Here is a 288,358-nt window from a genome sequence, read left to right on the forward strand (position 1 = left end):
TGTATTGGTCATAGAGAAGGGTTCTGCCTCTGCCTCCGGCACACCCTGAAAGAAGATCTGAAAAAAAATAAAAAAAGAAAAAAGAAAAAAAAGGAAAAAAAGAGAAAAGAGAAAAGAGAAAAAAGAGAGAATAAAGATCCCTGGGTGAAAACCTCTCTGAGGCGCCCAAGGCAGGTAGTAGGGGTGAAAACCTCATTGCGGCGCTCCTATTGCTTTTTCAAAAAAAAAAAAAGAGAAAAGGTTGAAAAAGATCCTTGAGTGAAAACCTCTCTGAGGCGCTCAGGGCAGGTAGCAAGGGTGAAAACCTCTTTGGGGGCGCCCCTGTTATCTTTTCAAAAAAAAAAAAAAAAAAAAAAAAGAGAAAAAATAATAAGCACAATGTGAAATTTGCATGCAGATTGCAGGTGTTCTATGGAGGAGAGGAAGCCTCTCAACTCAAGGCCAAAAGTCCTTATCATGCAGCCAGGACACCTCACCAGCACCTCCTCCAAGAATGCTTATGTTCTTCAAGGTATATGCACTTTCATTATAGATTGAATCTCCTACAGGAAGGTGCGATTTTCTACAGGAAGGTGCCAGTTTCTACAGGAAGGTGCAAATTTCTACAGGAAGGTGCAAATTTCTACAGGAAGAGCTGCCTGTCTACAGGAAGCTCTGTATTTCTACAGGAAACTTCCTGTAGAAGCTCAGAACGGCCCAGAATGCGTTTCATGAGCAGATCTGATGACTACGGGTTGGTGTGGACGCATGCAAGCCTCTTTTGGGCCCATGCACGACGCTGTTACTTTGCTCCACCACCCGTGTCGACATGCGGCCAAGCACCTGCACCCACAAAGAAAATCGATGAGTTCTCGCGGGCAAGCCATTTCCAAAGGTAACAAAGGACGAGATCTCATACCATATGCATCAAGAGCGCTGGGATCGTGATCGAGAAGCCAGAACCGCCAGCATGCAGCATGCACCCAAGGAGAAAGGACTGTGACGAGACCCCTCGCGGGGATCCTGTAACAGTTCAACCTGCTCGAGTGAATACCGTCCACAGCACCGCCATCCGAGATGAAACGCGGGCGCATGAAAGCAAAACCATCCACTCCAGCGTCAGCAACCTGAAACCATGAGCCTCCGAGTCTGTGTAAGCCGCGTGCAGCAGGTAGATCCGTCGTCCAAAAACTGAGAATCGTGTGCAGACGCGCGCAGGTAAGTGTCTCAACCTTCTCTCCATCAAATCGCATGAATATTACTTTGATTTGTTTGCATGGCGTAAGAGTGAATGGTTGAGCAGTCGTATGGCCAGTTGACTAGCCACGTCGGCTAGTTATGGTATAGTCGGATGATTGGGTGGCAGCCACGACAAAAAAATCAGCAGCACGCACGTGAGGATCCGTGAGAATGAGTTCAGCAGAAAAAGGCGGTGGCAGATCTATGGGAATGAATGCGGCAGCAAGTGAATACGCCAGTGAGTGGTTAATGACGTCGCTCAACGGTCCGGTGGGGGATGAGCTGTCCCCCGCGCCACGGATCGCGCCGATTCAAAATCTAATCGGCTAGATTTTGACATGCATTCAATCAACCACCACTTCGAACTCGAGTGGCTATTCCGATCGGCTCTGCACCTTGATACGCCGAGCTGTTGGTTACCAGAACACCAGTGAAGCGCACCTCAAACGCAGTCCAATTGCAGTCCTCCCCGAAGTTTGCACACTGCTCCTACAGGAACGCAGTCCTACAGGACGCAGTCTTCTACAGGAACGCGGGTGTTCACGTAAAAAAGGTGGCCGAGTAACGAGGTAACCCTGGACTTCTCATGCAAATAGTCATTTAAGGTGGTAGGATTGTCAGTTACTGTCTGGGTAAATGAGAAAGTAGACAAATTGCTGTCTGTGTGCCCATACTGCAATTCTACAGGATTGTTGCGTGGTTAGACTGTGTTGTGAATTTTTGTGGGTTATACGCATTGTTCTGCACTCTGTCACCGAAACTAAACTCTCTTCCACCATCACCACCTCCGGTTAAGAAAATTGTGCCATCATGCCGGGTGGATTTATCAGGCGAGAACCCACAGATTCCACCAAATTAAGGAGAAATCCTGCAGTGGTAGAGCTCTTCACCAGAGCACAATGGATGCCTTTTTGTGATAAGCTACAGGGCTACGATGATGAAGTAGCCGAGGAATTCCTGCAGGCATTGAAGCCTAAATCCCAGACACTGGCCACAGTAAGCTTCAGAGGTCTCAGCCTCCAACTCACCCCAGAGCATATAAGTCGAATCACAGAACTGCCCATGGGTCTGCCGTGGGATAAAGAAGAGCGGAAGCAGAGCCAGCAAGCAAAGAAGGATTTCTTCCCACCTGAAGAATCATTCATAGAGGACAAAAATGGGGTGAAAAGGAGAAGCCTGTTGCCACCATGGAACGAAGTCAGTTTGCAAATTATGAAATATATCACCTGTGAGGGTCATTACAGCATCGTATATGCGTATCACTTCAGGCTGCTCAATGAACTAAGACACCGGATTGACCTTCCTGCAGCACAGAGGCTGAGCATTCCTTACTTTTTACTACTGTCCTTGATGGAGTGCTCTACAAAGCTCAAGGACGGCATTCCGTATCAGGTAGCCCACCATGGGTTAGTCAAGCTTCTTGTGGAGGATGCTCTCCACTCATATAAAATCCCCCTCGCATGGGAATCATTTAGGAATTTAACAAGAGAAGGGGACATAAAAATGTTGCTTGAAGAAACGGGATCCTCTAGCGGTGAAGAAGAAGAGCCAGTAGCCGAGAGTAAGAAAGGGAAAATCCAAAAGATCCCGACTCCAACACAGAAGAAAGAACGAAAGGAGAAGGAGGAGGGAAAGGATGACAGAGCAAAAGAGGACACCCCCATCCTGTCAGCAAGGGAAAAGAGGTTGAAAAGCAGGGCAGTCAAAACTGAGGTGGTCCCTGCCAGCCCAAGCACCTCGTCAGCTCCTGCAGTCAAAGCCAAAAGCAAAATCCATGCAGCCAAGCAAGAAAAGGTGGTGAGAGTTGCATCTGCAGGAACGCAACAAATGGCTTCTACAGGAAGCCTGAAAACGAAGACAAAGGCTTCTACAGGAAGCCCGAAGATCAGTAAGGAGCAGGCTTCTACAGGAAGCCCAAGAACAAAGACCAAGGCTTCTACAGGAAGCCCGAAAATCGTTGGAGAACAGGCTTCTACAGGAAGCCCAAAAACGGAGACAAAGGCTTCTACAGGAAGCCCGAAAGTGCAACCACAGGCTTCTACAGGAAGCCCGAAGACAGAGACAGGGGCTTCTACAAGAAGCCCGAGATTGGAAAGAGGGGCTTCTACTAGAGGCCCGAAAGTCATTGAGAAACAGCCTCCTACAGAGAGTCCGAAGACAAAGAAAGAATCTTCTACAGGAGGCCCGGAAGCGGGCAAAGCAGGGTCTTCCACAGGAAGCCCGAAATCTGAAAAGGAGGGGCCCTCTACAAGGAGCTCCGAGAGAGCAAAACGCAAGAAAGAGAAGGTTGGCATTCTCGAAAAGGAGGCAGTAGCGGCACTGGCTGCCCTCAGCACACCTCCAAAACCGAAAGAGAAAAGGGAGAGGGAGACCCCTCTACCATCGGAAGCCAGGAGAAGCAAGAGGATGACCACGGGCAAGCCACAGCCTCCACCCAGCAGCCAAACCACTCCAGGGGATGTCCCTACTTCACCCAGTGCAAGGACCCCCTCTAAAACATCATCCACCCCCGAGAAAGGAAGCCCAAAAATAACTTCCTGGACACGAAAAATAAGCCAGTCGCCTTCTGAAGCCCGGCTCAAGGAAATGAAAAAGGGAGAAGAAGCGCTACCCTCGTCACCACCAGGGAAAGAGAAGGCAGGGCCATCAAAAGCAGAAAAGAAAGAGCCTGTTCCGGTCCCGAGTCCTCGGCCAAGGACAAGGAGCAGGAGCAAGGTTGCTCAAGGATGAGCAAATGGTTCAGCTGAGGGGTGATGATGAGCCCCAATTTTGGTACAAATTGGGCTCAATTTGGCCTATTATACTTGCTCAAACCATTCATTTTTTATTGCTTATGCATGCATTTCTTAGTTTGTTCATGTTGTTTGTAGGAAGAAGGGTAGGCACTCTATCTACGTGACTAATGCATTATGATTCCAGGTTTTGGCATAAAAAGGGAGCAAAAGACAACGAAAAAGGAGACAAGAAGACAACGAGGTGGCACTGCTGGTTTTTAGGAGAGGATGTCCACGGTCTTGGGGACATTCCTCGTGATTCTCACCAAGAACTCCAAGCTCCAATCCATCTCCCCTCCGAGCTTAGAAGCAGCCAGCTGTTCTACAGGAACAGCAGTTACAACTGTTCTACAGGAACAACACTTATGACTGTCCTACAGGATCAGCAATTAAACTCTAGTTGGACAGCCGAGCTCCTAAAATCAAGGACACTTGTTGGATCACTGTTTTGCATAATTATAGAGGTCGTAGCCTTTGATAGGTTGTTGAAACTTTCGCATTACTATTGTAATTTTGGAGCACAGCTCAGTGTTAGTTCTTGTTGTAAGCCAATTTTGGCATAACATCAGATTATGAATAAAGAAGGCAGCTTTTGATCTAGCTCTGAGTTTTCTTAAGGAGACTATAGCTCTCAGGTTAGGGCCCAACCTGAGAGCCATAGATCCCCTCTGCTGTAGTGTTGTTTGCATTTCGTTTCAGCACTCTGAGTTTTCATTTTCACATGCAAATTGAATTACAGGTTGTTGAATTAGTCTTTTTCATGAGCATAGATAGGACTGGTTTATGGTTGAATTGCTTTCGGTTGTTTAGCTAGATTAGCAGGTTGATAATACATTAGAGCTCCAACAAAAAAGGTTGAGGAAGTCTCCACTGCCATCTCCGTTTGGAGATTGGAGTGCAGCATATACCAGCCACAAAAATACGCATTTCTTTATTTCATGATTGCTGCAAACACGGTCACGTTACGTTAGATGCTTCCACATGATTCACACCTGCACCACACTCCTTCATCACAGCTTCATGCACATTCTCCTTCGCGTTTTGGATTGCTGTTCATTGAATTTACAAGCACAGGTAGTTTAGGTTAATGCATTTTTGGTTTGGTGACAATCATAAGCATTTGTTTCACTTACACTGCTCTCTCTCATTCCATTACTTTCTCCTCCATCTTGATCACGCATGCAAACACATCTTTGACCCCTGCTCCGCTCTGTTATCTCCCAAAGTCTTTCACTCCTCACGTACTTCCATTCTCTAGCCCTTTCATTGACCTAGCCCTCTATCTTCCAACCTACTACCTATATTGACTCCCTCTCCCCATTCCTCCACCTCTACATCCATCACCAGCCTCATTCCTACCTTACACATCTCCCCCTACCATTTCATCACTCCTCCATCACGCCAACCACTCACGGTAGGTCATCCTGTAGCCATTTGTAGACATCCTGTAGAAACCAGAGTATCCTGTAGGATCCCCTGCAGACATCCTGTAGGAGGCCACTCACTCGGTTGCCGAGCTTCTAAACGTGAGGGACCTCTGTGGATGGATGCTAAGGATCCCTAGGGACCTCTCCTAGCCTCCCCAACCTGTCCCATGCTTTCCTTCCTTCTCCATCCCATCTGCACAACCAAACCCTAGTTAGCACAAAATCACAATCATTCCATTCACTTAAAGGAAAAATACAAAAACATGTCTTTTATGATGCAAGCCGCTTAGATCCATGCATTTTCACTTATTAGAGGTAACAACAGCATTGGTAGAGGTTTCATTCACATTCTTTGCATTATAGAGGTTAGACTAGTTAAATTAGGGTTTCCTAGGTTTACATGCTTTGATTTGCTTTCAGTCCATTTTGTCAAGTAGAGTAGTTTTCCTTCGAGAATAGCTTTCGTCCATCAATTAGCAAGCTTCTTCTGAGAGCCTATAGAAGTTGGCTTGAGCCCTAGCGGACTTGTGCCAGCTGACCAAGTGACAGCTGCGGCAAGAGCTAGTACTTGTGCATATAGCACCGTCGCTTCCAAGTTTGTACGAACTACCTGGTTGATAAAATGAGAGACAGGAAGCCCCAGGAGTTGTAGCATTATTGCTACAATACTGGAGCTCACCAACTGCGTTGGAGCCAAGACAGTGGATAAGAGGGGTAGATAAGGCAGGATTGTTGAACCTACTATGTGTTCCACATTACAAATGCACTCCCATCACATTGATAGTGATCAAACAACTATTATACTTGGTGCACGATGGGTGCATGTGGTTAGGAGAACCAATACCGGTCACTGACATGGTGATCCATAGGATCACTTTTCTCTTGCATTCATGCTTGAATTCGGCCATGGAATTTGGCAGAAAGACAAGTGAACGTGACCTCGCCGAATGAATGAAGGACAAGTTCAAGCTTGCCAAGAAGCCACATGACTACTCCATCTCCGGCATAACCGACCTAGTGGTTAAAGTAGCCACTTAGATCTTGGAGGGGAAAATAATGAGGAAGTGTTGCCCAAATGAAGTGTCAGCACTGGTTGTGTCTTTAGCGTCCCAGTGCCTGGAGGTCATACAATTTAATGGGGCTCGCTACCTCTGTAGCGAGTTCCTCATGAACTGTAGAGAAGTGCAAGACCAAAGAAAGATCTTTCATTATGCATGGTTGCTGCTATCGATTGTGTTGGTTGCGTGGGATTTACCAGAGGATAGTGAGTTTCCTCCAATTATAGCAGAGCTACCAAAAGGATCGAAATTTGCTTCACTCTGAGCCATGAAGGACCCTCAAAGGGTCAATGAAAGTAAGATATTTTGGATCCTCATGGAATCAAGCATCCGTGCCGCAATCAACCGGAAGTCGTGGCTCTCACCAACTGTCTTTGAGCAGTTGTCTGAATATGTGGAGTTCAAGGTGAACTTCCACTATGTTTCCATCAAAGCGCGGAAGGACCCCAAACAAAAATGGTATGATCTTCCATACCTGGCGATGGATGATGCAATCACTGCAGTCATGGAGAGTTGGCTAGCAGAGTGGTGCACATCCTTACAATTATCAACTGGGTCTAGTAAGTCTGTCGTGAATCTAAAGAAGGAAGAGGTCAGGTTAAAGATGGAGCAGTTGGCTGAAAGAAGGAGGAAGGAAGCCGAGGACAAATCCAAAGCAAAGCGCACTGCAGAAAAGCAGGTAGAAGGGGAGGAAGAAGGGGAAGAGTGCAACTCTGATAGGATTCATAAGTTGCCTTCTTCGCAATAGAGGAGGAGGAGCAGCACTCAGAATAGGGAGGAGTAGACCCAAAGACTACTCCATTCTAGGTTAAGTGCACAAGGGAGCAGGAGAAATTATGGTTGCGGAAGAAGTCCAAGGCCAACAAATCATCCCTTGACCCAAGCACCTTGACAGAGGGTGATTTGAGTGACATCAGTGATACAGTGAGGTACATGACCGCGGAATTGCTACAATAGTTCGAGCAGCAGCAGAAACAGACCTTGGTCGCCATTCAAATGGGACTGCATGAGCTACACCTCCAGGCCACTCAAGTGCGGACTAGTGTAGGGTGGAGTAGTGCAGTGTTGAGTAGTTTGGCATCTAAAACCTCAGATGCAGCAGAGATGGTCCACTCAATGGACCCCCGATCTGTCGTGTTGTCGAATGGAGCATTGACTGTAGAAATAGAGGTTGACAAGGCCACTATTAGCACTCTTAAGAAAGTTGGGTTAAAATTGCACATGCTTCCAAGTGAAGCCCTTCACACCCTGCAAGATGGTGTGATCATGGAACTACGGGCTCGAGAACAGTGCGAATTGAATGTTATTAGTGAGAAAAAGGTGAGCAATGCCCATATGTTCGTAGAAAATACGTCCGCAATTGATCTTCTCAAGAAGGTCACAGAAAAGAATGAGCGCACTACAGTTATGGTGGCTGAGGCACGTTGGACTGTTCTAGAGCTAAACATCCCAGAAGATGCACCAGTTAACGCAAGAATTCAGAGGCTCATTGTAGGTGTGTGTGACGTGCGAACAGAGCTAGCTAAGGATCTGTTTGAGCTGAACCTTAAGATCACAGAACTCAAGTTGAGAGCGCAATCTTGGACTCCAGCAGAAGTCAGAGAATAACGTGAGACCACTATCAAATATTTCTTAGTAGATGTCGATACCGCAGTGAAGGATTACACTACGCTCTTCAAATAGGCACTCAAAGTAGTTACCAGTCTGCAAGAAGATCCCAACTTGCAAAGGCTAGAAATGAGACACGGGAATTGCAACAGAGGTATGATGAGGTCAAAGTGATGACATGCATCGTCGCCATCACGTAGAGGTTGGCGAAGCTGCAGGAAGCAAAGGTACTCAAGGAACAGGTGGACATAGCATAGCGCAAGGAGGCAATGTTTGAGGTCGTGTTAGGGCCTTGGCTAGACGAAGCATATGTTTTCACGGCCACCATTCAAGGAAAAATGGCTAGTCTACCGAAAACACAGAAGAAAATATAGGTGGATAGCGCAGGACTAGCAACGGAGTAGCTGATAGAGCACATGAAGTAGGTGGCGACCCAGTGTACTGCTGAGATTGCAGTAGTCCAAGTAGAGCTATGAGGTCTTCACGATAAGATCTCCATACTGGCCAAGTGACTCTGGGCAAGTCACCAGATTTGTGTTGGGGGCCTCTTGGGAACGGGTCCCCTAGGGTCATTTTTGGGGTTAAAAACCCAAGTTTTGGGGCTAAAGGCCCAAGTTTTGTATAAAGATTGTAAAGTCTTCACATTTTGTGGCCACAAAGCGTGAAGATGTAAACAGTCAAAAAAGGATTTCCACCCTTAGTTTAGGTAACTTATGTCATCTTTATGAGATCCACCCTTGGTCCACGGACCATGGGATTGTATGAAAAGGGAGTCTCAGAAGAGTCTAAGGTAGTTCAGTTCTTAGTAAGTTTTTGGGCACTTGATTGATGTAATGGGTCTGTGAGAGCTAAGAGCGAAGAGTCTTAGCATAGGAAAGAGGCTCTACAGCTGTGTGCGTAGAGGCTTAGGATAGAAATTTGCAGCTGAGTGTGTAGACCCCTGCAGCTGTGTGTGCTAGTAAGTTAGATTATGTACTGAAGATCTAAACCATCAATAAAGAGAATTTTCTAAAGAATTATTGCATATTTCTGTTTAGCTTTGTTCATATTATATGCTGACGATGAATGATGTGTTTTATGGAATGTTAATTTAATGTTACGCGATTCTCTTGAATAAGTGTTAATGATGTCCGTAATGCATGTCTAAATATTTTCGTGAAGACTCTGATGAATTCTCTTATGTTTCCTAATAACTTAAGTAAATTTGTGCAAAGACTAGTGTAGAACTGCTCTTTGATGCATGTAACTAGGTTAATTGATTGTTAAAGGTCCACAAGGACTACTTGTAGAACTTCGCGAAGGTCTAAAGGTTGCTTCAACAGAGTCCAGTGGAGTTCCCTAAGAGCTTAGTGACTTGTGCGAAGGCATATCTGAGGTGCTGGAAGACATCACACCAGTCTCTGGATGCAGAAACATGGTTCTTGCATCCCCCCATACTACTTCGAGTGAGACTTCAGTCCACACTTCATGGATTGATGCTGAAAGGGCTAGTAGTGTAGGTATTTTCTTGGTTAATTAATGTTGGACCTGGGTTAGGGCCCATCAAGCCAACAGTTCACAAGGCTTATATCTTGATACATTGACCCATTAATGCGGGGTCGTAGTATATGTCACCTGGTGGATTATGGAAAGTACATAATCTAACTGGTAGCATATATTGCCCCTGAATTAATGGGTCAATGGTTGAGAATATATTGGTTTCTCACATGGCTAATGGTTTCCAGATAGTTTTGAATAATGGATGTTTTACACTATACCCTTATCTGGAGGTTTCTTCCTCTACATCTATCTATTATTCAGTAATACATCCATTGATTTGAAGGAAACATTTAGTGGAAGAGGGGGTTGGTTGACGAATAGAAGAAATTAGAAATTTTTGAGGTCTCCCCAATTAGTCTCAATTAACTACAATGTACCAATGATAGGAGTGGCGGTGGGGGTTGGTTGACGGCTAGAAGAAATCAGAAATGTTTGAGGTCTCCCCAATTAGTCTCAATTCACTACCGCATACCGATGATAAGGATACAAAAAGTTCTTGGTTGATCTACCAAGGTCAAATATTGAATCCATGAATCATTATATGAATCACATATTCCTAAACCTTTGGTGTTGTGTGATAATTGCAAATTATTATAAATTACATTTCTCTAAATTGTAATAGAGAATACGAATCACATATTCCTAAACCTTTGGTGGGGTGTGATAGTTTGAAATTATTATAAAGTTAATTTATTAATTATGATGTTATTTTGTTGTAAAGTATGTACAGTGTGAAAATATATTTACAATGCATAAGGGGATGATGTAAGATTAATAGGATTTTTATATAATTTTCTATTAAAAAAATTAAAATAACACATAGTTTTTTTTTTATTATTATTATTATTGTAAGTCGAGGTTCTATTCATTCATCAAAAGGAAAGTACATATTTCTAAAAATGCAAGTAATCTCACCCCAACCAGGTTTGTTGACTAAATCTATCATCATATGACAAAGAAGCAAGAGCAAAACTAAGGGAAAAAAACACCAAAAGACAAATAGAACCAGAAGAACTCCCGAGACCATGCTCAATCATCAAAAGTAATGGACGTTGGATTGTATGGCTCAGTCCCTAGAGGGGGAGGGGGGCGATATGAACACTAAACATGTCGTTCGAAGTGAGCCATCTATGTTTCCAACTTCTCAACCTTTTTAGATCACAGATTTTGTCCACGCCAAACCACCACAATCCTTTATCTGACATGGCATTGAAAGTAATGCAATTGATTTAGCGTGGCGATGATAGTCTCATGTTCCTGCTTCCTGGTCTTATCGAAAAATTCCAAGCGATACAAAATTGTTCGGAGAAAGTCATGATAGGCATTGGAGTGAAGCTACTAGCCTGCAACTCCTACACGTCCCCACCAACAATTCTGACCTTGCACACCTACTCGAACCCCATGCACCACACTACCTCTCTTAACACCACCAACTGCATGACAACCCCGCATTTCACTCACACCACCTCTACTGCCACAGCCTCTAGAAATTGATAGGATCACACCTCGAGTAGCATGTCCACCCTTCTTTGGACACTCATCATCTTGTCCCTCCTATGTCACCTTCATCTCGATGCAAGAAACACACTAAATGGTTAAAGCTCCCCTTTGTTGGGGCCGGCAGTGAAAATTACATGGAACAGGACGCATGGTGAGTGCTCACGGAGATTCCCCCAAAACAGGATAAGCAACAATCTGCAACACCTCCCAACAAATCTTGAGCCAAATCGAACTAAAAGCCAACTCCAAATTATCCAACAGAAACCTACTCCTCAAACACGACAACCACCACACAGCAGCCAAGAGTGTTGCAAGCAATCCTATAGATAATAAACAAGCCAACTAGACTGAAACCTCTTCTTCTTCTCTAACAAGGGAAGCACCTCATCACAAAGAAATTGACAGAAGGACTAGACACCAGAGCACAAAAACGCGGGAAATGAATCCAATCCAATTGGTTGTCACCACAATCACCTCCATAAAGCCCTTCTATGACCAAGTCCAATTGTTTCTCCCCTAGTGGAACGTCTTAGGATATCAAGGTAAGAAAACCGTGAGCGGAAGACCCAAATGATAGTTGACGAACAAAAGGAAATGACACCACCCAAAGCACTTATAAAACTCAGGGAGAAAGCTATACTAAATGACTAATTTTGTGGATTTTAATGCACAATAAATGACTAGTTTAAATTATAAATGCAATTATAATTTAGAATCTAGATAGCTTTTAATATGATATTTTGTAAAAGACAAAGAAACCACAAATCCTTGCAATCCTCTAACCTTCAAAAAAGCATATAATAGTCTCTACTTTCCTTCATATATCATATCAAGACTCAAATGCAATGAAAATATACACATAATTACCTGACACTAACTTAAGGCAAAATGAAATTACTATAACAATTCCTATGGAACAATAAACCTCTCAACACTTAAACCCTAAAAATGTTTAGCAAGTAAGTGGCAAAAGACACATATATGTGTGCGTATAAATCATTACAGTCCTAGTATTAGTCCAATTGATATATAAACAAAATACTCCAACGATCTAAATTTCTAGAATTAGTTCAAAGAAAATCAGGCTTAAGTAATTTACAGATCCAAATTATCCTTTAAGACACCAATATTGAAATATTAATTCAATCATAAATATGTGTAATCAGAACTAATACAACAAAGGAAAGATGTAGCTAAATTGTTGTTTATTCACATATCATAGCCATGCAAATAACGGTGTTCGGCTTCCCAAAACAAGTTTATAAGAAATCCAAAAAACTCTTTAAAAAGAAACTATGGACTTGAAACATCATATATAATTAAGTTTGAATCTATGAGAATCGTTCAAGCACAATCACACTTATAGTAAACAGAGTTAGTGTCATAAGTTCCATAGTAATCAAAATTTAATGAGCATCCTTCCCCCTTCTTGAATTCTCTAACCTTCTCGTACACACCCCCCCGCCCCCCATCCCCTTTCTAATTTTTTCTTTTTCCTTTTATAACCTTTCAATGGCTCTTTAATTTCCTAAAAAAATTCAGGACTAGGTAACAATATAATGTATCTAAATCTAGAATATTCCCTTTTATCCGATGTAAAACTTATCTTTGTTATGTTTATGGTAATCCTTCCTTCGTTGGATACATTTGAAAATGTAATTCTGGCCTCATCTTCTCCATTGCACTCTTATTTCCACATGGAATCCATTCGAACTATCATGATATCATTCTTGTCTCTTACAATGAATTTTATGCAACCATAAACATAGATAAAATTAATTTTCATTATCAATTTCATAACAAAATCTACTAGCAACAAATTTCACTCTTAATGTTGATTATGATTTGGAATGTCCAATTTTGGAGTCCTTCAATCAAATGTATTATGGGGTCACTCCTCATTGTATTCTAGAAGTTCCTTTCAGGAGCAACTAATAAACCTACAAGCAGTAGCTTGTGGGCGATTGATGTAATAAATTTGAATCGTGTAATAAAAAGAATATTTTTTCCTTATTATTGGAACAGGATGCATGGTGAGTGCCCACGGAGATTCCCCCAAAATAGGATAAGCAACAACCTGCAACACCTCTCAACAAATCTTGAGCCAAAGCAGACTAAAATCCAACTCCAAATTATCCAACAGAAGCCTACTCCTCAAAGACAACAACCACCACACAGCAGCCAATAGTGTTGCAAGCAATCCTACAGATAATAAACAAGCAAACTAGACTGGAGCCTCTTCTTCTCCTCTCACAGGGGAAGCACCTCGTCATAAAGAAACTAACAAAAGGACTAGACACCGGAGCACAAAGACGCGGGATATGAACCCAAGCCAATTAGTTGTCATGACAATCACCTCCATAATGCCCTTCTACCACCAAGTCCAATTGTTGCTCCCCTAGTGGAATGTCTTAGGATTTTATGGTAACAAAACCGTGAGTGGAAGACCCAAATGATAGTTAACGAACAAAAGACAATGACACCACCCCAAGCACTAATAATACCCAGGGAGAAGGCTATACTAAATGACTAATTTTTTGGATTTTAATGCACAATAAATGACTAATTTAAATTATAAATGCAATTATAATTTAGAATCTAGTTAGCTTTTAATATGATATTTTGTAAAAGACAGAGAAACCACAAATTCTTGCAATCCTCTAACCTTCAAACAAGCACATAATAGTCTCAACTTTCCTTCATATATCATATCAAGTCTCAAATGCAATGAAAATATACACATAATTACCTGACACTAAATTACTTAAGGAAAAAATGAAATTACTATAACAATTCCTATGGAACAGTAAACCTCTCAACACTTAAACCCTAAAATTGTTCAGCAAGTAAGTGGCAAATGAATTATATATGTGTGTGTATAAATCATTACAGTCCTAGTATTAGTCCAATTTATATATAAACAAAATACTCCAACGATCTAAATTTCTAGAATTCGTTCATAGAAAATCAAGCTTAAGTAATTTACAAATCCAAATTATCCTTTAAGACACCAATATTAAAAGGTTAATTGAATCATAAATATGTGTAATCAGAACTAATACAACAAAGGAAAGATGCAGTTAAATCGTTGTTTATTCACATATCATAGCCATGCAAATAACAGTGTTCGTTCATAAGAGCTTCCCAAAACAAGTTTATAAGAAATCCAAAAAACTCTTTACAAAGAAACTATGGACTTGAAACACCATATATAATTAAGTTTGAATATACTAAAATCGTTCAAGCACAATCACACTTATAGTAAACAGAGTTAGTGTCACAAGTTCCATAGTAATCAAAATTTAATGAGCATCCTTCCCCTTCTTGAATTCTCTAACCTTCTCACGCACCACGCCCGCCCCACCTCCCCCCCTTTCTATTTTTGTTTTCCTTTTATAACCTTTAAATGCCTCTTTAATTTCCTAAAAAGAATTCAGGTCTAGGTAACAATATAATCTATCTAAATCTAGAATATTCCCTTTTATCTGATGTGATACTTATCTTTGTTCTGTATATGGTAATCCTTCCTTCAATGGAGACATTTGAAAATGTAATTCCGACCTCATCTTCTCCATTGCACTCTTATTTCCACATGGAATCCATTCGAACTGTCATGATATCATTCTTGTCTCTTCCAATGAATTTTATACAACCATAAATATAGATAAAATTAATTTTCGTTATTAATTTCATAACAAGATCTACTAGTAACAAATTTCACTCCTAATGTTGATTATGATTTGGAAAGTCCAATTTTGGAGTCCTTATATCAAACATATTATGGGGTCACTCCTCATTGCATTCTAGAAGTTCCTTTAAGTAGCAGCTCATAAACCTACAAGTAGTAGCTTGTGGGCCATTGATGTAATAAAGTTGAATCTTGTAATAAAAATAATATTTTTTCCTTATGTATATGATTTTCATATGTTTGATGATGATTATGTTGTGTTTTATATGATTGAGATGTGTTGCTATTCCATGAATCATTTCTAAAGTGATTGAAAAGTATAATTTGTGAAGAATTGTATAATTTGGTAACACTATTAATTCACTCCCCTCTCAGTAGTTTTTCGGTTTCCATTGTTTCTAACAATTGGTACTAGATTTAGTGTCCTTCAGAATCAGTTTAATAGTTGGAAGGAAGATCAGGGATCATGAAGAACTAGGACTAGATTAACTCAGATGGAGTTCCATTTTTAAATCGATCAAATTATAAAACTTGGAAGGGAAGGATGAGAATCTACCTATGAGCTCTTGATTTGGATGTATCGATATTTGTGGAGAATGGAGTAATAGATGATAAGTTTGATAAACAAACTAGGAAGGAAATCATGAGAGGGTTCTCCAAGTGAGATGTTGAAAAAGTAATATGTTTTAAGACTACCAAGGAGATATGGGATAAATTTTCTTCCATCTATGATATATACATGCAAGCTACATGTGATGTCAAGAGGATTTCCCTACATGATGGAGTAGTCAAAGCTTTGAATAATGTTACATTAGGTTTTAATACTAGCAACAAATCTAGTGATCATACATGGAAATATTTTATTTATAACTGAGAGTGAGTGAAATGTTTTTACACATTAGGTTGTAATATCAACAAAAAAAGGAGTGGCCATATTGAGATTGGGATTGTTGATATTTTAATAAGATTTTTATTAAAACTAATAAAAAACATTTTTTTTCTATTTGTAATATTTTATTTTTATTTTAAGAGAAAAACCCATGTTGAGCACAACCGAAATCACAAATTGTACTTGTTCCTGCTCTGGATTTGTAACAACACTCAAGTGGGCTTTAAATTGTTAATGAGAATTCAAAAAGGAAATCACGTTGAGTTGTGAATATTGCAATGGTTGGTTGGCCAGACATTGGACGTCGTGCAAATAAACGTAAGAGCCTTGGGAATGACTATCCTAGCTAGCGATTGACGTTGTTTGTTGGGAAAGTTTTAGTGGAAAAACAGGTTCATGTGAGAGGGGATAAAACATGGAAAGATGGTGTATAGATTTCTCTCTAACAACTCTCCCCAGGTGGTTGGCAAGGCTTATATCTTGGTACATTGACCCATTAATGCGGGGTCATAGTATATGTCACCAGTTGGGTTATGGAAAGTACATAATCTAACAAGTAGCATATTTTCCCCCCGCATTAATGGGTCAATGGCTAAGAATATATTGGTTTCCCACATGGCTAATGATTTCTAGATAGTTTTGAATAATGGATGTTCTACGATATACCCTTATCTGGAGGTTTATTCCTCTACATCTATCTATTATGGAATAATACATCCATTGATTTGAAGGCAACATATAGTGGAGGAGGGGATTGGTTGGTGCCTAGAAGAAATTATAAATGTTTGAGGTCTCCCCAATTAGTCTCAATTAACTACCACGTACCAACGATAGGAGTGGAGGAGGGGGTTGGTTGACAACTAGAAGAAATCAGAAATGTTTGAGGTCTCCCCAATTAGTCTCAATTCACTACCACATATCGACGATTGGGATACAAAAATTTCTTGGTTGATCTACCAAGGTCAAATATTGAATCCATGAATCATTATATGAATCATATATTCCTAAACTTTTGGTGTGGTGTGATAATTGGAAATTACTATAAATTAAATTTCTCTAAATTATAATAAAGAATACGAATCACATATTCCTAAACCTTCGGTGGGGTGTGATAGTTGGAAATTATTATAAATTTAATTTATTAATTATGATGTTATTTGGTTCTAAAGTATTAATGGTGTGAAAATATATTTACATTGCATGAGGGAATGATGTCAACTTAATAGGAGTGTTAGATAATTTTCTATTAAAAAAATTAAGGGAGATATATTTTTATTTTATTTTATTTTTTGTAAATCGAGGTTCTATTGATTCATCAAAAAGGAAGTACATATTTCTCAAAATGCAAGTAGTCTCACCCCGATCAGGTTTGTTGGCTAAAGCTATCATCATATGACAAAGAAAAAATAGCAAAACTAAGGGATAAGTCCAAAGCCTAACACACAAAAAACACCAAAAGACAAATAGAACTAGAATAACACATGAGACCATGCTTAATCATCACAAGTAATGGAAACTGGATTGTATGGCCTAGTCCCTAGAGGGGGAGGGGGAAGATATGAACATTGAACATGTTGTTCAAAGTGAGCCATCTATGTTTCCAGCTTCTCAACCTTTTCATATAGCATATTTTGTCCATGCCAAACCACCACAATCCTTTCTCTCACATGGCATTGGAAGTCATGCAATTGATTTAGTGCGGCGATGACAGTCTCATGCTCATGCTTCTTGATCTTATCGCAAATTCCAAGCAATCCAGAATAGTTGGGAGAAAGTCACGACAGACATTGGAGTGAAGCTACTGGCCTGCACCTCCTACACGCCCCTGCCAACGATTCTTACCCTTCACACCTACTCGACCCCCATGCACCACGCTACCTCTCTTAACACCACCAGTTGCATGACCACCCCACACTTCACTCGCACCACCTCTACTGTCACAGGCTCCAAACACTAATAGGATCGCACCTCTAGTAGCATGTCCACCCTACTTTTGACACTCATTGCTCCATCCCTCCTGCGTTGTGTTCATCTCGATGCGAGGACCACACTGAATGGTTAAATCTCCCATTTGTTGGGGTTGGGAGTGAGAATTACGTGGAATAGGACGCATGGTGAGTACCTAGGGAGATTCCTATAAAACAAGATAAACAACAATCTGCAACACCTCCTGACAAATCTTGAGCCGAAGCAGACTAAAAGCCAACCCCAAATTATCCAACAAAAACCTACTCCTCAGAGGTGAAAACCACCACACACTGGCCAAGAGTGTTGCATGCAATCCTACAGATAATAAACAAGCCAACTAGACTTAAGCCTCTTCTTCTCCTCTCACAGGGGAAGCACCTCAGTGCAAAGAAACTAACATAAGGACTAAATACCGGAGCACAAAGATGTGGGAAATGACCCCAAGCCAATTGGTTGTCACTACAATCACCTCCATAATTCCCTTCTACCACCAAGTCCAATCGTTGCTCCCCTAGTGGAACATCTTAGGATTTTAGGGTAAGAACACCACGATTGGAAGACCCAAAATATAGTCAATGAATAGAAGACAAAGACACCACCCTAAGCATTGATAACACTCAAGGAGAAAGCTAGAACGTAGGGCATAAATAGACAATAAGGCCGACCAAATTACCATGCAAAATTCCCTCAATCCGCTGACAAAAGTGAGAAACAAGACAATGGGAGAAAGACTTAACACTTTTTCTAACCATTCACGGTGGAGGGGGCAACAACGGTGTTTTCTCCACCACTCCCAGACTACCCGAGGGCCGCAGAAACCAGACATACTACTCTTACTAAGACCACACACAACTAGCCACTATACCACTACAACAATATGAAAAGTCTGAACCACAACAGTCGCCATAAACCAACTTACCATACCAGCGCACATTCCTATAGAGACTGAATGAGATTTCACACACAACACTGTTAAACTCGCTTTACACATTATGTAATGGGAGGACACAATATTTATCTTCCTTCCCATCCATCGAATGTAGACATTCATTACACACGTATGTGGCATGCCTCGATGTTCATTACCCCCATCAGGAACAGATAGATTTCTAATATATAAGTTTTAAAAAAATATTCAAAAACAACAATAAATTTTTAATTAAATTTAGATTTTTGTTTTAGGCTAAAATTAAAAAATGGAAGAAGGTAGGGTATTCATTTTCTATATAATAACATATAAAAAATAATTTATAGTAAATCCGTTTTAAATACAAAAATGTTAAATGAAGTATTGTTAAAAAAATTTAAAGTGTAATTTTTTTTAAAAAATCAAAACATTATATAAAAGTATATAGAAAAAAATAGATTATACTTTCTTTGTTTTAATATTTGATAATTTACTATTTTATCTTTTATATATATATGAACAAATGAGCAAATTCAATCCATTATTTCAGGCTTCTCTTTTTATAAATTTATTAGGATGGCATAGAGTTATATTTTATTTAAGGTCTATTTTCTCCTATGTATTCTCTTACCATTGTTGTTTCATTTACTATACATCTTTGTTCTATTAAGACACTTCTTAATGTGGTGTTCTGTTAAGAAACTCTTTGATGTGAATTCAATTTAATTCCCCACTCTAATTGAAATAATATATTAGACATAAAAATATAATCATGCCAAACTTATAAAAAACAAAAAAATTATATAATTAAAATTTAATTTTTTAATAAAAATTATAATTTTAAATAAAATTGTATTAAATTTAAAAAAATTATTAGAAAAAAATTGAATAAGAAATTTAACTAGAGTAGTCAAACTACATTAAAAGACCATATTTATTTTCATATATAGACTTATAAGTACATGGTTTTATAGACGTAGTTCAGGCTCTGCTTAGAAAAGAGAGATTGGTTTTCCTATGATTATTGTTAGAGACATTGGTTTTCGTATGACTATTGTTGGAGTAAAATTCTTTGCGGATTCTAGAGTAAAATTTAGAATGGTTTCCATCGCTCTGTGATCCCTTCTTTGCGGATTCTAGAGTAAAATTTAGAATGGTTTCCATCCCTCTGCGATCTCTATTTTTATTATTTGAATAATAATTCATTTTTTTTAAATATAAAGAAATAGATTAACCTGATAACAACTCATTTTTCTTAAATATAAAGAAATAAATTAACCTTTTAAAATTCAGAAGAATGTTTAACTATACAATATATTTACTAAAAATCATTTTAAATGATATAAATAGAAATTATATAGCTAAGCAATATGTTTACCAAAAATCTAGAAATTATATAACAAATAAAAATAATAGCAAGGATAATAGATTTTAAGAAAATAATAAATATGCATCTTAAAACATAAACTTAGATCCATGTGAGAGTGTCGTAACATTTCTATAAAATAAAATCACTTATTGCATGACAACATGGACGAGATCTAGGTCTAAATTTCACCACAAACGAACACAAAGTTTCTTGGTGGCATGCTTTTCAGAATTCCAATTTGAAAAACGGTCAGAGGAAGTATTGATATTCAGTATATAAGTTTTAAAGGAACAAACTCAGAGGTTTCCCTAGAATATCTTGGAAATCTGGCGATTACCATTTATATTAGACATATGATTGATCTTCTAGATGTGATTATTATTGTAATAAGATCATCCCACCATTGGGATACTCATTATAAGAGCATCCAACCATTGGAAAACCTACAAAATTTAGAACTAATTAAAAAAACTTAAAATAGCACCCTATTATCTTCTATTCTACTCCCTTGGAAGCTTTTCAATCAATCACATTAATAAATATAACACACATTAATAATATGGGCAATGTGCATACCTTCGACATTTTGATAGCCGTTTGCAGAAATAAAAACGTTTACTATCTCAACGTCAGATTAGCATACGGGTCCTGGACGACGTTGTGATGGGCGCATAATTGGTTGCATGAAGAATATTAATAGTTGTAGGGCGACCAAAGTCAGCTTGTTGTACAAATCAGTCACATCAGGGAAGGTTCTGCGTTCATGTGGGAAGGCCGAGGGAGGGAGCAGTATTTGACTAGATCCTGGTTTTAATAAAGTCTGTGGAGCCAAGAAAGATACCGGTCGGATGGATGCGAGCCCTCGGCCGTAGGCATCTTCGTGGAGTCAATATAGACGCGATTGCGCATTGTAGAAAAACGACTTCGGTTAATTTAAAAATATAGAAAATATTTTTTCTATTGTTTTAAATTCGTAAACATTGAATCGTGAAACTCATTACCACTTTTATTTAAGGAAAGCTACACCACATGGAATAATTTGTTGGTGATGTTTAAGAGGGTATGGTTTCACTCTGGCAAGATACTTACAGACTTTGGGTCTTGGGCCATTAACCTATTTAGAAAAAGACTACATAAACAATTTTAAAGCATACTCTAGAACCGTGTAACATATACTATTACAAATAAAATAATTCATTTTTTTCTCTAAAACATATTATATATAAATAAACACATGTCATCAAACAATTCAGGAACAAATAAAATAATTCATTTTTTTCTTTAAAACATATTATATATAAATAAACACATGTAGTCAAACAATTCAGGAAGACTTTTTGGTTATAATTTTGCATTATTACAAATAACAAGTCGAACTTATTATTATTTCATAATTTAATGAAAAATGAAATAATGATACTCTTCCGAGTATTTCGAGCGCAATTAATACCAACACATGCCACAACGTATTGACTGCGTGGTCCCCACAAAGAAAAACGCGTAATGGTGTATAACTTTAATTAAAAAAGCGCATGTAACATACCTCAATAAAAAAATTCCTATCCAAGCTAATTCACCATGAGTTAAACACTTGATTTAATGAACTAGGAGAACAAAATGGTTTAATTTGAACTTTAGGATTTACCTTGTAACAAGGTATATGTTTCTTTTCTTTCACAGGGTTCTTGGTGTATTATGGTTTCATTGTTTCATGAGTCACAGTGAATTTGTACATTTTTTATGATTTTGGATTAATATTAGCAATTACACTAAATGTTGTAAAAGAAATGTTGTAAGGCATAATTTTGACAAGAATCCTACCATATCAAACATTATTGAAAATAAAAATTAGTAAACAAAATGCCATTTAGAACTAGAAGATAAAGAGAAATCACTTACCTTTCCAACATAGATTGCCTCTTAATCTTGAAAGATGGTGTTTCAAGTCCCAATAGCAAATCTTTGATAGATTTTGAAAAAATACAAATAGTAAATGAAATTAGATAAGCTAAATAAAATAACATTAATTCATGGAAAATATGATAGCTAACAATATGATGGCTATCTTTCCAAATCTAAATTTGCATCAAAAACTCACAAGTTTCAGACATCACCACATATTAGATGAAAATGGGCTAGTCATCAGCTCCCAATTATTCATAACTTTTGGTATAAAATCTGAAACTTTGATGGGAAACTGTAGTGCATTGCAGTTGATGATGTTTAATATCTCTAATGTTTCCTCTGAGAACATCATCTCTGAAATTGTAAAGAAACATTTTGAATTGCATTAACAATAGAAACAAACTATTTTAGTATTTTTCATAGCCCCCTCAACTATTCAGGGTATACATCTCATGACGGCCAAAATTCTAATTTGTATTATAACTTCTTATATATATCATTGACTTATATTGACAATTGGAAAAGGCCATTGCAAGGGTTTACATGGTTGAAGACATTGATTATTCATATAATCCAATAAACCAACATTAACGAAAATCATTCTTCATTAGAGGGAAACTCGTTATTTTGAAAGAAACGAAATAGGAGGAGGGCACCATAAGGGAAATTTGATCCCTCTTAGCTCATGTTAGATATGTGCTCAAGATAGATCTATAGTGGTTCTAACCAATCCTTTTTTAACTACTTAATATATAGGCTAAGATCCCTAAATACATTGATATCTAGTGAGAGTTTTTTCACTCGAGCTGTAAATATAATGAGATACCTAATTGCATTCAGATTCAAAGTTTCCAAGTTATATTTTATTAAGGTAATGCACTTTTTATATAAGGAAGATATAACACTTTTGTGCATATAAAACTTTATAAGGAAGATATAAGCTTGGTATCATGATTTTTTTAAAATTGGAATTGAATAATATTTAGATGAAATTGTGATTCTCCAATATTTATAAAATATAATTTTGAATATATAAATGGATTCAATACCTTCAAAAACTCACTTGGATTATCCACATTGCACAACTTAAATTTTTTATTCTAACCAATCCCCTTTTTTATCAACATTGACTAAAATAGATACAAAAAAAACCCAAAAATTAGAATGGTGTTTAATTATTTTTTTCTAAGTAGAATTGAATAATATTTAGATGAAATTGTAATTTTTCATTATTTATAAAAAATAATTTTAAATATATAAATAGATTCAACACTTTCAAAAACTCACTTGGATTATCCACATTACACATTGCACACCTTAAACTTATTATTCTAACCAATCCTATTTTTGATCAACATTGACTTTAAAAAATACCTAAAAAAACCCAAAACTTGGAAAAATTAAAGCACACCATATATAATACATACAATCATTACATTACTAATGAGAAATTTCTAAAACCATGTGCAACAAAAGTTGAAAGAGAGAAAGCATATTGGATTTTCCTACCATTGTGTGGGAGGAATTTGGAAAGAAAAATGACACCAAACTGATTTGTTTTTGTTTTTGTCAATTCACATGTTTGTTGCACGATAAATTCGAGTAAGGAAGAACAACATGATTGAAAATGAACCTGTGCAAACATAAATTATTGTACATTAATTCTGCTCGAAGTGACCTCCTCCTACTTATATAGATGTCATGTCAGATTTAGTCTCTCTGACCTTGCCATTCAAAGCTTTAAATAGAAATTCCAGAAAAATAGCCTAATAATGAAATTATATTGCCGCACAAACCATACCATAAATATAATATAATTTCTTAGATATTTCCACAGACTGAAAATGAGTGACTGAGAGATTCCACTGACATATATATACATAAATTGAATTTTTTAAATTTAATTATTAGACATTTATTTATTATTACAAATATATTAATTATTATAAACATATTTATTACAATTCAGTGGACATTACAAATTTTTACAAACTTATTACATTACATATTGGCTCAAGCGCTTAATTTGGTGAAAATGATTCCAACCATTCTTACCAATTACCGAAGATAACCCCAATGAGCTCATATTTATACATATTTTTATAATCATAAGTGTTATATTTTCTCCATTCAAATTTGACAAAGTTACCATTAAGTATACCAATACACCCTATATTTTTCTTTATGTATTTTGTGGTTCTCAATCCCTTTGTTCTTTTTTCTCATTTCTATTTACACTTTATTCTGTGCATATTCTTTTTTTTAACATAAAATGAACATATTATTTTGAGTGTTTCACAATGCTTCTATAATATCCTCTCCTTTTCAGCTAACTTCCCATGCATGGGTAAGATTACTCTTCCGTCAAGATTCAAAGGTTTATTTTTACCATCAAGTATTTCCTTTATTTACTCTTTTCAGTAAGGTTTTTAGTCAACATCCAATATATGTGCAAGAAGGTAGTTTATATCAATCAAGTAATTACTTTCCGAGGTATCTAGTGTAACAATTAAATATTACTTACTTTGGCACCAATGGTACCTTTTACCCCTTTTTCATACATGTCTCCTTCCTCGACATTCTGTACTAGAGGTTTAAAATTAATATATTTATGAATATCAATCTTAACAAAAGGGCCTCACAACTATTAACAGATGATCATCAAGCAGATAATCCTATGCTTTTCACCCTACCTTCTTTCTTAAAAACTCCTTTTTTATGTTTATATTTGTTTAACATTGTAGGAATTGTTTTCTTAATTCATTTACATTTGTCTACACATATACTTCCTCATTGTTACAAACCATATACTTCTCTCTCTACCCATTCTCCAATAGTCACGGGATATGATTTGTTGATTAACATGTGTTCATAACTAAATCTTCCAAATAACTATTTTCTCTCCTAGGTGCCCAGCATATCAGTTCTAGTGGGTAAGGGTACCCCAACGATAGTTCAATTCATATTTTCATAACTTAACTTACATAAAGAAATTTATTTCAATTACTCATGGCAGGGTTCTCTCACTTCTCTTTGCTTTGGTTCTATAGAAATTTTATTTGCTTCCTCATCTCGTAAGAAGCATTAATATATTATTTTTTGTTGTTTTAGTTAGGCTCAGATACCACAATATTGTAACATGTTGCTCTGATACCACTTGTAACATACCTCAGTTAAAAAAAAAATCTTATCTCAGTTAATTCACCACTAGATAAAGAATTGATTTAATGAACTTTGAGAAAATAATGGTTTAATTTAAAATTTTAAAGGATTAACTTGTAACAACGTATATGTTTTTTTTCTTTAACATGGTTCTTGTTGCATTATGTTTTCATCGTTTGATGATTCATGACAACTTTGTACACATATCTTATGACCTTGGATTAATATTAAATGGATTATGATAAATGTTGCACTACACGCTAAGTATGACCGCGTATAGGATTTTTCCATCACACGAATTATGGTGTTTACAATAAGGTCTGAATCCTTATCCCACTATAATATTCATATTAATATTTACTTGTAATCTTATGTTTCATCGAAAGTTGTATGGTTATGGAAATGTGTTGGAAATATGTTTCCATTAATGGCGAACAAAAAACATTAATTATGTTGTCATTGGTGGCAAAGGAAAAGGTGGTCAAGTATGGCAAAGGAAAAGGTAGTTAAGGTACAGATATTCTGAATCCATTTTCATGGAAGAAGATTAGGTCAAGTGTTCTTGGGACCTTCTCAGTTGGATAAAGCTCTGAAAAAACTTTCAAATGGTATATTGAAGTCTGAAAAAGGCTTCATGAATTAACAATTGTTGAAGATCAAAGTTTAGTAGTTGAAAGAGGAGAAGAGTCAAAGAAAGGCAAGGTTCTAGTCAGGAGACATACAATCAAGTGCTAAGTAGAAATCACCCCCAACACCATTCTACCCTAACCTTATAGCAACAAGGTTATAACTCCAGGTCACATGGTGAAAGCGCTAGCAACCGAGACTCTATGGAGTCAGCAGAAAACAAAGAAACAAATATTTGCAGAGCTCTGACCTTAGTTAAACCCTAGCCTTGTTTAGACATGGTCACAACTCTAGGTCATCTGGTGAAAGGTGTTATTGGTTAAGCGCTCTGAGGAGATTGGTGAAGTTTTTAGCAGAGAAGACAAACTAAGGACCAAGAAAAAATGACCAACAATACAGCAGCGGAAGAAAGGCTTTCTATTAGCCGAAGGCAGAGCACACATAATAGCTCAGCCCGGTGATTGTGCCCAGGAAGAAATTTGATTAGTCCAAAGAAGAAGGGTCGGGATGATGCAAGCCACAGTTTAAAAAGAATGCAATTATTGAGATAGATTTTCCGCCACGCATCCTCACTGACCCATTAGAATAGATGTGCGGGGTCAAATTGTTCAGGTATTAATGACAAGGGGGGTCACCCAATGGTTATTTTTCCCAGATCATCGATTTGAGTTCAACAAAAGAGGTTAACTATGCATCCCCCCTTTTAAAACCACAAAAAACCTAAGGGGGGTCATGCAAATCATAAGAAATTTTCCAAAGCATCGGGAAACATGGTGAAAGAAAGAGAGGTAGGATGGGACCTTTTGAAATTTATAAAGGAAAATTGTGCAAATCCAGGTCTCAGGAACCACTCTCTCTCTCCTCTCACAGCAGACACATGGCAACACATAATTAGCTAGATGGTGTAGCCCATGACAGCTCATCCCACTGGGTTAATCCTAGAGGTTCCGAGGCATGCAAAAATGTTAAGTGTCGGGATGAAATAAGAGGGTTACGTAGTAGTATTTGATTGGATGATAGATATAAATAAGGTGCATAGTTGGATGATGATGTCAGTAGTGACGTGGCCCAATGAGACGTGGACATGTGGTAGGTGTTTTTGGCCTTTTTGGGTGGCTAAGTCGGCTATTTTCAGGTGACACATGTCACCACTTAGATAGCGACATGTGGCATATGTGACACCATCATGATGTGATCCCACCAGCAGGACCCTATAAGGTTTGAACGAGGCACATTAAAAAACAGGCGGGATGATTGGGCGTCGTGCTCATAAGGCAGTTGTCAGAGGCCACTCACTTAGAACTGCAATGATTGACCCATGGCTACAACGAGCAGATTACATAGGATATCTAAGCCCACATGGTAAAGCCTGAAGGAAAATTTAAAGGCACACAGAGGAAAACAATAGGCAGATGAGGCACCGACTAATGGTGGTAGTACAATAGAGCAGAAACTAATGAGAAGCGGGTCAAGTGGTCCCCACGAGACACATCATATTGACGGCATGACCCTAAAAGGTTTAATAAGGCATCAAGGTCAAATACAAAGCACTTGCATAGGGTTTTATGTGACATAAAGACCAAGTGCATGAAGCTTAAAGAGTTTAAAAGTGCAGAGGTTAAACAAATTAAGCGCTTAGGCTTAATGCCAAGATCACAAGGTGTGGAGTGATGAGCCAAAAGGAGTTGTGGAGTTACAAATTTGGAAGAATTTTATGTCGATGCACTTGTAGCTAAAATAAAAAGAAAAATGCGTTGACTATATTTGGCAACATTTTTAATAGAAAGCCTGTGGGCTTTGGCATGATTGAATTGGTAGCTTCAAGTTTGGCAATTACGCTAAACATAAGAGCACATGCCAAAATTGTTAAAGTGAGCATGAATAAGGAAAGTGGAGGCATTTAGATGCATGAACAATATAAGATTCAATATTTGAAGTTTCACCAAAGTTATAGCTCGCTAAAATTAGAAGAACCTCTACTAAATCTTGTAACTCACCAAAATTGAGGAAAACGACAATTTAACTCAATTTTTTTCAAATAAACAACATAGTAGTGATTGAAGACTTTAATAGCACATCCATAAGAGCCAATTGAAGGAGGAAAAAGGCAAAATTAGTGGCTTCATGCAAGGATTCGAGAGTAAGCAAATTAAAGCTTCAAATTCCATAATAGAAAATTTGAACAATTAAGCTCATTTTTTCAAATAGAAATAGATGTGCAAGGAATGATAACTTGAAGAGAAGATTAAGAAAACTCAATTGAATAAGACAAAGGAAAAAAATAAGAAATCCATGCAAATTCAAAGAGCATAATAACTAAATATCAATTCCAAAAATATTAGTCCATAATTCTTCAAAAGAAAAATTCGAGCAACCAAGAAGGTTGTTGTTGGTGCAATGAGATGCATAAGATTGTTGGTATGAACAAAAGCTAAACCAATTATCATATTTGGTATATGAAAGGTGTTTTAGAGATGAAAAGAGTGCATTGGTGATTAGTGGAAGGATTAATGTTGTTGGTATATTTTGGTGTGTTCAGTAATGAGAAATTGTTGAAAGTGATTTTGATGGTGATTTTATCAGTAATAAGAGATTGTTTAAGGTGATTATAAGGTGGTTTTGGTGAGCAATTGCAGTGATAAAATTCGGTTGTTTATGAGGTAAATGGTCTATTGTTTCTAGTTTGAAAATGGATGAAAAATTAATCAAGAGGGTCAAGAAGTGGTGCCTTGCAAATCAGTGGATGTAGCTCCCTCGAGTAGGTGCTAGTAAATGTGTAAGGGAAAGATTCCATTTCAGCATAGTTTGATAAATGAGCAGGGGAAAGAATCACTTTTAGTAGAGGTTGATAAACAAGAAGGGGAAGCAACCCCTTTCAGTGAAGACTAATAAACGAGCATAGTGATCCAGGTGGATATTGGTGGCCACCCGCCAATTCCACTTGGACCCCCACCATTGCTTCTTTCAGTTTTTCGGTTTCCTTAATTGTAGCACAGTTTACTATTTTTAGCAGTTTTTCAGGTCCTAAACTTCTGAAGCCGTTTTTAGACCCTAAACGACATCTGCCATCGATTTTCTGTCTAAAATCGTCTTTTCCGTCGTATTCGTCGAAGATATCTTTCAAACGGGTTATCATGCGCGCCAAACAGAGATAATATGACAAAGTCACGACCCCGGGAAGTTGGCTGTCCAACTCACCCCAACGGGGCCCATAAACTCTTGGTGTTACATCTCCTCGAGTTAGGGTTTTGGTTGTTTAGGATTTGCTCTTATTGTTCAATAATAAAAAGGCCATTGAGCCTCATTGTAAGGTAGTTCAAAGGCATGTAGCCGCCACATCTCTTCTCAGAGATAAGCTACCATCGCCCTAGCTAGTTTTATTTCCATTTATGTTTGTAAGCATATTTCAATATTTTACATTAATGAAATGAAGTATTATTTCCACTGCATCTCTATGTTTATGGTTATCTCTATAATTTGTTGCATTCCTGTTTAAATATGGATCAATGGTATCATAGTGGTCTGCTTTCTTTCTCTGTTTTTCTTTGCATGTCCCCAATGAGGTCGGGATATAAGAAGTTAGGGCTTGAACTGGTCAAACCTTTGCAAGACCAACCTCACAAATCCCAACGGCCTCCCATGGCGGATGAAAAGAAAGATGAGGGGGTAGAAGATCCTATCAAAATCTTGCTCGAAGAAGCCCTCGAGTGACAAAGGAACGCGATGATGGACAACTTTGCCCAGATCCTTCAGTGGCTACCCAAGGGCGAAAAATCGGCTTCCAACAGCTACTCTAGAAATGCCACACCGTTTAAGGTACAAGTTAATTTTGAAATCCCCATATTCGAGGGTTAGATAGATGCAGATGCCGTTGATAAATGGTTAAATCTGCTAGAGATTTATTTTTCTATTCATGATTTTTCCAGTTGGGAAAAGATTATTTTCGCTTTTCTCAAAGTAGCCCCCCCTGTCAAGGACTGGTGGAAAACCTACTATGAGTAGAAGCATGAAAGTACAGGCTCACTATTTCCAGTGGCACCCACTTGGAATTCATTTCGGGGTGCCATCAAGGACCAGTACTACTCTATCGAAAGCTATGAGGATCAATACATAAAGTGGACCACGTTGCGGCAGGAAAGGGACCAAGACGTGCCAGAGTTTACCAATATTTTCCATACCCTTCGCACAAAGTTGGGTATCAAGGATTTGGAGCAACATTTGGTACTCAAATACCATGGCTGCCTGCACAAGTACATCTAGGAAGAAATAGAATTCCTAAACATCTCCTCACTCAGCGCAACATACCAATATGTCATCAATGTCGATCAAAAGTTTAAACAGAAGAAGCGAGACTTTGGATCTACGAATCCGAAGTAAGGGAAAGGTGACCCCAAACCACATAACAAAAGGACAAAGCCAAGGCGGGGTGGCCAAAGACAACCCACCAAATCTGCAAGCAAAGAACAACATCGTGAAGCCAAAAAAGGACATGGGAAAGTGGTGTGAGTTCCATAAGAGCTCTACTCACAACACAAGTGAGTGTCGGGCCAAGCAATCACTTATGGTCGAGCTAAAGGTTTCAGAATCATATGCATGTTCTAACTCTGAGTCAGAGCCTGAAAAGGGGAATGACAAAGGGAAGCAGATTATCAATGCAGAGCCCAACGCCACCATTGCCACCACGAAGATCTAGAAGGAGGAACCCGAAGATCCAGAGGAGGAGGAGCATCTCTTCCACTCCCAGATGTGGGTAAAGGGATCCCCGCTACAATTCATTATCAATAGCAGGAGCCAAAAAAACCTCATTTAGGCAGAGGTCGTGAAGTGGCTGGGCTTACCGACCATAGCACATCCAAAACCATGCACCATCAGGTGGCTTCACCAAGGACAGGATCTTCACGTGAGCCAGTAGTGTTGCCTTCCATACAACATCAAGCCCTTCACAGATGAGGTATTGTGTGACATTTCTCCCCTTGAAGTTTGTGATGTATTATTATACCATACTTGTGGAAGCGACATGTTGTGTATGAATCAAGGCCCCGTGCTATTATTATTACCTTAGGAAATAAGTTGTACAGGATACCGGAGGTAGCACTGCCTACCACCATCTCTTTGGTTACTACAAAACAATGCAGTAAGCTCATTTCCAAAACTGGGAAATTTGTTTTCCTAATGATACTCCCTCAAGGAAAGAAGAAGAAAATGACCACAACCTCCAGACAAGGCCCCTCTGCATGAAAAATACAGATGGACAAGGTCATGGAGGAGTATGAGGACATCTTCACCTCCCCCGCAGGGGTTCCTCTGCACTGTCAAGTTAAGCACACCATCGATTTGACCCCAGGTGCACCGATGCCCAATGGACCAGTCTATCATAGCTTTGTTCTGGAGAATGATTAAATCAAGAGGCAGATTCATGAACTACTTCAGAAAGGTCACATCCGTCCGAGTTCATCGCCCTATGGGAGCTCGATCATGTTGGTACAGAAGAAGGATGGTACTTGGAGACTCTGTATTGACTATTGGGCAATGAACAAGATCATTGTTCATAATAGGTACCCGATCCCATGGATTGATGACCTCCTAGACCAACTGAAGGGGGAAAAATATTTTAGCCATATCGATTTGAAGTCAGGATATCACCAAGTACCAATCAAACCCTCTGATGTGTGGAAGACTACCTTCAAAGCCAAGGAGGGACTTTTCGAATGGTTGGTTATGCCTTTCGGATTGACGGATGCTCCTACAACCTTCATGAGGCTAATGGAAAACATCTTGCAGCCATTCACCAACTCATTTGTATTGGTATACTTGGATGACATCCTAATCTTCAGCCAGAGTTGGGAAGAGCACCTCCACCGCATCTGACAGGTTCTCCAAACACTGCGGCAACACAAGTTATGTGCCAATTTGGAGAAATGCAGTGTTGGCATGACCCAGGTTCAGTATCTGAGACACATTATTGATGAATAGGGGGTGCATGTGGATCCAACCAAGATCCAAGTCATTTAGGATTGGCCATCTCCAACCACTCTGACAGAGCTTCGTAGATTTCTAGGTCTTGCCAACTTCTACCACAGGTTCGTGTTGGGATTTTCTCATATCACTTGGACCTTGAGTCAAGTCACCAAGGGAGGAGTGAAAGAAAAATTCTTTTGGTCTAAAACTCAATAGAAGGCATTCACAAAGTTGAAATATTGCCTCTACTTGGCACCAATGCTCGCATTACTAGACTTGCAACAAATATTTGAAGTCGAGACAGATGCCTCTGACTATGCTTTTGGGGAAGTCCTTACTCAACACAAGCATCCAATGGCATATCATAGTGAGACACTTTCAGACACAGTCCGGAAGTATCCCACTTATGACAAAGAGATGTATTCCATTGTGCAGGCCTGCCAACAATGGAAACATTACATTTTGGCAAAGGAAACGGTCATCCACACAGACCACCGACCCCTACAATCAATACAAACCTAAGGAAAATTGCAGAATGATCGCCATCAGAAGTGGCCCACATACCTGCAATAGTTCCATTTGAATATCAAGTATAGGAAGTGAAGCACCAATAATGTTGCAGATTGCCTCAGTCGACCACCAATCATGGCATTAACCACCGTGCTCAACTCTTGTGCGCACGAGACTTCTAATTGGCTACTTCTCTACAAAAGCGACCTAGAATTTGGCCACACATACCAGACACTCTTGGAGAGTCAGCATGTTCCAGATTTTCACCTCCAGGATGCCTTGTTATGCCACCTGGGTCACCTTTGTGTTCCCTCAAGCGAGCGTACCAAGATGATTTGGGAAGCACACTACAGTCGAGCTACTAGGAATTTCGAGGTTAAGAGAAGGGTTGCAGTACTGCAGAAGCATTTCTATTGGCCGAATCTTCGACAAGATGTTGGGAAGTACATCAGATCATGCATTGCCTATGTCATTTCCAAATCGACCATCAAGAAGAAAGGCCTGTATACCCCGCTACCTACCCCTATTCGACCTTGGGAATCCATCTCCATGGATTACATGTCAGGCCTTCCTTCCACTAAGCATGGAAATGATTATGTTTTTGTGGTCATCAACAGGTTCTCGAAGATGGCCATTATCGCGGCCTGCAAGAATAATATCACAGCAGAAGCCACTACTAAACTCTTCTTTGGAGGAGTGTGGGTACACTTTGGGATCCCACAGTCTATCATCTCAAATCAGGACAGCAAGTTCCTCAGTACATTTTGGTCCAGTCTCTGGTCGATTCTTGACACCAAACTCACCAAGTCCATAGCCTTCCATCCTCAAACTGATGGCCAGATAGAGGTTGTCAACAGGATGATCGTACACATTTTGCGCATGTACAAATCAAAGCATCCATGCACATGGGACGAGAGCCTCCCCTATGTTCAAAACAGCTACAACCGGGCTCTCGACAGCTTGACTGGCCACAACCCTTTTCAGGTGGGCTTGGGATTCCAGCCACTATCTCCCATTGATGTGGCCATACCATTTGCAACTACTCACATAGATTCAGCTCATGTCCAGTTTGAAACAGATAAGGCAAACAACTTCATTGAGCACATCCAACATATTTTCCCGCAAGTCCATGACATTCTGGAGAAATTAAATGCCAAGTACAAGCAGCGACATGATCAACATCGGGTGCCACACAAGTTTTAGGTGGGCAACAAAGTCTGGTTGCATTTGCAAAATGAGCGCCTTACCGGAGCTTACTGGAAACTCAGACCCCTCTGATATGGTCCTTACACCATTACCAAGGCTATGGGAGATAATGCATTTAAGCTCGGCATTCCTCCATTCCTTGGCCTGCACCCAGTGTTCAATGTGGACCGCTTTCGACCATACTTTCCACCATTACTAGACACATCTGACATTGCAGAACAACTCACACCCACAGAGTTAAATCCACATTGCATGGAACAAGCTGCAACTAATCGGATCATGGACACACAGATCAAGCACACTCGCCAGCAGAATATCCAACTATAACGAGTTGCCAAAGTAGGACAACTCCTTCACCAGCGCAAGTGGCTCACCAGGGATCAAGTTTAATAGAAGTTTTCTCATCTCATGGAGGAACTCAACGCAATGGGGACCATTGCTTCCTAAGGGGGGAGGAATGATCCAAGTGGATATTGGTGGCCACCCACCAATTCCACTTGGACCCCCACCATTGCTTCTTTCAGTTTTTCGGTTTCCTTAATTGTAGCACAATTTACTATTTTTAGCAGTTTTTCAGGTCCTAAACTTCCTGAGCCGTTTTGAGGCCATAAACAACGTTTTTTTGGAAATCTACTGCCAACGATTTCTTGTATAAAATCGTATTTTCCATCGTATTTCTCGAAGATATATTTCCAACGGGTTTTCATGCACATCAAACAGAGATAATATGACCAAGTCACGACCTCGGGAAGTTGGCTGCCCAACTCACCCCAATGGGGCCCATAAAATCTTGGTGTTACATCTCCTCGGGTTATTGTTTTGGTTATTTAGGGTTTGCTCTTATTGTGCAATAATAAAAAGTCCCTTGAGCCTCATTGTAAGGCAGTTCAGAGGCATGTAACTGCCACATCTCTTCTCAGAGATAAGCTACCATCACCCTAGCTGGTTTTATTTCCATTTCTGTTTGTAAGCATATTTCAGTATTTTACATTATTGAAATGAAGTATTATTTCCACTACATCTCTGTGCTTATGGTTATCTCTGTAATTTCTTGTGTTCTTGTTTAAATCTGGATCACATAGATAGAAATTTTTTTCAACAATAGCTAATAAACATACAAGTAGTAGCTTGTGGGAAATTGATGTAATCAAGTTGAAGCTTGGAATAAAAAGAATATAGATGTCTTATGTATATGTTTCTCATGTGCTTGATGATGATTATTTTATGTTTCATATGATTGATCTATGTTTCTAATCCATGAATAATTGCTAAAGTGATTGAAAAGTATAATTTGTGAATAATTGTATAATTTGGGCACACTATTGATTCACCCCCCTCTCAGTATTGTTCTGGTTTCCATTGTTTCTAAAAATTGGTACTAGAGTTAGTGTCCTTCAGAATTAATTTAATAGTTGGAAGGAAGATCAGGGATCATGGAGAACTAAGACACGATTACCTTAGATGGAGTTCCATTTTTAAATGGATCAAATTATAAAACTTGGAAGGAAATGATGAGAATATACCTACAAGCTCTTTATTTGGATGTATGGATATTTGTAGAGAATGGAGTATGAGATGATAACTTTGATACACAATCTAGGAAGGAAATCATGAGAGGGTTGTCCAAGTCAGATGTTGAAAAAGAAATATGTTTTAAGACTACCAAGGAGATATGGTATAAATTGTAGTCCATTTATGATATAGGCATGCAAGCTACATGATTTCAAGAGGATTTCCCTGGAGGATGGAGCAGTCGAATATTGTTGCAAATCATGAGCCATAAGATGATCCTCGTGTATCAAGAGGCTAATTTGTTGATCAACACTCAAGGAGATGGAATCTGCAAGTAAGTTATTGTCTTGTTGTTACTGTCACACAATAGGCCTTTTATCTTCATGTTTTTCAACCACAAGTACTAGTGAAGAAGGAGCTACTTTAATAGAAATAATAGATCTAGACATAGGTAAATAAGAAAATGGATCCACCTATAGTGAAGAAGAATAATCCCTAGAGTCATCAAGGGAACAAATTCTTGAACAAGATGTGAGTGAAATTGACACTTGTTGTGAATCTAGTTCCTCCTCTCTTGAGTTGGAATATCTTGAAGAAAAGATATATTTGAAGAGGAATCTCATATCATCTCTCAAGGAGATCAAGAAATTCAGAGCCAACAATATGGAGTTGGAAGAAGAGAATAGAAAATTAAATGACCAGTTCATAAATATTCAGAAGCGTGCAAAGAATTCTGAAGCATTTCAGAGATTCAAACCAAACATTGTTCCTCTAAGCCCTAGACAATTTTGGAAGATGAAATTTACCAAGAAACATCATTAAAGGGACCCCCCAACTTTGTTAAATAAATATCCAACAACAATAAAGTGGAAGAGAAAAGAATATGACATCAAGGAGATAAAAGGACTTCCAAGAATCAAAATAAAGGTATGCAATTGCTCATATGTTTTTATTGTAGTAATGTAAGGCACTTTCCCTTCAAGTGTCTAGAAAGGAAAAAGAAGGTGAAACAACAGAGGTTGAACACTCCATTTTAGCAAAAACCATGAATTCCTCGAAAGGGAAATTCAAATAAACATGCACAAAGAGCCTTTTCCCATCAAAGGAAATATTGTCAGTGACCCAAGAGAACGAGTATCAATCCAAGAAGTTGAATGAGAAGAATCTTTGGTAAGAAGAACCATTCCTTTTCCCCCTTCTTGAACAAAATTGAATGCCACATGTACGAATTATGGGCATAAAGCAATTGCTTGCAAATTTGGCAAGAAAACCAATTTTCTAATGATTCACCAATTTCTTTCCTTAGATAAATTAATTCTTCCTCTAATTCATCAAAATCAACATTGTTAAAATATGATAAAAACTCAAACACAAACTCAGACCAGGAATTAATGGAATTAACCAAAAAAAAATTGAACCAATACTTGACCCGACCTCGAAATGCTAGAGAAAATAATTTGTAAAGAACATTAAGATCAATAATATTATGTGTTAAACACTTAGAAAAAAAAATAAAGATGATCTTCTACATATGTGCTCCCTTCACCATCAAAGGTAAGTCTTGACAAGAGGGAAATTGTCTTGTTGGAAATCCTGGGTAAATGAAAATTAAAAGCGAGTTCCAAAACAATGATATGTGTAGGAACCATAATTTAGATCTAACAAAAAATAACTTGACTTCAAATAGGCCAACTTCTCCTTTAACCTGCTTTATAGCGTGTGGTGAGATGATACAAAGAAGAAGGATTGAATCTAGAAAAATTAGAGGCCGAGGGATAATGATCTAATTATTTATTTTACCTCACTCCCTCCTTCTAGCACCATTTCGTTGACATGGGCTTTTGGACCGTTTGTCAAAAAAGGGGATGTGGCCCAAACAAAATTTCTTCACAAAACCTAAGTTGTTTGAATAGCCACTCCCGACGGGTTTAAAGGATTTGTTAGCCTATAAATATCTTCCTCTTGCGAAGAAGAGGGAGTGGGGAATATCCTATCGTTATCCTAAAATTATATATACATGAAATAGAGTTTATGTTTTATCTTAATTATGTATAAAATAGGTTAAACTTAATTAGATATAATGTATTAAAGTATTTGTGTTAACAAATAAATATAGAATGAACAACATTATACACAAATATACAAAATCCAATTTACATATATATACAGAAGGAAACAACTAGAAACTAATGTAATTGGGACAAATATAAATCAATGTGTTGTATTTTGTTCATGTAATGTTGTGGATTTTAATGCAAACTAAATGACTAATTTAAATTATAAATGCAATTATAATTTAAAAGCTAGTTAACTTTTAATATGATATTTTGTAAAAGACAGAGAAACCACAAATCATTGCAGTCCTCTAACCTTCAAACAAACACATAATAGTCTCGAGTTGCCTTGATATTTCACATCAAGAATTAAATGCAATGAAAATATACACATAGTTACCTGATACTAACTCACTCTAGGAAAAATCAAATTACTATAACAATTCCTATGGAACAATAAACCTTTCAGCACTTAAACCCTAAAATTTTTCAGCAAGTAAGTGGAAAAAGACTTATATATGCGGGTGTATAAATCATTACAGTCCTATTATTAGCCCAATTGATATATAAAAAAATACTCCAACAATCTAAGTTTCTATAATTCATTCATAGAAAATCATACTTAAGTAATTTACAGATCATCCTTTAAGACACCAATATTGAAAGATTAATTAAATCATAAATATGTGTAATCAGATCCAATACAACAAAGGAAAAATGCAATGAAATCATTTTTTATTCACAGATCACAACCATGAAAATAATTGTGTTTGTTCTTCAAAGCTTCCCAAAACAAGTTTATAAGAAATCCAAAAAAACTCTTTCAAAATCAACTATGGACTTGAAACATCATATATAATTAAGTTTGAATACACTAAAATCGTTCAAGCACAATCACACTTATAGTAAACAAAGTTAATGTCATAAGTTCCATAGTAACCAGACTTTTATGATCATCCCTCCCCCTTCTTGCATGCTCTAGCCTTCTAGTGGCCCCTCCGCCGCCCGTCCCCCCACCCCTTTTACAAAATATTTTTTTCCCTTTTATAACCTTTATATGCCTCTTCAATTTCCTAAAACAATTACAGATCTAGGTAACAATATAATGTATCTATATCTAGAATTTTCCCTTTTATCAGATGTGAAACTTATCTTTGTTATGTATATGGTAATCCTTCCTTTGCTGGAGACATTTCAAAATGTAATTCCAACCTCATCTTCTCCATTGCGATCATATGTCCACATGGAATCCATTCGAACGTTTGTGATATCGTTCTTGTCTCTTCCAGTGAATTTTATGCAACCATAAACATAGGAAAAATTATTTTTCATTGTCAATTTCATAACAAAATCTACTAGCAAAAGATTTCACACTTAATGTTGATGATGATATGGAGAGTCCAATTTTGGAGTTCTGCAATCAAACGTATTATGGGGTCACTCCTCGTTTCATTCTTCATGATATTAACTCCCAAAACTGGTGGGATACATTGAGATAGAGAGGGTTAGATGTGGTAGTGTAGTGTTTTGTGAGCTAATAGTTGGTTTCCATTTCGATCTTCTTCTTTAATTTCTGGTGGTGCCACATCAAATCCCATTCCTAGAGATCATGATTTTTTTGATTCCCTGAGATGGAAGATCTAAGATGATGAATGGGTTTGTATATAGGCCACGTGTACAGAGGCATTCTTTAAGGGAGAGGTCTTTGGGCGGTTTTCATTGTCTGTCCGTAGCCAATGAGTAAGGAACATGTGTTAAGTTGTCTTAGAAAACCAACTGATAAAATTGCTTAATTGTTTACTTGCAAAAAAATATTACACTGTGACTGACAACAACGTCAACTAAGAGTTTAAGAAGGCACATTAATGGCATCATTCATGACACTGTCAATAGGGAATTTGGTAAATCAAATTAATGATAGGGATGCATACTACCACATAAGAAGGATCAAAATCTGCATGGTACAAGGTAGGCATGGTTCAAGGTGTGCTTTCTATGAAGAATTGAGGGTGTGTATTCGGGAAGAGATGGATACAAGGCAATTGGATTCTGGTGCTTCTTTGTCGCACTGCAAGAGTCTATTGGTGCTTCTTTTCCTCCCTGCAAGAAGCTACTGGAAGGGTCAAAGAAAAATGGATGTCTTTTTTCTAATTCCAAAAAGGATTCGAAAAATGGAACATTGGAGAAGGAAACCAAGGAAGTGAACTCTCTTGGCTATATCAGTTGTTGTTTCGGGGGGTTCCTTCACTAAAGAACGTGTGGTGCCAGGGGGTTTCGACATTAGAGAACGTGAATAACACTGATGGCCCAGCCCTCCAACGTTGCATAGTGTTGTTTCAATCGTGTGGAAATTAATGTGAACGTAGTTGGTAACCGTGCTAAGGTTACAGGCCCCTCTCGTCCCTTTGGTGATTAACCTATGGTTTATTAGCTGTCATGTTATGGTGTGTTGTTATTAATCCCTTCGTGGATTTGGATTCACTTGCAATCTGCTTGTATTGATCACTGTCCCTCCTCACCGGTCATGGGATGCCACCTGTCGGTTTCCTCGGTCTGGCCGCTCCCGCCTTTTGACAAACCCTACCCTCGTTTATTGTCAGTTTCGCTTGTTCATTGTGCTCGACTCTTAGCTCTGCTCTGTCAGGGTATGTTGGTGCCTCCGGGCCTCCTCTGTTCGGTGCGTTGAGCTCTGCTCTGCCAAGGTATGTTGGTGCCTCCGGCTTCCTCTGTTCTGTGCGTTGAGCTTCGCTGGTGCCTTCGGGCTTTCTCTGTTCTGTGCGTTGAGCTTCTATGAGGGCGAAAACACCGTCAGTTCCTACCCTGTGCTATGGTATGGTTGCTGTTTCTTTGGACAATTTCTGTCGCATGGGTTCGTTTCTTGGCTCTGTTAACTTGTTGGTTCGTAACTGTGACAGGGTACCCTCCAGTTCCGCACTTTTGGCTCGATTCGTTCGACCTTGCCTCTGAGGTATGCACTTGTTCTATGCCATACTCTGCTTTCGCGCCTGTTCCAGACTCTTACAGACTCGTTCCTTGTCTTCAGGCTTTGGTTGTCAGTTTCGGATTTGCAATGCCGCCTTATCAACTACAGGTAAGCACCAATGTATTTTATGGCTTTGTTTCGTTTGCTGGTTAGCTCATTCTCTCATTTCGGGTTTACACTAACCCTCGTCCTCCTCTGTTTGCAGGTTGTTTAAGGTGGCTGGCCGCCGAGGGTTTGCTCTCTCTACAATCTCCGGGGAGCAGTTCAAAACCCGCCCAGACTCACACAACGGGTAGGGTCTTTCCGACCATGATTCGGTTGTTAATTTATGAAGGGTTCTGATGTTCCTGGTTCTTGTTCCTTTATAGTTGCAGTCACCCAAGTTGTAGTTGGGTTGTGCTCCACTCTGTCCTTTGTGGCTCGAATAGCCCTGCTCTGTTGTATTTAGCTTAAGAGGTTTCATTTAAAAGAAATTTGTTTTTTTTTTTGGTGAGCGCTGTCTGCTCAGAAAATCTTTTTGTGCGCTCTTGCTTGTAATGGACAGTGGTTAACTGGTTAATTGAATTAAACTGTTCCACATTTGCTTTCAGTGCTTTGCATTATTTTTGTAAATGGTTTGAAAGCATCGTATTTCGTTACCTGATTGTTCGTCGGTGACTGTTGAATGGTTCCCCCTCCTTTGCTGGAAATGGTTTCCTGTAGCAACACTTTTCCCTTCTCGACTCCTGTTACAGCTTGCTGTCTTATTGTTTCAAATGAATTTTAATCACAGTAGAAAGAAGTATGAAGTAGACATAGGACTCAACGTATGAAAATAATTAGCAATGGATTCTTAGTTGGCAAAATAAATGATTTGTTTTCTTTATTACAGAAGACTGTTTTCCTATATGTTTCTCGTACTGGAGATTCTCCCCCTCTAACTATTTTTCACTTTGTTTTAATACTTGGAAAGTATAACTGCTTCTTGTTTTCGATTGAACTGTTCAACCAGAATTTGTCCAACTGTTAGCCAGTTCTTTTTTTAACAAAAATGATAACTAACTGCTAATTATTTCCTAAACTAAAACAATTCACAACTGTAATCCTACGGTCTTTAACGGCCTTCTGGAAAATGAAACAAATAACAAAAAAGGAACCAAAAACGACAAGTTTAATAACCTGTCCAGCAATACATGTAGTCCTCGGCTTGTTCTTGCTTTCTTTTCGAGACAGTCAACCACCTTCTGTCTCCTCGGAGCTGGATGCTCCTGTATCAGGCTCCCGAGGTGGGAAAAAGTCATGGCTTCGTTCCATGAGGTCGTCGACAGAATATCCTGCTTTCTGTATCTGCGTTGCGTCGAGCCACGAACTGTCCTCTATCGGACGGTCCTTCCACTTGACCAAGTACCGCAGATATTCTTTCCTGCGTGTGCGCCTGGCTACCTGTGTGTCAAGGATCCTCTTGATCTCAAGGGGTTGTGCCATTGACATCTGTCTCATCCATGAACTTTCTTCACAACTGGTGTCCCGCGGTGGCTTTGCTGCTGCACTGTCGTCCGGATCAGCGACATAGGGGAACAGATCTGCCACGTTAAAGATGGGAGAAATACCGATCCCTGGTGGCAACTGTAGCTCATAGGCATTTGCAGAAAAATTGCGAATGATTTTGCAGGGACCGATCTTTTTATACTTTAACTTGTTGTATTCCCGTTTTGGAAACCGTTCCTTACATAAATACGCAAGGACTTCATCTCCAACGTTGAACTGAACTTCCCGACGCTTTGAATCAGCTCGCTGCTTATACTTTTGACTATTGTCCTGCAATTTTAGCTTCACCTACTCATGTAAGTTGCTCATTGCTTGGGTGAAATCTTCCCCATCAGCACTTCGTTTTTCGAGCTTTCCCAAATCTCGTAATTCATGCACTCCGCGTGGATGCATGCCGTATAAAATCTGGAAGGGACTATAACCAGTGCTGCGATTAGGTGAATCGTTATATGCGAATTCCGCCTGAGCAAGTACACGATCCCTCATCCGTGAATTTTCGCCTATCAAGCTCCGTAGCAAATTCCCCAGACTCCTGTTTACCACTTCAGTTTGTCCACCGGTTTGCGGGTGGTAAGCGGAGCTGAACTGTAACTGGGTGTTCAACTTTTTCCACAGGGTTTGCCAAAAATGTCCGGTGAACTTTACGTCCCTGTCGGAGATGATGGACCTTGGGAGACCATGCAGTCGAACGATCTCGGTAAAAAACAAATGTGCTACATAAGTAGCATCACTGGTTTTCTTGCAAGGTATAAAGTGCGCCATCTTTGAAAATCGATCTACCACTACCATTACGGAATCGAAACCCCGTTGTGCCTTAGGCAAGCCCAGAACAAAATCCAAGCTGACAGAGTCCCACGGTCTGCTCGGAATGGGTAATGGTAAATAAAGACTTGTATTCTGACTGTGACCCTTTGCTAGTTGACAAATCTTGCACCTACTTACGTACCTCTGTACATCCCGTTGCAACTTCGGCCAAAAATAGAAATGCCCTACCTGTGAAAATGTCTTGTCTATACCAAAATGTCCAGCCAGACCCCCACTGTGTTTTTCCTGAATAATGTTCTCTCGCATAGAGCAGTTGGGAATACATAACTGTCCTCCCTTAAACAAAAACCCTTCCTGTAAATTGTAGTCCAACCACGGGCTACTATTTCTCAACAGAGGGTTTTGGCAGGCCTCATAGGCCTCCTTAAAATCTGCATCTGTTTGATGCAATTCCCTCAGGTGCTCAAAGCCTAAAACTTGCATTGTACTTTCCTGTAAGAGTAGGGCCCTCCTACTCAGCGCATCTGCCACCTTGTTCCCTTGCTCACTAATATGTTTCAGTACAAACGTGAAATTCTGAAGATACTCAACCCATGCTGCATGCTTATGGTTCAATTTATGTTGCTGCATGATGTACTGTAATGCAGAATTATCCGTAAATAAAACAAACTCATTACCCAATAGGTAATGTCTCCAATGCTTTAACGCCTGTATAATTGCGTAGAACTCCTTGTCATAGGTTGAGTACTTCTGTCTACTCTCGTTCAGCTTTTCACTGAAATACGCGACTGGTCTATCCTCCTGACTAAGTACTGCCCCAATGGCTGTACCACTGGCATCACAACGAACTTGAAAGTGTTTGTTGAAGTCAGGCAACCTCAATATCGGCCTTTCGGTAATCTTCCTTTTCAAAATCTGAAAACTATTTTCCGCTGCTTCGGTCCAGTGAAAAGGGTGATTTGCCTTGATCGTATCCAGCATAGGTGCGCAGATCTCACTGAAATTCCTGATGAATTTCCTGTAAAAACTTGCTAGTCCGTGAAAACTTCGGACTTCAAATAAACTTCTTGGAGAAGGCCAGCTAACTATAGCTGCCACCTTTTCTGGGTCCATCTTTAGTTCATTTTCCACAATTACAAAACCCAGGTACACTAACTCCCGCTGAAAAAAAGTATACTTTTTCATATTGATCAGCAACTTGTTTTGCTGCAGCTTCCTCAACACACTTCGAACATGCCTGAAATGTTCTTCCTTAGTTTTACTAAAAATCAGAATGTCATCCAAGTAAACTATTACGAACTTCCCAATGAATTCCTTCAGCACCTCATTCATCAGGCGCATGAAAGTACTGGGAGCGTTGCTCAACCAAAATGGCATCACCAGCCACTCATACAGCCCTTCATTTGTCTTGAAAGTTGTCTTCCACTCATCTCCTTCCCGTATTCGGATCTGGTGATATCCACTCTTCAAATCAATCTTTGAGAAATAAGCCGCCCCGCTCAAACAGTCCATCATATCGTCCATTCTCGGCAATGGAAATCTGGACCTAACAGTAATTTTGTTAATGGCTCTAGAATCCATGCACATTCGCCACTCTCCTCCTTTCTTTGGAGCCAAAACGGTCGGTACTGCACAGGGGCTCATGCTTTCTCTAATCAATCCTTTGTCTAACAACTCCCAGACCTGCTTCCTAATTTCTTCATGGTCCTTAGGGCTCATACGATAGGCTGCTTTATTTGGCAGACTAACCCCTGGTATAAAGTCAATACAGTGACTAATACCTCTCCTGGGGGGTAGTTCATCCGGAAGGTCATCCACCACGACGTCTCCAAATTCCTGCAACATATTTTGGATTTCCTCGGGCAAGTCTGAAATCTGTGTATGCAGTATCACTGCCTTTGGCCTTCTTATGACAACAAAATTTACATCACTGTCCTCAATCTGTTTTATAAATTCTTTTCCGCCCATCAATAATGCTATTACCCCACTGGTTTCAGCTGCACTCTCCTCTTTGATGGGTACAAGCGTGTGCTTGATCCCATCTTTGATAAACTTATAACAGTTTGTTTTCCCGTCATGAACTACGCTTCTGTCAAACTGCCAGGATCGTCCTAGCAGTATATGACAGACATCCATTGGCATAACATCGCAGATAATTTTATCCTTATACCTACCTATCTGAAACTCCACCTCACACTGTTCATCAACTAACAGTTGATGTCCTTTTTGCAGCCATGACACTTTGTAGGGAGTGGGGTGCTTCAGCTTTTTCAATCCCAGTTTCTCCACCATCTCTACAGCCACTAAATTGTCGGTACTTCCACTGTCGATGATCAACTTGCAGCACTTACCCTGTGACTTGAAAACTGTTCGGAACAAAGCCTTTCACTGGTCAGGTTCTGCAATTTCTTTTGCTGGTTTCAACAGCACCTTATTCAACACCAAAGCTTCACCTGTCTCTGGTGCGTTCTCCACTTCCTGAGGTGCTGCCTCAGCATCCTCTGGCTGGGCAACATAAGCTCCTCTTCCACCTACTGGTTCACCTTCAGGACAGTCATACGACTTGTGTCCCCACTTGTGGCAACGATAGCACTGGACAGTTCCCCTGCCCCGACCATTTCCTCGCCCTCGCTGGGCCGGTCGTCCTCCTCTAGTGCTATTGTCCTTCTCTGTTGTTCCTGCAGACTTAGAACTGCTGCCTTCTTCACTTGAACCTGCACCTCTGCCTCTGCCAAAAACCTTACCTTTCCCCCTGCCAGTTCCGCCTCCTCTCCTGGCATTCTGTTTCCTGTTAATTTTCTCCTCCGCCTTTACTGCAAACTGGTATGCTTCATCCAAAGTTCTGGGTGAGAGGATACCGATTTCTTCCAGTATTTCCCCCCTCAACCCATTCACGAATCTGGCTGTCTTTTCTGGGGTATCTTCCACATACCCTGCCCGTAGATTCAGCTTATAGAACTCTTCTGTATATTCCTTAACAGTCATCCCTCTTTGCTTCAAGTTCTGTACCTGCCTATACAACATGATCTGATAGTCTTTCGACAAAAACTTCTCCTTCAGTTTTGCTTCCATCCTGGTCCACTTCTTTATAGGATGTTTGTGTAGCCTTTTCCTTTCCGCCTGAACGCTATCCCACCACAAGGACGCATGTCCTTTCAGCTTTGTGGCGGCGAACTTCACCTGCTTGTCCTCGCTGGTTTCCTCAAACTCAAAATATTTATTTACTTCACTCAACCAATCCAGTAACACATCTGCAGAAAAACTTCCGTCATAAGTGGGTAGCTCATGCTTTGGCTTATGACTGGACAGCAAAACTGACTTTAATAACCAGAATTTCGGTGTCATCCCTTCAAACTCATCTTCTGGTTCTGCCACATCTTCATCACTATCATCTGCTGGGTCTCTCCTTCCCCCAGCTTCTACTACTGCCAATCTTTCATGAAAAATGCGAATCTCCTCACGGAGTCCCTCTTCTGCTATTCTCCGGACTGCTCTTCCTCTTCCTCTTCCTCTTCTGCCAACCTCCATTTGTTCCTATTCGGCAAACCTGCTCTGATACCACTTTTGATGGCCCAGCCCTCCAACGTTGCGTAGTGTTGTTTCAATCGTGTGGAAATTAATGTGAACGTAGTTGGTAACCGTGCTAAGGTTACAGGCCCCTCTCGTCCCTTCGGTGATTAACCTATGGTTTATTAGCTGTCATGTTATGGTGCGTTGTTATTAATCCCTCCGTGGATTTGGATTCACTTGCAATCTGCTTGTACTGATTACTGTCCCTCCTCACCGGTCATGGGACGCCACCTGTCGGTTTCCTCGGTCTGGCCGCTCTCGCCTTTTGACAAACCCTACCCTCGTTTATTGTCAGTTTCGTTTGTTCATTGTGCTCGACTCTTAGCTCTGCTCTGTCGGGGTATGTTGGTGCCTCCGGGCCTCCTCTGTTCGGTGCGTTGAGCTCTGCTCTGCCGAGGTATGTTGGTGCCTCTGGCTTCCTCTGTTCTGTGCGTTGAGCTTCACTGGTGCCTTCGGGCTTTCTCTGTTCTGTGCGTTGAGCTTCTATGAGGGTGACAACACCGTCAGTTCCTGCCCTGTGCTATGGTATGGTTGTTGTTTCTTTGGACAATTTCTGTCACATGGGTTTGTTTCTCGGCTCTGTTAACTTGTTGGTTCGTAACTGTGACAGGGTACCCTCCAGTTCCTCACTTCTGGCTCGATTCGTTCGACCTTGCCTCCGAGGTATGCACTTGTTCTATGCCATACTCTGCTTTCGCACCTGTTCTAGACTCTTACAGACTCGTTCCTTGTCTTCAGGCTTTGGTTGTCGGTTTCGGATTTGCAATGCCGCCTTATCAACTACAGGTAAGCACCAATGTATTTTATGGCTTTGTTTCATTTGCTGGTTAGCTCATTCTCTCATTCCGGGTTTACACTAATCCTCGTCCTCCTCTGTTTGCAGGTTGTTTAAGGTGGCTGGCCGCCGAGGGTTTGCTCTCTCTGCAATCTCCGAAGAGCAGTTCAAAACCCGCCCAGACTTACACAACGGGTAGGGTCTTTCTGACCATGATTCGGTTGTTAATTTATGAAGGGTTCTGATGTTCCTGGTTCTTGTTCCTTTATAGTTGCAGTCACCCGAGTTGTAGTTGGGTTGTGCTCCACTCTGTCCTTTGTGGCTCGAATAGCCCTGCTCTGTTGTATTTAGCTTAAGAGGTTTCGTTTAAAAGAAATTTGTTTTTTTTTTTGGTGAGCGTTGTCTTCTCAGAAAATCTTTCTGTGCGCTCTTGCTTGTAATGGACAGTGGTTAACTGGTTAATTGAATTAAACTGTTCCACATTTGCTTTCAGTACTTTGCATTATTTTTGTAAATGGTTTGAAAGCATCGTATTTCGTTACCTGATTGTTCGTCGGTGACTGTTGAATGGTTCCCCCTCCTTTGCTGGAAATGGTTTCCTGTAGCAACACTTTCCCCTTCTCGACTCCTGTTACAGCTTGTTGTCTTATTGTTTCAAATGCATTTTAATCACAGTAGAAAGAAGTATGAAGTAGACATAGGACTCAACATATGAAAATAATTAGCAATGGATTCTTAGTTGGCAAAATAAATGATTTGTTTTCTTTATTACAGAAGATTGTTTTCCTATCTGTTTCTCGTACTGGAGATTCTCCCCCTCTAACTATTTTTCACTTTGTTTTAATACTTGGAAAGTATAACTGCTTCTTGTTTTCGGTTGAACTGTTCAACCAGAATTTGTCCAACTGTTAGCCAGTTCTTTTTTTAACAAAAATGATAACTAACTGCTAATTATTTCCTAAACTAAAACAATTCACAACTGTAATCCTACGGTCTTTAACGGCCTTCTGGAAAATGAAACAAATAACAAAAAAGGAACCAAAAACGACAAGTTTAATAACCTGTCCAGCAATACATGTAGTCTTCGGCTTGTTCTTGCTTTCTTTTTGAGACAGTCAACCACCTTCTGTCTCCTCGGAGCTGGATGCTCCTGCATCAAACACCAAAAGGTTTGTGTTTGTTTGCAAGTTGTGTAATTATTTTCTCAATTTTGGTGGCATTCATTGTTGTATTTTTAGAAAAATATTGAATGATAATGGTTTCTCAGTTGTTTCCCTTTCTTGTTGCCAGGTCACATGCACTAGGATTGTTTTCCTAGGGAGATGTTTTTTCTGATGCAAAAAGATTTGTTTGGATGGATTCTTTGCTCTTTAAATGGGTTTGAGATAGAATCAATGTTGGAAAAGTTAATTTTTAGTCTAGGAGGGAGCTAGGGTTCAAAAACTATCATAAGAAAATTGGTTACATGAGACAAAGTGAGTTGAGGTTAGCAACTAGCTGGAATTCAAATGTCAAGCCTTGGACATTCTCAGATTCACAAATACTGTTGTAATTATTTATAGATAAAACCTCATGATGTTTAAAGGTATTTGATAATGACCATCATAGGTACTTGAATCCCTACTTACAAAGAATGATTTCTTTCCTGGTATCTATGACCCAAATTTCAAAGTGCAAACCAATATGAGAGGGAAAATAACCTTCTCAGAGCAAGTGCAAAAGTTTATCCAAAGATATTAGTTGATTGTTTAACTATGAAAGAATTTGAATATTTTTATCATATCTTCTTCTTTTGATGCTTATTTGTTCAAATTGACTATAATATACCTCTGCTACAAATATTTAAAATAAAAAACAAAGGTGCCCAAAGTGCTAATGTTGTGGATTGATAATACAAAATATAGTGACATTATCATTCCCTTCATAGAAAACACACCTTCGTTCCAGGTCAGTGGATCAAATCCAAGTAGAAGTGCATTGTGTTGTTTTTCTCTTAAAGCATTTTGGTTTGAGTCTCTTTTTAGGTACAAGATTTAAAGGAGCTCAATTTGTAAAAACATGCAAATACACACATTTTTCTCTTAATTTTTTTTGTTTAGGTTTCTTTTATTTTTCCTTCTTTTTTACCTAATTCACATAACCTCTTCTATCTCCTTCAACATTGTAATTAATCCTACACCCTTTCCATTCAGAACTTTTACATCTTGGTTAGGTTTCCTCCAGTGCCTTAATGCCCATCATTTTAGTGTGCACTGACACTACAAGTTATAACAATGCATGGCACTTATGGGTAAAGACTCATGTAAAAATGTGGTCTTGTTTCTTTGATGTTATTATTGGAAACCCATTAAATTTCTCAAATTAATTTGATGCTGAAAGATTGGGATGGTGCGACTTTATTTCCTTATTATTGCAAAACACCTTCATAAGGAAAGTACTAATGGAAAGACAGAAAGGAGAAACACAATTTGATAGAAACAAAACAATATGAGCTACGAATCTTCTTCAATTGATCAACCAAACTTGATGATTACAATGAACTTGGTGAGCAGTATTTAAACATTTTTCGGCTAGCGACTCGCCCAGAATAACTTAACATGTAACCACACACTAAATTTAAATTTACTCAAAATAAGACTTAACTTGAACTTGCTTGACTTAACTCGGTTAACTAACTATCAAAATTTGGCCACCTCTTGCATACGGGAATAATTACAATTTCCAACACCCACTTAATTATGATTGTATGACTCAACATAACTCATAGATGACTCAACATGACTCAACTATGCCTTGCCAGACTTACAATATAAATTGGTTCAATCATCAATCAAACATGCATGATGGTTTATGTCTTAGCTAGGCTTACAATGACTAAAAACTTTTACAATTTTGCATTTTCTTTTTCGTTTCTTCTAGATTCTATATCCTTGAAATTGTTTCATTCTTTGTTGCATGTTCTTGTTGTAGGCTCCATATTTCTTTACTTGTTGTTGTTGCAATGTTTCTTTGACTTGTCTTAAATTTGTGTTGAAAAATAATCTAATCTTGTCTTCTACAACTTCCTCTTCAAAGATCTTTTCACTGATGGATTGTTGTCGAAACTCTTCATCTTTACACTATGTTCTTTGCACTGCTTCTTGTGCTTCATATCCATAATTTTATTTTTGCCATATTTCTTTATAGCATAATCTTATCTATTCTTGACTCCATTGCTACAAAATCATTTTAATGCGTTCTTCCTTGTTTTGAGAAACTTCCTTATCCTTCTCTTCGCTCTCATCATCAGTTACTGCTATTTTTTTCCTATACTCTGCACATTCAGGATCAATGTTAGAAATGTATTTATTATGCTCTACAATGAGAGCTTCCTTCTCTTCTTCTTCCTTCCCTGCCCTATCTTCCACTCCTTTACAAACCTTTGCTATTGCAAACAAGTTGTCTTCCTCTTAGCTTCCATATACAAGCGGGATTATCTCACCAAATAACAACATATCAATAAGAGCTTTATGTTGCATCATGTGCAACCACTCATCACCAATTAAATTATCTTCATCAAAGTTAACATCAACAGAATTTTCATCCACCCTATGGTGGGTTATCTGAGCATGCACGTTCTCATTAATAATTTCAACTTCACTGAATTCATTAGCTATGGTTGGATTCACCAATTCATATCTCACTTTGCAATCATCATCCACATTTGTTTTGTCACAACAGGATTCACCATCATTTACACCATCAACGTTACAGTGGATTCCTTGAGCATTTATATGTTCTTGCTTTGCTTCACACATGGAGGCTTCAACTTCTCTTTCTACAATCTTTGTTGCATCTTCTCCATCCATATCCATGTCTACATAATGGGTTTCACTTTTATAGTCTTCATGACCATCATCCACTTATGAGTGGGATTCTCCAAACTATATTTTCCTCTTAGAGTCTTGTTCATATACTTTCAGATCTGCGACTGAATTCTCTGTCTGTGACATAACCTATCGTTGCTTGTCACTCCCCCTTACACTAAATTCTTCTTCCAAGATCTTCCACACTTCCTTGGAAGTTATAGTTTTTGCTACCTTGCACATAATTGTTTCATCCATTGCTTGTTGAATGAAACTCAAAGACAAGGTATCATTAAACATCATAGGTGGTAGCAAATCCACACTACACTTCTCAGTTCCTGGGTTGCGGCCTAAACCTCTCTAAACATGACACAATATTTGCCTCTTCTTTTCGATTCATTTTCTTATTCTTCTTTATTCGCACTTTGTGACCCATGACTGTTGTCTTTCCTCTATCTTATAGTTGCTTTCCTGATTGCATGAGATTGTCTTCCATATCGCCCTTGAAAACGAAAAATACGATTTTCAATATGTGCCCCATAAAATACAATCTTTACCCAAAACAACATTATACTTAACAAAACACCAAAAAATTATAAATAAATTCACCTTTACAAGACCCTAAACTCTCATCCTCAATAAAAGACTTTCAACAAAACCCTCTTTTCCTAAAATATCTTTTTATAATTTTTGAAAAAAAAAAAAATCGAAAACCACTTTGATAAAAGGCCTTTTATAAAACTCAAATTTTTAATAAACATTTAATAAAATCTCCTTTCGAATAAAAAGTCCTTTAACCTTTTATAAAATCGCTCTTTCATAAAATCCTTCAACCTTTTATAAAATCCCTTTTTCATAAAACCTCGTTCCAACTCTTATGAGCTACCTTTTTAATAAACCCTTTAAACTTGCCCTCGTATGGTCTTGGCCTTTAAATTTTCCCACGCGCTTCTGTCGTTGACTCCTCGTGCACTTCAATTTTTTAAACAAACCAACTTTTAAACCTTTGGCGGCGTCATGGCTACGTCCCTTTAAAAAAAAGTTTTGAATTTTTGTTTAACCTTTAATCTTGCAGGCTAGTTGTCGAGACGGCTTTTAATATTTCACGGGGCACCTCTGATATAGAAGGTGATTCCTATTTTGTAGACCATAGTAATATTAATGCGGTCTGATATGGAGTCGATATAAAACGATATAATATGTCGCGCGGTGATAAGAGAGAAAAAAATAATGGCTTGTTGTATCGTTTCATATTAACTCTATGTCAAACCGCATTAATATTGCTATGGTCTACAAAATAAGAATTGCCAAGCTACTCAAATTTTCCGATTTACGTAAACAATAAATTCACGATTAATTGTTGCAGTTTTTACGCTAAGAAAGTGCAAATTTTGCACCTCACCTGTGCACTTTTATCGCTTTAGCGGTGCCACAATTTTGCACCGCAATTTAAAGATAAAAATGAAAGGGACCTTTTTTCTTGGCCTTCTTCTTACTGGCTTTGCTGGTTCCACCAATCTGTACTTTTTCTTTGGTCAAATAAAGTCTATATATATATATATAGCAAGGAGGTTACTGGTTTCAATAATCAAGAGGTTACTGATTTCAATATTCAATGCAAAAAACTAATTCATTGTTGTATATTTCATTTAAATTCTAATATAAATGCTTTCTTTCGGGTAAAATCTGTGCCTTTCCATTTGGACAGGCCATCTGTGTAATTATGATTTTTATTATAGAATCTATTGTGAAGATGTAACTTGAATATTCTACTTGTAATAAACAATAAAGATTGGGATACCTTTTAATTTTGTGTAAAAGTCATTATACATTAAGATATAAAATATATATAAAAGAGCATATTATAAAAAGAAGTGAATTTGTATATCTAATTTTTTTTTAATATAAAATAATTTTATATATTTTACTTTTTATTCCGTGTTATTTTTTCCATTTTAGGTATATTAGTTATAATAGATTGTTTTTTTAGAAATTTTGATAAAATCCGGTAAGGATATTTTTGTATATCTAGGTTATATTTGTCAAACTTCAAGATTTTGGATGCTCCAGAGATTTTTGTTGGTGTTGAGTCTATTTTCACCATCGAAAACATGATTCAAACATGACTACTGCAAAAAATTTTAAAATTCTTTTACCCAAATTCCTACCATTTTTGACAGTCCAAATAATTCTTCCATTTCAATATCCTTCTTCGTTATAATAATAGATTGAAAACAATCGTGAAAACTAACTATACCGAAAACTATAATTTTAACTGAAATCTGCCCCACATTTGTTGTGGTTTGTAGGTGAAGAGGAAAGGCGACAATTCGATATTTTCAATTCATACGGTGAATATGTTGACCCGTCCGTCAACCATTGACAGATTTAATTTAGCAGTAGACGTAGACGTTTAGGCGGGTTCAATAATTGTTGAACCGTGGCATATTTGTCAAACAAAACTCCAAAAGATGTGTGGGACGAGGGGATTTAATTTAGCAGTAGACGTAGATGTTTAGGTGGATTAAATAATTCTCGATCTATGATATATTGGTTAAATAAAATTTTAAAAAATTTAGTTGTTAAGTTTGTAAAGATATATATATTCTATTTTTTTTGTTTTGAACTTGTGATTTTTTAAAAGGAAACACATATTCTTAATCATTAAATCTATTCAAATTATATGAAAAATTAAACCATCCATTCTTAAATTATAAAATTTGAAATCATCTTATCACTTTTATTTTGTTTTAATTAATATATTTATCTTCTCCTTTTTTTTTGTTATCCTTGCACTTACCATTCATAAGAATTGATTTCCTCTCTCCATCATCACATTCAAGACATCAAACTCCTAATAAATGTTAGAAACGTTGAAGTTTGAATCCTCTCGTGAAAGGCATCCATCCTAGAACCCAAATAAACCATGTTGTTAGCAGATTCAGGGCTCCCTCGAGTAGTGATATTGAACACCGTGAGATAAGGCCAAGGGGAAATTGAGAATTACTCATTAATATAATTGGAAATGATCCAACAACTTCAAGGAAGAATGAAGAGCAACTTCAATTCAAATATCTCATCTTCTATGGAATATTAATGGCCATTTCACCATTACCAACATAATTTGAGTGTGGAACAACTCTTCTCAACCACGGTTTAGTTCGAATGAGTCATTAGATTTTTTTGCATTTCCAACAATTCCTTCATGATAACATAAACTAAACTGTTAAATGAGAGAAAAATTACTACACACAAAATTACTTGGAACACTCTCCTTTTCCTTTGCTTAATGTATTCCAATAAATCTGCACGGGAATCCTCGACCCTAATTTTCTTGGCAATAGCACTGGTCCAAGTTTAAGATATGATGCGATCTTTCAGTGATCTCCTTTGATATGGAAACAATATAACAGTCAACTCAACTAGAACACCACCTACTCTGGCAATGCTTCCCATTAAAGTTTTGTTGGAGATCAGATGCACAGTAGACTATAAAATATATAAACAGCAAAACATTCAAGCACATAAAGACACAGGAATTAACGTGGTTCACCCAACCAATCTGGGCTACGTCCACACAACTAAGGCATCGGCAATATTTTATTATTCAAACAGGAGATTACATAAACTCTCACATTACCCCCAGCTATCCATATGACTGCCTATTTTATAGCAAGGAGAATCTAACTGCTTCTCACATCAAATTTAGAATGCATTAAATCTCTCCCAACAACCTGGAGATAATCCAGCAACAGATTTTCTATTGTTGTCACACACTGGGATTTTGCCTATTTTGACTAAAACAGAAAAATCTCAACAATCTCCACCTTGACAACAATTAGCCTGATGCCCAGTTTGTTTATTATTTTCATCTTTTCTGCAAGCCAAGAGAAGCCAAACACCAACATAGCTTCTCTAACAAAACTGGTTTCGTGAACATGTCTGCACAGTTTTCCTTTGTATGCACCTTTTTAAGAGAAACTCCCCTTTCAGTGATAATCTGTCTTACAAAATGATACTTGATTGGAATATGCTTTGATTTACTATGATAGGCCGGATTCTTAGCCAAATGTATTGCACTTTGACTGTCACAAAGTAACCTGATGTTGTCCTGTAACCTACCAAACTCATCAAGCAATCCTTTCAACCAAACCGCCTCTTTGCAAGCATGCGAAGTAGCAATATATTCTGCTTTAGTAGTGGATAAAGCAACAATGTTTTGTAGCTTTGACATCCAGCTAATAGCTCCACCTGCAAGAGTAAAGACATACCCTGAAGTTGACCTTCTCTTATCCAAATCACCTGCAAAATCAGAATCAACATATCCGCAAACAGATTCACTACTTTTATTGTAAGTAATACAATAACTACTTGTGCCTCTCAAATACCGAAGCACCCATTTTACTGCTGACCAGTGCTCTTTACCCGGATTTGCCATGTACCTGCTGACAACCCCAACTGCATGTGAGATATCTGGTCGCGTACACACCATCGCATACATCAAACATCCTACTACATTGGCATACGGAATTCAAGACATATAATCCTTTTCTTCATCTGTATTAGGACATAAACTGGAAGAAAGCTTAAAATGGGAAGCTAAAGGGATTGATACAGGCTTCACACTGTTCATACCAAACCTCACAAGTATTTTCTCAACATACTTCTGTTGTGAAAGCCACAGCTTACCATTGCTCCTGTCTCTGAAAATCTCCATGCCCAAAATCTGTCTTGCCGCTCCTAGATCTTTCATATCAAACGTCCTTGCCATCTGAGTCTTCAACCTGTTGATTTCTTCAATGCTTTTGCTTGCTAAAAGCATATCATCAACATACAACACTAAGATAATGAACATGCCATTATTTAACTGCTTAAAGTAAACACAATGATCATATTCACTTCTTACATATTTCTGACTCAACATGAAAGAATCAAACTTCTTATACCACTGCCGAGGCGACTGCTTCAGGCCATATAATGACTTCTTGAGCCTGCAGACAAATTTCTCATTGCGATGCTGAACAAACCCTTCCGGTTGTTCCATATATATTTCCTCATCTAAATCACCATGTAGAAATGCAGTCTTAACATCTAATTGTTGCAACTCTAAATCAAACAAAGCCACTAATGCTAACACAATTCGAATTGAAACAATTTTAACCACTGGTGAAAATATCTCATGAAAGTCTATGACAGCTTTCTGAGAAAACCCTTTTGCAAGCAGTCTCGCTTTGTACCTATCTTCTGTATCATTCACACCCCGTTTCACTTTGAACACCCACTTGCATCCCACAGTTTTCCTGCCTTTGGGAAGTTCAACCAGATCCCATGTACCATTCTTACTTAAAGCCATCATTTCGTCCTTCATGGCTGCTTTCCACTTGTCACTATTTGAACTTTCTACAACTTCCTGATAACTCAAAGGTTCATCATCATTAGCGATCAAAGCAACTGAAGTAACATGATCATCATACCTTCTCGGAGGGCGTTTGATCCTTGTAGACCTCCTTAAGAATGTTTCTGGTGCTTCCACAATTGGCTGTCTATCAACTGTAGGAACTTCTTCATGATCGCCATCTGAGACCTGTTCATGACCTCCATCTGAACCCTGTTCATAATCTGACTCTGAAACCTGTTCATGACTAGAATCTGAACTATGGTCGTTATGACTGTCATTAGAAATGCTGTCAAACTGAATATGCTGGAAATCAGATACATCATCCTGTTTCAATCTACTATTTACATCTAACTGTACAAGAGAGGATTCATTAAACTTTACATCTCTGTTGATGATGATTTTGCGGGTAATAGGATCCCACAATCTAAATCCCTTTGTTCCATCACCATACCCAACAAAGACATACCTTTTCGATTTCGGATCTAATTTAGTTCGCTGATGTTTAGGCACTAGAGCATATGCATCACAACCAAACACTCTGAGTTTAGAATAGTCACAAGGGTGTCCTTTCCATACCTCTTGCGGAATCTTGCAGCCTATCGCCGTCGATGGAGATCGGTTTATCACATAACAAGTTGTTGCCACTGCTTCCGTCCACAACTCCTTCTGCAACCCTGCGTTACTCAGCATACACCTTGCTCTCTCTAGAAGAGTCCTGTTCATGCGTTCAGCAACTCCATTCTGCTGAGGAGTATAAACCGTGGTGTTATGTCTCTCGATCCCTGCATCCTTGCAATAGCTGTCAAACTCCTTGGAGGAAAACTCACCACCATTGTCAGTTCTTAAACATTTTATAGTTCTACCAGTGCTGTTTTCTACCAATGCTCTAAATTGCTTGAAAACTGTAAAAACATCAGACTTCTTTTTCAACATGTAGACCCATACTTTCCGAGAAAAGTCATCAATAAACGACACAAAATATGACGAGCCACCATACGACGCTGTAGGGGCTGGACCCCAAACATCTGAATGAATATAATCAAGTATCCCTTTACTAGTATGTTTGCCTGTTTTAAACTTTTGTTTACTTTGTTTTCCAAACAAGCAATGTTTACAGAAATCTAACTTTCCAGATCTTAGATTAGGAAGTAACTTGCAGTCAGCCAAAATTTTCAACCCTCGTTCGCTCATATGGCCCAACCTTTGATGCCATAGGCGAATGGAACTACTGTCCTGTTCAGACACCGACACATGATCTGACCCAGTTCTACCTTCTAATTGAAAAAGATTTCCTACCTTCTTAGCCTTCATCACTAGTAAGATACCTTTATAAATTTTCATAACTCCACCTTGAATTACAGTTTTATATCCATTCGTATCCAGTGCTCCTAATGAAATTAGATTTTTTCTTAGATCTGGTACATGTCTCACATCAGTTAACATTTTGGTTGTGCCATCAAACATTTGTAGTTGTACACTTCCTATTCCAACAATACTGCAAGTGACATCATTACCCATGTACACGACTCCATCATCAACTGATCTATATGTTTTAAACCAATCTTTATGAATACACATGTGGTTAGATGCCCCGGAATCTAACAACCAATGTTGATCATGTTTTGACATATTAACTGACAATACCTCATCACTCATACCTGAACCAGATACTGAACCTGTATCTGTGGTGTTGGCTTCCTTCTTTTCTGTCGAAGAGCCTTCTTTAGCAGCCTGCTTTCGCTTCCAGCAATCCTTTTTCAGATTTCCAGCCTTGCCACAATGCCAGCACTTCACCTTTGGCTTCTTTCCTTTGGACTTCGAACGAGAGTCGCTATGCTTGCCCCCGAAGTGTCTCTCTCTTGAGCGACCTCTGGCCATCATTACCTCTGATGTAGAGGTATCTGCATTCGACTTCTTCCTCGTCTCCTCAGCCAACAAGGCTCCAACAACATCATCAAACTCAAGGATGTCTGATATACTAAAGCTTATGGAAGTAACAAAGTGATCCCAGGATTCGGGCAATGAACACAATAGAGTTATTGCCTTATCCTCTGAATCAAATTTCACATCTAGACTGTCTAATTGCACCAGTAAGGTATTAAAAACATTCAGGTGATCAGTAATTGAGGTACCTTATTTCATCCGCAAACCATAAAGCTGTCGTTTCAGGAGAATCCGATTTGTCAAATATTTCGTCATATAGAGCATCTCAAGCTTCGACCACAGGCCTGCGGCGGTTTTCTCTGACACAATGTTGAACAGAACATCGTCCGCCAGACATAACCGAATTGCGCTCAGAGCTCTATCGTCCATCTCATCCCATTCATCCTCCGTCATGGAAGGAGGCCTTTTGTTTTTCCCCAACAGTGCTTTCGCCACACCTTGTTGAACCAGCAGATCGTGCATCTTTACCTTCCAGATCTCGAAATTATTTTTCCCATTAAATTTCTCTATTTCGAAACGGGCACTCTGAGTTTTGGCCATCTCGTCTAAAAACAAAGAATCTCCAATTTCAATTTAATAAAAACAAAATTGAATGACAATAAATGCCTATGCCTTTTTAAAAAAAAAAAACAAAATCAACAACCCCCGGTGCAGCCCCCTGTGTTTTTGTTGTTTAAACCTCAGATTATCATGTAAAATACAAATGGCGCTTGTCAATAATTACAATTACCGCGCCAAATGAAAAACGCTGTAAGGAATGACAAATTGGCGCGAGAATTCTACTGATATACGTGCCTATTGGCACATTGGCGCATTGGCGCACTTAATAATATAATATTCGCGCTAATTCAGGAGGTTGGCGCTACTGTTTCCTTAAATCCCGTGCCAATCCCAAAACATAAAAAAAAATAAGACTGTCGGTACACCAAAAAACAAAACTGCAATTCGCCGTTTTAAACAACATATATCCACGCCGTTGGTAAAACATATATCCACGCTGGTTTAACACACATATCCACGCTGGTTTAAAAAACAGAATATCCACGCCGTTTTTCAATGGATATTCACGCTGTTTTTCAAATATATATCACCGCTGTTTAAATGTACATCCACACTGTTTTAACTATGAATCAATGTTTTTGAATGCGCATACCTTTGAATGCATTAAATACCTTTACTTTTTGAATGCGCATACCTTTACTGACAGACTTGGGTTCAACGTATAGGCATTACGATATATAAATTGGAATATATGCATTATAAGAATCCACGCACAGAATTCAATTATGCGCTCAATTCCTACGCAGCAACAGCACCCAAACGCCTCCAGCATGCAATCCTCCAGTGCTCCACGCAGCAACAGCAATGAACTCCACGCACGCTATACACAGCTCCCTCCAGCGCCTTTGTGCTCCACCGTTCGGGATGGCTATCTACGCACGCAGAGACACCACGCAGCGCCTCCAGGCAGCACCTCCAGGCAGCACCTCCAAGCAGCAAATCCAATCTTGCCTCCAACATGCTCTGATACCAATTGTTGGAGATCAGATGCACAACAGACTATAAAATATATACACAACAAAACATTCAAGCACATAAAGACACAGGAATTAACGTGGTTCACCCAACCAATCTGGGCTACGTCCACACAACTAAGGCATCGGCAATATTTTATTATTCAAACAAGAGATTACATAAACTCTCACATTACCCACAACTATCCGTATGACTGCCTATTTTATAGCAAGGAGAATCTAACTGCTTCTCACATCAAATTTAGGATGCATTAAATCTCTCCCAACAACCAGGAGATAATCCAGCAACAGATTTTCTATTGTTGTCACACACTGGGATTTTGCCTATTTTGACTAAAACAGAAAAATCTCAACAAGTTTTACGCTGATAATGCTTGTCATTATAGTTTTCCATTATTACAAATAAAATAGTTTATATTATTAATAATATTTAATAGTGGGAAAATTTATCATGTTAAATCAAGGAAAATCACGCTAATCCGCTGGTAGTCCCTAGGGGGAAGAATTTCACTCCTGCCAGATCCCTCAAGGTCTTTGACCTTTAACCCGTTTCCTTACGTCCAAGGAAGACAAGCTCCAAACAAATGCAGTTTTAAGACATACTCCAAAATCTAAAATAATTCATCTTTTTTTTCAGAGAAAAAAAACAGAAATGCATTATATTAAGACAATATAAAAACCATCATAAGATACATAATGGTGGCATTTAAAGCCACTTCTAGGATGTTTGAGAAAGCATCTGTGGGCAGATGATCAAAACAGTCTCAAGAAGCAGGCAGCATGTGGACATATTCCATCACATTTGAAGCAGTATTAAAACAGGTCTCAAAAAGCAGGCAGCATGTGGACATATTCCATCACATTTGAAGTAGTATTAAAACAGGTCTCAAAAAGCAAGCAGCATGGGACATATTCCATCATATTTAAAGCAGCATTAGGGGTATACATATTCGGAGTGCCTTATTGAAAGACAACATCATCGATTTTCAAAAAGTAGAAACCATTGAGATGAGACAATCCCAAAGCTATATGGCCTGCTGATTTGAGATTGAATCATAAATAGCAATGATGCGATGGAGGATGTAAGTATAGGGAAATTTGGAATCACGGAAAATTTTGTGGTTCCTCCATTTCCAGGCGCACCATATCATGATGACGATGAGAAAACACTTTGGCTTCCGTTGGTTGCGCCACCAGTCGAAAGCTGCATGGATAGAGACAAAAACAATATGAGGAAAACCAAAAATAATGGCCAGATCATACCAGATTTGTTGAGAGGAATTGCATTGGAAGAACATGTGGAGATTTGATTCTTCGTCGGATTCGCACATCGAACACCTGCTTGGGCCGTGCCAACTTCTTTTCCTCAGGTTGTCCCACGACAGGTTCTTGTTGTAATATACCAGCCACGCAAAGAAGATCATCCTAGGGGGGCATCCCGATTTCCAAAGAGACGAAGGAAAGATAGAGTTGATTTGCGGAGCCCTTGAAGAGATAAGGTCAAGATAGATGTCTTTCACTCGAGCTGTTACCTGAGCATTTGACCATATCAGGTGATCAGACGTGCCATATCGTTGAATCCCGCTGTCCTTAAGAGCAGATTGGACGGCATTCCATGAGGAGCGTAGCTCGACAGGAAGGAAGAGATCAACGGCATCCTTCCATAAAAGGAAGGGAAAATAAATTTTGTTAATTAAAAATATAAAAAATAATATAAATTATTTGTTTTTAATTTGGAAACACTTATTCATTAAACAATTTAGAATTTTATTTTGTTTTTTAATATATTTATAATCTAGTTATAGTTTTGCATTTGTAACACCTATATTGTAATTGCTTTTTAGTAAAAAAGTATTAACTTTTTTTCATCATTTCTTTTAGAATTTTATAAAGTTTTAAAAATTACGATATTAAAATGATTTTTTTCAATATTAAAATTATTTTTAACATTTTTAACATTGAAGAATTTTATTTTTTAATTCGTCTAAATTATTAATTATACAATTTTTATAGGTTTTAAATTACAATTATTAGATATACAAAATATATTAAGGTATAAAAATAATAAAAAATGGTCTTTGCCAAGTCTACTCATCTTGCTAGCTATAGCCATTATTACACTTACGATGAGTTAATGCACAAGCTATTATTAAACTGTACCATACCCAGCTCCATCCTTTAACTCATTAATGTTTTATTATTGATAGCTATAATTTCTGAAATGTCTTGGCAGCGTCTTCAGATGTAAAAAATTTCTTGTTTGTACCTGTTCCGCTTACTCTTCCCTTCAACTACAACAAACCATTTCATTTCCATATAGAAATGGGAAGTGAAACTTTGATGTTTTGTATGGTTTCTAAAAAAAAATGGAACTCTTTCATGACTCGTGCTACTCGAAAGATATAACTAAAGTAGCTTCTCATCTAACTATTTTAGGTTTGTTATATACCCCCATTTTATGCACATGCATCTTATATATAAAATTTCTTTCCATCATATCTTATCATTTAACTATGGCGATATTTTTCTTATATATAAAATTTCTTTCCATCATATCTTATCATTTAACTATGGCAATATTTTTCTAAATCATCGAAACAATAACTGCCATCCTAACTTGGAGATGACAAATTTCCATACGTTAAGGGTGGGTTTCAAATTCGAGTGATTGGCATTAAAAGAATCCATATTACGATTTTAAGTGTTTTTCTTCAACCGTGAAAAAATTTGTCATAACTTAATTGTCAAACTAGTAGTGAGGATAACTATTTATGGCACCTAACAATGAATGTAGGATTACTCATCACCGTTATTCAAGGAAAACCACGCTCCCTGTTGGTGGTTCGTAAGGGGGTAGGGTTCCATTAACCAATTTCCTTACGTTCGAGGAAGACGAGCTCTTAGCCAAACAGAAACAGTTTTAGGGCATACTCGAGGCCCACCATTTTAGACACTAGATAAAATAATTATATTTTCAAAAAACAATTATTTGTATAATAAACGATAGAGCTCACTAAAGTAAATAAAAAAATGGAATAATTTATCTGTGGTTAGGAAGAGAAAAGATAAAGGAAAATAAACAATGACAAATCAATGAAGATAGTAAAGACTATAATCTAGGTTTCGTAAAAGCATAACATAATAACATATATTTTAAACACTAAACACCATTTTAGGCACTAGATAAAGCAGTTATATTTTTGAAAAACAATTATTTGCATAATAAACAGTACGCCTCACTAGAGTGAATAAAAAAATGGAATAATTTATCTGTGGTTAGGAAGAGAAAGGATGAAGGGAAATAAACAATGACAAATCAGTGAAGACTATAATCTAGTGTTCGTAAAAGCATAACATAATGACATCTATTTCCTTTTCTTTAATTGAGGACATGAGTCGCAAAAATTTTGAGAAAATATTTCCTCGTCTTTAAAGAAAGGCCACATCAAAGCCTAGAAAGGGATATTACAAATATATCCCAAAAACTCATTATTATAAACCGTTTGATATCCATCTCCATAGCTCTAAACAAGAGAAATGGAATAAGCTAACCTGTTGGTTATGCGAAAAGACTCGCAATACTTCAAATAAATGACCAGTTGGTGAAGAATCTAAAAGAAACAGAGGTAAGAAATCTCAACCTCTGAATATACAAAAGAAAATTATCAAAACAGAGACTCCATTGTTATGTATGAGATGTGGATCTAGGAGTCACAGAACGGATCAATGTCCCAATGTTGTGATCTGAGAACAAATGCAACAACAACAGCTTGAGGATTCGTCTGATGATTCTTTCAGCTCCTCTTCTTATAACTCATCAGTTGAAGAACTCAATACTCATATTCAGCCATGTTTATGTTCAGATTTAAATGATTGTTAATGTCATTGTTCTACTGACTCTGTCTCTGATTATTCTAGTGATTCTTCAATTGATGAAGAGCTGGCAAATCAGCAGAAACGACCCAAAGAAAAAGTTATAATGGATCAAACAACTGAAGAAGATGAACTAAACATTCTTGCACAAATTCGCGCTATGGAAGAAGGAGACATGAAAACAGACTTCTTGAAGCCTTTCTCAACCAACTCCAATTTCTAGGTCATACAATCCATAATGGTCAGATATCTCTACAGAAGCATGCCCTTGAGTTTGCTGACAAATTTCCTGATGAAATTTCAAACAAGACCCAACTTCAGAGATTTCTTGGTTGTTTAAACTACGTTAGCAACTTTTATCAGGATTGTGCTAAGGATCGAAATCTATTAAATCAGAGATTGAAGAAAGATCCTTCACCTTGGACTGATGCCCATACTAAAGCTGTAAGAAATATCAAAAGCAAGGTAAAATCACTTCCCATTTTATATGTTGCTGATGAAAATGCTTTTAAAATTGTTGAATCAAATGCAAGTGACATTGGATGGGGAGGTATACTTAAACAAAAGAAAGATGGAGAGGAGCAGATAATCCAGTTTGCCTCTGGAACCTGGAACTCTGTTGAAAGAAACTATTCTACAATTGAAAAAGAAGTGAAAGTTGCATGGAATTCTATTGACAAATTTGAAATTCATTTGGTCAATAAGAATTTTTTGTTAAGAACAGATGCTTCTGCCTTAAAGAAAGTATTGACAAAAGACATCAAAAAGCCTGGTGAAGCAAAATTTGCCAGATGGCAGGCTCTGTTTGCAAATTTTGATTTTGAAGTAGAACATATCAAAGGAACAACAAATTGTTTGCCTGATTTCCTTAGCAGAGAATTTATCCAGCAGCAGGAGTATGCTATGATAATTGTTATAGAATGGGATCCAAACCAACAACAAGAAGTTTTAAGATCTATTCCAGAAGATCAGATTTGGTCGAAATATTGAGACAATTGGAAACCCACTTGGCAACTAAGAAACACCTAAGTTCTAGATGCAAATCTTCAAGCCCACACAGACATCTTACATCTAGTTCCTGAACGAAAATTTTATCAAAAAGGAAGCCGATGGATCCATGATATGGTTTATTCAAGAAGCATGGTAGCAACATACTAAGCAGAAAAATCCTTAAGAAGTGATTTTCATGATATCACTATGATCTAGTCAGAAGGAGGAGATATACATAGAGTCTATCACAAATATTCCTGTATAAATCGAACCAGAAATACTCACTAGACTATCATGACTAATAATGCAGCCCTATGGCCTAGGAATGATCCAAATCTTATATTTCTAGACACTGTTTACAATTTCGCAGGTTATAAGAAACTGTGGTGGGATATCTTAAATGTTGATGGAAAGAATGAAACCCATTACACAAAATTAAAATTTGGATCAATAGGAGCTATGCAGGGAAATCGACAGTTTGATTGGCTACGAGCTTGGTGGATCGAATATGGTGTTAATAAAACAACCATTGATCCTATCTATTTTGAATCCTACTCTAGAATGTAGTGAAATCTCTGTTTTGAAAACAACAATTTTGATTGTTTTCATACTCCATGCAAAACTGTCAAGGATCTTCATCATCTTTCTGAATGTGAAATTCTAAATCAATACATGACTAGACATTACGAATGGCTAGTTATGACTAAAATAAAACATCAGATTGTATTAAACAAACCCATGATAGTCAGAAGAATATATACAAAAGCATGGGATGAACATTTGTATAAAAAATTCCGTTTTCCAGGAATTACAGTTTTAGATGACCCCACTTAAAGAATGGTTTTCGTGGACTTGTCCTTAAAGTCTCCACAGTGTAATAATGATGTCTAGTCACAGGACAAATTGTGACTAGTTTTCTCGTGGGTTTTTCTGTTCAAAAGCATCCACTCTGTAAAGTTGTTTTCCGTAAGATTTATTAAATCTCCTACAGTGTAACTTAGTATGAAGATTCTTCAGTCACGAGACTCAAAACACTTCTTCAACTTTTGGTGTGCTTTGAGCCACATCTCATCCACTGACAAAATAAAGTATTAATCTATCAGTCTAACAGTCAGATGCTTGTCCCCTCCTTTTTCTATATAAGAAAGGGATAAGGCTCATTCGAGGGGGGGGGGTAAGTGTGAGGTGTTGTGATTATAGAATTTTTATAGGGTATCACATTACATTTTTAAAAAATGATTTTTATATGTGACATGCCTTTTAATGGGTATAGAAATTCACTTTATCTCATTTTTAATGGTGTTGCAGAGTTACTCTTTAAACAAGAAAAGAAAATGATGATGATGATGATGATGATGATGATGATGATGATGATGATGATGATTATTATTATTATTATTATTATTATTATTATTATTATTATTATTATTTTATGATCAGTGTTATTATTGAATGTGTAAACAGTATTTGGATTTGTTTGGACTATGTCATTAGTAAGTGTGTTAATTTTTAGTTATTTGTTATAATGGTTTTACAAGGAATTTATTTTGTGGAAGGATAACATCTTAATCAATATAAAAGAGATATTTATTTTTTTATATTTTATAATTAGTTTTTCAAGTTGGTGATTGACTTTTAATTAATTTTCAATTTTCTAAATATGATCTATTAGTTTTTAAAACCATAAATATGATATTTATCATGATTTTTTCTTTTCTTTTCACATTCGAGTGTTCTTGAATTCTACAGCTTGTATGGATTCTCGTATTTTAAAGCTTATACAAATACTTTTGTCACCAAATTCTTTAAAATTTTAAAATCACAAGTTATGACTTTGGATTTTACAACTTTAATTTAAAAATCACAACTTTAAAGTGTATAAATTATTGGTTATTAAAAAATTAATTTAAATAAAATTACAATATCATATCAAATATTAATAATTTAAACTCAAGATTTGCAATCATATATTGTATTATCAATTAAGAATTGAATTATTATTAATTCAAATTTTAATGAAAAATTTAGGAATGATTGCATTTCTCATATATATAGCGATAATAACTAGGGTTTAACCTTAGACACTTGCAAAATTCTTAGAGGCTCAATCTTAATGAATTTGCTTGTTTACATAGTAGTAGTATTATTTTCATCATAATGAGTTTGCTTGTTTGCTTATTTACATAGTAGTAGTATTATTTTCATCATAATGAATTTGCTTGTTTACATAGTAGCAGTATTATTTTCATCATAGTTACAAAAACTTATGTTATCAAATACTTTTTGCATAAGAAACTAAGAATTAAGAAAAAATGTTGCATATTACACTTGTTAATCTGATTATAGTTTTACATTATTACAACATCTACTTGCTATTCTTTCTAATTATTTTAATATATTTTTAATCTAATCATAATTTTATATTATCACAATATCTAATCTCCTATTTCAAAAAATCAAGATAAATAATAAAAATATGTAATAGTCAAACTCTGAACGAAAACAATAAACCATCCCCACCGCACAACTTATACTCACTCGACAAACTAAACAAACTAATTATATTCTTACATTATTACAAATAAATAATTCTATGAGTCAAGATTTCGAGTAAAATTCAAACGCACGTCACAACCCTTTGGGTGAGTAGTCCCACAAACAAAAATGTCTTAAAGTGTATAGTAAAAAAATTGAAGCTACATGAATCACATGTTCGGGTATGGTTCTTGTCACGCCCCTACACCTGCGGTAGTCTTTCAACTGCTTATAGCGAGGTGCGGCACCACCAAACACTTTCTTTTCACCAATACTAATGTTCATGGACTACGCCTTAACATTCGATACTTAGTTTATTTTCCTTTACCAAGTATTATTATTAGCCTTTATACTAATGAACACCCATACACATTCATTATCCACAACAATTATACATAAACATCACAATTGCAACAGTATAAAGGGAGGGGCAACTCCCTGAACATGAGTTTGCCCGATTTCAATATATTTTCAACTTTTCATAATACAAGTATACCTTGGCAACCCCAAGTTTTATACTTAGACAAAATTCTGACTTCGTGTCTTGCCAACGAGCTGCCCACCTCATGCATGCCTTGCACGGTGGTCACGCTTACATTCCACACTCAGCCAAATTTTTACTTCGACAACACCTTTTTGCAACCTCACACGAACTCCAACTGCGGGCAGGTGCCTTTGTTTCACCTCTCACCTGAGTTTGTTTCACTGTTGGGCGGGTGCCTTCGTGCAACCCTCCACCCGAGTTCACCGTAGGGTAGACGCCTTCGTGCACCCTCCACCCGAGTTCACCAACCGATGGGCGGGCGCCTCGTGCAACCCTACACCCGAGTTACCAACCAGCGGGTGGGCGCCTTCATTTCACCTTTCACCTGAGTTCGTTTCACCGTTGGGCGAGTGCCTTCATGCAGCCCTCCACCCGAGTTCGTCGTTGGGCGGACGCCTTCGTGCACCCTCCACCCGAGTTCACTAACTGATGGGCGGGCGCCTCGTTCAACCCTCCACCCAAGTTACCAACCGGCAAGCGGGCGCCTTCATGCCACCCTCCACCCGCTCGTTCAACTGGTGGGCGGGCACGCCTTCGTGCGGCCCTCCACCTGTGTTACAACCGACGGGCGGGCGCGCCTTCATGCGGCCCTCCACCCGTATTGCCAATGGTGGGCAGGCGCACCTTCGTGTGTCCCTCCACCCGTGTCACCAACCAAACCCATTCACCAAGACTTCATGCAGCTCGTGCAAGTCTACCTGGCGGGCGGGCACATCGACCTGCGGTTCGACCTGTGCCTTTACACCTGCTCCTCCACACTAAACCTGCACCTTGCACTCCTTAAATTTTGTCCTTTGGTCGAATGACTTTGATCATCCGTTGTTTGACATGTTCAACCTCCCAACTGCACCATCTATTCATACGGTAGGTGGGCGAGTCGTGTCACCCGGCCGACTCGTTCAACTCACCCAGCTGACACCCTTCGTTCATGAAAACTCATCCAAGGTGCGGGTCGTCCCGCCCATCACACGGGACCACCCTACCATAGTTCGCCCATTTCACAACTCACTTGGTCGACCCATGGGTAGCTCGCCTAGCTTGCCCACGCATATAAACTCGCCAACAAACCATCCTTCACGCGCATTTCACATCACACGCTCGCTTGTTTGGCCACAGCTCGCCTATCTTCGTATCGGATGTGCATCTTGCCCGTTGCACGGACCGCAAGTCCTTACATCCTCCTCCACCTGAATTCATTATCATCCTCGACAATACATCCCATCCCGGTAATCATCCTATCACCAAGATTTTCATATCCAAACAGTCTTATCCTGATCCATGATATCATCTGGTCCATATACTACAAACATCCCTGCAACATATGTAGAACAACCATCTTCACCATGTGTTGTCCTCATCTTGTAGTCTGCCTGTCAAGATACTCCACCCAATACTAACACACATCTGCACATTGGTACCCCTCATGACTCAAACTAATCCAACCATACGCCCAAACCACAAGAATGCACATCCTTATGTCACCATCAGTCTTTCTCTGACTTCTGCTACATCTCGGACTCATCAAGAATCTGCTCCAAAACCCATGCTTAGGTCCATGGAATTTCCATCCCATCTGCAACATGTCCAAACCATGGCCTTGTTGTACATGAGTACACAACCTTTCCACTGGCTGATATATACATCTCCATGTCACAACCACATCTGCACAACATCTATGCCTCAGCGTTCTCCATGGGATGCCCATGAATGACACCTCTACACATGCTCCTGCATAATGTCCCTGCATACACTGCCATGCTCCCATGTCTCCAACCTGATGTCCATGACTCTAGCTGCCCATAAGGTCCAACCCAAGTAGACTCCATCCCAACATCTGGTCATCCGCATCCAAGTCTACAAATCTGTCATAAAGAAGCCTCCTCCAAGGCCCCTTGTTAAGGTGGTGCAGCTCCTTCCAATCAAAGTCCCTGCACCAACCCATCTCCAAGGTTGTCTATCAAGAAAGGAGGGCCAGGAAGTTTCCTCCCTTACTCTCATCCACCCATGTATCAGATTGATGCTGTGTCTTCAAGTATCTGTGCACAGCCTCAAGCTCCTCACATGTACACCCAAGCTTTCTAAGCTTGTCTTTCGTTAACTGAAATTCATATATGCCCATAGCATATCTGCAAAACTCCACTATGCTATCCGGATCTCTACCTGCATAATCTTCTCCAACCACTGCTTCTGAAGTAGTACTCGGACTCCCTTCATTTGTAACTCCATTGTGAAGATCATCAGTAGAAGATGTCTCTGCCAAGTGCTTCAAGATTCGTGAGACTAATTTCTCACTTACTTCTTCCTTGCTCTTGCAACGAAGTCAATCAACTTCCCTTCCTTCGTTGTTTGAGTCATACTGCCAAGTCCTCTTTGCTCCACATCCTCATGCTTTACATTCGGATCTTTGGGATATAAAGTCATAGAATTCATCCTCAGTCTATACCCCAAGCAACTCCTTCTATTCATCAGAACCATCGTAGTTCTCCCCTTAGCTATGATCAAGAGAATGTCCCGGTCCACCATCGATATGGCTTGTGCAAGCCTCATGAAATCTTGCCCCAGCACCATAGAATGATCATCCATGTCCATAATCCTCATGTCCAACTTTCCAAACCACGATCCCACTCTCACCTGAGTGTTCTCCATCACACTAGTAACAGCCTTCATGGTAGAGTTGACTACTTTGAAAGCACTCCACTCTTTCCCCATCTCAGCTTTCTTCCAAAAAGCCTTTGTTGCCTTCTTGCTTAAGAAGCTATGAGTAGCCCCCGTATCCACCAAAGCTACAAATCTCTTTCCTTTCATGGTTACCTGCAAAAAACTCAGCTTCAAGGCATCACCTCCTTCTGTCGGCTTTATCTTGTGTCTCACATCAGCAACCTTCTTCAAGAATTCGGCCTCAGAAGTGTCCATTGGCTTATGCTCCAATTTGACATTCCTCCTAAGGTACTTCACTTCCTTGCTTGGCTCTTCTAAGCAATTCGATCCTGGCTCAGCTTGACTTCCTTCAAGCTTGTCCTCCATCGCATTCTGCTCAAGTGCACCAACCAAGTGCCCATTGACTACTTCCATAGAACTAAGCTTTCGAACATCCTCTGGATTGTCACGGTAGTAAGTCCCCAGCCTCTCAATGTAGTCAAGCTCATCTTGCTCAATTACAACAACCTTCTTACCAAGGAGTTTCTTCTTTATCTCTTCCTCAATCTTCTTGACTTCGGCTTCCACCATGGCACTTTTCTTCCTTAGCCGAGCTCTCTCATCCAAGAGCTCTTGAAGACCAAGACCATTCTATCAGATCTCCTCATCAAGTTTCCTAAGTTCCCCATCCATTGTACTTCCGCATTGGTCCTTGAGTTCTTCAAGTTCTTTCCTTAGTTTCGAATAGCTTTCCCAAATCTTCATATTCTTAGCCTTCATGGAAGCCTAGTAAGAACTTCATCTACTCATCTGTTCCAGCACTTTGTACCGGAAGACTTCTCCTGCATTATGGTTAGATTCACCTACCATAGGTTCCTCTACCATCTTTGCCGTTTAGCCTTCTTCGCCAACTTCACCAAGTTCCCTGCAAAACCGAACCAGCTCTTGTCTCACTTGTATGTGAAACCAGCTTCCTTCACTTGCAAGTACTCTTGTTCCACTATCACTTCGTCACGTACCAGCTCCAACCGTGAACTTGATACCAACTGCACTTCATACACTGGCTTCACCAACTGTGAACCTGCTCTAATACCACCTGTCACGCCCCTACACCTACAGTAGTCTTTCAACTGCTTATAGCGAGGTGTGGCACCATTGAACACTTTCTTTTCACCAATACTAATGTTCATGGACTACGCCTTAATATTCGATACTTATTTTATTTTCCTTTACCAAGTATTATTATTAGCCTTTATACTAATGAACACCCATACACATTCATTATCCACAGGAATTATACATAAACAACACAATTGTAATAGTATAAAGGGAGGGGCAACTCCCATGAACATGAGTATGCCCGATTTCAATATATTTTCAACTTTTCATAAAAATATAAGTATACCTTGGCAACCCCAAGTTTTATACTTTGACAAAATTCTGACTTTATGTCTTGCCAACGAGCTGTTCACCTCATGCACGCCTTGCACGGTGGTCACTCTTACATTCCACACTTAGCCAAATTTTTACTTCGACAACACCTTCGTGCAACCTCACACGAACTCCAACCATGGGCGGGCGCCTTTGTTTCACCTCTCACCCGAGTTCGTTTCACCGTCAGGCGGGCGCCTTCGTGCAACCCTCCACCCGAGTTTGCAGTCGGGCAGGCGTCTTCGTGTACCCTCCACCTGAGTTCACCAACTGAGGGGCGGGCACCTCGTGCAACCCTCCACCCAAGTTACCAACCGGCAGGTGGGTGCCTTCATGCCGCCCTCCACCCGCATGTTCAACCGACGAGTGGGCGCACCTTCGTGTGGCCCTCCACTCGTGTTACAACTGATGGGAGGGCACACCTTCGTGCGGTCCTACACTCGTATTTCCAACCGCGGGCAGGTGCGCCTTCGTGCGGCCCTCCACCCGTATTTTCAACCACGGGCGGGAGCACCTTTGTGTGGCCCTCCGCCCATGTCACCAACCAAACCCGTTCACCAAGACTTTGTGCAGCTCGTGCGAGTCTACCCAGCGGGCGGGCGCATCGACCTGTGGTTCGACCTTCACCTTTACACCTACTCCTCCATGCTAAAGCTACACCTTGCACTCCTTAGAGCTCGTCCTTTGGTCGAATGACTTTGAAGATCCGTTGTTTGATGAGTTCAACCTCCCAACCGCACCATCTATTCATACGGTGGGTGGGCGAGTCGTGCCACCTGACCGACTCATTCAATTCGCCCAGCCGACGCCCCTTGTTCATGAAAACTCGTCCAAGGTGCGGGTCGGCCCGCCCATCACACAGGACCGCCCCACCATAGTTCGCCCGTTTCACAACTCGCTTGGTCGGCCCGTGGGTAGCTCGCCTAACTTGCCCACGCATATAAACTCGCCAACAAACCATCCTTCACGCTTATTTCACATCACACGCTCGGTCGTTTGGCCGCAGCTTTCCTATCTTCGTATTGGATGTGAGTCCTACCCGTCGCACTGACCGCAGGTCCTTACAATTCTAGTTTGGTGAATGTTCACATTTATGTATGGTTCCTGTTTCATGAATGTTTTCAAAAATGTCGAGATTATTTTGATGCCACGTTATATTGGGTGATTGAGTTATTTTATTGTCCAAAGATAATTTATTTATAAAATTCACATTGTTTTATTGTCCAAAGGAAATTTATTAATAAAATTCACATTAAAGTGTTTAAATATTATTTATTATTCATGTCATCTGTTATGGAATATTGTATTTAATTTGTCGTCAAATTTATAATAATTTAGGGTTGACAAAAAAAATTGTAAATTTTGGATAGTTTTGTTCTGCATATTGAAATTAAAATTTTTTGACATTATTTTAATTTAATTTTCTGTAATTTGATTGGCCATCAGATTCAATATGTTATTGCTCAATTCATAAATTAATGAGCCAGGTACAAAGGTCTCATCATAAATTTGTATTGCTATAGAATAATAAGTAGAAGAGTAAAAGTGGATTGTAAAACATAGCACTCACTGTAAAAAAACGTGGCAAATCACATTTAATAATATTTTTCCTAGTAAAAAAGGCCACCTGCAATTATAATGATATCATGGAATGCCCCTTATTTCTAGCTAACATGAAGATCCCCATCCTGAATCAAAATCGTATTAAGATAAACAACAACTTAGACTTATTGTCTTTTTTTCAATTGAAACTTTTGACATTGGAGACGTGGCTAGCGCAAGAAAATTATAATGTGTTAAGTATGGGTTATTTTGGGAAATTAGGCTCCACATGCATGAATAAAATTATAATGTGTTAAGTATGGGTTATTTTGGAAAATTAGGCTCCACATGCATGAATTAAATGGCATTTTGAGATAATTTCATTAAAAACGAAATCAATGTCATGCAAGGAACATCCTAGCAAATCAATGCTTTATATTTCACTATTTTCTATTATATTATTTTAGAAATTAATCTAAAACTAAATTTTTGTCCAATATATTTCACACTTAACACATGGCATTAATGTTAAAATCAATTGAAGACATCATCATTACTTTAATGTGTGAACAATTTCGTCTTTTACAATTAAAAATATAAATTACTAAATCACTATTTGTTGTGTATCAATTTATAATTTTGTCTAAATATAAATACTAATATAAAAATATATTTTATTATTATTTGCACACTCAAATAAGAAATTATGTCTTCTTTTTTTTTTATCTGTTTTAATTACATCTCTCACTCCACAACAAGATAACTCATCTAAATTTTCAATACTTTCAATTTCATAATTACAAATTTCGAATAAATAATCACATTTCCTAAAAATTTATATTTCAAATTTATAATTACTAGTTAACCAATTTCACAATATATAACCTATATGGCTTACACTTTTTCTTGGTTAACTTTTCATTTAAAAATGATCAAATATTATTATATCTAATAATTATAATTTTAGATAAATATAATTTTTCAACTCTTTAGTTCAAACTTATTTTAAAGTTTATGAATGTCTAGATAACTTCATGATGAGTGGGTAAATATATAATATAAATTAATAAAAAAATAACATATTTAATAATAACATATATTTTAATTTAACGATATTTAAACTAAACCATAGAAACTAGTTACTATGTAATATTTGTTCTATATTAATATATAAATAATATTATATAAATTAATTAATAAACAATAAATATTAATAGAATGTCTTATTAGTCCCTGCCCGCAGGACCGCAGGGACTATAGCAATCGGTTTCACCGATAAGCATTAGTCCTGCACTCAAACCAATGCAGGTTTTGCCATTTTAAGCAAAGTCATGAAATACTTTTTATTTTTTAAAACGGAAGGAAATCAAATATTTATTTTTAACCAATCAAAGCATTCAAAATATTCATCGTCTTATTTGGCCTCATATCCCGGCCAAATTCAAAATAACTTACGGCATATTTCTTAGATTGCCCAACAATTCTATAACATAACGTTTCTGTGTTTTAATGTTATAGCATTAATTTTCTGGTTTAATGTTAGAGATTAATACCACTGCTATAATACAATAGCATATGTACCCTGCTACAGCGTGTATGCCTGCCACCTCATGTACCATCGTTACATGTATCCTTGCTACAGCATGTACACCTGCAACCTCATGCGCCACCGTTACATGTACGCCTGCCCCCACATCTATGCTTTTTGTGGGCATGTAACAAGTATTTTGCTTAAAGCGCTGCAATAAAATTCAAATTGCTCAGGTGTCTGGTTTGCTTGCTGCAGTGTTTGGTTTCTGTAGTGGTTTACTTGCAGAGGCAGCGATAGCGATATGAAAGTGCAAATCCGAAAGCCCATCTATCCAATGTGATTCCCAGATATGGGCAGTGCTCAGGAAGCTATATGAAACTGCAAATCTGAAAGCCCGTCTATCCAACGCGATTCCCAGATATGGGCAGTGCTCAGAAAGCTATATGAAACTGAAAGGCAGCGATATGAAAGTGAAAATCTCAATATGAATGTGCAAGTGCAAATCTTAGGCAGTGATATGAAAATGCAAATTCCAAAGCCCATCTACCCAACGCGATTCCCAGGTATGGCCGGTTCTATGAGCAGAAGGTCGGTAGATGGAATGGTAAATTACAACTTTATTGATATTATATAAATCGTGTTGACAGGGAAACATTTGACCATCACTACAAACAAATTTTTTTTTCTGCTTATATTTCATGATAAATTTCAACCTCTTACCAATTTAAGTTTTGTTTTTGGTCATTGCTGGAATCAGATCCCCGACCTGGAATCAGATCCCGACATGTTTGAGGTTGAAAATGGCAATATGAGCATTGCAGAGTACCAGTACCAGTCACACTTCAGCATACGGGCTTTGATCAAGGTAACAAATGGTAGAAAATAGTAGTGCATAAAACTGAAAACAATTGATCATTAGAACAAAACAAAATATGAACAATAATAGAATGAAACAGAATAGGAACAATAACAGAACAAAACGGAGTATGCATAGCAGAATTCATGGAGTCAACAAATTACTCTTTTTATATAGACACACTGTAGAATGCAACAGGGAAGTCATTAGTGTTAACCAAGGTCATATTTATAAAATCGTTTAAAACAAGTATTTTTTAGTATGAATTTCAAAATATATTTTGAGTTGATTGATATCTTCTTACTCTTATGGATTTGTACAGACCCATTAGGAGTTCAAGGGAAGAAAGTCAGCCAGCAAGGGCATCTTGAGGCATATGATTCTATCTCAAGATTATGTCGAAATGTATGCACAGTTTCCATATTTGTATGCACTGCCTTTCTTATCCTTTTTATGCATTCTCTCTTATCCTTTTTATGCATTTTCTCTTTTTGGCCTTTAATGTTAAAATATATACTGTAATTTTGACATATTTTCTCTTAATGTCTTTTTGAACATATAAATAACTGCAGGTCTGGGCTGGGGCAATGTCCAATAACAGAGTTGTTCTAATCCTGTGGAATAGAGGCGGTTCACAAGCAGCTATAACTGCCAGTTGGGGAGACATTGGCCTTCCGTCCAATGCCATGGTTCAAGCTAGATATTTGTGGGTTGTATGGCTATTTTTTCTTCCTCTTTATTATATTTCTCATTACATTATTTTCATCAAAACCATTACCGGTAGCAGATTTCACTTTCACATTTAGGAAAATTATGGAATGATTATGACACCTTATCTCTTTTTAGCATTGCGGCATTCATACCTTCCATGAAATTTGCAAGGCAATCTCACATCAACTGTTTATTCACATGTCTCACATCAACTGTTGATTCACATGTTGTCAAAATGTACACATTCTAACACCAACCTCGGGCTAAACTCACAGGAAAGCGGACAATTCTACAGATGAGGACTAGCTAATAGATAAAGGACAGAAAACAAGGCACAGAAAGAACTCATACCGCTTAGACCAAGACTAAGATTCAGAATGGAAGCTGCAAACTCGACCGAGACCAAGATTCGGAATGGAAGCTGCGAACTCTATGATTTTCGCATGGAGAATCTTCGATCTTTGAGTTTTGGTCAATTCAGGTTCTCAGGAATGCTAGCCAGTGATGACCGCCACGTTCTCAGGAAAGCTAACCAGTGGTGACCTCCACCTTCGATTAGCTTTAACAGGAAAAATGGCAGGCTATCGTCTCTGAGCATAAATCCATGTGGCATACTTGTGAAAGTATGCAGGCATGGATACCATCTGTCGAAAATATCTAATATCATTGTGTTAAATGTGGCACTTTGATTTATATTTATTAATAACAATTTTTTATTTTTATTTTTAAATTAAATACTTTACTGAGTTTACGATGGCTAGCTTTGGAGTTATGTCTTTCAAGGTATTGGGTTAATCATAATGGATGTTGGGGCTTGGGGCTTTTTATCTGCTTCTTCGAGGGGGTCAGTATCAATTCACAGTTTTTCTTGTGTTCCATTTTCCAGCAAATTGTTCATATCATTTAGAAGCCAGTGTCTACTCTACTTTATAGCTTGCAGTAATGTGAGTACTGGAAAAAAATTAGCTCGAAGCAGTTAGCAGATTCTACAAGGTGTATATTTGAGTCACTTGACGACATCCATGATTAAGAAAAGCTGAAATGACAACAATGAAGACTGCTTTAAAGACTTGCCATATGAATATAAGAACAGTGTTTACAGTAACCTCCATTTGCAATCAGTAATCATATCACTATGTACTGTGGACTTGCAGTCTACGCTGTTCTTTCTTCGTCCGTTGCCTTTCTTGCATGCAACTCACTGATAGCAGAAAACTGTAGTTTGGTGTTGATGTTAAACCCCTAATTAAGTGTTAAGCTTTCTTAATGTTTTTCATGATTACCATTATGAAAAGGTTTGCAGTCAACTTAAATTACTTCACCGATTTGAAGGTGAGACTTTCGATGATTTTCTTATTAGATTCTTGCAAATCATATCTTGATGCCAAAAATGTTCAAATTACTAATGTGGGTGTAAGAAAAACAAAATTGAAAAAAAACACACTTTTTAATCTTAAGATTAAAAGCTAATTTCCCGCAAATAATTATCCAAAACAAAGCAACAGATATATGGTTTAAATCATCAAAAACTCGTTCATCCAATAGTATTTTATGTTATCACTATCCATGAAATATTATAAGTTCATAATTTTAAACCATTGTTCTAACGATTACAAGTGCAATATTTGTAAATCAAACTGGAATCAATAATATGCAATCTCGATAAACCAAATAGTCACAATAATAGATTACGCACACTCTATTCTCACAATAACACAAAATTAATCAAATATTATCGCATTTAACTAGGGTTATTGCTTTTCAATCAAGTTTGAGTCCAATAGATGCAAATAAACTCACTGCTCTTCCCAATACTTATTAAGTTTTTCAATGCTAAATACATATCTTGTTAAATGCTTGGACACCGTATATTGCTTTTCAATCAAGTTTGAGTCCAATAGAGGCAAATAAACTCACTGCTCTTCCTAATACTTATTAAGTTTTTCAATGCTAAATACATATCTTGTTAAATGCTTGGACACCGTAGCCACAATGTTTAACAAAAATATTTTGAATGTGAAAATTATATTGTTGTTATATTATGATAGAAGACTTCTAATATATAATGGATATTGATCTGTTTTGTCAATAGTGACACAAGAGCTATGGATCAAAATCTCTTATCCGGCTGCAGAGAGCTATGGATCAAAGTCTCTTATCCGGCTGCAGGAGCCAACTTATGCTCCCACTGTTGTTGCTCTAGATAATGCCTTTCCCATTCTCTGTCATCCCTGCTACATTCAATTTCTATGATCAAGGAATTTCCCTTGCAAATGACGGTGGGCTAACTCGTATCTTTCAACAATGGTTATCTCTCCAACGACTGACCCATATTCCAGAAGATGCATTGATTGATCGAATTGATTGTTTCACTCGATAATAGATTCCGAGAAAATTCTATCGACCTATATTTGGCCTTCATCGAACGTGACAGAGAAGCCTCCCAATCTGGACATTTGGTATGCATGCACCCCAGATCCGGAAGAAGGCATTTGATATGCAGCCTGAAAAGTCACATGCATCACTATTCTTATGCTCCCACTGTTGTTGCTCTAGATAATGCCTTTCCCATTCTCTGTCATCCCTGCTACATTCAATTTCTATGATCAAGGAATTTCCCTTGCAAATGACGGTGGGCTAACTCGTATCTTTCAACAATGGTTATCTCTCCAACGACTGACCCATATTCCAGAAGATGCATTGATTGATCGAATTGATTGTTTCACTCGATAATAGATTCCGAGAAAATTCTATCCACCTGTTTCAACGACCTATATTTGGCCTTCATCGAACGTGACAGAGAAGCCTCCCAATCTGGACATTTGGTATGCATGCACCCCAGATCCGGAAGAAGGCATTTGATATGCAGCCTGAAAAGTCACATGCATCACTATTCCTTACAATGTAAATCATGGAAACAATAAGAATTTACAACCTGGAATCAATAGCTGACGACTCGCATAAAACATAAACAATACCATGTTAATATTCTGATGGTTGATGGCGTCTGCGAGGGCAACATTTCTTCTTGAGGATCTCTTTGCGGGACTGGGATTGCATTCTTGGCAAGCATGCAGACTCTAAGGGCATTAAATTGCACTGTACTATTCTTCTACATTAACTTGTAAATCCTTCCAGGTTAAGACATTGTAAAGCCTTCCAGGGACTTGCTGCGATGCAGCATTACTTATATTATTTATGATATTATAAATTCTATATGAATCGTAGGTGTGAGGGGTCATTTTGGACTCAAACATACTTGTGGAATCTGGGCAAAGTTACAAAGAACCATACAGAAGCGTATGAAATGCTCAGAGGCATCAAATTGGCAAAGGTCTTAAATCGACAATAGTTAATTATTTTACGTGACTCCTCCTTGATCATCAGAAATCTCCATTTTCAACCACTTCTAAGAGATGATAAGGTAAACAATATTTAGGAGAAGCCATAAGAAACTTGAATATTTCCAAGAAATCAAGTTGCTTCACATCCTACGCCAAAATAATAAAGGGGTTATTTTTTTATGCAAACTGGGCCATTTAAAATCCTAATGAAACAATGGTTATCGTTGGAAAAGGTTCGAAGGTCTCTATCCCATGACTGTGATTCCAATAATTCACAACCTAAATCTAATGACGGTGATTATCCTGGGAACATTCATGTGCCATTATTGCAATTTAATGAATTTAGTGTACAGTCATTTCTACGTAGTTCCCACTCATTTCTTCGTAGTTCCCACTCATTTTAATAGCATTACTCATTTCTTAACCCAAACAAGTTATACTAATTAGCAAGGGGTTATTCAATATATTTAAGGGATAATTTTATGTTGCATGAATTTCTGGAAAGTGGAAATGTTGGGAACTTAGGTACGGGTGTCTTGAACGGCAAGAACTTTCTCCAAAATTTACAGGAAACCACTAATCCGAAGCGATAATATTATATAATAAAAAAATTAAAAATATAAAAATATAAAATATATTTTTTAACTATATAATTTATATAATAATCAAAACTAATATTGAATCAAAATATTCAAATATTAAAATCAGTTTATATATATAAATAATAAATATATAATTTACATATGTTTTTCTAGTTATTCTTAAGAGAAAAAGTAAAGCAACTCTAATGTTTAAGCATTGATGGCCACATACAATATGCGCACACATTCTTCTCCTATATATATACATAAACAACAAAATAAATACTCATCAACATGACATCCGTGCCACACCCTTCCTTAAACCATCAAGAGATTGCTCCAGTTTCTTAATTAAGGATATCGGCATTAAGGATGGCTTTGGCCTTTCTTCCTGGGGAGGTTTCAACTTAGGCATATTTCTCTACAGACTTTGTATTCCCCAACCCCGGGAACCTCGGAACTCCCAAAAAAAAATAGTCTTCAAAGCTCCTGAAACTTTTCCAAGCTCCTATTGTGAAAAAGGAATGTTCCCATACAGTTCCAAAGCTCCCGGGAAAGTGGGAAACATTGGAACGAGTTTCCCAACTCTCGGGAATGGTCATTGTGTAACAAAGGATAATTTCAACTCCATGTTACTCACCATGCTTCACTTTATTGGAAGTAATGCTTCTATGACTTCCAAATTGTAGTGAGATGTAATTGTGTGAGTTTCTAAGTTAAGAATTGTACTAGCTCTTTTCAGTAATCTAGATTCACCATTTTCGATCTAGAAATATCATGTATTTCTATATATGCAATGTCTAAAAAATCAATTGTATTTCTCTATATGCAAGGTCTAAAAGATCAATAAAAATAGAGTGTGTTTTTGTGTAATTGCTCTCCCTCATTTTTCTAACATGATATCGAGCCTGTTTTACCCTGACTCCTTCACGAAAGGGCCAGAAAGATGCGAGAATTGTAAAAATAATTTAGATTAGAGTAGTTTAGATGTATGTTTGTTATTTCCTGTGAAGATTTCTTTGTGTAGATTTGTTCATGTCTGCTGATCTGAGTTGAACGTGTGGAACAATGTTGATTCAGTGGGTAAACATAGAGAAAGTAGCCAAATCAGGCATTCTCTGCTCATCGACAAAAACCTTAATCATTTTTGGCGAGCGAGAGAGGGCTAAAAAAAATCATCACCTTGACGCAGAAATTGGGGTCACCGTGACCGTGAAGGAGGATCGAAACCAGGCCATCCACAATGCTAGCATGGAACAGGACATGCAAAGGAAAGTTTGAGCCGTCTGGAAAGTCAAATGAAAGACCAACCTCATCGAACCATGAATTCTACAACAGATCCGTCACTGGTCATAACGTCAAGGGGTCAAATTACATGGATCAAATCGGCCAAAGGAAAGCTTCCCTGCGTCGTCTGTCAAGTCAGACGCTGTGTATTTATCACTGTTTTTGTTTCAGAATATATATGTTTGGTGATGCTAAGTACATTGAGGTTGCTCAGAATGCAAACGCTCTCATCACAGCCGGTTGCTGCAACGTCGTCCACAAGTTCTCCACCGATCCTGTTTGCCTCTGCTCCGTCGTGCTCTCCAAAACAACGAGCACCGGTCACCGTAAGTACGATCTGTCGGTGTCCTCAGCCGACAAGATGGTGACTTAACACCGGGGTAAACCAAGCCACGATCACCAACACCCTTCTTGATGACGTGCCGAGCTGGCCGATGAAATGCACAAAACCGATCGATTGTTGCTCAACACCAAAGTAGTTAAAATTGAATCATAAGTATATATTGGCGTGGTGAGCGCATTGTAGGTTGTTTGGTATATTATAAAGAAGCAGACTTTTTGGTATATTAGGAGTAGTTTGGCATATTATAAAGAGGCAGAGCAGGAGTTTTCGGGTTTGGGTATTTTGATTTATAATTTATAAAATAAAATAAAAATAAAACAATAACGGCTGCAGTGTGTGAAATCTTGTTAATGTTTGTGGCAGTTTTATTGGTGTTTTAATTTTTTCAATGGCAGATTATGTGATGTGCATGTGATGTGCATTGTAAAATTATTTTGGTGTCAAAAAAATGTGAAAGCGTAAAGAATACGCCAATTATTTAATAGGCTAATGTGACTTGTTTTGGAGCATTAGTTATAGGTAGTCTTTAATAGGTTAATGTGACTCGTCTTGTTCTGAGAGCATTAGTCATAGGTAGTATTTAATAAGATTAAGCTGGTGTGACTTGTAGTGCTCTGGGAGAGTCAGTACATGTTATTTTATTCAAGGTCAAGTTATAATATTGTCTACTGAAGACATTATATACCCAGAATGATATCCTAGATAACTTATAAATATAGTGGAAGGCCATATATTCAACAGATGGTGACAGTTCCATAGGATTCTTTAGTATTGAGACTGATACTTGACCCATTGCGCTCTGCGAGGTTGAGAAGCATTAATTCTGCAAAGTACATTAATGATGTTCTAAAGCGGTTATGCCTTAAATGGATCAAGTGGGAAGCTCAAAAGTGTGGTGAAGAAAAGAGCGAAAATTGTGAGATTTCAGAGTGGACATGAGTGCTAGTGATGACCATATTAGACAAATTTGATAGAGATTTATTCATTGTTGTAATGTCTATTTTCTTTATTATTCATGTAAGAAATAAGGGAAGGTATTGGAAGTAATGCTTCCATGACTTCCATGTTGTCATTAGTTATAATTGTGTGAGTTCCTAAGTCAATAGTTGTATTAGTTATTTTTAGTAATCTAGATCTACCATTCTTGGATCTAGAAGTATCATGTATTATATGTAATGTCCATAGAGTGTGTTTTGTGTTGTGTGTAATCACTCTCCCTCATTTTTCTAATACACTTACATATACACAATGCTTCAAGCAAGGAGTCCAACATTTATCATTCAATTTGAGTCTTTAGAATCACTACTTCTTTTGCTTATCTTTGCATCCATGGCATTTTCTTTAGCAATAGGGGTCTTTCCCCTAGATTTTCTTATGCTTGAATCTCACAAAGACTTCACTGGATGGACAATATATTAACACGTCAGAGAAAAGGTGAAAACAATTCTATTGCATAGTATTTAGGGGTAGAGATATATATTTTTTAATTATATATAGAATTTTTATTTTTTTTTTGGGGGGGGGGGGGGGTGGCAGAGGGGAATTTTTTTGGCAAACATGAATATTAATCGGTCTTCCAATTGTAATTTTGTACCCTAGCTCTCCTCACAATGTCTCATAGCATAAATATTGGAGAGAGATTTGAATTGTTGTAATAAATGGCGGAGAGATTTTAAAATGAATAATTAATTCTTGTTAGTTTTTACCCTATTAGCTAATTCTATCCATAAATAAAAATTATCTTACCCTAATAATATTGACCTCCAAATTTAAAATTGGAAATACTATAACGTTATAATGTCATAAACAATCTTTGATATAACGTTATAATCTTATAAACAATCTTTGATATCTTATTTCATGGATGCCAATTTTACATTTAGGGATTAATTAGTCATTATATTACTAAATAGATTATTTTATATAAACATATTAGATGGTGTGCTAATGGCCCTATCGTATGACTATGATTGCAATACTTCAGCAACTTAAATCCAGTGATGGCAAGAATCCTGGGCACATTCGTGTGGCATTATGGAAATTTAAGGAATTTGATTTACAAACATTCCTTTGTAGTTCCCACTCATTGCAATCACTCTATTCATTCCTTAGCAAAAATAAGTGACACAAATTAGGAAGGATTTTTTCAACATATCTAGGAGATGATTTCATCTCGATGGTCCTCACCATGCCTCAATTGACATATACACAATGCATCAAGCAAGGAGCTCAACACTCATCATTCAATTGGAGTCTTTATAATCATTGCTTCCTTTCCTTCTCTTTACGTCTATGAAATTTTCTTTACTAATAGGGGTCACCCTCCTGGATTTTCTTGTAATTGAATCTCACCGAGACTTTTCTAGATGGACAATATATTGAATCTCACCGAGACTTTTCTAGATGGACAATATATTAAAACGTTAGAGACAAAACGAAAAACAATATATCACATAGTAATTAGGATAGAAATGTATTTTATTATGCGTAGCATTATATATATATATATATATAAATAAAAGGGGTGGATTTTTGGCAAGCAAGAAAGTTCGTTGGTATTCCAACTGTAATTTCGCACCCTCGCTCTCCTCAAGGTGTTTCGTAGAATACAAATTACGGTGGGATTTGAATTGTTGTATTAATTGGTTCATAGATTTAAAAAATAATAATAAGCTATGTTTAGTTGCTACTATATTATCTAATTCCATTCGTAAGTAAAAATTATCTTAGTCGAATAATATTGACCTATATGTTGAAATATTATAACATTGTAATGTCACAGAAAATCCCTAATATCTTGTTTCATGGATGTTAATTTTATGTCTAAAGATTAATTAGTCATTAGATTACTAAATATATTTTTGAATAATAACCACTGATTCCCAACTTCTATTAAATTTTAATGTCATTGGTGATCAAACCATAATGGAATTGGATGTGAGAGTTATAAACGTGAAATAGATTTACTTTGGTTGTCCGGTGTCCTTTGATCTGATGACTTTCATAGATTTCGCTCATTCAAGGTGGGTTTCAAATTCAAGTGATTGGCATAAAAAAAATCCATATTACGATTTTAAGTGTTTTTTTTCTTCAACGATGAAAAGATTTGTCATAACTTAATTGTCAAACTAGTAGTGAGGATAACTATCTATGGCACCTAACAACGAATGCAAGATTACTCATCACCGTTATTCAAGGAAAACCATGCTACCTGTTGGTGGTTCGTAAGGGGGCAGGGTTTCACTCCTCCAAGATACCTCTGGGTCTTGTGTCGTTAACCAGTTTACTTACGTTCGAGGAAGACGAGCTCTTATCCAAACAGAAACAGTTTTAGGGCATACTCGAGGCCCACCATTTTAGACACTAGATAAAATAATTATATTTTCGAAAAACAATTATTTGTATAATAAACGATAGAGCTCACTCAAGTAAATAAAAAAATGGAATAATTTATCTGTGGTTAGGAAGAGAAAAGATAAAGGAAAATAAACAATGACAAATCAGTGAAGATAGTAAAGACTATAATCTAGGTTTCGTAAAAGCATAACATAATGACATCTATTTTAAACACTAAACACCATTTTAGACACTAGATAAAGCAGTTATATTTTCGAAAAAAAATTATTTGCATAATAGACGGTACGCCTCACTAGAGTGAATAAAAAAATGGAATAATTTATCTGTGGTTAGGAAGAGAAAGGATGAAGGGAAATAAACAGTGACAAATCAGTGAAGACTATAATCTAGTGTTCGTAAAAGCATAACATTATGACATCTATTTCCTTTTCTTTAATTGAGGACATGAGTTGCAACAATTTTGAGAAAATATTTCCTCGTCTTTAAAGAAAGGCCACATCAAAGCCTAGAAAGGGATATTACAGATATATCCCAAAAACTCATTATTATAAATTGTCTGCTATCCATCTCCATAGCTCTAAACAAGAGAAATGGAATAAGCTAACCTGTTTGTTATGCGGAAAGACTGGCCATACTTCAAATAAATGCTAGTCGGTGAAGAATCTAAAAGAAATAGAGGTAAGAAATCTCAACCTCTGAATATGCAAAAGAAAATTATCAAAAAAGAGACTCCACTGTTATGTATGAGATGTGGATCTAGGAGTCACAGAACGGATCAATGTCCCAATGTTGTGATGCGAGAACAAATGCAACAAAAATAACTCAAGAATTCTTCTGATGAATCTTTCAGCTCCTCTTCTTATAACTCATCAGTTGAAGAACTCAATACTCATATTCAGCCATGTTTATGTTCAGATTCAAATGATTGTCAATGTCATTGTTCTACTGACTCTGACTCTGATTATTCTAGTGATTCTTCAATTGATGAACAGCCGACAAATCAGCAGAAACAGCCCAAAGAAAAAGTTCTAATGGCTCAAACAACTAAAGAAGATGAACTAAATATTATTGCACAAATTTGCGCTATGGAAGGAGACATGAAAAACAGACTTCTTGAAGCCTTTCTCGACCAGCTCCATGCTTCCAACTCTTCCAAAGGCACTTCTAAAAAGCCACTCTTTGTGGACGCCTCCTATGAACGAAATACTAAATCCTTTCAAAGACATCAACCACAAGACAAAGTTCGTTCACTCACTTTGGGGGAGGTAAGTAGAGAAATCCATTATCTCAAAGCAGAAATCTCTACTCTAAAGTCCCAAATAGAACAGCTAGAAAAAGGAAAACAACCTCTAGAACAAAATATTTCTGCAAATACAAATGCATATACTTGGCATACTGCACCAGTCTCCAGTGAGCCAAAGGTGGAAATTATTGAAGGCAAGAGAGACCTTGCAATAGGATTCAGAGAAATGAGAATCCCGACCATTGAATATCAACAACACCATGTCCATGTAGATATTTGCATACAAAATGAGATATTTTCTCTGACTGCATTAATTGACTCAGGTGCAGATGTAAATATTCTTAATACTAAAGTCATTCCAGCCAAATATTGGGTTGCAACAAATAGGAAAGTCATTGGGCTGGGAAATAAAACCCTCAAGTTTGAAGTCCCTAAGGCTTCCATATGCTTTGATCAACACTGCATAAAGTTGAAATTTGCAGTAGCAGACATCCCTGTTGATTGTATTTTGGGAAATATTTTCCTGGCAGCAGTAGAACCTCATGGGTCAGTCAGGTTAAAGGGAAATAAGGCAGGATACTTCATCACTGTTCCCACCTCAAAAGGTGATCATAAAAGGATTGAAATGCCATATGTTTCCAATCCTAGAGTGTCCACTATGGTCCAAGCCATGAAAGAGCTCAATAGAGCAGAGTCCAAACTAATAGATCTTAAAGATCTAAAAACTACAATACAGGTGGAAGAACAAATAAAAAATCCTTCAAATCAAAGAATAATTTCTAATCTCAGAGAAAGGATTGAGGCAGAATGTTGTTCAGAAGAACCAAACGCTTTCTGGCATAGAAAACAACATTTTGTTGAACTGTCGTATAAAGCAGAATATACAGGAAGGCCCTGCAAAAGCCGATCTATTCCTATGAGCAAAGAATATAGATATCTTTGTGAAAAAGAAATAAAATAGTGGTTGGATAGAAAGTTGATTAGGGAATCTGATAGCCCCTGGAATTGTTATGGTTTCTATGTCAACAAAAGGTCTGAACAAATTAGAGGAATTCCCAGGCTTGTCATAAATTACAAACCTCTAAATTTTATTCTTGCAGACAATACTTATCCAATACCTCACAAGGGAGATCTTCTAGGAAGAATTGCAGGAGCAAAGGTTTTTTCAAAGTTTGATCTCAAGTCAGGATTTTGGCAGGTAGCCATTGCAGAAAAAGATAAATTCAAAACAACTTTCAGTATACCAACTGGACACTACGAATGGAATGTCATGCCATTTGGTTTGAAACATGCCCCATCAAAGTTTCAGAAGGTTATGGATTCCATTTTCAAACCTTATTTTGATTGGCTTCTAGTTTACATAGATGACATTCTCATCTTCTCAAAAAATGTCCATGATCATTACAAGCATATACAGATCTTTCTCCAGGTGGTCAAAAGAAATGGCCTAGTCTTAAGCAAAAAGAAGATTGATTTATTTCAAAATTCAATCGCGTTTCTAGGTCATAAAATCCAGAATGGTCAGATATCTCTACAGAAGCGTGCCCTTGAGTTTGCTGACAAATTTCCTGATGAAATTTCAAACAAGACCCAACTTCAGAGATTTCTTGGTTGTCTAAAATACATCAGCAACTTTTATCAGGATTGTGCTAAGGATAGAAATCTATTAAATCATAGATTGAAGAAAGATCATTCACGTTGGACTGATGCCCATACAAAAGTTGTAAGAAATATAAAAACCAAGGTAAAATCACTTCCCATCTTATATGTTGCTGATGACAATGCGTTTAAAATTGTTATGCAAGTGACATTAGATGGGGAGGTATACTTAAACAAAAGAAAGATGGAGAGGAGCAGATAATCCAGTTTGCCTCTGGAACCTGGAACTCTGTTGAAAGAAACTATTCTACAATTGAAAAAGAAGTGAAAACTGCATGGAATTCTATTGACAAATTTGAAATTCATTTGGTTAATAAGATTTTTTTGTTGAGAACAGATGCTTCTGCCTTAAAAAATGTATTGACAAAAGACATCAAAAAGCCCGGTGAAGCAAAATTTCCTAGATGGTAAGCTCTGTTCGCAAATTTTGATTTTGAAGTTGAGCATATCAAAGGAACAACAAATTGCTTGCCTGATTTTCTCAGCAGAGAATATATCTAGTAGCAAGAGCACACTATGATAATTGTTACAGAATGGGATCCAAATCAACAACAAGAAGTTTTAAGATCTATTCCAGAAGATCAGAGTTGGTCGAAATATCGAGACAATTGGAAACCCACTTGGCAGCTAAGAAACACCAAAGTTTTAGATGAAAATCTTCAAGCCCACACAAATATTTTACATCTAGTTCCTGAATGAAAAGTTTATCCAAAAGGAAGTTGATGGATCCATGATATGGTTTATTCAAGAAGCATGGCAACAGCATAACAAGCAGAAGAATCCTTAAGAAGTGATTTTCATGATATCATTATGATCTGGTCAGAAAGAGGAGATAGATACAGAGTCTATCACAAATATTTATGTATAAATCGAACCAGAAATACTCACTAGACTATCATGACTAATAATGCAGCCCTATGGCCTAGGTATGATCCAAATATTATATTTGCAGACATTGTTTACAATTTCGCAGGTTATAAGAAACTATGGTGGGATATCTTAAATGTTGATGGAAAGAATGAAACCCATTACACAAAATTAAAATTTGGATCAACGGGAGCTATGCAGGGAAATCAACAGTGTGATTGGCTACAATCTTGGTGGATTGACTATGGTGTTAATAAAATATCCATTGATCCTGTCTATTTTGAATCCTACTCCAGAATGCAGTGCAATCTCTATTTTGAAAACAACAATTTTGATTGTTTTCATACTCCATGCAAAACTATCATGGATCTTCATCATCTTTCTGAATGTGAAATTCTAAACCAATACATGACTAGACATTACGAATGGCTAGTTATGACTAAAATAAAACATCAAATTGTATTAAACAAACCTATGATAGTCAGAAGGATATACACAAAAGCATGGGATGAACATTTGTATAAAAAATTCTGATTCCCAGGAATCATAATTTTATATGACCCCACTTAAAGAATGGTTCTCGTGGACTTGTCCTTAAAGTCTCCACAGTGTAATAATGATGTCTAGTCACAGGGCAAATTGTGACCAGTTTTCTCGTGGGTTTTTCTGTTCAAAAGCATCCACTCTGTAAAGTTGTTTTCCGAACGATTGATTAAATCTCCTACAGTGTAACTTAGTATGAAGCTTCTTCAGTCATGAGACTCGGAGCATTTCTACGACTTTTGGTGCGCTCTGAGCCACATATCATCGACTAACAAAATAATAGTACTAATCTATCAGTATGACTGTTGGATGTTTGTCCCCTCCTTTTTCTATATAAGAAAGGGGTAAGGCTCATTCGAGGGGGGAGTAAGTGTGAGAGTTTTAAGGAGATATTTCTTTCCTTCCTACTTTGCAACTACGGACATCTTTCTGATCTGCTTGCATCACGAGGAAGATTGATATCTTTAGAGAGCCTTAGGAGATATGAGAAGCCTATGTATCTGTGTGCTCAGCACAGATAAGAACCTAAAGAGGCCAGATCTATAGAAAGCTTATGTATGTAGTCATGGTTTTATGTATTCGCTCTTCCTGGCAAACACAATCCATCTTGTAAAAGACTTTTCTAAAATAAATAAAAAGAGTGTTGTTTTGTTCCGCATATGAGTACTTATTTTTTAAAATATCTGTTGAGGTAGTCTCTGTCTCAATTATTCTTACTTGAGGTTCGCCAGAGGTTCGCCAAAAGGTAGAAGGGACGCCAAGACTGTAAAAAGGCGAGGGAAGTTGTGAAGAAAGGTCGCTAGAGCATGAAATACCTAAGTAGGTTTGTGTATGGGTTCGTGTAAAGAAGGATAAGTGATTAAGATTGAGAAGAGACTCGACAAGGCGAGTCAGTGTTACAAGCTTCAGTGAAGCCCTTGCGAGAAATTGGTATCAAAGCCAAGTTGTTGGTTCAGGTTAGTACTAATCAAACAATCAACATAAATATGGACTCTTTTACAAGATCTGTGTCTTTTTGGTAATTAGCAGAAAAATAATCAGCACAAGAAAATCCCCTTTGGGATATGTTTGCATCTGCTTCCAGTCGTGTGTTAAATTCCGCTGAATTAGAATATGAAGAAACTCAGCCATCTGCTAGATGGCAACTCCCTAGCATAAATGCATCTGAAGTCTATGCTGATCTTTCTGTTTTCCATCTAAAGGCTACCACTAGAATTTCCATAAAAGAATCCATAAGTCAAATTGAAGAAAATTTTGAGTGTGTATAGTCCATCCCGCTTCTAAATCCTAAACAACTTCAAGCTAAAGAAAAGAGGCTAAAAACCCAATATCTACATCTGGGTTGCATTAGAATCAGAATCCATTCTTTGACTCATCAAGGGCTAAATACTTTTGTCCTTGCTACAGTTAGAGATCTCACTCATAATAAGTATATCGATTCCCTAATAGGAGGTATTGTGGCTCCTCTGTCAAATGGCCCTGTCTATTTCGATTGTTATCCAAATTTTTCAGTTTATGTCTTTGACAAAACAATCGAAAACATTCTCCAGCTGCAGATCCAAACCACTGGATTTGATATGTCTAAAAAGAGACATAACATCGCTATTCAGACACGAGAATGTTTCAGATATACAAATACTCTGTATCCTGCTGTCCTCCATGCTCCTAGTAAGGATTCAAAGTTAAGTGTGGTAGTTCTAACTGATGCAAAAACCAAAAACTAGAACACCAAACAATTAGATGGGAAGATCTTACTTTCCCTGAGCATTGGGTTGTTTCAAGTCCCAAGCCTCTTGCTATGAAAAATATAACCTCTGCAAATATCAAAGAAGACCAATCCTCTGCCACCCTCTCTTTTCCCAGAAGATCCACTATTGACCGCAGAAGGATTAATCAAGCGTGCAGAAGTTCACCATTGTACAGAGATCCCCTTTACATTGATACTGCTTGTTCAAGTTTAGCCTCAAATTCCTGCAAACATATTTCTATGTTTGAGTTTGCCCAATTAGTAAATTTCTCCTCTTTAGAAGTCATTCATCCCGAATGTAAATCATCTGTAAATCTCAGTAGCCTTGCTGAAATGATTATCCATGCAAATCATCATCATGGGATAGGAGAAGCCCTGCCTTCTACAATAGTCAATCCATGTCCAAATCCTAAATGCTCAGATATTCCTTTTCCACATGAAACTGATCATGTGATGATGATGCATGAACTTCCTTCATTAGAAAAAGGAGGCCCTTGGCTTACAGAAATTTTTAGCAAAATGAGACCAACAAACATGCCAAGGTATGGTCTAGGCTATCTTGAACATACGGATGATTTAATCCCTGAATCAAGGTTCAGTACTGTTCTAGATGACTGCAAGAAGCTGTCAGTCCCAGAAATGCATAAGTTTTTCACTCTGATGGATGGTTGTAAAAAGCATAAAATAGATTCTCAATGGATGAAAGAAATGCTAAACTGGGATATCTATACCCATCCACAGGCGGAAAGTTTTGGCCTCACTTATACAATTGAAGAAAAACTTAAGATGTCCCAAGAATGGAAAAATTTCATGCAGAAAACAAGAACCTGGATATCTTTCTATGTCTGGAAAGACATGAATCAGTCAGAAAATGTTCTGATGACTGACACTGCATCTTCCTCCACGGTACAACATTTATGGTCTACCTTAGACGGTAGTAAGATTGAAACTCCTTCCACATTTCCACCATATAAGGGAATAATCCTTGGAGAAGCTCAGAACTCAGCAAAGGCTATTCCTCTAGTACTTAAGGATGATAATGCTTTAGGCATTGATGGTAGAATTCAAAAATCTAGTGAACAATTAAACTGGACTAACATTGCCATAAAAGGATTGGAAATGAATTCTGCAAAATCCTCTGTTGTAAAAAAAAACAGTTTGATAATCTTCAAGTTTCAATCAACAATGCAAATAATTGTTTGAATGATGTATAGTTCTCCTCTTCTGTCATAAAAATCTATGTTAGAGAATCTCTAAATAAGCTAGAAGAGGTAGAAAATAAAATTGAAAATCAAATGGGTTCTACAAAAGGACTCATAACAGATTTGGCTGAAAAGGTCGATAAGATATGCATATCCAAATCAGACAAGCCGATTCCTGCCTCCTTTTTGCATAAAGGAACATTCAGATTCAAAATCTTGTCAAACCAATTGACAGATTTCCTCATCTTTTTCCTAAAGAGGTCTCCCAGTCTTCTCAAGAGTCATCCAGAGAAAAAGTTGAATCTTCATAACAAATCTCTATAGCTTCCTTATTCAAAGAACCTGAAAAAGAGCAAGATTCACAGATACTTCCAATATATGAACCACTAGAACATCAATTTAGCAAATATTCGGCTCCTGATCTTAGTGGCAAAGGAAAATTACCAGAAACGCACACCTTCTTTCCAGACTCTCATAGAGAATGGAATATTGATAATCTCAGTGTGGGGAAAATTAGACAAATGATAGATATGATGTTTACTGAATACAAGCTTATGTGTCTTAGAGGGAAAAAAGAAGTTGAAGCTTGTAAAACTATCATTCAGTGTTTTACTGGAACTCTTCTACGCTGGTGGGAAACTGAGTCATCCCCAGCCTTAGTACAAAAAATGGAAGCAGAACTACTCAAAGACGAAGCAGGAGATATAATCCACAATACTGATGGTACACCCCAGAATAACATGATTGGAGCCCTCACCTCTATGATCTTGGAACACTGGTGTGGATCAGAATCAAAAATTGCAGACAAACATGAAGTAATTTTGATGAATCTTAAGTGCAACAAGATGTCTCAATATGAATATTTTCATAGGGACTGGATGCAGCGTATCTATGAAGTAAAGGACTCCAAAAACCTTCTCTAGAAACAAGTCTATCTTGCAACCCTTCCATCTAGATTTGTAGATTTTATTAGATTCCAAGAAGTTTTCCAGCTGCCATTTGAGTCATTTAATTATGATTTCGTACCTCCTGACACTTAATTATGATAAGAGTGTGACATTAGATGATTAGATGATTTCATCAAGAGGTGTTGTGATTATAGCATTTTTATAGGGTATCACATTAGATTAAAAAAAAATGATTTTTATATGTGACATGCCTTTTAATGGGTATGGAAATTCACTTTATCTCATGTTTAATGCTGTAATGGTGTTGTAGAGTTACTCTTTAAACAAGAAAACAAATTAGCGTGATGATGATGATGATGATAATAATAATAACAATAACAATAATTATTAGTATTATTTTGTGATCAATGTTATTATTGAATGTGTAAACATTATTTGGATTTGTTTGGACTATGTCATTAATAAGTGTGTTAATTTTTAATTATTTGTTAGAATGGTTTTACAAGAAATTTATTTTGTGCAAGGATAACATCTTAATCAATATAAAAGAGATATTTATTTTTTTATATTTTATAATTAGTTTTTCAAATTGGTCGTTAACTTTTAATTAATTTTTAATTTTCTAAATATCATCTATTAGTTTTTAAAACCATAAATATGATATTTATCATGATATTTTTTTTCTTTTCAGATGCGAGTGTTCTTGAATTCTACAACTTGTATGGAGATTTTTGTCACAAATTCTCCTCAATTTTAGTCACAACTTATGTTCTCGTATTTTAAAGCTTATAGAAATTCTCCTCAATTTTAGTCACAACTTATGTTCTGGGATTTTAAAGCTTATACAAATACTTTTGTCACCAAATTCTTTATAATTTTAAAATCACAAGTTATGACTTTAGAATTTACAACTTTAATTTAGAAATCACAACTTTAAAGTGTATAAATTATTGGTTATTAAAAAATTCATTTAAATAAAATTACAATATCATATCAAATATTAATAATTTGAACTCAAGATTTGCAATCATGTATTGTATTATCATTTAAGAATTGAATTATTATTAATTCAAATTTTAATGAAAAATTTAAGAATGATTGCATTTCCCATATATATAACGATAATAAATAAGGTTTAACATTAGACACTTTGCAAAGTTCTTAGAGGCTCAATCTTAATGAATTTGCTTGTTTACATAAGCATAAGAAACTAAATATTAAGAAAAATGCTGCATATTACACTTGTTAATTTAATTATAGTTTTACATTATTACAACATCTCTTTACTATTTTTTCTAATTATTTTAATATTTTTAATCTAATCATAATTTTATATTATCAGAATATCTAATCTCCTAAAAAAATCAAGATAAAAGATGTAATAGCCAAACTCCGAACGAAAACAATAAACCATCCCCACCGCACAACTTATACTCACTCAACAAGCTAAACAAACTAATTATAGTTTTACATTATTACAAATAAATAATTCTATGAGTCGAGATTTCGTGTAAAATTCAAACGCACGTCGCAACCCTTTGGGTGAGTAATCCCACAAACAAAAATGTGTTAAAGTGTATAATAAAAAACCGAAGCTACACGAATCACATGTTGGGGTATGGTTCTGGTTAGGTGAATGTTCACGTTTGTGTATGGTTCCTGTTTCGTGAATGTTTTCAAAAATGTCGAGATTATTTCGATGCCACGTTATATTGGGTGATTGAGTTATTTTATTGTCCAAAGGTAATTTATTAATAAAATTCACATTGTTTTATTATCGCAAGGAAATTTATTAATAAAATTCACATTAAATATTATTTTTTTGTTTAGAGAGAAAATCAAGATGTATATTATATTCAGGAAATATAATGAGTTGATAATGAGTTGATACAATTGAAAAGCCAGATTCAAGCCTGCAGTTCCCAAAGATAAAAGATGGGCTGTTCAAAGCCGCAAAAAAGGAAAAGCTGTTTCAGAAAAGTTCCGGACGACCATAACCAAAAATCCAAAATATGTTCAAGAATGTTCACCATAGCTGTCCAAAAAAAAGGAGAGATAAAGTAGAAATGCATCCATGAGAAGAAGACCATATAGGTCGAATACAAAACCAAAGAGAAGAAAAAGATATTAATCCGAAGCAGCCAGAGCAGATATGTGCATTAACACCGAATCGATAGGAGCCTTTGACTCCTGGAAGATGCGGGAATTTCTCCACTTCCAAAGAAACCAGCAGGTGAGGATGAAGAGCGATCTCCAAGCTGGACATTGATCGTTCCACCACCTGTATGCATCCTGTACAGAGGAGAAGACTTGATGAGGAAAACCATAATTTAAAGAGAGTTCATACCAGATATGAGCCGATGCCGGACATTGAAAAAAGATATGGAAATTTGATTCTGGCGCATTACAGCACATAACACATCGACCAGGACCCGTCCAGCCTTTTCTTTGCAGGACCTCCCATGTGAGGTTCTTATTGGAGAAAACCAACCAGGAAAAAAGAACAGTCTTGAGCGGGCATGAAGCTTTCCATAGCTTTGTAGGAAAGATGGGCATAGGAGGCGGCGGAGAAGATGACGAAGCGGCTGTGTACAGGTCTTTAACAGAGACAGGCCGAGAGGAGTGCGCCTTCGCCCATACCAATACATCGCTATTCCCTGACTGTTTTATACCTTTGTCCTCAAAACTCTTGACCGCGAATTCCCATAGATGACACAGAGAGGGAGGCAGGTTGAGATCCGCTGCATTCTTCCAGGTGGGCGTCGATGATGTCCATGACTGAATCAGTTTGTTCCAAGTGAATAGGCCCCGAGAGTGAAGGAAAGAAACAAAATCAGGTGAGAGAGAATCTTCCAACCCATGGACGGTGGGGTCCAGACCGATAAGAATGCTGGAGCCAGAATTGATACGCCATCTTAGGAACTCGAAGAAAAGCCCCTGTATCTTTCTGAAGCCAAGCCATATTGCGGATCCCCTTGATGAGCCCAGTGACTTTCTCCTGTACCAATAAACGACAGGCCTACCTTTCAAATATTTTTGATTTATGATAGAACTCCATTTGCCCACACCGAAAATACCTCTTTTAAGAGAATTACAGAGAAGTGCCGTGCCAAAAGTTCTCATGTGTAACAGTCCCCATCCGCCAGACCTCTTTGGTCTTGCTATATAGTCCATCTTTACCAGGTGAATCTTTGAGAGATGAGATCTGCCGCTCCATAAAAAATTTGCAGATATAGAAACCATTTTGTTGATAATGGAGGAAGGTAGATAATAAAGATGTGCCCAGAACACCGCAAGTTGAGACAAGACGGACTGAACTAAGATAAATTTGCCACCTAAAGAAAGAAATCGCATCTCCCACCTTGAAACTTTTTTATAAAATCGGTCGATCAACCATGCCCAATCCTGTTTGCGATTCCCCTTCGGCTTGAGGTAAAAACCCAAATACTTAAAGCCGTCTTTGAGTGGAGCCAGATTAATACCAAATAGAACCGCTATCCATTGAACTAGATCCTCATTTGTGTCGTTATGATATAGCATTGATTTTGCTCTGTTAATGGTAAGACCTGTTGCCGATTGAAACTTCTGAAAGATTTCATTGAGGCACAACCAGCTTGATTTGCAAAGCATAGCGAATATAAGGATATCATCGACAAACAAGTTATGAGACAGAAAAATATTCTTGCATATCTTGACAGGAGCGCAGCGTTTGTCATGAACGGCTTTGTTTATCTGAGTGCTGAGGGCGTTCATGACCAAAATAAAGAGAATTGGAGAGAGCGGGCAGCCCTGACGAAGCCCTCTCTCCGCCTGAAAGAAAGAGGTTGGGGATCCATTAATGATGACAGAATAATTGACATTCTCAACACATGCCATCACCCAGTTGATTCCCTGAGTTCTCAAACCAATTTTTGCGAGGAGGATGCGAAGGAACCCCCAATCTACACAGTCAAAAGCTTTTTCCAAATCTATCTTTAGAATAGCAGCGTCTGTGTTTTTCATTAAGACTGAGAACAAGCATTCCTGAGTGGATGCGACTGCATCGAGGATATTCCTATCCTTTAAAAACGCATGCTGATCTCTGGTTATGAAAGAGTTGAGGACCATTTTCATTCTTTCTGCGATAATTTTAGATATAATTTTGAAGAGAATGTTGCACAGGGCAATGGGCCTGAAATCCGTAAAAGATTCAGGCAAATCCTTTTTAGGAATGAGCGCTATAAAAGTGGCTGTAAGAGCACTATTGATATTCCCCGACATTCGAGAAGCATCTACCATCCCTAGCAGTTCATCTTTGAATAAATCATAGAAGTGAGAAAAAAATTCAATGGGCCAGCCATCCGGCCCAGGACTTTTGTCCTTTTTGAATTTCTTGATGGCATCATGAAGTTCTATTTCCGTGATGGGTTTAAAGAAATCTGTGTTAGCAGCATCATCAAACATAACAGGGACATGTTCAATCATCCAGAAGACATCATCAATCTCAGAAGCCCACCTTTTGTATTGCTCATGAAAAAATCTAGTGGCCGCCGACGAGATATCCTGTTTAGTATGAAAGAAGCCCCCATTTCCGTCCTGAATCTTCCAGATTGAATTTTTATGTCTTCTTGCATTTGCAAATGAATGGAAAAACTTTGTGTTCCGGTCGCCCTCCTTAAGCCAGAGCGCCCTACTTTTAAGTCTCCATGATAATTCTTCCTTTTCCAGCAGCGCTTGTTTCTTTCTCTCCAGGGAGCTAAGATAATTTTTTGTGCAAAAGACATGCTGTCAAAATTGGCTGTAGCAGACAAGAAACTTAATTCCTTTTTTATATCATGGAGCCTCTGTTTATCCAGCTTCCTTTTTTTTATTATCCAGTCCTTTGCCACCACCCTCAAAGACTGAATTTTTTCGCGGAAGGTCATAAAGGGAGCAGACTCCGATTGCTTTAATTCATTCCATTTTTTCGATATGAGTTCATTGAAAGATTGGTCAGATAGATAGATTCTGTTAAATTTGAAAGAGTATCCAAGTCTAGATTCCGCTTGCCTCCAGCAAAGATGGATGGGACGATGATCAGAAGTGCGTTCATTTCCTGTGCTAGCGACTGGCATTCCCCATTCCTCTATCACACTGGCATTAATGATAAACCGGTCGAGTCTTTTTGCGATATATGCCCTGCCAAATCTGCTATTGTCCCATGTTGGAATCATCTTTTGAGGGATTACATCAACCAGATTTCTATTTAGAAATGCCAGTCGAATTCTGTCAGCGATGGAATCATGTTTCCTGCAAATACCCCAACATTCATTAGAATTTAGAGTGACATTTAAATCCCCGGCAATCAATAACGATTCAATGTCCAGGATTTTTGATGCAAACAATAAATCCCAGAAGGCAGATTTGTTCCTGTATGGCGCATAGATGTTCAGAATGTGCAAAATCTTTGGCCGACCTCTGACCGACGCTGATATAAGGATGCCTGCGCAGCATTTATAGGCTTTTGCTCTGACCCATGACGGATCCCATAAAACTGCCAGACCCCCGGACAAACCATCAGCGTCCAATGCAACCATATGCCAGGATGGGAGCATTCTTCTGAAGAATGCAATTGTGGCCTTACTAGAATGCATTGTTTCCTGTATAAAGATGATATGAGACTGCGCTGTTACAAAAATCTCTTTTAGCGCCAGAAATTTTGGGGAGGCGCCCAACCCCCTGATATTCATAGAAGTCAAGAAGGTCATGTCGAAGGCTGGCCAGCCGAACATGCTCTAAGAGGCTGGGGCTCAGAAGAGTCAACGATTGGAACTTCGACCAAAGAGAGGTTCGTGATGCCATAGTCAGACACGATTGTTCTGCCTCTAAAATGCCGCGATCCTCCCCTCTGTTTTTTCCGGACAGTGATGTTCTTGGCAGAATTGGGGCTAATGGATGGGAAAGAGGGTTTATGAATGGTCAATGGTTCAAGGACAGGGGGGTTTCTCTGGAGAAGATTTTCAATATCACTATCAGATTTATTCACCGGGGATTCTGTCGGTGAGTTGAACGGAGTAGGGGATGGCATAGGTTCCTTGCCTCTAGAAAGACCTGCAGGGGGGGTAACTGATGAAGGAGGTGAAGAGCTTAGCAGAATAGGATGACTTCCCACCACAAAATCGGCTTTTTTCATGGGAGATGGAGAGGGCACCGGATGTCATCTATCGGCTGAGGAACGACAGGACAATTCAAGACCGGTGAGAGAGGCTCATCCGGTTGATCATTAGAGAAAAACTGGGAGTGATGAGTATCCTTAACCTGCGAATGTGCTTGTTTATGCATAAAACCAGAGTCTTCCGACAAAGAATCCACAGCAGAGGTTCGTCCCCTATGTAGAGGGCGGCGATTTGTTTTCCGGTTGAAGCGCATCCTGCAGTTATTAATAAGATGGCCTGTTCGATGACAGAGAGAGCATCGAAAAGGGATGCCCCAGAAATCAAGTCTTTGACAGATCGAGGACCCTTCCCATGATATCTCAATGTGTTCCGGGTAACCACCTTTGTAAGGTTTTTCAATCAATATCCATGCTATCCTTTTGTCTTTCTCCCCTTTGACCCATGGATCAACATAAATGGATTTACCAATGGAATTGCCAATATCCATAAGGGTTTCGACGGACCATAGTTCCAGCGGAAGATTGGGTAACTTGACCCAAATCATACAGTTCGATGGAGTGTTTTTTAGTGGGTCGAAACCCATATACCATCGAGATAAAGATAAAAAGCTCCTGCCAAAAACCCATGGTTTATTGAGAATCAATTCAAGGTTAGATGGTTTCATGAAATGGAAAGAAAACCATTCTTTCATCAGACGGGAGATGACTGGAGTGTATCCAATCAGAGGGATCCACTTTGATGATAGCCAGGTTCTCATTTCATCCTCTGTCATCTCTGGGAAATGCCACTTCCCGATGAGAGCTAGCTTTTGAAGGCTGTCTATACGTTCAGATAGAGTCGCACCTGAGACAGTGATCGCCTTAGGTGGAGGAGTGGTTTTGACTGGGTTCCAAGATTTCTTTGGGCGGTGTCTGTTACCATGATCGATAGTATGATTGGGAGAAAGAGACTCTTTTTTGTCCGATGCCAGAGTCGATTCAGCATGAAGGGGATAAGGCTGACATGTAGGATGAATCATTTCTTCCATGGACGCAAGCTAGCTCGGATCAAGGGAGGCGGATTCACGTGCCTGTTCCGCCTCAATGGCAGCCGTGAAAAGAGCCAACGTGGCCGGGGAATCACAGTCGGCCGACATAAGGAATGCTCAGATGATACTGACTAAGGGAATCTATACGGATGATGATAAGATGGACAATTAAGGAATTCTGCAATGTAAGCCTGGATGATAAGATGCCCAATGAGGAAAACTGATAGAGGAAAGTACATCCAGAGGGATCTCAATGGATTTTGTCAGGAGAGCTAGATATGGACTTTATGAGTATCGGGAGAAAAGTACCATAGACTCAATAAAGAAACAATTCTAGGGCCGGGTAGAATTAAGAAGGATGGCAGAAGAACCACCGCCAAGATGTCAAATTATCCTGGGATCGAGAGTCTTCTGAGCAGAAAAGATATGAAGACTGTCATTTAGCATCTACTAGAATTTATGAACATGTACAGTCGCCGGAGAAGCTAATTTGAAAATAGAATCCTATAGGAATCCGGCAGAAAATCCGGCAAGACTACCCTCCCGTAGCAGTGCGCCTAACAGGGTTCGAAACATGCAGAGCCTTGATACCTATTCAGTAGTCTCGTTTTGACAGTAGATGCAGCAGCAATAAACGTGGATGATGCACCACCACCTCCCTAATCGAAATCTTATATCTCAACAAGGACTGTAGATAAAAATGGACTCCTTTATCCTATTAATAATAGCTTTTAGCATCTTTCAGGAGAATACAATCAGAAACACAATTAGCAGAGAAATAGTCAGGAGTTATTAACTAGCTCTCTGTATATTCATGCCATAAAAATAGATAAAACCATACAAAATCCCGAGCTAGGGGAGAAATACTAACCCGGAAGAGAGAACCGGAAGCACGTCGAGGAGCCGCGGAGCCATGATAGAAAATGCATAGAAAGAAGATTTAAAAACCATCATATAAACAGCAGATAACAGAAGGGAGAGCAGAAAAGAAAACCCGAGATTGGCTCTCCCCCTTCTGGCCGGAGAGGCCCGGAAGGAAAAAACGCTAATCGTTCCTCTGAGACCTATTTAAAGAGCTAGCAGATAGATGGAAGAGAGGTGAGGACTAAACATATGGCTCTCTGCATGTCGGAACATCTATGAGCGTGTCCAGCATAGATAGAAGGTGGCCATGCATTTTCCAGAGTAGGTAACCCGGGTCTCCTGTAGGGTCAAAGCATGACAGAAGCTGATAGGTGAGCTAGCAGAGGATGTCGATCTCTGGTTGGTTGTGCGCATGGCGTGCTCATCCCGACGCGCTCCGGCTCCCGCTCTTAGCTTAACCAAACATTAAATATTATTTATTAGTATGTCATTTGGTTTTTTTCAGAATGAAAAAGCATTAATAAAATTCACATTGTTTTATTCTCCAAAGGAAATTTATTAATAAAATTCACATTAAATATTATTTATTATTCATGTCATTTGTTATGGAATATTGTATTTTGTTGTCAAATTTATATTAATTTAGGGTTGACAAAAAAAATTGTAAATTTTGCATAAGTTTGTTTTTCATATTGAAATTAAAAAATTTTGACATTATTTTAATTTAATTTTCTGTAATTTGATTGGCCATCAGATTCAATATGTTATTGCTAAATTCTTAAATTAATGAGCTAGGTACAAAGGTCTCATCATAAATTTGTATTCCTGTAGAATAATAAGTAGAAAAGTAAAAGTGGATTGTAAAACATAGCACTCACTATAAAAAAAAATGTGACAAATCACATTTAATAATATTTTTCCTAGTGAAAAAAGCCACCTGCAATTATAATGATATCAGGGAATGCCCCTTCTTTCTAGCTAACATGAAGATCCCCGTCTTGAATCAAAATCATATTAAGATAAATAACAACTTAGACTTATTGTCTTTTTTTCAATTGAAACTTTTGACATTGGAGACGTGGTTAGCGCGAGAAAATTATAATGTGTTAAGTATGGGTTATTTTGGGAAATTAGGCTCCACATGCATGAATTAAATGGCATTTTCAGATAATTTCATTAAAAACGAAATCAACGTCATGCAAAGAACATCCTAGCAAATCAATGCTTTATATTTCATTATTTTCTATTATATTATTTTAGAAATTAATCTAAAACTATTTTTTTTCCAATATATTTCACACTTAACACATGGAATTAATGTTAAAATCAATTGAAGACATCATCATTACTTTAATGTGTGAACAATTTCGTCTTTTATCATTAAAAATATATTACTAAATCACTATTGTTTTGTATCAATTATAATTTTGTGTAAATATAAATACTAATATAAAAATGTTTTTTATTATTATTTGCACACTCAAATAAGAAATGATGTCTTATTTTAATTTTTTTATCTGTTTTAATTACATTTCTCACTCCAAAACAAGATAACTCATCCAAATTTTCAATACTTTCAATTTCATAATTACAAATTTCCAATAAATAATCACATTTCCTAAAATTTATATTTCAAATTTATAATTACTAGTTAACCATTTCATAATATATAACCTATATATCTTACACTTTTTTCTTGGTTAACTTTTCATTTAAAAATTATCAAATATATTATCATATCTAATCATCATAATTTGAGATAAATATAAATTTTCAACTCTTTAGTTCACACTTATTCTAAAGTTAATAAATAGTGAGCCAATAGGTATATAATACAAATTAATAATAAAAATGATATATTTCAAATTAACATATATTTTAATTTAGTTATATTTAAACTAAACGGTAAAGACTAGCTACTATTTATTCTATATTAATATAAATAATGCTATATATAATTAATTAATAAACCATAAATATTAATAAAATATTTTATTAAATTTATTAACAAATAAATTATTACTTATATTATTTAGGATATTATACAATAAATTGTATAGGAGTGGTAGGTGTGAGGGGTCATTTTGTACTCAAACATACTTGTGGAATCTAGGCAAAGTTACAAAGAACCATACAGAAGCTTATGTAATGCTCAGAGGCATCAAATTCGCAAAGGTCTTAAATTTACAATAGTTAATTATTTGACGTGACTCCTCCTTAATCATCAGAAATCTCCATTTTCAACCACTTCTAAGAGATGATAAGGTAAACAATAATTTGAAAGACGCTATAAGAAACTTGAATATTTTCACGAAATCAATTTGTTTCACATTTTATGTTATAATAATTTTTTATGACCTTGGTCTAAAGTTAAAAGTAATCGTTTGTCAAGATAGCTATTGGAGACTCTGCTCAAACTATTTAACATGTTAAGCTAAATTTGTTTCTTCAATTTATCGTGATGCTAAACCATACCTGTTGATTCGAAACACGTGAACAGATATTTTCTGCGTGTGATTTACGCTGAAATATTTCTTATAATTTTATTTTTTTTTAAATGGAAATTGGGCCATTTAAAATCCCAATGAAACAATGGTTCTCGCCGGAAAAGGTTCGAAGGTGTCTATCCCATGACTGTGATTCCAATAATTCACAACTTAAATCTAATGACGGTGATTATCCTGGGAACATTCATGTGGCATTATTGCAATTTAATGAATTTAGTGTAACAGCCATTTCTTTGTAGTTCGCACTCATTTTAATAGCATTACTCAGTTTTTAACACAAACAAGTTATACTAATTAGCAAGGGGTTATTTAATATATTTAAGGGATAATTAGCAAGGGGTTATTTAATATATTTAAGTCATTTAATATATTTAAGGGATAATTTTTATGTTGCATGAATTTTTGGAAAGTGGAAATGTTGGGAATTTGGGTATGAGTGTTATGAACAGCTAGAGGTTTCTCCAAAATTTACAGGGACCGGCTAATCACAAGCTATAATATTATATAATAAAAAAATTAAAAATATTTTTTTAATTATATAATTTATTACAATAATCAAAACTAATATTGAATCAAAATATTCAAATATTAAAATCAATTTATATATATATATATATATATATATATAATAAATACATAATTTACATATGTTTTTCTACTTATTCTTAAGAGAAAAAGTAAAGCAACTCTAATGTTTAACCATTGACCGCCACATACAATATGCACACACATTCTTCTCCCATATATATACATAAACAACAAAATTAATACTCATCACCATGACATCCCAGATATCGCCCTTACATCAAGGTGCCACACCCTTCCTTAACCCATCAAGAGATTGCTCAAGTTTCTTAATTAAGGATATCCACATTAAGGATGGCTTTGGCCTTTCTTCCTGTGGAGGTTTCAACTTAGGCTCATGTTTTGTGGGTAGTTCAGCATATTTCTCTATAGACTTTGTATTCCCCAACCCCGATGGGTAGTTCAGTGTATTTCTCTACCGACTTTGTATTCCCCAACCCCGGGGAACCTTGCAACTCCCAAAAAAAATAGTCTTCAAAGCTCCCAAAACTTTCCCAAGCTTCCATTGTGGAAAAGGAATGTTCCCATACAGTTCCAAAGCTCCCGTGGGAACCATTGAAATGGGTTTCCCAACTCTCGGGAACGGTCCCTATGTAACAAAGGATAATTTCAACTCAATGTTACTCACCATGCTTTACTTTATTGGAAGTAATGCTTCTATGACTTCCACATTATAGTGAGATGTAATTGTGTGAGTTTCTAAGTTAAAAATTGTACCATCTATTTTTAGTAATCTAGATCCACCATTCTCGATCTAGAAGTATCACATATTTCTATATATAATGTTTAAGAGATCAATAAAAATAAAGTGTATTTTGTGTAATTGCTCTCCCTCATTTTTCTAACATGATATCGAGCCTGTTTTACCCTGACTCCTTCACGAAAGGGCCAGAAAGATGCGAGAATTGTAAAAATAATTTAGATTAGAGTAGTTTAGATGTATGTTTGTTTTTATTTCGTTCCTGTGAAGATTTCTTTGTGTAGATTTGTTCATGTCTGCTGATCTAAGTTGAACGTGTGGAACAATGTTGATTCAGTGGGTAAACATAGAGAAAGCAGCCAAATCAGGCATCCTCTGCTCATCGATAAAACCTTCATCATTTTTGGCGAGCGAGAGAGGGCTAAAAAAAGATCATCACCTTGACGCAGAAATTGGGGTCACCGTGACCGTCAAGCACGATCGAAACCAGGTCATCCACAATGCTAGCATGGAGGAAAGTTTGAGCCGTCTGGAAAGTCAAATGAAAGACCAACCTCATCGAACCATGAATTATACAACAGATCCGTCACTGGTCATAACGTCAAGGGGTCAAATTACATGGATCAAATCGGCCAAAGGAAAGCTTCCCTGCGTCGTCTGTCAAATCAGACGTTGTGTATTTATCACTGTTTTTGTTTCAGAATAGATCTGTTTGGTGATGCTAAGTACATTGAGGTTGCTTAGAATGAAAACTGTCACGCCTCTACACTTGCGGTAGTCTTCCAACTGCTTATAGCAAGGTGCGGCACCACCGAACACTTTCTTTTCACCAATACTTATGTTCGTGGACTACACCTACTTTCACTTTAACATTACTTAGCTTGTGTTTCGCAACCAAGTAAACATTCATTTATCTTTATACCAATGAAGCCCATACTCATTCATTATCCTTAGCAATTATAACAAGAACAAAAACAATTGCAACAGTATAAAGGGGAGGGGCAACTCCCCGTAATGTGAGTCTGCCCGAATCAATATATTATATAATCATCATTTTTACAATGTACAGACTAAGTCCTTGGGAAACCCCAAATTTACACTTAGCCAAATTTTCACAACTTCGGCAAACTCGGTTGCCCAGCTCGTCGGCACCTCCGCACGGTCGCCGCACGACTCACCAACCCGTCGTTCACCTCGTCGCATGTCTTCGCCGGTTCGCTCTTCGTTTGGTCGCAAACGCCCAAACCGTGTATCCCTGCCCACACGCAGTCCCGCTTGCCAACTCTTGACAAATGCCCAAATCGTGTGCACAACACGTAGTACCGCCTGCCCAACTCAACGACCTCCGTTTCACCTTCGTGCGCACTTGCACGGTGGGCGGGCACTCACCCAAGTCGCCAAGACACCCACGCTAAGTCGCCGCACAAACGCCTCCGCACAATGCACCCGGGCACGCCTTGCCCAACGCATCCACCTCTCACCAAGAGCACTCTCACCAATTGCGATTCACCAAGAGGAGCGCATGAGGTATGCGCTCATCCTCCTCTTAAATCTACGCACTAGAGATCTTCTTCCAAGAGCGTAGAGAAGTGCGAAGCTTGTTGTTTAAAATGACTCAACGCATGTCATATTTATATGCGTTCCATCCTTGGTTTACATGTCTGTGGCAGCCCCTTGGCCGACCCCCAAAATACTCATAATGTGCACATAAACCACTTCTTCTACCATCGGCCATGCCTCAACGCAGCCTCCTCCAAGTCGTAGTATAAAGGCCTCATTTCTTCCACGCACATTTCAAAGTGTCGTAATTCTGCTCACGGTATCGTCACATCGAACTCGTCAAAACGTCACATTTCTGCCCGCACACTGTCGCACGCCCGTTCAGCACGCGCCTGTCGTGCGCCCGCGCGCCCACCCGCGCCCTTGTGCACGGCGACTTCGCCCGGCGCCCGTCGCACAATCGCCCGGAGGCCTTACATCCTCCTCCACCTGAAATCGTTGTCGTCCTCGACAACATACCATCTCGGTAGCCATCCACCAAGATCATCAATATCCATGATGTCGACTCCTCCACATACTGCAAACATCACTGCAACATATGTAGAACCACCGTCTCCACCATGTCTCGCCTCGGCAACCATCTGTCACCAAGATCACCATACCAAGGTATACACCTTATCAGTATGTCATCCATCAAAGATCATGTCAATCCATGATCATTGATCACCCTGTCACAATCTCCACGGCAACATCTCGTGTCGACCTCATCATGTGTCATCATGTGAACTGCTGCCATGGTACTCCAACATAATGCTAGCACATCTCTGTACACTACTAGTCCCCATGTCTGAACTAGTCGGATGGCCAGTCCAACCGTCACGCTCAAACCATGAGAGTGAACATCCTCATACCACCATCAGTTGTTTCTCAAAACATCCTGCCACATCCTCAACTCGATCAAGAATCCATCTCCATATAAGTGTGAGCCATGCTCAGGTCCATGAAGTAGTCCTCATCCCATCTGCAACATGCTGCCCAAAGTAGTTGAGTCTCGGCTCAACCCATGCCCAAGTGTTGCCACCAAGGCATCATCATCGTCGTAACTCCATCACTCCAAAGTGTCTCATATCAATCATCCACATCAAGTCACTCTTCCAATCCATGCCCATACATGTACTTTGGAAGTATGCATCCCATACTGCATCAAAGTCTCTTGACCTCAGTTCCTCAATGCATCAAATCCTCTAAGTCCACCATATATGAAGTCCCTAAAAGTCACAACCTCATGTCATCATGAGCTCCATAATCTGCTCACAACTCCATCCAAGTCCATGGTCTTGTTGTACATAAGTGCACAACCTCTCCATCGGCTCATAAGTAAAACATCTCCATGTCATATCAGCAAATCCATCTGCACAACATCCCTACCTTGGCACTCCTCATTGGATGCCCATAAGTGACACCTCTACAAGTGCTCCTGCATAATGTCCCTGCATAAGACTGCCATGCTCCATGTCTCCAACCTGATGTCCATGACTATGTTGTCCATGTAGTCCAACCAAGTAGGCCCATCACAACAATCGGTCATCCTCATCCAAGTCTTCAATCTTCGGTCTAGTGAACTCGGTCACCCAACCATATCATCATGTCATGAGTCCCTCCATCATAGCTCCTCCACCAAAGTGTCCACCAAGACTATCTCTTGGTCTCGGCCATGAGAAGTCCACCCAAGCATCATCATCATACCTCAAGTGTGTGCCCTCCTCAATATGTCCATGAGTCATGCTGGGCACTTAGCCAATCTTCCATATGGCTAAAGCATGACCCATTCCTCCACAATGATCATCATGTTCCTCCCTTGTCAAGGGCCTTTGTACCTTCTACCATAAGGTCACAAACAACCCCAACAAGTCCTGCAACAATCAACAATCCTTGCTCTTCATCATCATCATCATGAGGCTCTTCCTCATTCATCCATGTCTGCAAACTGCACGATCCTGGTCCAACTTGATCAATCTCAAGTTCATCCTCCATCGTTGTCATGTCTGCAACATCTTCAAACATCACGGCTTCCTCTTCCTTGATAGCACAATCTGCAATTTCACCTTGCTCCATTGTCCATCCAAGTTGAATAAGTTCGTCTTCAACATTCTTTTCCAAGACTGCAAGCTCCTCTCGAATCTGGGGATTCTCCTCTTTCAACCTTTTCAACCTGTATAAGGTAAGCAAGAGCTTCCCTTCGCATTCTTCCAAACCTGCCATGCCTTGTCATTCAGCTTGGCCCAAGCCCTAAGCTTCACCCCTGCTAAACCTTTCACCAGCTTCACCAAGTTCCCTGCAACCATGAACCGGCCCTTGTTCCACTCGTATGTGAAACTAGCTTCCTTCACCTGCAAGTACCTGCTTCCACTGTCACTTCGTCACGAGAAACTCTGCTCAAGAGCTTCAAACCGAAACTCTGATAAGCTCTTCACCGAGCTCTGATACCAACTATCATCAACTTCCAAGTGTATGCACACTTTCTTCACCCGGCTTCCTGCAAGACTTCTCCAAGTCTTCAGCTCTGATACCAACTGTCACGCCCCTACACCTGCGGTAGTCTTCCAACCGCTTATAGCGAGGTGCGGCACCACCGAACAATTTCTTTTCACTAATACTTATGGTCGTGGACTACGCCTACTTTCACTTTAACATTACTTAGCTTGTGTTTCGCAACCAAGTAAATATTCATTTATCTTTATACCAATGAAGCCCATACTCATTCATTATCCATAGCAATTATAACAAGAAAAAAAACAATTGCAACAGTATAAAGGGGAGGGGCAACTCCCTGTAATGTGAGTCTGCCCGAATCAATATATTATATAATCATCATTTTTACAATCTACAGACTAAGTCCTTGGGAAACCCCAAATTTACACTTAGCCAAATTTTCACAACTTCGGCAAACTCGGTTGCCCAGCTCGTCAGCACCTCCGCACGGTCGCCGCACGACTCACCAACCTGTCGTTCACCTTGTCGCATGTCTTCGCCGGTTCGCTCTTCGTTTGGTCGCAAATGCCCAAACCGTGTATCCCTGCCCACACGTAGTCCCGCTTGCCAACTCTTGACAAACGCCCAAATCGTGTGCACAACAGGTAGTACCGCCTGCCCAACTCAACGACCTCCTGTTCCAACCTCCGTTTCACCTTCGTGCACACTTGCACGGTGGGCGGGCACTCACCCGAGTCGCCAAGACACCCACGCTAAGTCGCCGCACAAACGCCTCCGCACAATGCACCCGGGCACGCCTTGCCCAACGCATCCACCTCTCACCAAGAGCGCTCTCACCAAGTGCGACTCACCAAGAGGAGCACATGAGGTATGCGCTCATCCTCCTCTTAAATCTACGCACTAGAGATCTTCTTCCAAGAGCGTAGAGAAGTGTGAAGCTTGTTGTTTAAAATGACTCAACGCATGTCATATTTATATGCGTTCCATCCTTGGTTTACATGTGGGTGGGAGCCCCTTGGCCGACCCCCAAAATACTCATAATGCGCACATAAACCACTTCTTCTACCATCGGCCATGCCTCAACGCAGCCTCCTCCAAGTCGTAGTATAAAGGCCTCAGTTGTTCCACACACATTTCAAAGTGTCGTAATTCTGCTCACGGTATCGTTGCACCGAACTCGTACAAACGTCGCATTTATGCCCACACATCATCGCACGCCCGTTCAGCACGCACCCGTCGTGCACCCGCGCGCCCACCCGCACCCTCGTGCACAGTGACTTTGCCCAGCGCCCGTCGCACAATCGCCCGGAGGCCTTACACAAATGCTCTCATCACAACCGGTTGCTGCAACGTCGTCCACAAGTTCTCCACCGATCCTGTTTGCCTCTGCTCCGTCGTGGTCTCCAAGACAACGAGCATCGGTCACCGTAAGTACGATCAGTCGGTGTCCTCAGTCGACATGATGGTGACTCTTAACGCCGGGGTAAACCAAGCCACGATCACCAACACCCTTCTTGATGACGTGTCGGGCTGGCCGATGAAATGCAGAAAACTGATCGATTGTTGCTCAACACCCAAGTAGTTGTTAAAATTGAATCATAAGTAAAATATATTGGCGTGGTGAGCGTATTGTGGGTTGTTTGGTATATTATAAAGAGGCAGACTTTTTGGTATATTAGGAGTTTTGTATATTGTAAAGAGGCGGTGCAGAAGTTTTCGGGTTTGGGTATTTCGATTTATAATTTATAAAATAAAAAAATAAAACAATAACTGCTACAGTGTGAAATCTTGTTAATGTTTGTAGTAGTTTTATTGGTGTTATAATTTTATCAATGGTAAATGTGATGTGGATGTAAAATTATTTTGGTGTAAAAAAAAAGAAATTGTGAAACCATAAAGAATGGGCCAATTATTTAATAGGCTAAGGAGCATTAGTCATAGGTAGTCCTTAATAAGATCACGTTGGTGTGACTCGTAGTGCTTTGGGAGAGTCAGTACAGGTTATTTTACTCAAGGTCAAGCTATAGTGTTGCCTACTGAAGACATTATGTACATAATGATATCCTAGATAACTTATAAACATAGTGGAAGGCCATATATTCAACATATGGTGATAGTTGAGACTGACCCATTGCCCTCCCCGAGGTTGAGAAGCGTTAATTCTACAAAGTACATTAATGATCTGAAGCGATTATGCCTTAAATGGATCAAGTGGGAAGCTAAAGTGTGGTGAAGGAAAAAGCGAAAACTGTGAGATTTTTGAGTGGATATGAGTGCTAGTGATGACCATATTAGAAAAATTTGACAGAGATTTATTCATTGTTGTAATGTTTATTTTCTTTATTTTTCATGTAAGCATTAAGGGAAGGTATTGGAAGTAATGCTTCCATGACTTCCATGTTGTCGTGAGTTATAATTGTGTGAGTTCCTAAGTCAATAGTTATACTAGTTATTTTTAATAATCTAGATCCACCATTCTCGGATCTAGAAGTATCATGTATTCCTATATATTTAATGTCCATGAGATTAATAAAAATAGAGTGTGTTTTGTGCTCTCCCTCATTTTTCTAATACACTTACATAGACACAATGCATCAAGCAAGGAGTCCAACATTCATCATTCAATTTAAGTCTTTAGAATCACTACTTTTGCCTCTCTTTGCATCCATGGCATTTTCTTTAGCAATAGGGGTCTCTGCCCCTGGATTTTCTTATGCTTGAATCTCAAAAGACTTCATTGGATGGACAATATATTAACATGTTAGTGAAAAGGTGAAAAAATCACATTGCATAGTATTTAGGAGTATATATATATATATATATATATATATATATATCATTATATGTATTTTCTTTGGGGGGTGCGGGAGGGTGTGGAGAGGAAATTTTTTTGGTGGAAATGAATGTTAATTGGTCCTCCAATTGTAATTATGTAGCCTAGCTCTCCACGCAGTGTCTCGTAGAATAAATATTAGGGAGATATTTGAATTGCTATAATAATTGGTGAAGAGATTTAAAAAAGAATAATTAATTCTTATAGTTTCTACCATATTAGCTAATTCTATCCACAGATAAAAATTATCTTACCCCAATAACATTGACTTGCAAATTTAAAATTGGAAATACTATAACATTATAATGCCATAAACAATCTTGAATATCTCGTTTCATGGATACCAATTTTACATCTAGGGATCAATTAGTCATAAAACGAATAATTAATTCTTGTTAGTTTCTACCATATTAGCTAATTCTATCCACGAGTAAAAATATCTTACCCCAATAATATTGACTTGCAAATTTAAAATTAGAGATACTATAACTTATAATGTCATAAACAATCTTGAATATCTTGTTTCATGGATGCCAAATTTACATCTAGGGATCAATTAATCATTATATTACTAAATATATTATTGTATATAAACATTATGATTGAAATATTTCACAACTTAAATCCAATAATGGCAAGTATCCTAGGCACATTCTTGTCGCATTATGGAAATTTAAGGAAGTTGATTTACAAACATTCCTCTATAGTTCCCACTCGTTGCAAATACTCTACTCATTCCTTAGCAAAAACAAGGGACACAATTAAGGAGTTTTTCAACATATATAGGAGATGTTTTCAACTTGATGGTGCTCACCATGCCTTAGTGCACATATACACAATGCATCAAGCAAGGAGTTCAAAACTCATCATTCAATTGGAGTCTTTATAGTCATTGATTCCTTTGCTTCTCTTTACTTCTGTAGAATTTTCTTTACTAATAGGGATCACCCCTGGATCCCCCGGATTTTCTTGTAATTGAATCTCACCGAGACTTTTCTAGATGGACAATATATTAACACGTTAGATACAAAATGAAAAACAATGTATCATATAGTAACTATGATAGAAATGTATTTTATTATACGTAACATATTATATATATATATATAAATAAATAAGGGGGGATTTTGGCGAGCAAGAAAGATCATGGGTATTCCAAACTCTAATTTCGCACTGCTCTCCTCATGGTGTTTCGTAGGATACAAATTATGGTGGGAGATTTAAATTGTTGTATTAATTGGGATAGATTTAAAAAATAATAATAATTTATGTTTAGTTGCTACCATATTATTTAATTCTATTTGTAAGTAAAAATTATCTTAGTTCAATAGTATTGACTTATATTTTGAAATATTATAACATTGTAATGTTCCAGACAATCCTAATATCTTGTTTCATGAATGTTAATTTTATGTCTAGGGATTAATTAGTCATTAGATTACTAAATAGATTATTGAATAATAACGCTTGATTCCCAACTTCTATTAAATTTTAATGTCATTGGTGATCAAACCATAATGAAATTGGATGTGAGAATTATCAACGTGAAATAGATTTACTTTGGTTGTCCGATGTCCTTTGATCGGATGACTTTCATAGATTTTGCCCAATTAACTTGCAGATGGTTTAACACAAACTTCACAGGAGAAAAGGTGATACAACTATCCATGTGCACAGAGCAATCAAAGTGATTTCACGCGAGTTGGAAGGATTTCAATCTTGGTTTAAGTATGAAGCAAAGTGTTGTCTTCATAAATTACTTTACACTTGGATAGAAATGAGGGTATATAATGTAGTTAGGAATATATATAATATTTTTCATTAAAATAACATCATTACCATAACTTTAACTCCTCAACGTGATTTATGGGAGGTCAAACCACTTTGAGTGTGGGACGAAACCACTTTAATTGGCTTCATGCTTTGTATTTATTTATTGTTTTAGGGTCTATTATGCATTATTTTGAATTAATAATTAATAGTGTATTAATGTGTTTTATTTTGTTTAAATTATAAGTCATGTTCAATATATTTTTAATTAAGTTTGAAATAAGTAATTTGTTAAAATAAGTACAAAGTAGTAACTCATAGATAAGAACTTGTAACTAAAGATTTGTTTAATTATTATTTAAAATGTAATTATAAGTTTAGTTGTGAGTTTATAGTTTTGTATAATTTTTAGAGACTACCTTAATTTATAATCAAACATCTCATAACCTTCTTAAACATAATCTTGGATTTTCTTTTTAATATCATTAATATATAAGTCTTTTAAAGTATAAACACATTATTCATATTATTAATTATAATTTAATGCAATTTAATAAAATATATGTTTGTTTCATTTATATTATAAGGTAAGGAGCGGTATCACATTTTAGAATAATATTGAAGTTATTGTTGCTTTGAGGCTTCCGCGATTAGTGCTTTGTGTGTTGTTTTCTTTCGGAGTTCTCGCATCCATGATTTGTTTGTATCGATGTTTCGAGCCCTCCACTGTGGCTCATCATCAGCATAGATCAGTAATAACATATGCACTTTAAATAATAGTTTTTGGATCATTTTTGTGATTTGTAGGAATATAAGAGTTCCATCATGTTTCTATAATAGGGGTAGAAATAAAAAGGGGTATTAAAAATTCCATGGAAAAAATGGATTGTAAAATTAGGGATTTTAAAAATTGTAAGCATATATTGGAAGGAGGCATCAACAAAAGGAATTTTAGAAATATTTTTACTATGTACTAAAATCAGGGAGTATGATTTAATGTCCTACAAATGAATGTGTTATGATACAAATTCATTGAATCCCTCATATTGAATCTGCTACTCTCCTTTCATTCCATCAACTCATTTCTCGTGTCTTATTTATCCAAAAAATGGCCCAATCTCACAGTTATAAGGCTCGATATAAATTTCAAGCTCTAAAAGAAAAGTATGAAGTGATGCAACTAGAATTTCATTAACTTTGAATTCAACATGCTCTAATATCCATCAACTAGTCTACCATAGTGGGAATTGTTATCTCCCTTAGACAACAAATGTGTGAAATCGAAGATAAAATTAAAGTAATTAGATAAAAAATTGAAGACATGTAATTCTTAAGGTACCATGTGGAGTCCCAAAATTCTTCTGCAGATCTAGCTTCTCCTTCCCCACTAGTGTTGGAATTGAATGTCTCTCTACAACAAGAATTTTCTCCATGTTGGGACAATAACTCCCTCAATTAGAATGCATGCAGATTAAGGTCTGCAAAATTTTGGATTGTTACTATATTTATAATGCTAAGCATAAGGAAGATGAAATATCTAGGGTTATCTTATATATAAAATATGGAATTATAGTCCACATAGTCAAACAAAGCCTTCTAGCATTTTTGGATGTAATTTCAGAATATTTCCATACGCCAAAAGCATATTTATATTAATATAAATTTTAAGGTTATTGTTACACACACACTCACACACACATATAATGTTCACCAATTATTATATTTTCTAGAAATGATTACCCCAAATTAAATAGTATAGAATTACTTTGCCTAAAAAATCACCAACTTTTTATAGAAATGATATCAAATCCTTAGAAATTTGAATATTTTTACAAAATAATCGTCAAACATTTATAGTTTACATATTAAAGATTACTAAGATTCAGTAATGTTTCTACATTTTAAAATAAATTTTCATCCTTAAAATTTTCCATATAGTTAATTCTTGACTCTCATTATGACTTTTATTTGCACCATGTATGTGTGTATGAATTTGATAGTTGGGTTTGTTGTGCACTATATCTAAGCATTCCTAACTATTTTATTTTATAGTCACTATTGTGATTACATTAAATCTTGTTGCACTAGGAAAACTACGAGTAGCGTTTGCGATTTAATGTATCCAACATTTCACTTTAATTTATCCAATCATATGAACAAATACCATTAGTTGCATCATATCAATATCATATAAAGTTTTAAATGAGTGTGTTCAATAATGATCATTTAAAACTCAGATTAATAACATGATAAAAATTGAAAATATAGTGATATAATACAAACACATGAAAATCATCATGCATACAATCTGATGATAGCAATGCAACACAATAAGAAACCAATATATTTCCTTGTAAAATTTTGAAATGTTATAATATTCCCTCACACCCCCTTGTGTTATTGTCAATTGTGGAAAGTGTTATTAATACATTCCCAGATTTTCAAACTCTATCATGAAAATGAGGTCATAAAAGTGCCCCTTTCTACAAATTTGTCAAATTCGAAATTGATTTCGTCATCACATCCAGCTCAGTGAGAGATTTCCAATGATCTAAATTTCTCCACATTCCTCCCAAATGTTGAAATACATTTTTTTTAGTTCCCCAAAGCTCTAACTACTTCCTTCTATGGAAAACAACTCAGTATTTTCTTCATAGCTTACACTTCCTTAACCCAAGCAACGTCCTGCTAATTCTAGGTTCAAGTATAGTCTTTCTCTCCCACTATCACCTTTATTTTTTTCAGACTTTCTTTATCTCCTGCAGCTCTTTTACACATGGTTTCCACCCATGACATTAATCCATATGTTCAACCAATAGTACCCTTGTGGCAGAATGGAGGATATTTTTCCTTTTGTTGTATTTCATTCTTGTCACTTCGTGGGAATAACTAATTCTTGTATCTCATTACTTTTTAGCATAGAAATAAAATTTCAAAGAATTATAATTAATCTCCTGCATTCTTAACTTTTTGTAGACCATAGTATCTTAGTATATGTTAATCATTATCATCATCACAATATATATTATTTGAATATTTTGATTTAAATAAACAATAATATCTAGTTTGACATCTAATCAAGAATCTACCCGATGGGGGTGGTAAGAGATGGTAATGAGGTACAGACTGGGGCATTTAACCCTCTCCCCATGCGACAATTATCATGAGGAAGTGTGTCAATGAAGTTTCTGGGTATGAGTGAGACATAAAGGTTATCAATAAAATTATGGTTATATTTGTTATTTGGACAACGGTTGTATTTGTTAGTTGGCTTTAGGGAATGGGCTACAGGAGAATGGTGGGTGACATTTTTCTAGGAGTGATTGGTGGCTATTTGTCTCTATCATTCCCTACACTTCATTATGGGATAACAAGCTCAAACAATATTTTGAACACTTATGGTTCAGGGAATAATTGTTTGGGGCCCTGGGTAGTTGTGGCTTGCTCAGGAATAGGATAAGCTCCCGGAGTTCGTAATGGTTGGCGATCAAGGTGGAAGGGTTTCCACAAAGTTTTCTCTCAAGGTCTCATTTATCTCCTTTTCGCTGGTAAATTCTCCATGTCTGGGTTTATTCTCAATTCATGCTTGGTATTTAGGCTAGTATGGCATTTTCAAAGTAGAACTGTTGGTTTAGATTATGGAATTTGACGTTGACAGTGCTAGTGGTGGTGGAATCCTTCCTATAGATTTCGTTTGTTCCCCTTGTTGTAATTCATATATGGTGGCCCATTGGGAAGTGGGGCTATCGCCTATGAGATGCTTTCTCTTTTTGAAGGGCCAGAGAGCTTTCTTCAACTTAGGGGGTCTAGAGGAGGCCAGGTCTCTGGCTGTGGCTTGTGCTTAGTGTGCATGGACATGGGCATTGAAAGCAGAAGGTGGTCAACCCACCTTCATAGGTAATCATTGGTACTTCCCTTGTAGACTCAGCTTGGTGTGTTTGTTTTACGAGGAAACCTAGGCTTGTCATAAGAATTGGTTTGTCAAAAGTAAGGCTCTTAGGGGGCAGTGTGATGTAGTCATTCGAGGACTCTTGCATCACCAATGAGAATGCGCTCATAAGGGCGTAGGGGCATTAGACCTTAGGATCAAGGAATTTCTGACCACGCAGAACATCAGGATTTTGGAGAATAGGTGGACCAATAGGCAGCCAATTCGCCAAGGAGAGTAGACTTACCCCCTCCCTTTGATTCTTGGAAGCATAAATTCATCAAGTTACCTCACTCTTAGAGTAGCTAGCTCAAGATTGACATGAGGATCGTAATGAAGTTATTTCTTTTATGAATGATCTCCAACACAATCAATGACACATGATGGATAAGATAGTCTCACTATGTCGTGGGAAAAAAAGGATCCATGAGAGGATGGATTGGCTCAAAGGTAGAATGGAACACATGCAAGCTCACATTCATGAAGCCTTTCGTCTTCCTCCACCACTAGGAAATGAATTGAATGCTCCAGCTACCAGTAACTTGGTTGACCGAGGATGATTGTTGGTTGTATTTTGGTTCTTGGGCTCTTTTGGTTAGTGTGAGATATTTGCATGTGGTCTCCCAATTTTACTTTATTGTTATCAATGCTATTTTTCCACTACCTTCTAGCCAATAAGTCTAGTAAGAATAAGACTAGAAATTTTTTAAAACCAATCTTATCACAATATATCTTTAAAATAAATTAATAAAAAATCTTAATTGGCAAAAAAAACATCAAATAAAAAATCTAATTGTAAACGAGAATTAAAATATGTTCTCATCCATTTATCTTTTATTTGAAGAAAAAATTCCAAACACAGATTATAGTATTTTCTTCTCAATTTATCTTTTGCTTCCAAAAATGCAAAAGATGGATGATGAAATATATGTATTACGAATTGATTTTAAACCTATTGATAATTTATTATTAGTTTTTTCTTTCGCATATAGGGTTTATTACAAATTGCTTTTAAACATATTGATAGTTTGTTGTAAGTTTTTTTTGGTATAGGGTTTATTGTATTCTTTGATTTGATATTTATATTTCTATTAATATATTATAATAAAATAATTATAATTATTAGCTTATTATTAATTTGTAATAATAGTTAAAAAAATATTAATTGATATTTTATTTAAAATATAGAAATGAAAAAAAATATTAAAAAAATATATTATATATTAAAAATTTTAATGAAGTGATTATATATATATATAATATTTTAATAATAAATTTAATATTTATTCAAACATTTTTAAAATATTTTATTATTATGATCTGATGTTTATTTAAAATATTTTATTAGAATCAACTTCACTCCACTATTTATAACCATGAGACACGCTAACCTAAACAAGGTAAATTAACCATTATAACAACGATTCCTTTAAAAAAGTAATCATAATAATAAATAGATAAATAATAAATTGAAAAAAAAATAAAAATTATTTTCTCAAAATATAATTACTAACATTAAAATTATTATAAAATTTTAGAATTATTATTAAAATTTATAAAAAATCTAAATATCATAGCTAAAAAAATTACAACCATCCAATGAAGTACAAAATGAAATTTAGTACAAGTTATAAATGCAAACAATTTTATATTTTTGTTTCATAGATGTGTATATAACAAATAGTAATTATAAAATATAGTTTTTTTCGAATAAAATATGTATAAGAAATTATTCACATTTAAAATAAATAAATAAAATTTAAAAATATTAAAAAGAATTACTGATAATTTATAACTTTAAAACGATGAATAATCATAATTTTAATTAATCTGAAAGATATATATAATATTTATTTATAATTTTATATTAAATAATAATGATAATGATGATGACCGTAATTGAAATTTTATATAGTTTATAGGACCTTAAAAAGTAATAAATTAGTTGAATTTATTTAGACTTTTATTTAAATATTAAGAAAAGTATTTCAAGTTCACCATAGTTTTGCTCATTTAAAAGGTCAAAAAAGTTGGTAATGTGATGAATATTTTGAAATTTAAATTTAATGTGAGTATAAATTAGACAATTTAAAAGAAAATGTTTTTCATTTTGAACCCTCTTCATGTCACAAAGATGATACATTTTTTCATCCATGGTGTTTTGTGAATTAAGGAACCATGATATTCACTACGGAACTAGAAATTGTTCTTATTTTAACAATGATTATTTTCTTATTTATAGTAGTAATGACAAAGAGACACTTTTGATTTCCAAGATTTGGGTTGATCACCTCCTTATAATATCATAATTTCATTTTCCCCTCTAACTCTTTATTGCACCACAATTTCTCCTTAAATTTTAATGTAATAATATTTTTAATATTATTATTATTTTGAAAAATAATCTCTACTAGATCAAAGAGTGGTTCTCACTAGAGTTTGAAGCAATTATAAGAAGTTTCTTCTCTTCCATGTTTTTAATCCTCTTCTTATACATTAAATACCTAGTCATAGCCATGTTGTTAATTGGGGATTTTTTTTTTATTAGGAGGATAGGATAGGCTGTATTTCCTTTCATTTTCAGAGTATAGGTTATAAATTCCTTTGAATTTATTGTATCTCTCTTCACCACTCTTTGGAGAAATTGAGTCCCTAGACCTTACTTCCATATAAAATAATAGGGGTAACAAGAATCTCAAAAAGCACTTTTATCTTACCTAATATCTCTTTATTTACAATTATTTTCAACTCTATGATAGACTTTCCACCCTACATTTATCATTTTCTCAATGTTATAATTCAAGTTGAGCTTGTGATGTATATTTGTATGAAAGCACTTCCTCCAAGATATAATTTTGCTAAGTGCACTTTATATTCAAAATAATAACGCTACATATATTAATACAAGAAACATAGTCTCAAGATAGGAGAACTATCTTGAACCCCATCACTCAATTGAGAAAATATCTCAACCAAACACCAAACTAGGAGATTATTTAGTTGGAGAGAATCTCTTAACCATTTAGGCCTCAACAAACTCCTAAACAATAGGAATAGACACATTCTTTCATAGAGCCTAGAACTCTACTAATATTGATCACACCTACATATAGACAAGTAGTAGTTAAATATTCTAACATGCCCCCTTCATGACTTCATGTCTAAATATTCATCCGTTGAGGCCTTCATCTATATCTTCTTTGTAGCACACACCACAATGAAGATCCTCCTACTCAGGAAGATCTACCTCTTTTCCAACTTAGAAATTAAAACTTGTACCTCGATCATGCAAATATCACCAAAATATCAACGTCCATAAAAAGGAAAAACCGTCCATGAGAATGCATGAGTATGTAACTACTGCAACCGCTGCTCTAGAATGTCTCGGTACCTAACTTCTTGATGAAATTCCCTTAGATATAAAATTTCACCTCACGGAGTCTAAAACCGATATGGTCTACCCAAGTGTATCCATTCAATGCATGGCACACTCATTAAGAGTGTTAAAGAGATTTGTAATAGAACCTACTAAGCTAAACTAGACAATATACACCATGTTACTGGGAAACGCATGAGAAAGGAATATGTGTGCAACCTCTTAAGGTCTTACAACGATATGCCATTTTCATGCTACATAGATATTGTAACAGCCCTAGTCAAAAATCCATGTAAAAGTTAACAAAGGCAAAATATTTACCAAGGTCATGGGACACGTATTCCAAGCTAAACGTTGGGAAAAAGCATAGTGATGGGGATCATTGGTGATTGATTAATGACTAAGGAAATTGGGAAAGGAAATGGATAAGGCTTTGGAAAGGAAAAGTGGATTTTTGACACATTTATTTATGAAAATAATCGAAATTTGGAGAAAAGGGAGGAGAAAGTTCATAGGTTGAATGTGAGGAGGAAAATGAAGGAAAATAATGGAAAATGAAGAAAACAGAGGCCTCATTAATAAAAAGGCTTCTGAGGATCACTTCATGGACTTTTGTCAGTTCAATTTAGAGCGCTCTCTTTATTCTATCTCTCTCATACTCTTGGACACTTAGAGTTTTCTTGGAGCACCCTTGGAGGAGTGTGGCATACTTGGAGTTTTAGAGGAAGAAGGCAAAGGAAGAGAAGGAAATCACAAGAGGGCTATTAGCTCAATTTATTGGGTAAATTAAAACATGTATTTTACTTATCAATCCGGTTTGGTAGACTTAGAAGTAAACCAAAGTTTATGGAATCTTAGATTAACTAGTGTAGGAAACAATTGTTTGGATGAAAATAATGGAAATGCATATTACAAATATGAGTTACTTGAAAAGAAATCATTAAAATTCAATCTAGAAGCAAGAGTGCAATAAGTCTTTGTGGAGCATAGCCAATGAGGGAGATACTCTAACTTAGAGGTTGTGGTTGTCCTCCCTCATTATCCTTATTCCAACAAGACCAGTTCCACCATAAGCATATCATAACGAAAGCAGTAAAGATCAAATGCATAAACACAATTTCCAGCTCAGTTCTTAATCTAGAAGGAAGAGGATCTAACTTAGATGCCTTGGTTGTCCCTCCCTACTTAAACCAATTACTAAAAAGAAATAATTCAAAAACATAAATGAACATGGAATATAAAGAATCCACTCATAAAATATTCACAAGAATCTGTAAAGGAAACAACAATCTAAAATATTCACAATTATACACAAAATTACACTACAGTGTACTTAGCTTAGAATGGGGGCCCTACACCTTTGCTTGGTACACTTGAAACTATGAGCTACAGTATATCAGAAGTCACATCCCACAACAAGAACGGTAAGAAAATAGAAGACAAGTTCTTCAAATTATATTCAGAAGTAAAGAAGTCTGAATAGTCATAATACATGTTTATAGTTGTTGAATAGTTGTGCTTAAATAAGCCAAAAGTATAAGAAACTGAACTAAAATATTTGTAAGAACCTATAAGATTCCTAATGCATCTAATCAGGCCGAACTCATCCCTTTTGTTGCACAAAATATGGGAGGATCCAACTAAATCACAAAACTGCCACTTTATTTAGGGATTTCTGAGTGATTGGTCAAGTTTGACCAATGTTGACCATGCTTGTTCCGACTCATTTGGACTATGCCAATAGGAGTTTGTCCATACTTAGTTCCCATACTTCTCGAATATATATTCAGTTTCCACCAAGGTTTCCTGAACATATGACTTTAATGGATCCATTAAGGGAAATTTTGTCCTAGTCAAAAATAATTTTTAATACCCAATATTTACTAAAAATTCTAAAATTTAAAAGAAATAATTATTTTACCTTAATGTGCAATAAGAAGAAAAAAATATGGAAAATATGACCATGGTATGATGGTAAGGGATGATAGATATATGGATTATTCATGGTGAAAAATGGTCAAAACTAAGGGCCAACATCTCCCCCTTGTTGAGTCTCAAGCATGTCCTCATGCTTGTCTCTGTCTCTTTGATCTTTTGCCTCTGTATGCTGAATTTCATTCTGGTGTACCTGTGGATCTGCTCCTTCATGTTGAAGCTTCCTTCTGAGCTTCCTACAAAAGGATATCAATTCCCTCCTGACCTTTTTCCTCTTCCTTGTAGATGACATTCTTCACTTTCTGTTTCTCATATTTATACTACCAAAGTTTCTTCTCTCTTAACCACATGTATGCTTGTTTTGAAATTAGGATATTTTATCTTTCTAGCTTCTTCATCCTCTTCTTCAATATTTTGTTTTCTTTCACCACCTTGTTATTTTTCTCTTTACTTAAGATGTTTTTCCATAATTTCATTGACTTGAAGCTGAGTGGTTAAGTCTTCTACCTTCTTGGCATATTCTTCATTATGATCCTCTTTGGAAACTTCTTTGATCTCTTTTGCATATGAATGGGATGATGATCCTCCAATCCATGTGTCTTCATAGCAATAATGCTCTAGATCTCTAAGCTTTTCTTCTACCTCCCTTTCTAGTTTTTCAATGACTTCATGACATGATTGTTGATGTGTACTAAGATCCATTTCATCTAGGATATCCACTTCAATATCTTGGCTTTTTTCACATGGTTGTTTTATTTTTTTCCTTCTTCACTTCTCTAGAATAGATATGAAGGATCTTTCCTTCTCAATGGTTATGTCTTGTTTCTTCCTAGATCTTGTTCTTGGATACAATGGTGATTGCATAAGATTTCTTGAAAGATGCAATCGTCTAAGTGTTTCCTCATTTCCGGTTGATTGTTCTTCCTTTTGGACTTCTACAAAGTGGTTTTTTTCCAAGAAATTATCCCATGTTTCTCCCCTATTTTTCAATTGAAACTCAATCAAGATCTTGATTAACCCTTGGTGATAGTAGCTAGCTTCTTTGTTTTATGTTTTTCCTTTCAACCCTTCAATCATCTTCATCAAACTCTTGGAAAAGAAATAGGGAAGGTTTACTTTACAATCACCTTTAATGTGTTGGAGAAATTTGATGTGATATAAGTGTACAATACTATACCTCCCATCACATATAAAGTATTTTTGAGTAATAAGAGCCAATTTTGCCCAAGGTTCTCTTATTCAGTCCCTAGGAAATCCTTTAGTTTTATCAAATGTTCCCTTCCTTTGTTTTTCTAAGAATTAATTCCACCCCTTCTCTTTAAATTGTTTCCCCTTGTGGTATTCTTCTCCTGTCATTGACAAATTTGTGGCTTGAGCAATATATTCTAGAGTAATGGGAACAAGAATGTCTCCTACTCTGTTTTTTTCATTATCAAAATTAGCTACAAAATCCTATGTGACTTTTCCATTATGCCCATTAAACTTCCTTAAAAACCCTAATAGGTCTGCCTAGTAGAGTTTTTCTATGGTTTACTTATTCCAATTTTCCAATTGAAGTCCAGTGGGTTCAATCCTACTCCCCATACTAAGGTCTGGATGCTTTTGTTCATTTTGGTCTTTGTACCAATTTAAATAACCCTCGACTATAAATATTCTCATGAGATAATAATAACTTAGTGTTTTAATAAAATAGATTTCTTTGCAGTTTAATAAAATAGAGAAATTATATTTGTGACTAGTGGAGAAATATATTTCTTGGTGGATGTATTGAAAAACAAATTTTCATTTTAAATAACACAAAAGTGTTACTTATCAATGCCTGATTTGGATGTTTTTGATTGTTGGACACATTCTGTGATGAGAAAAAAAACTCTGAGATTTCACCTCTGTCTTTGCTTCTTGTGGAAAGAAGGCTCTGTTTTGATGCTTTGAAAACACCTTTCTGGAAAATACCATGTGTCAAAATACCTCTGAAAACAATCTTCTGGTCACTACCCTTCCTCAGAAATCGAGCTCTGGAAATGTAAATCAACCTACAGGTCTAGCAATTAGAAATTTGAACAACTGCATGTACTCATCTATGCTTTCAACTTTAATTAACATTACCATTCATTGTCTGTTTAGAAATCGAATCCTGGAAAGAAATCGATTTTTTGGGTGTTTTCCAACAACCACCATACACTTCGAACTTGTTTCTGAGGTTAACTAATGTGACTGGAGTTTTGTGTTTGGAAATGACACACTTGGAGCTTGAACACAAACCTACAATGCCACGACGCAATTGAAAGCTTGGATTGCCACCAACGTTTGCTAGCTCAGAGTTATATCATGTTTTCAACTAGATTTTGTGGTTACCTACACTACCAGTAATTAAATGCCAATCTTAGACTTTGGATGTCACCAAAAAAATGAATTACCTGCATTTCACTCCTACTCAAAATCAACTTTTTATCTTTTGCGAATTTCACGGGATTTGAATGGATATTTCAACATTTAATTGGTGGGATTATAATTAATGAAGCACAATGTTCTCTTCTAGATATTTTTGGAGATTCGTGGTATTAAAAATCTATGCATACCCTAAACAAATCATTCCTCAATCTTCATTTCAAAATCTATTTCTAGTTCTTCTCTGGCTACATTTCCTACCTGAGCCAAGGTGCAAATTCCTTCTTCTCCATGTGTCAAGGAACTCTCCATGGTTGTTGAATGTTACTCTTCTCTGCGTAGCTGATGAATTCCTTCCTTCTCCATGCATGAAGGTGTTGGATACCCGCAGTTGAAAACTCACATTGCCACCAACATTTGCTAGCTTGGAGTTATATTGTGCTGTCAAATGGAGTTTGTTGTTACCTACACTGCCAATAATTAAATGTTAATATTACACTTTGGATATCACCAAAAAAATGAATTTCCTGCATTTCACTCCTACTCAAACTCAACTTGTTATCTTCTGCAAATTTCATGGGATTTGAATGGAGATTTCATTTTTTAATTGGCGGGATTATAATTAATGAAACACAACGTACTCTTCTAGCTCTTTGTGGAGATTTTTGGTACTAAAAATCTACGCATACCCTAAACAAATCATTCTTCTGTCTTCATTTCAAAATCTGTTTCTAGTTTTTCTTTGGTTTGTGTTTCCTACCTGAGATGAGGTGCAATACTATGTTGAATTCCTTCTTCTCCCTACGTGATGGCACTCTCTATGTTCGTTGAACATTACTCTGCTATGTGTAGGTGATGAATTCCTTCCTTCTCCCTGCGTGAACGTTTTGGATATTTAACCTTCGTTTCGTTGAATGTTGCTCTCTACTTTGTGTAGGTGTTTGACCGGGTTTTGTGTTGCATTTTGAATTTTGTTTCCACCGTGGCCTACATACCTGTCCCTTCTCCCTTTCTTTTGGCATTTTGTATGACCACCCTTTGCACCAAAACCATCATAGATTTCAAAAAAACAAATTTTCCTATGTGCCATCTTTGCTATGGTTTGTTTGCGCCCTTTATACATATGTTTTTTCCAAAGGTGTTTTTCGTATGTTTGATTTATATGCACCCACCATTTATATGTTGCATACATTTTAATTTCATGTATATTACTCTTTATGGTAGCTTTTTGAAATGACCATTTCAAGGTCATTTCAAGTCCTAGAATAGAGTAAAAAAAATTCACTTTAGATCATGTAAATATATCATTGAACCATAGATGAATGCATCATTCCACCTTTATTCTTCTTTTTATGACACTAACCCATGCTTGTTTGTTTTGCAGAGAAGATTTGAAGGTAAAGAGACATGACTTGAATAGGTAGTAGGGTGGAAGGTTTTTATGAAAGAGGGATATAGGATTTTATGAATAGAGAAGTTTTGGTATGTACATGGGATGAAGGGTTTGCACTCTTATACATTAAGGTTTAATTAGTCTCCTAAGTTAAGAATTCTTTTCAAAATCAAAAGGTATTAAAAATAAATTTATAACTTACAGTACTTTCCTTGATTAAGTAGCTCCCTCAGTTGATGATGATCTTGAATAGTGAATCTTGATTGAGTACAGGTCCCTTCTAATGATGAACTTGAATAGTAAACTTGATTGAGTATAAGTCCCTTCTAATGATGAACTTGAACTAATTGATTGATGAACTTGATTGGTTGTTCTTCATATACAGGTCCATTATGACAGAATTTTTATGTTGATCCTCAGGTCCCTTTAAGAAATAATATTTGACTCATATATGTTCAGTTCCCTCTTCAATGTTGTTCATGTGATGTTGCCCATGTTCAGGTCCCTTTTGACAGATTTTGATGTTGAATTTTTAGGTCCCTACTGAAGTAAAATTTGCAATTTTAACAAGTCCTTTACATTCTAAGTTGCTTTCATATCAAGTTGAGAAGTTTGTTGAATTGTTCTTCCAAGTTGAGTTGCTATGCTCTAAAAACACACTTTGTTTTTTCTATCTTCCCCCTTTCTTATTTGGAGACTTGTCCTCAAGTCTGGACTTTGGAGAAGATATTCTGCAAAAAAATTGTAAAATTACTTTGAAAACATAAAAAGAAAATGTAATTCATATTATCCAAGAAAGTTGGTTTTCTATTATGAATTATGGTTTGTATTGTGCCATGAACCTGGATTTTCATAGCCAAACTATGGAAGGCTTATGTGTATGCTCTTCCAAAACTTCCATGTCCTTTTTTGCTGAGATTTTCTTCAAAAAGTCTTCCTTATTTATTGGTTTATTGTACGCTTTCAATCTATGCCCATTGATTAAAAATGATGTTGTTGCTTTGTCTATGGTCTTAATTCCATTGATACATTATCAAAGATTTCTTCAATTTCATATTGGCCTAGCCAATGAGTGGTAAATTTTTCTTTGAAATCTATGTCATGCCGTTTCATTCTTTGTTGCTACACTAGTGATGTATGTTCTACACCTTCCTTTCTGATCTCATCTAGTTCATTTAGATGCATAATTCTTTGTTGTTGTGCTTATAATAGATCCAGTCCCAGTTTGGATACAAGTCTGTATGTATGGATCTAGAATTCAATTGGTACCAAAACTTATTTCCATAAACGAGTTGACAGGGGCTAAATCATGTGGTATTCTTCCATCTTATTCTATAAGCTCATAAAGCTTCATTCAGCTTCTCTGACCAATCCTTCATGTGCATCTTCATTGTCTTTGTCATGATGTTCTCAAGGACTTTGTTTGTTGATTCCACTTGTCCATTCGCCTGAGGGTGATATGGAGTTGAATTCATGTGCTTGATTTTATATTTCTTTGTAAGGTCTTTGACAAGCTTGGAAGTGAAGTGTTCTCCTTGGTCTATGACAATCTGCCTTGGAACTCCAAATCTTACAAATATCTCTTCAAAAAGAAAAGATACCACTGCACTTTTTGTTGCCTTTGACATTGCTTTTTCCTCCACCCATTTTGTTACATAGTTAGTACATACTAGGATGTACTTCTTACCATTAGAGGGTGGATTGATAGGACCCACAAAGTCAAGAGCCCATTGCTCAAATGGCTCTATAAGTACTTGTGGTTTCAATGGAATTTCATCAGAAACTACATACTTGCCTATCCTTTGGCAGTTGTCACACTTTTTAACATAAGTCTTTGAGTCTTTGAATATGGATGGCCAATAATAGCCTAGATTCAACACCTTGTATGTTGTTCTTTTCTCTGCAAAATGACCACCACATGGTTCATCATGACATGCCTTTAAAATATCTAAAATTTCATCTTCTCTTATACATTTTCTAATTAAAAGATCAGGTCCAGTATAGAAAAGGTCTCCATTAACCCAACTATATCTAGCACTATCTTTAATTATTTTCTTTTTTTGTTTGTTTGTAAAATGAGAAGGTAATTTTCCAGATGATAAATAATTAGCTATATCAACAAACCATGGAGTTTTGACAGTTGTAGAAAATAAGTGTTTTTATAGAAAATTATCAGAAACTAGAACAATCTCACCAGGAAGATGAAGTCTTGATAGGAAGTCTGCAATTTAATTGTCTTTTCCTGGTCGATCCAAAATAGTAATGTTACACTCATGCATTAATAACAACCATCTAGTGATTCTGCCATTAGTGATTGGTTTAGTCATTAGATATTTGATGGTTGAATGATTAGTATGAATGAACACTTGATATCATATTATGTAATTTCTGAATTTATTTACTGCATGCACAACAACTAGCATTTCTTTTTTAGTTACTGTATAATTTAACTCAGCTAGAGTTAGATTTTTCTGATGAAATAGATAACATAGTTAAATTGATTTTATTTTTGTCCTAGAGATTCTCCTATTGCTATATCTAATGCAACAATTGATATATGAAATGGTAATGACCAATTTGGTCCTCTGATAATTGGTGCTATGGAAAATTTTTCTTTGAGTTTATCAAATGCATGTTGACAATCAGTATTCCATTGAAACTCTGTGTCTTTTGTAAGTAGTTTAAATAATGGAAAATCTATTTTACTGAAATTTTCAATGAATCTACGATAATAGCATGCATAACCAAAAAAAAATCTTACTTCTTTTTGAGTTGTTGGTGGTAATAAGTTTACAATGATTTGTATTTTTTTGGATCCACCTTTATTCGAGAAGATGAAATATGGTCTCTGAACATTATCCCTTCTGTTATGTTGGCTTGAGGGGGCCTAACCCAGGTTCGAAGTTATTTAGCCAAACAAATCCCTATACTACTGGCCCTTTCGGCATCAACCTACAGAGCGCGGACTGAAGTCTCACCCGAGGGAGTATGGGGGGGTGCTGGAACCAAGTTTCCACACCCTTGACATCTCTGTGATGTCAATTTATTCCAACTATGCTTGCCTTCATGTAGGTCGCTTCGTGCACTATTACAACCTTCAGTACCCTCGCAAAGTATCACAATCGTCCTTCGTGCAGCCCTAACCAGGGGTTGGGACGCTTTCGCACTGCTATAGCATTGAACTGTGCTATCTCCCAAACTACGCCAAGTATCTTACTTATCTTATTAACAGGTCTTTATTATCTTGACGTAAACAAATATTCTAATTTGCATTCACTTAACAATAACAGTTATATATATTCGCACATCATATAAGCAATAGAAGTGCAATTCATACCCAATATATCTGATGCATAAAACAGGAAATAGATACACAGAATGATATGAAACTTCTATTTATTAATACTTCCAACTGTTACAAACTCAACTCGCCCTGTGCACTCAGCTGGAGAGCCTTCTCCTACTCTACGACCCAAAACTAGACTTTACACTTCAGATCTATCTCGCCTACATCATCCTTAGATATTTTGTGTTATCTTAACTACTTAGAGCCTCGCTCTATTTATACAATCCCATCGTCCGTGAACCATGGGTAGATCTCTACAGCCGACATTACAATAACAGAATTTAGGGCGGACAACACTATGACTCTTTTACAAACTACGCGCTCTGCACCCACAAAATGCGGAGTCTTTACATTGAAATTACAATATTTGACCAAAATCTAGGCTCTAAGCCCCAAAACTTCCCTTGGGGGATCCCGCGCCCAACAGGCCCCCAACACAGACATCGTGACTCACCCTCGAGTCACTCTATCGGTGTGGAGATCTTTAGGTGAAGACCTCCCAACTCTGACTGGATTGTTGCAAGTTTGGCAACGCACTGAGCGACTGCTTGTTGGACTTCCTCTATGCGTTGTTCAGTGACCGTTGTAGTTGAACTGATGCCCTCGATCCTTTCCTGCATTGCTAGCAGCTGCGTGAGCTTTGCTTCAATGGATGTTGTAATGGTATGCGCCTCATCAATCCACGGATATAGGTGCGCCTTCAAAACTGCTTCCTTATGCCAAGCAACATCCACCTGCTCCTTGAGCGACTTTGTGTGTTGCATTCTTGCGAGCCTCTACATAAGAGAAATCTTCTGTGTAGTCCCTTTGACCTCGTCATACTTCTGCTATAGCATGCGCACCTCTGTCTCCAAGTACTCTATGTTCGGATCCTCCTGTTGGGTGGTAAGGACCTCAAACGACTACTCGAACAACTTTGTGTAGTCTATCACTACACTATTAACTGTTGCCATTGTTGTTGTGATCACAGTGGCGTGTTGTTCCTTAACCTCTGGCAGAGTTGAAGGTTGTGCCTTCAACTGTAATTCTGCTATCTAAAGATTTAGCTCTAACTGAACCCTGGCCATTTCTTCCTTTACCTTGTGCACCCCTTCTGCTAATTTTTAGACGCGTGCCTCCACCGGTGCCTCTACTTGGATGGCCAACTCCGGGACAATATGGAAGTGTTAGCCTCTCTCATAAAACAATAATAAATCCAAAAATAAATAAATAAATTAAATATTCCAAGTTAGGAATTTGTGCCTAACTCTTGGGTTGTTCCTCTAAGATAGGAGTTATTTTAGGTAACTCCTATATTGGTGTGTGTCTGGTGAAAAATTATCTCAACCAAAGGTGTCTAAGATAGCACGCACTATCTTGAGAACACTGTCTCTCATCTATTTATTTGTAACACTATATTCAATTATTTTGGGAATGAAAAAGAGAGAGAATACCTGAGGAAGCCATAAGGCTTCTGCCTTTTCCGCCTATATTTTGTGTCTGGTTTTTATGTGTGTTTTTCTGTAATCTATTTGAGTTAATTTCATTTTCAATATGTCGTATCAGAGCAAAGTTCATGATTGTTGGAATCATGTGACAACGCTTGAGTGTTAAAAATTCTGCGTGCAACAGAGGAGAACCTGGCGAGGAATTGATGGCTTGATTGGAGCAAGGTTCATCCATGGTTTTTGATAGTGGATGTTGTGCGAATCACATAAGGATTTTGTGAACATAACCGTTGTGCATTTTGTAGTAGATCGGGATCGCAGTGTGGCGAATCAATTCACTTGCAAGTTAGAGACATTCAATGGTGCTACGTTCGTGCTGTTGGAAATTGTCAGCGTGATATTTGGCAAAGAGAAAGGACCTACTGTCAATACAACCCTTGCCCCTACACTTTTCAGGTTTGAAACTTCTTTCTTTCCCAAGAATGATATCTTGAATAATTAATTCCTCTGAAAATTGCAATCCTTATTGGCTTTTGGGGACGGATGTCTGCTCTAAATGTATGATTTGAGGTGGTTGTTCTGACGGTGACCAATCAGAGCTCTTCAAAGAATGAAATAGAACAATCTATCAGCGGAAAATTTTGAGTGAGTGCTGGAAATTATGTTTGAAATTCCCCAGAGAGGAGCGTGGAATTTTTTATATTGTGTTCATTGATGTCTTTCGGAAATGTGGTTGATTGGACGAGCATATGATTCTGTTGAATCATAAGCTCCAAATGATTCAACAATAAACTGCATTCACATACAAATTTACCAGCCATTGAGAGCAAAGCGAATCCGCCATTCCTGGAGGTTTGAGTCGATTTGTTGAATTGAGACCATTTCTGATCTTCAAAACTGCCTTCTTTTACTGTCTTCAGGAACGTCGAATTTGTCGTTTCAGTCGAATTGATCATTTCATAAGGTATTTAAAGTAGCGTCCACTCCTTCCTTTCCTGCTCCAATCACGTCCTGTTGTTCATCATCCTCCACAATGACATTAGTTTGTGCTTGCTCAGTGCGCACCTTCAAACTATGTTTTCTAGGGTTCACGTAGTGTGTAGAGTGAGTGTGGCCGTTGACATATCCTGACAGAACAGAGCATTGAAAGGTCTAATGGCTGTTGTCCAGAGAGAGAATTGGCAACCTCGAAAGCATAGGGACATCATTTCGTATTAATTATTATTAAATGGCGCTGGACATTGGATCAGATCCATATGCTGCCGTAGGTAACTTCTCAAAATACATTTTTAAAGAAAAGTGTGCTTTGACTTTTCTAAAAGAGATACACTCACTTTTAAAGTGGCTCCATTCCTTTCTCATTGGCATGTGGTGAAAAGCATCCACGCAAACAAGTGAATGTAATTCCTTCCCTTTTTTTTTAAAGGTGTGTTTTTGAATTTTCGGTTGACCTTTTAGAAAAAGAGATTAGTTCACTTTTAAAGTATATCCATTCACTTTTTGATTCACCTTATAAGGAATTTCATAAAATTATATTCAATGGGAGTTTAAAAGAAATTATTGGAGTGATAAGGTGTGTTTTTATTTTGAGTGATAGGTGAGTGGAATAATAAAGGTATATTTTTTCAATGAGTGATTTTCTGGAGAGATAAGGAGTGGATAAAATCATTTATTTGTAATGGAGAAATAAGGTGTATATTTTGTAATTTTGGAGTTATAAGTATTTTTTATTTGGAGAGATAAGTGAATATTTTTATTTCTATAAGGTTGAGTCAGTTTTTTAAATGCATTTTCTTCCAAAATTGCGAGCGTCAGATTCTCACTATTTGAGAAAGCTTTAGTGGCAATGTTGTAAAAGATGGAAGATTGATGACCTTAATACTTAATAAAGACATATTATTTGTGGTGTTGATGTGTCCTAGATCCGCCCGAAATTGAATAAGGGGATCTTAGGTACACCATTTGTATGTTTGTGATGTCAGGTATTTCTATTGCCTCATGTTGTTGCTCTTTTATTTGTGTCTAGTTTTGACACATAAATGATCTCATTTAACACACATAAAGTTCAATGCAAGCAAGCACAACACCTGTAACGAAATAGCTACAAGGAAGGATAATTAAGCTCAACACATGCATTTGTGTCACTACAACAAATAATCAAAGTTTTCAACATCGGAATTCTACCTCAACAAACAAATTCACTCAATACAATCAAGTTCATGAATCTGCAGACTTCGGCGTTTCAAAGCAATGTCTACATCACTACAATCAAGTAAATGAATCTGTAAACTTCAACGTTTCAGAGCACAGTCTACATCAACATTGTTGAACTTGTAATCAAACTCAAATCACATTGAATTGTAAGGGTGCATTCTCGGTTGAAACCGACACCCAAGTCTTGAATTGAGTCAAATTGAATTCATTGTAGTGAGTCATTAAAATCATTGTAAGTTTTTTTGGGTGCATTTTCGACAGTGTTTGACACCCTTCCTTTAAGCAGAATCAAGTGAATGCACGATTTTTAACTCTAAAGCAAACAAGAAACAAGTTCACATCTCCTACAAGCGAGCGTGAGTATTCATTCAAGCAATTTGCGTCAAAACAGTACAAAGTTCAAACCTTCAAGCGAGCCAGAGTGAAGTTCATTGCAGCAACCATCAAAGCAACCAAACAAGTTCAACTCTAACATCAATCAAGTAAGTTGAGATCGACATCAAGTGAGCGTGAAGTCATTTATGCAAATATGATCATCATCAAGCGAGCGTGAATTCCAGAGTTTAAGCAAGAAAGTTCTACAACTCTAGCAAGTGTTCCTAGCAAGTGCAATAAGAAACAAATCAATCAAGTGTACCATTCAAGTCCCATAGCAAGAGAGCCTGTCATTCAAGTAACAAAATCAAGTGAAACAATTCAAAGCACGACATCTACGACAAGAGAGCCTGACTTCAAGTGAGCAAGTTCAGATGGCGCAACATATTCAGTGGTTAAACATTCTTCACAGTTTGATCATCTCCAGTGATGAAGACATGGTTCACATCAGCAAAGAAACTCTTGCTGATCTTTCACGACATCTACGACAAACATATGAAACCATTGAGTTTCTTCAACTCGAATCGCAACTTCAAAAGAATGACTTTCAAGAAAAGAGTGATACTTTCCAGTGTTTGAACGATCCAGATGATAAGTCATTCATTCAAACAACTTCAAGTGTCGAAGTTGTTCATGACCAAATTCAAATTTCTTCCAAACTTATCATCAAGCCCTGGGAAGAGATTCAAAATAACAAGAATCGACGAGGCTTAGGATATGTCACTGATGACACCGACTTACATATCCTAGATTATTCTAAGCCAATTAAGTTCATCAGTGCAGGATTTCTTACGCAACACACCTCAGTAGGTTCTGAGAAAGTTGCAGACAAACAGAATTTCACGCAACCTGAAGTTAATGTTCAACCGAAATGTTCTCACTGTCAAAGAACCGGTCATATGGAAGATCAGTGTTTTGATCTCCATCCTTGTCGCCATTGTGGCAAGCCCAATCATACCTCAGAAAAATGTCGCAACCAACAAAAATTAGCCAGATTGAAGATACATTATGAATGGATCGATCCTTGGGAATGGTCATCCACAGTCAAAAAATTGTCTCAGTTCTACAACCGACTACAATCACACATAGTGCAGCCAGCAGTGATGATGGTACTCTCATGCAGTTGAACGAGGGAGTACAACAGTGAAACTCTCCTACACCTAAAGGGGGGGAGTTCGAATATATTTTGGAGAAGATTGTCTCTCCTTTCAGCTGACAAAGGGGGGAAATGTCAATGAAATTGACAAGTGGTTGTCAGACTGAAAGTCTCAATAACATCAGTGAAGCAACCAGTGGGCATCTTCATCAACCAATGGGCATTTATCATTAGCAGTGAGCATCAGCAAATTCGCCAATGGGCTATCGACAGCCAAATCAGTAGTGAGCAGCTTTCATCATAGCAAAATCAATATTGAGTTGTTTTTCGACATCTTCAGCCAGTGGGCGATTATCATCAGCAAATACGCCAGTGGGCGTTCATCAAATTGTGTTAATGGACACCGGATGTTGTTTTTAAGCAAAGGATAGTTGGATCCTTTTGTAGCTTGGCACGTGATGGAGTTGTCAAGCGACATTCAGAGATGAATCAGTTATGCAGCTGGCTCAGTCTCTTCATATTGCAGTTTCTTCAACATCCAGATTTGGCGGTTTTTTTAGGCAATGTTTTTGAGGATCAACATGAGAACTTGGAAGATGGTTCCTCATTCTTATTTTGGATTTATCATTGAAGGGGGGAATGTTAGCCTCTCTCATAAAACAATAATAAATCCAAAAATAAATAAATAAATTAAATATTCCAAGTTAGGAATTTGTGCCTAACTCTTGGGTTGTTCCTCTAAGATAGGAGTTATTTTAGGTAACTCCTATATTGGTGTGTGTCTGGTGAGAAATTATCTCAACCAAAGGTGTCTAAGATAGCACGCACTATCTTAAGAACACTGTCTCTCATCTATTTATTTATAACACTATATTCAATTATTTTGGGAATGAAAAAGAGAGAGAATACCTGAGGAAGCCATGAGGCTTCTGCCTTTTCCGCCTATATTTTGTGTCTGGTTTTTATGTGTGTTTTTCTGTAATCTGTTTGAGTTAATTTCATTTTCAATATGTGGAAGGCTTCCTCCACCACCTGCACTATCTGTCTACTCTGCACCAAAACCTAGTCATGCTGTAGGCTCATCTACTCAATGTTGATGCGCTGCTTGCTCATTACTCGTAGCACGCAACCCTCCTTGGATCGTAGTTCTACAGTGACTTCATCCTACAAAATATAGAGCGTCTCTCAAGGGAGCACAGCCATGTTTAACCCGACCCCTTTCAACCCGCTGACCATAGGCCTGTTGGCGTCATTTCCTGTAACGAGTGCTCCATCTGGTAGTACTATTGTGTTGGTCATCATGGCATGTAGAATTTCCTCAGCCGTGGAAGTGCCTTTTGCGAGGCTGGTTAACACTGTGTCAGCCTGCGGAGTGTGCACCTACAACTCCTGTATTTGTGTTCGGAGAGCCCCCAACACCATCTGGTGTTTATCCTCAAACTACTGGAGGGCCTCCGCAGTGACGTCCCTCACCGTTTCACCAATATTGTGTAGAAACCCCTCAGTGAGGGTGACTGGGTTGAAGGAAGTCTTTGAGGCCTTCGTCTTTTTTCACGGCCCTACCTGCCCTCTTGGGTTTGGACATTTCAGCTGGGTGGATGCTGTCTGCGGGTCCGCGCCACCTTGTTCTGTGTCTGTCTCCAGCTTAGGTGAAGGAAACTTCTGTCCTTCGAGCTCTTCTTCTGCTGTCTTATGCTGCTCCTCAGTCAACTTCGTAGCGTCACGTGCTGCCTGGTCCTTAACCGCTGCATCTTCCTTCTTTCTTTTTTCCACCAATTGCACCGTCTGCAGTTTCACCTCTTCCTTCTTCCGCTATGCGGCGGACTTCTCTGCTTCCATCGCAGAGCCAGCGGGAGCATGCCACTCCAGTGGCCAAGACTCAAGGACCGCAAAGATGACATTGTCAGTTGCCAAATAGGGTAACTTGTGCCACGTCTTTGTGGGATCCTTTCGCGCCCTTATGAAGACATGGTGGAACTTTGCTTTGAATTCCGCGAAGCTCTAGAGATTGTTGTAGACTATGGACAATAACTATGGCTTGCGATTAATCCAAATTCTTATATTCATCTCCATGAGCACCCAAAAGATCTTGCTCTCCCTTATCCTCCATGCATCCCGGGCTGCCCACAGTGAAGTGTACTTCGCTGCCGTTGGAACGTCCTGCGCGATCGTCAGGAATTGGCTGTCTTTGGGAAATTCCCATGCCACCAGTACTATTGACAACAGAAGCCATTCATAATGAAAGGTTTTTCCCTACTCATGCGCCTTGTGGCAGTTCTCAAGGAACTCTCCTCATAGATAGTTTTCCTATTTAAAGTAGACCCCTTTTGTGCATTGCGCTGCTAGTGTAACCACCAACACAGGGACCTCACCCGCGCGGCACTTCTGCAACACCTTCCCTGCTAATATTTGCATCGCAACTTTGACTGTAGGGTTTTTGATGCTAGAAATGGTGTACCCTCGCTTCTTCTTTTCCAGCTTAAACTTCTTTTTCATGACCTTCGCATGGCCAAGTCATCACTCTTTCCTTCAGAAATGTTTGTCGGGTCCTCCCCTGCATAAGGGAGTCATGTAATCCTGTGAATCAAATGGTCTGTGATGCGGATGGGCTCCTCCAGCCACAAGCACCCATCATGCACCAAGCAAATCAGCTGCTTGATGACAAAAATGGTCACTGGAGCGCTATGGAAATGCGGCACCTAGAGAAGGTTTAGCAACCCTGCTTTCTCAACACCTCTCAGCCATTTGCGCAACTCCAACTCTATTATTCTAGCCAATGCATCTTTCCTCTGGAGCATTAGTTGCGTGGTCACAAGATGAAGGAACTTCTCATGGTCCGCAAGGTTCCAATCTTCAAATTTCAACATGGGCACCTGTCCCAAGTGCACTCCTTCAAAAATAATGTCATTAGGGAGCAGCGGAGTTTGCAGAGATCTCTTTCTCTCATATATATCTTTGTGCACCTTTGTTTTGCCCTTACGCAGCGGAAAATATGTAGATAGCCGAGTGACAGGGTCTGCACCTTGGGTTTCAACCTCCATCTCTACATCCTCCTCCTCAATGAGGATTTCTTCAAACTCTTCTTCCTCGTCGGCCTCCAAATTGATAACCTTCCCCTTTTCTTCCATGGTGAGCTTAGTGCTTAGCGAATTTCTAGGTGATACGCGCATCGGTACCATGGCCTACTTGTCTTTCTTGGGTCTCGGCATGCGCAGTGATTTAGGGATTTCAGCGACTATCCCGACGCCCTCTGGGGCTTCCACTTCTGTAATTGCTAGCGCGACTTCCTCAATGGTCATTGCTCTAGTATCCATGGCTTCTTTGGGTGCTGCCATAGTGTGATTCCATAGTTTTCTCAGTGTCTCTGGCAATTTATCAAGCAAATAATTCACTTTTAGAAGATCGAACAAATCTTGGTTCATGAATATCTGAGCATGCAACAAATCAGTCCTCAAATTTCTAAGTGTTGTTTGCTAGACAACCCTTTTTAATTTATAGCACCTTTTGAATTTTAATTCGACCGTTCCCCCCACATTCGGTCCATTAATGCTCGATTAGTGGCAAATTTTCAAGAATATAGCCCATAATGTTCACCTTAAATGCTTGCCGCCCACTCCATTTGGTCTCAACCCAAGCATCACATCATGATTAGTGACTGTAATGGTCACTTTCTAGCAGATCCATGTGGCAGCGCAGCTACCCTCGCCCTGTCGTGGACCCTGTGACACCTCGCTACTGCGCGCAGTCTTGACATCGTGCAGTTCCCAAGCAGATTATTTTATAGTCCCACGCCTCCTTTCAGCTTCCTGGAGTGCTAAGACTGTGCTTCTATCGGCTAGATAGATGGTCAAGCCACCTTTGTAGGCTTCAAACGACTACCATTCACTTTTCGTGGGAAAGGTTCTCCATTTAACTTTACCAATTGCACCATGCCTCCATCTGTGATCTCCTTAATAACATACGGTCCCAGCCAATGTATTCTGAGCTTTTGAGGGAATTTATCAAACTTACTATCATACAACAACACCAAATCATTTGCCTTGAATGTACGCAACTTAATATGTTGATCGTGCGATGCCTTTTCACGCTGCTTTTGGACTTGCTGGTGAAATCTAGCCAAAAATCATTCTTCTTCGAGCTCCTCCAACTGCGCGAGCCTTTCCTCCAGGGCTCTGTGATTAGTCATACTTGTAAGCGCTGCTATGCGTAGACTAGGCACGATGTATTCCATAGGCATTACAGCTTCCACTCCATAGACAAGCCTAAAAGGTGTTTGTCCCGTCAATTTCTTACATGTCGTCTGATAAGCCCATAATGCTGCAAGTATGCATAGGTCCCAATCACTTCATTGCTCATTGCATACCTTGTTCAGTGCTTCTGCGTGTAGAATCTTCTGTGCGATTACTCTTTTGCATAATGTCTTTCCAATGTTAAGAGCCATCTGTGAGCTCCCCCCCCCCCCAACACATGCTTATTGACCATGTATTTTAGTGCGGAGTACATGTGCATCCACGTAGGTTGGGACTGTTGCCTATAGGCCAGTGTCCACTTGGCCAGATGCACGCACGAATCATCCTGCCCATTGTGCTTGTCTATCAGTCACATCTTAGGCTTCCCAAATCGTGTGCACATCATTCTCCTACATTCGCGCCAATCATCAAAGCTTCCTTTGCGTGTACCCCACCATCTTGCGGGCATAGCACACAATACCCAGTCCAAGGTCTAGAAGCGTTGCTTTTCTGGCACCTCCCTTTTACATGCATCCAAGAAATTATCTACCTCATTTATTCCATCATAAGTAGGTAGATCCCTTCCTTCTGTTGACACTTAGCGCAGGAACCTGGTCATCATATTGCAATTCAGTGTAGTTACCTCATGTAACCTATTCTACCATCACTTTATTTCTTCATCAGAATCTGAAGTACAGGAGCTCTCATGCTCCCATGCAATCTGCCCATCCACGGTGGGATTCACTCAATCCTGGTCTCGCATTGTTATCTAATAGATGAAGTCCAAATCATCATCACTTTCATAATCGCACAGCGGCTCTGTATAGTTCGATCCTTTAGTTGGGTCCATGGGTACAATTATGTGTAGGGACTTCTTCTAAAAAATCATCTTATGCTTCTTCAGATTGATTACCCGATTCATATCAGTGGCCTAGTCAATTCCTAAGAGCGTGAGGTAGGGATTACTATCATCAACAATCTCTATCACTTCGAAATCCACCAGCGCGCTTGCTCCCTTAATATCCACAGTTATTCCCTGCAATCACCCCATGGGCATTATTTTATGTTGGTTCACCATCCTAAGCTAAATTGGAGACCATTGCAGCGTAGGTTTTCCCATTCGCTCCCATGTTTATTTCGGCAGAACATTCGCATTTGATCCCAAATCTAGGATGACTTGACCCATCTCATATTCTCTGATCTACACTGTAAGATTCATTTCTCGTTGCATCCTTGCTTTAAGTTTTCGAATCTTTCGAATTACGCGTAGTTCTCTTGGCACAGTCCCAACGCATCTTTTGATGAGTTCCTGTAACCCTTTCATAGCCTTACTGTTGCACAGTAACTTCATATAGGTTTCCAGGAATGTTGTGAGCATAGATGGGTCCATTTTTGGCTTCGGTTTATCTTTTCTTCTTGAAGTGGAGGCATTAACGAAGCTCTTCTTAGCTTCCATGAAGGTTTCCCGAGTGCTCTCCAAATCAAACTATGCTTCTTTTGCCGGAGCTTTGCGAATCCAAGTACTATCTTTTGGTTGTTTTCCTTTTTCATCTCCCATCGCGATTCCACTTGGAGCACAATGCTCACGTTTGGATCTTCCTTGCGCGGCTTAGACCTCATCATTTGCATGTTTTTAGTTGGGGAAGGCATTTGCACTCCTTTGTCGCATATTCTAGCTATCAGCATAGGACAATATTTTGTCTCATGATCAAACAATGTGCAATACAAACACGATGGGCGTGTTCGATTCATGCGATCGTGGGCATAATGTCCTGGCCCTCCGCAATTGTAGCAAATCAACTGTCTATGACCTCTTCCAGGTCCTCCTCATCCTCGGCCTTGTACATGCCCCTGAAATCATGTTTGCGCCATTCCTACATTTTGGACAAGGAGCCACGTTTTGGCCTGAACTCTATAGGTGGGCATTCTATCCATCATCAACTCATAACTTTTACAAGTGCACTCATCATGTCCCATCGACCTACAAAAGTTGCAAAACAACTGTTGCGAATTTTACGTATACTTTTGTAACAAGTGGCAGTTGTCCATGGCATGTTTTCCATCTATTTGATAGATTGCACACCACAAAGCAGGCGTTGTTCTAGGTCTTGTTTGATCTTATAGACTTAAAGGCATCAGTCCTCCTCCTACAAGGTAATTTGTAAAAATCGGGCAGTGGTCCTTATCATGACCCTGACCCTTTCACTTCACGCACCATACCTCTTTGCGCACTTTTGGTCGAACTATCCTGTCTTATTTCAGGCTCTGCATCTCAAGGCATAAATTCTTCAGCTCCGCATGGATCTGTTGAACTTCTAGGTTAGGATCCTGCATCGAGGTCTCATGTAACCTCATAGCAATCTCTAGGGCCTCTTCTTGAGTTGTTATATTTTGTTGTGATATTGCACTCCTTAAATGTGGCAGTATTAAAGCTACAAACCACTTTCAACGTTGTCCATCTGTTAGATTCATATTGGCTTCATGAATCATACATTTCAGCCTCTAATCTAGGTCCCAAGGTGTCTTGCCTGGTAGCATCATGATCTCTTTAAATCCCACGATTGACTGTGCTTCAAATTTCGGCCTGCGAAATTCTTTGTTTAGCGTGGTTTGGATATCCTTAACTCCCACATTTGGATTATCATTGGAGTACTTAATATACTAGGTCAGCGTGTGATCCGGCAGGGTGCTAACCAATGTCACTTTCTTTATATGGTCATCTATAACTCCCTGTGCTTCCCATATAGCCCTTACAACGAACCAGAATTGGTCTGGATCCTCATTTACCAAACCTTTGAACAAATGCAACTTCACTGTGCTTGCCATATTGAATCATGGTGGTGGTGTAGTGGGTACAAGTGAAGATGGAGGTGTTGGTGATGAAGCTGGTGGTGGTGTGGGTGGAGGTGGTATTCGCATAATTCTTTGCCTTATCAGATGGATCACACTTCGTGGAGAGACCTTGGAGAGCTCTTCCTCGTTTCCTCATGGAGGTGAAATCAAGGGGCTATCCTCTGGACCCTTATTACCTTCGTTCATGTAAACATTTCCACTTCGCGTAGACCTGAACATCAAGGTAACTGCATAACCCTATTTTTGCACAATAGCATTTTAATCCAAGTATTCAAAGACTTTACGTACTTACCTCGCGGTCCTTTGAGAAAACCTCTCTCTGCATTGTTGTCGCTGACTGAGGTGTCAATCGCGAACTTAGTAATAAATCCTCCTATAATACAATCAAGCTAATGATTAATGGCATGCGTGATCTTATCCTCCGATGCTTCCAATCTTCGCACTAGCTCTGGGGTCTACACAATAGGACTGTCAAGTTTCCACCTTCCTTGGCTATCTGCTAGCTTCGCGATCCACTCATATAGCTCAGTAGGGAAGGACATGAAAAAGATTTCATGGATCTCTATGTACAGGTAGTTGTCTAACCACACTTCTTTTGACAATAGTGGGTTTCTGTTCTCCTCCGTCGCGAACTCGTGAATTCTCCTGTCCAACTAGACCTCAATTTCTTTCATAGTTGGATTCCAATGATACAACATTAGACATCTCTATGCATATTTCGGTCCCAACAATGGAACTGTTTGTTGTCTTATGGGGGCCTAACCTAGGTTCAGAGTTATTTAGCCAAACAAATCCCTACACTACTCACCCTTTTGGCATCAACCCACAGAGTGTGGACTGAACTCTCACCCGAAACAGTATGGGGGGATGCTGAAACCAAGTTTCCACACTATTGAGATGTCTGTGATGTCTATTTAGTCCAAATATTCCTGCATTCGCATAGGTTGCTTCACACACTATTCCAACCTGCAGTACCCTCGCAAAGTATCACAATCATCCTTCGTGCAGTCCTAACTAGGGGCTGAGATGCTTTCGCACTGCTATAGTAGCGAATTGTGTCGTTTCCCAAACTATGCCAAGTATCTTACTTATGTTATTAACATGTCTTGATTATCTTCGCGTAAACAGATATTCTAACTTACATTCACTTAACAATAACAGTTATATATATTCGCACATCATATAAGCAATAGAAGTGCAATTACACTTCAGATCTATCTCGTCTACATCATCCTTCCATAGATATTATGTGATGTCTTAACTACTTAGATCCTCTCTCTATTTATACAATCCCATGGTATGCGAACCATGGCTAGATCTCTACAGTTGACATTACAATAACGAAATTGAGGGCGGACATGCCTATGACTCTTTTACAAACTACATGCTCTGCGCCCACAAAATGTGGAACCTTTACATCGGAATTACAATCTTTGACCAAAATCTAGGCTCTAAGCCCCAAAAATTCCCTTGGGGGATCACGTGCCCAACATGTTAGCATCATAAATAATTTTTCATTTCTAAGAGATAGATTTGTCTCAATTCATCTCTGTAGAACTCTTTCCAAATTGTTTAAACAATCATCAAATGTATTTCCATAAACAGTAAAATAATCCATGTAAACTTCTACACATTCATTTATAATATCAACAAAGATGGCTAGGACTGCTCTTTGAAAAGTAGCTGGTGCATTACATAATCCAAAAGGTAGCACATTGTAAGAATATGTACCCCAAGGACAAATAAATGTAGTTTTGTCTTGATCCTCTAATGCTATCTTGATTTGATTATAACCACTAAATCCATCAAGAAAAGAAAATAACTTTTTCCCTACTAATGAATCTAGGACTTGATCGATGAATGGTAGTGGGAAATGATCCTTAAGTGTTGCTTTATTTAATTCCCTATAGTCTACACAGATTCTCCATTTTCCATTTTTCTTGGGAACCACAACTAAGGGGGAACCCATTTACTATCCGAGATAGGGTATAAATCCTACTTGTAATAGTTTTTGCAATTCTTCTTTTACTATCTCTTTCATCATTAGATTCATTCTTCTTTGTGGTTGCCTTACAAGTTTGATATTTTCATCTGTGTAAACATGGTAGATACATGTTTTTGGATGAATTCCCTGCATATATGTATAATCCCAAGAAAAATCTTTTGAATATTTTTTTAATAGTGTAATTACTTATTCTTCCTATGATGATCGTAAATTATTACCAATATTAAGATTCTTTCTGGGGCTGATTTGAATTACTTTACCATGAGAATTTGTAATTGAGTTAACAGGAATGATAGTTTCAAATGATATTTGCAATGAATTAATAGTGTAATTTTCCTAGAAAACTTTGATCTAAAATTCGACTTGCAGCTTCATATTGGATGGCTCTTACTTGCTTTAAATGAAGAGATATATTCAATCCTCATTATCTTCTTCTCTAAAATCAAAAGCTTGATTAATGCTTAGAATAGGATTAATTTCTTCCTTTTGTTCATCAAGCCACAATAATAAAGAAGGAGATTGAGCAGGAGGATAGAGTGTTATGTGATTTCTTTCATTTCCATGTGATATTATCATACTTCCTTATCTATATCTAATAAAGGCATCAACTGTGGCTAACCATGGTATGCCAAGAATTAAGGGATGACCTCTGAAGTTTGAATTTGGTTGTAGGACTAGGAAGTCTACAGGATATTCCCAAGAATCCAAAGAAACAATGATATCTTCAAGTACTCCTTCCGGCACTACTTTGGATCTATCAGCTAGTTCCAAAATTGTAGTGGTAGGTTGGATATTTGGCAAGTTCAAACATTTCATGGTTTCTGTTGTCATGACATTGATAGCAGCTCCTAAGTCAATTAGAGTTTTAGAAACTAAAAAATTGTTTATTGAAATTGTTACCATAGGTATTCCAGGATCAACATATTTTTCAATTGTAGTATTTGTTGACATAAGACTAGCTAATTTCCCAATGACATGAATCATAGGTGGATCTTTCTTTCTTTTTCCAATTTTCTTGGTGCATAATTCCTTAATTTCCTTTGTATAGATAGGAATATCTTTAATAACATGCAATAAAGGAATTTTAACATAGGAATTTTTCAATTCATCTAAAATATCAAATCCAGGAAGAGAGACTAAAAATTCTTGCTTTACTAACCTTTCCGGAAAAGGAGGTGTTTGGGTTGTTATGATTATATTCTTCTGAATTTAATGTTTTGCATTAAGCTTTTCAAGATTTCTCTCCTTCTCAACTTGTTCTTCGATAATCACAGGAGAGTCTTTTTGTAATATTTTTCCAAACCTTAAGTGGATGTTTTGAATAGGAAGTATTGAATATGAAGTCCCTTCCTCAGTATTGTAAATTGGTCTTTCCACTTTGTTACTCGAATTTTCTATTAGTTGAGTTGGTCTCGGTGATGTTTGGTTAGATGGCAGCTGAAGCTACTGAGGTTGGGTTAATTATGGTGTAGGTAATGATGGATTTGATTGTTGAGGTTGTTGAAATAGTTGGTAAGGAAAATATTGTTGGGGAAATGGTTGATATGGTTGTCTAGGATAAGATTGATGTGGTTGAGAATAATATTTCTTAGGAGGTTGAGCTCCATAAGCATACTCTCGCCAACCATGAGAAGGTTGATTTTGAGTTTTCTGAGGAGGCCAAGGCTGCCAAGGCATAGGAGCATTCCATAAATTTTGAATAGGATATTGATAGTTTTGAGGAAATTGATGAGTAAATTGTTGAGAAGTATTTTGAGACATACTTGTAAATCGAGGTTGCTAAGGCCTTCTTGGTGCTAAATAATAAAGACATTTCATCCCTTGGATTTCTTCTATTTAATTTTCTTGCAATTGCTTCAACTTCGGACAATCATCTGTTGCATGATTTTCAGTGCAAAGTCCACAAACATGAATATTGTCTAAAGGACATTCTCTTAAGGGATGTTTCTTTCTACATTTAGGATAGAAAATTGATAATACTTGATTTTGTTCTTCTTGTTTCTTTTTGGTTTTTAGTATATCAACTTGTGTTCCTAATGTACTTAAGAGATCAGTTTTGAAGTCTTCAAACAAGTTTCCTAATTCAGCTCTCGTTATACTTCTTGTTGTTGATTTGGTAGCTTTGGAATTTGTATCTCTTTTTCCAGTTTTATCTCTTCCTCTTGAATATTTTTGACATTACTCTATGTTGAATCTCAGAATTACCCTCTCCTTGACATCTTTTCTAACCATTTTCCCTTGCTTTTCCATAAGATTACAAATCCCAAACAATGATAAATGATAGGTTTTGTCTTAAGGAAAGCATTAAATGATTTACATGTTATATTTTTATGTTTTTGCTATTTGAATAAATTTTTGCAAATTAGCTACAGAACGCAACATATTCTGCAGCTAACTATGTATTCCATAGCTACTTCCATGGTCTAGCAGGTTCCAGGTGTCAAATGAAGAATCTGACTACATGGGCATCTCTAGAACTGTCTCCACATGGATTCTATCCTATTCACTCAGCCCAGATTGACAAGAAAGTAAGCTCAAGATCGTAGTCAAAGGTGGAGTCAAACATATTATACCCGGAAACAATATGACTCTTTATCTGCTCTTTCATGGTTAATCAATAAATCTAATAGTTCTGTTGCAAGCATTAACTCATATCAGCCACCTGTGTTAACGGTTCTATTGCAAACATCTCGCTCGAATTTAAACCACATGTATCTGATCAGATGGTTACGCAGTTTTGTTGTAATATATATGGGCCACCTGTAGCTAGTTTTCCTCATAGACGATTATGATTATTTCCTTTTAAATACTGGTTGTACAGAACTGAGGGAGGTTGGGAGAATTTTATGTATTAAGTTCAGATTTTCAGCTCTGTATTTTGGACTTCGTTCTTTTCTATAATATAAGTAGTGTGATGACCAATGATCATTTAAGAGAGAATTTTTAATTAGTTAGCAACTCAAGCAAGTCAGTTGCAGAGGGCCCCTACACTGAAGGAGGTTTTCTTTCCATTTGTTTTCTGTTTAGTTTTAATTTCATTACTTTGCTTTTAGTAGTTTTTCTAACTTAGGTTTATTTATTTTTGTTTTGATCAATGGCATAATGTTAAAACTCAATTGTGTAGTCTTGTTCTTTCAACACATTTCATGAAAGGAAACGATTTTGTTTCTAAACAGAGTAAGGTTGAAGTAATAAGAATGCACTGTTGTCTAGCTTACTCACTGTTTTGTTATTTATTTCCAAGGACAAATTTGTCAATCATTTGTGTTAATGAATGTTTTTGAACATCATGTCAAGTTGATACTCATCCTAAACTAAATGGTTAAACATTCACTTCATGCAATGGTTGAAATCAATGAGTTGCCTTCTGCATGTTTTGTGGAGTTCTCTATATCATAAAGTACAAAAAGTTATTTGTATCCCATCTCAAGAATGTTATCTTTCAAAATTGAAGGCTAGAGTAACTAGAAGTACTTCAGTTGATTTCATTCTTTGTATTTATTTCAACATGCATTACAAATTCACCCTTAATTTTAAGAAATAGATTCATGACTTAGGATCAATGATGAGATAGGATAGATGCTCTGTTTTTTCCTTTCTTTAAATTAGATTTTGACTAGATTCAGCTCTTGGTTCACCTTTAGGAAGTTAGATTAACTTAGGAACATTTTTCCCTTATAAAAATCCATTAGATTCATTTAAGTTTCTCATAATTTAGATTTTACATCATTAGGAATCAAAGAAAAGAAACCCCCAAAACAATATAAAATACAAAACAACGAAGTAAGAAAGGTTAATTAAGCACATATAGTGCACTACAATTCATCAGCTTACAAACCTCGGTTGATAATTTATGCAAGCAATTTAGGACACTAAATTGAATAAACATTTTGGTTCCATTACCAGGGAAGTGTAAATTAGGTAACCACATCTCTTACATCAAAAGAAAAAAAATGATATGTGTAGAGAAAGAGACTCTAGGGGTAGATTTATAGCTAGAGGCAAGAGTTCAATTCCTACAACACCACCTACTCCACCACCTACTCCACCAATACTAAGAATAGATACACCTCCATCTCAAGCTCGTCCTCCTAGCCATAGACCTCCTGAAGTTCTAAGGTCAGAAATTCAATCAAGAGGGTCTCCTACTTCATCTACTGAGGCAGTGCTAGAAGAGAAAAATCTTGATCTCCAAAAGAAGGAGTAGCCTTTTTCACCTCCACAGGGGAACATATTTAAGTTGAAGAATTAAAAATACTTAGTGAGGAAGAAGAAGTAGAACCTCTCTCTCACATACTGTTAATAGAGGAACCAGAGGAAGAACAATTAACCTTGTAGGTTGAATCTTATATTGACTCTGAAGAAACTATAATGGCAGAAGAAGGAGAGGATGGATAATTCACACTATTTGGAGGAGGAGGAGGTAGAGGGAATAACGGAGAAGGAAGAGGAAATAATGGAGAAGGTAGAGGAAATAGGGAAATTGATAATTCTTTTGGATTCCCTATTGTTGATGAAGAAACAAATGCCACAATGAAAAATATCTCACCTTCTATCCTCCCAAATTTCAATGGGTTAAAAAATGAAGATCTTGAAACATTTTTATTTGAATTTGAAGTCTTGTGTAGAACTTATGATTATTTAGAAGACTCTCAAAAACTTAAGTTGTTTCCTTCAACATTGAAAGGAGTTGCTTTAAAGTGGTTCATGGGGTTGGCCACTCAGTCCATTAGAACATGGAATGACATGAAGAAAGTGTTTTTGGACAGGTATTTGGATTATTTCATGCCCATAAATCACAAGGATGAAGTGTTCAAAACGATGCAAAGATAGGATGAAAATTTAGAGGATTTAATTGAGAGATTCAACTATAACTTGAAAAGAGAAAAGATGGATAACTTAGATGAAGATACCTTAAAAGTTATTCTATTAAAAGCCATCAGAGATGAGTGGATAGATATCCTTAACATGACGGGGAAGGGAGATATCTATAAACTCTCATTAAGTGACATAGGAGAATTATGCTTTCATCTCTCAAGAGGAAAATCCAAAACTGGGAAATGTCCAAGAGATCCTTCTCTTGTTAGAGTGAATAAATCTGCAACTGGATCAGTGAGTAGGGAAGAAATTGGGAATATGCTCGATGAATTCAAAACAAAGATTCTAGGGAGCCTTAGTGAACAAATAGACACCCTTAAGCTACAAAACAAGCAGAAAACTAAGGCTGATGCTTTAGCTATTTTCTGTCCTAAATGCAGAAAAAAAAAACATGCTTTAAGAGAATGCCCTTTGGATGCAAAAATCATAGGGACTTGTGTGATTTGTTCAAAAAACCATGAGACCAAGGGTTGTCCTTCAATTCTAGGTCTTAAGGTTGTTTTTCAAGAAGAAATAATTCCAAATCCAGCAGAATCTCTTTGCTTTGTCTCTAGAAGGCCTTGGCAAGGGCCACAAAATCATGGATTTAACAATCAAATGTATATTTAGCCCCCACCAAATTGGAATTCTTGGTAGCAACCTTGGCCTCAACCTTAATCTCAATCTCAACCTTAGTCTCAAGGAATACAAAATCCTTATGGAAGATTCTCTCAATACTATCAAAATCCTCCATCATATCAGAATTATCCTCCCCCACAAATTCTACAACAAAATCAGCAGCCACAACTTCAAAATCAAAATCCTCAACTTTCACTACCATTCCCACAACAAAACCAACAATCTCAACTTCAAAACCAAAATCCTCAACTCTTACTACCATTTCAGCAGAGACCAAATCAGCTACCTTCCCAACCATTACCAAACCCCAACAATAAAAATCCTCAGAATACTTACATGGTGGAAGGACAACAATTTCCAACTTATATGATCACTCCTCTAGATATCAATGATGTTCAACTAAGATCTGGTAGGATATTAGAGAAAGAAAAGCCTTCTGTAGTTATTCAGGAACAAGACAATTCTAAGGAAGATTCTCTACAACCCAATAAAAGTTTTGAAGGAACATCTCTCCAAAACCAAAATACTGAAAATGAAAAATAGAAAGAACCAATGAACTCAACTCCCATCATTGAGCAACCAGTATCTACTTCTACACCTCCTTTTCCTGAAAGATTACAAGTTGATAGAGGGGTACAAAAGTAGATTTCTAGACAAATTGAAAAATGTTTGTATCAAAATCCCTTTTTTATAAGTCATTAATGAGATTCCAATTCTAGCTAAAACAATAAAGGAGTTGAGCATAAAGAAACCAAGAAGAAAAATAAAAGAAACAAAAAGAATTCACCTAGTAGGAAAAATAGTAGACACAATAATGAGAAAATTTTCCATACAAAAATATGTAGATCCAAGAAGTCCAATTGTAAAAACACATATCAATGGAGTTGAAATTCCTAACACATTGATTGGTTTAGGAGCAACAGTAAACATCATGAGCAAACAAACCATGGAACAACTCAAGCTTCCTAATCTTCTTTACACACCTACATTACTGGAATTAGCAGATAGATCTGTAATCAAACCAGATGGTGTGCTAGAAGATATTTCAGTGTCCTGGGATTCTTGGGAATACCCTGTTGATTTTATGATATTAACCCCCAAGAACAATCTAGGAGGACACCCACTTATATTAGGAAGACCTTGGCTGGCCACAACTGATGCTTTCATTAGTTGTAGATCTGGTGACATGTATATTTCTAATGGTAATTCAACTAAGAAATTCAATTTATATCCTCCAGCAAGAAAAATCACAAAAATAGATGACAAAGAATGGATTGATGATGAAAATGACATTCAACCTATCTTTACTATTTCAGACATTAGTGAAGATAGTCAAATATTGAATACAATGGAAAATTTTGAATCATCTCCAAAATATGAACATGATAAATTTAAAAAAAAATCCACTATTGAATATTTGTCATCTAAGCAGATGTCTCTTTATTCTATGGAAGAATTTGGTAGCTCTATAATTGAAATCTTTCAAGGGAGAACATTGAACATAAACAATAACTTGGAGAAATTACAACAGGAAAAGCTAATCAAAAAATTACGACAACATTTTTCTGCATATGCATGGGAATATACTGACATGAAAGGAATTAGTCCTAAGACTTGTATACATCACATCTACATTGACAAAAATTTTAAACCTATTAGACAACCTCAAAGAAGGATGAATCCAAATCTTAGGGAAATCGTGAAAGAAGAGCTGCAATGGGTTTCCCCTCTAGTGATTGTGCCTAAAAAGAATGGTAAATGGAGGGTATGCATTGATTATCAAGAATTGAATACAGCTACCCTTAAAGATAATTTTCCTTTGCCCTTTATAGATCAAGTTTTAGATACATTAGCAGGTAAGAATTATTTCTCATTCTTGGATGGTTTTAGTGGTTATAATCAAATTCAGGTGGCACCTAAAGATCAAGATAAAACCACATTTACTTGTCCATGGGGAACCTGTGCCTACCGAGTACTTCCTTTTTGATTATGTAATGCACCCACAACATTCCAAAGAGCAGTACTAGGAATTTTTTCTGATCTAATACATGATTGTGTAGAGGTATATATGGATGACTTTACAGTCTATGGGAATAGATTTGAAGAAGCTTTAGAAAATTTCGAAAAGTTTCTTAAAACATGTAACGAAGCAAACCTTTCACTAAGTCATGAAAAATGTTTTATGATGTTTACAAAAGGGATTGTTTTAGGACATCACATTTCAAGAGATGGAATTAAAGTTGATAAATCTAAAGTTGAAGTCATCTCTAAATTATCAATTCCAAATTGTCAAAAGGATGTTAGAAGTTTTCTAGGATTTACAGGATATTATAGAAGATTTATAGAAAATTTCACTAAAATAGCATCCCCACTCTTCAAATTACTCAACAAGGATTGTGAATTCAATTGGAATCCTAATTTCCAGTTAGCATTTGAGACTTTAAAAGAAATTTTTTTTGAAGCACCCATCTTGAGAGGTCCAAATTGGAAACTACCTTTTCACATTTCAACAGATGCTTCAGATACAACTCTGGGAGCTATATTAGGACAAAAATATTTGATTCCCTATGCCATCTACTATACAAGTAAGAATTTGACTCCCACTGAGCTAAATTATACTGTAAATGAAAAGGAATTTTTAGCTATTGTTCATGTTATCAATAAGTTCAGACATTATATAAGAGGCTATGAAACCTTTGTTCATACAGACTACTCTGTAATTAGATACGTAATGAATAAACCTATTACTAATGGTAGAGTTACAAGATGGCTATTACTCTTGCAAGAATTCAACATTATTGTGCTAGATAGACCTGGAAAAAAAAACACAGTTGTTGATTCTTGTCTAGAATTCAAAATATCAAAGATGACACTCCGGTTGAAGATAAGTTTCCTGATGAATATATTTTTTCAGTGACTACTCAGACCCCTTGGTTTGCAGATATTGCCAATTACTTAGTCACAGGAAAATTGCCTTCACATTTGTTTCCTAGAGAGAAAAAAAAAAATCATTCAAATAAGTGCAAGATACTCATGGATCACTAATGAATTGTATAAAATAGGTCCAGATCTCATGGTCAGAAGATGTGTTAGGGAAGATGAAATGCTTGAGTTTCTTAAGGCATGTCATGATGAATCGTGTGGTGGACACTTTTCTAACAAGAGGACAACCTATAAAATCCTTTCTTTAGGATATTATTGGCCATCCATCTTCAGAGATGACAAAGAATATGTCAAGAGGTGTGACAGTTGGCAAATGTTAGGAAAAATTGCTTCTTCAAATGAAATTCCACTACAAATTCAGGTACTCATTGAACCTTTTGAAAAATGGGCCTTGGATTTTGTTGGACTAATTAATCCCCCATCTAAACAAAACAAGTATATATTGGTATGCACTGATTATGTCACTAAATAGGTAGAGGATAAAGCATTACCTTTTGATAATGAAATATTTGTAGTTAATTTTCTTTTTGAGGACATCTTCACTCGTTTTAGTGTTCCAATAGAAATTGTGACAAATCAGGGATCTCAATTTACATCTAAAATGGTGAAAAGTCTTATGGAAGATTACAAGATCAAACATAGGAAATCTACCCCCTATCACCCACAAGCAAATGGTCAAGTTGAATCTACCAATAAGGTGATTGAAGGAATTCTCACTAAGACTACGCATCTACATAGAAGAGATTAGGTAGGAAGGCTTCCTGAAGCCTTATGGGCCCATAGAACTACATGGAGGAACACGACGGGACATACACCCTATGATCTTCTTTATGGGAAACAAGTCTCGTTCCCTATAGAGTTTCAAATCAAAACCTTCAAGATGGCAGTCCAATTGGGACTGGATTTATCATAGGCATAGAAACATAAATTGGAGCAACTCAATGAGCTTGATGAAATCAGGCAAGATGCATTTCAAAGAACTAGTATAGTCCAAGAACAAAGGGCTAAATGGCATGATAAATATATCAAGGTGAAGAAGTTTCAAGCAGGAGATTGGGGATTCAAAATTCAAATATTTTCAAAGGAAGTTTCAGACTCATTGGCTTAGGCCATATGAGATTGAAGAAGTCTCTAATAATGGAGCAGTAAAGATAAGGACAATAGATGAAAGAAAAATACCTCTTCTTGTGAATGGTCATCGGTTTAAGATATATCACAAGCCAATTTTAAGAGAGGAGTTTATTAATATTTTCCATAATAACTCTGAAATGAAGCTAGTTAGGAAGAATTCTTCTTCTCCACTAACTTACCCTTTGTTTTTCCTGAAATAAAAAATAAAAATAAATAAAATAAAATAAATAAAATTAAAAAAATTAAAAAATTGTAAGTTTGAAAACCAACCATTGATTGGCATACTTATACGGAAAATACAGGGTGAAAATCAGAGATTTCCACCATCCTATATTTTCCATTTCCTTTTTGTAATAAGTAGTGACAAAAAGCTACATTCATTTGTAGTTCAGAGTCTATAAATTCATAGTCTCATTGCATATCATTCTGTTTTCATTTTATTTTACAGTTCGATTTCATCTCACTATCATATTTCATTTACATTTTATTTTTAGAGTTTTTCTCCATTTCACCCTATTTTCCATTTTTATTTTTACATTTCATTCCATTTCACTGTCATAACCCATTTCCATTTCATTTTTACACTCATATTCCATAGCCATACTTCACTTTTCCTTCTTTTCATATTCTGCAGCTGATTCCATTCCGCAACTAATTTGATTCTACAGCTACAACTTATTTATCAGCTCTGGCACAATTGTATAGCTCACAAATAAATCATGAATGCAGGAAATTGAAGAATCCAGTTTTGGAGACCAAACATGCTAAAAGGTACCTACGAATCAACACCAAACAGAAAGGTTAAGTTATAAAGGTAAAATGCAAAATTTATTTCAAACAGCAAGTTAAAAACATAAGGCATATATAATATGGATAATCGTATGTCTCCTTAATGAGTCATCATTTGATTTGACTATCACTTCATCATACCACATCTCCACCACATCCTCCATACTCTGTACCTAATGGTCCATAATAAATTCATCATACCACATCCTCCATACTCTGTACCTAAGGTCCCTAATAACTTCGTCTGTTAATGTTCATAGCTACGATGTGACCAACTTTTCCACATCTCTCCAAACCCTCACCATCTACTTATTCCACACAAACCCATAGTTCTTTTTCACCATACTCATAGTCAATCCATTTCATAGACCAGAAGAGTAATTCTGAAGGTTAAGAAATTGTGTGAAACAGAAGCCATGGGACTCATTATTAGGACAGAGCCAGTAGGAGTAAAATATATGGAAGGATATCCATAACTCAAGGAAATGCTGCAAAAGGCTGGATGGCTCAACTTCATTGAAAAAATTGATGGTTTTCATAAAGAGATCACAAAATATTTTGCTAGATCTTTTGATGGTAGAAAAGTAGAAATTGGAGTGTCATGCGGAAAGAGTCGATAGTGCGGACACAACCAACCTCCCTAGAAGCTTAAGGCTTTCTAGTGACAAACAAGACAATTAAGAGCAATCCTTCCCTAAATATGCATTTATCATACAAGAAATCAAGTGTTTAGATCCTACCTGTAACCCAACGCTGTTGTAGTAGTCCAGCCTCGTCGATTCGGATGAGCTCCTCCTTCTCTTCGAAACCTGCATTCACTAACAATCAAACGATTAAATAGCACCTGAATATCTCATAAAACAAAACATATTTAACATATAGACCAAGGAGTATATGAAACAACTCATAAATAACAAATTGTTGAGAAGAATGGACTTATTTGTATTAATAGGAAACAAAAGAAACCATTACAACCTGAGCCTTGGTGTTGTGAAAGTTCCTCCCAGGGTCCAGCAAGAGTTTTCCTTTACTTTGACCAGCTCACCCACTTCCAAATGAAACAAGAAAGGATGACAATCTCTCCTCAAAAGCTTCTACAAGGAAGTCCTAATCTCAGCAGCATCTACCCTTAGGAATGTTCAGCTTTCAACCTCCCCTCCCTCTGGCCCAATGCATGTATTTATAGTGCTGTAAAGGAAGTTAATCAGGTCCACCATCAATGGGATAAGCCCCTCTTTGGGTGGGTTAGCTCCCCTCTTGATGGGATAAGTTCCTCTTCCATAGGGATACATGAACCATCTGGAGGTGCTCCATACACGTCAAACAAGCTTCTAGAATGCTCTAGAAATGACCACAAGTAACTTTTTGGAGTGAAACTTGCGCCTTTTGACCTTTACAGGAGTATGCACCCATTGCTTTACATACAGAGCGTAGAAGTACGCAGGTAATGTGAACTTGGGTTGCGTACACGCAGGTAAGGCTGAGAGAAACTGCGTACCAGAGATAACTTGACTTTAAATGACTTTTCTCTTTTTCTTGGAGTTTGACATGGAAAGCAGAGGCACGAGACTTGCCAAGGAGGATAGTATGACAGTTGATGGAGCCATACTAACTGCAAATAGTCATGGTGACATTTTTTAGTGTAACAGATTGCCCCCTAAAGTGCGAAGCCTGAAGTAGATTTAGGGTTTCAAATCATCTAGGAAGGGTGAAGTACTTTATCATTTCAAGGATTATCTTGTGGAGAGCCTGGTCAGAACCTGCAAATATTCAACACAAAATACATATATAAGATGATATCATCGCTGAGGTAGGCATTCCCATACTCAGATTGAAAACTTTAACTAACAATCTAACTACTGCTCTGATACAGGAATGATTTCGCAGTACATCATAATCATAGACTCATGTAGACACAGTATGGACGCAGCCATCTGTTTATAGTTAGTCTACTTATACAATGAATACAAAACTCCTCGCAGCTTGGATGGTGGAAACTAGATCCAGGGTCTTCATTTCTACTTCCCGAATTGGTACGATTCTATCCATGCGAATAAATGAGTTGATGTCGAACATGGTAGAAACCACTTGATTACCAGTCAATGATGTAAACTGTTAACAAGTGTGAGAGAGACCACCAGTAATGTCAATGGTTCTCAAAGTACCCAGTACAATCCATGAGATGTGAATGAATGAGTTGATGTTGAACATGTCACGGAATCCCTTGATCGAAAGTCAATGATGTAAACTGTCGTCAAAGGCGAGAAACCTGCCATTGATGCATGCAGACTTCAAGGTACTGACGATTTCTAAGTCATCTCTCTAAATAATGCGTTGATGTCGATAGAAAGCGACCCGTTGCAGGCAAGCCCACAACACGAAATCATAGTTCAAGTTGAAGAAATGTTGCTGTAAGGACTGACTCAGGGATGGTCAAAATGGATGACAAGTATTTTGCATATGAATGGTTTATTTGCAGAGGCCTCTTGAACACATAACGACACGACATATGGCTTGGCGACGATTGAGCCAAAGTTAATACCCAGAAACGGTTGAAGACTTTCAATAGTGGTTTAATCAACTTTAAGACAACGGATTTCCCAACCCAGGTGAATGAAAAGTGTCGTGTTCAAGAGTGGTAATAAGGTTCTTCTGTGACAAAGGATAACAAATAGGTTCATTCTTCTCTCTTTTCCCCCACTATTTCTGGCAAGTACCTCTTTATTTTTTACAAGCTTGAGGAGGATAACATATGCTTGATTATAAGCTCATCCTTCGGATGAGTCCAACTTAGTTTAGATTCGAACCCTAAGAAGGAGTGGTTCGTTCCTGTTTGTAATCGAACAGGTCCTTTACTATGAAATTTTAAAGAGTCCAGTATAGGAGAAACTCGGCGTTTTTCAATTTTAGAGAGTCTGAAAAAACTAAAGAAGACTCCAGGGTTGAACTTTTTCGTAAGTTTGTGTCTCCCAGGCCCGAAAAAGTATAAAATAATACTTGAGAGAACCGCTTGATCTTGCGACCAAGGAGTAATTTCATGATTAGTGCCTCTGACCTGAAAAGTAAAAAGCGATCAAGGACACGTCGTTTTATTTCCAGTATCGAGTTTGAAACGACAAAAACCCGGCAATCTTTTCTTGTTTTTACGGTCAGAAAAGGGCTATAAGGGGACCGTCTTTTAATTTCGTTTTAATGAGTGTAAAAGAAACGCTCGGCAATATTTTCATGTTTTAGGAGTCAGAAAAGGGCTTAAAAGATGACTCTGATGTTTTGGTTTGTGAAAAATGATAATTTTCTCTGAAAGACCTTTTGTCCTGCACAAAAACAACACATTACTCATACCTGTTTAAGATAGGCAAAAATACATTGAAAAATATCCTTCCATGGTGAAAAATAAACAAACTTAGCATTCATTTATCCAAAAAACCTATAAAAAGACTTTTTACCATGTCATTTTTACCATTTTACTATTGAGGGAGAGAAAAGGGCTTTTGGCAAGAAACTTCTCGTGGACTTTGCGGAGAATCCGACCATCGGAATCGAGCGCCGTCTCTTTCAGGTATTCCACAACATCCTCCTCTTTGTTTTCATCCGTTTAGAATTGCATTTTAAGCCTTAGTTTGATTTTTTAGGGGCTTTGGGGTTTTAGGATACGCCTTTCAGGGTACGCAGGTGCCCCATGGGCGACCTGCGTACCCCGACATTTTCGTTAATGGGAAAATGGTCGGGGTACGCAGCCCACCTTCAGAAAAGCTGCGTACCGCCGCTCTGTTTCTGAACGCGGGGTGCGTACTCCGCGCAAAGCAATTTCAAAACCCCAATACTTAAAATTAAACCATTATTTTTTGATTCAATGAATTCTAATGGGTGTTTTCTGGTGTGTAGATTGCCCACCATGCTTGATTGGCGCGAAAGAGAACACGAAGATGTCGATTTGGCCGCAATAGATCATCAACCTTCCATTGATGCTTTGAAAGCATGCGGTCTCTACAAGTACTGGGCCATACCTGGCATGAGGGCCCAGGTGCCATTCTTAGAGTGGCTGGTGGAAAGGTGGAACGTCCAGGAACAATGCTTTTACATCGGAGGGCACCAGCTCGAGATAGAGCCCTCAGACATATATTTTCTCACTGGTTTGCCTAATAGGGGCGAGCAACTGTCTCTGTTCGGGACTAGGCCGGGTGGCCAATCCCTTGCTAGTCTCCGGCTAGAGTGGTGCAACAATCAAAACCAGGAGAAGGGGATAGAAATCAAATACATATCCCGACCTGAACTTATGGTAATTGCCTTTACAGTTACCAGACTCTGCGGCGCAGCCGCTTTGCACAATGCCACCGAATCCCAAATGCGGATGGCAATTGATTGCTTCCGAGGCACCATTTTCAACTGGTGCGATGCTGTGTTGGCCAACATGAAGGGCCAACTGACTAGGGCGAAGAACGGGCAATTAAAGACCTTTGGGTATGGGCCTTTAGTTGTGAGCTTTGCCCTAGAGAGAGTTCCGATGCTTATCCCTCAGCATCTCACTGTTGCAGTAGGGCCACCTCGGGAGCCAAAGTTGATGCGATGGTTGCAGTGATGGCCCGGCATCCTGATGAGGGAGCGGGAGTTGTTCGATTTCCTGCGGGTTACTTTCACTGGTTGGAGGACCAGGTCTTTGCGATTCAGGATTTTCCTTATGCCGGAGTAGATTTTCGTGGTGATCCGGACATGGTTCTTCCACAGGGAGAACAATGGGACGACAGAGGTACTTCATTTTCACAAGTTTTTAAATTATCTATTTTTTTTTTTTTATATATCGTCTCAAAACTGACAGTAAAAATTTTCAAAATGCAGATGTGGGTCCACGGCGTCCAGCCAATCTCCGGCCATTCGAGAGAAGAGTACCAGTTGCACCAGCACCAGCCCCACAGGATGCGGCTGCAGAGACCTTAGCCGAGTTGGAACAAGACCTAGAGCGTCTTACGGCGGACATACCAGAGACGACTATAGACGATATTCCTATCTGACTTCAGCGCTATGTGGTCGCAGTCCCAGGACCTTTCAGGAGGTTCCTGTGTAGAGTAGCGCGGGCAGTGGTGTCGTATAGAGAGCACCACCAGTGATTGACTAGTCACTTTTTGTAGACACATGTGACATTTTGGTTTTTTGTACTTATCATTTTTGCCTATCATAAGGTGTTTTTCAACCTATTATTGAAGACGATGTATTTTTGACACACTCCTATCTATATATATATCATTATTACCGGCTTATCTTGTTAAACATGTGTGATTAAATGTTAATGTTTTTAAATTTACATGTATGATTATTGCAAATGTATGTCTAACATTCGAGAAGCAATTGCATCTGCTAATGTATTAAAAGACCTTGGAATATGTTGATATTCGATGTAATCAAATTCACGTTCCAAAAGACGCACTCTCAAAAATAACCTTAATAACACTGGATTCCTAATGGCATAAACTCTATTAAGCTGTAATACAACGAGTTTAGAATCTAACCTCACTATCAAACTCCGAATCCCAAATGAAATGGATTCAGATAATAATTCAATCACTGCACTGTATTCTGCAATGTTGTTTGTTGTTTGACCGAGGCTCACCCCATGCATAGAAACTAACTCGTCAGTGGGCGAATAGATAACCCAAGCTGCGGAAGAGATATTCCGTGTACTACGACAAGCACCATCAGCAAATCCAATGTACGTTTGGAGAGGCATCGACATCTGCAACATCAAAGGTAAAACCAAGATAAGCAGGATAACGACGAAAAACACACTTTCTAAACTAAGCACACTGTCTATTCTAATAAACACACTAGCTAGAAAGAGAAAATTAACCTAACTATCCTAACGAAAATCTTCACACCCACCATTTAAGCATAGTACCTCTTTAGGTAAAGTCCATTTCTGGGTTTACCCAAAGAGTCCCCATCAAAGTCAACCAGCTCATAGGCCCCTTTTGCTAGCTTTCGCTTAACAATGTAGGGTCCATGCCACATAGGAACGAACTTTCCAGCACCTAATTTATCGTTAGCTTGATCATACAATAGCACTAGGTCTCCTTCCGAAAAATTTCGAGGGGTCACATTTCGATCATACTGAGCTTTCATTCGTTTTGCATGAGTCTCGATTGCCAGTGCAGCATCACGTCGAGTCTCATCTAATTGAGCTAAATACAATAAACGCTTCTCCTCTTCGGAAGTAGCTGGAAGTAATTCGACAGCCATTTGAAGTGATGGGATTTCGCATTCAATGGGTAGCACGGCTTCCAAACCATAAACTAGTTGGAAAGGAGTGAACCCTGTTGATGTTTTCACCGAAGTTCGATATGCCCAAAGCGCGGAAAATAACATGTTGTGCCAATTCGACCGATGAATGCCAATGATTCGTCGGATCATGATGACCAAAAATTTGTTGATGGACTCAACCAGACCGTTGGCTTGTGGATAATAAGGAGTTGAGCTATCGTGGCGCAAACCAAGCTGGCCTGTAAGTTCTGTCATCATAATGTTTCGAAAATGGCGCCCATGGTCAGTGATTATCGCTTGTGGGACACCAAACCTAGCAATAATGTGATTGAATACGAAAACTGCAGCGGTCTTGCCGTCTGCCTCGAATGTAGGCATCGCCTCAGCCCACTTAGTAAAATAATCAACCGCAAGGATGATATACGCATTCCCCCCGGCCGAGTGAGGGTTACATGTAATAAAGTCGATACCCCATTTAGCAAAAGGACCAACGACAATTATAGGGTGGAGAGGAGCTGGTGGTACACGCATCTTGCGATCAAACACTTGACAGTTGTGGCATTTTCGGACCGCAATGATACAATCTTTAAACATGGATGGCCAGAAATAGCCAGCACGCAACACCTTCTAAGCTGTGGCATACCCAGACATATGACCGCCACACGCCCCAGAGTGACAGTCATTCAAAACCCTTTCTGCCTCTTCGTGAGTTAAGCAACGTTGGAAAACCAAGTCCGCCCCATGGCGATAAAGAGTATCTCCAATAATTTTGTACTGTTGGGACTGGAATCAAATTTTCCGACGTTCCGTCTTAGAAGCTTCGGGCCGAAAGGATTGGGTTTGGAGATAGATGATTATATCCCCATACCACGGATCTAAAGTGCTGATGAGAAACAAAGATTCGTCCGCAATGGGTTCCTCTGCCACAGTTTCCGTGTCAGCACGCGGGAAGTCACACATCAACTCTGCAAAGACTAAAGATTTCTTAGACTTAGATTTTTCAAACTCTAAGTCGAACTCTTGCAGGATAACGATCCATTTAGAGTACTTGCCCCCTAGCAATTGTTTAGTCAAAATGTAGATCATAGGGTTGCAATCCGAAATGACTGTAGTTTTACGGAGAAGAATGTAATGACGAAAACGTTGGACAGCCTGAACGGCTGCCAGGGCCAATTTCTCCACATGCGAATATTTTAGCTCAGTGGGATTTAACGTCCTACTAAGATAATATATCACATGTTCCGTTGCGAATTCGTCTTCCTGAACTAATACCATCCCAATTGTGGAATGAGAGGCGGCGAGGTACAAAAAGTAGTCTTGGTTGTAGTTGGGAGGATGCAACAACGGTGCATGGGTCAACGCGTGTTTAAGTGCATCAAAAGATTGCTGAGCTATCTCATCCCAAGAGAATTGAGCGTTCTGTTTCAACAACCGTGTAAAACCTTTTGTAACCTCGGCGTAGTTAGGAATGAATCGGCGTAGAAAGTTTGCTTTCCCTTGCAAACTTTGGAGTTGGCGAAGACTCGAAGGGGGAGGCAATTTGATGATAGCTTCGACCTTCGAGGGATCGACGCGAATGCCGGCTTTTGAAACTACAAATCCCAGCAATCGTCCCACTTCTATACAGAAGACACATTTGTGTGGGTTCAAATGTATACGATAATGCCTACACCTCATAAAAATTGCTCGTAAATGGACAAGGTGATCAGCTCGATGTAATGAATGAGCAGGCAAATCATCGAGGTACGGTTGCACAATGTGTTTGATGTCATGAAACGCATAAGACATTGCCCTTTGAAAAGTGGCTCCGGCATTCTTAAGTCCAAAAGGTAATTTGCAATAAGCAAATGTCCCCCAAGGACAAATGAAAGCCGTCTTTGGTTGATCGGCAGGTAGAATATTGATTTGATTGTAACCGGAAAAACCGTCCATAAAGGAAAATATTTCACTGTCGGCACAATCATCAATTATTTGATCGATATAGGGTGTGGGATAGTTGTCTTTTGGACAAGCACGATTAATATCCCTATAGTCGATGCATATTCTTATTGTTCCCTGCTTCTTGTTAACCGGAACAATATTCGATACCCAATCCGTTAATGGGATCGGATAAATGAAACCTGCTTTCAACAGCTTCTCAACTTCTGCTTTAATTGCAGCCGCTTTCCGAGGGTGTATCTGACGCAGACGTTGCCGAACGGGTTTAGCGTCCGGGTAGGTCTTAATCTCATGGACAACAATGGAGGGATCAATTCCTGGCATTTCCTCATAGGACCAGGCAAACACGTCACGGAATTCTTGAAATAGGGCCTTGTATGTTTGAATTTCGTCATCTGTACACGAGGCACCTATATGAATGTTCTCAACAATTCCAGCTTTGACTGAAATGTCAATGGCAATAGTTTGGGAAATGTTTCCCAAATTCAACTCTGAATCAGGATGTTTCATGGGATTCTGAGCGTCCTTGACATATTCAGCCGTAAAGATTGATGAAAAATCATTTTCAAAGTCATCAGCCTCAGGTAAAAACGAAGATCTATGATGGAGATCTTCCCATGGTAGATCGTCTACACTTAGGATTTCGCGAAGTTGCTCGTCAGATGACATGACTTCGGGAAACGTTATCCGTTCTGAGGTTGATGTGAAAAGTGATTCCTCACGGACCACATTCATTTGGTCGATTTGGGTTGAACGCAAGTCGGTAAAAGACTGCACGGCCTCATAAGAAATTTCATATGGACTCAAAGGCATAGCATCACCGAATGAGTCTATCTCAGATTCAGATGGGACAATCCATGGATCATCGTAAATAATAGTATCTGATGTAATCATATGAATGAATGCGAATGAAGGGTCTGCGTTGATTGGAGGAAAAGGAAAAGTTCCCAGTAAACCGGAATCTTTAACTAATCCTACGCCAACATCCTTATAAGGGATAGTCGTTTTACCGACATGCTGGATACTCTCTGAAGAGGCTGGGTCGGATGAAAAGAAAGCCAGCTGGTCTATTGTCACGATCTTGCCATTATGTGGAAATTTTATTACTCTAAAGACCGATGAGACGACCGTTGTCATAGCGTAAGACCAACTTCGACCCAAGAGAAGGTTGTAGTCTAGAGGGGCATCAACCACCTCCACATCCAGACTAACGGTTTTTCCTTCAACCCCTATAGGCAAATCCTGTAGAATGCCAAACGGATGGAACCCACGGCCATCAAAGGCCTTAAGAATTGTCGGGGATTGGTTAAGTGAAGGAGAACCAAGTGATCTCCAACACTGAATCGACATAATACACGTGGAAGCTCCCTCATCAATTACAGTCCGATGAATAGGCCTGTTTTTTACTATCACTGGAATCTGGAAAGCCATCTGATGAGGTAAACGCGGTGTACTATTTTCTAGATCAAAGATTATCAGGTTTGGGTCCTGAACATCAACAACTCCTATAGCCGACAAAAGTAATTTTCGTTGTGCTGGACATGATTGTAGCACTTCCAACGCCGACATTGCTGAGGGTGAAACAGCTAAATCCTCAACAATGTTGTAATTCTGGGCCGCTCTCGCATGTGGATTGAAAGCAGACCTTCGAAGTACACCCTTGGTGGGCGGTTTGATTACTAAGTCAGGGTTAGGTTTCTCGATCTGTAGTGGATCGGAACCGGGAGCTGAGGTTGATGGATTTGACTGAGAAGATTCTGCTTCTTTCGATCCATCAACAGGACTTTTACTACCATAATCGTGTGATCGAGTCGCAATCCGTACATGAGACATCATCAATATGGGTTCTTCACTGGCACTCGAGGAAGAACCTATCATCTTACTCTCCTGCTTTGGAAATGGATCTTTCAAAACAGCAGGAGTTGGGGAACCCTTGACGATTTTCACAACCTCGGCCCGATGAGGGCAATCTCTTGTAAAATGATCCTCTTCACAAATAAGACAAGGATATCGAGGTTTGCGCTTTTCGTCATTGGTTTCCGACTTTTCTTTTTTCTCCTTTGGAGCCTTGTCTGCTTTATCCTTCTTCTTACCCTTCTTTTTCCCACCGTTTTTTGATTTGGCCGTAGATGTCTCTACAGCGTGTATATCAGCGGAAATTTCAGGAGAAGACTCTCCTGTCGGGGAGTCTGGTAAGGTGATAATGGGCGAAGAATTCTTTGAAGACTTCTTCTTGCTTTTAGTATTCACCGTACCAATCATGCCATCAGCAGCATGAGATCCCGAAGGAGCAGCAGTGATTTGATTCGACTTTGGAAGATCTGGGATCTTTTCGTGTAACGTACCCGACTGAGTATAAACTAAGTCAAGGTACTGCGCTTGAGCAATGACTTGCTCTTCAGTAACTACTCTGGCCTTAGCTACGTCTTCAGTAATCTTCGGTAATAATGATTTAACAAACCATTCAGCTAAGATTTGGTCCGGGATAAAAACTTTCACTAAACGCCTTCGACGTCTCCATTCATGAATATGGTCAGAAATATAAGTGGACGTCGACTGTTTTAATGAAGTTAATAACTCGGTGCCATTATCATATCTGACCGGCAACTGAAAATGTGTTAAGAACGAGGTAGCTAACTGACTAAAGTTATAAAAAGAGGCCCGTGGTAACTCAATGTACCACTTGGCCGCGAGACCAATGAGCGTACGCTGAAAAAGACGTAAACGGATCGAATCATCCGAGATAGAATTTGAAGCACACCAGAGGTGGTAAGTCATCACGTGATTTGATGGATCCTCTCCAGACTTACCTTCGAACTTGGGTATATCACTGGGCAACTTATTTTGCATTGGCGGCCAGAACGGAAGATAATTTATTGGATCGTTCGTTAGGCGCGTCAAGTCTGGTAAATCCAAAGTTGCGATAAACGGCAATTGCCGATTAGGATCCCTAAAACTCTGAGTCACAAGACCAGTCCCAGGAGGAGGATATCCAGGATAACTTGGAACAGGAATCGCATTCGGGATATTGTATCCTCCCGGAAAACCAGGATTAACCGGACCGTACTGGGGTTGCTGTGGTTGTTGATAAGTGTACCCAGGATACGGTTGATACTGGTAAACCGGTTGTTGGACAGCAGGCCCGTATTGGTACTGTCCCTGGTACGGTTGATAAACAAATTGTGGTTGAGAAGTAACAACCGTACTTAAACCTGGCTGCCCCACAGGCATCTGAACCGTAGTTTGAATCGTGGATCCAGACAATGGTAAAGATGTTTGCGCAGTAGTGGCAGAGACAGTAGAAACTGGGCTGTCGATACTCCAGAAGTAGGTGTGGTGGAAGGAACAGATGTTGCGGTAGTTGCGGCAGTCGTTTGAGATGGAGTACTAGGTGCAATTGGCGGCTGAGTAACTACCGAAGGTACAGAAGTTTGAACATTGGACTGGACTGGTTGCTGGGGTGGACCAGAAACCACAGGTTGTCCAGTTTGAGATGACAACTGTACGCTTGGCTGCAACGCTTGTTGAACTTGCGATGGATCCCACACTACGTTCATTCCGGGGTATTGACCCATAACAGGTTGAGGATATTGAGATCCATAACCGGATTGAGGGTAGGATTGATAATTGATAGGTACATTTCCCATACCTTGAACATAAGATTGACCTTGAGGTGGTTGATAACCTTGACTCGAGTACTGACCTTGGGGTAGATACCCTTGAGGTAAGTATTGATACTGGGGTTGACCTTGAGGCATATATTCGTACTGAGGTTGACCCTGGGGTACATATTGAGGTTGGGGTTGACCTTGAGGAATATACTGTACCATAGGTACATATTATCCTTGAGGCTGCCCCCCAGACGCAAGTTGTGTACCTTGAGGTTGCCCCCCAGGCGTTAATTGAGGCTTCCCCCCAGGCAGTAATTGACCACCTTGAGGTTGAGAACCGGGAATTGAACCTGACATCATATAAATGTCTCCTACACCCAACGGTTTATTACCATTGTTTCCAGCTAATGACCCATGTCCAATGGGTTGAGGAGATGCTCCTGCAAAAGTACTAGAAAGTGACTGATACCCAGCAGGAACAGAAGGACCACCATACAAGAAAGATTCAGGAGGTTGAGTAAACACAGACGACTGACTAGACATATTTACAGGAGTATAAATACCTCCGGGTGGATAAGGAGTACGAGGTGGAGAAAAACTTATCCCTGAGTTGTCTAAGTAATTAGTTAACGAAAGGTACCAAGTAGTACTTCTAGGTGGACTGTAAAAGATAGATTCACGCTCTCTTAGATCAATAGTAGGTTGATCTTCAAGAATAGGGCCTACTTCTTCTTCTGGAGCAAGTTCTTCAATAGCTATCAAACCAGAAGGAAGATTTTCAGTTATGACTCTTTCTACCCTAGGTGAATCAGGAACACTAGAAGTTGGAGTAACAGGTTCAGATATTTCAGGTTCTTCGCCTATATCACTAGTAGATGAAAAACTACCAGCAAACTCAGAAACTGCAACAGCTTCAGGATTATAACCTGTTTCTAGACTTTGGTAATCTAGATGGACTACCAACGAAGATTCTCCTTCTTCAGGTGAACCTACTTTACTGCCACTAGGAGGAGTTACAAGGACTTTCAAACCTTCGTAATGACTCGGGACGTCTTGAGGAGGTTCAACCCGAAGTCTACGAGATTTCCTCAACAATTCGGCCACGGAAACAACCTCAGGAGATTGGCCCCGAAGTCTACGGGACTGCCTCGGTAATTCCGCCACAGTTAAAAACTTTTAACTACCGCACACGCAAACAAAGTAAAAATCTCAAAGAAAACCACCTAAAGTCGCTAAAGAACCAAACAAATTTGAATCATACGCCTAAAGAATCTAGGGCGTCAAACCATGCACAAACAGTAGCCTTCCGGACCGAAAACACTAGCTGGTGATGAAGCCCAACATCGCCGAATTCAGTACAGAAGTGGTGGGTGGAATAGTTACCCCGGAAACCTTCTTAATGAATAGACCGGCACAAGTTCCTCCACTTTAACCGTCTCGAGTGAAGTGAACCCCCTGGAAAATCCAAGTGAGTCTAGCCGACGTCTGCTCCAGGTACAGTGGGATCTTCCCTCCACCGTCACCTCGAGTAGAATCCTAAAGATAATGGTCACTAAGGTTACCAACAACAATAAATATAGCTGGGGGAACAGTCTACGACCCGATAGCACGCAAGGGCAGAGTAACAAGCTCAATCCCCTTGTCGGCTCCTTGACAATAATCCAAGGTTTACCGACAAGTGACCCCAGGCTCCTCGACAATAATCCGAGGTTTACCATTTGTAATACGTGCGTATCTAGCGTCTTTCCCAATGAAGGAGGATTGATCCCCTCACTGGTTCGGACACGATCTCGTGCTTCTCCTTTAAGAGGAGCTTTCCCAGAGTACAAATGAAACAGTTGGATTTATCCTACCACAAGATAAGCTACTTGTTTGGTTTTGCTGTCTTGGAGAGTTAATTACTCTCCTACTCCAAGACACTAGCCTGATCTATATTGGTGTTTCAGAGCCCTAGTAAATAAAAAGTCACTAAGTTGATTTTACTTTAAGCGTTAATTTTTATGGCTTTTCTTTAATACAAAAGGTAGCGGAGATGAAACTGATGGTGTGTAGACTCGACTCAAACCACTACAAAGATGCACTTAGGATGATTTATACTAATTTTCTTTTTCAATGAATTCCTTAGCTAAGAGAGTTGGAGAATGCACAATTTTTATAAAAACAACTTTCTTGGCAATGAAAATCAAAGAAACGATCTCTTTATCTTTTCCAAAACATGCAACTCATGACCACTAATTATTTTGCGAAAATGCCCTTTTCATTCAAAGACTCAAATGCCACTAAGCAAACTTTTCTTTCAAAGGAGATTTTTGGATTTTTTTCCTACTTAACAAAGCATTTAAAACTTACTTTAACAAAAAATCAAAGTTAAAAGAGCTATAGCAATCAAATCAACTCAATTTCACTCAAAAGAAAATCTAGAGAAATGCACCTAAAAACTAAATCAAACGAGGCACAAGCCTACTAAAGATGATTCCTGGATGTTTTACTTAGTCAAAATGCAACTAAGGACTAGTTAATGCAGAACCAAAAACTAGTAAAAAACAAACATAAAATCTTTTGTTCTTTTTATAAAATGAAATTCACAGTTCAATCAACAAACTCTTCCGAGATCCGGCAAAGAGACAAAACAACGGTAGATGTCTCACAAGGGTGAATTCTATGACAGGCCCGACTCCTAAGAGGGTTGAACAAAACCAGGGAGATCCAAAGTTTGACAACCTCTAACGCCAAAGTCACTACAGGACCAGTTAGAAATCAAACCCTAAGGCAAAATCTCTATGAATTCCACTAAAACACTTGACACTGACGAAACAAGTTCAGATGAAGATCTCTGGTAGGTGACCAGTGGATCTGGGTGGAAAAAACAAACTAAAAGCAAAATCTAAGAGGCAAAAAGGAGAAAATTGAAATTTTCTCAATTTTGACAGGGTACGCAGGCAACCTGTTTACACAGGTGTGGGTACGCTCTGTGCACACAGTCGCAGTGCGTACAAGTACGCACTGTGCTGAACTCAGAGCCTACGTACTTCTAGCAAAACTAAGAAAAACTAAAATCTAATTTAACCCTAAGCTAGCCCACCCAAACACACAGTTAGACAACCAAAAACCAGAAAGAAAAAGACTTTTCTCAGATCAAAGTTTCAAACAAAGGAAAAAACATTCACATCAATGGAATCCCCAGTGGAGTCGCCATTTTGTCATGCGGAAAGAGTCGATAGTGCGGACACAACCAACCTCCCTAGAAGCTTAAGGCTTTCTAGTGACAAACAAGACAATTAAGAGCAATCCTTCCCTAAATATGCATTTATCATACAAGAAATCAAGTGTTTAGATCCTACTTGTAACCCAACGCTATTGTAGTAGTCCAGCCTCGTCGATCCGGATGAGCTCCTCCTTCTCTTCGAAACCTGCATTCACTAACAATCAAACGATTAAATAGCACCTGAATATCTCATAAAACAAAACATATTTAACATACAGACCAAGGAGTATATGAAACAACTCATAAATAACAAATTGTTGAGAAGAATGGACTTATTTGTATTAATAGGAAACAAAAGAAACCATTACAACCTGAGCCTTGGTGTTGTGCAAGTTCCTCCCAGGGTCCAGCAAGAGTTTTCCTTTACTTTGACTAGCTCACCCACTTCCAAATGAAACAAGAAAGGATGACAATCTCTCCTCACAAGCTTCTACAAGGAAGTCCTAATCTCAGCATCATCTACCCTTAGGAATGTTCAGTTTTCAACCTCCCCTCCCTCTGGCCCAATGCATGTATTTATAGTGCTGTAGAGGAAGTTAATCAGGTCCACCATCAATGGGATAAGCCCCTCTTTGGGTGGGTTAGCTCCCCTCTTGATGGGATAAGTTCCTCTTCCATAGGGATACATGAACCATCTGGAGGCACTCCATACACGTCAAACAAGCTTCTAGAATGCTCTAGAAATGACCACAAGTAACTTTTTGGAGTGAAACTTGCACCTTTTGACCTTTACAGGAGTACGCACCCATTGCTTTACAGACAGAGCGTACAAGTATGCAGGTAATGTGAACTTGGGTTGCGTACACGCAGGTAAGGCTGAGAGAAACTGCGTACCAGAGATAACTTGACTTTAAATGACTTTTCTCTTTTTCTTGGAGTTTGACATGGAAAGCAGAGGCATGAGACTTGCCAAGGAGGATAGTATGACAGTTGATGGAGCCATACTAACTGCAAATAGTCATGGTGACATTTTTTAGTGTAACATGGAGACATTAAGTTTGCAGTAACAGAATCCTTCATAACAGAGGTTATAGAACTCCCAAGACATGGTAAAAGATGGTTCAAAAACAAGGAATTCCACAGTGAATCATGGAAAGTTATCCTCAAGAACCCAGGTATGGATGTCTTTGTGTTTAGAAAAGGAATTCCTATTTCAGCTCTTAAAAGTAAATGGAGAAGCATGCTTTTGATATTACATAAATTTATCACCTGTGAGGGGAGATTCGGGTGCATGTATGTCTACCATATACATTTATTGATAAACTTTCTAGGAAATGGAGAAATCAATCTTCCTTTCTTCCTACTAAACAGTTTAAGAAGGATGACTTCAAATGTACAAAAGAAAATAGAATTCATAGACACAACCATGTACCATCATGGGTTGGTAAAGATACTGATTGAGTTTCATTTGAAAAGCACAGGAGATACCTGGGAAAATTTCTTGATAAGAAACTATTTCCAAGAGGCACCAGATTCACCTGAAGAAGGTAATGTCAGAAGGAGTAGGAGAAAGAAGACCAATATACCATTCAAATCAAACTTGAGTCCTCAACATAGAAAAATGATGAAGAGCTAATCTCTGAAAAACTGATAGAGACTAGGAAGAAAAATAAAGAAAAAGGGAAGATGAAAAAGAAAGCTAGTGAAACTACTAAAAACAAACATGAATCTTCATTACAGAAAGGTGATGAAAAATTAATAAGAAAGGAGAAAAATGGTACAAAGAAGGAGAATGTAAGTCCTCTACGGCTTAGAAGGAGCTCTACACTCCGAGCTGTGGTAAAGAAGATATCATCAAAGGGCACAAAGTTCATAAACTTAGAAGAAGAAACCCCAGTACCATCTCCTGATAACATTCCCTCTACACACAGTCCTCAAAATTCTCTTGAACATTATTTTGAAGGCAGCCCCAGCAGAAGATCTCCAGGCATAGACCTAGTGTAGCAACAAATATATGACTATATAGAATCACTGGAGAAGAAAAGTGCCTCAATGGATCTAGAATCCTCTGTCAATCCAGAACCCTCTATCAATCCACAAGAACCTCTAATTGACTTTGTTAAACGGGAAATCTATGAATTAGAGATATTGAACAGATATATCAAGAAATAAAATGAAACATTGAGGGAACAAAGTAAATTGGATAAGGCTATACATGATAATATCATTCTGCATCTAGGACTGTGGTATAAGAAAAATAGGAACTTGAAGAGGAAGAATAGAATTCTGAACAAAACAGTCATCAAACTTAAATATAGGCTTCTCATGAAGAAACCCAGAATGGCAGTCACTTCAAAGAAGAGCAAAAAAAAAAAATTGGATGTACTAGCAGAAGTGTTTGAGCAAATGCAATAGGAAATAATAATTCACAATTTTGGAAAATTGCATGAGGACATGCAATGATTTTGTAGTGGGGGTATGTTGAACCTTAGAATTACCCTCTCCTTAACAACTTTTCTCACCTTTTTCCCTCGCTTTTCCATAAGATTACAGATCCCAATCAATGATAAATGATAGGTTTTGTCTTAAAGAATGCATTAAATGATTGACATGTTATATTTTTATGTTTTTGCTATTTGAATAATTTTTTTCAAATTAGCTACAAAACGCAGCCTATTATGCAGCTAACTATGTATTCTGTAGCTACTTCCATGGTCTGGCAACTTCCAGGTGTCAAATGAAGAATCCGGCCACATGCGCATCTCTAGAATCGTCTCCACATGTATTCTATCCTATTCACTCAGCCCAGATCAACAAGAAAGCAAGCTCAAGATCGTAGTCAAAGGTGGAGTCAAACATATGATACCCAAAAGCAATAGGACTCTTCATCTTCTCTTTCGTGGTTAATCAATAAATCTAACAATTCTATTGCAAGCATTAACTCAGATTAGCCACCTATGTTAATGGTTCTGTTGCAAACATCTCGCTCGAATTTAAACCACCTGTAGTTGATTAGATGTTTACACAGTTCTGTTGTAATACATATGAGCCACCTATAGCTAGTTTTCCTCAAAGTCAGTTATGATTATTTCCTTTTAAACACTGGTTGTATAGAACCAAGGGTGGTTGGGAGAATTTTATGTATTAAGTTCAAACTTTCAGCTCTGTATTTTGGACTTCGTTCTTTTCTATAATATAAGTCATGTGTTGACCAATGATTGTTTAAGAGAGCAGTTTTTATTATTTAGCAGCTCAACCAAGACAGTTGTAGAGGTCCCCTGCACTGAAGGAGGCTTTCTTTCCATTCGTTTTCTATTTAGTTTTAATTTCATTACTTTTATTTTAGCAGTTTTTCTAACTTAGGCTGATTTTTTTTTAATTTTGATCAATAGCATAATGTCAAAACTCAATTGTGCAGTCTTGTTCTTCCAACACATTTCATGAAAGGAAACGATTTTGTTTCTAAACAGAGCAAGATTGAAGTAATAAGAATGCACTGTTGTCTAGCTTACTCACTGTTTTGTTATTTATTTCCTAGGACAAATTTGTCAATCCTATGTGTTAATGAATGTTTTTGAACACCATTTCAAGTTGATACTCATCCTAAACTAAATGGTTAAACATTCACTTCACACAATGGTTGAAATCAATCAATTACCTTCTACATTTTTCATGGAGTTCTCTAGATCATAAAGTATAGAAAGTTGTTTGTATCCCATCTCAAGAAGGTTATCTTTCAAAATTGAAGGCTAGAGTAACTATAAGTACTTCAGTTGATTTCATTCTCTATATTTATTTCAACATGCATTACAACTTCACCCTTAATTTTAAGAAATAGATTCATGACTTAGGATAAATGATGAGATAGGATAGATGCTCTATTTTTCCTTTCTTTAAATTAGGTTTTGACTAGCTTTAGCTCTTGCTTCACCTTTAGGAAGTTAGATTAACTTAGGAACATTTTTCCCTTAAAAAAATCCATTAGATTCATTTAAGATTCTCATAATTTAGATTGCACATCATTAGGAATCAAAGAACAGAAAGCCCCAAAACAATATAAAATACAAAACAACGAAGTAAGAATGGTTAATTAATCACATATAGTGCACTACACTTCATGAGCTTACAAACCTTAGTTGATAATTTATGCAAGCAATTTAGGACACTAAATTGACTAAACACTCTACAATTTCATCAAATGGTAAATATGAAATATCTCTTTTTTCCATCACATTAAGAATATCGAGATACTCATCTTGTATGCCTTTTAAAAAGATTGTTTGAATAGTATCAGGATTTAAAGAATGATGTTTAGATTTTTGTAAGTTATAAAGAAATCTTTCTAAGTATTTCTCTAAAATTTCATCTTCTTGTTTAGTCATTTTAAAAATGTCATATTTTGAATCTCTAGGCCTATAGTATGCTTGATATTTATTAAGAAAAATCTTCCTCGTGTCTTCCCAACTGCTAATAGTATGTTCACCTAATCCCATGAACCACTTTAATGCATATGATTTCAGAGTAGCAAGAAAAATGCAAAGCTTATGTGTATCATCAATATAACTATAGGTACAACATAGAATATCAAGTTCAAACAAAAATGAGTCACGATCTTCAGAAGACATACCATAGAAATTTGGTAAAACAAAAGATGGGATATTTATCATTTGTACCTCTTCTCCCAAGATTCCTCTAGTGTCTAAGATTGGAAATCGAAAAGTAGCTTCTTGGTAATTTTCTACTCCTCTTCATCTCGTCTTTTATTTTCATTTTCTCTTTTATTATCTTCTTCTCTTTTTCTATCTTCGTCTCTTTTCCTTGCCCATTCTCTTCATTGTCTCTCATATTCTAGCCATTGTTCTGGAGTTAGTCCAGGAATATTAGATCTCGTCCTTCTTTTGCCATTTATTTTTCCGTTGTTTTAGATGTTTTAGTAACAATTTGAGATTATGTGTCTTTTATTTGTTCAAGGATAGGTTGATCAATTGGTTTCTCTAGTTTCTCAAGGATAGGTTGAACAATTGGTTTTCTTGTTTCTCTTTGTTTTCCTATAGAAGATGTTTCTGCTTGTGTTTATTTTCTCTTTGCTTCATAAACCAACAAAATTTATCTTTAAACAAGAGTTAACCTTTGCCCTGAACGTTGTTTTTCCTCTAACTCTTCCAAAGTTGGTTTTCTAGAAATTGGTGCAGTTAGTTCAATGTAGGTGGTCCTGCTCCCACCAATGGTTTAGTAGTCAGGGGGTCTTGTTTGTATATCTACCATTTTAATCTCTTTGTCTAGGCATAAATAACCATAATGAAAAAGCCTAAAAAAAATTATCTTTCTGATGTTTTTATGTTGTTGTTGTTGTTTTTTTTTTATGTTTTCTAAACAATCTTCCTAATGAGTTATATCTAAGTATGCTTCCCCGAAAATGGTGCCAAAAATGTCAGCTCAATTTACTGGGTAAATTAAAACATGTATTTTACTTATCAATTTGGGTTAGTAGACTTAGAATAAAACCAAATTTTATGGAATATTAGATTAACTAGTGTAGGAAGTAGTTGTTTAGATGAAAATAATGGAAATGTGTATTATAAATATGAGTTACTTGAAAAAAAAACATTAAAATTTAATTTAGAAGCAAGAGTGCAATGAGTCTTTGTGGAATATAACCAACGAGGGAGAGGCTCTAACTTATAGGTGCTGGTTGTCTTCCCTCATTATCCTTATTCCAACAAGATCAGTTCCACCATAAGCATATCATAACCAAAGAAGTAAAGATCAAATGCATAAACACAATTTCCAGTTCAGTTCTTAATCTAGAAGGAAGAGGATCTAACTTAGATGCCTTGGTTGACCTTCCCTACTTAAACCAATTACTGAAAGGAAATCATTCAAAAACATAAATGAACATGGAATATAATGAATCTATTCAGAAAATATTCACAAGAAACTATAAAGGAAACAACAATCTAAAATATTCACAATTATACACAAAATTACACTATAGTGTACTTAGCTCAGAATGGGGGCCCTCCACCCTTGCTTGGTACACTTGAAACTATCAGCTATAGTAGATCAGAAATCACATCCCACAACAAGAACAACAATAAAATAGAAGACAAGTTCTTCAAATTATATTCAGAAGTAAAGAAGTCTCAATAGTCATAATACATGTTTATAGTTGTTGAATAGTTGTTCTTAAATAAGCCAAATGTATAAAAAAATGAACTAAAATATCTGTAAAAACCTATAAGATTCCTAATCCATATAATCAGGTTGAACTCGTCCCTTTTTCTGCACAAAATATGGGAGGACCCCACTAAATCACAAAATTGCCCCTTTATTTAGGGATTTCTAGGTGTCCGATCAAGTTTGACCAACAGTGACGAGGCCTGTTCTGACTCATTTGGACTATGCCAATTGGATCTATCCATCCTTGGATCCCATACTTCTCGAATATATCTTCTTTTTCTACCCAGGTGTCCTTCACATACGACTTCAATGGAGCCATTACGAGAAATTTTGTTCTTGTCAAAAATAATTTTTAATGCCCAATTTTTACTAAAAATTATAAAATTTAAAAGACATAATTATTTTACCTTAATGTGAAATAAGAGGAAAAACATGGAAAATATGACCATGGTATGATGGTAAGGGATGATATATAGATGGATTATGCATGGTGAAAAATGGTCAAAACTAAGTGCCAACAATGACATCAGGATCATCAACTACAATGAGTTTTGCATGTAGGTATTGAGTTGCATGTATGTTTTCCTCACTATTTTTGGCATGCATGGCATATGCATGTGGTTTCTTGGTGACATTCTTTACTAGGATGGAGGATTGTTCTAGATTGACAGTGGATTACCCTAGCCTTTCCATTTCCTGGATAGCCATGGTGTTGTGGGTTCATTTGTTTCTTTTCTAGTTGGTTCTCATGTTTCCTCTAGCTTGTGTTGAGTTACTAGTGCTTATAGCCTTGGTTGGACAAACGCTCTAGAGCCCTGTAATGGCTTGGGTTGAGTTACTAGTCCTGGAGCCTTGGTCAGAGAAACATTATGGAGCCCTTGGTGGGTTGAGTTACTAGTCTTGGAACCTTGGTTGGACAAATTCTCTGGAGCCCAGTGGAAGTTGTGGGTTGAGTTACTAGTTTTGGAGCCTTGGTTGGAACAAACAATCTAGAGCCCTGGACATCTTGGGTAGAGAACAATCTGGTGATGGTTAGTGATGTCTGACCATGAGGTGGAATCACTAGTTAAGGTTTGAGGTAGTTTGGCCTCTCGAAGCTCTGGATGGTTTGGATTGACGTGTTTAATGAGATCCCACATTCATGCTTGGAAAATGGATTAGGGGTGACTGGCTAAAGAGATATTTGGCTCAACCATGTCTATGGTCGAGTGGTTTATCGAAGTCCCAAAACCAGTTGGTTGTTGCATCATTAATATGAGGTTATTTCTCCTTGTTAATTCATGGGTATTATATTGGTTTACCTGTGGATTACATGGCTATTGTTTCCTTGGTATTTCTGTTGTTATTATGTTGGCTATGAACTTGTATTATGACAATGGATTTATATGGCTCTCATCATGTTTATACTTGTAAATTAATGAAAAATGTATCTATGGCCTAGTAGATGAAATTACAGTTCATGTGTTGAGGCATCAATGCTTCTTACCAATTCTCAGATAAGTATGAGACCAATATGCTTAGTTACGCTGTTAAGACCTGTAGCTTTCATGTTTATGACATGTTTGATGAAATTCTTGTCATGGATAGTAGGGGTCAAATCTAGTCCATGTTGATGTTTTTGCTAATGTACCTTTGTTTCACTTTGAAATTTCATTTCTGAACCTGTCATTTAGTTCTGGACAGTGACCTGGGCTCTGGGCTTGGAAAAGTGGCACAAATCCTAGAGTCTCAAAAAAATGAGTGAGGAGAAAAGTCTCGAGACACACCCATGTCTTGTTGTGGGAGTGATTGGAGCCTCCCAGATGCACCCTTGTCTATATCAAGGGAGCGTCTAGGGGTTTGATGCATTAAAACTTCACTTGGACTAGGGGTTAGTTACTTGAGTGGTTTGGATGGCTCCTCGGAGTTATGTTGTTGATGTAGAAGGTCTATGTAATGTGTTTCACCAGTTCCACTTCCTTAACTAACACATAGGGAGTCAAATCATATCATAGTAACTTCCCATCATATGTTTACCCCGGTTGGTTGGTTACTTAGGTAGATGTGGGAGGAGGGTGTTACAAAGTGGTATCAGAGCATGGTTCACCCCTTGGAATGGATGGGTTGTGTGTTGGTAATGCATTCATGTTAGTTTCATATGTGTTTATTGTGTTGTGAGACCATGTGCTTGTTGTGTTTGTATGGTATGGGTTATGGTTGCAATGAGGTCACCATGGGAAGTTGATGGTGTTGTTGTGGAGTGTATCATCATGAGTCTATGGTTTATTATACATTTTTTATGCACGTTAGTATTCACATGTGGTCAAATGTACAATGACGTGATGACTGTTGTCATGCATGAGGTCATGGTATGTGTAGTTGATATGGTCATGCATTGATGACTGGACTCTAGCTAGAATGATGGTTATATACTTATATGCTTATGTGTTATATTTCTATATATTGTCATGATTATGTTATACATGTATTACACTAATTTTTTGATCGAGATGAGGTATCCTCCTCGAATTATGCTAATGTACATTGGTTTATTGTGATTTGTTTTAGCTGACATGATATACCGTGCAAGAAGAATATCAAATATGACTAGCAATGTGGTAGATTATAGTTCCCGAGACTCTCCCTATGGATAAGATGAGCAACGCGGTGTTGGGCACTCTTCTGATTTGGCAGACACACTGAGAAGCTTAAAGGCAGAAGTAACAAGTTGTAAGGCAAACAATGATAGAATCATACAGGCACATGAGAAACAAGCAGAGGTAAATGTAGTGATACTTCAAAGTTTGTCAGAATTGTAGTGATAGGGAACACTTCATATCAATCATGGGAAGGAGGATAAAAATAATGGGGCATATGGCATCAGGTCTCATGGTGAGTACATAATGGATAGAGATGACATGATCCAATACATTAAATAATAAAAATTCATTTCTTTATTCTTTTGATAATGACATTACATAATGACTCAAGTACATTATTCAAGACTAAACATAGTTACATTTTCTAACACTCCCTCTTAACTAGGGAGGTATTCATAATGTACATATACAATGGAAGATCTCAAACTATATGAAAAACACGAAGACATTTTAGACACTGCAATGCCATGGACTAGATTCCTGACCAAGGGAATCTATCCAACCATTAACACAACAATTTAGGCTCCACAATGCCATGGACTAGATTCCTGACCAAGGAAATCTATCCAGGTGGGATTAAGGTGGACTCAAGATTTCATCCGCTCTAGGCATGATCGGGCTTACTTTATAACCACCAACCTAAACATACATGTGTGTATCCAAAACATAGCTTAATAACCAATAAAAACTTTTCAATTCTAGGATCCAGACATCAACATAGAGTGTCGGCCTGATGTCTCCCCAGGAAATGCTTCACTCACAAAGACTCAACAAATAGCTTCCATTTCCTTATCATTAATACAATCACCAATATCTACCAAACCCAATAGGTTCCTTAGATATTCGAATTTCTTATTAGGAAGAGCCTTTGTCAGTATGTCTGCTACATGTTCATATTTCAGAACATACTCTAACTTCACGATACCATCCTGCACTGAGTTTCTAATAAAGTGGAACTATTATTGATATGTTTCATCTTTGAATGAAACATGAGACCTCTAGACATCTTGATACAACTTTGACTATCACAATTAATCATAGTAGGACATAGAGACTTCTTGAACAAATATGTCAGAAGCTTCCTTAACCAAACAACCTCTTTTCCTATTTCACATGTAGCCACATATTCTTCCTCAACACTACTCAATGAAATAGGTTCTTTCTTCCTACTCATCCATGACATCATAACAACTCCCATACTAAAGCATCCTCCATTAGTTCTCCTTCCATTGGTCTCACTGCCACCCCAATTAGAGTATGTGAATCCAATTAGCTTGGCTTCCTTATTATCATTCTTTAGGTAGTGGTGTATAGTGCCAAGAAGATACCTAAATATATGTTTGGAAGCTATCTAGTGATCATGACGAGGCTCCAAATGAAACTAACTAAGAATGTTCACTGCAAAACATATATCTGGCCTAGTATTTCTTAGATACATCAGGGAACCCACCAACTGTCGATATGAAGTAGGATCCATGAGACTAGATTTGGAACTCATCAACTTCTTGTGGTTGGTGATCATAGGAGTAGTCATCGGCTTGGAATCCATCATCCCAAATTTCTGAAATAACTTTATGACGCACTTTCCTTTCCCCAAATATATCTCCCCAGGTCTATACCATACTTCTAAACCTAGGTAGTAATGCATCAATCCTACATCCTTCATTTCAAATTCGATTGCGAATATCTTCTTGTATTCTTGAATTATTCATTCTACAACAGTGATGAATAGATCATCCACATATAGTAGAATAATGGAGGGCTCATTATTCACGACCTTTATATATAGATTCAGATCAACAGTACTCTTAACCAACCCAATTCTAAGAAGATATGCATCCATTCTTGCATACCATGCCCTCGGTGCTTGCTTCAAGCCATATAGGGCCTTCTTGAGTATGCAAACATGAGAGTCCCTGATATTCACTTCAAATCCTTCGGGTTGTTTGATATACACTTCTTCATCAATGGTCCCATTTAGAAATGCAGTCTTAACATCCATTTGATGGATATTCTAACCCATTGTAGTAGCCAATAAAACCACTGATCTAATGGTAGTGTACCTTGTAGTAGGTGCAAAGGTTTCTTCATAGTCAATACCTTTGTTTTGAGAGAAACCCCTTGCAATGAATCTCGCTTTGTACTTGAATATACTTCCATCAACAACATGTTTGATCTTATAGATCCACTTTGATGTGACAACCGTTTTGTCACTAGGTCTAGGAATGATTTCCCAAACCCCATTATTCATGATGGATTGATATTCTTCCTACATAGCTTTCTTCCAAACCTCTGTGTGCTCATCTTCGTTGAATGTAGATGGTTCAACTTCAATCAACTTTGTCATATATGCAACATAACCGAAATATATTTTCAGTTTCTTACTTTCCCTTGAGGACCCCTTCGCAACTTTATGTCCTTCAACATCTTCTAATGTATTTTTCAACCAATTTGGCCTCTTCCTTGTGGTTGGGATAACCACCCATTCAATAAGCTCACTTGGTCCTTCTTCTTCAAGATTAGCAGTAGAGTTATCATGATGAACTTCTTCTTCTTCAAATACGGGAATTTATTCATCATCAGAATCAATATGAATATCCTTTGATTTATTGTAAGCTTGATTTTGATCGAATATGACATCTCTTCTTACTTCAACATGTCTTCCTTCCTTTATCTAAATTCTATATGCTTTTGAGGATATACTATAACTAATGAATATTCCCTTGATACTTGTCGGGTCCAACTTCTTTTGCTTGTGCTTTGGAACATGGATATATGTTGGACTTCCAAAGATATGGAAATGATCCACACTCGGCTTCTTCCCTGTGAATACTTCTTCGGGAGTAGTATTATCAAGTCTCCTATGAGGAGTTTTATTTTGAATGTACATGACAATCATCGCTTCTTCACCCCATAAGAACTTCGGTAGATCTTGATCAAGGACCATAGTTCATATGCCTTCTTAAATTGACCTATTCTTCCTTTCAGCCAATCCATTTTGTTTGGGAAAGTAGGGAACAATGAGATCCCCCTTAATAGCTGCATCCTTATAATATGCAAATAAATCTTTAGAAGTGTATTCCCCACCATTCTCAAACCTCAGAGTCTTTATCTTTCTTTCAGTTAGGGTTTCCACTTTAGCCGTGAACTCCTTGAACTTATCAAATACTTCAGCTTTAGTTTTGAGTAGGTAGACCCATGTCTTGAATGATCATCAATGAATGTTACATAGTAAATATGACCTCCAAGTTATTTTTCAAACATGGGTCCACACATATCGGAATGGATGAGTTCTAATATTTCCTTAGACCTAGTTTCACTATTATGAAATGGATTGCTAGTATGCTTCCCAAAAGAGAATTGCATGCACACATCTTCATGATCTAACTTCATATCAGGAATACCATGAACCATTTGACTAAGAGTATGGATGGACCTATAATGAATATTTCCATACCTTCGATGTCATATTTCAATGGGAATTATTTCCATATCAACCAAAGCTTGAGGATATGGAGTGATAACCCAGTAAAGAATTCCTTCACGAACTCCAATAACCCTAGATTTGTCAATACTATAGTGTTTTCCCCAAATCAATACCTTTCCGTCAACAAAATAAATCCTTTCCCCTTTATCTTCTAAATAATAAATAGAAAGGAAATTCTTTTTCAAACCTAGAACATAGAGAATGTTGTTGAGATGTAGCTTCGATCCATTATCCAGCTTCAATGATGTTGATCCCAGGCCTCTAATAGCATAGATTTTGTTGTCATCCAAATCCACTACATGAGAGGATGGCTCCTTTGATAGTGTGTGAATTTTCTTGCTTTCACCTGTCATGTGTCTCGATGCTCCACAATCAATGATCCATGCATTGTCATCAGTAAGAGAACCTGTAAGGGAAGCCAAGAATCCTTGACTTTTGACCTTGTTGAATAAGTATTAGATGACCTTCTTGATCCATATTCCAACAATGTTGTAACCCAATCTTATGTAGTTCACCATAAAGGGATAATCCATGCCAACAAATTCATCTTCAACTTTTCTTGACTTTAGCTCTGATACCATGTTGGAAAATAAAAGACGTTATATTAGGGTTTTATTATCCTTTCTTGATAATTACTTGTGAGTGTGTTGGCTTATTTTAATTCTTTACTATCTTATCTTTCATCAAACAATTACCATATTATATGTGTATGAATATCACAAAACAAGAGACACGAGATATAGGCACATGCTAGGGAAAAACCACCCTCTAGGGGAAAAGTCAATCAAGCTAATTCTTCCTTTCAAGAGTATTCTTTGAGACTCTTTGCACTAGACCAAGACCAGACTTTCCCTCCACACCATGTCAGCCTCTCAGATCTTCGACCCATTACAACAACTTTGACTAGGCAGTAGCTTTTGACAACATGAAACTTTCAGAAACAACGAAATTGTAGGAGACTTCGATCTCCCAACCCAGACCACGAAACGGAGAGAGAGAGGCACCAAAAGTTTTATTTTCTTCTTCTCTAAATACTTCCCCAAACTTACATTTCTTTCCTCCTCTTGGAAATAGACTTTGCACTTCTCCAACTCTTCTTGAGATATCGAACTTGCTTGAGAGTGAATTGTTCAAATGACTTCGACCTCCTTGAATATATAGGTGTCTTGTGGGTCAAATGGGGGTCCTTAGGCCAACTTGATCTCCCTTTGGCTAAAATGATGTGGAGGGTACATAATTCATATTTGACTTGATACAAAATCTTTTTACATGATTCGAAAGCCCAAGAAGGGTCTCTTCGAATGTATAGTGACTCTATAAACTCAATATTAATCCTAAGAGTCCACAATGGGGACATTGACTAATATAATGATGACCCAAGCATGAATCACATGCTTTAATAAGTCATCATTACAATAATAAAATTTCTTTTCTTTATTCTTCTGAAAAGTACATTACATAATGACTCAAGTACATTATTGAAGACCGAACATAGTTCCATTTTCTAACACATCATTGGGTAAGAGCTTGTGCATTTTGATCTGAATGGTATGCCTACCTCAACACATTTGAATGTATTACCATTGGGATCATACAGTATGTTGTTAGGCATGGATTGGTTGTACCTTCATAGAACCAAGGTGGATTTTTATGACAAAGCAATTGAGTTCTTGGATGAAAATGGGGAAAAAAGATTTTTGCGGTGTAAGAAGAAAGCAACATCAGTTAGAATGGTGACAACTATGCAAGCCAAGCGTAGTCATAGGAAAGAGTGTGTCTTATTTGTAGTGCACATTTCTAGTGAAAAAGGTAAGGGGATGCAGATGTTTTGAGAAGGTACCCCATTCTATAAAAGTTTCAGGATGTATTTCTTATACATATTTCAGAGTTTCCACCTCACAGAGAAGTAGAATTTTCTATTGAACTGATGCAAGGGGAAACTCTGGCATCAAAGGAATTTTATAGGATGATCACTCCATAGTTAGTAGAGTTGAAGGAAATGTTGGACAAGGGATACATTAGACTAATTGTATTTCCATGGGGCGCACTGGTATTATTTTTGAAGAAGAAGGATGGTACTCTCAGCCTATGCATTGATTACAGGCAGTTAAATAAAGTGACCATCAAGAACAGGTATCCATTATTGAGGATTTATGACTTGTTTGATCACTTGAAGGGAGAAGTTGTGTTCTTGAAGATTGATCTCAGATTCGGATATCATCAGTTACACATTAAAAAAGAGGGCATCTACAAGACAAATTTTCGAACTAGGTAAGGCCATTATGAGTTTATTGTAGTTCCATTTGGTTTCAACTAATGCTCCAACTACCTTTACGTGCTTGCTGAATAGTGTGTTGTGTCTGTATTTGGAAAATTTTTCTATTGTGTTCATCGATGATATATTGGTATATTCAAAAAATGAAGAAGGGCATGCTAAGCATTTAGCAATAGTGTTGAGATTGTTGAGAAAGCATCAGTTGTATGCTAAGCTTAGTAAGTGCAGTTTCTTTCACTGAGGTACACTACTTAGGACATGTGGTTTCCAAGGATGGCATAAAAGTGGACCTAGAATAGGTGAGAGCTATCAAGGAGTGGGCAACTCCCATGAATGTGGATGAGGTAAGATATTTCATGGGGTTAGCAGGTTATTGCAGGAGGTTAACTTCTCATATATTTCTTATATTATCATATCATTGCAGAGGAAAGGTCAGAAGTTTGAATGGATAGAGGAGTGTGCGGCCAGTTTTGAGTAGCTCAAGAAATTGTTGACACATGCACTAGTGTTAAATATTGCAGATCTGGACAAAGAGTTTGTAGTATGTACAAATGCTTTCAAGAGAGTACTTGGAGTTGTCATTATGCAAAATGGACAGGTGGTATGTTATGAGTCACAAAATTTGAATGAGCATGAGCAAAACTACCCGATACATGATCTTGAGTTGGCAACAATCATACATGCATTGAAGATGTGAAGGCACTATCTTCTTGGTAGGAGGTTTGTATTGATGAGTGATCATAGTGGTTTGTGATATCTATTTGACCAACCAAATTTGAATGGAATGCAAGCTCGGTGGTTGGCCACGATCAGTGAGTTCAAATTTGAGTTTAGGTATATCAAATTTAAAGAGAACAAGTTGCTAGATTCTCTTAGCAGGCAAATATAGGTAAATCACATAGCAACTATGAGCTCCTACGGGACAAATTTACAAGATAGGATCTTACAGGAAGGTTAGTAGGATGACAGGTATATGGAGAGTGTGCACAAGTTGTAGCAGAGTACAGGTACATGTACAGGTAGTGGTATAAGTACAAGTATAGGTAGTGGTACAGGCATAGGTAGTGGTATAGGTATAGGTACAGATGCATGAGCATGGGATGTGGACTATCGTCTCATGACAGATGGATTGGTTAGATTTAGGGACAGGATATATGTTCTAGATAGCATTTGATATCAATAAGGTGACCATGAGGGAGTTTCATTTCAAACCATATTCAGGTCACCTAGGGTATCAGAATATGCAAACAATAGTGAAGAAATTATATTATTGGGCAAATTTGAAGAAAGGCGTAGCATATTTTGTGGCTAGGTGATTGGATTGTTAGTAGGTAAATGAAGAGTGTAAGCATCCAGGTGGACTGCTACAGCCAATTATAATTCCAGAGAGGAAATGGGAGGTCATTTCCATGGACTTTATTACAAGCTTGTAGAGGACAGTGAGACAACATGATTCCATCATGGTAGTGGTGGACAGGTTGAAAATGATAGCGCACTTCATTCGAGTGAAATCGAAATTCTTAGTGAGTGATGTAGCACAGGTATTCATTAGGGACGTGGTCAGATTGCATGGGGTTCCAAAGATAATTGTGTCAAATATGGATGTGAAGTTCAATTCCATGTTTGCAAGGAGTTATTTGTAGGTTTGGGCATAGGGTTGGCCTTTAGTACAACTTATCATCCGCAAAAAGATAGACAGACAGAGAGGGTCAGCAGGATATTGGAGGAGATGTTGTGGATGTATATGATGCATCAACAATGAAAGTGGTAAGAGTACCTTCCACTAGTAGAGTTCACTTACAAAAATGGTTACTAGGAGTCACTCAGGATGAGTCTGTTTGAGGCATTGTATAGGTGGAGTTGTAATAATCCCATCAGTTGGAGTGATCCAATTAATAGGGTGTTGATTGGACCAGACATGTTGGCAGACATGGAGCGAGAAATGCAAGTAATCAAGAAGAATTTGAAAGCAATACAAGATAGAAAGAATATCTATGAAGATCCGAATAGGTTGTTTAAGGAGTTACAAGTTGGTGAACAGGTGTACTTGTGCATCAAACTGAAGAAGAGATCCTTGCAAATTGGATCATGTTCCAAGATGGAACCCTACTTTCGTGGACCTTTCAGGATTATTGAGAGGGTTGAGCCAATAGCTTATCGACTTGCACTACCTATGACAGTGAAATTCCATGATGTTTTGCTTGAGAATTATGTTAAATCTGTTGATCATGTGATTGACTAGTCTGTATTGCAAGTGGAGACAGAAGGGAAATTCTAGCTGGAACCGTAGTGCATTTTGCAGAGAAGTATTCTCATGCTTTGGAGCCAAGAAATCGAGCAAGTTAAAGTGTAATGGAAGCACTTTGGGCCCGTTGAAGCAACATGGGAGATGGTGGATTGTTTGGTTATGTTATATTCTTTCCATGACTAGCCGATGTAGTTAACTAGGGGGGTTAGAGGCGGGGTGGAGCCCCCCTTTTGTTGCATTGATTACATAGTGAGGGGGTCACAGGGGGTTTCAGGGGTGCAGGTAACCTCACTCTATGGGGTCCGGGGTAGCGCCCCAGAAAATTTTGGTTTTGGAACCTATGTTAGGTTGGCCGGACCCACCTATGGTTTTGTGCATGATTTTTGCACATGATTTTGGACGTTATGGTTTTTGGCCCATGGTTTTAGACGCGATGGTTTTAGGTCCATGGTATTGGATGCTTCTGCATTTATAAATATGTATTATAACATTGAAAGGAACATAATGAAAAATCAAGCTGGTAGTCCCAGTTTTGGGATCCAGGGGAAAATCTCTGTGTATATGTGTTATGCTCTTGCATTGTTTATTTTCTGTGTTTTAGAAATTGTATGCAGGTAATTTCTGTACGGGGTTAAAACCTACATTTCATATCAAAGCTATTTTGGCTTCAAGGGGATGCCTTTATTGCTGAGGGGTTTCGCTCGGGCCTATGGTAAACACTATTCAGTGGGAGATCTGCGAGATCGATTCTGGTGGTGAAAGAAGATGGCGATCAGTAAAAATATAGAGATCGAGAAATTTAATGGTCAGAGTTTTGAGGGTTGGAAACTCAAGATGGAGGATCTATTGGTGGATAAAGATCAATGGATCGTGGTAGATCTGGGTACTAAACCAACTAGAGTGTTTGATGGAGAATGCAAGAAGTTGGATCAGAAGGAAAAGAGAACAGTACGATTATGTGTCTTAGATTTAGTATTGTCGAATGTATCAGGGGAAGCTACAACAAAGGTTTTGTGGGACAAGTCAGGGACTTTGTAATAATCTAAGTCTCTGGTGAATAAATTATTCCTGCGGAAAAAGATGTATAACCTGAGGATGAAAGATGGAGACTCGGTGACAGAGCATCTAAACACATTTAATACTATGGTAAGTTAGTTAGCATCTGTTGATATTGAAATTTCAAATGAAGATAAGTGCATCAGTTTGTTGTGTTCTCTACCTGATTCGTGGGATAGTTTGGTTATTGCAATAGGTAGCAATGCAACTGCCTTGCAGTTTGATGAAATAGTCTCATCCTTGCTGATGGAGGAGATGAGACAGAAAAATATGGAGAGCCAGAATGGTAATGCCTTGTCTGTACGAGGAAGGTCCCAGAACAGAAACAAAAATAAGTCATCGAGTGGGAGATCTAAATCTAGAGGAAGATCTAAATCTCCAGGAAAACCTGTAAAGGTGGTGTGTTGGAAATGCAAAAAGGAAGGGCACTACAAAAGGGACTATAAATCTAAAGCTCTCGATAAAGGAAAGGGATCTGATGATGCTCCTTCTGCAGAGGCAAAAACCACCTTAGATGAAGGTGGAGATGTATACTCGGATTTTTCAAGTACACATGTAGATCATGGGGCATGGTTGATTGACTCAGGTGCATCCTTTCACTTCACTCCCCATAGAGAGTGGTTCTGCGAGTATGAGAAATATGATGGTGGTGATGTTCTCTTGGCGAATGATAGGAAGGCTAGAATTGTTGGTCGCAGAAAAGTAAATTTGAAGTTGCAAGGTGGAAGGGTTAAAACACTTTTGGGTGTTCTGCATATTCCTGCATTAGTCAGAAATCTGATTTCTGTAAGCAAGTTGGATGATGTAGGTGTTGAAACAGTGTTCGAGAAGGATACCTACAAGATGGTTTGGGGGGCACTGGTATTGATGTGGATAGTTCGAATTGGAACTTTGTACAAGCTACAAGGTAGCACTATTGTTGATGGGTGCAACAGTGCCGTGGTTCCTAAAAGTGGAGTAGAAAAGCTAATGGTATCTTAGAGAGAAGTCCATGTTGTGTCATCAAGGGCTTGGACATATTGGAGAGAAGGGCCTTCGAATACTTCATGGTAAAGGTATGGTAGAAGGTATGCGTAATAGCTCTTTGGATTTTGATTTCTGTGAAAATTGTGTATATGGTAAGCAGAATCGGTTGAGTTTCCCATTTGGTGGTAAGAGGGCAAAACAGATATTAGAGCTTGTGCACAGTGATGTGTTTGGACCTCTAAAGGTTCCATCACTAGGTAAGTCTATGTACTATGTATCATTTATAGATGACTTCTCAAGGAATACATGGATACATTTGCTGAAGAAGAAATCTGAAGTCTTTGACAGGTTTAAAGAATTTAAGGCTCTGGTGGAAAACTAGACAGAGAAGAAGATAAAGGTTTTGAGGACAAATAATGGTGGAGAGTTTTGCAGTAAGGAATTTGAAGAATTTTGTAAGAAGTGTGGTATAGCACAGCAGAAGACTACTCCATATACACCTCAGCAAAATGGAGTTACAGAAAGAATGAACAAGACATTGATGGAAAGGGCAAGAAGCATGCTTAGTGGTGTTGTGTTAGGACAGGAATTCTGGGCAAAGGCGATGGAGACAGCATGTTACCTAGTCAATAGATCACCTTCATCAGTGTTGGAGGATAAAACTCCACAAGAGGTATGGATTGGTAAGAAACCCTCTCTTTCACATCTGAGGGTATTTGGATGTGATGCATATGTACATGTTCCAAAGGAGAAATGAACCAAGTTGGATAGTAAATCTGAAAAGTGCATCTTTATTGGGTATAAGGATGGTTTAAAGGGTTATAAGCTTTGGAACCCAGTAACAAGGAAGGTTGTGTGCAGCCGAGATGTGGTGTTCAGAGAGGTGAAAGATGTTATTAAACATGAAGTCCAACCAAAGGAACCTGAGAAGATAGAGTTTGAGCTAAAGGAGGAAGAATCAGACTCTACAGTACAGGAGGAATTAGAAGATGAAGAGCCACAAACTCCAGGTGTGAGAAGATTAGTTTGAGAAAGAAGGTAGCCAGAAAGGTATAGTCCATCTACTTTCTGTTCAAATTTTTCTTTATCTATTACTGATGATGATCCCAGAACTATGAAGGAAGCAGTAGATTCAGAGGATGGAAAACTTTGGAAAGAGGCCATGGTTGATGAAATGCCATCTTTGAACAAAAATGAGGCTTGGGATTTGGTGTAGGTGCCGGCTGGAAGGAAACCCATTGGTAGCAAATGGGTGTTCAAGAAGAAGAAAAATGAAGAATGAAAGGTGGTGAAATACAAAGCTCAGTTGGTAGCAAAAGGTTATTCCCAGATGCTGGGAATCGATTTTGGTGATACTTTTTCTCCTGTTGCCAAGGTAACTTCTATTAGATTACTTTTATTTGTATCTACTATTTTTTATTTTGAGGTACAACAGATGGATGTGAAGACAACATTTCTTCACGGGGATTTGGAAGAGGAAATCTACATGAATCAACCTGAAGGCTTTACGGTGAAGGGTAAGAAAGAACCGGTATGCAAGTTAAAGAAGTCTTTGTATGGGTTAAAAGAGTCACTAAGGATGTGGTATCATAAATTTGATACATTTATACGGGGACTTGGCTTCACCAGAAGCAAAGCAGATCATTGTGTGTATTTTAAATTAATTGGTGACCATGTTATTTATTTGGTCTTGTATGTGGATGATATGTTGCTGATTAGAAATGACAAAGAAATTATCCAGGATTTGAAGACCCAATTGTCCTCCAAATTTGACATAAAAGATATTGGTGCTGCAAACTATATTTTGGGCATGGAAATTAAAAGAGATTGGGTAAAGAGGAAGCTCTGGTTAAACCAGAGGAAGTATGTCGAGACAATATTGCAGAAATTTAATATGCAGGATAGTAAACCGGTGAAGGTTCCTATTCTTGTAGGTGTAAAGTTATCTACTGAACAGTGTCCCAAGACAGAAGAAGGGGAAGAGGGCATGTCCCATGCTCCATATGAAAGTGTAGTTAGTAGCCTGATGTATGCAATGGTCTGCATTAAACCAGACATTGCACATGCAGTGGGAGTATTGAGCAGGTTTATGTCAAAACCAGGAAAGGATCATTGGACAACAGTGAAGCGGGTTTTCAGGTATTTGCATGGCACTAGTGATTATGGTTTATGCTACCAAGGAAGACCAGGATTGGACAGAGTGTTGGATATTCGTGGCTTTGTTGATGCAGATTGGGCTGGAGATCTGGATCAAAGAAGATCTACAAGTGGGTATGTGCTTAACCTATTTGGAGGTGCAGTCAGTTGGATCTGTAAGAAACAATTTGTAGTGGCACTATCAACTACAGAGGTAGAATACATGACAGCCACTCATGCAAGAAAGGAAACAGTTTGGTTGCAGAGATTGTGTTCAAGTATGGGGTTAGTACAGGGAGCTATAAGGATAAACTGTGACAACCAAAGTGAAATTTTCTTGGCAAAGAACCCTGCATATCATTCAAAGACAAAGCACATTGATGTTCAGTATCACTTTGTGAGGGATATGATAGAAGACAAAAAGGTGTTGCTGGTAAAGGTGGACACTTTGAAGAATACTGCAGATGAATTGACAAAATCTGTGAGCTTTGAGAAGTTCTCTTGGTGTAGGGAAACAATGGGCATTGCAGGGATGGATAAATGACTAAGCTCTTTTGTGGCCCCCTGTGGAAAGAAAATAACAAGTGGGAGAATGTTGGGTTGTGTTATATTCTTTCCACAACTAACCCACATAGTTAACCAGGGGGTTAGAGGGGGGGTGCAGTCCCCCCTTCATTGCACTGATTGTGTAGCGGGGGGGTCATAGGGGTTTGAGGGGTGCAGGTAACCCCACTCTATGGGGGTTTGAGGGGTGTTAGGTTGGGTGGACCCACCTATGGTTTTGTGCATGATTTTCTCACATGTTTTTGGATGTGATGGTTTTCGTCCATGGTTTTAGACGTGATGGTTTTCCGTCCATGGTATTGGATGCTTCGACATGTATAAATATATATTGTAACATTGAAAGAAACATAATGAAAAATCAAGCTAGTAGTCCCGATTTTGGGATCCAGGCGAAAATCTCTGTGTATATGTGTTTTATGTGTTATGCTCTCACATTGTTTATTTTCTATGTTTCAGAATTTGTATGGAGGTAATTTCTGTACGGGTTAAAACCTACACGGATCAAATGCAGGCTATGTATCCTTCCTTATTCGCTAGTTGAGCGGACATTTTGGTATATGTCTTTGGCATTTGTTTTGGTACATGTTTTGGTGATATTTGGTATATGCACATATGTATATGGATGTAAATACTACTATGATCTATATTATAAAGCTTCAATAAGTGGTATGGGTGTCATGTCATTATGATGCTATACTTTTTAATTTTTCATGATAATTTGCTTCTCAATAGGATGATCATTGTAAATACTGTAGAGAGCTAAGTTATAAAGGTCCATGGGCAGTATATTTTCCTTATAGCAGCCTTGTTGGTTGTAGGTGTTGTTGAACACCGAGGACGGTGTTCCCCCAAGGGGTAGGGTTCTGTAACAACCCTCGTCAGAAATTCATGTAAAAATTAACAAAGGAAAAATATTTACCAAGGTCATGGGACACGTATTCCAAGTTGAATGTTGGAAAAAAGCATATTTATAGGGATCAGTGGTGATTGATTAATGACTAAGGAAATTGACAAAGGCAACGACTAAGGCTTTGGAAAGGCAAAGTGGCATTTTGGCACATTTATTTATGAAAATAATGGAAATTAAGAGAAAAGCGAGGTGAAAGGTCACATGTTGCATGTGAGGATAAAAATGAAGGAAAATAATGGAAAATGAAGAAAATAGAGGCCTCATTAATAAAAAGGATTTTTAGGATCAGTTCACAAACTTTTGTCAGTTCAGTTTTGGAGCTCTCTCTCTCATACTCTTGGACACTTAGAGTTTTCTTGGAGCACTCTTGGAGGTGTTATCACTCAGAATTTTCTCAAGGTTAAAGAAACAAATTTCTGAGTTAACCACAAACGTAATATTTTAGACTCAAGTTCTAGCCAACCTAAGTCTAGAGACAGCTCTCTCTTTATAATTTAACTTTGTTTTGGATGGGATTTCAAGCTAGTTCTTAATGCTTATGAGGTTTTGATTTTGATTGGGTGGTGGAATTCTAGGAACAGATGGACAGAGTAGGCCTTCGAGCCATTGGGCTATGGATTCAATCAAAGAGTGGCTTAACTGGATCAGATCATTTACTAAAGGAGGAGTTCATAGGGCAGGCTAGCATATCAAAAAGAAAATCTACAGGTTCAAATGGATGAGGTAGTCCTAACCAGGGTGAAAGGGCAATGAAGAATCCTTAAACCAGGATCAAGATGAAGAACAGAAGGAGATCAGTAGCAAAGGGAAACTAAGAATCCTTTACTATGGACCTAAAGGAGGGAAACTACGGAAGTAAGGGAGCAATTAAGAATTCCCAGACTAAGATAGTTTAGTAGAAAACAAGAAAGTAAACAGTCAAGACAAAGAGCATTAAAGCTAATCATGAAATATCATTCCTTGTTTACCATTAAGATTTCATAGAGACACATGTGAATATTTATAAACATGAAGAGATAATACTTATTTTATTTCCACTGTGGACAAGAATCCTATGAAATGTCTTTAACTTTATTCCATGATCCAGCAAGCCAATCTAGTCTTGATTACAATAGCTCGTTAACTTGATATGAAATGTCTATAGGAATTTCTTTGAATCCACCCAAAATACTTCAAATGAAGAAGTATTTATACAATTTCTAAACTGAAATATCTTGAAAAAAAATCAAGATTGGTTTTACAAATATCTCAAACTGTTTTACACTAATAGAACTTAAATAAAGGACATTCAAAACTAATGAATCTATTTGGCACTATTTTTATGGATTTATGGTGACAAATAAGAGAAAGTCGAATTTGATAGCAACTCTTAATTGATGATGAGGCATCCCAGTCACTAACTACATCCTTTCTTTGTGCATTTTGCTCCAGCAATTCTACAAAATTAGGGTCCATTGATACATTTGTATGTCTCAATAATTGATAGATATGTAAAATGTGAAAGAGGTTATTATAGGTAAGTATGTTGTTGAGATAAAAGTCGCTTAGTTTCCCAAAATTTAGCTCCAGGTGTTCACAATATTCTCTGCAAAAAGGTGTCAAAAATAAGACTTTACACAGTTTGAAAAATAGGCTGTGAAGACATGCACTTATCTCACTTTTGGTAATACCTATGTAAATGGTGAGATAGGTTTTTGTAGATTGGCATGTTAGGAACAAAAACCTCCTCCAGTTTCTCAAAATTCATCTTGGATTGGCCATAATAGTTTCTGCAAAACTTTGACTTAAACAGGAAATTTTTGAAGAATGTACCATTTCTGCTTTGATTTCATCTTTTAACCTTAAATTTCTTTTAACTGTTTTTCACTTTTACTTTAGATAAACTTCTTTGTTGCTAGTGAAAGTGTTTTCATCTTTGTTTAACCCTTACTGCCTCCATGTTTACTTTTACCGCTATGTTTTTTCATTTTAATTGTCTTCCCTGCTTTTTGTCTTCATGCTAACTTCTTTACTTGACTTGGTCTTCAATCTGATACTCTTTAACCCTAATACACTTTAACTATTCTTTACTGTGTCCTTTTACCTTCACTATATATTTTAGGTTTTTACTATCTATTTCAACAGTAAATCATTTAATTCCATGTTTCATCTGCTTCTCTTTTAATTGTATGTTTTATTTTCTATCTTTGTTTGAATAGATTTGATAATAGTCTTGGACTAAATAGGTCTTATGACCAGTATTAAGACTATTTATCCAAGGATGCGGTCTTTTGATCGCCTATAAAACAAAACAAACTATTAGGAAAACATTGGGTTCACAGGGAGGGTCATTAATGGCTTTATCGAGCTTTGTAGGTCTATGGAGTGCGTCCAAAATGATTTCGGGAGGTAGACCATGCTTGAATTAGTTAGCAGAGGCTTCAGGTGGCATAGAAGGGTTACACAGGGTTTTACTGCAAAAACAGGCAAAAACGAGTGAAACTGAGGTTTTTGTGTTTATATGCGAAAGTCAACTTTTGGTGGGTAAACATTTGATTTGTTTGAATTTTGGCGCGAAGTGAAAAGTAGATGGTTTGTCATGTAGCGGGCGGCGATATGTGGTTTATTTCGCACCGCTTATGAGCGCTGGGTGGTTTTGGGGGAGGCCGCCCGATTCCATAGATTGAACGACACGTAGCAAGGGGGCTCGACCTAAAACCACTCATATCGGGTGGGTAACGTTCGGACATAGGGCTCGCCCGATATGGTTAATAACCATTGGATCAAAGGGGAGGCGATTGCATGGTGAGCGGGTTTGGGAGTTGTGCGGAGGGTAATGGAGATGTATGGCTAATGTTTAAGCGCGGTGGTTTTAATTAAATGATGGATTAAGGTGATTTTAATGCATGAGGCGTGATTTTATTGGTGAAAGGTTTGAATTTTTAATTAATCGCAAATCGATTAGTTTACGTCGTTTTTCAGGGTTTTATTGACTATTCTTTACTGTGTCCTTTTACCTTCACTATATATTTTAGGTTTTTACTACCTATTTCAACAGTAAATCATTTAATTCCATGTTTCATCTGCTTGTATTTTAACTGTATGTTTTATTTTCTATCTCTGTTTGAATAGATTTGATAACAGTCTTGGAGTAAACAGGTCTTATGACTAGTATTAAGACTGTTTATCCAAGGATGCGGTCTTTTGATCGCTTGTAAAACAAAACAAACTATTAGGAAAACATTGGGTTGACAAGGAGGGTCATTAATGGATTTATCGAGCTTTATAGGTCTATGGAGTGAGTCCAAAATTATTTCGGGAGGTAAACCATGCTTGAATTGGTTAGCAGAGGCTTCAGGTGGCGTAGAAGGGTTACACAGGATTTTACTGCACAAATAGGCGAAAACGAGTGAAACTGAGGTTTTTGTGTTTATACGTGAAAGTAAACTTTTGGTGGGTAAACATTTGATTTGCTTGAATTTTGGCGCGAAGTGAAAAGTGGACATTTTGTCATGTAACAGGCGGCGATATGCGGTTTAGTGGTTTTGGGGGAGGCCGCCTGATTCTATAGATTGAATGACACGTAGCAAGGGAGCTCGGCCTAAAACCACCCATATCGGGTGGGTAATGTTCGGACGTCGGCCCGCCCGATATGGTTAATAACCGTTGGATCAAGGTGGAGGCAATCGCACGGTGATCACGTTTGGGAGTTGTGCAGAGGGTAATGGAGGGGTTTGGCTAATGTTTAAGTGCGGTGATTTTAATTAAATGATGGATTAAAGCAGGGTTAATGCATTGGGTGTGATTTTATTGGTGAAAGGTTTGACTTTTTAATTAATTGCAAATCAATTAATTTACGTCATTTGTCGAGGTTTTATTTATAAGGTTTATATTACAAACTTTGGGGATGGGATATTAAAATTAAAGGGATTTAATAAATACATACGTGAGAGGGTATTTTTGGGAAATATATAAATAAAATTAAAAGTTACGAACGAAAGCGGTAAATGGATTTAGCGTTAAGTACAATGTACATTTATAATTCATTGGCTTTGTATAAACACATTATAACTTAGGCTTAGTGTTATTTTTGTGGGTTTTCTTAGGAAAAGGGGTTTACTTGGGGGTAATGGTTTTTCCTTAGGAAAAATGGTGTTTTACCTTAGGAAAGGGATTTGTTTGGGAAAATGAGGGATAGTGAAGGGGGGTAATGTTTGTGGGGGGAATTTTAGTACTTAGGACCTATAAGTCATTGGGCCGAGGGTCCGGTCCCTCCAGAAGTCAGAGAAATGCTCTGAGCCCCTTTGACTTAAGATTTTGGGTACTTAAGACTTTGCTTATGGGAAATTAGTAAAATTAAGGGTGAAATGAATGGGGAAATTAATCAGTTGACTTTGTAAGCTTAATGCATGCCAAATTGCTCATTCATACTTGGAATTTTCATGACGAGGGTGATAAATATGTGTTTGCATAACAATCATCAAAATTCTGCAACCTTTCTACTACTTACCCATCTACTCATCCTACCATTTTTACTTCTCTTTATTAGGGTGCACTTAAGCTAGAAAACCCTTATCAAAACATTTTTCTTTTCTTTTACAATAGTAATCTAACTAAGTCTAACCTTATTACATCCAAGGGCTCAGATTAAACAGTTGAGCTCCTTTTATTTACTCTACCTAATCTAATCATCTGCCAAGATTACACTGTTTGGTCAGATCTTATTTCTCTATCTATAAACATGAAATTGAAAGCATGAAATAGCCAAGTTTAAACATTTTGACTATCATGGATTTGTGGCATAGGTTACAAACTGCACACAATCATTTATTTTGCATAAAAAAGTAAATAGTAGTGGCATTTTGACTAGCACACTTTCCTGGTCTTTTCTTTCTTTGGGGTTCATATTTTTCATCTTTTTTGACCTTTGATTTTTCTTTTAGGATATACCCTCTTTACAATTTTTAATTTTTTGAATATGGAAAACATTTGCAGAAACCAAAGGTATGTACATATTACAAGTTTAATCTTAGCCATTCAAAAATTATGACTCTTATTGGTATAGGAACCTAATAGTGGCTCCACTTGGGGATGGCATTTCCTTGTGAAATGTCAAGAACATTGTCGACTAGTAGCCTGATCCATTGGGCTAATCCCACACATGTGTATGCTCTGTTGTATAATCTTTGTGACTAAAACTTTTGAACTGAAAATGCACCCTTTTCTTCAAACTGAAATCTGATCTAACATAAACTTGCTGCTGAAAACTAAATTTATTCAAATTGAAATTCTACCTACTTACTCTAATCAATTGTTCAACTGCTGGTTAGGTAAAATGAAACAGCCAATGCAACCATCCAAGCATCATATACATTGGTGAATTTTGCTGCTTGTGCTTGTTTGTGATTAAAACTGAGATTCTAAAGCCAAATATAACCTTGTCAACCAATGAGAAGTTAAGGAAATACTTGATTTCCTTTGTAGACTCTAAAAAATGTACAAAAGGATCTTCCAAAATATATACACTATTGTTCAACTAATTTAAGCAATTGCACACTTGTTCTGGATGGCTTCCATGCCATGAAACTGAAATGTCACTTTTATCTTTAACACCCTGCAGACTTTTAGATGAGCCTTGTGATGATACTTCTACTGATTGAAATGTCTGTCTGGTGAAACTTTTATCATCTTGATTTTGACTCTCATAATCTGTTAATGGAGAAAAATTCTGATTGCATTCATTATCCAACCTATCAGTGATTGGATCATAAACAACTTGGAAGGATTGCTGCAACCTATTGCATATAGGTTTGAATTGAACTTCATAGGTTTCTATAAGCTGCTCATCCTTTACTTTAGAGATGTTATACCACATTTCCATTAAAAACTGAAATGATTCAAAACAAAGAGGCAAAGAAGCTACACTTATTTCCAAATTTTTTGCACCTTTTTCTTCACTTTCATAGCTGATATGGATAAAATGATCATTGTTTTCAAGCTGCTGAAACTGAATTTCCTTATTCCCCAAACTAGCTTCTGATTTCTCTGTAAAGTTAGTTTGGATTTGAAGAACATAATTATCATCATACTGATCATATTTGGGCAAATCATCAAAAGAAGTAATGTCATCAAACATACACATTAGATTAGGAGATTTCTCCTCCACATATTGCTCTATGAATCTATCTTCTGATCTATGGTAGTTGGAGTTGGTAGGAATTTGTTCATGAATATCAACCTTTTCCTTTTGTGAAATAAATGTGTCATGGTGATTTTGAGCAAAAAAATCATCTTTTGTGGTGATCTTCTGCATCATTTCCTCTGTTTTCTTCATCAGAATGTCGAGTTTTTCCTCTTTTTCTGCTTTCAAATTTTCTCTTCTAGTTTGCAAATTAACTTCTACATCTACTGCAATGCCTTGCATATGTACTAGCGTTGAGGGGTTTCTTTCTCTTAGTTGAAATTCTATCTCTAGATAAAATGCTCTTGGGTAATGCAAAAGCATTGAATTATGGGGAGGTCTTATATTTGATGGCATTGAATAATAGGCTTGATTAAATCTGTCTAAAAATTCTTGTATTGTTTCATCTGGATGTCTTCTTAACTAATTATATTCTTCTATCATCACAAGAAGGTTGACTTTTATTCTGCATCTATCAAGGAAAATTTTGACAAACTATTGGAAATTTGAGATGCTTGCAATAGGTAAATTCTTGAACCAACTCTTTACTCTACTTTGCAAAGAAAGAGCAAAAATCCTGATAATAACATCATCTTCATCAATTTCAAATAAATCAAGATTCTCAAAACCTTGAATATGTTTTGTAGTAGTGATACCATTCTTTCCATCAAACCTAGGGAGATGCTTGTAATAATTGTTAGGGAAAGCATGGAGTGTAGGAGGTAATATGAGTGGCTAATATCTATCAGCAACTTTATGAGGTATTGGAATATGTATAGGGATTGTATGATTAGTCTTGATTTTTTGATGCTCCTCAATTGAAAAATGATCTTCATAAGAGTTAGAAGACTGTTGTTCAAATGTGAAAGGAGACTTTATATCTACAATTTTCAAAGGGAAATAATAAAAAATTAATCTAAAATCTTCTCTAAAATATAATATACATTGGAAAACTTTATTGATGAGAAAGAACATAATGTCTTGGATAATAATCCAAGCTCAAAGCCTAATCCTTTCATATATTTCTTTCAGGTTTATTTCTCCAGTGGATTCTTGATTGTGGAATTGATTTGGAGTCGCCAGGTGGATGATTTTAACCTTTGTGTGTCTAATAATTGTCCACCATCATAGATCAAATCTAAACCTGTAAAAAAATTCTAAAGAAAATGTTAGTTCTGCCTAGTATGGTCGCCACTATGTTATCACTCAGAATTTTTTCAAGGTTAAAGAAAGAAATTTCCGAGGTAACCACAAACATAATCTTTTAGGCTTGGGTTCTAGCCAACCTAAGTCTAGAGAGGGCTCTTTCTTTATAATTTAACTTTGTTTTGGATGGGATTTTACGCTAGTTCTTAATGCTTATGAGGTTTTGATTTTGATTGGGTGGTGAACTCTGGGAACAGATGGATAGAGTAGGCCTTCAAGCCATTGGGCTATGGATTCAATCAAAGAGTGGCTTAACTGGATCAGATCAATTACTAAAGGAGGAGTTCATAGGGCAGGCTAGCACAACAAAAAGCAAATCTGCAGGTTCAAATGGATGAGGTAGTCCTAACCAGGGTGAAAGGGCAATGAAGAATCCTTAAACTGGGATCAAGATGAAGAACAGAAGGAGATCAGTAGCAAAGGGCAACTAAGAATCCTTTACTATGGACCTAAAGGAGGGAAACTACGGAAGTAAGGGAGCAATTAAGAATTCCTAGACTAAGATAGTTTAGCAGAAAACAGTGAGAAAGTAAACAGTTAAGACAAAGAGCATTAAATTCCACATTTCATCTGCTTATCTTTTAATGGTATGTTTTATTTTCTATCTCTATTTGAATAGATTTGATAACAGTCTCGGAGTAAATAGGTCTTATGACTAGTATTAAGACTTTTTATCCAAGGTTTCGGTCTTTTTACCGCCTGTAAAACAAAACAAATTGTTAGGAAAACGTTGGGTTGACAGGGCGGGTCATTAATGGCTTTATCGAGCTTTATAGGTCTATGGAGTGAGTCCAAAAGGATTTCGGGAGGTAAACCATGCTTGAATTGGTTAGCATAGGCTTCAGGTGGTGCAGAAGGGTTACACAGGGTTTTACTGCACAAACAAGTGAAAACGAGCAAAACTGAGGTTTTTATGTTTATGTACGAATGTCAACTTTTGGGGGGGTAAACGTTTGATTTGTTTTAATTTTGGCGCAAAGTGAACAGTGGACGATTTTTCATGTAGCGGGTGGCAGTATGCAATTTATTTCACACCGCTTATGAGCACTAGGTGGTTTTGGGGGAGGTCGCCTGATTCTATAGACTGAATGACACGTAGCAAGCGGGCTCAGCCTAAAACCACTCATATTGGGTGGGTAATGTTTGGACGTCGGGCCCGCTCGATATGGTTAATAACCATTGGATCAAAGGGGAGGTGATCGCACGGTGATCGGGTTTGGGAGTTGTGCGGAGGGTAATGGAGGGGTCCGGCTAATGTTTAAGTGTGGTGATTTTAATTAAATGATGGATTAAAGCAGGGTTAATGCATTGGGCATGATTTTATTGGTGAAAGGTTTGATTTTTTAATTAATTGCAAATCAATTAATTTACGTCATTTGTCGAGGTTTTATTTATAAAGTTTATATTACAAACTTCGGGGATGGGATATTAAAATTAAAGGGATTTAATAAATACATACGGGAGAGGGTATTTTTGGGAAATATATAAATAAAATTAAAAGTTAATATGAACGAAAGTGGTAAATGGATTTAGCGCTAAGTACAATGTACATTTATAATTCATTGGCTTTGTATAAACACATTATAACTTAGGCTTAGTGTTATTTTTGTGGGTTTTCTTAGGAAAAGGGGTTTACTTGGGGGTAATGGTTTTTCCTTAGGAAAAATGGTGTTTTACCTTAGGAAAGGGATTTTTTTGGGAAAATGAGGGATAGTGAAGGGGGGTAATGTTTGTGGGGGGAATTTTAGTACTTAGGACCTATAAGTCATTAGGCTGAGGGTCTGGTCCCTCCAAAAGTCATAGAAATGCTCTGAGCCCCTTTGACTTAAGATTTTTGAGTACTTAAGACTTTGCGTATGGGAAATTAGTAAAATTAAGGGTGAAATGAATGGGGAAATTAATTAGTTGACTTTGTAATCTTAATGCGTGCCCAATTGCTTATTCATACTTGGAATTTTCTTGATGAGGGTGATAAATATGCTTTTGTCTAACAATCATCACAATTCTGCAACCTTTCTACAACTTACCCATCTACTCATCCTACCATTTTTACTTCTCTTTATTAGGGTGCACTTAAGCTCGCAAATCCTTATCAAAACATTTTTATTTTCTTTTACAATAGTAATCTAACTAAGTCTAACCTTATTACATCCAAGGGCTCAGATTAAATAGTTGAGCTTCTTTTATTCACTCTACCTAATCTAATCATCTGCCAAGATTACACTGTTTGGTCAGATTTTTTTTCTCTATCTATAAACATGAAATTGAAAGCATGAAATAGCCAATTTTAAACATTTTGATTATCATGGACTTGTGGCATAGGTTACAAACTGCACACAATCATTTATTTTGCATAAAAAAGTACATAGTAGTGCCATTTTGACTAGCACACTTTCTTGGTCTTTTCTTTCTTTGGGGTTCATATTTTTCATCTTTTTTGACACTTTTATTATTTTTGTCCTTTGATTTTTCTTTTAGGAAATACCCTCTTTACATTTTTTTAATTTTTTGAATATGGAAAACGTTTGCAGAAACCAAAGGTATGTACATATTACAGATTTAATCTTAGCCATTCAAAAATTATGACTCCTATTGGTATAGGAACCTAATAGGAGGATTGTGGCATACTTGGAGTTTTGGAGCAATAAGGTAAAGGAAATGCAGGAAAGCGCAAAAGGACATCAGGATTAGCAACTACAATGGGTTTTTCTTGCAGGTACCAAGTTGCATGTATGTTTTCCTCACTATTTTTGGCATGCATGACATATGCATGTTGTTTCTTGGTTATGATCTGTCATTGGCATGGAGGATTGCTTGGATTGATAGTTTATTTGCCTAGCCTTGTCATTTCCTGTATAGACATGGTCTTGTGGGTTCATTTATTTTTTTTTCTAGTTGGTTCTCATGTTTACTTTAGCTTGGGTTGAGTCGCTAGTTCCTGGGCCTTGATTGGACAAATGCTTTGGAGTCTTGTAACATCTTGGGTTGAGTTACTAGTTCTAGAGCCTTGGTTGGACAAACGCTCTAGAGCCCTACGACAGTTATGGGTTCAGTTACTGGTCGTAGAGCCTTGGTTGGAAAAAATGCTCTGGAACCCTCGACAACTTGGGTAGAGACCAATCTAGTGATGCTTAATGATGTCTGTCCATGAGGTGGAATCACTAGTTGAGGGTTGAGTTTCTTTGGCCTCTGGAAGCTCTGGATGATTTTTATTGATGTGTTTTATGAGATCCCACATTCATGGTTGGAATATGGCACGAGGGTGACTAGTTGAAGAGAGATTTAGGTCAGCCATGTCTATGGTCAGGTGGTTCATGGATGTCCCAAACCCATATGGTTTTTGCATCATTAATATGAGGTTATATCTCCTTGTTAATTCATGAGTATTATATTGGTTTGCATATGGATTATATGGATATTATTTCCTTGGTATTTTTGTTGTTATTATGTTGGCTATGAACTTGTATTATGACAATGGCTATGTATGGCTCTCATTATGTTTTTACTTGTAGATGAATGAGCAATGTATTCATGGCCTAATAGATGAAATTGCAACTAATGTGTTCAGGCATCAATGTTTCTTAGCAATTATCAAATAAGTATGAAACCCCTATGCTTAATTCTATTGTTAAGACATGTAGCTTTCATATTTGTTACATGTATGACAAAATGCTTGTCATGGCTAGTAGGGGTCTAGTCTAGTCCTTGTTGATGTTTTTGCAAATGTATCTTTGTTATGCTCTGAAATTTCATTTTTGAACCTCTCATTGAGTTTTGGGTGGTGACCTAGGCTCTGGGCCTGCAAATGTGGCATGAATCTCCGAGTTGCAGGCACGGGACTGAGGAGAAAAATCCTCGAACACACCCATGCCTTGTTGTGTTAGCAATTGGATCCTCCTAGATGCACTCTTGTCCATATCAAGGGAACGTCCAGGGGTTTGATGCATTAAAACTTCAGTTGGTCTTAGGAGTTGGTTACTTGAGTAGTTGGGATGGCTCCTGGTTGTCATGTTGTTGATGTGGAAGGTGTGTGTGATCTGTTTTGTTGGTTCCACTTCCTTAAGTCACACATAGGGAGTCAAATCATATCATAGTAACTCCTTGTCATGTGTTTACCCTGCTTGGCCGGTTACTTTAGTAGATGTGGGAGGAGGGTGTTACATATACTGACACAATATACTCCAACTTAAGACGATACCAGGTACATAAAAAAATTCAAGGACCAAAGCATCACATGACATGTGTGACTTACATTAAAACATAAGTACGAGTTTAATTTATTTCACACAATTTTACCTATATCAATCCATCATCGTAGATTTTATTCTAATATTCATTGTAGCCATAACATTGCTACAAGTATTGTCTACATTGTCTCTATCACAAGTGTTTTCACCTGCTTCCTCTCACACACATGTTATCTTTGTCTTTGTTTTCTCTGACACACATGGTCCTTCTTTGAAATCATGCACATGTTTACATAGGATCTTCCATTTCTCTTCTTGTTTTCCTTTCGTTAGGAATATATTGATCATCTTGACTTATTTTTCTCGAAGTTTCTACTAAACAATTGTTAGAGTAGTCAATTCTAACAGCCTTGCACCCACATATTGAGTTGACTACTCTCAATATGTTCCTTTTACAAATCTCAACAAGATTAAATACCCTACATAATTTCACTTTACCACTCATACACAAACTCGGTGTTTTAAATTGAAATATTTCCATCTCCATTTTAGTGATTGTCTTGGATCTCCATGCTTTATTTGTTAGATTAGCTAATTATAAAAAATAACTTCACTACCATATTGAGGTTGGAGTCTAATATTCTTACTTTTAGTGATTCCAAGAAATTTTCACATCCAACATTGTAGGTATACTCCAAGCCTCAAATATTGCACAAACATTGATCCGAAATAGTAACCATGATTTCAATCAAATTCATACCTCAAAAATAGTTGTACAGCTCCACACAAGTTTGATAGCCTCTTGTGCCCATTTCATCTCATACAATAGAAAATTATTCTAAAAATTTTCGTCCATAATATGCAGTTGTTCTCCACTTGTAGTGCCTCCACAATTAGTGCATCTTCAATGCATCATCTTGTTTTTCTTGGCCTCCATATTTTGTCGTGTGTCTCTCGACAACCATATTTACTCTTTGCTTGAGTGAGGCCTCATCCTTAGGAAAATATGCATCCTTTTGGACCCATCGCTAAGTTTGGGTTTTAATTCACAAATCAAAGCATGAACCAAGTTTGAATCTTCACATGAACTGACAGCTACAAATTTCATGATTTGTAGTTTCCCCTTGCTCATTCCATGGCCTTCCTCTAATCTAATACAAACTTGAATTGTATACTCAATTATGAATGACACTTCATTAACAATTTGGGTATACAAGGAGTTCCTACCCTGATACCCACCATTCACAAGCGAATTCATTTTCTCCATCATTGCATTCAAGGCATCAAAGTCCTAATAAATGTTAGAAACCTTGAAGTTTGAATCCTCTTGTGAAATTATCTTTGGCGTTCACTCTGGAGATAAGAATTTTATGAACATTTTCAAATTGGGTTACCTAGGATACATTCATTTTAGAACCCAAAAAAAACATGTTGTTGACGTAGATTTAGGGCTCCTACGAGTAGTTATATTGAACACTAGGAGATTGGCCCAAGGGGAAATTGGGAAATGCTAATCAATATAACTAGAAATGATCCAAAAAACTCAAGGAAAAATGCAAAGCAATTTCAATTCAAATATCTAATAGTGAATCTCCTATTTTATATAATACTAGTGGCCATTGGCCCATTTCACCATCACCAAGACAATTTGACTGTGGAACAACTATGCTCAACCACGATTTAGTTCAAATGAGTCCTTAGATTCTTTTCCGCATGCCCTTTCAACAATTCCTTCGTGACGACAACAACTCAATTGTTAAATGGAAGAGAAAAATTATTACGGACAAAATTACTTGGAGCGCTCTCCTATTCCTTCACTTCCTATTTTCCAATTAATCTGCACGAAAAACGTCCACATGAATTTTCTGGGCAATAGCACTGGCCCAAGTTTGAGAAATGATGCGCCATATTTTAGTGATTTCCTTTGATATGGAAGTAATCTAATAGTGGAACATAGCCACAGGACGACTTCTACAAATAGACCATGCATTCTAAGATTCACAAAAGCTATAAAGGCACACAGTCTACTCAACTCCACAATGAGAAACAAACAAACTTTACACAGGTTGACCTTCACACAAAGCACTCAAACACAACACTTTGAACACAACTGCATGAACAGTTCATTGAACATATCTGCACTAGTCAACTCTTCGAATACCCCACACAGCCGTTGGAGACTCAACGGTCATAACAGGCACACCAACAACTCTTCCAATCTAATCACAACCCGTGGAGGCTCAGCTTTGTACTCATAACAGTGACACAACTCACAGCCAACATGATTGTTTCACTTGGTTAATACACATGCTTCACACAACGTTCGCACCACACAACACACTATTTATCTTCACATGCACAACAATTTCTAGGTCTGCACTCCATGGTCACTAACTAGGTCCACGATCTCCAGTGTCTTTGCTCCTTAATACAACAAACATACAAGAAATACCAACAATGTCTTATCTCAAGTAAGTGTAGGTAGTGTAGTGGGGCAGTTTGTTGTCTTTCTCTTCACCTAGCTTATAATCTCGGGTTATGACATGTTTGTCTATAACACGATTATTTAACTTGATTCTTTGAATAGTATTAGATGTAAGTGTTAGTGTGGTGGGGATCCTCTCCACAATTATCTATCCTAATTCTTAGAGTGGTAAGTAGAACCTCATGTTATAACATGTTTGTTTGTAACCCGATTATCTACCCTAATTCTTGGAATTGTATGTAGATATTGACCACGAGGCTCAAATATTCGCACAAATAATATAACACCATTATCTATCTTGATTCTTGGAAGAGTAAATAGATGTTGGCTAGCAAGCTCAAATATTTGCATAAATTATGTGCCTCTTCCACACAATACAACAGTCTTCACAATCCTAGTGCTCCTACTCTTTGGGGTTTCACATGGGCCCTCCTGTGAGGGAGTTATGCCTAGATATACTCTGATATCATATTAATTGTGTTGAGCTATTCAAAATAATAATGTTATAAGTATTAATACAAGAAACTTAGTCTCAAGATAAGGAAAAGTATCTTGAATCCATTCACTCAATTGAGAAAATGTTTCAACCAAACACCAAACTAGCTGACTAACTAGTTGGAGAAAATATCTCATCCAACTAGGCCTCAAGAAACTCCTAAACAATAGGAACAAACTCAATTGTATCAATAATGATCACACATACATATAGACAAGTAGTAGTTAAATATTCTAACACCAAGTTGTTGTTATAAACAAAAGTATCATAAATGATCTTTTTGGACTGAATTATCATGAATTTCGTTCATACCCATCCTAGAACATAAATCATGGAGGGTTCATAGTTGCTTGCCAAGATCGTAAGATCTCCCTACCAAAAGAAAAATCTCATCAACATAAAGAAGAGTACTGACTATACCAGTAATACTTGGGCCCAACGCAACTCGTTTCTTCTAGACACTCTAGCTTTTGATTTATCACTATATATACAAAAAATTATAATGGACAAGAAATACTCTTGTTTATTTCTATACTACATTTTATTTATTCCAACCAACCTTTTATAATCCTAAAATTAAAAATAACATTCCCATACAACCATTTTATAATAATCCTAACTCTTTATCTATATACAAAATAATCTTATTTATATAATTTTATTTTTTTTATAATCTATGGTAAAAAAATATTTTAAAAATTTAATTTTATAATAAAATTTATTTTCTAAATTTCAAATATCAAACATTTTCATAAATTCAATCCCAATCATTATATTCATAATTTCAAATAATTTTAACAAAAATCAATACTATCAGAATTTCAAATCACTTTAATCATCATAATCACAATTCAAAACCACCCCAATGACACCTAAAACACACTAAAATCTTGTATATAGATGCGCATGGTATTTTATCAACCTTATCCTCATATTTAAATGCTTTGATATCACTTTAATCATCATAATCACGATTCAAAACCACCCCCAATGACACCTAAAACTCACTAAACTCTTGTATATAGATGCGCATGGTATTTTATCAACCCTATCCTGATATTTAAATGTTTTGATATGAGACCGCTTTAGTTTTGTGATTTTAAACTTCAAGTATATATATTTTGATATAAGACCGCTTTAGTTCTTTGATTTTAAACTTCAAGTGTGTGTATATATATATGAAAACATGACACTATACTATAAAATAAAATAAATAATACTTATTCTTATTATATTTAAGATTTGCGTTACAATCACCGCCCAAAGTCACATTGACCCATAAAAAATGATGAGAGAGCAGCGACACTATTCTTCTTCCCGTAAAAGAAACTAGCAATTAGTCAATGAATTACATTAACATAGTAACCTGTTATTTTAAAAAACGGTGGGATGGGGAGAACTCCATATATGCACCAAATTCAATCAATGGTTGTAAGCTAGGTCCACAAAACAAAGAATCTTTGGGTGTTTGGGTGTGATAATATATGAAGTTCTGTTTTATATATGATGCTTAATGATGTTTTAATGTATTAGAATTTGGTATGAATTTGTTGGAATTGTAAATTTGATTTGTAAATTTTTAGTGTTTTAAAAAAAATATAGAACACTGAATTCATATATATCATTAAAAATTTATTTTAAACAAAAAAATTTGAAATTTCAGCAAAATGTTTCATCAAATTCCAGATAAAAACTCAAAATTTCTTTGATAAAATTTTGATCAAAAACTCTAAAAAAAAATTATAAACAAAATTTTTTCATCAAATTCCAAATAAAACTTCAAAAAACTTTTTAATATAATTATAGGAAAAAAAACAAAAACAAAAAAAAAAAACAAAAAAAATAATATTTAGACAATGCCATTAGAGTATATTCCGCATAACTATCTAAATGAAAGATAAATAACTATCTGAAATGTATTGGTCATGCGATAGTAAGGTTTCATCCGGGCACTTACTAGTCGATGGATTTTACGTGATCAAGGAAATATAGAGTGTGATCCAGGAAATATATGGTTTAGCTACAATAAAAATAAAATAAACATACAACCCCAAAGAAACCACCGAAAACTAATGTAACTACGCTACCATTCCTAATCATGTCCAGTCATCTGCATATACATGCCCAATAGGAGCATAGAAGAAGCCTTGCACGGGAATGACGCTTACGCATAAACATTGTTAAGATCGTAGATATGCCACTTACATCAAATCAATATACCAGAACCTCAATCTTATCCTCTCGAATGTATATTTTTCCGTTAAGTGAGACTTGCAACATACACAACATATTAAATGATATTATATTAAATTATATTAAATAATAATAAAAAAAATTAATTATAAAAAAATATATTAAATTATAAAAAAAAAATGAATTTAATCATAAATTATTTTATATTAGTATTTTAAATGAAAATAAACAAGAAATTACACTAGATTTAAAAATAGTACTTATTTTCATATATAAAATTATAACTAAATATTATTAGAAAGTAAATAATTTCCCATTCAAAAGTACATAATTTTTATTAAAGTTGGTTTAAGTTATGATTAGAAAAGAGAGATTGGTTTTTCTTATGAATACTGTGAGTAATTTTCTTTTTGGATTTTAGGGTAAAATTTAAAATGGTTTTTATTGATTTGTGATTTTCAATCTAATAGTAATTCACTTTCTTTAATTATAGATAAATAAATTAACTATTTAGAATAAAAAAAATATATTTAACTAAACAATATATTTAAAAAAATTAATTTTAAATGAGATTTTAGTTTATATGATTTTTTTTTAAATATATAAAATAAATAATATTGTGTTAAAGTTTGTTTTAGGATATAACAAATATGTGGAAAATGGAGTACATAATTGTTTTTAATTATTTAGGGAGGAAATTTATGCTAGTAGCAAAATTCTAACTAAAAGACATGGAGAAATAAAGTGTCGATATGAGAAAGCTTTACAAAATTGCCTAAGAAGCAAGACACATTTGATTTTAGTGCACATCAAAAGAGAGTGTTGGGATCCCCAACTAAAGGCATGTTGAGGTTCAGAGGGTAGTTTCCTTCATGCCTATTAGAGACACTAGATTCGACACTAATACTTGTCCTAGTATTGTTATAGGCTTGGAGGGTATCTATATGTTGGTGAAGCATGCCAACTTCATTTTCCTGGTGAGCCATGTTGAATTTAAGTAACTTCATTTGCCTGGTGAGCCATATTGAATTTAAGCTCCGGCATTTCTTCCATGAAGTTGATGATGATCTGCATCTATTCCTGCAATTTCACTTTAGTTTCCATGAGGTCAAGGATTCCTCTTGATGGGAGCATTGTTGACATTTGGGGTGACCCCCAAAACCTAAGTGGGACTCTACAGGTTTTCATTGCCACTCAGGGAAGGGAACATAGATTGAAAATTTTAAATTCCCACAAACAAGAAGTATTTAATTCAATGTCAGGTGTATTCGAGGAACGAGGTTGGGCACTCAAAATTGTGCTTTCTTTAAGGAGGAAGGGGAACATGATCAATATGCATAGAGGTAGGGTGCCAGTTGAAACTTGTGGATTACCAATGGGATACAGAGACAAATGCCTAGGAGATCCACTAGAATTCATAAAAATTTAGCAAGTGAGAGGGCCTAGAATGCTAAAGAGTCAAGGCCATAACCAAATTAAACTATATAGATTTCCAATGGGACAAGGAATCACAAAGAGGAGAGAGATTGACTTGTGAATTGAACCAAAGTTCAAGGGCTGACAGAATACCTAAAGAAATTGAAGACCAATCATGGAGGCTAAACGAATAAGCTTGCATGTGATCGAAACAATCAAGTTCTTGATGATAAATGTCAAAATCCCAAAATCTATTCTTGGTGTCAATATCTCAATGACAATTTGTGTTCTCCTATGAAATTATGGACTGTTAGATGCATGAAGAAGCTGAATAAACAAGCATGGAGTTGAGGATGGGCATAGTAGAGGGAAAGCCCCCCTGAAGATTTTGAAAGGATGGAGGCCCATGGGATGAAGGCCATGAATGGTTAAGTGGCAAAGAGCCATGAATTTATTCACCTAGAAAACCCGCTCCCATGCTTCACCATTTAATTGACCATGATGCTTCATAATTTTAGTCGTAGAGGAGCTTGTAACTAGATGTGCTAGGAGCTCGATGAAATTAAGTGAGCACCTTTGGATCAAGGTACTATCTGCGTGTGGGAGAGGAGGCTTGACCTCAGATTCAGATGCATGCAGTGATGCCCTGTTGAATGACACACCGACTGAATTAACAAGCACACCCCTTATGATCATTTTTGTTAAAACAAGATAATTACTCCTGCATGAGGAGTTGGCTAAACATAGAGAGTGAGTTAACTGAAGGATTGAGTGATTGAGTGTTTGAGTGTTCAGTCAAGTCAAGTCAAGTGATAAATGACTTTTAGTGTGTGATTTCATGTGGTTGCATGTCAAGATATTTTAGGAAATTCGCTAGTTGGAAAAGGATAAATACCCTTCACCGAGTTCAATGTAAGCATCAAGTTTTGTGTGATCAATAGAAGAGTCACAGCTCGTGTGATTTGTGTGTGAATTTATGCTTTTTCTCTTCTACCTTTCCAAAAAATTGGTATTAGAGTTGAGCTGAGAAGGAGCTAAGGTTTATTAGCCTTTGTGTATTTGAGAAGTGCAGCACCAATCTGCAAGATCTACATGGTTTATTTTTTTTATGGGTTATTCAAGAGCCTTGAATTTGTAAGGGGAGATAACGATGGAATAGTGGCCGACAGTTGTTATTGGCTTTTAGTGCCATTGTATTGCGAAATGTTGTGTGTATTAGCCACCACAATCAAGACACAAAGAGTGTAATAAAAGTATGGTATTTGTTGAAAGTCAAGCGATAGTGAAAATTAGAGAAAAAATTTGTAGCCCCAATGGCTGCAACCCAAGTTAAGTTCTTAATGTTGGAAGTTTCATTTAAAGTTCATGTGCGTTGCTAAGGTATTCATGAACCCCATAAGACTATGGAGATACATTTTTAAAAACATGTCATGTAAAAAAGATGTTTTTTTTTTTAATCAAAGGAGTATTAATTTTGTTATAAAAAGGGTTTAATATAAGGACAATATTTCTTTAGAAGGGGTTCATAAATGATAAAGGATCTTTATAAAATTTATTGTATGTAGTTTTTATAAGGAGTTCTAAAGGGTTTTGAAGCATAAAGGATTTGAAAAAGTCTTAGTTTACAAAACTATTTTGGCGTTTTGTCAAGCATGATAGTTTTTTGGGTGAAGATTATACCTTACGGGGGTGCATATTGAAAATCATAATTTTTGGGTGAAGATTGTGCCTTATAGGGGCACCCAGAGAAAGTTTAGCAACCCTACTCTCTCAACACCTCTTAGCCATTTGCGCGGCTCCAACTCTATTATTCCAGCTGGCATGTCTTTCTTCTGGCGCATTAGCTATGCAGTCACGATATGCGGGAACTTCTCGTGGTCCGCGAGGTCCCAATATTCAAATTTTAGCATGGGCACCTATCCCAAGTGCGCTCCTTCAAAAATTATGTTGTCAGGGAGCAACGGAGTTTGCAGAGAGCTCTTGATCTCATCTATATCTTTGGGCACCTTTGTTTTACACTTCCGTGGAGGAACATATGCAGGCAACCTGGTGAGAGGGTCTGCACCCTAGGTTTCAACCTCCATCTCTACATCCTCGTCCTCAACCATGATTTCTTCGAACTCTTCTTCCTTGTCGGCCTCCAAATTGATAGCCTTCCCCTTTTCTTCCATGGTGACCCTAGTACTCAATGGATTTCTAGGTGATACATGCACCAGTACCATGGCCTGCTTGTATTTCTTAGGTCTCGGCGTGCACGGTGATTTATGGATTTCAGCGACTATCCCGGTTCTCTTTGGGGCTTCCACTTCAGTAATTGCCTGTGTGGCTTCCTCAGCGGTCATTTCTCCAGTATCCATGGCTTCTTTAGGTGCTTCCATAGTGTGATTCCATAGTTCTCTCAATGTATCTAGCAATTACTCAAGCGACGAATTCACTTTCAGAAGATCAAACAAATCTCACTTCATGAATATCTAAGCGCGCAACAACTCAGTTCTCAAATTGCCAAGTGTTGTTTGTTGGACAACCCTTTGTAATTTATAGCGCCTTTTGAATTTGAATTCGACCATTCTGCCCACATTCAGTCCATTAATGCTCGATTGGCGACAGATTTTCAAGAATCTAGCCCGTAAAGTTCACCTTAAATGCCTACTGCCCGCTCCATTTGGTCTCAAAGCAAGCATCACATCGTGAATAGCGACTGTGACAGTCACTTTACAGCTGACCCACAGAGTATCGCAGCTACCCTTATATTGTCATGGACCTTGTGATACTTCTCTACTGCGTGCAATCCTGACATCATGCAGTTCCTGGGCAGAGTAGTCTATAGTCCCCCGCCTCCTTTTAGCTGCCTGGAGCACTGAGACCGTGCTTCTACCAGCTAGTTAGATGCCCGTGCCACCTGTGTATGGATTCAAATGACTAACATTCACTTTTCCTAGGAAAGGCTCTTCATTTAACTTTACCAACTGCACCGCACCTCCATCTGTGATCTCCTTAATAACATACAGTCTGAGCCAATGCATTCTGAGCTTTCGAGGGAATTTATTAAACTTACTATCATACAATAGCACCAAATCATTTACCTTGAATGTGCGCAACTTAATATGTCGATCCTGCCATGCATTTTCACGCTGCTTTTGGACCTACTGGTGAAATCCAGCGAAAAATCATTATTTTTCGAGCTCCTCCAACTGCGCAAGCCTTCCCCTAAGGCTCTATGATCCATCATACTTGTGAGTGCTGCTATGCGTAGACTAGGCACGATGTATTCCATAGGCATTACAGCTTCCACTCCATACACAAGCCTAAAAGGTGTTTGTCCCATCAATTTCTTGCATATCGTCCGATAAGCCCATAACACTGCTGGTACGCATAGGTCCCAATCACTTCGTTGCGCATTGCATACCTTGCTCAGAGCTTCTACGCGATTACTCTTTCTGCATAATGTCTTTCCAACATTAAGATCCATCTACGAGCTCCCCCCTCCCTAACAGATACTTATTGACCATGTATTTCAGCGAGGAGTACATGTGCATCTGCGCATGTTGGGGCTTTTGTCCATAGGCCAACGTCCACTTGGCCAGATGCGCACGCGAATCATCCTACCCATTATGCATGTCTGTTAGTCACATCGTAGGCTTCCCAAACTGTGTGCGCATCATTCTCCTACATTCACGCTAATTGTCAAAGCTTCCTTTGTGCGTACCCCACCATCTCGCAGGCGTAGCGCACAGTACCCAGTCCAAGGCTTGGAAGCATTGCTTTTCTGACACCTCCCTTTCAAATGCATCCAAGAAAGTATCTACCTCATTTAGTCCATCAAAAGTAGGCATATCCCTTACTTCTGTTGACACGTAGCGTAATGACCTGGTCATCATATTGCAACTCAGTGTAGTTAGCTCATGTAACCTATTCTAGCATCTCTCTATTTCTTCATCGGAATCCGAAGTACAGGAGCTCTCGCACTCCCATGTAATCCGCCCATCCACAGTGGGATTCACCCAGTCCTGGTCTCGCATTATTATCTTATAGATGCAATCCAAATAATCATCACTTTCACAGTCGCACACCAGCTCCGTATAGCGTGATCCTTCAACCGAGTCAAGGGGTACAACTACATGTGGGAACTTCTTCTCAAAAATCATCTTCCACTTATTCAGATTGATTACCCCATTCATATTAGTGGCCGAGTCAATTCCTAAGAGCGTGGGGTAGGGATTACTATCATCAATAATCTCTATCACTTCGAAATCCGCCAGCGCGCTCGCTCCCTCAATATCCACAGTTATTCCCTGCAATCACCCCATGGGTATTATTTTCTGCTGGTTCACCATCCTCAGCTAAATTGGAGACCATTGCAGTGTAGGTCTTCCCATTCTCTCCCATGTCTATTTCAGCAGAACATTCGCATCTGATCCCAAATCTAGGATGACTTGATTCATCTCATATTCTCTGATCAGCGTTGTAAGTCTCATTTCTCGTCCTGTCCTTGTTTTATGTTTTCTAATCTTTTGGACCATGTGCAGTTCTCCTGGCGCGGTCCCATCACATATGTTGATGAGTTCCTGTAACCCTTTCACACCTTACTGTCACGTAGTAACTTCATACAGGTTCCCAAGAACATTGTAAGCATAGATGGGTCCATTTCCGGCTCCGTTTTATCTTTGCTTCTTGAAGTGGAGGTATCAACGAAGCTCTTCTTAGCTTCCATGAAGGTTTCCTGAGTGCTCTCCAAAATAAAACTCCACATCTTTTGCTAGAGCTTTGCGAACCCAAGTACTATCTTCTGCTTGTTTTCCTTTGTCATCTCCTGTTGTGATTCCACTTCGGAGCACAATGCTCATGTTCGGATCTTCCTCGCATGGCTCAGGCCTCATCATATGCAGGTTCTGAGTCAGGGGAGGTGGTAGCACTCCTTTATCGCATATCCTAGCTATCAGCATAGAACAATCTTCTATCTCATGATCAAATAATGTGCAATACAAACACAACGGGCACGTTGGATTCATGCAATTGCGTGCATAATGTCCTGGCCCTCTGCAATTGTAGCAAATCAACTGTCTGCGACCTCTTCTAGGTCCTCCTCCACCTCAATTTCGTCCGCGTCCCTAAAATATTGTTTGCACCATTCATGCATTTTGGTTAAGGGATTGCATTTCGGCCTAAACTCTATAGGTGGGCATTCTATCCATCGTCAACTCATAATTTCTACAAGTGCACTCATCATGTCCCGCTGACCTACAAAAGTTGCAGAACAACTGTTGCGAATTTTGCTTATACTTCTGTAACAAGTGGGATTTGTTTGTGGCATTTTTCTAGCTATTTGACAGATCACACACCACAAAGCAAGTGTTGCACTAAGTCCTACTTGAGCTTCTGACCTTAAAGGAATTGGTCCTCCTCCTGTGAGGTAATGAGTAAAAACCGGGTAGTGGTCCTTGTCATGACCTTGACCCTTGCACTTCATGCACCATACCTCTTCACACACTTCTGGTCGAACCATCCAGTCTTGTTTCAAGCTCTGCATCTCAAGGCATAAATTCTTGAGATGCGCATGGATCTGCTAAAATCCTAGGTTAGGATCCTGCATCGGGGTCTCCTGTAAACTCATATCAAACTCCAGGGCCTCTACCTGAGTAGCTATCTTTTGTTGTGATATCACACTCCTTAAATGTGGCAGTAGACACTCGCGATGATGTCCATCTATTAGATTCACAATGGCTTCACCAATCATACATTTCAGCCTTTGATCCAGCTCCCAAGGAGTCTTTCCTGGTAGCATCGTGATCTTTTTAAATCCCATGATTGACTGTGCATTAGATGTCGACCTGCTAACTTCTTTATTTAGCGCGGTTTGGATATCCGCAACTCCTGCATTTGGATTATAATTGGAGTACTTAATATACCAGGTCAGTGCGCGATCCTGCAAGGTTCTAACCAATGTCTCTTTCTTTATATGGTCATCTATAACTCCTTGTGCTTCCCATACAACCCTTACAATGAACCAGAATTGGTCCAGATCCTCATTTCCCAAACCTTTGAACACAAGAAACTTCACTGTGCTTGCCATATTGAATCATGGTGGTGGTGGAGTGGGTACGGGTGAAGATGGAGATGATGGTGGTGAAGCTGGTGGGGATGTGGGTGGAGGTGGTATTTGCGAAATTCTTTGCCTTATCAGATGGATCACACTTCGTGGAGAGACCTTCGTGAACTCTTCCTCATTTCCTCGTGGAGGTAAAATCAAGGGGTTATCCTCTGGACCCTTATTTCCTTCATTCCTGTAAACCTTTCCACTTCGTGTAGCCCCGAACATCAAGGTAACTGCATAACCCTATTTTCGCACAATAGCATTTTAATCCAAGTATTTAAAGACTTTACATACTTACCTCGTAGTCCTTTGAGAAAATGTCACTCTGCCTCGTTGTAGTTGACTGAGGTGTCAACCGCGACCTCAATAATAAATCCTCCTATAATACGATCGAGCTAATGATCAATGGCGCACGCGATATTATCCTTCGATGCTTCCAATCTTCACACTAGCTCTAGGGTCCACACAATAGGACTTTCAAGTTTCCACCTTCCTTGGCTATCTGCTAGCTTCGCGATCCACTCGTATAGCTTAGTAGGGAAGGACGTGAAAATATTTCGTGGATATCTGTGTATAGGTAGTTGTCTATCCACTCTTATTTTGATAGTCAAGGGTTTCTGTTCTCTTGCACCGTGAACTTGTGAATTCTCTTATCCAAACAACCCTCAATTTCTTTCTTAGTTGGATTCCAATGATACGACATCAGACATCTCTATGCAGATTCCAGTCCCGGCAACAGAACCATATGTTGGCTTATGGGGGCCTGACCCAAGTTTGGAGTTATTTAGCCAAACAAATCCCTACACTACAGGCCCTTTCGGTATTAGCCCGTAGAGCACGAAGTGAAGTCTCACCCGAAGTAGTATGGGGGGATGCTGGAACCAAGTTTCCACACCCTTGAGATGTTTGTGATGTTGATTTAGTCCAACTATGCCTACCTTTGCATAGGTCGCTTCGTGCACTATTCCAACCTTCAGTACCCTCACGAAGTATCACAATCATCCTTTGCATAGCCCTAACCAAGGGCTGAGATGCTTTCGCGCTCCTATAGCAGTGAACTGTGCTATCTCCCAAACTACGCCAAGTATCTTACTTATCTTATTAATAGTTCTTGATTATCTTCGCGTAAACAGATATTCTAACTTGCATTCACTTAACAATAACAGTTATATATATTCGCGCATCATATAAGCAATAGAAGTGCAATTCATACCCAATATATTCGATGCATAAAATTGGAAATAGATACAAAGAAATGATATGAAACTTCCCTTTATTAATACTTCCAACTGTTATAGATTTGACTCACCCTGCGCACTCATCTGTAGGGGTCCGCACACTCAACTACGGACTACTGGGCCTCTGCACACTCAGTTGTAGAGCCTTCTCCTACTCTACGACCCAAAACTAGACTTTACACTTCAAATCTATCTCGCCTACATCATCCTTCCTTAGATATTTTGTGATGTCTTAACTACTTGGACCCTCACTCTATTTATACAATCCCATGGTACGCAGACCATGGGTAGATCTCTATAGCTGACATTACAATAACGAAATTGAGGGTGGACAAGCCTATGACTCTTTTAAAAACTACGCGCTCCGCGCCCAAAAAATGTGGAGTCTTTACATCAGAATTACAATCTTTGACCAAAATATGGGCTCTAAGCCCCAAAACTTCCCTTGGGGGATCTCGCGCCCAACATGTTAGCATTATAAAAATTTCTCATTTCTAAGAGATAGATTTGTCTCAATGCATCTTTCTATAACTATTCCAAATTGTTTAAACAATCATCGAATGTATTTCCGTAAACAGTAAAATCATCCATGTAAACTTTTACACATTCATGTATAAGATCAACAAATATGACTAGGACTACTCTTTGAAAAGTAGCTGGTACATTACATAATCCAAAAGGTAGCACATCGTAAGAATATGTACCACAAGAACAAATAAATGTAGTTTTGTCCTGATTCTCTAATGCTATCTTGATTTGATTAAAACCGCTAAATCCATCAAGAAAAGAAAGGAACTTTTTCCCTGCTAATGAATCTAGGACTTAATCAACGAATGGCAATGGGAAATGATCCTTAAGTGTTGCTTTATTTAATTCCCTATATTCTACACAGATTCTTCATTTTCCATTTTTCTTGAGAACCACAACTAAGGGGGAAACCCATTGATTGTCCGAGATAGGGTATAAATCCTACATGTAATAGTTTTTGCATTCTTCTTTTACTATCTCTTTCATCATTAGATTCATTCTTCTTTGTGGTTGCCTTACGAGTTTGATATATTCATCTGTGTAAACATGGTGGATACATGTTTTTGGATGAATTCACTGCATATATGTATAATCCCAAGAAAAATATTTTGAATATTTCTTTATTAGTGTAATTACTTATTCTTCCTGCGATGATTGTAAATTATTACCAATATTAAGATTCTTTCTAGGGATGATTTGAATTACTTTACTGTGAGAATTTGTAATTGAGTTAACAGGAAGGATAACTTCAAATGATGTTTGCAATGAATTAATAGTGCAATTTTCCTGAAAACATTAATCTAAATTTTGACTTGCAACTTCATATTGGATTGTTCTTACCTGCTCTGAAATGAAGAGATATATTCAATCCTCATTATCTTCTTCTCTAAAATCAAAAGCTTGAGTAATGATTAGAATAGGCTTAATTTCTTCCTTTTGTTCATCAGGCCATGATAATAAAGAAGGATATTGAGAAGGAGGATAGAGTGTTATGTGATTTCTTTCATTTCCATGTGATATTATCATACTTCCTGATCTACATCTAATAAAGGCATCAACTATGGCTAACCATGGTCTGCCAAGAATTAATGGATGACCTCCGAAGTTTAAATTTGGTTGTAGGACTAGGAAGCCTACATGATATTACCAAGAATCCAAAGAAACAATGATATCTTCAATCACTCCTTGTGGCACTACTTTGGATCTATTAGCTAGTTCCAAAATTGTAGTGGTAGGTTGGATATTTGGGTAGTTCAAACATTTCATGGTTTCTGTTTTCATGACATTGATAGTAGCTCCTAAGTCAATTAGAGTTTTAGAATCTAAAAAATTGTTTATTGAAATTGCTACCATAGGTATTCCAGCATCAACATATTTTTCAATTATAGTATTTGTTGACATAAGACTAGATAATTTCCCAATGACATGAATCGTAGGTGGATCTTTCTTTCTTTTTCCAACTTTTTTGGTGCATAATTCCTTAATTTCCTTTGTATAGATAGGAATATCTTTAATGACATGCAATAAAGGAATTTTAACATAGGAATTTTTCAGTTCATCTAAAATATCAAATCTAGGGAGAGAGACTAAAAATTCTTTCTCTACTAACCTTTCCGGAAAAGGAGGTGCTTGAGTTGTTATGGTTCTATTCTTATGAATTTGATGTTTTGCATTAAGCTTTTCAAGATTTCTCTCCTTCTCAACTTTTTCTTATATAATCACTAGAGAGTCTATTTGTAAGATTTTTCCAGACCTTAAGTGGATGTTTTGAATAGGAAGTATTGAATGTGAAGTCCCTTCCTCAGTATTGTAAATTGGTCTTTCCACTTTGTTGTTGGGTTGTGTTATATTCATTCCACATAGTTAACAGGGGGCTTGAGGGGCACCCGTAACCCCACTTTATGGGGTTTGGGGCAGCACCCTGGAAAATTTTGGTTTTAGACCCTATGTTAGGTTGCGCGGACCCACCTATGGTTTTGTGCATGTTTTTTGCACATGTTTTTTGGACACAATGGTTTTCAGTCCATGGTATTGGATGCAATGGTTTTCGGTCCATGGTATTGGATGCTTCGGCATGTATAAATATGTATTGTAATAATGAAAGGAACATAATGAAAAATCAAGCTGGTAGTCCTAGTTTTGAGATCCAGTGGGAAAATCTCTATGTATATGTGTTTTATGTGTTATGCTCTCGCTTTTTTTATTTTTTTGTGTTTTAGAATTCGTATGCAGGTAATTTTTGTATGGGGTTAAAACCTACATTTGGTATCAGAGCAGATTTGGCTTCAAGGGGATGCCTTTGTTGTTGAGGGGTTGCGCCCGAGCCTATGGTAGACCCTGTTCAGTGGGAGATCTGCGAGATTGATTTTGGTGATCAAAGAAGATGGCGAGCAGTGGAAAGATAGAGATCGAGAAATTTAATGGTCAGAGTTTTGAGTTGTGGAAACTCAAGATGGAGGATCTATTGGTGGATAAAGATCAGTGGATCGCGGTAGATCTGGGTACTAAACCAATAGGAGTGTCCGATGAAGAATGGAAGAAGTTGGATTGGAAGGCAAAGAGCACAATACGATTGTGTGTCTCAGATTTAGTATTGTTGAATGTATCAGGGGAAGCTATGACGAAGGCTTTGTGGGACAAGTTAGGGATTTTGTACCAATCTAAGTCTCTCGTGAATAAACTATTCTTGTGGAAAAAGCTGTATAACCTAAGGATGAAAGATGGAGACTTGGTGACAGAGCATCTGAATGCATTTAATACTGTGGTAAGTCAGTTAGCATCTGTTGAAATTAAAATTTCAGATGAAGATAAGTGCATTAGTTTGTTGTGTTCTCTACCAGATTCGTGGGATAGCCTGGTTACTGCAATAGGTAGCAATGCAACTGCCTTGCAGTTTGATGAAATAGTCTTAGCCTTGTTGATGGAGTAGATGAGATAGAAAAATATGGAGAGCCAGAATGGTGATGCCTTGTTTGTACGAGGACGATCCATGAAAAAAACAAAAATAATTCATCGAGTGGGAGATCTAAATCTATAGGGAGATCTAAATCTCCAGGAAAACCTATAAAGGTGGTGTGCTAGAAATGCGGAAAGGAAGACCACTTCAAAAGGGACTGTAAATCTAAAGCTCCTCACAAAGGAAAGGGATCTGATGAGGCTCCTTCTGCAGAGGCGAAAACCACCTCAGATGAAGGTGGGGATGTGTACTTGGCTTCTTCATGTACACATGTAGATCATGAGGCATGGTTGATTGACTCAGATGCATCCTTTCACTTCACTCCCCATAGAGAGTGGTTCTACGAGTATGAGAAAGATGATGGTGGTGATGTCTTCTTGGGGGATGACAGGAAGGCTAGAATCGTTGGTCGCGGAAAATTAAAGCTGAAGTTGAAAGGTGGAAGGGTTAGAACACTTCTAGGTGTTCTACATATTCCTGCATTAGCCAGAAATTTAATTTCTGTAAGCAAGATGGATGATGCAGGTGTAAAAACAGTGTTCGAGAAGGACACCTACAAAATGGTTCAGGGAGTACTGGTATTGATGTGGGAAGTTCGGATTGGAACTCTGTACAAGCTGCAAGGTAGCACTGTTATTGATGGGTGCAATAGTTCTATGGTTCCTGAAAGTGGAGTAGAAAATCTAATGGTCTCTGGAGAAAAGACCATGTTGTGGTATCAAAGGCTTGGACATATTGGAGAGAAGGGCCTTCAAATACTTCTTGGTAAAGGTATGGTAGAAGGTATGAGTAATAGCTCTTTGGATTTTTATTTCTGTGAAAATTGTGTATATGGGAAGCAAAATCGGGTGAGTTTCCCCTCTAGTAGTAAGAGGGCGAAATAGATATTAGAGCTTGTGCACAGTGATGTGTTTGGACCTGTGAAGGTTCCATCACTTGGTAAGTTTGTGTACTATGTATCATTTATAGATAACTTCTCAAGGAATACATGGATATATTTCCTTAAGAATAAATCTGAAGTCTTTGACAGGTTTAAAGAATTTAAGGCTCTGGTGGAAAACCAGACAGAGAAGAAGATAAAGGTGATGAGGACAGATAACGGTGGAGAGTTTTGCAGTAAGAAATTTGAAGAATATTATAAGAAGTGTGGTATAGCACGGTAGAAGACTACTCCATATACACCTCAGCAAAATGGAGTTGCAGAAAGAATGAATAAGACGTTGATGGAAAGGGCAAGAAGCATGCTCAGTGGTGCCGGGTTAGGACAAGAATTCTGGGCAGAGGAGGGAGATACTGCATGTTACTTGGTTAACAGGTCACCTTCATCAACATTGGAGGATAAAACTCCACAAGAGCTATGGACTGGTAAGAAACCCTCTCTTTCACATCTGAGGGTATTTGGATGTGATGCATATGTACATGTTCCAAAGGAAAAACCAACCAAGTTGGATAGTAAATCTAAAAAGTGCATCTTTATTGGGTATAAGGATGGTTTAAAGGGTTATAAGTTTTGGAATCCAGTAACAAGGAAGGTCGTGTACAGCCGAGATGTGGTGTTCAGAGAGGTGAAAGATGTTATTAAACATCAAGTCCAACCAAAGGAACCTGAGAAGATAGAGTTTGAACTAAAGGAGGAAGAATCAGACTCTACAGCAAAGGAGGAATCAGAAGATGAAGAGCCACAAACTCCAGCTGTGAGAAGATCAGTTCAAGAAAAAAGGCAGCTAGAAAGGTATAGTCCATCTACTTTCTGTTCAAATTTTGCTTTGTTTGTTACTGATGATGATCCCAGAACTATGAAGGAAGCAGTGGATTTAGAGGATGAAAAACTCTAGAAAGAGGCCATGGTTGATGAAATGGCATCTTTGCACAAAAATAAGGCTTGGGATCTGGTGGAGTTGTTGGCTGGAAGGAAACCCATTGGCAGCAAATGGGTGTTCAAAAAGAAGACAAATGCAGAAGGAAAAGTGGAGAAATACAAAGCTTGGTTGGTAGCAAAAGGTTATTCCCAGGTGTCGGGAATTGATTTTGGTGATATTTTTTCTCTTGTTGCCAAGGTAACTTCTATTAGACTACTTTTATCTGTTGTTGTTGCTTTTGATTTTGAGGTAGGACAGATGGATGTGAAGACAACATTTCTTCATGGGGATCTGGAAGAGGAAATATACATGAAGCAACCTGAAGGCTTTACGGTGAAGGGTAAGAAAGAACTGGTATGCAAGTTAAAGAAGTCTCTATGTGGGTTAAAATAGTAACCAAGGATGTGGTATCAGAAATTTGATACATTTATACGGGGACCTGGCTTCACCAGAAGCAAAGCAGATCATTGTGTGTATTTTAAAATTAATTGGTGACCGTGTTATTTATCTGGTCTTGTGTGTGGATGATATGTTGCTAGTTGGAAATGACAAAGAAATTATCTAGGATTTGAAGACCCAATTGTCCTCCAAATTTGACATGAAATATCTTGGTGCTGTAAACTATATTTTGGGCATGGAAATTAAAAGAGATCAAGCAAAGAGGAAGCTTTGGTTAAACCAAAGGAAGTATGTCGAGACAACATTGCAGAGGTTTAATATGTAGGATAGTAAACCTGTGAAGGTTCGTATTCCTAGAGGTGTAAAGTTATCTGCTGAACAGTGTCCCAAGACACAAGAAGAGGAAGAGGATATGTCCCGTGTTCCATATGCAAGTGCAGTATGTAGCCTGATGTATGTAATGGTTTGTACTAGACCATACATTGCACATGCAGTGGGAGTATTGAGCAGGTTTATGTCAAAACCAGGGAAGGAGCATCGGAGAGTAGTGAAGCGGGTTTTCAATTATTTACGTGGCACTAGTGATTATGGTTTGTGCTGCCAAGGAAGACCAGGATTGGATAGAGTGTTGGATATTCATGGCTTTGTTGATGTAGACTAGGTTGGAGATCTAGATCAGAGAAGATCTACAAGTGGGTATGTGTTTAACCTATTTGGAGGTGCAGTCAGTTGGATGAGTAAGAAAAATTTTATAGTGGCACTATCAACTACAGAGGCAGAATACATGGCAGCCACTCATGCAAGCAAGGAAGCAGTTTGGTTGCAAAGATTGTGTTCAAGTATGGGGTTAGTACAGGAAGCTATAAGGATAGACTGTGACAGCCAAAGTGCAATTTTCTTGGCAAATAACCCCGCATATCATTCAAAGACAAAGCACATTGATGTTCAATATCACTTTGTGAGGGATATGATAGAAGACAAAAAGGTGTTGCTGGTAAAGGTGGACACTTTAAAGAATACTAGAGATGCATTGACAAAATCTATGAGCTCTGAGAAGTTCTCTTGGTGTAGAGAGACTATGGGCATTTCAGGGCTGGGAAAATGACTAAGCTCTGTTGTGGCCCCCTGTGGAAAGAAAACAACAATTGGGAAAACGTTGGGTTGTGTTATATTCTTTCCACGTAGTTAACAGGGGGTTTGAGGGGCACCCGTAACCCTAATTTATGGGGTTCGTGGCAGTGCCCCAGAAAATTTTGGTTTTAGACCCTATGTTAGGTTGGGCAGACCCACCTATGGTTTTGTACATGATTTTCGCACATGTTTTTTGGACATAATGGTTTTTGGTCCATGGTATTGGACACGATGGTTTTCAGTCCATGGTATTGGATGCTTCGACATGTATAAATATGTATTGTAATATTGAAAAGAACATAATGAAAAATCAAGCTGGTAGTCCCGGTTTTTGGATCCAGTGGGAAAATCTCTGTGTATATGTGTTTTATGTGTTATGCTCTCGCATTTTTTATTTTTCTATGTTTTAGAATTTGTATGCAGGTAATTTCTGTATGGGGTTAAAACCTACATTTGTTACTTGAATTTTCTATTAGTTGAGTTGGTAATTGAGTTAGTCTCGGTGGTGTTTGGTTAGATGGTAGCTGAAGCTACTGAGGTTAGGTTATTTGTGTTGTAGGTAATAATGGATTTGATTATTGAGGTTGTTGAAATTGTTGGTAAGGAAAATATTGTTGGGGAAATGATTGATATGGTTGTTGAGGATAAGACTGATGTGGTTGAGGATAATATTTTTTAGGAGGTTGAGCTCCATAAGGATACTCCCGCCAACCACGAGAAGGTTGATTTTGAGTTTTCTAAGGAGGCCAAACCTGCCAAGGCATAGGAGCATTCCATAAATTTTGAATAGGATATTAATAGTTTTGAGGAAATTGCTGAGTAAATCGTTGAGGAGGATTTTGAGACATACCTGTGAATCGAGGTTGCCAAGGCCTTCCTGGTGCTAAATAATAAAGAGATTTCATCCCTTGGCTTTCTTCTATTTAATTTTCTTGCAATTCCTTCAACTTCGGACAATCATCTGTTGAATGATTTTCAGTGAAAAGTCCACAAACATGAATAATATTGTCTAAAGGACATTCTCTTAAGGGATGTTTCTTTCTATATTTAGGACAGAATATTGATAATACTTGATCTTGTTCTTCTTGTTTCTTTTTGGTTTTTAGTATATCAACTTGTGTACCTAATGTATGTAAGAGATCAATTTTGAAGTCTTCAAACAAGTTTCCTAATTCAGCTCTCATTATACTTCTTGTTGTTGATTTGGTAGCTTTGGAATTTGTATCTCTTTTTCCAGTTTTAGCTCTTCCTCTTGAATATTTTTGACATAACTCTACAATTTCATCAAATGGTAAATATGAAATATCTACTTTTCCCATCACATTAAGAATATCAAGATACTCGTCTTGTATGCCTTTTAAAAAGATTGTTCGAATAGTATCAAGATTTAAAGAATGATGTTTAGATTTTTGTAAGTTATAGAGAAATCTTTCAAAGTATTTCTCTAAAATTTCATCTTCTTGTTGAGTCATTCTAAAAATGTCATCTTTTGAATCTCTAGGCCTACAGTATGCTTTATATTTATTAGGAAAAATCTTCCTTGTGCCTTCCCAACTACTAATAGTATGTTCACCTAATCCCATGAACCACTTTAATGCATGTGATTTCAGAGTAGCAGGAAAAAGATGAAGCTTATGTGTATCATCAGTATAACCATAGGTACAACATAGAATATGAAATACAAACAAAAATGAGTCACCATCTTCAGAAGACATACCATAGAAATTTGGTAAAACAGAAGATGGGATATTTATCATTTGTACCTCTTCTCCCATGATTCCTCTAGTGTCTAAGATTGGAAATCCAAAAGTATCTTCTTGGTCATTGTCTACTCCTCTTCATCTCTTCTTTTATTTTCATTTTCTATTTTATTATCTTCTTCTCTTTTTCTATCCTCTTCTCTTTTCCTTGCCCATTCTCTTCGTTGTCTCTCATATTCTAGCCATTGTTCTAGAGTTAGTCCAGGAATATTAGATCTTGTCCTTCTTCTGCCATTTATTTTTCAGTTGTTTCAGATGTTTTAGTAACAATTTGAGATTGTGTGTCTTTTATTTGTTCAAGGATAGGTTGATTAATTGGTTTCTCTAGTTGCTCAAGGATAGGTTGAACAATTGGTTTTCTTGTTTCTCTTTGTTTTCCTCTAGAATATGTTTATGCTTGTGTTTGTTTTCTCTTTACTGCATTAACCAACAAAATTTATTTTTCAAAAAAAGTTAACCTTTGCCCTGAACGTTGTTTTTCCTCTAACTCTTCCAAAGTTGGCTTTCTAGAAATCGGTGTAGTTAGTTTGAATGTAGGTGGTCCTGCTCCCACCAATGGTTTAGTAGTTGGGGGGTCTTGTTTTGTATATCTACCATTTTCATCTCTTTGTCTAGGCATAAATAACCATAATGAAAAATCCTAAAAGAAATTATCTTTTTGATGTTTTTATGTTGTTTTTTTTATGTTTTCTAAACAATTTTCCTAATCAGTTATATTTAAGTATGCTTCCCCAGAAACAGTGCCAAAAATGTCAGCTCAATTTACTCGGTAAATTAAAACATGTATTTTACTTATCAATTTGGGTTAGTAGACTTAGAAGCAAACCAAAGATTATGGAAGCTTAGATTAACTAATGTAGGAAGTAGTTGTTTAGATGAAAATAATGGAAATGCATATTACAAATATGAGTTACTTGAAAAAAATCATTAAAATTTAATTTAGAAGTAAGAGTGCAATGAGTCTTTGTGGAGCATAGCCAACGAGGGACAGGCTCTAACTTAGAGGTCCTGGTTGTCTTCCCTCATTATCCTTATTCCAACAAGATCAGTTCCACCATAAGCATATCATAACCAAAGAAGTAAGGATAAAATGCATAAGCAAAATTTCCAGTTCAGTTTATAATCTAAAAGGAAGAGGATCTAACTTAGATGCCTTAGTTGTCCTTCCCTTCTTAAACCAATTACTGAAAATAAATCATTCAAAAACATAAATGAACATGGCATATAATGAATCTATTCAAAAAATATTCACAAGAAATTATAAAGGAAACAACAATCTAAAATATTCACAATTATACACAAAATTACACTATAGTGTACTTAGCTCAAAATGGGGACCCTACACCCTTTCTTGGTACACTTGAAACTATCAGCTACAATAGATTAGCAGTCAAATCCCATAGCAAGAACAACAAGAAAATAGAAGGCAAGTTATTCAAATTATATTCAGAAGTAAAGAGCTCTCAATAGTCATAATACATGTTTATAGTTGCTAAATAGTTGTGCTTAAGTAAGCCAAATGTATTAAAAACTGAACTAAAATAGTTGTAACAACCTATAAGATTCCTAATCCTTCTAATTAGGTTGAACTCTTCCCTTTTTTTGCACAAAATATGGGAGGATCCCACTAAATCACAAAATTGCCCCTTTATTTAGGGATTTCTAGGTGTCTGGTCAAGTTTGATGAGCGTTGACGAGGCCTATTCTGACTCATTTGGACTATGCCAATAGGATCTGTCCATACTTGGTTCCAATACTTCTCGAATATGTCTTCAATTTCCACCAAGGTGTCCTTCACATACAACTTCAATGGAGAAATTCTGTTCTTGTAAAAAATAATTTTTAATACCCAATTTTTACCAAAAATTCTAAAATTTAAAAGACATAATTATTTTACCTTAATGTGCAATAAGAGGAAAAAATATGGAAAATATGACCATGATATGATGTTAAGGGATGATAGATAGATGGATTATGCTTGGTGAAAATGGTCAAAACTAAGTGCTAACAACGACATCGAGATCATCAGTTACAATGAGTTTTTCATGTAGGTACTGAGTTGCTTGTATGTTTTCCTCACTATTTTTGGCATGCATAGCATATGCATGTGGTTTCTTGGTTATATTTTTTACTAGCATGGAGGATTGTCTGGATTGACAGTGGATTACCTTAGCCTTTCCATTTTTTGGATACCCATGGTGTTTTGGGTTCATTTGTTTTTTTCTAGTTGGTTCTCATGTTTCCTCTAGCTTGGGTTGAGTTACTAGTTCTTGGAGCCTTATTTGGACAAACACTATACAACCCTGTAACGGCTTGGGTTGAGTTACTATTCCTAGAGCCTTGGTCAGAGAAACGTTGTGGAGCCCTTGGTGGGTTGAGTTACTAGTCCTGGAAACATGGTTGGACAAATGCTCTAGAGCCCGGTGGCAGCTATGGGTTGAATTACTAGTTTTGGAGCCTTGGTTGGAACAAAATCTGGAGCCTTGGACATCTTGGGTAGAGACCAATCTGGTGATGGTTAGTGATGTCCAACTATGAGGTGGAATCACTAGTTGAGGTTTGAGGTAGTTTGGCCTCTCGAATCTCTCGATGGTTTTGATTGATGTGTTTAATGAGATCCCACATTCATGCTTGGAAAATGGAATGGGGGGTGACTGGCTAAAAAGAGATTTGGCTCAACCATGTCTATGGTCGAGTGGTTTATGGAAGTCCAAAACTCAGTTGGTTGTTGCATAATTAATATGAGGTTATTTCTCCTTGTTAATTCATGGGTATTATATTGGTTTACATGTGGATTACATGGCTATTGTTTCTTTGGTATTTATATTTTTATTATGTTGGCTATGAACTTGTATTATGACAATGGCTATAAATGGCTCTCATCATGTTTATACTTGTAAATGAATGAACAATTTATATATGGCCTAATAGATGAAATTACGGTTAATGTGTTGAGGCATGAATTCTTCTTAGCAATTCTCAAATAAGTATGAGACCAATATGCTTAGTTATGTTGTTAAGATCTGTAGCTTTCATGTTTGTGACATGTTTGATGAAATTCTTGTCATGGCTAGTATGGGTCTAGTCTAGTCCTTGTTGATGTTTTTGCTAATGTATCTTTGTTTCGCTTTGAAATTTCATTTCTGAACATGTCATTTATTTCTAGGTAGTGACTTGGGCATTGGGCCTGGAAAAGTGGCACAAATCCTAGAGTCACAAAAAAGGTACTGAGGAGAAAAGTCCCAAGACGCACCCATGCCTTATTGTGGGAGTGACTGGAGCCTGCTAGATGCACCCTTGTCCATATCAAGGGAGTGTCCAGGGGTTTGATGCATTAAAAATTCACTTGGTCTAGGGAGTAGTTACTTGAGTGGTTGGGATGGCTCCTCGGAGTTATGTTGCTAATGTAGAAGGTTTGTGTGATGTGTTTCACTGGTTCCACTTTCTTAACTGACACATAGGGAGTTGAATCATATCATAGTAACTTCTCATCACATGTTTACCCCAGTTGGTTGGTTACTTGGGTAGATGTGGGAGGAGGGTGTTACAGAGTGATATCAGATCATGGTTCAGCCCTTGGAATGGATGGGTTGTGTGTTGGTAATGCATTCATGTCAGTTTCATATGTGTTTCTTGTGTTGTGAGACCATGTGCTTGTTGTGTTTGTATGGTATGGGTTATGGTTGCAATGAGGTCACCATGGGAAGTTGACAGTGTTGTTGTGGAGTGCTTCATCATGAGTGTATAGTTTATTATGCATTGTTTATGCATGTCAGTATTCACATGTGTTCAAATGTACAGTGACGTGATGATTGTTGTCATGCATGAGGTCATGGCACGTGTAGTTGATATGGTCATGAATTGATGACTGGACTCTAGCTAGAATGATGGTTATATTGTTATATGCTTATGTGTTATATCTCTATATACTGTCATGATTATGTTATACATGTATTACGTTGATTTCTTGATCTTGAAGATGAGGTATCCTCCTCGAATTATGCTAAGGTACGTTGGTTTATTGTGATTTGGTTTAGCTGACATGATATACCTTGCAGGAAGAATATCAAAGATGACTAGCAAGATGGTAGATTATAGTTCCCGAGACTCTCCCTATGGATTAGATGAGCAACGTGGTGTTGGGCACTCTTTTGATTTGGCAGACACACTGAGAAGCTTAAAGGCAAAAATAAGGAGTTGTAAGGCAGACAATGACAGAATCATACAGGCACATGAGAAACAAGCAGAGGTAAATGTAGTGATACTTCAGAGTTTGTTAGAATTACAGTGATAGGGACCACTTCATATTAGTCATGAGAAGGAGGACAAAAATAATGGGGCATATAGCATTAGGTCTCATGGTGAGTACATAATGCATAGAGATGACATGATCCAATACATTACATAATAAAAATTCATTTCTTTATTCTTTTGATAAGTACATTACATAATGACTCGAGTACATTATTGAAGACTGAACATAGTTACATTTTCTAACACTCCCTCTTAACTAGGGAGGTATTCATAATGTACATATACAATGGAAGATCTCAAACTATACGAAAAACACGAAGAAATTTTAGACACTGCAATGCCATGGACTAGATTCCTAACCAAGGGAATTTATCTAACCATTCACACAACAATTTAGGCACCACAATGCCATGGACTAGATTCTTGGCCAGGGAAATCTATCCAGGTGGGATTAAGGTGGAATCAAGCTTTCATCCCCTCTAGGCACCATCAGGCTTACTTTCTAACCAGCAACCCAAACATACATGTGTGTATCCAAAAAATAGCTTAATAACCAATAACAACTTTTCAATTCTGGGATCCAGACATCAACATAGAGTGTCGGCCTGATGTCTCCCCAGGCAATGCTTCACTCACAAAGACTCAAAAATCTCTTTCATTTCCTTATCATTAATACAATCACCAATATCTACCAAACCCAACAGATTCCTTAGATATTTGAATTTCTTATTAGGAACAGCCTTTGTCAGTATGTCTGCTACATGTTCATATTTCAAAACATACTCTAACTTAACGATCCCATCCTGCACCGAGTTCCTAATAAAGTGGAGCTATTATTGATATGTTTCATCCTTGAATGACACATGAGACCTCCAAACATCTTGATACAACTTTGACTATCAGAATTAATCAAAGTAGGACCTAGATACTTCTTGAACAAATATTTCAGAAGCTTCCTTAACCAAACAACCTCTTTTCCTACTTCACATGCAGCCACATATTCTTCCTCGGCACTACTCAATGCAACAGGGTCTTTCTTCCTACTCATCCATGACATCATAACAACTCCCATACTAAAGCATCCTCTATTAGTTCTCCTTCCATTGGTCTCACTGCCACCCCAATTAGAGTCTGTGAAGCCAATTAGCTTGGCTTCCTTATTATCATACTTTAGGCAGTGATGTATAGTGCCAAGAAGATACCTCAATATATGTTTAGAAGCTATCTACTGATCATGACAAGGCTCCAAATGAAACGAACTAAGAATGTTCACTGCAAAACATATATCTGGCCTAGTATTTACTAGATACATCAAGGAACCCACCAAATATCGATATGAGGTAGGATCCATGAGACTAGATTTGGAACTCATCAACTTCTTGAGGTTAGTGATCATAGGAGTAGTCATCAACTTGGAATCCATCATCCCAAATTTTCGCAATAACTTGATGATGTACTTTCCTTGCCCCAAATATATCTTCGGGGGTCTTTTCCATACTTCTAAACCTAGTTAGTAGTGCATCAATCCTAGATCCTTCATTTCAAATTCAGTTTCCAATATCTTCTTGCATTCTTGAATTATTCATTCTACAACAGTGATGAATAGATCATCCACATATAGTAGAATAATGGCAGGTTCATTATTCAAGACCTTTATATATAGATTTAGATCAGCAGTACTCTTCATGAACCCAATTCTAAGAAGATATGCATCCATTCTTGCATACCATGCCCTCGGTGCTTGCTTCAAGGCATATAGGGCCTTCTTGAGTCTGCAAACATGAGAGTCCTTGATATTCACTTCAAATCCTCCAAGTTGTTCGATATACACTTCTTCATCAATTTTCCCATTTAGAAATGCAGTCTTAACATCCATTTGATGGATATTCTAACCCATTGTAGCAGCCAATGAAACCACTGATCTAATGGTAGTGTACCTTGTAGTAGGTGCAAATGTTTCATCATAGTCAATACCTTCGTTTTGAGAGAAACCCCTTGCAATGAATCTCACTTTGTACTTGAATATACTTCCATCAACAACATGTTTGATCTTATAGATCCACTTTGATGTGACAACCGATTTGTCACTAGGTCTAGGAATGATTTCCCAAACCCCATTATTCATGATGGATTGATATTCTTCCTACATAGCTTTCTTCCAACCCTCTGTGTGCTCAGCTTCCTTGAATGTAGATGGTTCAACTTCAATCAACTTTGTCATATATGCAGCATAACCAAAATATATTTTTCAGTTTCTTACTTTCCCTTGAGGACCCTTTCGTAGCTTCATGTCCTTCAACATCTTCTAATGTAGTTTTGAACCAATTTGTCCTCTTCCTTGTGGTTGGGATAACCACCCATTGAATAAGCTCACTTGGTCCTTCTTCTTCAACATTGGCATTAGAGTTCTCATGATTAACTTCTTCTTCTTCAAATACGAGACTTTATTCATCAGCAGAATCAATAGGAATATCCTTTGATTTATTGTAAGCTTGATTTTGATCGAATATAACATCTTTTCTTACTTCAATGTGTCTTCCTTCCTTTATCTAAATTCTATATGCTTTTGAGGATATATTATAACCAATGAATATTCCCTTGATACTTGTCGGGTCCAACTTCTTTCGCTTGTGCTTTGGAACATGGATATATGTTAGACTTCCAAAGATATGGAAATGATCCACACTTGGTTTCTTCCCTGTCAATACTTATTCGGGTGTAGTATTATCAAGACTCCTATGAGGAGTTTTATTTTGAATGTACATGACAGTCATCACTACTGTTGGCTAGTTGAATTGTTTATTGATTAACAATCAAGTACCACATTAAATTGTCAACCTGGGAAAGTCTTTTATTTCAAAGGTTACCGCGTACTGTATGTACTTAATTCTAAAAGCATTAAAAAACTGTAGTATACATAATTCTCACGTTTTGTTATAACAGTGTACTGTAAAGATAAAATGAAAGCAGTTAATTTAAGATTACAAATCTGAAAAGAAAAGTGATGGATGCTCTGTTAACAGAGGATCAGGACCCTATCCTCTTGGTAAGGATGTTCAGCACCTGCCCCTGTAACCAGGTTGCTAATACACACTGGAATTCTAATTCACCGGTGAAATATTCTCTTACAGCCTCAAGTAATTAACAAAACATAGTACTAGCAAAAAGGAAATCATCAGAGGTAATGCTACAGAATCCAAAACAGAGTACCAGCAAAAAGAAATTACCAAACACACTTACAAACTTGACAGAAAAGTAAATGGGTAAATCTTGTGAGGAAGGTGGGCCCGGTCCCTCTCACAAGATTCCCCAGAACACAAATGCTAGATTAGATGCTCAGAACAATCTTCTATTCATCTGCCAAAAGATCCAGTTACAATGGAAGTTCAGACTTTGCTGTTGTCTTTCAAAATTTCCCTTACAAAACTGTTTTTCTCCCCCCACTCTAATGTAGATGTCTCCTCTTTATAGAGGAGACATCTATTACAATAGACTATCACAGTTCATTCAGTTAAACCTTTATGTCAAAAATAAGAGTTACAGGATGTTGTTACAACAGTGTGACAGTGTATTCTTTCTTGGGTTTCTTACTGTTACACAGCTGGTAACCGAACTTCGACCGTCTTCTTGGGATCCTCGCACTATCCTTTGTCGTTTCCCCATGGTTGCTGATTTAGTAAACCCATGCTATTCCTGATATTTTAGCAACTGTAACTAGGTTTTACCCTTTTTTGACAGTTGCTGATCATGCTACGTCAGCGTGGAATTTTGGCGATCTTCATATAGTTGCCGTTTGTTATTTCCAGTTGTTGCAAAATAGCATTCCCCTACTTTAGATAGTTGTCGTTGCTGGCTGTAGCAACTGCGTAGTTGCTGCTTCTGGTGTTGCAGCAACTGCGTAGTTGCTGTTTCTGGTGTTACAGCAACTATGAATTATAATTCCTGCAGACTTTAGACAGTTCAACGGTTACTTGGCAACTTAGTTAGCTTTTCCAAAGATAAATATAAAGATAATCATGAATATGTAATGAAAAATTAAACATATAGATATGCGGAGAATTACTTCATACCTTGGGGTGATTAAGTCATTATGTAATCAAAGCTTTCAACTATTGAACTGAAAAAGGATAATATTATGGCCAAAATATAAGGTCAAAAATGGTCAATTCTGAATCCTAACATCCTCCCCAACTGAAGAGATTGCATGTCCTCATGTAATGCTTACTCTGAGTCTGAATCGGAGTACTCGGATGAACAGTGTAGATTACTGAGACAATAGTTATAGGAAGTGGCATCAAACTTATCTCTGAACCCACAGACAGTCTGTATTTGCCTCCATGCTGCTGCTTCTTCCTTTTTGGATAATCCAAATTGGCCCTTGTATTGTTCACCAGATAACCATAGAAGTGGAAATTTAAATCTGTAGCCAATCCAATTTTCAGCACAGTGTTGCATGCATCTAACATAGTAAGGTACCCTTGAGAGTGCTGCCTGTAAATTAGGTGGATTATAAGGGTGATATTCCTGCCTCTCCTTGGGGCAGTTTTCCCAGAATAAGTTATTTGCCTTGACAGCCAAGGGTGCCTTGGTTCTCACATAGTGTTGACAGTCTCTCAGGACCACTGCTTGTAGTTGCCTGACGTGGTCCTTCATTTCAGGATCACTTATCATTCTTTGATGCTGTGCAATGAAGGTGGCTGCGTTTTGAGGTTCAGCCCTAATCCACAGAAGGCAATTCTGTTCATTATGTTGAGCTGAGGTAAAAGCGTTTTGCCATGTAAGTTGGTTGGCTAAAAAGGAGATGAAAGCTCTCAGTTGTATGTCGCCAACAACAGGTAGCATATTCATGTTTCTTTCTTCGGACATGGCTTCATTATGGAGATAAAGCTCGCATAACAAATTTTGATCATTTTTAGGTGCCTCTGCAAAGGTTTGCATAAATTGTTCTGATGTAACCACCTGATGAGGTCTACCTTCTCTAACTACCTTTATCTGTAAGAATGTCAGTCTTTCCCTCAAAAATGTTGCATAATTGAAAGAGGGTTTCCTTGTGGCAAGTATTCTTTGGAATAACTCAAACATTTGGGACAATTTGGCTTTTAGTTCCTTAATTTCTTTGTACTGAGCTCTACACTGCTCAAGTGCTTCCCAGTTCTTATATGCATAATTGAACCAGGTCCCCTTTTGCTGTTGGAATGCTTTGCCTTGTGACAGCTCATATTCTCTCCACCATTTTCCTTTTAATTCTTGAAAACTATATGTTTTTGTGCATGCATCACTAACAGAGGGAAGTTCTGTTTGTGTAAAGGCATCAACAAGGATAATCTGCTCTGTGATAATTGGAGTAGGCCGGGATGATCCAATGTCTTCCTTTCCATTTCCAGCTACTGTTTCTTCTTCATGTTCTATATTTTGTATTGATTCCTGTGTATCTGCTTCCTCTTCTTGTTCCATGGCGATTTGGGTAGGCCGGGGTGAGTCTATGCCTTTTTCCTCATTTCCTCCTGTTTCCTGTGTAACTGCTTCCTCTTCTCGTTCCATGGCAATTTGGGTAGGCCGGGGTGAGTCTATGCCTTCTTCTTCATTTCCTCCTGTAACTTCTTTTTCTTCTCGTTCCATGACAATTTGAATAGGCTTGGGTGAGTCTATGTTTTCTTCTTCATTTTCTTCTTTTTCTTCTCGTTCCATGGCAGTTTGAATAGGCCTGGGTGAGTCTATGTTTTCTTCTTCATTTTCTTCTTTTTCTTCTCGTTCCATGGCAGTTTGAATAGGCCGGGGTGAGTCTATGTTTTCTTCATTTCCTTCTGTAACTATTTCTTCCTCTCGTTCCATGGCAATTTGGGTAGGCCGGGGTGAGTCTATATTTTCCTCTTTATTTCCTCCTGATTCCTGTGTTACGACCAATACAGCAGTTTGGGTAGGCCGTGGTGACTTTTCCTCTTCTTTATTCCCTGTTACTTCCTGCATAGTTTCTGGAGAACTTGTTGGTTCTTGTGTTTCAGCAAGTTCTTCTATTTGCTCCCGTGCAGTTTCTGGAGAACTTACTGGTTCTTGTGTGTCAGCAAGTTCTTTTGTTTGCTCTTGTGCAGTTTTTGGAGAACTTACTGGTTCTTGTGTGTCAGCAAGTTCTTCTGTTTTCTCTTATGAAGTTTCTGGAGAACTTACTGGTTCTTGTGTGTCAGCGAGTTCTTCTGTTTGCTCTTGTGCAGTTTCTGGAGAACTTACTGGTTCTTGTGTGTCAACAAGTTATTCTGTTTGCTCTTGTGCAGTTTCTGGAGAACTTACTGGTTCTTGTGTATCAGCAAGTTCTTCTGTCTGCTCCTGCACCGTTTCTGGAGAGCCTGTTGGTTCTTGTGTGACAACAGGTTCTTCTGTCTGCTCCTGCACCTTTTCTGGAGAGCCTGCTGGTTCTTGTGTGACAGTAGGTTCTTCTGTCTGCTCCTGCACCTTTTCTGGAGAGCCTGTTGGTTCTTGTGTGACAACAGGTTCTTTTGTCTGCTCCTGCACAGCAGGTTCTTCTGTCTCAGCAGAGGGTTGTGGTGTTTCCGTCTGTGTAACAACAGGTTCTTTTGTTTCAACCACAACAGCAGGGACTTCAGACATTGGTTCTGCCACTACTTTGTATCCTGCTTGAGTATATATCTCGCCACAATTGGCACACATATATTCATTCTCCTTATTCTTCTCTGCCGCAAATGCTACTCGTGCTAAAATGTGCAGGCTAAATTCATTTTGGTAGGCTTCCTTGATCCTTATTATTTCCTCCTGGTAATCCTGGATTTGGGATTTCAGAAATTCAATTTCTTCCTGCAGAGCAGATATGGTAGGCTGAGCTTGTGGAGCAGTAGGTTCCAGTGGAGGCAGAGGTTGTGCTTCAACATTGATTTGATCCCTTATACCCTCGACAGTTGGTTCTTGTGTGTCACCTAGGGTAGTGGTTGTTTCTTGTGTTGCAGCTTCCTGGCCAATATTACCTTGGGTGTCGGCAGCTGGTTCTTGTGTGTCAGCTGCCTTAAAATATGATGTCATGAAACTGTGAACACTCTGCATCTTAGCCTCCGAGGGTGAGGGAGAGGAGTTTCCAGGGCTGGTGGGAATGCGGGTTTTTAACGTGATGGGTGGTGAGGTGGAAGGGGTGTGGCTAGGAGATTCAGCTATTACAGACGACCGAGTCCTTTGCTTGGGTAGAGAAGCAGGGAATTCAGACATTTTTCTTTTCAGGCTGGCTTTCTTTAAGATAGGGACAGTGGCAGAGATAGCAGCTGCTTTAGCCGAAGCCCTAGTTCTTCTTCTTTTTGGTGGGGTTTCAATTTTCCTCTGCATTTTTCGTTTGAGCAGGGTAATAGGGATGTTATCATCAGAGTCATCAATAGAAATACCAAGTATGGGAATGGATGGATTGGTTCTATTGGGGGATGGAGTTGTTTTCGTGGGTATTTCTATTGCTGATTGCTCATTTTCAGCAACTTGTGGGGGTGTTTGCTGGAGGGCTTCTTTGGGCATCTGTTCTAGAATGTCGTCTGCTTGTTGAGGGATTTCTTTGGGTATTTGCTCAGAAATGTCCTCTGTTTGCTGAGGGATCTCTACATCTGGCTGAGGTATGTCTTCCACTTGGTGAAGAATTTCCTCTTCTCGATGAGGAATTTCCTGTTCCGGCTGTGGAATTTCTGCCTCTTGATGGGGATTAATGGGGGGTGGAGGGTTATTTAAGGCGAGGCCTCTATTTATCAGCAGTTGAGCTAAACGGTGGTGTTTCAAGGAAAGAAGCGGACGCTTTGCGTTGATGGTGTCACGTGACATATTTTTAAGACATCCCAATAAATAATATGGCATATTTATCAACTAACCATTCCTCAAATGATTCAACAAGACGAAATCATGCTGGTAAATTACCTGGTACCGACCTTCACACGTCAGGTATTGCTTCACAAATTCAGCAACTTTCGGCCACGGTTGAGGCAATGACTGAAGTGCTACGCCTCTGCCCTTGGGTTCTACCTGCTCGCCCGGTTGAAGAAAATCCTGCTGCGCATTAAGGATCAAGTGCTTCCTACTGAACCACCGTATGCCATTAGCTGGTAGCCCGGTAACTTGGGCTATGACTTCCTCCGTGACTGGGATTTGGACTCCTTGAACGACAGAAAATCCTTCTGTTAAATTGCATGCAAACTCGAGGACTTGCTGCGCGTCGAAGTCTGGAAGTCTCCTGAAGTAATCTAGCCATCCCGCTTGCAGGAAGATTTGATAAACCTCAGGATAGAGCTCAAGAAGTGCTGTTGTGCCAGGTTCGTATGTGATGGGATTTCCTCCCATAGCTGCTGTTTCAGTGAAATTCTCAGTTCAGAGCCGAGCTTCCGAGTTCAGTTCAGAGTAAACCGTTGCAAATGGTAACATGTCGTGATAAGGTGACTTTTACATATTACCGGGAGAGTTAAGGGCGGCGGCAGTTGGCGTAGTATGCAATTATGAGAGCGCTTTGGTAATCCCCCCCTATGCGTAAGTGATATGATTGGAAGTACAATTATTTAGTAGTCCTATCAGCTTCTCCGCATTAACTATTATTTAATGTCCATACATAATCATGCGTACCTTTATGTTTTACCTTTTTGGTTGCTGCGTCGAAAAGTCTTGTCTTATCTTTTGCTGGATCATAATGATTACAGCGGGTCTAAGAGCATGAGAATACCGGCGATTTTTAATAATAATGACGGGAAGTGATAGTGGAGTATCGTAATCATCACAAGAAGTGGTGTATTTTATAAAAATTCGTTTCTTGGGGGCTGAAGTGGAGAGACTGGTGTTTTTATAAATGAGAGAATTGCTAAAAAGGTATTACGGGATCGGGAAGTGGTGTTGCAGCAACGGGGCTTGGTGTTGCAGCCACTGGAAGTGATGTTACATCATCGGGAAAAGATGTTGTAGTAACGTGAAAAGGTGTTGCAGCAACGGGAATTGGTGTTGCAGCAACAGGAATTGGTGTTGCAGCAATGGGAATTGGTGTTGCAGCAACGGGAATTCCAAGTCCGCAAAGTGATTCCTTTAAAGCTTTCATTCTCAGCTATTTTCCACAGCTCAAATCTGCAAAATACTGAAATATAATATGGTAACCCTTGGAAGGGATTATTAGTAATTTAAAAAAAAATATCTAATCTAAAAAAAATGCATAAATAAATAGAAATTTAAATGCCTTGAGGGACAACAAGTTCCCTTGGAAAAGAATACTGTTTAATTGCCATGCAAGTGGCTTTAAAATCTTCTTTAGAAACAGGCCTCTGATATAAACGGAGTCGATAGCCATTCACTAGTAGTGGTGTTCTGCTTCCATCAATTTTTAAAAGTCTCACTGTCCCATTTGGAAAAACAACATCCACTTCATAAGGCCCTAACCACCTTGTTCTTAACTTACCTTGGAAATTCTCGAAACAGGAATCATAAAGTAGAGCCCAGTTACCTTTCTGGAACTGCTTTTGCTTGATGGTTCTGTCATGCCACCTGCTTCTTTGTTGCTGTATCATGGTTGTTTGATGGATGGCATCCAGTCTTTTCTCGTCCAATTCTTGAAGTTGCTGCAACCTGGCTGTCTGTGCATCAGTCAAATCAAGGTTAACAGCTAAAGCAGTTCTTAAAGTTTTGATCTCAAACTCTACAGGGAAAATAGCATTCTTTCCAAAAACTAATTCATAGGGTGAAAAGCCTGTAGTATTCCTCCAAGTAGTTCTATAGGCCCATAATGCCTCGGGAAACCTTTGAAACCAGTCCCTTCTATTCTCCTTTATTGTTTTTGTTAGGATGGCTTCTATGACTTTATTGGTGCTTTCTACCTGCCCATTTGCTTGGGGGTGATAAGGTGTAGTCATTTTGTGCTTAATATGATATTTCTGGAGCGTATTTTTGAAGCCATGAGAGTTGAAAGGAGGTCCTCCATCTGTGACTAATTCTCTAGGCAGTCCAAATCTAACAAAGATTTCTTCAAATAAAAATGTTAGTACTGCTTCTTCATTAGCTTTAAGGAGTGCCTTAGCTTCTACCCATTTAGTCATGTAATCTGTGCATACTAATATGTACACTCTTTGATTGGATGGAGGATTAATGGGACCTATAAAATCTAATGCCCATTTCTCAAAAGGTTCAAGAATTACCTGGGGATTGAGTGGCATTTCATCCCTGTGATTAGGCTGGCCCATTATTTGACAGCTATCACAGGCCTTCACATATTTTCTGGCATCTTTGAAAAGTGATGGCCAATAATAACCCATTCTGAGTACCTTGTGTGCTGTTCTCTTATCTGCAAAATTCCCTCCACAAGGGCCATCATGAAAAGCTTTTAGTACATCATAAATTTCATCTTCATCGGATTTCCTAAGTGATTCCTGTATGGAAAAGACACCCGCTTATCCAGCTGTACCTAACACTTTGTTGAATGATCTTTCTTCTTTCCCTGTGTGATAGGTGTGATGGTAATTTTCCTGCAACTAGATAATTGGCAATGTCTGCATACCAAGGTGAGTGAGCAGATACTGCAAATAAATATTCATCAGGAAAAGAATCATCTACTCGAGCATTTTCATCAGTTTTTAATCGAGAAAGGAAATCAGCAACTACATTTTCTTTTCCTGGCCTATCTACAATTGTGATGTCAAATTCTTGTAATAATAACAACCATTTGGTGACTCGGGCATTCGTAACTGATTTATTCATCAAGTATTTAATGGCCGAGTGATCAGTATGCACAAAAGTAGTGTAGCCAGTAATATAATGTCGAAATTTATTGATAGCATAAATAACTGCTAGGAATTCCTTCTCAGTGACTGTATAATTCAATTCAGCAGGTGTCATATTCTTACTGATAAAATAAATGGCATAGGGAAGACTATTTTCTTCCTGACCCAAGACAGCTCCAATTGCAGTGTCTGAGGCATCAGAGGATATATGAAAGGGTAGTGCCCAATCAGGTCCTCTCAAAATGGGAGCTGCAGACAACTGATGTTTGAGTTCATTAAATGCTTTTTCACAATCATCAGTCCACTTAAATTCAGCATTCTTTGTTAATAACACAAATAGGGGAGAAGCTATTTTGGAAAAATTCTTAATAAATCTTCTATAGTATCCGGCATGTCCTAAAAAGCTTCTTACATCAGTTTGTGTTTTGGGGATAGGGAGGGTCTGAATTACCTGTATTTTAGTTGGATCGACTTGAATTCCTAGAAATGAGATGAAGTGACCCAATACAATACCTTGATTCATCATCATATGACACTTTTCAGTACTTAAGGCAAGGTGTGCTTCTATACATCGCGTAAGTACTTTTTCAAGATTCTGCAGTGCATCCTCAAAAGTCACTCCATAAGGAGTAAAGTCATCCATAAATATTTCTAATGAATCATTTAGCATATCAGAAAAAATCCCTATCACTGCTCTTTGAAATGTTGCTGGAGCATTACATAGCCCAAATGGAAGTACCCTGTAAGCAAAGGTCCCCCATGGGCTAGTAAACGTGGTCTTGTCCTGGTCTTGGGGTGCAATCTTAATCTGATTATATCCACTAAACCCGTCCAAGAATGAAAATAATTTCTTACCTGCCAAATTATCCAATACATGATCAATGAATGGTAAAGGGAAATGGCCTTTCTGGGTGGCTTTATTCAGTGCTCTGTAATCCACACATACTCTCCATTTGCCATTTTTCTTGGGTACAATTACAAGTGGGGAAACCCACTCACTATCAGATATAGGATATATAAATCCTGCATTCAAGAGTTTTTGAAGTTCCTCCTTCACAATTTCCCTTAGGTTGGGATTCATTCACCGCTGGGGTTGACAGACTGGCCGGGATCCCTCTTTAATATAAATACGGTGAGTGCATAGCTCAGGGGAGATCCCTTTCATGTCTGTATAGTCCCATGCGAATGCTTCTTTATTTTCCTGGAGTAACTTTATTAACTACTGTTTTTCATTATCAGTTAAGTTAGGATTTATATTTAATGTTTTTCCAGGCTCAATTTCTATTGTTGTACTTTTGGAGGGGCTGCCTACTGTTGTCTAAAATAAAATTTTATCTTTCAGGTTTTGCTGAGATTCAGATTCTAAGATTGCAGTGAAGTGATTATACATTTCTGGGCTGACCGAAGAAGGTTCAGAAATGAAGCTGCTGATTAATTCATCTTCGGCAGAGTCTTTGAAAGTTAAGGCTTGTCCGATAGTCAATATAGGTTGGGTTTCTTCATCCTCATAATCTACCCATACAGAATTGTCATTATTAATCATGGGTGTAGCATGAGGATAGAGGGTAAGCTGTTTGGTTTCCTGCCCATTAGAGATGGTCATTGATCCTGATCTACAGTTGATGAAAGCATCTGCTGTAGCCAGCCAAGGTCTTCCTAGAATCAGTGGATGACCCCCCAACTTTGTTTTAGTTTGTAACACCACAAAGTCAGCTGGGTAATTCCAGGATTCTACAGAAATTATTAAATCTTCAATGACCCCTTCCGGTTTAATTGTAGAGCGATCAGCCAATTCTAGGATGGTTGGAGTTTCCCTAATAAAGTTTTTTAACTGAAGCAATTGTGTTGTTTCAAGTGTCATAATATTTATTGCAGCGTCTAAATCTACTAGAAATTTAGAGACAAAAGTTTTTCCAACCTGGACTATTACTGTAGGGTGACCAGGGTCACCATATTTCACAGGATGATCTTTTTCTGTCATTAAAGCAGTTAGTTCTCCCATCACATGAACTGTGAGGGGGTCCTTAGCTTTTCTTCCAGGTTTTTTTATGCAAATATCTCTAACAGTCCTAGCATAAATGGGAACATCTCTTAATGCTTGCAATAATGGGATTTTAATGTATAAATTTTGTAGCTCACCTAAAAGGTTAAAAGCAGGTTGCTCAAGTGTTTTAGTGAGAGCTAGTCGTTCAGGAAATGGTGGATCTGCTGTTTGATCATTATTGTTAGGTGCTGCCTCCACTGTTTCAGCATTACTATTAGCTGATTTTTCTTTTGTAACTTCCTCTTTATCAGAGTCAGTAATGTCATCAATGATTGGTTCAACAATTCTTCCTGAGCGAAGGTGGATATCGTTACATTGCATGGGGGAGACAGACTGATTTTGAATATCAATTGCTTGCAAGGCTTTATTATTATTTGGGTTAGGATTGGGTTGCACAGGCAGCTGCGTTCTAATTGCCTGGTTATTTGGAGGAGTATTGGATGGTAAGGAAAGAGACTGTTGATGTTGAGGAAATGGCATCTGTTGGGCTGCCCAGCCTGGGTTCCATTGATTAAAATACGGTTACGGGGGAGCCCAAGGATTCCATATGGTAGGATCAGGAAAAGGAAGATTTGGTTGCTACATAGGTGGAAAATTCATTGTGTTAAAGGGTGGGTACTGTATTTGGTTCATGGGTGGGTAATTTGTTTGAAAAGGAGAGTGATTATTCCAATGACTAAATGTTGTGTTAGAATTCATACCTTGTCTTTGTGGCCACTGCCTCCTCTGTGTCATCAGGTACACTGCTTCAGCCTCTTCTTCAGTTGACTGCAATGCTGCTTTAATTCCAGGCAGAGAGGGGCATTGCTGGGTCTCATGGTCCTTTTCGCAGATTGTACAGATTGGTACCTTATCTAGTGGGCATTCCCTGAGTGGGTGTTTTTCTCTGCATTTGGAACAAAAATTAGCTAGGGCAGCTTCTGCTTCTGCCTATTTCTTTTTTACCTGCAGAGCATCAATTTTTGAAGCAAAAGAGCTTAACATTTCAGTTTTAAATTCTTCTAATAAATTACCTATTTCAGCCCTTGTTGCTTCTCCACTTGCTGACTTCTGAACTCTTGAATATACATTGTCCCTACTTTTTGATCTACTCATTGTTCCTCTTGAACATCTCATGCAGAGGTTAACAATTTCATCAAATGGCTCTTTAGAAATGTCTCCTTTTCCTAACATATTCAACATGTCCAAGCAGTCATCTCGTACCCCTTTCAGCAATATTGTTTTCAGAATATCCTTACTCATATTAGGGTGGTCAGACCGCTGTAGATTATACTGCAGTCTTTCCACAAAGTCTTCCAGATTCTCGTCCTCCTTCTGAACCATTTTAAACAATTCCTCTTTCCTTTCTCTTGTCCGGCAGTAATCCTGATATTTGGCCAGAAAGCTTTCTTTCATCTGATCCCAGGTAGTGATTGCCTGAGCTCCTAAGCTCATAAACCACCTTAACGCATTCCCTTTCATTGTTGCTGGGAACAGTTTTAGTTTCTGATTAGGACTCACATAATCATAAATTCTACATAGTATATCGAATTCAAAAAGGAATTCATCCGGGTCTTCAGAGGATAACCCATGAAAGTTGGGTAATGCTGAGAGTGGAATTTTCTTCATGGGGGTTGCTCTTCTTGGGAGCTCCCCTATAGGGAACTCCAGGGTAGAGAGTGAATTTTCCCCTCTTCCTTCTGTTCTGTTATCCTCCATTGGTCTTTTTCCTGAATCACTTGCTTTATCTTCTGTATCTTCTGTTTCTTCAGGTTCTTCTACCGGTTCCTCAGTATATTTTGGTACTTCCAGCTTTCTTTCAGGTCCTAGTACTTCCTCTGTCTGTCGATCTGTTTGTGAGGAATGTTGGATCTGAGGCCTTCGGGAACTCGTCCTCTGTGATGTCTCAGATTTGCAGATAATTTCGTCAATAAAGGTTTTTCTTCCTCCTCCGCCCTTGCCACCTGTGAAGTTAGGTTTCCTGCGTCCTCTCATGCACTTGTTATTCTAAAAAAGAAATCATCAATGCTTTTAGAAATCTCTAGTCGCCTTCCCCGGCAACGGCGCCAAAATGTTGGCTAGTTGAATTGTTTATTGATTAACAATCAAGTACCACATTAAATTGTCAACCTGGGAAAGTCTTTTATTTCAAAGGCTACCGCGTACTGTATGTACTTAACTCTAAAAGCATTAAAAAGCTGTAGTATACATAATTCTCACGTTATGTTATAACAGTGTACTGTAAAGATAAAATGAAAGCAGTTAATTTAAGATTACAAATCTGAAAAGAAAAGTGATGGATGCTCTGTTAGCAGAGGATCAGGACCCTATCCTCTTGGTAAGGACGTTCAGCACCTGCCCCTGTAACCAGATTGCTAATACACATTGGAATTCTAATTCACCGGTGAAATATTCTCTTACAGCCTCAAGTAATTAACAAACCAGAGTACTATCAAAAAGGAAATCATCAGAGGTAATGCTACAGAATCCAAAACAGAATACCAGCAAAAAGAAATTACCAAACACACTTACACACTTGACAGAAAAGTAGGTGGGTGAATCTTGTGAGGAAGGTGGGCCCGGTCCCTCTCACAAGATTCCCCAGAACACAAATGCTAGATTAGATGCTCAGAACAATCTTCTATTCATCTGCCAAAAGATCCAGTTACAATGAAAGTTCAGACTTTGTTGTTGCCTTTCAAAATTTCCCTTACAAAACTGTTTTTCTCCCCCCTCTCTAATGTAGATGTCTCCTCTTTATAGAGGAGACATCTATTACAATAGACTATCACAGTTCATTAAGTTAAACCTTTATGTCAAAAATAAGAGTTACAGGATGTTGTTACAATAGTGTGACAGTGTATTCTTTCTTGGGTTTCTTACTGTTACACAGCTGGTAACCAAACTTCGACCGTCTTCTTGGGATCCTCGCACTATCCTTTGCCGTTTCCCCATGGTTGCTGATTTGGTAAACCTGTGCTGTTCCTGATATTTTAGCAACTGTAACTGTGTTTTACCCTTTTTGGACAGTTGCTGATCATGTTGCGTCAGCGTGGAATTCTGGCGATCTTCAGATAGTTGCCGTTTGTTATTTCCAGTTGTTGCAAAATAGCATTCCCCTACTTTAGATAGTTGTCGTTGCTGGCTATAGCAACTGCGTAGTTGCTGCTTCTGGTGTTGCAGCAACTGCGTAGTTGTTGTTTCTGGTGTTACAGCAACTATGAATTATAATTCCTGCAGACTTTAGACAGTTCAACGGTTACTTGGCAACTTAGTTAGCTTTTCCAAAGATAAATATAAAGATAATCATGAATATGTAATGAACAATTAAACATATAGATATGCGGAGAATTACTTCATACCTTGGGGTGATTAAGTCATTATGTAATCAAAGCTTTCAACTATTGAACTGAAAAAGGATAATATTATGGCCAAAATATAAGGTCAAAAATTGTCAATTCTGAATCCTAACAACTACTTCACCCCATAAGAACTTTGGTAGATCTTGATCAAGGGGCATAGTTTAGATGCCTTCTTAAATTGATCTATTCTTCCTTTCGGCCAATCCATTTTGTTTGGGAAAGTACTGAACAACGGGATCCCTCTTAATACCTGCATCCTTATAATATGCAATTAACTCTTTAGAAGTGTATTCCCCACCATTATCAAACCTCAAGGTCTTTATCTTTCTTTCGGTTAGGGTTTCCACTTCAGCCCTGAACTCCTTGAACTTATCAAAGACTTCATCTTTAGTTTTGAGTAGGTAGAGTCATATCTTCCTTGAATGATCATCAATGAATGTTACATAGTAAATATTACCTCCAAGTGATTTGTCAGACATGGGCCCACACATATCTAAATGGATGAGGTCTAAAATTTCCTTAGACCTAGTTTCACTATTATGAAATGGATTTCTAGTATGCTTCCCCAAAGGAATACCATGAACCATTTGACTAACAGTAGGGATGACCCTATAATGAATATGACCATACCTTCGATGCCATAGCTCAATGGGACTTATTTCCATATGAACCAAAGCTCGAGGATATGGAGTGATAACTCAGTAAATACTTCCTTCACAAACTCCAATAACCCTAGATTTGTCAATAATATAGTGTTTTCCTCAAACCAATACCTTTCCATCAACAAAAGAAATCCTTTCCCCTTTATCTTCTAAACAACAAATAGAAATTAAATTCTTTTTCAAACCTAGAACATAGAGATGTTGTTGAGATGAAGCTTCGATCCATTATCTAGATTCAATGATGTCGATCCCATGCCTCTAACATCATAGCTTTTGTTGTCACCCAAATCCACTGCATGAGAGGATGGCTCCTTTGATAGTGTGTGAATTTTCTTGCTTTCATCTGTCATGTGTCTCGATGCTCCACAATCAATGATCCATGCATTTTCATTAGTAAGAGAACCTATAAGGGAAGCCAAGAATCCTTGACTCTTAACCTTGTTGAATAAGTATTATATGACCTTCTTGATCCATCTTCTATCAGTGTCATAATCCAATCTTATGCAATTCACCATAAAGGGAGAATCCATGCCAACAAATTCATCTTCGCCTTCTGTTGATTTTAGCTCTGATACCATGTTGGAAAATAAAAGATGTTATATTAGGGTTTTATTATCCTTTCTTGATACTTACTTGTGAGTGTGTTGGCTTCTTTTACTTCTTTATTATCTTATCTTTCATCAAAAAATTATCATATTATATGTGTATGAATATCACAAAACAAGAGACACGAGATATAGGCACATGCTAGGGGAAAACCACCCTCTAGGGGAAAACCCAGAGAAGCTAATTCTTCCTTTCGATAGTATTCTTTGAGACTCTTTACCCTAGACCAAGACCAGACTTTCCCTCCACACCATGTCAGCCTCCCAGATCTTTGACCCATTACAACAACTTTGACTAGGTAGTAGCTTCCAGCAACATGAAACTTTCGGAAATAATGAAATTGTAGGAGACTTCGATCTCTCGACCCAGATCACAAAATAAAAAGAGAGAGGCACCAAAATTTTGATTTTATTCTTCTCTAAATACTTCTCCAAACTTGCATTTCCTTCCTCCTCTTGGAAATATACTTCTCACTTCTCCAGCTCTTCTTGAGATATCGAACTTGCTTGAGAGTGAATTGTTCAAATGACTTCGACCTCCTTGAATATATAGGCATCTTGTGGGTTGAGTGGGGGTCCTTAGGCCAACTTGATCTCCCTTAGGCTGAAATGATGTGGAGGGTACATAATTCATATTTGACTTGATACAAAACCTTTTTACATGATTCGAGAGCCCAAGAAGGGTCTCTTCGAATGTATAATGACTCTATAAACTCAATATTAATCCTAAGAGTCCACAATCAGGACTTTGACTAATATAAAGATGACCCAAGCATGAAATACATGCTTTAATAAGTCATCATTACAATAATAAAATTTCTTTTCTTTATTCTTCTGAAAAGTACATTAAATAATGACTCAAGTACATTATTGAAGACCGAACATAGTTACATTTTCTAACACATCATTGGTTAAGAGCTTGTGAATTTGATTTGAATGGTATTCCTACCTCAGCACATTTGAATGTATTACCATTGGGATCATACAATATCTTGTTAGGTATGGATTGGTTGTACCTTCATAGAACCAAGGTGGATTTTTATGACAAAGCAATTGAGTGCTTGGATGACAATGGGGAACAAAGAGTTTTGCGGTGTAAGAAGAAAGAAACATCAGTTAGAATGCTGACAACTATGCAGGCCAAGCGTAGTCATAGGAAAGAGTGTGTGTTATTTTCAGTGCACATTTATAGTGACAAAGGTAAGGGGATGCATATGTTTTGAGAAGGTACCCCATTCTAGAACAAATTCAGGATGTATTTCTTGCAGATATTTTAGAGTTTCCACCTCACAGGGAAGTAGACTATTCTATTGAATTGATGCAAGGGGCAACTCTGGCATCAAAGGCATTTTGTAGGGTGAGCACTCCATAGTTAGTAGAGTTGAAGTTGTACTTGAAGGAAATGTTGGACAAGGGAAACATTAGACCAAGTGTATTTCCATGGGGTGCACCGGTATTATTTTTGAAGAAGAAGGATGGTAGTCTTAACCTATGCATTGATTACAGGCAGTTAAATAAAGTGACCATCATGAACAGGTATCCATTAATGAGGATTGATGACTTTTTTAATCACTTGAAGGGAGAAGTTGTGTTCTCGAAGATTGATCGCAGATTCGGATATCATCAAGTACACATTAAAGAAGAGGACATCTACAAGACAAATTTTCGAACCAGGTAAGGCCATTATGAGTTTTTTGTAGTTCCATTTGGTTTTAACTAATGTTCCAACTACCTTTACATGCTTACTGAATAGTGTGTTGTGTCTGTATTTGGAAAATTTTGTTATTGTGTTCATTGATGATATATCGGTATATTCAAAAAATGAAGAAGATCATGTTGAGCATTTAGCAATAATGTTAAGATTGTTGAGAAAGCATCAATTATATACTAAGCTCAGTAAGTGTAGTTTATCTCACTGAGGTACACTACTTAGGACATGTGGTTTCCAAGGATGGCATAGAAGTGGACCTAGAATAGGTAGGAGCTATCAAGGAGTGGGCAACTCCCATGAATGTGGATGAGGTGAGATCTTTCATGGGGTTAGCAGGTTATTGCAGGAGTTTAACTTCTCATAGATTTATTATCTTATCATATCATCGTAGAGGAAAGGTCAGAAGTTTGAATGGACAGAGGAGTGTGCAGCCAGTTTTGAGTAGCTTGAGAAGTTGTTGACACATGCACCAGTGTTAAATATTGCAGATTCGGACAAAGATTTTGTAGTATGTACAAATGCTTTCAAGAGAGTACTTAGAGGATTCGTTATGCAAAATGGATATGTGGTATGTTATGAGTCACGAAATTTGAATGAGCATGAGTAGAACTACCTCATACATGATCTTGAGTTGGCAATGATAATACATGCATTGAAGATGTGAAGGCACTATCTTCTTGGCAGGAGGTTTGTATTGATGAGTGATCATAGTGGTTTTTTATATCTATTTGACCAAATGAATTCGAATGGTAGGCAGGCTTGGTGGTTGGCCACAATCAGTGAGTTCAAATTTGAGTTTACTTATATCAAAGCTAAAGAGAACAGGGTGCTCAATTCTCTTAGCAGGCAGATATAGGTAAATCACATAACAACTATGAGCTCCTATGGGACAGATTTACAAGATAGGATCTAACAGGAAGGTCAACAGGATGATAGGTATATGGAGAGTGTGCATAGGTTGTAACAGAGTACAGGTACATTTATAGGTAGTGGTATAAGTACAGGTATAGGCAGTGGTACAGACATAGGTAGCGGTACAGGTAGAGGTATAGATGCAGGAGCACAGGATGTGGACTATCGTCTCATGACAGATGGATTGGTTAGATTTAGGGACATGATATATGTGCTAGATAGTAGTGATATCAATAAGGTAACCTTGAGGGAGTTTCATGTGAAACCATATTCAGGTCACCCAGGGTATCAAAATATGTAGACAACAGTGAAGAAATTATATTATTGGGCGAATTTGAAGAAAGGTGTAGTAGATTTTGTGGCTAGGTGATTGAATTGTCAGTAGGTAAAGGAAGAGTGTAAGCATCCAGGTGGACTGCTACAACCGATTCTAATTCCACAGTGGAAATGGGAGGTCATTTCCATGGACTTTATTACAATTTTGTCGAAGATAGTGAGACAACATGATTCCATCATGGTAACTGTGGTGGAGAGGTTGAAAAAGGTAGCGCACTTAATTCGAGTAAAGTCTACATTCTCAGTGACTGATGTAGCATAGTTATTCATTAGGGACATGGTCAAATTGCATGGGGTTCTGAAGAATATTGTGTCAGATATGGATGTGAAGTTCAATTCCATGTTTGCAAGGAGTTATTTGCAGGTTTGCGCACAAAGTTGGCCTTCAGTACAACTTATCATCTGCAAAAAGATAGACAGACAAAGAGGGTCAATAGGATATTGGAGGAGATGTTGTGGATGTATATGATGCATCAAAAATGAAAGTGGTAATAGTACCTTCCACTAGTAGAGTTCACTTACAAAAATGGTTACTAGTAGTCACTAAGGATGAGTATGCTTGAGGCATTGTATGGGTGGAGTTGTAATAATACCATCAGTTGGAGTGATCCAATTAATAGGGTGTTGATTGGACTGGACATGTTGGTGGACATGGAGTGAGAAATGTAGGTAATCAAGAAGAATTTGAAAGCAGCACAAGATAAAAAGAAGATCTATAAAGATCTGAATAAGTTATTTAAGGAGTTCCAAGTTGGTGAATATGTGTTCTTGCACATCAAACCAAAGAAGAGCTCCTTGCGAATTGGATCATGTTCTAAGATGGAACCCCAGTTTCGTGGAACTTTCAAGATTATTTAGAGGATTGGGCCAATAGCTTATCAACTTGCACTACCTCTGACAGTGAAAGTCCATGATGTTTTCCATGTGTCATTTCTTGAGAATTATGTTAAATATGTTGATAATGTGATTGACTGGTTTGTATTGCAAGTGGAGACAGAAGGGGAATTATAGCTGGAACCGTAGTGCATTTTGCAAAGAAAGATTCTCATGCTCTAGAACCAAGCAATGGAGCAAGTTAAAGTGCAATGGAAGCACTTTGGGCCCGTTGAAGCAACATGGGAGATGGCGGATCAGATGTGGGCTATGTATCCTTCCTTATTCGCTAGTTGAGCAGATGTTTTGGTATATGTCTTTGGCATATGTTTTGGTACATGTTTTGGTGATATTTTGTATATGTACATATGTATATGGATGCAAATACCGCCATGAGCTATATTATAAAGCTCCAATAAGCGATATGGGTGTCATCTCATTATGATGTTATACTTGTTATGTTTTCATGTTAGTTTGCTTCTCAGTAGGATGATCATTGTAAATACTACAGGGAGCTAAGTTATAAAGCTCCATGGGCAGAATGTTTTCTTTATAGTAGCCTTGTTGGTTGTAGGTGTTGTTGAACACTGAGGATGTTGTTCCCCCAAGGGGTAGGGTTCTGTAACAACCATGGTAAAAAATTCATGTAAAACGTAACAAAGGAAAAATATTTACCAAGATCATGGGACACGTATTCCAAGTTGAACATTGGACAAAAGCATAGTTATAGGATCAGTGGTGATTGATTAATGACTAAGGAAATTGACAAAGGAAATGAATAAGGCTTTGGAAAGTCAAAGTGGCATTTTGGCACATTTATTTATGAAAATAATGGAAATAAAAAGAAAAGCGAGGTGAAAGGTCACATGTTGCATGTGAGGATAAAAATGAAGGAAAATAATGGAAAATGAAGAAAATAGAGGCCTCATTAATAAAAAGGATTTTGAGGATCAGTTCACAAACTTTTTCAACTCAGTTTTGGATCTCTCTCTATCATACTCTTGTACACTTAGAGTTTTCTTGGAGCACTCTTGGAGGACTGTGGCATACTTGGAGTTTTGGAGCAAGAAGGAAAAGGAAGAGCAGGAAAGTGCAAAAGGACATAAGGATTAGCAACTAAAATGGGTTTTTCTTACAGGTACCGAGTTGCATGTACGTTTTCCTCACTCTTTTTGGCATGCATGACATATGCATGTTGTTTCTTGGTTATGATATGTCATTAACATGGAGGATTTCCTGGATTGATAGTGGATTTTCCTAGCCTTTCCATTTCCTGTATAGACATGGTCCTGTGGATTCATTTATTTGTTTTCCTGGTTGGTTCTCATGTTTCCTTTAGCTTGGGTTGAGTCACTAGTTCCTGGAGCCTTGGTTGGACAAATTCTTTGGATCCTTGTAACATCTTGGGTTGAGTTACTAGTTCTAGAGCCTTGGTTGGACAAATTCTCTAGAGCCCTACGACAATTATGGGTTGAGTTACTAGTCGTGGGGCCTTGGTTGGAAAAAAAGTTCTGGAGCCCTGGAAAACTTGGGCAGAGACCAATCTAGTGATGGTTAGTGATGTCTGGGCATGAGGTGGAATCACTAGTTGAGGGTTGAGGTTCTTTGGCCTCTAGAAGCTCTGGATGGTTTTGATTGATGTGTTTTATGAAATCCCATATTCATGCTTGGAATATGGCATGAGGGTGACTGGATAAAGAGAGATTTAGCTCAGCCATGTCTATGGTCAGGTGGCTCATGGAAGTCCCAAACCAAGTTGGTTTTTGCATCATTAATATGAGGTTATATCTCCTTGTTAGTTCATGAGTATTATATTGGTTTACCTATGGATTATATGGATATTGTTTCCTTTGTATTTTTGTTGTTATTATGTTGGCTATGATCTTGTATTATGACAATGGTTATGTATGGATTTCATCATGTTTTTACTTGTAAATGAATGAGAAATGTATTTATGGCCTAATAGATGAAATTGCAGCTAATGTGTTGAGGCATCAATGTTTCTTATCAATTCTCATATAAGTATGAGACCCCTATGCTCAATTCTGTTGTTAAGACCTGTAGCTTTCATGTTTGTGACTTGTATTATGAAATGCATGTCATGGCTAGTAGGGGTCTAGTCTAGTCCTTGTTGATGTTTTCGCAAATGTATCTTTGTTATCCTGTGAAATTTCATTTCTGAACCTGTCATTGAGTTTTGGGTGGTGACTTGGGCTCTTGGCTTGGAAATGTGGCATGAATCTCGGAGTTGTAGGCATGGGACTAAGGAGAAAAGTCCCCAAACACACCCATGCCTTGTTGTGTTAGCGACTGGATCCTCCTGGATGCACTCTTGTCCATATCAAGGGAGCGTCCAGGGGTTTGATGCATTAAAACTTCAGTTGGTCTTATGGGTTGGTTACCTGAGGCATTGGGATGGCTCCTAGTTGTCCTGTTGCTGATGTGGAAGGTGTGTGTGATTTGTTCCATCGGTTCCACTTCCTTAACTCACACATAGGGAGTCGAATCATATCATAGTAACTCATTGTCACGTGTTTACCCGGGTTGGCCAGTTACTTTAGTAGATGTGGGAGGAGGGTGTTACATATATAGACACAATACACTCCAACTTAAGAAGATACTAGGTGCATAAAAAATTAAAGGGCCGAAGCATCACATGACATGTGTGACTTACATTAAAACATAATTACGAGTCTAATTTATTTCACACAACTTAACCTATATCCATCCATCATCTTAGATTTTATTCTAATATTCGTTGTAGCCATAGCATTGCTACAAGCATTGTCTCCACTATCTCCGTCACAAGTGCGTTCACCTGCTTCCTCTGACACACATGTTACCTTTGTCTTTGTTTTCTATGACACACATGGTCCTTCTCTGAAATCATGCACATGCTTACATAGGAACTTCCATTTCTCTTCTTTTTTTCCTTTTGATAGGAATATATTGATCATCTTGACTTATTTTTCTCAAAGTTTCTACTAAACAATTGTTAGAGTAGTCAATTCTAACAGCCTTGCACCCACATATTGAGTTGACTACTCTCAATATGTTCCTTTTACAAATCTCAACAAGATTAAATACCCTACATAATTTCACTTTACCACTCATACACAAACTCGGTGTTTTAAACTGAAATATTTCCATCTCCATTTCAGTGATTGTCTTGGATCTCCATGCTTTATTTGTTAGATTAGCTAATTATAAAAAATAACTTCACTACCATATTGAGGTTGGAGTCTAATATTCTTACTTTTAATGATTCCAAGAAATTTTCACATCCAACATTGTAGGTATACTCCAAGCCTCAAATATTGCACAAACATTGATCCAAAATAGTAACCATGATTTCAATCAAATTCATACTTCAAAAATAACCATACAAGTCCACACAAAGTTTGATAGCCTCTTGTGCCCATTTCATTTCATACAATAGAAAAATATTCTAAGTATTGTCGTCCATAATATGTAGTTGTTCTCCACTTGTAGTGCCTCCACAGTCAGTGCATCTTCAATGCATCATCTTGTTTTTCTTGGCCTCCATCTTTTGCGGTGTTTCTCTTGACAACCATATTTACTCTTTGCTTGAGTCAGGCCTCATCCTCAGGAAAATATGCATCCTTTTGGGCCCATCGCTAAGTTTGGGTTTTAATTCACAAATCAAAGCCTGAACCAAGTTTGAATCTTCACATGAACTGATAGCTACCAATTTGATGATTTGTAGTTTCCCCTTGCTCGTTCCATGGCCTTCCTCTCATCTAATACAAACTTGAATTGTATACTCAATTATGAATGACACTTCATTAACAATTTGGGTATACAAGGAGTTCCTACCCTAATACCCACCATTCAGAAGCGAATTCATTTTCTCCATCATCACATTCAAGGCATCAAAGTCCTAATAAATGTTAGAAACCTTGAAGTTTGAATCCTTTGGTGAAAGTATCTTTGGCTAGTTCACTCTGGAGATCAGAATTTTATGAACATTTTCAAATTGGGCTACCTAGGGTACATTCATTTTAGAACCCAAAAAAAACATGTTGTTGACGCAGATTTAGGGCTCCTACGAGTAGTTATATTGAACACTAGGAGATCGGGGCAAGGGTAAATTGAGAAATGCTAATCAATATAATTGGAAATGATCCAACAAACTCAAGGAACAATTCAAAGCAACTTCAATTCAAATATCTAATAATGAATCTCCTCTTCTATATAATACTAGTGGCCATTGGCCCATTTCACCATCACCAAGACAATTTGACTGTGGAACAACTATGCTCAACCACAATCTAGTTCAAATGAGTCCCTTTTCCGCATGCCCTTTCAACAATTCCTCCGTGACAACAACTCAATTGTTAAATGGAAGAGAAAAATTATTACGCACAAAATTACTTGGAGTGCTCTCCTTTTCCTTCACAAAATTAATGAATCTGCACGAAAAACGTGCACATGAATTTTCTGGGCAATAACACTGGCCTAAGTTTGAGAAATGATGCGCCATATTTTAGTGATTACCTCTGATATGGAAGCAATATAATAGTGTAACATAGCCACAGGACAACTTATACAAATAGACCATGCATCCTAAGATTCACAAAAGCTACAAAGGCACACAGTCTGCTCAGCTCCACAATGAGAAACAAACAAGCTTTACACAGGTTGAGCTTCACACAAAGCACTCAAACACAACACTTTGAACACAGTTGCATGCACAATTCTTTGAACATATCCGCACTAGTCGACTCTTCCAATACCCCACACAGCCATTGGAGACTCAACGCTCATAACAGGCACACTAACAACTCTTCTAATCCAATCACAACCCATGGAGGCTTAGCTTCATACTCATAATAGTGACACCACTCATAGCCAACATGACTGTTTCACTCGGTTAATACACATACTTCACACAACGTTCACACCACACAACACACTATTTATCTTTACATGCACAAAAATTTCTAGGTCTGCGCTCCACGGTCACTCAGTGGGTCCACGATCTCCAGCGTCTCTGCTCCTAAATACAACAAACATACAAGAAAGACCAACAATGTCTTATCTCAAGTAAGTGTAGGTAGTGTAGCGGGGCAGTTTGTTGCCTTTCTCTTCACCTAGGTTATAATCTAGTGTTATGACATGTTTGTCTATAACACGATTATCTACCTTAATTCTTGAAATAGTATTAGATGTAAGTGTAAGTAGTGTGGTGGGGATCTTCTGCACAATTACCTATCCTAATTCTTGGAATGGTAAGTAGAATCTCATGCTATAACATGTTTCTTTGTAACCCGATTATCTACCCTAATTGTTGGAATAGTAAGTAGATATTGGCCATGAGGCTCAAATACTTGAAAAATTATGTAACACAATTATCTATCTTGATTCTTGGAAGAGTAAATAGATGCTGGCCAGGAAGCTCAAATCTTTGCACAAATTATGTGCCTCTTCCACATAATACAACAGTCTTCACAATCCTAGTGCTCCTACTCTTTGGGGTTTCACATGGGCCCTCCTGTGAGGGAGTTATGCCTAGACCTACTCTGATATCATATTAATTGTGTTGAGCTATTCAAAATAATAATGTTATAAGTATTAATACAAGAAAATTAGTTTGAAGATAAGGAAAACTATCTTGAACCCATTCACTCAATTGAGAAAATGTTTCAACCAAACACCAAACTAGCAGACTAACTAGTTGGAGAAAATCTCTAACCCAACTAGGCCTCAACAAACTCCTGGACAATAGGAACAAACTCAACTCTATCAATAATGATCACACATACATATAGACAAGTAGTAGTTAAATATTCTAACACCAAGTTTTTGTTATAAATAAAAGTATCATAAATGATCTTTTTTCACTGAGTTATCATGAATTTCATTCATATCCATCCTAGAACATAAATCATGGAGGGTTCATAGTTGCTTGCCAAGATCATAAGATCTCCCTACCAAAAGAACAATCTCATCAACATAAAGAAAATGAGTGATGACTATATCAATGATAGAAAAGAACAATATCATCAACATAAAGAAGAATATTGACTATACCAGTGATACTTGGGGCCAAGACAACTTGTTTCTTTTAGATACTCTAGCTTCTAAGGCTTCAAAAGCATTTGAAAATGGCGAAATATGGCAACTCACCTCTTCATTTATAGATGCTGCGATTAATGCATAAGCTTTGTTGTTATTATTTTCCCAAATGACGAGCTCTTTGTCTGAGGTAGGCTATTCTGGCTCTTTGTCTCCGTCTCCAACACACACTCCTTTCCACAACTCATTGAAAATAAGGGTGTTTTTTATCATCCGAGACCACTCAGGATAGTTCTCCTTGCTAGTGAGAACTATTCCCACAATGGATATGATTGAATGCATTGTAAACTCTTGTACTATAAAAAATACTATGTACTGTTCAAAAAAAATATATATTTATGCTGGCAAAAATGTGCTTTAGAATAATACAGCCTTATTCTTCCTTCTTGATTAGGTAAGAATTTTATTTGATATACAAAGAGTAAAACTGTATTCTATATAGAATGTCAACTGTTCAAACGCCTATCATAACTTGAATTCTGATGTAATTGGAATTTGTCAAAGAAATGGATGGATGCTTTTCTAAAAAATGAATGGTATCAAAGCGTTCACTTTTCACTGCACGCAGGTGTGCTGATCATACTTTTTAATCACGTTCTTTAATAAATCTTCAAAAAATAAATCTCTATTAAATAAATCTCTTCACCGCACACATATATGAGAAATCTAGTAATACGGATTTGTCCAAGAACAAACCCAAGCGTCCGACGATGTCCAAGATACCAGCAACAATGCTCTCAATGCCGCAGCCACACCATGCTCTCAACGTAGTAGCTACACCATGCTCTCAACGTAGCAGCTACACCATGCTCTCAACGCAACAACTACACCATGCTCTCAACGCAGCAGCTACACCATGCTCTCAACACAACAACTACACCATGCTCTCAAAGCAGCAGCGTGGAATGAGCATACCTCCAGCATCGTGGAATGAGCAAAGGTTCAACACTCCATCATGACACACGGTAGATATGGCCTTCAGTCCGCTCAGAATAGTTATGTAGCAATACAATTATGCAATGGTTATAAAAAATACCACATGGATAGTATGGCAGAGAGCCCAGGAAGCGCAGAGAATAGAGGGACTGAATATGGCAGAAAAATGATACAAGGAGTTACAACACAAAAGCTAATTTTGGAAGTTGGCTCTGTTACCATGTCAGACCAGGCAATAACTCCTCAACAAAAATTGATTTGTATATATTACATTCCTTCAGGTTGGTCTTTATTATATACATGAGGGGGAGACTGTTCACTTCATCTCCCGATGATTGTTCATATTACTTATTATTTATTTACATTATATTCACCCAATCCTAATGATTAGGTGTCAACACAATTAACTCTTTAGAAGTGTATTCCCCACCATTTTCAAACCTCAGAGTCTTTATCTTTCTTTCAGTTAGGGTTTCCACTTCAGCCCTGAACTCCTTGAACTTATCAAATACTTCATCTTTGGTTTTGAGTAGTTAGAGCCATGTCTTCCTTGAATGATCATCAACGAATGTTACATAGTAAATATGACCTCCAAGTGATTTTTTAGACATGGGCCCACACACATTAGAATGGATGAGGTCTAATATTTTCTTAGACCTAGTTTCACTATTATGAAATGGATTTCTAGTATGCTTTCCAAAAGAGCATTGCATGCACACATCTTCATGATCTAAATTCATATCAAGGATACCATGAACCCATTTACTAAGAGTAGGGATGACCCGATAATGAATACAACCATACCTTCGATGTCATAGTTCAATGGGACTTATTTCCATATGAACCAAAGCTTGAGGAGATGGAGTGATAACCTGGTAAAGACTTCCTTCATGAAATCCAATAACCCTAGATTTGTAAATACTATAGTCTTTTCACAAAACCAATACCTTTTCATAAACAAAAGAAATACTTGCCCATTTATCTTCTAAACAATAAATTTGAAAGTAAATTCTTTTTCAAACCTAGAACATAGAGAATGTTGTTGAGATGCAGCTTTGATCCATTATCCAGCTTCAATGATGTTGATCCTAGGCCTCGAACATCATAGATTTTGTTTTCACCCAACTCCACTGCATGAGAGGATGGCTCCTTTGATAGTGTGTGAATTTGCTTGCTTTCACCTGTCATGTGTCTCGATGCTCCACTATCAATGATCCATGCATTGTCATTAGTAAGAGAACTTGTAAGGGCATCCAAGAATCTTTGACTCTTGACCTTGTCGAATAAGTAGTAGATGACCTTCTTAATCCATCTTCGAGCAGTGTTGTAACCAAATCTTATGTATTTCACATAAAGGGAGAATCCATGCCAACAAATTCATCTTCGACTTCTCTTGATTTTAGCTCTGATACCCTATTGGAAAATCAAAGATATTATATTAGGGTTTTATTCTCCTTCCTTGATAATTAGTTGTGAGTGTGTTGGCTTATTTTACTTATTTATTATATTATCTTTCATCAATAAATTACCATATTATATGTGTATGAATATCACAAAACAAGAGACATGAGATATAGCCACATGCTAGGGAAAAACCGCCCTTGAGGGGAAAATCCAGTCAAGCTAATTCTTCCTTTCAATAGTATTCATTGAGACTCTTTACCCTAAACCAAGACCAAACTTTCCCTCCACACCATGTCATCCTCCCAGATCTTCGACCCATTCCAACGACTTTGACTAGGCAGTAGCTCCCAGCAACATGCAACTTTGGAAACAATGAAATCATAGGAGACTTCAATATCCCAACCCAGACCACAAAACAGAGAGAGAGAGGCACGAAAAGTTTGATTTTCTTGTTCTCTAAATACTCCACCAAACTTGCACTTATTTCTTCCTCATGTACATAGACTTTGCACTTCTCCATCTCTTCTTAAGACATCAAACTTTCTTGAGAGTGAATTGTTCAAATGACTTCGACCTCCTTGAATATATAGGCATCTTGTGGTTCGAATGGGTGTCCTTAGGCCAACTTGATCTCCCTTAGGATGACATGATGTGGAGGGTACATAATTCATAGTTGACTTGATACAAAACCTTTTTACATGATTAGAAAGCCCAAGAAGGGTCTCTTCGAATGTACAATGACTCTATAAACTCAATATTAATCCTAGGAGTTTACAATGGTGACTTTGACTAATATAATGATGACCCAAGCATGAAACACATGCTTTAATAAGTCATTGTTACAATCACAGAAATTCTTTTCTTTATTCTTCTAACAAGTACATTACATAATGAATAAAGTACATTATTGAAGATCGAACATAGTTTCATTTTCTAACACATCATTGGGTAAGAGATTGTGCATTTGATTTGAATGGTATGCCTACCTCAGCACATTTGAATGTATTACCATTAGGATCATACAGTATGTTGTTATGCATGGATTGGTTATACCTTCATAGAACCAAGGTGTATTTTTATGACAAAGCAATTGAGTGCTTGGATGAGAATGGGGAACAAAGAGTTTTGTGAGCTAAGAAGAAAGCAACATCAGTTAGAATGGTGACAACCATGGAGGCCAATCGTAGTCGCAGGAAAGGGTGTGTGTTATTTGCAGTGCACATTTCTAGTGACAAAGGTAAGGAACTTGAGGATGCAGATGTTTTGAGCAGGTACCCAGTTCTAGAACATTTTTAGGATGTATTTCTTGCAAATATTTTAGAGTTTCCATCTCACAGGGAAGTAGACTTTTCTATTGAGCTAGTGCAAGGGGAAGCTCCAGCATCAAAAGCATTTTATAGGATGAGCACTCCATAGTTAGTAGAGTTGAAGTTGTAGTTGAAGGAAATGTTGGAAAAGGGATACACTAGACCAAGTGTATTGCCATGGGGCAAACCGGTATTTTTTGTGAAGAAGAAGGATGGTACTCTTAGGCTATGCATTTATTACAAGAAGTTAAACAAAGTGACCATCAAGAACAGGTATCCGTTACCGAGGATTGGTGACTTTTTTTATCACTTGAAGGGAGAAGCAGTGTTCTTGAACATTGATCTAATATTCAGATATCATCATGTACACATTAAAGAAGAGGACATCTACAAGACAAATTTCTGGACCAGGTATGGCCATTATGATTTTTTTGTAGTTCAATTTGGTTTAACTAATGTTCCAACTACCTTTACATGCTTCTTGAATAGTGTGTTGCATATGTATTTGGAAATTTTTGTTATTGTGTTCATTGTTGATATATTGGTATATTCAAAAAATGAAAAATAGCATGCCGAACATTTAGAAACAGTGTTGAGATTGTTGAGAAAGCATCAATTGTATGCTAAGCTCAGTAAATGCAGTTTCTTTCAAACTGAGGTACACTACTTAGGACATGTCGTTTCAAATGATGGCATAGAAGTGGACCCAGAATAGGTAAGAGCTATCATGGAGTGGGAAACCCCCAAGAACGTGGATGAGGTGAGATCTTTCATGGGGTTAGAAGGCTATTTCAGGAGGTTAAATTCTCATATATCTCTTAACTTATCATATCATTGCAGAGGAAAGGTCAGAAGTTTAAATGGACAGAGGAGTGTGCGACCAGTTTTGAGTAGCTCAAGAATTTGTTGACACATGCACCAATGTTAAATATTGTAGATTCGAACAAAGATTTTTTAGTATGTACAGATGCTTGCAAGAGAGTACTTGGAGGAGTCCTTATTCAGGGTGGACAGGTGGTATGTTATGAGTCATGAAAGTTGAATGAGCATGAGTAGAGCTACCTGACACATGATCTTGAGTTGGAAATGATCATACATGCATTGAAGATGTGAAGGCACTACCTTCTTGGCAGGAGGTTTGTATTGATGAGTGATCATAGTGGTTTGTGATATCTATTTTTCCAACCAAATTTGAATGGTAGGTGGGCTCAGTGGTTGGCCACGATCATTAAGTTCGACTTTGAGATTAAGTATATCAAAGGTAAAGAGAATAGGGTGCCAGATTCTCTTAGCAGGCAGATATAGGTAAATCACATAGAAACTATGAGCTCCTATGGGATAGATTTACAAGATAGGATCTTGTAGGAAGGTTAGAAGGATGACAGGTATATGGAGAGTGTGCACAGGTTGTAGCAGAGTACAAGTACATGTACAGGTAGTGGTACAAGTATGGGTATAGTTAGTGATACATGTATAGGTAGCAGTACAGGTATAGGTACAAATGCAGGAGCACAGGATGTGGACTATCGTCTCATGACAGATGGATTGGTTAGATTTAGGGACAGGATATATGTGCCAGATAGCAGTGTGATCAATAAGGTGACATTAAGGGAGTTTCATGTGAAACAATATTCAGTTCACCCAGGGTATCAGAAGATGATGGAAACAGTGAAGAAATTATATTATTGGCTGAATTTGAAGCGAGGCATAGTAGAGTTTGTGGCTAGGTGATTGAATTGTCAGCAGGTAAAGGTAGAGTGTAAGCATCCAGGTGGATTGCTACAACCGATTCTAATTCTAGACTGGAAATGGGAGGTCATTTCCATGGACTTTATTACAAGTTTGTCGAGGATAGTGAGACAACATGATTCCATCATGGTAGTGGTGGACAGGTTGAAAAAGGTAGCGCACTTCATTCGATTGAAGTCTACATTCTTAGTGAGTGACGTATCACAAGTATTCATTAGGGACGTGGTCAAATTGCATGGGGCTTCAAAGAATATTATGTCAGATATGGATGCGAAGTTCAATTCCATGTTTGCAAGGATTTATTTGCAGGTTTGAGCACAGAGTTGGCCTTCAGTACAACTTATCATCTGCAAACAGATAGACATACAAAGAGGGTCAACAGAATATTGGAGGAGATGCTAAGGATGTATGTGATGCATCAACAATGAAAGTGGTAAGAGTACCTTCCACTAGTAGAGTTCACTTACAAAAATGGGTACCAGGAGTCACTGAGGATGAGTCTGTTTGAGGCATTGTATGGATGAAGTTGCAATACTCCCATCAATTGGAGTGATCTAGTTAATAGGGTGTTGATTGGACCATACATGTTGGTAGACATGGAGCGAGAAATGCAGTTAATCAAGAAGTGTGGGATAGGAAGAAGAGCTATGAAGATCTGAGTAAGTTGTTCAAGGATTTCTAGGTTGAGGAATAGGTGTACTTGCGCATCAAACCGAAGAAGAGCTCCTTGCGAATTGGATCATGTTCCAAGATGGAACCCCGATTTCGTGGACCTTTCAGAATTATTGAGAGGATTGGGCCAATAGCTTATCGAATTGCACTACCTCCGACAGTGAAAGTCCATGATGTTTTCCATGTTTCATTGCTTGAGAAGTACGTTAAATATGTTGATCATGTGATTGACTGGTCTGTATTGCAAGTGGAGCCAGAAGGGGAATTCCAGCTCAAACAATAGTGCATCTTGCATAGAAATATTATCATGCTTCGGAACTAAGCAATCGAGCATGTTAAAGTGTAATGGAAGCATTTTGGGCCCGTTGAAGCTACATGGGAGATGTCGGATCAGATGCAGACTATGTATCCTTCCTTATTCACTAGTTGAGTAGATGTTTTGGTGTATGTCTTTGGCATTGGCATATATTTTGGTACATGTTTTGGTGATGTTTGGTATATGTACATATGTATATGGATGTAAATACCACCATGTGCTATATTATAAAGCTCCAATAAGCGATATGGGTGTCATGTCATTATGATGTTATACTTGTTATGTTTTCATGTTAGTTTTCTTCTCAGTAGGATGATCATTGTAAATACTGCAACGAACTAAGTTATAAAGCTCCATGAGCAGTATGTTTTGCTTATAGTAGCCTTGTTGGTTGTATTTGTTGTTGAACATCGAGGATGGTGTTCCCCCAAGGGGTAGGGTTCTGTAACAACCATAGTCAAAAATTCATGTAAAACTTAACAAAGGAAAATATTTACCAAGGTCATGGGACATGTATTCCAAGTTGAACATTGGACAAAAGCATAGTTATAGGGACCAGTGGTGATTGATTAATGACTAATGAAATTGAAAAAGGCAACGACTAAGTCTTTGGAAATTCAAAGTGGCATTTTGGCACATTTATTTATGAAAATAATGGAAATTAGGAGAAAAGGGAGGTGAAAGGTCACAGGTTGCATGTGAGGAGAAAAATGAAGGAAAATAATGGAAAATGAATAAAATAGAGGCCTCATTAATAAAAAGTATTTTGAGGATCAGCTCATAAAATTTTGTCAATTCAGTTTTGGTGCTCTCTCTCTCATACTCTTGGACACTTAGAGTTTTCTTGGAGCACTCTTGGAGGAGTGTGGCATACTTGGAGTTTTGGAGCAAGAAGGCAAAGGAAGAGCAGGAAAACACAAAAGGACAGCATGATTAGCAACTACAATGGGTTTTTCTTGTAGGTACCGAGTTGTATGTATGTCTTTCTCACTAGTTTTGGCATGCATGACATTTGCATGTGGTTTCTTGGTATGATCTATCATTGGCATGGAGGATTGTCTTGATTGATAGTGGATTTGCCTAGCCTTTCCATTTCTTTTATAGCCATGGTGTTTTGGGTTCATTTTTTTGTTTTTCTAGTTGGTTCTCATGTTTCGTTTAGCTTGGGTTGAGTCACTAGTTCCTAGAGCCTTGGTTGGACAAATGCTCGGGAGCCCTATAGCATCTTTAGTCGAGTTAATAGTTCTGGAGCCTTGGTTGGACAAATGCTCTAGAGCCCTACGACAGTTGTGGGTTGAGTTACTAGTACTAGAGCCTTGATTGGAAAAAATGCTTTGGATCCCTAGATATCTTGGGTAGAGACCAATCTAGTGATGGTTAGTGATGCCTAACCGTGAGGTGGAATCACTAGTTGAAGGTTGAGGTGCTTTAGCCTCTGGAATCTCTGGATGGTTTTGATTGATGTGTTTTATGATATCCCACATTCATGCTTGGAATATGGCACGAGGGGCTAAAGAGAGATTTAGCTCAGCCATGTCTATGGTCAAGTGGTTCATGGAAGTCCCAAACCTAGTTGGTTTTTGCATCATTAATTTGAGGTTATTTCTCCTTGTTAATTCATGAGTATTATACTGGTTTACCTGTGGATTATATGGATATTTTTTCCTTGGTATTTATATTGTTATTATGTTGGCTATGAACTTGTATTATGACAATGGCTATGTATGGTTGTCATCATGTTTTTACTTATAAATGAATGAGCATGTATCTATGGCCTAATAGATGAAATTGTAGCTAATGTGTTGAGGCATCAATGTTTCTTAGAGATTCTCAGATAAGTATAAGACCCCTATGTTAATGTTTTTTCTTAAGACCTGTAGCTTTCATGTTTGTGACATGTATGACGAAATGCCAGTCATGGCTAGTAGGGGTCTTGTCTAGTCTTTGTTGATGTTTTGGAAAATGTATCATTGTTCTGTTGTGAAATTTCATTTCTGAACCAGTCATTGAGTTTTGGGTGGTGACCTCGGCTCTAGGCCTGGAAATGTGGCACGAATCCTGGAGTTGAAAGCACAGGATTGAGGAGAAAAGTCCCCAGACGCACCCATGCCTTGTTGTGTTAGCGAATGGATCCTCCTAGATGCACTCTTGTCCATATTAATGGAGCATCCAGGGGTTTGATGCATTCAAACTTCATTTGGTCTTAGGGGTTGGTTACTTGAGTGGTTGGGATGGCTCTTGGTTGTCCTGTTGTTGATGTGGAAGGTGTGTGTGATGTGTTTCACTGGTTCCACTTCCTTAATTCACACATAGGGAGTTGAATCATATCATAGTAACTTCTTGTCAGTTGTTTACCCTGGTTGGCCGATTACTTGGGTAGATGTGGGAGGAGGGTGTTACAGATACAGACACAATACACTCCAACTTAAGAAGATACCAGGTACATAAAAAAAATCAAGTACCAAAGCATCACATGACATGTGTGACTTACGTTAAAACATAATTACGAGTCTAATTTATTTCACACAACTTTACCTACATCCATCCATCATCTTAGATTTTGTTCTAATATTCGTTGTAGCCATAACATTGCTACAAGAATTATCTCTATAACAAGTGTTTTCACCTACTTCCTCTGACACACATGTTATCTTTGTCTTTGTTTTCTCTGGCACACATGGTCCTTCTCTGAAATCATGCACATGCTTACTTAGGAACTTCCATTGTTCTTCCTGTTTTCCTTTTGATAGGAATATATTGATCATATTGACTTATTTTTCTCGAAGTTTCTACTAAAAAATTGTTAGAGTAGTCAATTATAACAATCTTGCACCCACATATTGAGTTGACCTATCTCAATATGTTCCTTTTACAAATCTCAACAATATTAAATACCTCACATAATTTCACTTTACCACTCATGCACAAACTTGGTGTTTTAAACTGTAATATTTCCATATCCATTTCAGTGACTGTCTTGGATCTCCATGCTTTATTTGTTATATTAGCTAATTATAAAAAATAGCATCACTACCATATTGAGGTTGGAGTCTAATATTCTTGCTCTTAATGATTCCAAGAAATTTTCACATCCAGCATTGTAGGTATACTCCAAGCCTCAAATATTGCACAAACATTGATCCAAAATAGTAACCATGATTCAATCAAATTCATACCTCAAAAACACCTGTACAACTCCACACAAGTTTGATAGCTTCTTGTGCCCATTTCATTTCATACAGTAGAAAGATATTCTACACATTGTTTTCCATAATATGCATCTCTTCTCCACTTATAATGCCTCCACAGTCAGTGCATCTTCAATGCAACATCTTGTTTTTCTTGGCCTCCGTATTTTGCGGTGTGTCTCTCGATAACCATATTTTCTCTTTACTTGGGCCAAGCCTCATCCTCAGCCAAATCTGCATCCTTTTGGGCCCATCACTAGTTTTGGGTTTTAATTCACAAATCAAAGCCTGAACCAAGTTTGAATCTTCACATGAACTGATACCTACAAATTTGATGATTTCTATGCTATAGTTTCCCCTTGCTCGTTACGTGGCCTTCCTCTCATCTAATACAAAATTGAATTGCATACTCAATTATGAATGACACTTCATTAACAATTTGGGTATACAAGGAGTTCTTACCCTCATACCCACCATTCACAAGCGAATTGATTTTCTCCATCATCACATTCAAGGGATCAAAGTCCTAATAAATGTTAGAAACCTTGAAGTTTGAATTCTCTGGTGAAAGTCTCTTTGGCTAGATCACTCTAGAGATAAGAATTTTATGAATATTTTCAAATTGGGCTACCCAAGGTACATTCATTTTAGAACCCCAAAAAAACATGTTATTGAAGTAGATTTAGGGCTCCTATGAGTAGTTATATTGAACACTAGGAGATTGGGCCAAGGGGAAATTGAGAAATGTTAATCAATATAATTGGAAATGATCCAATAAACTCAAGGAAGAATGCAAATCAACTTCAATTCAAATATCTAATATTGAATCTCCTCTTTTTTATTATACTAGTGGCCATTTCAACATCACCAAGACAATTCTACTATGGAAGAACTATGGTCAACTAGGATTTAGTCCAAATGAGTCCTCAGATGCTTTTCCACATGCCCTTTCAACAATTCCTCCGTGACGACAACAACTCAATTGGTAAATGGAAGAGAAAAATTATTATGCATAAAATTACTTGGAGCGATCTCATTTTCCTTCACTTTCTGTTTTCCAATGAATCTGCACGAAAAACGTCCACATGAATCTTTTGGGCAATAGCACTTGCCCTAGTTTGAGAAATGATGCGCCATATTTTAGTGGCCTCCTTTGATATGGAAGTAATCTAATAGTGGAACACAGCCACATGAAGACTTCTACAAACAACCCATTCATTCTAAGATTCACAAAAGCTACAAAGGCACATTGTTTGCTTAGCTCCACAATGAGCAGAAAACAAGCTTTACACAGGCTGAGCTTCACACAAAGCACTCAAACACAACACTTTGAACATAACTACATGCACAGTTCTTTGAACATATCCACACTAGTCGACCCTTCCAATACCCCACACAGCCCATGGAGACTCAACACTCATAATAGGCACACCAACAACTCTTCCAGTCCAATCACAACCCGTGGAGGCTTAGCTTCATACTCATAACAGTGACACCACTCATAGCCAACACGATTGTTTCACTCGGTTAATACACATGCTTCACACAACATTCACACCACACAACACACTATTTCTCTTCACATGCACAACAATTTCTAGGTATGCACTCCACGGTCACTCAGTAGGTCCATGATCTCCAGGGTCTCTACTCCTTAATACAACAAACATAAAAGAAATAAAAACAATGTTTTATCTCAAGTAAGTGTAGGTAGTTTGGTGGGGGCGGTTTGTTGTCTTCCTCTTCACCTAAGTTATAATCGCGTGCTATGACATGTTTGTCTATAACACAATTATTTACCTTGATTTTTGGAATAGTATTAGATGTAAGTGTAAGTAGTGTGGTGGGGATCCTCTCCACGATTATCTATCCTAATTCTTGGAAGGTAAGTAGAATCTCATGCTATAACATGTTTCTTTGTAACCCGATTATCTACCCTAATTCTTGGAATAGTAAGTAGATATTGGCCACGAGGCTCAAATCTTTGCACAAATTATGTAACACAATTATCTACCTTGATTCTTGGAAGAGTAAGTAGATGTCGGCCAGGAAGCTCAATTCTTTGCACAAATTATGTGCCTCTTCTACACAATACAACAGTCTTCACAATCCTAGTGCTCCTACTCTTTGGGGTTTCACATGGGCCCTCTTGTGAGGGAGTTATGCCTAGACCTACTCTGATATCATATTAATTGTGTTGAGCTATTCAAAATAATAATGTTATAAGTATTAAATACAAGAAACTTAGTCTCAAGATAAGGAAAACTATCTTGAACCCATTCACTCAATTGAGAAAATGTTTCAACCAAACACCAAACTAGGAGACTAACTAGTTGGAGAAAATTTCTAACCCAACTAAACCTCAACAAACTCCTAAACAATAGGAACAAACTCAACTCTATCAATAATGATCACACATACATATATACAAGTAGTAGTTAAATATCCTAACACCAAGTTGTTGTTATAAGCAAAAGTATCATAAATGATCTTTTTGGACTGAATTATCATGAATTCCATTCATACCATCCTAGAACAGAAATCATGGAGGGTTCGTAGTTGCTTGCCAAGATCGTAAGATCTCCCTACCAAAAGAACAATCTCATCAACATAAAGAAAATGAGTGATGACTATATCAATGATAGAAAAGAACAATATCATCAACATAAAGAAGAATACTGACTATACCAGTGATACTTGGGGCCAAGACAACTTGTTTCTTTTAGATACTCTAGCTTCTGATTTATCAATATATATACAAAAAATTATAATAGACCAGAGATACTCTTGTTTATCTCTGATACTACACTTAATTTCTTCCAACCAACTTTTATAATCCTAAAATTAACAATACCATTCTCATACAATGATTTTGTAATAATCCTAACTCTTTATCTATATACAAAATAAAAGTTTTTTTTTATAATATAATTATAATAAAAAAATATTTTAATAATTCAATTTATAATAAAATTTATTTTCTAAATTTCAAAAACTTAAATATTTTCATCAATTCAATCACAATCATTATATTTATAATTTCAAATAATTTTAACAAAAATCAATGCTATCACAATTTCAAATCACTTAACTCTATCATAATCACAATTCAAAACCACCCCAATCATAATCACAATTCAAAACCACCCCAATGACACCTGAAACTCACTATCCTGATATTTAAATGTTTCGATACGAGACCGCTTTAGTTTTGTGATTTTAAACTTCAAGTAATTATATAGGGGTAAGAATATATATATATTATAATTATTTAATTTTATTATAATTAAATTTGAAAACATAAACACTATGAATATGAAATAAAATAAATCTTTAGCAAAAATTACTCACCTGGAAAAGCCACTCCCATGCTTCACCATTTAATTGACCATGATGCTTCATAATTTCAGCCGTAGAGGAGCTCGTAACTAGATGTGGTGGGAGCTCGATGAAATTAAGTGAGCACCTCTGAGTCAAGGTACTACCTGCGTGTGGGAGAGGAGGCTTGACCTCAGAGTCAGATGCATGCAGTGATTCCCCGTTGAATGACGCACCGACTGAATTAACAATCACACCCCTTATGTTCATTTTTCCAAGGGGTGATATAAATTTGGGGATTGGGATGACTATCATTAAGAATTTATTAGGGGATGGAATAATTAAGGGATGGGAGGTGTCATGGGATGCCTCGCCACCCGCATACCCGATACCCCATTGATTTATGTTTTTACAAGCATGGTTTTCTTGTAGACTTCAACAAAGTCCACTGAAACAGAGCAGTTGCAGAATTAAGAAACCTTTACAAATCAACAAACATATACGAAATGGACGTAAATGCTTTGGTTGCATGTAAAACCTCCAGATTCGAACCTCCAGATCCTGCCACAGCCTTCAGAGCCTTTGTCTTCATTTTCTCACCCTCCATGTTCGATTTAAACACCATTTTCTGCACATCCAAATACTGGTTAATGTTTTCTATATTGAAAATATTCAGTAAAGTTTAATACTGGTAAACGTTGCCTATATTGAAAATATTCAGCAAAATTTAACATTGTCGAGGTTATAGCATACTCATGTCTAAAAATAACATCGAAATACTTAACATTTAAGAATGCTTTCTCATCAAATCTATCCAAAACCCTATGGATAATAACAGCAGCAAAGTAATAATGTGGACAGTGTGTATACCTTCGACATTTTGATAGCCTTGGACGATGTTTTTTCTGCAACCGAAAAATGGTTGTGATGGGCACTGAATTGGTTGTGAGAAGAAGATTAATAGTTGCAGGGTGAGCAAAGTCAGTTTGTTGTAGAAAGCGGCCACTTCCGGGAAGGTTCTGCGTTCATGTGAGAAGGAGCAATGTTGACTAGGTGGTGGTTTTAATAAAGTATGTGGAGCCAACAAAGATTTAGGAGCCTTCGTGGAGTCCATATTATGCGTGGTTGTGCATATTTTTTTAATCGAACTTGGTCAATATAAAATCATGAAAAATATTTTCTTTAATTGTTTTAAATTCTTAAACATTGAATTGTGAAACAAATTGAAGAAAATTTTAAATTATTACCCTACTAATATATTTTTACCCCGGTAAATGATTACAATGGTTGTCTTACACTAATACAAATAAAATAGTTCACATTTTTATTTAAGTATAATTTTATGTGTATTTTTGAAAAATGAATTTTGCTAATTTAAAATGCTTGATTTGTTGTTGAGTTAAGAGGCTCATTTTAGAGCTTAGTGTGATGTGTCATCAAAGTTAAAATTTTGTTTACATGGGTCTATATATATATATCTGAAAAATATAAACAAATTTAAATAATTATACAAAACATTTAAATAATATGAATTCATAAAAAAATTGCATGTGAAGAAATTAGATCTCTCTCAACTTATGTTAAATCCGTATTTAAAATAAATCTATACTAATAATTTTAAATTATTACAATTAAATAATTCTAACCTTTTATATTATAAATTTATTAAAAATGAAATAAGATACTCTTCCGAGAATATCGCAACGCATGTGAGTGGTCCCCACAAAGAAAAAGGCGTTATTGTGTATAATTTTAAATAAAAAAGCGAAGCTGCAAGAATAACATGTTGGGGTATGGTTCCTGCTTGGTGCATGTTTCTTGAAAAAGTAGAGATTATTAGTCCCGTCTTGACTATAGCAATTGTTAGGTCATTTGAATTGTATTAATTTCAGTTTATGTATTTTTCATTATTTTATAACATGATTTAAGATATAAATCAAATATAATTTCATTATTCTATTATTCTATGACATATTAGCTGAGACATAAATCAAATATAATAAAATAAAATTGTTTTTATTTTTATTGTGCAATTCAATTTGAGTTTTTATTACAAATATTATTGTTATTGATATACTATTTTTATTGAAATTTAAGATACTTTTAAATTATAATTCAACTTGAATTAATGCTAGTTTCAAGTTACCGTTATTTCAAAAACATTATATTTTTATTTTTCATTGTATTTAATTTGCAAACATATATCTTTATCTTCTTGTCACTTTTATTCATGTCACATGTTTTTGTTTGCTTGTTGTTATCTTTAGCCCTACCACTTGCCTCTAATACATAGTTTTTATTTGTAGCTCCATTACTTGCCTCTAATGCACTGCATCGTTGATTGCTTCACCCAACACTTCTCTGGTTAACCTATGCGTGGAGTGGATTGATTCCGAACTCCCATTGTTCACAGTTGTGAAGACCACAACCATCAAAAACCGCATCAACAACAGCCTAGCATGTAAGAATTTTTTAGGGAACCTATTGTAGTGGCTACAACCACCCTCCAAAATTTTGGCTCACATGCAAATTTTAGAGCCTACCTTATATCCTGTGATCGATCATCCTTGGTCACTTGTTGGGAAGTTGATGATCTCAAGCTTCCCCTCCTTGATTTAAGAGTTATTCATGTTCTCATCTTTATGCAGCATGTGTCAACTGTGGGCATAGGAATTGTTGTTTGACATGAAAAGGGAATATTGTTTTGCTTCAAGGGAATCGTGTGCGTATGAGTTGTTATCATCACATAGACATGTTTCGCACTCATTTTACGCACTCTTTTCACGAAGGTCATTGCATCAAGCAAAGTATGTCTTAGACATTCTTGATGGTCTATGCTGTATCACTAAGTGTTTTTGTGCGATCATAGTCGAGTCTTATCATTTTTTACATCTATGTCATTAATCTCACACTTAGCCATTTCTCGAGCAACATAGCCTCATCCAGCTTCCCAGAACTATGCACTTTGCTTCTGCAACCCTCAAGATTTCTCCCTTGCCTGCTGGAACTCTGTAGTGAGCAAAGACCCCAACCTCCCTTGGCATCCAAAACTACACAGTGGTTTACTCCAGTGTCCTTCCCCCAACTAGAATCCACTGTCTTCAAAAACTGCGCAGTGTTTCCGCTCAGCTGCCCAGCTAGCACTGATCTCTAGAAATGCACAGAGAAGTCAAGAAAATAACACTGCTCTCAAGAAATGCGCAGAGCAGCCTGGCTTCCCTGCACTCAGAAATTGCGTAGAAGTGTCCTCCCATGAACCCCATCCCACAGTAGTGTCCTGTGCCTAAAAAATGTGCAATGTTATCCAAATTGCCCTGTCTGTCTTGCATGTAGAACCTACATAGTTGGGCCTCCCAGGGCCTCATTCTGGTAGCAGTCACTTCCCAATGAAACAACGTTGATCTATCTCTCAGTGACTACAGGAAGAGGTGACATGTTGAGATCACTCCTAAGGAGTTGAGGAGAAGGACCAAGAGACTAAGTGATGGAAAAATATCAGGACCACATGCAAACTCTATCAGATGCATGATCATCTCAAGGTTAAGTATGGTAAGTAAAGAGTACCTTTCGAAGTACACCTCTTAGTTGAGTTTGCAGGACTGCTTGTTAGTGTCATATCATCGTGTCTTCAGTAACATGCATGTGTGCAAACAGAAAATTATTTCATGTGTTTCCTCTACATGTCTTGCTTCCTTTTCATTTATTTGACCAACTTTCATCTTCCGCATGTAGATTGCTATGTCATGCTTGCAACCTTGTTCTGGTGATGTCGAAGGTTTGTCTTTGTGTGCATGCGGTTTTTCAACTATGTAAACACCCATCACACTCACACACAATGTTATAAGCATTGTTGCGCAAGTGTTATCACAATCGTCTGAAGGTCTATCCAAAGTTTCGCACTTGTCGCTTTCACCATTAGATAGTCTCGCAGTCAGTCGCACTAGGCATATGTTGTCATGTGATTTGAGGTGTCCAGTCGTCGATTCATGTGGAGTGTGTGTTCGTAAGGTCATGTATACACGAATCCACTCCCTCACACACTTAGCCATTTTTTCCGAAAATTTGTCGATCGGACCACCCTCCATTAGTTGGACCTCCACTAAGCTTCATTGCGCAGTCTCAACCCTCACTGATCAAGAACTGTTGCCCACAACAACACAAAGCTTGAGGTTGCCCTCCAGGTAGTATGCACTACATAATCCTAGAATCAACCTGGTTGATTTTCACCCGCAACAATGCAAAAGTTGCCTAAGAAGTTATTTCATTATGCGCTTCCCGAAAGCTTATCCATCAATCGTTCCCCTGGTCAACTGCAGAATTTGACTTAGTAGTGACCCAGGGCCGCACTCATCTCCAAAATTGCACAGAAGCTGCTAGCTTGCCTGCTTTCACTTCCTAAAGAAATTGTGTAGACAAGAGGGACAGGAACCTACTACCTGTCACTACATTATCTCTAGAAATTACATAGTTCTGTCAGTTAGCCCACTTGCTAGCCTGCTAGCAACTCCTTCTGAAAATTGCGCAGTTTTCATGGACAATCCACCTGTTGCCCGGCACCTCGCTTAGTCAGGAAACTGCGCAAACATGTCTTGCATGACTTCCTCCCATATCTTTACAGTTCTGGTTAGCAATCTCCTGCAGCCCGATCCTATCCTCCTTTATAAATCTGCATAGTTTTCACTGCTAGTGCCTCTTGTTGCTTGCACTGCCTTCCCTGGAAAAATTGTGCAGTTCTACCTCCCAGCTGAGCCAGATCCTGTAGATGTCACTGTTGTCCTAAACTGCTCAATCCATCCTCTCAGTGAACTTTGTGGAGTTTTTCCTGACAGTGCCCTAGAGCCTCACATCTCGGCCTAACATGTGTTCTGCACTATTTCGGAACCTTGTCGTCTCTCCCGGTCACCTGCACCTGGAAACGAAAGGCAATGCATCATGGTAGACTGGGGGTTTTTGGATTTGATGTCGTCTCGTCATGAGTGATTGCAAGAATAGGTACATGGATAAGACATGGCATGACGACGAACAAGATGAACAAGGAGCGCATGCTAGAAGGCTTGCTCATGGTTGGATGAGCACACAAAGCATACCAAGTAGCAAGCGAAGGAGACACATGCACATGCATTAACCATCAAGAGAATACCAAAACCATTGAAGACTCTGCGCACTTTGCCATGCAGAGGTGAAGCTATGGTACACCACAGGGACACTCATCACTCAACAGTACAACAGTTTGACACGAACATCATAGCCAGCATGTGCATACCAGCAGTGTCATGTTGAGTTGTGTCATGAGTCGCTTCGGCTACATCATTATTTTGGGTCATATTGTGTAATCAATGTAATGTAACGTGGAAATCCAAGAGACCCATAGTTGAATTTAAATATTCATGTAAATTGAAGATTCATGTAAGTCGAACAATCATGAGGGAATTAGAAGAGTCACAAGGGTCAGTTTCACCCTTGGCTATATATACCCCTCGTTTATACATGCAAAGGACTTTTCACCTTGGCTCCTCCCACATAGCCTCGAGAGTTTGTAGTCTTTTCTTTGAGGAGCGAGCAGTGGCTCCAACACCCCACTATCAAGGTTAGTGATGTATGGTGTATGGATGTGTCTTGGAACTTTCGTTTAATTCAGAAGCCTGTCAACAAGCCAGCACGTTTTCACACATGTATTGTATTCATTTGTAAGACTATTTTTGGATGCTTGTAATGAATGTTGCTTTAACTTGTATTAAAATAGTTGACCTATTTTTGTTTTTTTAGTGCATATGATGTTGGAAATGTGTTGTATCACTTGTTATTGTTGTCTCACCCGTGTGGACTACTTCGTCGAAAACCAAACAGATTCATATTTAACAACCATCGCACATGTGTGGACTATTCCACTAGGTGTTGTACGTGTTATCTTCTCTGTGTTTGTGACTGCTGCATCCATGTGGACTACTCCACTGGAAGATGCACAAATCCTATTGTGTTGTGTGTCTATGACAAAGTTGGGACTATTCCCTTTCGACTTGAGACTCACTCTCACCCTCTCCCTCTGTAGTGAAAGAACTTTGACAAAAGTGACACTAAGCACTCACTAGGCACATGAACCTCATTGTTTTAATACTAAGTATACCACTCTCATGTGCTGACAAGAAAGAGATAAGGCATATCTTTAATATAATGTAACCGGTCCATCATACCAGATTAGACTCCTACACCAAACAGTGTGAGGTCTAGTTGGTACTTCATACAGGGAGATCCCTTGAATGTTGGTGGGTCCATCATCCCCAACATTTATGGCGCTACAAGGAGGTCTAGATGACAATCTGAGTCCTCATTTTTTTTTTTGAATCTTAACGTACCTATCATGACTAACCACAAAGTTTTTCTTCCAGTGTGTATGTCTTATGGAAATGACTTTGGAATCTCAGAAGAGATCTAGAATGACTTGTCACGTGATACATACGATGGTGAAGGTGGAGCATCCATGCTTAGACACGCAGTTGGTGTCGTAGGTTCCTATGAAAGGAATGAAACCTATAAAGAATACATGACCTGCGCATTGTTTGCATACACGATTCGAGGGCACCCACTGCTATGGTGTGCAACACTGCCCGAAAAATATATTCACTCTTTCCATCATTTGTTCATATAGATAACCCATGCTTTCCACTGTAAAGAACTCAATAAAGAAATTTTGAAATTACAGAAAGCACCTAACGAATTTGTTGAACAATTTCACATGCGCTTTCATAATCTTACGTATCGATTTCCTAAAGATGAAATTGATTAGGAATTCCTTGTTGGAAAATTTAAGTATCGTATTTACATATCTAAACATCCACAATTCTTAGAATCATTTGAACCCCTCCCAACATACCTCGGTGTTAGAGCTACCAAATCTAAGACAAACAAGGTCAATGTCACATGTGACTATCTGTCCTCTACTCATCAAACGGCTCTAGCTCTACAGTACAAGGTGGGAGAAGGTGCGTGCACATCTGTTGAATTGTCACATCCTCCTACCCCACCTGCACTTGATATCTGCAAAGATTTGTTTTACAAGCCTGCTGGTTGTCATATGGAGTTGTTACCTCAACCTTCGTCCCCGTGTTTTGCTGATCCTTCGGATTGTACTATCTTGTTTTCTTCCCTTTCAGACTCCACACTTCTTGTGAATGAGGATCAAGTTGTTGACAGAGTTGGTGTTGTGAAACCAGCCTGCAATATCATTCATGATGAGTGTGTGTTGGAATTCGAAGAAGAACCCACAGTCAAGGATGACTCCCTTCCATCCATGCCTCATCCGCTCTACCCTGACATCCCTTGTGACTCTGCAAATTTTGATATCCCTTGTCAAAACTCATCTCCGGATGTGTCTACTTCCAATCATTCACAGGACACATCGGATGTCAGCGTTTCATTACATTGTGGGGAGGACACATCTTCCTATGAAAATCCTTCCCATCTGTCATCTGTCATTTCTGAGCAGAGAGGGTGAACATGTTTCTCATCTACCCCTTTGTATGATTCATCAAATCATGAGAATTTTGATGAACATCTCGAATTTTCTGATCGTGGTTATCATGATCTCTGTACTTCTTCATTTGATCACGATGTTGATCAACTTGATGTTAATCTTTCTAAGCCACTAGTCTTTGATGATCTATCTATTGACAAAGTGGAAATCCCGTAGGTTGTGGAAGCACTTTAGCGTGAGCTGATGGTTATGTCAGGCCCTCGTTGTCCCAAGGTTAGTTCCACTTCCGATCAGAAATTTTTGAAATTCCCAAGGCTCCTCATCACTCTCTGCTTCACATTGAAGTTCAATGTAATACACATAGTTCACTTCCTCCACCTGAATTACATGATCCCATCGCTCATGCAAAGGAGAAATCTTACACAATGAGCACACTTGCAAAACATAAGTGCTTTGTCTTTCTCATGTTTTCTCTTATGTCACAGTAAAAAGAGTGTGTGTTCATTGTTTTCACATAGTACGTCACAATACCATGGTAGGTGTGCAGAATGTTTATTTTGTGCATTCGCTCTTTTCTTTTTTGTGGATGATTTAGGACTTAGGGCGTGTTGGTCTTTGTTGATCTATCTTTCTTGTTCAATTGTTTACATGCATATATTTCTTGTTTACTTTGCCTTCGCCAACATGGGCCAACCAATGTGCTGGTGGTTGCATTGGAAATATCACTTCATGTGAGTAGGCCCATGCACTATTTAGCGTAGGAGTAGGAGTAGTGTTTGCTGTATTTCTTTGCTTTGCGTCTTGGTATACATGTTTTCTTTTCTTTCTTAATTGGTTTGGTTTTCTTGCTTGCTTTCTTTGCTTACTTGTTTGCTTTCACTTTACTTCTGCTTTTTTCTTTTTGCTTTCTCGTGTCTGTAGGTTAGCCTTACATGAAACCGTGTTTGGTTCTCCAGACAAGATGAGAAAATCTAAGAGAACTTTTACAGCTATGAACATCCGGTTTGTTGTAGCTCTGATACCAATTGTTGTAGATCTGATCCAAAAGATATATGAGAATAGAAATAACCCAAGAATAATAAGAGAGAAATATATAGAAATGCTTCTTTATTATCAAACCCTTACGGTAGGGTAACACCATACATTCACTCCTTAAGGAAGGAGAACACTCCACAAGCCATATGCCTGTTCATACAATAATTCCTCACTATATCTCCACATGGAGTCTCTAGCCTCTATATAGGCCTCATACATATAATACCATGGGTCATTACCATGGTTCCCTCATACCATCAACTAATACCATGGGCCCATTACATTATTATTAACTACTTGTGGTCCCTTACATGACATGGGTTAACCACCTTATTTATTACTATGGCCCATCCCATTATTACATTATTACCTTGGGTACCTCCCTTGGTACCCCATATTATCCCCCCTAGGTATATAACATTCCACCCCCCTAAGCATGTTTCGTCCCCGAAACATGGGAAGAACATAAATAGTAAGATCTACTCAAAAGAGTAGTCCACTAGTACCATGCACGTGCATCTAGCCATCCAAGAGAAAGGTGAACCCTCGATCTCGCTGGGGCCTCGCTCGCTTGAGATGGAAGTTGACCGTTGCAGCTCTTCAGTGTTGATGTGTAGTAGGTGGATCTAGGCTCCTTGCTATCCATCATATGGGGGTTGTTGTCCTTGTGGCTAGTTGGTTGCCATTGTGTTGGTTGTTTTCTTGTGGGGTGATGTGGGTGATGATATGTTGAAGTTTTAACCCACGGTGTCTTTTTCTTTAATTCACCCTGCTGTGGTGCCTGTTGTCGTGTCTTCTTGTCCAATATGACTTCAACCACTGAGCCGTCCTCTGATGTATCAACACCTGTAGCCTTTTCTGCTTCAGCCTCTGTTTGTGTTTGATTATCTATCATTACTAGCTCATCATCCGACTCTGGAACATCTTCTGCTTCAGCCTCCTTGGACTCTACCTGCTTATTAATGGAAATATCTTGTAATGTAATTTTCTTCTTTTTATACCAGAGCTTCAGGAATTTCTTCTGCACATTAATATTTATGGTACCCACTGATTCCATCCAAGGGTATCCCAAAACAACATCCATGTTATCCATATCTGAAGCATAAAAATCACCACGCAACACATATTTATCCATATAAATCTTCAAATCCTTGTACACTTGAACATCCTCATTATCAAATTGTGCAGTTTCAATGAGTTTTTCTGGAACTTGCAATCTTTTTGCCAAATTAACACTTATAAGATTTTGCTTGCAACTAGGATTTATAGTCACAACAATTTTCTCCTTCTGAATCAATCCATGAACCTGCAATAAGGAGACACCTGTAGCAATTAACCCCTTATGTGTCTCATTCTCCTTTTTTCTAGCCCGAGACCATTTGTCCAAAAAGACTTTTTCAAATTTTGCATCTGAAAGTTTGGTCAACTGCTTTTGGTCAAGTGATGACCACCAATTTTCAGCCTCATCTCTTAGATTAAGCGTCATTGAAACCTTCCAATATCTCCCATGTATGGACTTGTGTCCCTGTATGAATTCTTCAATAGTAGGACCATCATCTTTCCCTGTAAAATATAGCATCTCCATGAAGAGGGTTTGAGAAAAATTCCTCACTTGGCGAGAATTTAAAGTGGCCACAGTTTAGTCAATATTGCTCAGAATATTAATTATGACCTATTTTCAGAAATGGAATGACCATTCTGCATCTGCCCATGTGATAGAAATCCTGATCCAGGCACTAAAATTCCAGATCTGCGCTGCAACTCTCCCGCCGTCACCAAAATTTCTGCAAAAAAGAGCTGATTTTAAATCAACGATATCTCCCTCATCTGGACTCCGATTCGACTGATTTTTTTTTTGAAATTGGGTGATTTTTCTAAAACAATTGAGATCTACAATTAGATTTTGTAGATCTTACACCAGGACGTCTAGATCTGTGCCGCAAACTCGCTGCCTTGAAAATTGTCTGCAACCCCACTGATTTTTAGATCAGTGATATCTCCTTCATCCGGACACCGATTCAACTGATTTTTTTTTTGAATTCGACTATTTTTGCACAAAGAATCCAGATATGTAATTATATTTTATAGATATTGCACCAAAATGTACAGATCTGACCTGCAAAGTCGCCGCCCCCAAAACCCTGCAAAAAATAAAAAAAAAATTCTCCACTGTTTGCCCAAGAAAGTGCTCTGATACCAATTGTTGTAGCTCTGATACCAATTGTTGTATATCTGATCCAAAAAATATATGAGAATAGAAATAACCCAAGAATAATAAGAGAGAAATATATAGAAATGCTTCTTTATTATCAAACCCTTACAGTAGGGTAACACCATACATTCACTCCTTAAGGAAGGAGAACACTCCACAAGCCATATGCCTGTTCATACAATAATTCTTCACTATATCTCCACATGGAGTCTCTAGCCTCTATATAGGCCTCATACATACAATACCATGGGTCATTACCATGGTTCCCTCATACCATCAACTAATACCATGGGCCCATTACATTATTATTAACTACTTGTGGTCCCTTACATGACATGGGTTAACCACCTTATTTATTACTATGGCCCATCCCATTATTACATTATTACCTTGGGTACCTCCCTTGGTACCCCATATTATCTCCCCTAGGTATATAACATGGTTACCTATTGTCCTCTCTCTTTATGAAGAGCTTGTTGTCTTAAGTCAATGATTCCTTGATGGAAAATACGTTCTGTTCGGAGTGAGTCCTGGTGAAAACACAACACTTTCACTGTTAACTTGTATGGCCTACTCTAATCAGTTATTTTGGGTTAACCCTTGTCAAATCGGTCAAGTAGAGTAAGGTCAGGGGGGAAACCTTAAAAAGTGTGTCAGAGGTATATATAACATAATTTTCTGAAGGAAAAACCTCTTATGCTCTCAATAAGTCATGATCCCTCTTCCGTCTCTTAAATAAATAAGTGCCTATGCACGGTTCTTTGAAAATGAAAAAAATTGAAAAATGAATAAGGCGAAAGAAGAGGAAGGCTTCCTGTGCAAAGAGGTGATATAAGTAATTGCGTCGGGGTACTGACTAGGCTTGCTGGCAATGGAGTGAAGCTTGTGTTCCTGCATGACTCCATCGAGGTACTATCCAGGCCTGTTGGCAGCAGAGCAACACCAGAGCAGGGAAAATTTTAGGGGCTAATATTCACAAATGGGCTAATTTTTCAATCTTTTTCCAAAAAAAGAGTCACTAATTTCCATTTTTTTCTAAATATTATTTTCCCAAATTTTATAGTATGAAATTATTTTACCTTAAAAATCAACAAAATTTTATAGATACTATATATAAAATCACTAGAAATATGAGTTTTTTTTTCTTTTTTTTTTTTTTTTGTGGTTCACAGACACCTTGCTCAACGGGTGGTGCTACATCCACGGAAAAATTTGGGCTCATCGACCCCCAAGGGAATCTAGCCCCATGGCCCACTAGCTAGGCCTAACCCCAAGGGCTTCGGGGAGAATGGACCCTGTGACCTCTCGATGGTGAGGCACTGATTTTGACCAACTAAGCTAACCCTTGGGGCTAAATATGAGTATTTTTACAAAGATATCAATACACATTTTATAGTTTGCATAAAAAGGGCTAGTAAGATTCGCCAAGGTTTCTAAACTTTAATATAACTTTCCATCCTTAAAATTTTCCTTGCATCAGAGATGAAACTTAAAATCTAATAGTTATATTACTTGTGCATCAATATACCCCTCATCCATGATTGAAACAACTAAGTTGACTTGGCTTGGAATGTGTGTTGACCGATCAAGAGAATGGCAGGGACTACATATTTCACACAAGCTAATGTGGAAGCCATCACGATCAAAGAATCAAACAATACTTCCAGAAGGGTTAGACTCAATTCTCATGAAACAAGGTCTATACAAAGAGATGGAGTTGTACTAGTGTGTCGCCAATGTTGTAACGGCTACAACCACCCTCCAAAATTTTGGCTCGCATGAAAATTTCGTAGCCTACCTTGGATCATGCGATTGATCGTCCTTGGTCACTTATTGGTAAGCTGATGATCTCAAGCTTTCCCTCCTCGATTTTAAGAGTTATTCACGTTCTCATCTTTATGCAGCATGTGTCATCTATGGGCATAGGGATTGTTGTTTGACATGCAAAAGGGAATTTTTTTTGATTCAAGGGAATCATGTGCGTATGAGTTGTTATTATCACATAGACATGTTTCACACTCACTTCACACACTCTTGTCACGAAGGTTGTTGCATCAAGGAAATTATGTCTTAGACATTTTGTATGGTCTATATTGTATTACTAAGTGTTTATGTGCAATCACAGTCGATTCTTATCACTGTTTACATATGTTTCACTGATCTCACACTTAGCCATTTCCCAAGAAACCCAGCCTTAGCCATTTCCTGAGAAACCCAGCCTCATCCAGCTTCTCGGAACTGTGCACTTTGCTTCTTCAACCCTCAAGCTTTCTCCCTTACCTACTGGAACTTTGTAGTGCGCAAAGACCCCAGGCTCCCTTGGCAGCCAAAAATACGCGGTGGTTTCCTCTAGTGTCCTTGCCCCAACCAGAACCCACTGTCTTCACAAACTGTACAGTGTTGCCCCTAGCTACCCAGCCAACACTGCTCTCCAGAAATGCAACGAACAATGAGGCAACTAGCACTGCTATCCAAAAATGAACAAATAAATCTGGTTTCCCTACATTCATAAATTATGCAGAAGTGTCCTCCCAGGATCCCTATCCTGCAGTAGTGTCCTATGCCTCAAAACTGTGCAGTGTTATCCAAGATGCCCTATTTGTCTTGCATGCAGAAACTATGCAGTTGGGCCTCCCATGGCCTCATTCTAGCAGCAGTCACTACTCGGTCAAACAACATTGATCTATCTCTTAGTGACTACAGGAAAATGTGACATGCTGAGATCACTCCCAAGGAGTTGAGGAGAAGGAACAAGAGACTAAGTGATGGCAAAAGATTAGGACCACATGCAAACTCCATTGGATGCATGATCATCTCAAGGGTAAGTATGATAAGTAAAGAACACCTTTCGAAGTACACCTCTTAGTTGAGTTTGCAGGACTGCTTTTCAGTGTCATATCATCATGTCTTCAGTAACATGCATGTGTGCAAACACAAAAGTCATTTCATGCATTTCCTCTACATGCCTTACTTCCTTTTCGTTTGTTTGACCAACTGTCATCTTCGGCTTGTCGATTTCTATGTCATGCATGCAAACTTGTTCTGGTGATGTCAAAGGTTTGTCTTCGTGTGAATGAGTTGTTTCGACTATGTAAACACCCTTCGCACTCACTCACAATGGTATAAGCACAGTCGTGCAAGTGTCGTCACAGTCATCCGAAGGTCTATCTGAAGTGTCACACTTGTCGCTTTCACCATTAGACAGTCTTGTAGTCAGTCAGTTCCACTTCTGATAAGAAAATTTTTGAAATGCCCAAGGCTCCTTATCACTCTCCTCTTCACATTGAAGATCAATATAATACACAGAGTTCACTTCCTCCACCACAATTACATGATCCCATCGGTCATGCCTTGGATGAATCTTACACAACGAGCACACTTGCAAAGCATACGTTGTTTGTCTTTCTCATGTTTTCTTGTATGTGATAGTCCAAAGAGTGTGTATGTTTATTGTCTGCATGCAGTATGTCGCAACACCATCATAGGTGTGCAAAATGTTTATTTTCTGCATTCGCTCTTTTCTTTTCTGTGGATGATTTAGGACTCAGAGTGTGTTGGTATTCGGTGATCTATCTTTCTTGTTCACTAGTTTACATGCATATCTTTCTTGTATACTATGCCTTCGCCAACATGGACCAGCCAATGCACCAGTGGCTGCATTGGAAATATCTCTTCACGTGAGTAGGCCCATGCACTATTTAGCGTACGAGTAGGAGTAGTTTTTGCTTTATTTCTTTGCTTTGCATCTTGGTATATATGTTTTCTTTTCTTGCTAACTTGGTTTGGTTTTCTTGCTTGCTTTCTTTGCTTACTTGTTTGTTTTCGCTTTACTTCTGATTTTTTCTTTTTTCTTTCTTTGCTTGTTCGTGTCCGTAGGTTAGCCTTACATGAAACTGTGTTTGGATCTCGAGACAAGACGAGAAAATCTAAGAGGACTTGTACAACTATGAACATATGGTTACTTGTTGTCCTTTCTCTTTATGAAGAGCTTGTTGTCTTAAGTCAATGATTCCTTGATGGAAAATGTTGGGTTGTGTTATATTCTTTCCACGACTAACCCACGTAGTGAACTGGGGGGTTAGAGGGGGGGCGGAGCCCCCCCTTTTTTGTGCTGTGGGGGGGTCACAAGGGGGTTTGAGGGGGGTGGGTAGCCCCCATCTATGGGGTCTAGGGCAGCGCCCCAGGAAATTTTTTTTTGGACCCTATATTAGGTTGGGCAAACCTACCTATGGTTTTAGGTCCATGGTTTTGGACGCGATGGTTTTCGGTTCATGGTATTGGATGCTTCAACATGTATAAATATGTATTGTAACATTGAAAGGAACATAATGAAAAATCAAGCTGGTAGTCCCGGTTTTTTGGGATCCAGGGGAAAATCTCTGTGTATATGTGTTTTATGTGTTATGCTCTCGCATTGTTTATTTTCTTTGTTTTAGAATTCATATGCAGGTAATTTCTGTACAGGGTTAAAACCTACATTTGGTATCAAAGTTGTTTTGGCTTCAAGGGGACGTATTTTTTGCTAAGGGGTTTCGGTCAGGCTTGTGGTAGACCCTGTTCAGTGGGAGATTTGCGAGATCGATTCTGGTGGTGAAAGAAGATGGTGAGCCGTGGAAAGATAGTGATCGAGCAATTTAATGGTTAGAGTTTTGAGTTGTGGAAACTCAAGATGGAGGATCTGTTGGTGGATGAAGATCAATGGATCACGGTAGATCCAGGTACTAAACCAACGGGAGTGTCTGATGAAGAATGGAAGAAGTTGGATCGGAAGGCAAAGAGCACAATATGATTGTGTGTCTCAGATTCAGTATTGCTGAACGTATCAAGGGAAGCTACGATGAAGGCTTTGTGGGATAAGTTAGGGATTTTGTACCAATCTAAGTTTCTGGTGAATAAACTATTCTTACAGAACAAGCTATATAACCTGAGGATAAAAGATGGAGATTCGGTGATAGATCATTTGAATGCATTTAATACTGTGGTAAGTCAGTTAGCATCTGTTGATATTAAAATTTCATATGAAGATAAGTGCATCAGTTTGTTGTGTTCTCTACCAGATTTGTGGGATAGTCTGGTTATTGCAATAGGTAGCAATGCAACTACCTTGCATTTTGATGAAATAGTCTCATCCTTGCTGACAAAGGAGATGAGACGAAATAAATATGGAGAGCTAGAATGGTGATTCCTTGTCTGTACGGGGACGGTCCCATAAAAAAAACAAAAATAAGTCATCTAGTGGGAGGTCTAAATCTAGAGGGAGATCTAAATCTCTAGGAAAACCTGTAAAGGTGGTGTGCTGGAAATGCGGAAAGGAAGGGCACTTAAAAAGGAACTGTAAATCTAAAGCTCTTGATAAAGGAAAGGGATCTGATGATGCTCCTTGTGTAGAGGCGAAAACCACCTCAGATGAAGGTGGGGATGCGTACTTGGCTTCTTCAAGTACACATGTAGATCATGAGGCATGGTTGATTGATTCAGGTGCATCCTTTCACTTCACTCCCCATAAAGAGTGGTTCTGCGAGTATGAGAAATACGATGGTGGTGATGTCTTCTTGGGGGATGAAAGGAAGGCTAGAATCATTGGTCGCGGAAGAGTAAAGTTGAAGTTGCAAGGTGGAAGGGTTAGAACCTTTCTGAGTGTTCTGCATATTCCTGCATTGGCCAGAAATCTGATTTTTGTAACCAAGTTGGATGATGCAGGTGTAAAAATAGTGTTCAAGAAGGATACCTGCAAGATGGTTCATGGAACACTGGTATTGATGCAGGGAGTTCGGACTAGAACTCTGTACAAGCTGCAAGGTAGCACTATGGTTGATGGGTGCAATAGTTCTGTGGTTCCTGAAAGTCGAGCAAAAAATCTAATGGTCTCTGGAGAGAAGACCATGCTATGGCATCAAAGGCTTCGACATATTGGAGAGAAAGACCTTCGAATACTTCATGATAAAGGTATAGTAGAAGGTATGACTAATAGCTCTCTGGACTTTGATTTATATGAAAATAGTGTATATGGGAAGCAGAATCGGGTGAGTTTCCCCTCTGATGGTAAGAGGGCGAAACAAATATTAGAGCTTGTGCACAGTGATGTGTTTAGACCTATGAAGTTTCCATCACTAGGTAAGTCTGTGTACTATGTATCATTTATAGATGACTTCTCAAGGAATACATTGATATATTTCCTTAAGAAGAAATCTGAAGTCTTTGACAGGTTTAAAGAATTTAAGGCTCTGGTGGAAAACTAGATAGAGAAGAAGATAAAGGTGCTAAGGACAGATAATGGTGGAGAGTTTTGTAGTAATGAATTTGAAAAATTATGTAAGAAGTGTGGTATAGCACGGTAGAAGACTACTCCATATACACCTCAACAAAATGGAGTTGTAGAAAGAATGAACAAGGCGTTGATGGAAAGGGCAAGAAGCATGCTCAGTGGTGTTGGGTTAGGACAAGAATTTTGGGCAGAGGTGGTGGAGACAGTATGTTACCTGGTCAATAGATCACCTTCATCAGCATTGGAGGATAAAACTCCACAAGAGGTATGGACTGGTAAGAAACCCTCTCTTTCACATCTGAGGGTATTTGGATGTGATGCAAATGTACATGTTCCAAAGGAGAAATGAACCAAGTTGGATAGTAAATCTGAAAAGTGCATCTTTATTGGGTATAAGGATGGTTTAAAGGGTTATAAGCTTTGGAACCCAACAACAAGGAAGGCTGTGTATAGCCGGGATGTGGTGTTCAGAGAGGTGAAAGATGTTATTAAACATGAATTCCAACCAAAGGAACCTGAGAAGATAGAGTTTGAGCTAAAGGAAGAAGAATCAGACTCAACAGCGGAGGAGGAATCAGAAGATGAAGAGCCACAAACTCCGGGTATAAGAAGATCAGTTCGAGAAAGAAGGCAACCAGAAAGGTATAGTCCATCTTCTTTCTATTCAAATTTTGCTTTATCTATTACTGATGATGATCCTAGAACTGTGAAGGAAGCAATAGATTCAGAGGATGGAACACTCTAGAAAGAGGCCATGGTTGATGAAATGGCATCTTTGCACAAAAATGAGGCTTGGGATTTGGTGGAGTTGCCGGCTGGAAGGAAACCCATTGGCAGCAAATGGGTGTTCAAGAAGAAGATAAATGCAGAAGGAAAGGTGGAGAAATACAAAGCTCAGTTGGTAGCAAAATGTTATTCCCAGGTGCCGGGTATTGATTTTGGTGATATTTTTTCTCCTGTTGCCAAGGTAACTTCTATTAGGTTACTTTTATCTGTTGTTGTTTCTTTTGTTTTTGAGGTAGAACAGATGGATGTGAATACAACATTTCTTCATGGGGATCTGGAA

General features: G+C 37.8%; 2 protein-coding genes across 2 annotated transcripts; both read right to left on the reverse strand.

Annotated features, from left to right (window-relative positions):
• Nucleotides 1-43,625: 43,625 nt before the first annotated feature.
• On the reverse strand, nt 43,626-44,290 carry LOC149177179 (uncharacterized). The gene is made up of 2 exons (XM_089421686.1): nt 43,838-44,290; nt 43,626-43,700 (listed from the first exon to the last, which is right to left on the reverse strand). Exons 1-2 carry the CDS (start codon nt 44,288-44,290, stop codon nt 43,626-43,628), a joined length of 528 nt encoding a protein of 175 aa, XP_089277812.1.
• Nucleotides 44,291-95,079: 50,789 nt separating this feature from the next.
• LOC149177180 (uncharacterized) lies at nt 95,080-212,277 on the reverse strand. Its single transcript, XM_089421687.1, has 3 exons — nt 211,978-212,277; nt 97,981-98,570; nt 95,080-97,687 (listed from the first exon to the last, which is right to left on the reverse strand). Exons 1-3 carry the CDS (start codon nt 212,275-212,277, stop codon nt 95,080-95,082), a joined length of 3,498 nt encoding a protein of 1,165 aa, XP_089277813.1.
• Between the last annotated feature and the right edge of the window lie 76,081 nt (nt 212,278-288,358).

Source organism: Pinus tabuliformis, chromosome 4_1, assembly GCF_031772625.1.
Source record: "Pinus tabuliformis cultivar Carrire ecotype Pingquan chromosome 4_1, CPIR1, whole genome shotgun sequence".
Classification (NCBI taxonomy): domain Eukaryota; kingdom Viridiplantae; phylum Streptophyta; class Pinopsida; order Pinales; family Pinaceae; genus Pinus; species Pinus tabuliformis.

What these genes read in the sequence shown, in the direction of transcription:
- LOC149177180 (XM_089421687.1), bottom strand. Translation starts at nt 212,277, where the DNA reads ATGGAAGCACCTAAAGAAGCCATGGATACTGGAGAAATGACCGCTGAG. An exon ending in ACGAGGATGTAGAGATGGAG is followed by an intron (nt 98,571 to 211,977) that starts GTTGAAACCTAG and finishes ATCTTTATACAG; the next exon opens with GAAACAATGCATTCTAGTAA. An exon ending in CCCATCCATCTTTGCTGGAG is followed by an intron (nt 97,688 to 97,980) that starts GCAAGCGGAATC and finishes AAATTATCTTAG; the next exon opens with CTCCCTGGAGAGAAAGAAAC.
- LOC149177179 (XM_089421686.1), bottom strand. Translation starts at nt 44,290, where the DNA reads ATGGATGTCTGTCATATACTGCTAGGACGATCCTGGCAGTTTGACAGA. An exon ending in ATGAAGAAATTAGGAAGCAG is followed by an intron (nt 43,701 to 43,837) that starts GTCTGGGAGTTG and finishes AATTACTGTTAG; the next exon opens with GTCCAGATTTCCATTGCCGA.